This window comes from Amblyomma americanum, chromosome 1 (genome assembly GCF_052857255.1).
Source record: "Amblyomma americanum isolate KBUSLIRL-KWMA chromosome 1, ASM5285725v1, whole genome shotgun sequence".
NCBI classification, from domain to species: domain Eukaryota; kingdom Metazoa; phylum Arthropoda; class Arachnida; order Ixodida; family Ixodidae; genus Amblyomma; species Amblyomma americanum.
In genome coordinates, this window is record NC_135497.1 from 319,126,629 (window position 1) to 319,414,986 (window position 288,358).

The following is a 288,358-nucleotide window of genomic DNA, read 5'->3' on the forward strand; positions in this document are numbered from 1 at the left end:
GATGGGGGTCTGTAGCAGACGCTTAGTATGACGATAACGACAGATTACCCATAGTATTTCAAGCTCCGATTAGATGTTAATAACAGAACAAGGCAACAGCTGGTTAGTGGCAATAAGAACACCTCCTCCTCGTGAGCCCTTGCGGTATTTGCGAAAAACGTTAAAATTCGGTAAATCAGCAAAAACTTCCGGATTGTTCACGTCGTCTTATAGCCACTTTTTTAAAAACAGAACAGCGCGCACTTTGACAGGGACACGAGGAAGACACGACACAGACGAGCGCTGACTTGCAACTGATGTTTATTGCTTGGAACGAGGAATATATACAGTTCCAACAAAACGAAAAAAACACAACCATTCATAGATTCAAGTCATTCAAACATGCTGCAAAAAACAGGGATGATAACTGAGATCATAATTTCCCCCCGCTAAAAAGGCCAGTTCTTTGGGACCAATCGATAAAGAGGGGCTGCTGACGCAGGCGTCTTTTGACCAGGCGAGGTGCGCTGCTTCAATTATTTAACGTGTTAGTTGGTTACTGTGCTGAGTTAAAACTTGTGTGCGAGTGAAGTAAGGGTACCAACTCGCCCAAGCATCCGTTCTGATAGCCACGTTTCTGTTAGTACGAGTATATTGCTGCCAGATGATGAAACAAGATTACAAATGTGATCACGCTTTGGGAGGAAACTACGTATGTTGGGAAAGATAATAGAAAAAGAAGATTAGGCAGTTTACCACGAAGGCTTTTACGAGGAAGATTAGTAGCGCGACGATAAGTCGTATGCTACGAGATTTCATGTACTGATTATGATGACTCGTCGAAGGCATAGCGTTTAGAACCGATGCACAAGGTTTTGTAGCGCTAAGAAAATTTAGCGGTAGTAGCCTTGGCAAATTTTACAAGGTGCTTTCGCGCATCCCGGACAGGGCGTGAAAAGTCCTCCCCTATGCTTTAATCGGTGCCTTTTAACTTACGGCCGTTTGAAAGAATCAGCTCCTTGGTTTTAAAAAATATATAAATTTGACTATTATGGGTCGAATGCGGTCAGGAGAATGGCGCCCGAGACGGTGAGCCCTCTAAATTTCTTTGGGGTGAATGGATAAGTGTAAGTGATCACGGCAGAGGCGGAGGAATGTTTCTTCAGATTCGGGGTATGTCTCGGATGCATTCTCATCTTTAATGTTGTAAAAAATGAAACTGTTACATCGCGAGTGATTTTCGGCGTCATCCAAACGGGCTTTTATACCTCGGATTTCTTTGGCTGTTTGGGTAGTGTTAGCGCAGAGTGTATCCATGTCGGTGCGTAGGGTTACAATATCTTGATAATGATTTTCCAGGGCGGATAACCTGTTACTAAGATCAGAAATAGCTTGTACCGTAGTTTTAAGTTGATTTCTAAGACCTTGGACCTCGACGATTAATTGTGACCGGCCATCAGACAGTTTCATCAGTTCCTCTAGTACCTTTTTGGGGCCTGGGTTTGATTCAAATTTGCCAGCCAAGAGCAACAGGACACGCATGACACCAGCACATTCAAGGGCAATGGAAAGTCAGCACTGTGGGCTCGGTAGCTGCAGGAGACAGTAGTTGCTCAATTTTTTTTTTGTGAAAAGAGAGTATTGCTTACTGACCTGCGTAGCGAAAACGAGCGGGTTTGATGACTGCATTGTGGGGGCGCCGAGCGCGGGTGATGCGCCTTTATAGTCGCTGTCTCTGTCGCTGTCGATGACCATGGGGGCGGTCGGGAGTAGTCGAGGGATAGCAGAGGTGGCGCTGCCGGACAGGCTGAAGCCGCAGCGTGCTGTGCAGAAAGGCCAGTGGGAGGTTTGAAACGAAGGGATTCTATGGCAGAGGTGGCATGCGAACCTGGAGTCATGTGCAGTCGGAAACCTCTCTTTAAATAGCGTTCACAGGATTCGTTAATTAATTATTGCGTAGGTGTAATCAAAGGACGTGTCTATTTAATATTCCGCTTTAAAAACACGTGGTTAGGAAACACTTGTTGAAACAAAAAGGTAAAGTCAAGAAAAAGGCGTGTCATGGAAAATTCTTACATCTGAACGTTTCTCAGATGCCTGCTTACAGTTTTTATGATTTATTCCAGTATTCGGGGATGCCGACTGAGATTATACGACATTTTAAAGTGGCATTCCTTTTGCAGCAAATATTGTGGACGGGTGTCACTAACCGCGGAACATTATATATGTATTACCCAATATACTTCGGATTCATTGTATTTATTATTGTATACTTTCTATGCGGCACTTCAACATACTGTCGGTTAGCGGGTCTCAGCATCACAACTTGGAAAACCCAACAATGCCGTATTCTTTTACACTCGGCTCTGCATGTGTGCCACGTGGTGCGCCATCGTGACCTGTACACCGATTACTTTTCCTACCACGTGAGAACACAAGCGCAGGCGAAAAAAGACAGGTTACTGAAGTCTCTCTTTAGGCGTAATGCTGATGCTGCTCGGGATAAGTACTTGAGGTCCATCAAAGTTGTTAACAGGCACGTCAAAATCGGTACGAATTCCTTGTCTTTAATACTTTCCTCTACGGCTTATTTTCCTCGCAGAAGGCTTTCGACAAGCTTTTTCATATTTAACTTTGGTGGCTCTACTTTTTTAACTTTAGTAGGCCCAGTGTGAGCCAGATTCTCAATTTTAATATATTTGGCAATATACCATTTTGCTCGGGAAACATTTCGGGGCAGTTAGGGACATGTTCTAAAGCAAATTCTGACCCTTAGTTTTAGTTCAAACATCGATACCCAACAATTCTGGACAAAAGCATTTTTGAGCATTAAACCGTTTATGAACGCGATTTCGTCATATAAAGGAAGATTTCTACATAACAATCTACATATCCGCAGATCACCCTACGGCAGTTTTGAATTTTTTTCTATAGTGTTTTTTACTATCGTCAAAAGCGTTCCCCATTGGTTTGCTATCGCATTCTTAACAATGCGATGCGATCGATGGAAATGCTTTAAAGGAAAGATTTCGCTACATATCGTACGAATGGGCCATTACCTTTCAATATTTCTATAACAGTGTCTTGCAATTCTCCAATTTGCGAAATTTTCTTCTGAGAATGTTGGACATGGCTGCATTTGCCTGCCGCTTTAAGGGAAAACAAGAAACTTGAAGGCAAAATTCCTTCATGAACCGGCCATTCCCTTTTATAGCGGGCTGTGCATGAAAAAATTTTGAGTAGTAGTTCAATTTTCAAGATGTTCGGCGAAGAATGTATAATATTGCTCTGACATGCTTTGTAACTATGATTTAATTAATTCATTTATAAAGCATGCAATTAGACAATAATGCAAGGAGTGAGGCAATAAACGAATTTTATTGCGAACGAACAATTAAGGCATTGACAACATTTTTCCACTGAAAGAATGAAGCAACTTTTTATTGTCTATATACTTCACGCTGAAAAACTGAAGAAAAGACAGCTTTTCAAGATACTACAAATTTGAGCGACGTGCTTAAATACCGCCTAATGTTTCACAGATGCAAACAGATGAGGAATATGTGCCTATGTTGCTTTTTCTTCCAGTGGTTGCTGTAACGTTTTGTCCCCTAGAGATTAAACCAGCGCCGGGTGAACGTCCATGTACACTTTAAAGAAACATGAAGGACCGATTGAAGTTGGACTGCATCGATTGGCTACGGCATTCTAGATAAATAGAGGCCACTTTTAACGAAAACTGATCTTTTATAAGCTATAGGACCGGCTGTTTTCGCAAGTCAGCTGCGACCGTCGGCATCGAATTTTTCAGCGCGGATCCCACCGGCTGCACTGCATCGCCATTCACTTCAAAGCGGCGGTAACTAGCCCTCGATGCGAACGTCACGAAATCGAATCAAGCGCTGAGAAAAGTTGACATTTTTTTATGTGCGATAAATAGGTTTCCGGCTGCAGGGCAAATCTGAAAATACCTCGCGAGAGCCACAGAATAAAATTTTGCTGATGACAATGTCTTTGTGGAGTTGTTCTGCGTCGCTTTAAAATGTGCAGAAAGAATATTAGTTAAGGGAAAATAGCGCAAAAGACGGCGACAAGTGAAGAAAACAACAAGACCAGCGCTAACTCACAAATGAAGGTTTATTCACAGGAAACCAGGAATATAAACAGCGCAATCAAACAAGATAACAAAGCAAACAAACGTGTAGCTAAGTGGGATCGAGGAACCGAACTTCAATATCATGCAGGCAAACCGACGGGCTGCTAACGCACAATATAGTTTTTTTCTTCATATAGAACGCCTTCATAATCTCCCTAGTTAACTGCGTTGGGTGATTGTACAAAACATCGCAGTGATGAAAAGAAGGGATGCAAGGTTTACAGTCTCTGACATGATCAACTAGATTCGTAGGTTTGTTAGCCTCCAATGTATTAGCATGCTCAGTTAGGCGCGTGTTAATACAACGATCCGTCTGGCTAATATATGCTTGTCCGCAAGAAAAAGGAATTTTATAAACAACTCCTTCTGAGCATGGAACATACTTAGTTTTATGTTTAATTCCACAGGTACTTTGGGATTCATTTTGTTTTTCAGCCTGTCGTTTCCACCTAGCACATAACCTTTTAAGTCTTTTAGGAGCTGAAAACACAACCCATATTTTATACCTGTTCGCCATTTTTTTCAGGTTATGCGAAAGGCGGTGCACATACGGGAGAACTGCAACCTTCTTACTTTCCTTCTCTCTGTCTAACCCAGGCACACCAGCCGAAGTGTTTTGGCTATCTTGCTGCAGCCCAACAAGATGGCATCATTCGGGTACCCTGCTTCTCTAAATCGTTTAGCCTGTTCGTTGAAGCTCTGATTAATCAAATGTTCACAAGATTTGGACAAAGCAGAAAACAACGATGAGACAACAATTCCTGTTTTTACTGTTTTTGAATGATGTGACTTGAAATTCAACAACGGCTTGCCGCCCCTGGCAAGTACTCCCAGCAAATATGTCCCGTATGAATTTCCAGGCTCAAATCTAAAAACTGCAGCTTGTTATTTTCCCCTTAAGTATGTATCACCAACTCGCCCGTCTTGCCATTGTGTTGAAGAATATTTGTCCCTAAGTGAAGGGTATAATCATATTCTGCGCTCTTTCTTTTCGGTATTCTATAACGCTTGAAAGCTGCGGATAATAACACGACCCACAGCGCCTTTTCTTGTCGTCATCTTCGGTGTTTCATCCTCGCGACAGGAATCACTTGCGCAAGCAGACAAGTAAGCAGGCTTGCTTTTGTAAGAAGCCCTCATGTGTAGGAATTGCCGCAACTCGTGCGCAGTAGCTCTCTTAACGGGAAAAGAAAGGGCCATTGCGATGCAGAATACTGACGCACTGAGGTAACCTGGATGCCCTATGCTCATCTGAACTTGTTTTAGTAACTGTAAAACGCATGGTTGCATCATATGCATTCATTATGGGCCATTCGTTTCTCTGGTCCAGCTGCACTTGTCGGCACAATAAATATCCAGCGCAAACCGCGAACATCTTCACCTGGTTCTCGTAACCACTTAATGTTTCTCCTGAAATAATCAACAAAAATAGAACTGTGATGCGGTGGAAACGACATCGCGGCTCGCTCGCACCGTTGTAGCGGACTTCAAAGAGAACTAATACTATAGCAGACGCTCCAAGTGATTAGAAAAGAATAAATGACATGACTGGAAAGATCCGTGAGTACGCTTTCTTTTTCTTTCTTTTTGTTGAACATGGAACGCAATTGTTGTCGCGCAATGAGATGGTTTCACAATCGCAGACGTGCCTGGAATTTTTGATGCAGGTAGCGGGCTTCCGCAGGTTGTTGCGACATACATATACCTCTGTTGCCGATAGATCCGCAGACTCGTGTTAAGCTTTTTAGAGCACAGGACTTTGTTTGCTGCGGAGGTGAGCAGGAACACCTGCATATCTATTTATTTACGTTCGCTCCTCTCTTTTTGAATATTGGTTGATGCACTTGACCTAAGGGAAGGCAGCCAAGAACTCGTTGATTTCAAGAAGTGAGACAGTCTGCTCTACAGGCAAGAGGGAACACACTGACATCGTAGAACCTCGAAATCGAAACTCGTTATATGCAGGGTGGAGGGCAAGGCCAAAATGTTTTTACACTACCGAGCCCATAAAACAACTAATAAAGGAAAGACTTGGAAAAGATTGATGGGTTGGTCATTTATGTTCTTCTAATTTTGAACCCACCAGTGCCTCCTCGGCGAAACTTGCATCGTAATTCGTTCAGAATGTTATCTATATAGAACATCAGATTCGTTGGATTGGGAAGCCAACCAGGTTGTTGCTAAAGTTGCGCATTTGTGTTTCCTGCGCACGTCGTGCAGTTCTCCAAATCTGCTGGACATACTCTTTGTTGTGCCTCATAATACAATTTTTATTGCTGGCTAACAAGTACAGTTGAAAACAACAAAGTATGCACTAGAAATGTGATAATCACGGTTTTCTCCACCTCTTCCACTGAGTTATAAAGAAAACTAATACTTTGGAAACACCTATATTTTTACGAATTGCGCATCTTAGCCACCAAAAGGGACTTTGCGCAATTTATTTTTGAATAAGTGCGAACAAACACCACACCTTTATTATTTAAGGCTCTGTACGGTGAAGAGAAAGTTGCGTAGAGGAAATATGAAACTTTTTAAAGGAGAAATGCTTTCTGACATTGTGTTGATTGCGCGTGCTGTCGTCGATGATACAGCCACTGACCTTTTTTCACAGAAGGCGATGAAGCCCGTCGTGAGGTGAACGTATTGGTGCTGTCAGGAAGCAGTGTTTTGTAACGGTTGTGTGGGAATTACGCTAAGCGAGGACAGCCTTCTGACCATGGCAATATGAATTAAGTTCAACTTATTTCTTCCAGACATACTCCCCAATCTGAAATGATCGCCTGGGCGCAGAAATGTCCAATTGCAGCTTAAATAGGCCCAGACGCACGATTTATAGCAGTATTCGTGACGTCCTGTTTATGTAGCCCAGAAATAATAGAAGCCATTATAAAGAAATACCATCTGTAAGAAACTGTAAGCCATCTTCCAAAGCGGGCTTGGCAGCAGAGTATCGAAAACGTTGTTCTTCAATACCGTCTGCTATGTTGTCTAGGTCCCAGCTTCAATAATACAAGTGAAATCCTCCGTCTTCTGCTCTTCGCGTGGACTGCCTGTCATTCCGGCCGGTTGTGACAACAAAGAACTACAGTTAGGGGGCGGCTAGATGAAACTCAGCGGAGTCATTCATCGTATACCAACAAAATACGTTCCCAGCAATAACAGCGGCATGGTGTTGCTGCCTTGCCCCTTTTGATTTGCTAAATTTCTATCGAATGCTTCTTTGTTCCCAAAGAATCTGCGAGCATGCGGTGACATTGAATTTAATCGAGGTCGAACACACGAAAAAATACAGTTTCTTTTTGGCCAAACTAATATGGCTGCCTCTATTAGCAAGTTACTTAAAAAGCAAATTGCGCTTGAGGCTAAAATTTACTTTTTAACTGAGCGCATTGCCAACTTCGAATATTAGCTATCATGTCTTACGATATCAAGCAACGAAGAGAGTAATCCAAACTGTAACATCAGCTTAAAAAAGATAATAAATGCATATTTGAAATGACTGATGCTTTAGGAAAACGAGGCAGGAGAAATAACTTGATTGCTTACGGTTTGCAGGAGAAGGACAAACAAGCTTCGATCAGTCTTGAGATTGTCGTAAGAAACTCTTCCCAGAAAAATTGCAAGTCGAAATTAACAATATAGCAAGGTGTCACAGATTGCGAAAAATGATAAAGGATGAAGCAGCCTGGAAATTTTAAGTTTTAGAGCTACAAGAAAACTTTAACACTGCGGGCATGCTGAAAGCTTAAAGGAAGCGAATTTTTTGTTGTTTACCTTTTCTGGGCCAATTCGTGTAAAAAAAAAGCGCTGTGACAAAGCTGCTCATAGGAGAAGGCTAACGACGCTAAAGTCAAACTCGTGTTCGATAAACCAGTTGTTGATGGCGCTGTGTTCGGATGGGACGGAGAGAAATACGAGCCTTGCAGTATTGCTATAAAGAATTAATGACCGGGTGATGGTGCGAAGAAAATATAACTGCTAGCATTTGTTACTTATACAGAAAATAAGCCGCTACTAAATGTGAAAAAAAGCGCAAACGCTGGGGCAAAATCTATTGGCTCCTTTAATTCACCCAGCAAATTGAGCGAGCACTGTTGAACAAACAATGCTTGATATTTCCATCGCATTAGACCTGCTGCAGGTAGCTAAAGATTTTATTAGTGTTCGCAATGGTTCAGGGTTATTTCTTTATTTTTATTTTTCTAAATGGTACTGTCAAGTAAAGATTCGAATCCAATGTAGCGACGGGAATTACTGATCACCAAGCTGTCAAACTAATTCTTATGAGTGAAAAGTTTGACCGCGAAGTTGTTGTTAAAAACGATTACTGTATATAAGCTGCGTTCTTCCAATATCAAGTGGAGTTGTTAGTAGCGCTGTGTCCTGTCCACTTTGTTTCTTGTGTCCTCGTCCTTTTGCGAAAGAAATTCGGATAAGATATCGTTAGTTTCGTTGCTCAGTTCTCGCGCGGACATGATTAATTCATTATTAATACGCAAGACCTTAATTATGACAACTTCCGAATTTTAATCGAAAGTTCAAAGCTTGGCGTAAGCGTACCCTTTGACTCACTTTTCCTTGAGTTTGACAGAGCCTTCGATTAAGTGCCGCTTAAAAAATTGCTACTAAAACTTTCACGCCTAAGCCTTAATCCTCTTGTAATGGAATGCGTGGCCTCGCAACTTTTGAGTAACATAGAACAGTTCGTTTCAGCTAACAAATACTTCGCCCCTCACTCTCAGCTAAAGGTATTCGTCCGGCTACAGTGGTCAGACTCTTGCGTTTCCTTATTTACATTAATATTTTCTCTCTAACCTTACCTCTAACAGCCGCTGCAATCGCTCAGTTGTTATGGCGCTCGGCTGCTGACCCGAAAGACGCGGGCTGAATCCTGGCCGCGGCAGTCGAATTTCGATGGAAGCGAAATTCTAGACGCCCGTGTACTGTACGATGTCAGAACACGTCAGAGAACCGCAGGTGGTCCAAATTTCCGGAACCCTCCACCACGGCGTTCCTCATAGCCCAAGTCTTAGCGAAAAAAGGCTGTGGTAAAAAGGCATTTGAAACACATTTATTAATTTCGTATTTATTTCGCATTTTTTTGTCCCTATGCTTAAACTGCAGTGTGAATGCTTTCTAAGTATGCTACGAGTACTATTCTGAACATTCTTACAAATGCATCAGAAGTGCATTTTCTGTCCGCTTGGTACATTTATTATGCATCGAAAATATACTAAAATATACAGTGAGTTAAAATTTGGCCTGAATTTCGTCCAATCTGGGATATGGGCTTGTGTTCTGGGACGCTTGAGGGGGCGTGTGCGTAGTGTAGTGTTAATGATGCAGTGGTCGCTACCGAGGGTCTCCTCGGTGTTGAGCCAGTCTGCGTGTTGTATGTTGCGAGTGAAGGTTAAGTCCGGACACGTATCCCGTGTCACGGAATTTCCTAGCTGGGTTGGGTGGACAGGGTCCGTGTGGAGGGAGAGGCCCAACGTGGACGCAAGCTCGGCCAGCTTACGCCCGCGTGACTCCTCCTTGCGATACCCCCATTGCTGACTGGGAGCGTTAAAGTCGCCCACAATAAGCAGGGGATCGCGGCCCGCTAATCTTAGCGCGCGGCTAAAGAGGTCCGCAAAAGTCACTCGCTTTAGTTTGGGAGAGCAGTACACGTTGAGTATATGCAACGGTGGGTCCCTGCGGCGGACTGGTAGGAGGGTCACCATTACATAAGAATACTCTAGTGGGAGGTCGAGATCCACTAGATTTGCTGTGTAGTCTTTGTGGACAAGAAGACAAGACGCGGGATCCTGTTGGAACGTCGTGTAATTTGAAACTGTGGCCCCCAGGCCTGGCTCTTGGAGGGCAACCACGGCTGGTAAGGACTCGAAATTTTCAAGGTAGAGGCGGAAATTGGCCCGCTCAGTGCGGTCCTTAAAGCCTCTACAGTTCCACTGTGTTATTGAAGTTGACATGGCCGAATTGGAGATGGCGGAATTCCTTTGATTAAGGTGTCTCGCCATGATTTAAAATTCTTGGGGGGAGGAGGAGGGATTGGCTGCCTCAGAGCCAGCTACTTGCGCCATCAAGGGGGTGGTGACGGAAGGAGCGGGGCAGTTGTCCTCATTGTCCGAATCAATAATCAGACGGGTGAATTTTGAAGGGCGGGATACGACCCTAATGGGTCCCGTCCGACGGAGGAGGCGGGGGTTGTCCGAGATGTGTTTTGAGACCACCGCGTGGACGGCAGATTTGACCTTTGTCAAGATCTGGTCCATGGCGGTCTCGATCATATATCCCAATTTAGAGGTTAAGCGCTCCTCCATCGCAGAGATGGCTGTCACGAGGGCAGGCGAGATCTCCGCGTCGCTCTCCATTGCGTCCGAGTTCTGCGGGCTCGGTGCGGTGGACGCCAATTTTGATTCTAAATTTTGAATTTTGTTGAGCAAAAGCTCATTCTGTGCCCGGAGCACGTCTATCTGTTTTTTGTATTCCGCGTCGAGTGCGGAGACGGTTACGGGGGAGGGTGAGGGATGGGAGGAAGAGGAGGCGATCTCAGCCCAGCTGCTCACCTGTTTGTGGTGTTGAGGCGCTGATGCCCGGGCGTCGGCAGCGCCAATTGTCTTGAGGGCCGGGAAGTGGCCAGTGTCTCTGCCGCTGGGCGGTGGAGGCGCCGTCTTCTTCCCGGGCGCTGGTTTCACCGACGGTGAAGAAGGTGACGATGTCTTGTGGTCGGTGCCGTGAGCACTACGCGGCGTTCCGCCACCGGCACCTGGTTTTGAATGACTTGGCTGCTTGCCAGGTCGCTGGTTTTTTGGCACCTCTGGGCGCTTAGCCTTGGGGCCATGCACCTTGAGCTGCCGGAATTTTCCCGTGCAGTCGCGGGAGTTGGTAGCGTGGGCTTGCCCACAGACTGCACAGGACAGACTGCATTCATGCTGCGCCTTGACTCCGTCGACGGTCGGCGCCGTTTGGCCACACAGGCCGCACTTTTCATCCGGGCAGGGGCAGGTGTCTGCTCGGTGGCCCACAGTGCCGCACCGCACGCAGGCCGGAATGGTTCTCTTGTACGGACGCACAAGGGTCACCTCAGAGTTCTAATGCACATATCGCGGCACCACTTTTCCCACGAAGGTGAGCGACGCGACGTCGGATTTGCCAAGCTTGCGGATATCGGCAAGCTCTCCAGCACGCCACTGGATCTTGTTTTGGAGGGACTCACTGGTCTCGTGCTTGGCCACGGTGATGACGCCGCGGCACACGTCTCCAGTGAGTTTCAACTGGCCGTACATGGAGAGCTGGCCCTTCGGTGATGTTAGTTGAAAATCCCGCAGAAGCTTGTCCGCGACGTGCGGCTCTCTGGTGCCTGCGACGATCAGGTTTTGCTCCCATGTGGGGAGCAGGCTGAGGGTTGCTGCGGCCTTGGCGCCCAGGTAGTCCGCGAACGCTGCTCCCAGCTCGCCATGTTGGTAGACATCCCTGAGAGCGACGGTCACCCGGGGCTTCAGGATGATGACGATGTCTTCTGGATGAAGACGCGGCAGTGGCTTTGGTTTCCAAGAGGGTCCGGTCTTAGACTGGGCCCCTCCGTGAAGCGCTGCAGCGCGCGCAGCAGCGCTGTGCCGTGTTGAGCGGCCTGCCGACGAGGCGTCCGCTTTCTTGGAGGCGGCGTCCCGCTTGCGGGAGCGGCGTTCCACTAGTTTGAAGAGCCTGGGGTTCTCGATGGGCGCAGAATCCGGACTCTCAGGCGTTGGAGCTGAAGGAACCTCGGACCAGGCCATGGCGACCGGGTCATAGCCGCGTTGTACTTTTTGGGCAGCCATCTTGACACGGGTGGGCGACTCACTCTCGGCCGAGCGTCGGCGTAGGCGTTAGGCCTAGCGCCGTCGCCACGAAACGCAAGTGAGGATCGGCCCTAAAATGCGTAAATGTTGCCCCACCTGTGTGTGAGTGGTGTCCACAGGTAGCTGTCGACTTCGCGAACACAGACGCGGCTGTGTTGACGGGGTTCCGGCCGAGGAACCGTGGCTCCAGCCAAAAGTTGGTGGAGACGATGCGCTGTATGTCCACTCGCTTCGCGCGCTCACAGCGCCACCTCCTACTGCTCCGGAGTGCCCGGTTTCCAACCCGACCGCGGCGGCCGCGTTTCCATGGAGGCGAAACGCTAAGGCGCCCATGTGCTGTTCGATGGCAGTACACGTTAAATATCCCCAGGTGGTCGAAATTATTCCGCAGCCCTCCACTACTGCACCACTTTCTACCTTTCTTCTGTTAGTCCCTCCTTTATCCCTTCCCTTACGGCACTGTTCAGGTGTCCGCAGATATGTGAGACAGATACTGCGCCATTTCCTTTCCCACAAATCCCAACTTAATTTTCTCAGCGTTACCGCCGCTATTCGCATACAACAGCTTTACGTTGATTAGCGTCTCCTTTCGGGAAGGGAGCCTCTGATTGTTAAAATTATGACGAAACACTGATTTCTGTTCACACTGTCGCAGTGCATCTTAGTGGACCTTCAGGCACCAATAGTAGGGAAAACAGGTAGTTTTTTAATGATTTACAAAACTGTCTATATTGTTTTAGTACCCGATTCTATTTGGAGTCTTTGCAACGTTCTAACTCTTCAATGTAACGGTCCTCGTGTGCAGCATGCCAAGTTATCTTTAGCTTGTTCCCTCATATCCTTTAACATCTTTTCTCTTACCGACTGCGAACACCCTTTCCAAATTTTATTATCACAGATTTCTCAGCAGTTTTATCCTAATACCCCTTCCTACGTATTTATTTTTACCGAGGTTTTTTTGTGTCCGAATGATATATTAAAATCCGCGTTTGAATTTCTCAAAACGATGAAAGTGTAATACAAAAATATTGCGACACATCAATAATCTTTGTCTGGAACGGAAAATTTTTCAAACAAATGGCACCGCGTTCGCTGTCATATGTTAGTGGTCCGAATCCATGGACGCAAAAGCGGTTTCTGGGTGTGAAAATACTTCTTCGTTCGGTTTTATAAGGCCGACATTGGCAAGAGCAGATTAGTTTTGGAAACTAAATGACTCGTGTGGGATTTGAACCCGAGACCTCTCGCAGCCAAAGCGAGAATCATACCCCCAGAATAACGGGCCACACGACTGCCATATGCGCTGATTCTACATATAAATGCGCACTTGCGCAAGATATTTCTGAATCCGGTATTACGGCTTTTTCTGTTTTATTATGAAGCCGCAATTCCTTTTCTACCCCCGAAGCTCTTCGATGTTGCTGTTCATTATTCTGGAGGCTGTGCTTCAGCTCCAGCGCACAACACCGTTAATCGCCTTTACCCTAGGCCTGTGAGCGACATCCACCACTAACTTTTAAAATTAGTCTTTTTGAGGAATAAAGGACGGTGGTTGTGTGATAAAAAAAGTTAATCTTCTTAATTAGTAAACTGCTTAACTTAGTTGAAATAGTTAGCTATTTAGCTGCTACAATCAGGGGCCTCGCTGATAATAGAGATTTGCTCCTGCACAGGCAGGATAGAGGACTTCACCAGGCACGTGCGCCATGGAGCGATATGCACAAGTAATCCACGCTGAGCGCGCTACAAACACGCGCGCTTTTCTAATAATGCAAGAGAGGGTCTGGATTTGTTTCAGCCGGAGAACCTGAGGCAATCGCGTCTTCGAAACTCTAAAAACTGATATATGTCTGACTTATTCCACGCACAAATCTCTAATGGCAGTTAGGCAGGTAGCTCTAACGGTTTAAAAGTTAAGTGTGCCTCCAGTTTACTGCTTCGTTATTACAGGTAAGCAAGGTTCATTGAATAACGATGGAAACTAAAACGGTTTACGATGGTTTAGCTTTCGGCCGTCATGTGCTTCGGTTTCAATTAAGAGAACCAAATTACAGTAGCATTTAAGTGAGGCCATCGCTTCAGTCGAGAAGGAGGGGGCGTTGCGAGCGATCGAAGTGAGCGGACGTGTGCTGCTGGGCTCCGCGAATTTTCGACTCTTCGGTGCAGAAAAACCATCGTTGCACCAAACCTCTTGGATAAATCGAAAAGATCAAGACACCAGGACCACGAGGACACCGATTTCGACGCGGTAGGCTCATTTTTTGGATTTTTATCTTGCTTGGAAGACGGAACAACGTGGTTGGAGAGTTAAGCCTAACGCTAGGCCGAGCTCCTCCACGCCCGAGCGGGCGCGCCACCGAGACGAACGCCATTCGGAACGGCGGACATGGCAGCTCGGGCACAGAATAACCTCACCGCAAGCAACATAACAACTGGTCCGATCCAAGGACAGGATAAAACTCAAGAAATGGAGGTAGTACCGATGACCACGTGTTACGACGCGAGGACCGGGACAGGCCCCAGCGAAAACGGAGAGGAGGAACGCATGCATCAGGAGAACGGGACTGACCTGACGCAAGACGAAGAAACCAATTGGGAGATATATTACTCCAGGGAAAGCAAGAAAGGGAGAGGGCGAGCCAACGACGCCAAATCGAAAGCCACAACACACCCCATCGGAAAGAACAAGATGGCGCCAGCTCACACGGCAGGAGGTGGGATGACGCAATCGGACAGCAATAAAAGCACGAAGACAGAGGGACGGCGAGGACATCAACGGCAAAACCGGCCCCCGCTCCCAAGGAACGACGCGAAGATCATCATCAGACCAAGAGGAGGACTCAAAATACAGGACGTGAAACCATATCAAGCCACACAGGCGATTGTACAGGCTTGTGGAGGGAAGATCAAAGAAGAAGACTTTCTGGTCAGACTCCGGTCGGGCTCCAATATCATAATCGCAAGTTCTTCGAATGACGACTCTGCGAATGAGATTAGGAAAATAAGAGAGCTCCCGATCTAAGGAACAAGCTACCAAGTCCAGGCTTACGTGGCAATGCCTAGCGACGTCACACGGGTCGTTATACACGGCCTACCATCAGGAATATCACCAAAGGAACTGGAATCCAGGCTGAGAATAAGATCGCAGGGCACGGAAATCCTGGCAGCAAGGATGCTAGGGAAATCAGAAACGGCGCTGATAATCCTCGACGGCCCAGACCCGAAATGGATAATCTTCAGCGCCGGTGAATACAAGACACCCCTACAGACCAACGAGGCAGTGCTGCTTTGTTTGCGGAATGCAGGGACACCGCTCCGATTTATGTCCAACACCGGGTGTGAGAACCTGCAGACGCTGCGGGGCGACTAACCCGGAGGAAAACCACGAGTGCCAACCCAAGTGCATGATATGCGGGGAAGACCACCTGACAGGAAACAGAGACTGCAAAATAAGGCTGAAGACCACTGCGGAACTGAGGGGCTGCCAAGGAAAGCCGGGCCAACAACGGAGAAGACACAGCCGCGGCCGGGGACGACGACCACGGTGGTTCGGGCCGGAGAACGAGAGCAACAGCCGCTCCCGCAGCCGGGTCAGCCAGGCCGAATACCGCTCAAGAAGCCAGAGCCGGGGACGTAGCCACAGCAGGGGACCCAGGGACGAGTCCTTCCCACCGCTCGGCACCCAGGGCACCAAGCAAGCAGCATCAAAGCAACAGCAGCAAAAGAGCGGAGTGAAGGCGAGCTGGGGAGCGGGCCCTCCCAAGTCACTTTATCCGCATTCTGGGCAAAACAATAATAACAAACAGGACGAGGAAAACAGAACACTTAGGAAAGAGATAGAGCTATGCAGAGAGGAAAAGAGACCACTCAAGGAGAAAATTAGAGAACTCATAAATGAGATGCAAACAATAAGAACAGGAAGCCCGCCAAGGATAACACCGGCATCACAAAACCAAACACAGACGTCAGCAAAAGAGAATAGCTTAGAGGAGCAGATGAAGAACTTTATGCAAAGCATACAGGCACAAATGCAGACAATGCAGAATGCGCTAATGCAGCAACAACAAGAAAACCAATACTTTCGTAGCTTCATTAAAAGTCAAACCACGCAAAGAATCACTAACGAAGCCAGGGATAGGCTTTACAACGACAGAAGGTTCGGAAATGAAAACCAAAGCAACACCAATCAATCAGCATGGCAGGACACAACAAACTAAACATATGACAGTGGAACTGTAGGGAATACAGGCGTAAGCAAGGACTCCTACAGCAGTTCATATATAAACAAGGGGCATCACCCGATCTAATACTACTACAAAAGACTAACACTACACCGACATTAAGGGGCTATCAATGCCAGGAGAAAGGACGGATAGCAACCCTAATTAGCAAAGACGTAGTCACCATAAAGCACAATGAAATCACGGACACGGGAATCTAACACATAATCACGGAGGTCATTCCCAAAAAGAAACACAAAGCCAAAAGCACGTTCATCATTAACCTATATAGCCCGCCCAGACAGAAGAACGGCAACTTCCAAAGACTTTTTGCGGAAGCGGGCAATCTAGCAACATCGAATACCCTAATCATAGCTGGGGACTTTAACGGGAGAGACCCAAGCTGGGGCTATCAAAAAGGCGAGAAAAAGGGACAGCAGATATGCATAGCAGCAGAGAATACAAACTGCATCCTATTGACCGATGAAAATCAACCCACACGATTAGGAAATAGCGTAAGCCCGGACACGTGTCCCGACCTAACCTTTGTCAGAGGAGGGAGACAGGCTGAGTGGGAGAACCCGCTGGAGAACCTAGGGAGCGATCACCACATAATAAAAATCACACTAGAGGCGGAAAGGATCAAAAGGACAATAGGATCAGCCCACATTACAGACTGGGATGCATTCCGAGACAGCAGCAGACAAATAAAGGACAAAATCACCTCGATCGAGGACTGGAGCGAGCAAATCAGACAAATACAGGAGCGACATACGCAATAAATAGACAGGACGTTGACCACACCTGAAGTGGACAATAAACTTCTCAGGCTATGGGAGGCGCGACGTGGGCTCACGAAGAGATGGAAAAGACAGAAACTAAACAGGAAGCTGAAGAAGAAAATAGCGGAGATCACGCAGAAAGCAGAAGAGTACGCAACGCAATTGGCTAGGCAGGGCTGGGAACAGTTCAGCAGCTCACTGAATGATACAATTAGCACAGCGAGAACGTGGCGGATTCTTAAAGCGCTAATGGATCCCAACAAAACAAAACCAGAAAGCGGCAAAGCCATACAAAGACTCGTACACCAATTCAAGGGCAGCAACGATGACTTGATCGAAGCGATCAAGACGAAATGCTACGGCAACAACAGGCCCCAAGAATACAAAGGAGAATATCAAGGAGCGGATAATCCACACTTAGACAGGCCGATAACAAATGAAGTCTACGCAGCAGTTAGAGCGATAACCAAGAATACGGCAGCGGGAGCAGACAAGATCAAGAATTCGCTCATCCGTAATCTAAGCGATGAAGCAATAGCCCAGCTCACGGAATACCTAAATGAACTATGGGCCACAGGCACCGTCCCCAAAGACTGGAAGCACGCGGAGGTGGTCATGATACCAAAATGAGGGAAAAAGCTTCAGATAGAGAACCTAAGACCCATCTCGTTAACATCATGTCTGGGCAAACTCTACGAAAGAGTCATCACGAAAAGAATGCAGCAACACCTTGAAGACGAGGAACAATACCCCCAAAGTATGTTCGGCTTCAGAGCAAACTTGTCAACCCAAGACATCCTCCTACAAATCGAAGAGGAAATAATAGACACAATTCCCAAAACAGGAGAAAATATCGTAATGGCCCTGGACATCAAGGGTGCTTTTGACAACGTCAGTCATGAAGCAATCATGGAAGGAATCAGCAATACCAGGTGTGGGAGAAGAATCCACAACTATGTAAGGGCCTTCCTGTCAAACCGCACGGCCACGGTGGGACTGGGAGATCTAAGAAGCGAAACATTTAACACACCAAACAAAGGAACTCCACAAGGATCGGTGATCTCACCGATCCTGTTCAACATGGCAATGATTGGCCTCGCACTCAAGCTGAGCAAGATCGAAGGTATCCAGCATGCCATGTATGCGGATGGCATCACTGTCTGGGTCAACCAAGGATCACTTGGCCGAAAAGAAGAACAATAGCAGAAAGCAGCGACATGCGTGGAGGAATACGTCAGGGCTAGGGGACTCGCGTGCTCAACCGAGAAATCGGAAATTCTGCGGGCCGGAAAGAAGCCAACGCCGGAAGACTTGACAGTGCGTTTGGAAGGACAGACCATTCCAGAAAGAAACATGATAAGAATACTGGGTATGTGGATCCAAGGATGCAATAGATGCAGCCACACACTCAGTCTCCTAAAACAATCAACACAACAAGTCAGCAGAATGATCACGCGAGTCTCACAGAAAAGGCACGGGATGAAGGAGGGAGATACAGTAAAGCTGATTAAAAGCCTCGTAATCAGCCGGATCACCTATTCCCTGCCGTATAACCACATGACAAAGAATGAGAAGGAACAAGCGGACACGCTTATAAGGAAAGCCTTCAAAACAGCGCTAAAGCTACCAAGAAATACATCAAATGAAAAACTCTTGATGCTGGGCATCCACAATAGCTTCGAAGAGCTACGAGAGGCGCAAGCTGGATCGCAACTAACCAGAGTCCAGCAGTCGACCACTGGCCATGCGCTCCTCCGCAGGTTAGGGTATAGCAGTAACGAAACAGAAGGCAGAGTAGCAAACATACCAGACGAAGTCAGACAAACCATCATAGTCTGCCCCTTACCGAGAAACATGGACCCAAGCCTGCACGGGGCTACACGAGCCGCTAGGGCAGAGTACGTAGAAAAACACTTAGCTACCAACGAAAACAAGGTATACATGGATGCAGGCCTGTATCCGTGGAACAGGGACACAAAAGAACATAGAGTTACATCAGTGGTCGTCAACCAGAGCCTAGAGGCGGTCACGTGTGTAACAACCAAAACGTGTTCGGTAACCGAGGGGGAAGAAGTTGCCCTAGCTCTGGCAGTAGCTGAAGGGAAGCGACTAAATAAATCTCTCACGATTCTGACGGACTCGAAAGCCGCGTGTAGAATCTACACGGCGGGAAGAATATACAAGGGAGCACTGCAAATCATCCTCCAGGCAGGGCCTACCAATACATCATTGGCCGCTGGTTCATACTTTCTCTAATGCGGTCATCTCTCGCCGCTCGGTCTGTTCGGTGTGGTGGTGGTAGTGATTTTATAAAAATAATCGTAAAGAAGGAAGGAAAAGATTTTTGCTAGCCCCGGCATCTGCCATCGATACTGAAGCACCTGTTAATTCCTCTACAATGAACTAATCACGCGCACAACCTGGACACATTTCTTATTGTGTAAATAGTTTGTACATATTACTTCTCACCCTGTCCTCTATTCCTGTCCCCTCACCTCTTTCATTTCATTTCTCCATTCTGCCTGCTGTCCTTTATTTCCGCTGCCCCAGCTCAGGTGCTTCAGTATCGATGGCAGATGCCGGGGCTAGCAAAAATCTTTTCCTTCCTTTTTACTATTATTTTTAATAAAACCACTACCACCACCTGAGCTGGGGCAGTGGAAATAAAGGACAGCAGGCAGAATGAAGAAATGAAATGAAAGAGGTGAGGGGACAGGAAGAGAGGATAGGGGGAGAAGCAATATGTACAAACTATTTACACAATAAGAAATGTGTTCAGGTTGTGCGCGTGATTAGTTCATTTTAGAGGAATTAAATCGCACACGCGCACAGCACTGTGTTGGCTACAACTGGAATGGGGCGTCCAGTTATTAGCCGTTCAAGGTAGAACTCGCGGAGCGTACGGTCACTGCGTGTAACTACCTGACGGAGAACAGACGGGACGTCAAGCCCGTGTGTTCGCGGAATGCAGACAGGCTCACCAAAGTTCGCTCACGAGTGCGCGCACTGCCCTGCGGCCACGATAGTGTCTTGTAGGAGTCTGGTAGTATGCCCTGCGCCCTATAGGCCGCGAGCATATCGCGACGAGCATCGGGGAACGCGGCACAGTGAAGGAGCAGGTGTTCTAGTGTTTCCACTGCACCGCATCCGTCACACACATCACTCGTCGCGATTCCGTGACGCACCCGTCGTTCCCCGGGCCACACGTAGCCAATGCGCGCGCGGAGGATCATTGCACGTTGTGACCGTGTAAGTGCGCGACAGCCGGTGACACTGTCGATGCGCTCACCTCCCGCGATGCGTGGGTCGGGGTGCTGCTTTCGGAGATGGTCGTGAATGGCCGCACGCACGTCCTCCAGCGCAAGGGGCAGATCGCTGGCAGGTAGTTGGTGTGCAGCAGTCGCGAGGTCGTCAGCTTCTTCGTTGCCGGCGATGCCGCAGTGACCGGGCACCCACTGTGCACGCACGGCACAACCTCTCTGCGCGAGGCGCTCGATGCACGAGCGAATTTCCCGCACTAGTGGGGTACCGCGGCCGTTAGATTGCAGGCGGCTGAGGGCGGCGCGGGAGTCGCACAGCAGAGCACTCCTGGGCGGCGGAGGGCCGAGGGTGAGCAGCAGGTCCAGCCCGAGCCGGATCCCCATCAACTCCGCCGTGGTGGAGGAGCCCAGGGAGGTTGCGTGTTGCTGGCTGTGCAGTCGCAGGGCGGGGATGGTGGCCGCCGCAGCAAGGGAGCAGCTGTCGCGGGCCACTGAGCCGTCGGTGTACACGAGGAGATGGTCCTGGAGCTCCTCGTGTATGACGGCTCTGGCCAGCTGCTGCACAGCGCAGAGGGGTGTGCTCCGCTTTCCCGCGATGCCGATGATCTCTCGCTGTACCTCCGAGGCAGCAGGTCAGGGCGCGCAGGAGCCGTAGGGGGGTGGGCCTTGGGTCAATTGCTCATACTCGAGCAGCGCCGTGCCCATTCGTGAGCGCGGGTGCGAGCGCATACGCTGCAGCAGCGAGCCGCCGTCCGGTGCGCGGTGAAGCCGGTCGATGTGATTCAGTGCCCTGCGCTGCTTGGAGCTCAAGGGGCCACGCTCCTGCCTCGGCCAACGTTGCGGCGCACTGCGAGTTTTTGGGCAGGCCTAGGCACACGCGCAGGGACTTGCGGTGCTGAAGCTCGAGCTTCTTCCAGCACGGCTTGCGCACCGTGACGAGCGGCAGCGAATAGAGCACATGCCCCCAAAGCTGCGGCATTGTATAGACGCAGCGCGGCTTGCTGGGAGATGCCCTGTCATCGAGCGGTGAGCTTGTGCACGGCGGCGGTGATCCTCTTCATCTGCAGACAGGCCTTGGTCGCCACGGGGCGGAAGGAAAGGCGCCAGTCGATGTCCAGGCCAAGGTACCGCACCGATTTACGCCAAGGAATCGGAGTCCCGTCCAGTGACAGTGGCGCAAGGTGCGCGCGCGAGCGCGAAACGCAGGCCATGGCCACCGATTTGTCCGCGCTCAGCGACAGACCAAGGCCGCGCAAGCTGGCATCGATTGCGGTCAGGGCTCCCTGAAGGCACCCCCGCACGCGGAACGCCTCGCCCGCTGGTCCCCGGCACCACAGAGCTATGTCGTCTGCATATATGGACATGTAGACATGGTGTCGCCCGCTCGTGGGGAGGGAGGCCGGCACCACCGACATGGCCACATTAAACAGAAATGGTGATAGGACAGAGCCCTGCGGCACGCCCATGTCGACCGGGCGAGGCTTGGAGAGCTTACCCCCTACTCGTACGCGCATGGTGCGCCCGCTCAGGAAGCCATGAACGTATCGCAAAAGGCGCCCGCTCACACCGGCCCCCTCAAGCAAACACGAGTTTTTATAATGAAGAGGCACAAGTGCGAACATATATAACGCAGAGAACAAAAAGTATACTACCGGCGCATTAATTGCAGCCTGAGTGCTTCAGTATGAGGTGCTATTTATCGTTCGTTATGGTTGCTTCACGTTAGCACTTGGAAGACCTGCCACGAAGATCATCTTAATCCTTCAGTTAAAACCATAGAAAGTTATATAGCACCGACTTCTTACCTGTAAGACAAAAGTCTTCTCACTGACAATGCTCCTAACCAACCACCATTGTCGCTGTTAATGGCTTGCCAATCCGTAGTTTCTGCACGCAAAGCTGCCTCCTTTTAGGGCGTCCAGCAGTGGTTAAGCAATGGAATGACAGCCCCTGGCTTTGCCATCTTGTTGACATGCGAAAAGGCACCCAGAAGTTCTGCCGAGCTTTCTTTCTGCCACGACGTACCGTGTACCACATCCGAAAGTGCCTGCTGCGTAGCACCAGCAGCAGGCAGTGTGCACCTGTAGCACGAGTTCTCCTCATACGGAATCGACGCATGGCTTCTATGTCATGAAAATCGTCAATATTTATAGGAAAACATGACAGCGATGTATAAATACGCCGACGAAACACTGCCAAAGGAGCAAAAATATGCGAACTGCCAAATCGGAAAACAGCGCCTTGTAATCAGAACATGACAAAGTGACGGGGCACTATTCTCCGGGAAAGCAAGCGGAAGCACTGATTTTAGGTATCAGAAGATAGAAAACAGTTTTGGCAACGCCTGATTAGATTAGAAAAAAATTAATGCAGATTACGGCTCCGGAAAACTTATCGTTATGTCATTCCGCTGAAATGACTGGCTATGTGCAATTTATCGCAAAGAAACCCAGCTTTTCACGCTAGCGGAAGACGGCGTCATTCCGCCGAAACGCATGAGTGGCTCAAGATGCTTGAACGCTGCACTTCAATTCTACGTCGGTTTTCTTCTTTCTGGAAGCGCTTTTTCTGCTGGCGGTCGTCTTCAGCATTCTTCGGGAATTACTTATTAATCTAGAAACAATGTCTGGTCTATGGACAAGGAGAGAGAGGAAAAGTGAAAGCGCCGATAGCAGCACGGGGCCAGTTCAGTTCACGAGAATGAGATAAGGAGGAGAGGAAAGTCGTATTAGAGAAGAGAAAAAAGTGCGTGCGTCTAACGTGTGAGAGAGAGAGAGAGAGAGATAGAGGGAGGAGTGGGGGGGTTCAATGACGGGAAAGGCAGAGAGGTTGGCCGGCAAAATAAATATCTGGCGCAGAGCGACGGGTATGACGGACTGACAGAGCCGCCGACTGGACTGTCTACAACTGCTTGGACGCAGCAGCGCGCCGCCACGCCAACAAGCTATACCGCCGGCAGTGGGCTTCACTATGCCAATAATAATAATTGTTTTTTTGAGGAAAGGAAATGGCGCAGTATCTGTCTCATATATCGTTGGACACCTGAACCGCGCCGTAAGGGAATGGATCAAGGAGGGAGTGAAAGAAGAAATGAAGAATGAGGTGCCGTAGTGGAGGTCCCCGGAATAATTTCGACCACCTGGGGATCTTTAACGTGCACTGACATCGCACAGCACACGGGCGCCTTAGCGTTTTTCCTCCTAGGATGGAGGATGATGTCAGCTCGCGGAGGCTGTTTGACACCCTGCGGCGCATCACCCAACCACAGGCAAACCGTCAACCGCTGGCCGCCCTCGCAATCTCCAGCGGGCTCAGCTTTGTTTGTAGAATTGACAGAGCGGTTAGCCGATTGATTCGCGCCGCACAGCCCCGCAAACGCCGCTAACATAGCTGCTCCTGATAGCCCCAGAAGCGACGCCAGTCCCTCGACCGTCGCCTCGGAAGGTCCATGTGATGCGCCGTTCATCGCGGCGGAACTGAACAATGCGCTGCAGCGCTGCCGCCGCCGCTTGGCGCCCGGACCGGACGGGGTGACATACCAGATGCTGTGAAACCTGGATGCGCAGCAACGACAGATCCTCCTGCAGCAGATCAACCTGGTGTGGGAACGCGGGGAGCTACCCGAGGATTGGCGAACCGCGGTCGTTTGTCCCAACCGAAAGACAGGGCGCCCACCTACGGAGCTGAGCGGGTACCGGCCAGTGGCATTAACATCTGCGGCCGGTAAGCTCATGGAGCATATGGCCATCCACGACCATCTCCGAAAGCAGCACCCCGATCCACGCATCGCGGGAGGTGAGCGCATCGACAGTGTCACCGGCAGTCGCGCATTTACACGGTCACAACGTGCAATGATCCTCCGCGCGCCCATTGGCTGCGTGTGGCCCGGGGAACGAGGTGTGCGTCACGGAATCGCGACATGTGTGTGACGGATGCGGTGCAGTGGAAACACTAGAACACCTGTTCCTTCACTGTACCGCGTTCGCCGATGCTCGTCGCGATATGCTCGCGGCCTATAGGGCGCAGGGCATACTACCAGACTCCATCAAGACGCTATTGTGGCCGCAGGGCAGTGCGCGCACTCGTGAGCGAGCTATGGTGAGCCTCTGTGCATACCTAGAACACACGGGCTTGACGTCCCGTCTGTTCTCTGTCAGGTAGTTACACGCAGTGACCGAACGCTCCGCGAGTTCTACCTTGAACGATTAATAACTGGACGCCCCACTCCAGTTGTAACCAACACAGTGCTGTGAGCGTGGGTGATATAATTCCTCTAAAATGAACTAAGCACGCGCACAACCTGGACACATTTCTTATTGTGTAAATAGTTTTGTACATATTGCTTCTCCCCCTATCCTCTCTTCCTGTCCCCTCACCTCTTTCATTTCATTTCTCCATTCTGCCTGATATCCTTTATTTCCGCTGCCCCAGCTCTGGTGCTTCAGTATCGATGGCAGATGCCGGGGCTAGCAAAAATCTTTTGCTTCCTTTTTACTATTACTTTTAATAAAACCACTACCACCACCGCCTGCTACTCTGCAGTGGGGAATGGGAATAGGAGAAAAAAGTGTGTCACGATGGGTGGTGATTATGGTGGGAGGTGGCAGATGAAAAAATACATAAAAAAAACCAAGGCACGCTTTCTAACTTCGCAGACGCCAGGCAAGCTGCTTGTCGCTTAAAAAGCGTGAGAGCGCTCGCGCTGGCACGCTTTTTAAGCGACAAGCAGATTGCCTCGCGTGTGCAATGTTAGAAATAATAATAATAATAATTGGTTTTTGGTGGAAAGGAAATGGCGCAGTATCTGTCTCATATATCGTTGGACACCTGAACCGCGCCGTAAGGGAAGGGATAAAGGAGGGAGCGAAAGAAGAGAGGAACAAATAGATCCGTAGTGGAGGGCTCCGGAATAATTTCGACCACCTGGGGATTTTTAACGTGCACTGACATCGCACAGCACACGGGCGCCTTAGCGTTTTTCCTCCATAAAAACGCAGCCGCCGCGGTCGGGTTCGAACCCGGGAACTCCGGATCAGTAGTCGAGCGCCCTAACCACTGAGCCACCGCGGCGGGGCGTAATGTTAGAAAGCGTGCCTTGGTTTTTTTTTCCCCAGGTGGTCGAAATTATTCCGAAGCCCTTCACTACGGCACCTCTTCCTTTCATCTTTCACTCCCTACTTTATCCCTTCCCTCACGGCCCGGTTCAGGAGTCCAAGGATATATGAGACAGATACTGTGCCATTTTCTTTCCCCTGAAACTAATATAATTATTATTATTATTGCTCGCTTTGCCTCTACAGTTTTAAAACTATCTGGCCAAGCGCCGAGGATAGATAGGATAGGATGGGATAACTTTATTGAGCTGTAGCGCAAGTGCTTTTATGCGGTTCAGATGAGGGACCTTGTGTCCGTAGACTTCAAAGCAGATGAGAGCATGAGTCTTTCACGTTTATATGCTGGACACGCCACTAAAACATGTGCTATAGTCTCTAGCCCGCCACATGTGGTACAGTCCGGGGAGTCCACTTGTAGTATTAAGTGCAAGCATTTGCGCGTGAAGGCGACGTTTAGGCATAATCTATGGATTATGCATGCAATAGGGCGTGGTATACCGCCACGAACAGAAAACGTCATCTCTGGATATAGCCGTTTAAGGCGGATGTGTCGAATGTCTGGCAGGGCCCAGTACCTAGCCGACACACTCCTCATCGATTTCGAAACGAGACAACTGGTGTCCGGTCTGAAGAATGACAAAGCAGTACGCAGGCCACTGCTGAAGGCGCTCCTTGCTTTAGCGTCGGCGGTCTCATTTCCCTCGAATCCGCAGTGTCCAGGGATCCACTGGAACACTATAGGGTGGCCTTTTTCCTGAGTAAATGGCTGGAGACTAATGATATGAAGAGGATGAGCTTGGTAGGCGGTGTGCCGCACGAAGCATCCCAAAATTTGTAGCGCAGGTTTACAGTCGATGAAAAAGCACCACTCCTGAGGCGGTTCTCCGCAGAGGTGGGGAGAGAGAGAGAGAGGGAGGGTTTATTGATAGGAAAGGCAGAGAGGTTGGCCGGAAAAATAAATATCTGGCCTGCTACTCTGCTCTGGGGGACGGGAAGAGGAGATAAAAGAAGGTCACGATGGGGGACGATGATGATGGGAGGAGGCAGATGAAAAACTACTTTAAAAAAAGGCACACTTCCTTACATCGCAAACGCGAGACAAGGTCCGTGTCGCTCAAAAAGCGTGAGAGCGCTCGCGTTGCCTTTACAGTTCTAAATCTATCTGGCCAAGCGCCGAGGATCAAATCCTCAGAGAGGAGCGATGTGTCCATAGGCTTCAGAGCAGATGCGAGTATGAGTCTTTCACGTGCATACGCTGGACACGCCACTAAAACATGTTCTATAGTCTCTAGCACGCCACATGTGGTACATTCTGGGGAGTCCGCTTGTCCTATTAAGTGCAAGTATTTGCGCGTGAAGGCCACGTTTAAACGTAGTCTACGGATAACGCATGAAATAGGGCGAGGTATTCCGCGAGGAACTGAAAAGGTCATCGTCGGATCTAGCCGTTTAAGGCGGATGTGGCGGGTGTCTGGCAGGGCCCAGTACCTAGCCGTCGCCCTCCTCATCAATTCCGAAAGGAGACAAGTTGTGTTCACTATAGAGAACGGTACAGCTGTACGCAGGCCACTGCTGAAGGCGCTCCTTGCTTCAGCGTCGGCGGTCTCATTTCCATCGAGTCCGCAGTGTCCGGGGATCCACTGAAACACTATACGGTGGCCGTTTCCCTGAGCAAATGATACGAGACTAATGATATCAAGAGCCAGAGCTTGGTAGGCTGTGTGGCGTAGGAAGCATCCTAAAATGTGTAGCGCAGGTTTACAGTGGGTGAAAATGCACCACTCCTGAGGCGGTTCTCCGCAGATGTGGCGAATCGATTCCCGAAGGCCCACAATCTCTGCAGCGGTTGAAGTAGACATGTGTCCCAAAATGAATCTGCGGGTCGTCTGTTGTGCAGGGATTGCGAAAGCTGCTGTTGATGCATTTGGAGACGCAGATCCATCCGTGTAGACGTGCACACATTTGTGGTATTCTGACCAGATGTAGGCAAGTGCGAGTTGCTTCAGTCCGCTAAACGGCATCGCAGACTTCTTGCAGACGTGGGGAGTCATTTGCAGAAGACCCGTAAGCTCTGCAGCAGTTGAAGTAGACTTGTGTCCTAAAATGAATCTGCGTAACTTGTCGCATCTTACTATATGAGGCCTATAGCGAGCGCGAGGCCACGGTTTGCAGGCACGCGGCTGGCTATTGAGCGCGTCTACACTCGTGGAAGCCGGTGGTGGAGAAAAACGTTTATTTATTATTATTTTTTAATGAAGAGTGGGAACTGGCCTTAAGAACCAGCCCCTTACTAAAGACTAATGTGGATTAGCTCAGCTAATCCCGGATATACAAAGCGAAAGATGGCGTACACTGCGTTCATTGGCGTTGGCGTCGACAATGTTCTAGACAGCGATCGCTTTGAGGAAAGAAAGGACGCATAACTGGCTTCCTGGATATGCGGACGCCTCATCAGTGCTTTGATGTAAGTGGCGGTGGTGAGAGAGAGATGTGGCCTGAATGCATTAGCGCTGACAACGTTGTGGCTTAAAAGCGGCACTACAGCAATAGCTAGGCCGCAGCGTTCGTTTGTTCATCAATCTCTGGCGATCAACCATTAACTCAATGCCACGTCCCCGAGTGGCAGGGAGGGCTCGCTGCCTATCCGTTGTGCGGAACGCAATCAAAGCAGTTTTTTGCAGTTGGACGCCATGGACACGTACATGAAAGCGAGACTGAGGTCTCCAATGACCCACGGAGCCGGTTGTGCGCATTTCCTTTCGTAAAAATGAACGGCCTTTGCAAAGTTGTCAACGGCAATGAAATCTATGAACGCCGTCGGCTCCCTTGTTTTGTTTGGTTTTTGAGGAAAGGAAATGGCACAGTAGCCGTCTCACATAACTCAGTGGACACCAGAACCGCGCCATAATGGAAGGAATAAAAGATGGACAGAAAGAAGAAAGACAAAAGTGAAAATTGAAAGTTGTATTTCGAGGAAAGGCGCGGCTCTGCGCAGCGGTGGAACACCGGTGGCTCAGTGCTACTAGTGGCGCATGCGTAGCAGTGACTACGGAGCGAACAAGAGAGAAATATCCGCGGTGAGGCGCGCGTTGTGACATGATGTGCCTCCTCGGAGCACCGCCACGAAGAAATCGGAAGTTCGCGGCCAGTAAAGCTTTTGCTTTAATAATAGGAGTTGTCCCTAGTCCGGGACCCCTGTTGCTTCCGCGGCAGCTCGGGCCCAGCGACAAGGGCTCTTTGGCTCGCTAACGTAGAGCAGCCGTGCACGGCAGCCTGCCAACTCTCTCCGGTAGGTAAGGGGAAAGGGGGGTAATCAGGGTTAGAGGGGCATGCCCACATCGTGTGGCACATGTCCGAGAACGCGCAATCGCAATGCCGGCACTCCCCGTCAAAAGCCGGATTCAAATATTGCAACGCTGCCGGACACAGTACCATGTTGGTATAAAAGCAAAGGAGCGAAGGGTGCTCGCTTTTGGTTAGCCGTTTCGTAGGGGTATGAACGGTGCTATGGTGTGTTTGATATTATTTAGTAATTTTTCTGTAATTGATAGCCTAATTAGGCTCCGTACATTCCTCGCTCGAGGGCTTCCGCAGCACGGCAAAAAGTTAAGCGCCGGTGGTACACTCCCTTCGTTCCCAGAACCTAGGCGCCGCATCTACAGCCTCCACAGCGCAGATGCTCCAGTGGGTCAGGGACCATTTTCAGCGAGATAACGACACTATTTAACATTAAGGTGAAGGAGGCCTAGTGCGCAGTTGCCAACAGCATAAAACTAAGTTGAGCGTCTAGGCCATTGCCACCTTGCACCCCAAAGTGAACACTGGTGCGCGTGTTAGTGTGTTATTTAAATGAGCATTGCAAATTACGCCACGCTTTAGCCACTATAAACACAGCACAGAACGTTTCCCGGGCAAACATGGAATGATTATGACGGTGCCAACCTTCTGTTTTCTCTATGTGGGTGTCTATTTGCGCGCTCCACTATTTCTCATTTGCTTTGTAGAAATCGAGGTGTCCAGAAAAGTACGTCGAGCGCACGGCTGTTCATCGCATGTTCGCAAAAATTTGAGGTGTTTTATCCCAGTTGCCATGACCATATCTAGTCGCCTTATCCCTGTTTATTTGACAACGTTTTTGGGAACAAAACTCTTCCACAACTCGAACCACTTCTGTGTTCGCTAGGTTAAAAAAAAGCCGCACTATTACTTTCTCCTTGGGTACTTAAGCGTCATGCGCCGTATACTTTCGCTATAAATCGGTTTGATTTTAAGACGAGCTTACAGATTTATGGAATGATCAAAAAGGAAAAAAAACATGTAATTGTAAAATTCGACTCCTCTCAGCGTGAAGGCAGTCAGCTATTGAGCCCGAGTATCCGGATTCGAACCCGGTCACAGTGGCCGTGTTTCGATTGAGGCAAAAAGCAAAAGGCGCCTGAGTCTTGCGGAATGTCTGTGGACGTTAGCGATGTCCAGGTGGTCGCAATTTTCCCGGAGCATTACAATTTCTGAGCTCTTTCTCCCATTCTTCATTCACGGACTCATTTATCCCTTCACTTACGGCGCGGTTATGGTGTCTACCGCCATAATAATAATAATTACTTTTTGGGAAAGGAAATGGCGCTGTATCTTTCTCATATATCGTTGGACACCTGAACCACGCCGTAAGGGAAGGGTTAGAGGAGGCAGTGAAAGAAGAAAGGAATAGGTGCCGTAGTGGAGGGCTCCGGAATAATTTTTTGTCTACCGCCATGCGGTACTGTTACTGCACCACCTCTATATCTCAAAACCCGAATTTTATCGCACAGCACAAGGGCGCCTGTTAAAACGCTGAGAATAATCAATCAATCAATCAATCAATCAATCTTTATTTTTTCGGTGCCCAGGAACAACCCAAAGGTCTTGGTGTTGGTACACCATTCACACGCACAAAATGTACATTTATTTCACTACAAAGGAAGACACTCAGGGGAGGTAATGCAGCAGTCAAGGCGATAGAAAAAAAAGACACATCAACTAGGCGCGACAGCAAGCATGAAACAAAAAAGCGAGAACAAGGAAACAGCGAGAACAGCGGTAAATGAAAACAGCTAGAACAGGCAACAGACATATAAATAACTAATAAAACAATAAACAAAGAGAATGAACACAAGAACGACAGATAACAGCCAAGTACAGCATATATCAAAATACAAACAAGAATAAAGCCAATACTAATATGAACGAATAAGAGATCTCTGAAATACAAGCTAGAAATACAATCATACACAATAAGAAATGTAATTAGTGAACGCGTTACAGACAATCAGGCGTGAGTACACACTATTAAAGAAATAATATTAATGAAAACAAGTACACGTGATGTACAATTAAGGAGAGAAAAAAACAATATAATACCGGTGCAAACGCACAAGTGTAGTAAAGACAAAATGCATGAAAGGGGAAGTTATGTATGAGAAAAAGAGTGCTCAAAGTGGAACGTCACGGACATTCAATATAAAGGAAGGGAGAGAATTTTCGAATATATCAAGGTGAGGACAAAGAGAATTAAACAACTTTTGCATTCTGTCCAGAGGGGAGAGGGAGTGCAGGAGCGCAGAAACTTGAAATGGTCTGAATTCCCTTATGCTCTTTCGCGGTACACGCAAAAGGATACGCGCTAGGAGCTGAGGGCATAGAATGTGACCATGAAGAAGTTTATACAAGAAAATTATATCTGCCCTCACGCGACGGCAGCTAAGAGAAGGAAGCTGCAGTGAGTTACTCCGTCTGGGATGAGAGCTAGAAGTTTTGCAAGAAAACCGATGTTGAAATATGCGTAAAAACTTTATCTGAACTCTGTCGATTTTTTCACAGTTCGACTGGCAAGTGCCGCTCCAAACAACAGACGCATATTCCAAAAGCGGCAAGCATATGGAGAGGTAGAGCTTTAAGAAAGGGAGTTGGGATCGAAACTCTCTCGAAAGCCTGCAGATGAAGCCGAGTGTACGCATAGCCCGTAGAGCAATGCGTTTTGTATGAGAGGAGAAGCTGAGGCTACGGTCGAAAAGTACGCCGAGGTCATTAATTTCATCAACCCTGGGCAGCGGCCTACCATTCACAGAATAAGAGTAGAGAAGACAGTGCGTTTTACGCGTAAATGAGACAATAATAATAATAATAATAATAATAATAATATAATAATAATTTGTTTTGAGGGATGGATATGGCGCAGGATATGAGACATACTGCGCCATTTCCTTTCCACAACAACCAATTATTATTATTATTATTATTATTATTATTATTATTATTATTATTATTATTATTATTATTATTATTATTATTATTATTATTATTCTCAGCGTTTTACCAGGCGCCCGTGTGCTGTGCGAGGTCAGTGCGCGTTAAAGATACCCAGGTGGTCGAAATTATTCCGGAGCCCTCCACTACGGCACCTTTTTCTTCCTTTCTTCTCTCGCTCCCTCCTTTATCCCTTCCCTTACGGCGCGGTTCATGTTTCCGGCGATATATGAGACAGATACTGTGACATTTCCTTTCCCCAAAGACCAATTATTATTATTAATTTTAACCGCCGCGGTGGCTCAGTGGCTAGAGCGCTCGGCCACTGTTCTGGGGTGCCCCATTTCCAACCCGATCGTGGCGGCCACGTTTCGATGGAGGCGAAACACAGGCGCCCGTGTGCTGTGCGATGTCAGTGCACGTTAAAGTTCCCCAGGTGGTCGAAATTTTTCCGGAGCCCTCCACTTATGCACCACTTTCTTCGTTTCTTCTGTTAGTCCCTCCTTTATCCCTTCCCCTAGGGCACGGTTCAGGTTACCGCAGATATGTGAGACAGATACTGCGCCATTTCCTTTCTCACAAAACCCAACTTAATTTTCTCAGCGTTATCGCCGCTCTTCGCATACAACAGCTTTACTTTGATTAGCGTCTCCTTTCGGGAAGGAAGCCTCTGATTGTTCATAATTACGACGAAACACTCATTTCTGTTCAAACTGTCGCAGTGCATCTTAGTAGACCTTCAGGCACCGGTAGTAGGGAAAACATGTATTTTTTTAGTGATTTATAAAACTCGGTATATTTTTTTATTACACGATTCTACTTTGAGTCACTGCAACATTTTTAACGCTTCAAAATAATGGTCCTCGTATGCAGCATGCGAAGTTTTCTTTAGCTCCTTCCCTCATATCCTTTAAAATCCTTTCTCTTGAACTGCGAACACCTTTTACACATATTATTATCAGACATTTATCAGCAGTTTTATCGTAATACCCCTTCCTATGTATTTATTTTTACCGAGGGTTTTTTTGGTGTTGTCTGAATGATATATTAAAATCTGCTTTTTAATTTGTCAAAACGATGAAACTGTAATACGCAGAAATATTGGGACACATTATTATTTGCCTGGAACGGAAGATTTTTTGAAACAAACGGGACCGCATTCGCTGCCATATGTTAGTGGTGGTGGTGGTGTAGTGGTTTTATTAAAAATAATAGTAAAAAGGAAGGAAAAGATTTTTTTGTAGCCCCGGCATCTGCCATTGATACTGATCACCTGACCTGGGGCAGCGGAAATAAAGGATAGCAGGCAGAATGGAGAAATGAAATCAAAGAGGTGAGGGGACAGGAAGAGAGAATAGGGGGAGGAGTAATATGTACAAACTAATTACACAATAAGAAATGTGTCCAGGTTGTGCGCGTGATTAGTTCATTTTAGAGGAATTAAATCACACACGCGCACAGCACTGTGTTGGTTACAACTGGAGTGGGTAGTCCAGTTATTAATCGTTCATGGTAGAACTCGCGGAGCGTTCGGACACTGCGTGTAACTAGCTGACGGAGAACAGACGGGACGTCAAGCCCGTGTGTTCGAGGAATGTACAGAGGCTCACCAAAGTTCGCTCACGAGTGCGTGCACTGCCCTGCGGCCACAATTGCGTCTTGATGGAGTTTGGTAGTATGCCCTGCGCCCTATAGGCCGCGAGCATATCGCGACGAGCATCGGCGAACACGGCACAGTGAAGGAGCAGATGTTCTAGTGTTTCCACTGCACCGCATCCGTCACACACATGTTGCGATTCCGTGTCGCACCCGTCGTTCCCCGGGCCACACGCAGTCAATGCTCGAGCGGAGGATCATTGCACGTTGTGACCGTGTAAGTGCGCGACAGCCGGCGACACTGTCGATGCGCTCACCTCCCGCGATGCGTGGGTCGGGGTGCTGCTTTCGGAGATGGTCGTGGATAGCCGCACGCACGTCCTTGAGCGCAAGGGGCAGATCGCCGGCACGTAGTTGGTGTGCAGCGGTCGCGAGGTCGTCAGCTTCTTCTTCCTGCTTCCAAAAATATAATTATTATTAGTATATCGCATACAGTTGCCATATATCATAGGAAAATAACTGAAGGCTAATTAGTTAAATTGTTTAACCTGCTGGTAAATTTTGTTTTGTTTGGACTGCAGGGGACTGCTTGAGCGCTCCGATACAAAACCTGCACACATCAGTACGTTGCGTCGTGGTCTCGATAACACCAGGTCGGATTGCGCCCTTGGAGTTGCGCCGAAGGAGGCAGCAGACACAGGTTCCTGTCATTATTTTCACATGCCGGTAATCCTATTCCTAGACGTGTAAGGGATGAAGTCCTATTTACCGATCGTGCCTAACGTGCAAAGCTACCCCTTGCCGGCGAGTTAACTCATCCTGCCACGCAGCTTTATTCTTTTCTAACCCGCTGGCTCGTGCTTTCTCAAACGCGCTCATCTCTCGCCGCTCAGGCTGTTCAGTGTTATATTTTATTTCACGAAATGTGAAAGACGAGTGTTTATAATGAACAGGCACAAATGCGAACATATAGAAATCAGAGCAGAAAAATTATAATACCGGCGCTTTAATTGCAACTTGCGTGCTTGAGCATGAGGTGCTATTTTTCGTGCGTTATGGTTGCTTCGCGGCAGCATTTAGAGAGACCGGCCCCGATTATCATCATAGTTGTTCAGTTAAAACCAAAGAAAGCTATACTAGCATCCAGTCCTTACCTGTAACTAAGAAGTCGTCTCGCTGACAATGCCGCTAACCAACCACCGTCGACGCTGATACTGGCTTGCCAATCCGTAGTTTCTGCACCCTAAGCTGCCTCCTTTTAAGACTTCTACCAGTGGTTAAGCAATTGAATGATAGCCCCTGGCTTTGCCATCTCGCCGATATATACGAAAGGCACGCAGCAGTGCTGCGGAGCTTTCCTTTTGCCACGACGTTCCGTGTACGACATCCGAAAGTGCCTGCTACGCAGCGCCAGCAGCATGCAGCATGCATCTGTAGGACGAATTTTTTACATGCGGAATCGACGCGTAGCTTCAATGTCAATACAATTGCCAATATTGATAGGATAACATAACAGCGCCGTCCGATTGCGCCGACAAAGCACTGCCGAAGGAGCAAACATATGCTTCCACGCACTGCCGGTCCCTCTATACACTATAGTTCTTGCGCCGACGAAGCACTGCCGAAGGAGCAAACATATGCTTCCACGCACCGCCGGTCCCTCTATACACTATAGTTCTTGCGCCGACGAAGCACTGGCGAAGGAGCAAACATATGCTTCCATGCACTGCCGGTCCCTCTATACACTATAGTTCTTGCGCCGACGAAGCACTGCCGAAGGATCAAACATATGCTTTCACGCACTGCCGGTCCTTCTATACACTATAGTTCTTGCGCCGACGAACCACTGCCGAAGGAGCAAACACATGCTTCCACGCACTGCCGGTCCCTCTATACACTATAGTTCTTGCGCCGACGAAGCACTGCCGAAGGAGCAAACATATGCTTCCACGCACTGCCGGTCCCTCTATACGCTATAGTTCTTGCACCGACGAAGCACTGCCGAAGGAGCAAACATATGCTTCCACGCACTGCCGGTCCCTCTATACACTATAGTTCTTGCGCCGACGAAGCACTGCCGAAGGAGCAAACATATGCTTCCACGTACTACCGGTCCCTCTATACACTATAGTTCTTGCGCCGACGAAGCACTGCCGAAGGATCAAACATATGCTTTCACGCACTGCCGGTCCCTCTATACACTATAGTTCTTGCGCCGACGAAGCACTGCCGAAGGAGCAAACACATGCTTCCACGCACTGCCGGTCCCTCTATACACTATAGTTCTTGCGCCAACGAAGCACTGCCGAAGGAGCAAACACATGCTTCCACGCACTGCCGGTCCCTCTATACACTATAGTTCTTGCGCCGACGAAGCACTGCCGAAGGAGCAAACATATGCTTCCACGCACTGCCGGTCCCTCTATACACTATAGTTCTTGCGCCGACGAAGCACTGCCGAAGGAGCAAACATATGCTTCCACGCACTGCCGGTCCCTCTATACACAATAGTTCTTGCGCCGACGAAGCACTGCCGAAGGAGCAAACATATGCTTCCACGTACTACCGGTCCCTCTATACACTATAGTTCTTGCGCCGACGAAGCACTGCCGAAGGATCAAACATATGCTTTCACGCACTGCCGGTCCCTCTATACACTATAGTTCTTGCGCCGACGAAGCACTGCCGAAGGAGCAAACACATGCTTCCACGCACTGCCGGTCCCTCTATACACTATAGTTCTTGCGCCAACGAAGCACTGCCGAAGGAGCAAACATATGCTTCCACGCACTGCCGGTCCCTCTATACACTATAGTTCTTGCGCCGACGAAGCACTGCCGAAGGAGCAAACATATGCTTCCACGCACTGCCGGTCCCTCTATACACTATAGTTCTTGCGCCGACGAAGCACTGCCGAAGGAGCAAACATATGCTTCCACGCACTGCCGGTCCCTCTATACACAATAGTTCTTGCGCCGACGAAGCACTGCCGAAGGAGCAAACATATGCTTCCACGTACTGCCGGTCCCTCTATACACTATAGTTCTTGCGCCGACGAAGCACTGCCGAAGGATCAAACATATGCTTTCACGCACTGCCGGTCCCTCTATACACTATAGTTCTTGCGCCGACGAACCACTGCCGAAGGAGCAAACACATGCTTCCACGCACTGCCGGTCCCTCTATACACTATAGTTCTTGCGCCGACGAAGCACTGCCGAAGGAGCAAACATATGCTTTCACGCACTGCCGGTCCCTCTATACACTATAGTTCGCATTGCTGCCGAATCCTAGCGTTGATTTCTTGAAAACCACCAATAAAACAAGCCTGATGTTAGGAGATGAGCGAATTTTAGCCATCCTTGTAATCAGAATTTGACAAAGTGATGGGGCGCCAATCTCCAGGGAAGCAAGAGGAGAGAGAGAGAGAGTATAAAGATTTAATTGTAAAAAAGAAGTCAGAAGCGGGTTGTGGGTGGGTTCCTCAGTTCAAGACTCCAGAGGCTTCCGCCGACGCTTTGGCGATGGCGACTAGCGCTTCCTGGTCTGCCAGGGTGCCGCTGGCCAGCGTTACCTCCCACTGCTCCAGCGCCACGTTGTGCGGCTTTAAATGGTACTGTTCATCTGAGCATGTCCATGTAATGTGCCTGAATGTGGGAATTTCGCCACACCAAGGACCGGTATCTGCGTATAATGTTGGGTGAATGCGGTGTAGGTGGTGCAGATTGGGGAAAGTTAGTGTTTGGATGCGTCTAAGGTGGTAGGAGTCCTCCGGGGAAATTTTCTTATTTGACGGGGGGTAGAGACACCTATTTAGGTGGAGGGTCTTTAGGCGCGTTGTGGGCGAGAGAGGCCATGGCTATTTTTAATAGTAGTGGTGATGAGACAGCACCTTGTGGAGTTCCCCTGTCAGGTGCTTGGAAGGGAGACGATCTAGTAGATCCGATACCTATGGTGGCTGTGCGGGCAGTGAGAAAGGTGGAGATATATTGGAAGGTGCGAGATCCACAGTGTATATGATTTATACCTTCTAGGATTGCGGAATGGGAAATGTTGTCGAAGGCGCCGATAATGTGAAGTGTTTGAAAAAGGTGCTCTCCATCGGGAGGTATCCCGGTGAGGATTTCGTGTTTGATAAGAAGAAAGGCGTCTTGCGTTGAAATACCTGGTCGAAAGCCGAGCATAAAAGGGGGAAAGAGATTATGATCTTCAAAATAGTTTTGCAGCCGTGTCTGGATGACTCGCTCGTATAGATTGCCCGAGCAGGAGGTGAGCGATATGGGTCTGAGAGCAGAGAGGGAGGGTGGGTTGTTGGGCTTCGGGATGTGTATCACTTCTGCGTGTTTCCATTGAGGGGGTATTTTGCCTTTGGTCCACAGTACATCATTGATGTATTAGGTAAGTGATTGAAGGGAATCATTTGAGAGGATGCGTAGCATTGCGTTAGTGATATTGTCGGCACCCGGGGCACTAGAGCGGCTACAAGCGCGTGCAGCTGCGAAGACCTCTTCATAAGTGATTGGTGCGTCGAGTTCTGGGTTGGTGTGGCCGGTGTAAGTGGTAGATGAGGTAAGTGGCTGTCGAACGCCGAAATATTTGTAGCGGAGGGTGTCCAGAAGCTCTTGGACAGTGCCGGTAAATTGATGGGCTACTACTTGCAAGGTTCTCTTGGTAGACGCCTTTCTTATTTCAGGATGTAGAAGGCTGCGCAGTATGGCCCATGTTTTGGAAGTGCTCAGGGTGCCACAAAGGGAGTCTCAAAATTGGTGCTAGTTTTGGGTGGAAAGTTGCGTTGCGTAGTCCTGAGCTTGTAAGGTAAGCTGCGCTATGCGCTTTTTGAGGGTGCGGTTATGCCGTTGTCAGCGCCATCTTGTCAACAGGCCATGACGGGCCTCTCACAGGTGCAGGAGATGGGGGTCGACTGCGGGGTTGTCAACGGTCTGTTGGAGGGCCTGCTTGTGCAATTGATGGGTGTCAAAGAGGGCCTGGGTCCATGCTGCGTTATCAGTAATAGAGCTAGAATGTGGAGAGCCGCGGCTCTGTAGGCTTCCCAATTGGTGATCTAGATGATACCGAGGTGCATCCGGTGCTGTGAGGACAGTATGCTGATTGAGAGAATGTAATGGTCGCTTGCTAGGGTTTCCCCAAGGTTAGTTCAGGTAAGGTGCATTCACACTGCTTTGAGGGTCAGCAGACGTCGCGGAGCCAAAAGAAGAGTTATAATTGTTACCAGGCCCTTCTATAAAATTATTAACATACCTAACTTTTGCCCTACCTAAATTTACATTCTCTCCAGCGGTTGGAAACCATCATTAGTCTAAATTATTGCTAGCCCTAGAAATAAAAAAAATTACGCTATTCGCTTCATTTATTCGGATTACTCACATTGTAATAGTGTGTCTACTTTAAAATTCAGAGCCTCCTTGCTTCACTTTGGTATGCTACGAAAAAAGTTTTTGATTGTGCTTCATCTAAAAGCTTTATCATATCTTTAGGAGGATCAGTCCTATCATCAGTACACCTCTCTCCAATCTAAATGACTACCACAAGGCCGTCTAGCCTCTTCCTTAAAGAGTTACTGTCCATCCGGTTAATTTTTACCAAATCAACGCACTGGAACGCAGACGTGTACACCTTATCAACTCCATACAATTCGAGAAAGTGGTCGAGGCCATCATCTTGTAACTGTCATGCCCATCCCTTATGCAATGCACACAGCCCATGCCCTGGAGGGAAATATTAAAAAAAATGAAGAATGAGCTGCGACTCTTTTTCGAAAATATTGTTTTCTAGTGCATCGAATGCTTTATTCCGAAAATTGCAAAAAAATCTCCAAGGTGAGCCATTCTAAGCCAATCACACCAGAGGTTGCGCTCAACTCTCCCTGATTTCTTCTGCAAAATTGATAGCTCTTTGTCGCATTGGTGAAAGTAATTTCCCTGAATATTTTCGGGCAAAAAATGTGTGGTCATGTGTCATCCTTTCTTATTCTTCAGATGAGTGCAAAACTAGGTTTCAGTAAAATATTTACAATAAATTACCTCTTTTATATCTACGCTGAAAATTTTTCCAGGCAATTGTACAAGCATTGCACTGTGGTATCAGCGATTAATAAAGTGACAGATGGAAGTTTTTGATATCTTTATTTACTCTAGCTCAAAAGTACCATTTTTACCATTTTTCAAAAAACGGGCACGATATTCGTGAGTCGTAGAAAACGTTCAGTCAGCCTTCTGGGACATGTACTACTTGCCAAAAATGTGCGAAGTCTAATAGAACAAAAAATGTTACTGTGAAAAATCCTAATTTTCTATAAAGAGTGATCTGCCACGTATTCAGCCATAAATTTCGTAGAGAGTAGGTGCAAGGAAAAACGCTAAATGCGGCTTATTGCATAGTTAATATAATTTCGTTTACGCTCGCTTATTTTTATCAGGGAGTTGTTTTGCTTTAGGCGAGAAAAAAAGTTTTCATTTGAACGCCGAAGCCGGCGGTGATTGCTGTGTTGTAATGCCACTGCACTGCACAGCACGGTAGCGTCTCCGCTCAAAATTTTAATCTACGATATGATCACACGTACAGGCGTTCACGTTCCCATACCTGAATGTTTGCGAACGAAGCTTGCAGAGTTCGGGGTTACCGAACAGTCTGCAACGGTGCATTGCCCCTTTCACCAAGAAGCTCGATGCAGCAGGACACTGAATATGAAATCTGTCATGGACATGGTGTTTGCCGCAGATAACTTTATTGTTTCAAAAGCGTTCAATCACCGTCACTTGCCTCCTCTCTTACAAGAGATTGAATGCAATCATTTTGAGATCGTATATCATACGGACATGGGCTGGTTGAGCCGCGGAAAAGGGTTCATGGGATTTTTTTTTTTTACTTCCGGGATTAAGCGGACAGTTTCTTGGAGGAGAAAAATAAGTCAACTGCTGAACTTTCAATTGGGAAATGAATTCGCTTCTTAGAATTTCTCGCGTCATATGTGATCACGTGAATGTCTGGAATGCAAAACTTCAGAGCGAACAAAAATATAACGAGAATGAGCAAGGTCGTTTGTGAATTTCAGGGCGAATATTCTGTTGAGGAACGCGTAAGCTGGGAAACTCTGCAACAAACAAGTGACTACGGAAAGTTGCGCAAGAATCTTGCGTTACTATCGTAGATGACGAAAGAAGAAGGCGCCGACCAAAAGAAAAGATGGGTTGACTCATCGTAGATGAGCTACACATTCTCGAAAAAGAAGTTGAAATGTGGTTTCAGGATAACAGCAGCATCTCCGAACAGTTAAAAATTTTCTTCCATCGTTTGTTGTTTTAGTCGACGATGACGAGTTGTGAATAAAGCTTATAGAATTTCAAGCAAGAACCACATTGCAGCAGAATTTTGAAGATGTAGGTGCGAATGACTTTTAAACTGCATTTTATTGCATTTATTTTTCTTGCTCTGCGGCATCAAGCGATAAGAATAATGCGTGCATGGATGACAGATGGCCACCTCAGAACTACCATGACAATCGTCTCCGCAGAAGACGAAACACCGGATATTGCATCCCTTGTAACTGCTAAGTTTGTCAAACCTGAAGCCAGCATCATGCTTAGAAATGAAGGTCAATTCCAGAGATTCAACCATAAATCCTTTTCTCGATGAGGCCAATTGTCTACATTATTTCTTTTGTTTAACACACACAAACACAGACACGCGCGCACACGCGAGCACGCACGCACACACGCGTACGCACGCGCACACGCACGCTCACCATTGCGGATGCACCCCCTCCCGCACTTTTCGCTACTAGTATCCGGCTCCTGGCCCACGGGAGACGAAATTTCCTCAGTGCGGCCCGCATAATAATTTGAATACGAGACCTCTAGTATATAGGATAATAGGGATGGGTGTCCGCCCATGTAAACTATGCACAGTCAGCAACGCATGAAGCACCATCGTGCGAGCCCCCGGTCTTTGGTGCATGACGCGCAGCAGTGAAGCGTGAACGGCTCAAGAGATGACCAAAACATGCCAGTAGCAAGCGCACTCTTGCACGCTTGGCCTCCATCAATAGGGATGAGCAAAAAACCCATCAACGTGTCGTCGCACAACGCTCAAAGCAACCGCGCCTTTACGTCACTGTGCTTCATCCGTTCCAGGTCACTGCAACGTCACGCATCTCCCATCCGCAAATTACAAACCAAATATTGAAAGATGGCTTGCAAAGGAAGCGAGTCATAAATTGTAGATGAGGTTAGAAAAGCCAACGACACTGAAGCGCAGCAGTACCTGTGCTGTTTTCGGAAGGTGATAATTCTGAAAAGAGGAGTGCTCATTGTGCAGCTTATCCTGGAATGCGTGGTTTTACAGTAATGCACCGAGATAATTTCGAGTTAGCTACTCTTGACCATGATATCACCCTAATCATCATCTACCTATGTTCACTGCATGAAAGAGGTCTCTCCTACTGACATCTAATGAACCCTGCCCTGCGCCAGCTCAAGCCACAAATGTAAAGGAACCAGGTTCAAAATGTATGTACAACCAAACACAAATGCAGCGCTCAGTGTGGCTGTCACCTCCTTTCTGCTTGCGAAAATCGCCGCTGCGTTTCGAAACCATCGGATCGAAACGAGCATTTCTGGAAAAAACTAAAATATTAAACGTTGCTATTTCATCGACCTCTTTGGGCGTCCGGCATCACATGACCCCCTCCCATACTATGCATACCAAAGAACGAAAACTTCATGCTTGATTTACTTTGCAGTGCCCCTTTAAGAGAAGTACTAAGGGCCTTAAATATATCTGAATCAAAGCATCCCGTTACAGTGCACGTGGCGTTAATGCTGCTTGTTGCATGCAGTGACACGCGAAGATATCACGTACAGCAGCTGCTCTTTTTCAAAGATGAGTTAATCAGATCAGAAATGTCGAACGCGCTACAATGTGTGGCTTGACGTTGTGACGCCAGGGCGGATAAATGAAATGATGAACAATAAAAAAAACAACAAAGGGAATATTTATTCAATGACATATGTACATTCGTGAAGTGCACTGACTGCTAGTATGACGCGACGGTAGTTTCCGAAGCCGCTCTGAGCAAAAAATGATCCACAATCGCGAGCCAGCGCTTTGACTTCTCTACTACTTGAAACTGACTCCGCTGTTTGCCATTCTTCTGATTCTCCTTAACTCGGGCTAAACTGGTGGTGTTGTTATTCTCCCGACAAACTTTTGAAACTGATCGAAGAGTTTGTCATGACATGATAACTTGAAAAAATTAGCAACTTACTGTCGCTCAAGCTACGATGCAAAATGTGTGATGTTCATTGTTAAACGACTTGCATATCAAGCTAAAAAGCGATGGAGATATTAACTTCATTATCGCCAAATATAAAGAAGGCAAAAGATTGACATAAACGGAGTAAGTTTCTAGAGCGCAAGAAGGCCTTCGGTTGTGCAGGCGAGTTCGGATGAAAAACACCGGTGCAAGAGAAGATACTTGGCGTTTGGAAATGCTTCGTCCTAATGATTTAGCATGGCAGAATAAACGCAATAGAATTGCGGAAACCATTAGTAACTACACGAACGGCAACAATAAATGAACAGCTATGGGACGCTCGTTCGCGTGTGAGGCGAGCACGGTGAGGGCGATAATGAACTGGACGGTCTCAGTGGCATTATACGTAGTATTTCATAAATGCGCTAATATTCTTTTGAAGCAGCAGATCCTTTTCGCTTCCCTGATCGCATTGTGGCATACACTATGCGCGAGCGCCGCCGAGACCCGCTCATGGATTCTGCACTGGTGGAGATCTGGAGCGTCTTCGTATATGCTGGTTTTTACAACTCTTTACGGCTGAGTTTTGAAAATGCTGCTACTACGTTTGGTCGCACTTCTAAGGTTTACGCATTCTTTGACAGGCGCCGCACAACACGAATGTTGCGGCACGCGCGACATGTCCACCGCCCTTGTATCGTTATATGCCCCAGACATGAACAGTTTCGGGACTGCCTAATAGCGAAGTAGTTTTGCTGTGAGCACTTCCGGCGTTCACCGCACCGAAATTGCGAGAAGCTGCCACAAAGACGTGATGACTCTGCTTTGACTCGAGAGCCGAGAGTTGGGCCCACCGGGAAACCCGTGAGAATAGCTTATGATATTAGGGCCTAAGCAGACAAATGATAAAATGTGAATAAACAAATCATGAACCTTCTCATTGAAGATTGAGAATTCAGATTTTGGAGCCATTTTTTTACCGAATACCTGCCGTTGACGCGGGGCAAACATTAGAAAAAATGAGCGTGACAGCACATATGAAGATGGTGCTGAGCGGGGCGAAAGCAAATGAACTTTCTTCCTGTCACTGAATTTGGCCACGCCGGGTGCGCCAAACATTCAACCATTGCCACAACGAAATGCCTGCGGCACGTGATGCACAACTTTAAATAAACCTGAGTAAAGGCCTTCTTCTTCCAACACGCTTGCGCCAGGCTGCATCTGAATTGCGCTATTTAGGTACCTTCTATTCATATAAGGGTTACAATGGTGCGAGTGCAATACTGCTATTTATGATCACGACACTCCTAAACGCATGGCATTCTTGCTGTACAAGTAGTAATTCTCACAACCTCTGGCGTTGTATTTCGTTACTAGTTAGCTATGGTTATTCAATGACTTTCGATTCCTCCTCACGTCTGCGGAAAATGCCATTGCTCGTAATCACGAAGAAGCTGTGCTTCTTCTCTTCCATCAAGACTTCGTCGACCTGTTTGCTTTCAATGACCTGGGGAGGCTTTCTCCTGGCACTGAACAAGAATCGGTCGATGTGGCCCAGTGGAGCTTCGCACGAAATGGACAGCAGGTAACCCAGGAAGTAGCTCCATAGAAGAACGCTGAAGAATTGTGTCACCTGGGCAAAGAAATGTTTTCGCGAACTTCTTAGAAACGCTTGCGCACCACGGCAGGTTCAAAATAATTTTAAAGGTTTGCTGCATTCGCTCCTAGCTCCTGCCTTTTATACTTGTAGTCGAGGGATCAACGGCATACCGACTGGTCCGGAATCATGGCTTGATGAAATGCACTGGTCACTGACTAAGGTCAAGCATAAATAATAACGTTTCGTGAGCGCTACGGTTCCCTTGTTCCCAATCCTATGATGGTGAACAAGGGAGCCGTAGCAATCCCGAAACGTCATTATTTGTGTTTTACCTTGGTAAGTGACCAATGAATCTCATCAAGCCTTTTATGCTTGCAAAAGTATGTGAGATTTGTGAACAGATCAGTGTTCTAGCGAAAAAGTCCCAGTGAGAGCAGGAATGAACCAAAAAAGAAAGAAACTCTTTTACGTCACATGAGAATTCAGCTTGATAGGTCCACGTAAACTGAAAACATGGAATGAAAGAACATAAGTGATCTAACCCGGCGAGTCTCAGCAACTTGCCGTTCAGTAATTTAAGGCTGCCTGCTGCTAGTGCTTTCTTCGTTTATTATGTTACTACGCGTTGTGATATTAATTTCTTCTCAGAATTGTTAAGCATGTATATATATATATATATATATATATATATATATATATATATATATATATATATATATATATATATATATATATATATATATATATATATATATATATATATATATATATATATATATATATATATATATATATATATTATAGGTTCGGTGTGTGCATCCCTGCTGTGTTCCGCTGAGTCTTTTGCGGTTGTATTTATATCCATCAAGAATGCCCTGTAAATCTTACTGGTGCCAAATTAAGAACCACTATTTTTGAAGAGAACATGCAGAAGAGTGCACTAAGAACAAATGTTTTGGTTTCGGCAGCATACAGAGACAGACGGAAGAAAGGACAGGCAGGTTGGTTAACCAGACAACGCCGGGTTGGCCCTCCAGTACGCGGGTAGCCTTAGTCTAACAATCATGAAATGGTACCCCTTGTGATGTTTTCCAGATTAATATTACCGTGCCTGTTTTCATAACCTTTTTAATGCTGAACATAATACCCCAGTGATTACTCGTCACGGTGAATTGATACATTGTGTTTTACATGAATTTGCCACCAGCGCTTAAGCTGCGACTTTTGAGACTTACCAGACTGAAGTGTGAGAAGTAGGTGCGCTCTCTTGCGTAGTGGTTCATGAGATCGTATAGGGGCATGTGCACAAGGTAAACGGTGAAGGCAAGCTTGCTCAATGGCTCAAATCCTTTCCAGCTGAGGAAGGAGTCCATGATCCCTGCGCAGATGCATATCGTAAACATATACGTACGAGCAATATGAGAGTGAATATTTAGTTCGCGCTGGATAGCCTCATTTCTTTTCATTTTTTTTATCAAACTTTAAAAAATTGCCTAATGAAACAATGAGACATCAGTAACACGTTAACAATATGCAAAAAATCGGCGAAAGTCTACGGAAGTACAAAAAATATTAGTTTCGATTGATTGAAGTGAAAAACATTGTTATCTAAAAAGAACGTATCAGTGCATCAATGGCACAATTAAGAAATCAGTTAGTCAAACAGTCAATAAATGAATAGCTAGATCACTGGAATGACTGGTTCGGGAGCTCGCAGGTTCCAGAGAACTGATAATTCTTAGAGAAAGAGCTGCGTCTAGAAAAAGAACATATGGCGCTTTCTTAATACTGGAAATTGCAGTACAAAAGTAATGCAATGACTGCATTAAAATCTTGATTTAAATATTATCGCATTCATTTCACTTTGCTTCACTGATAATATAAAAAACGCCCAGCAGCAGAAATTAATCAGTGAGCAGCAGGCAATTAAGGGTGCTGTAGAGAGATTATGAGATGCGGGAATATAGAAACCCACATTTTATCACCGTGAGCTATTTAAAGCGGTTACTTTGCCTCCTTGACGTTTTATGCATTACACAAAATAATGAAACTAAAAAAACCGCATCCTATTTCGTTACACTGACGCATCCTTATCCATACTTTAAATTTCACAACCTTAAGAGCCCACAGCATTTTAAAGGCAACCGCTGTCATGTGCCAAATGACATTAGTTCATTTAATGGCTTAACCTTATTTGGTTTTAGAGAAGTGAGACTCTCTTTATATTAGAGACCTTCAGGTTCTGCGATAAAAGCAAAGTGAATTACACCGTGAAGCCCTATCTATAAACCTCACTCGCATGCACAAAGACAAGAAGGCGCGCAGCCACAAACTTATCACGGATCTCGAACACAATATACGGGTAAAGTGCGTAAAAATACAAATATTTATCTCAATATTTTATCATAGGAGACCGTTTCTCTGCTATTTACTCTTTTAGAAATGTTATCAAGCAGTGCCCTCACGTGCGTTTGGGCTACGCTAGAAAAGATGAGTACCTTCCTGCGTACAACAAAACTGGTGGCCCTGATTTCTGCATTAATAGATAATTATTTTATTCCGACAACTCCTCAATAGCCTTACGTTGCACGAGGGTTCTGGCCTGAGCTGCCGGACCAGGATACAACTGTTCTTTTTCTCTCATTGCAATTAGTATCCCGAATATGCTGGCATGATAGTCTGTGCCGACATCGTTGGCTAATAGTTAACTGAACTTGCACTGTAAGTGCTCAACCATGTCAGTCTAGGTATTGGGTTCCGAAAAGTTTTCAGCAATGCACGATGCAAGGCGCTCGTGCTTACTGTTAAATCTAACAGGACTGCAAAGAGAAGGGTACTACATCTTCATTGCCATTTCTGGGATTGAACGATTGCACATCTCAATAAATGTGCTTCGTTTCTGGAGAGGCGCAACCATTGTTTTGAAGCTGAGTCATCAATTTATAAGAAACGGGCTATGTCAGTGACGAAGCCACGGTTCTTGCTGCCGCGCAAAGAGATCGGTTCCTGTTAACGCTGCAGCGCACTCGCATACATTGCTATCACTTCCTCATTAAGAGGAAAAACTTCGTACTAGCGACTGAGTCAGTGCGCAAGAGAATCATGGGGAACCTCAGACTAGTCCCGTACGCACATGCGCTAGCGAGAGGTATTTAGACACTAGCCCGACACCTTACGTCACCACTTTGAAAACAACGGAACAAGGCCATGCTTTCCTCCTAACTGAGTCCTACCTCCGCGCTTCGTAGAGCATGCCAAGGTGATCCAAGATAGACAGATAGCCCAAAGTATTCTGTCAAAGAACGCCATGCACAGTTTTCCAGCTTCGCCCGTTGGGTCTCTCGCCTGGTACCAGGGAACTTTGATGAACACGCAAGTGAGCCCGCAGCCTATGCTCAGAATCCAGCAGATTATAGTCGCCGCCTGTACGTAAACAAAAAGAAAACAAGAAAGAACAAAGCAGACAACAATTGAGCAGAGAAAGTATCAGTTGGCTTCAGCCTGCGTCAGGTGAAAATAATCACAAAGACTTGTTCATCACATCCACAAATATATTAAATAGAAGACTAGTAATTTAGTACCAAGTTTAGTCATAAGCTATAATTGCTTCGCACCCACACAAAAAGGTTGGTCTGGTTTTAATCAGTAATAAATAATTAAGCAGCTCGGAATAGTGAAGAGAAACGCAACGAATTATTCTCTTAACTTTATGAAAAGAATATTTAAATGTCCCAGAAAGAGCCCCTTCTATAAAGCCTGTGTGGGGCAGCTGCCTAGAGCAGCTTTTCAATTCCCGTGAACCAGCTCTCCTTACTTGCCGAATAAACGACGGGCTGAGCGCTTTCGCTCATATCACTTTTTTGCTTGAGTAGAAACAAATGCGTGTTCAGAGGGAATATTTGCCGTATGTGTGGCTCTCCATGCTCGCTTAACAACAGAAAAGCAAAGTTTGCACTTATGTTTATGTTTTCGATTATGACATTTTCATAATCTATGATACAGCTGATACCCATACATTCACGTGCATGAAGTAGACTGGTTTGTGCGGGGTAGATCAGAAAACCAGCGTTGCTTTCTTTTTTTTTAGAAGGCTTGGCGTGCACTGAACGCTTTATTCTGGCTGCTTACTTTGTTACTGAGATATGACACCAGGCAAGGACAAAAAGGCGTCCGAAAAAAATCGTAAATGTAGCGTTCAATAGTTTTATTTACCGCCTGTTGGTATACTAGCGGTACGTGCCCAAAGTCAATGTAAAGGTACTCAAATCATATTCAGTGGCTAGCACATCGTTAGCAGCAACTGTTTCATAGCATGAATCGAGTACTGCCATCTGGCTCCGGTGGCGTATTTCACGTCTCCTCACTGCGTTTGTGACATTTTCCGCTGAATCTGTCCAGGTTAGCTGCAACTAACTTATGAAGTTACTTATGAACAAGAAATGTTACATGTATGACCCAAACACAAACACCGTAATTAACATTGATACACGCAGCGCACGTGCCAGTTCAGCCTCTGCACCTAGCTCGGATCGCACGTCCTAGGCATGCGCAAGGGGTAGTGGTCAGTCATCCACAGCATCAGTATCGGTTCTTTTTACTAACATCAGAAGCGTTGTTAACAAGTATAACTCTCTATCATCAGCTATCGACACTTGTTCCGCTAAACTCATCGGGTTAACAGAAACTTGGCTCACTGCGCATGTTCGCGACACTGATATCTTTTTCGATGCTCATCGCTTTTCGTTCTTCTGCTGTGATTGGGGCACGCAGGGAGGCGGCGGAGTGCTTCTCGCTATTTCAAACGATGTTCCGTCATCATGTATACATGTCCAGACTAATCTAGAAATAGTATGGGCTGCGCTCACTCTTAATCACCTGAGGGTAGTAATAGTAGCATGCTACCGTCCACAACTTTACGATGCTAGTAATATAGTCGCAACACGCTTTCCTTCATACCCACTATTCTCATTCGGCGATTTCAATTTTTCGAACATAACATGGAATACCGACTCCCCTTTAATGTCCCCGTTCTCTTCTCAAGGTCGCGAATTTTTAGATGTGTGCTCAGTATTCTCGCTAGTGCAATTGTGCACACAAGCAACTAGAATAACTAACAGCGCGTCGAATACACTAGATTTAATCTTGACAAATCGATCTGACATAGCCTCACCTATTACATACCTGCTGGGCATCAGCGACCTCTTGCTAATGCAATTTGACATTAACCTAGCCCCTCCAATTTCTAATCGAAAGAAAAAAATTATACGCGACTACAACAAAGCAAATTTTCATGCGATAAATAATGAGCTGTCTCTTTTTATCGATGTTTTCCTTGATAGCTTTGATAACCGTAGTGTTGAAACTAACTGGAGCATGTTCACAACTAAAGTCTCCCAACTCACTGAACAATACATCCCTCAGCGCACTGTTATCACCCACTCAAACGCTCCCTGGTACAATAATCACATTAAGCGCTTATCTAACAAAAAGAAACGCCTCTATCGCATCGCAAAGCTCTCCCAAACTAGTGAGCGTTGGGCTTCGTATACGCCAGCTTCCAACACGTATGTTCAGGCGCTCAAAGACGCTAAAAAGCACTTCCACTCGCATGTTCTGCCCTCTATGTTAACGACCAATGTGAAAAAATTCTGGCGGGTCATTAATCCTTCCACCGATGATAACATCACTTTATCCGACCCGTTAGGCAACCCCATTCGTTCCGATATTTGTGCCACGATTCTGAACCACGCATTCACTGACAACTTTACAGCCATGTCTGATGTACATATGCCACCAACTCACCACTTCAACTATGTATCCATGCCACCTATAGCTGTTGCTATTCCTGGTGTCGATAAGCTCATTGATGCACTCAATGTTCATTCCGCTCCAGGTTACGATTGCATTAACCCAAAGTTCTTAAAAAGCACTTCAGCTTATTCTTCCATTATACTAACCAAACTTTTCCAGCAATCACTTGACCAATCAACGCTGCCTACCGTGTGGAAAATCGGAAATGTGGTTCCAGTCTACAAATCCGGCAGCAAAGCTTCCCCTAATAATTACCGTCCCATATCCCTTACCAGTACTTGTTGCAAAATGCTTGAACATATAATATTCACCAACCTCGTTAACTTCCTCGAATCTAACTCCTTTTTTACGTCTGCACAACATGGCTTTCGAAAATCTTACTCTTGCGAAACACAGTAAATATCGTTTACACATGCATTGCATCATATTCTACACCTATCATCATTAGCTCACTGTATATTTCTAGACTTTTCAAAGGCTTTCGACAAGGTATGTCACAAACTTTTACTTCACAAACTTAAACAACTGAATATTGACTGTAACTTATTGAAATGGATTGAATGTTTTCTACTTAATCGCTCACAATTTGTTTTTGCTAACGGTTTCAACTCCAGTTTTACCGAGGTGTCTTCCGGGATTCCACAAGGTGCAGTTCTTGGACCCCTACTGTTTCTAATTTACATTAATGATCTTCCCTCTCTTGTTAACTCTCATATTCACCTATTCGCTGATGATTGCGTCATTTTTAGAGAAATAACCAACGCTTACGACGTTACATTACTTCAGTCAGACCTCAACACAATAGGGCACTGGTGCAAAAATTGGTTGATGCCGCTAAATATTAACAAATTGAAAGTCATGCGTGTATCAAGAAAAACTTCCGCCCCGCCTCACTACTACATTGATAACATCTCATTGGAATCAGTCTCGTCATATAAATGCCTAGGCGTTCACATTTCTTCAAATCTTAATTGGTCTCTTCATACCGAGAACATAATTAAAAATGCTAATCGCATGCTAGGCTACTTACGTCGTAACTTTTTTAATGTCCCTTCGAATTTGAAACTATTGCTTTATAAAACACTAATACGATCTAAACTTGAGTATGCAACACCTGTATGGGACCCTGCCCGTTGCAACTTAATTAATGATCTTGAGATGGTTCAAAATAACTCTGTACGTTTCATCCTTGCTAACTACAACCGCACAGCTGCTATGAAATCTAATCTCTACCTCCCTACACTAACATCGCGTAGAAAAGTGTTTCGTCTCGCCCTGTTCCACAAGCTGTTTCATCATCCTGCTTTACGTGATCACCTCATCCCCCAGCCAATTTATGTATCCCGTCGTATTGATCATAATCTCAAAGTTGGAATTGTGTCATGCAACACGAAATGCTTCTCGCAGTCATTCCTGCCGCGCACCTCACGTGACTGGAACCACCTTCCCGCAGATGTTTCTGGCATTGTAAATTATGAGCAGTTCTGCGTAGCAATAGCTAACATTGTATATTCAGATGCTTTTTAAATATTCTTGTAACCATCTGTATTTTCTCACTGTTTTTGCATATTTACCACTCCCCCTCTGTAATGCCACTGGCCCTAAGGGGTAATGTAAATAAATAAAATAAATAAATAAACTATAAATGGGGAAGTCCGCGATTAGAAACTTTACTGCGCTCTATAACAGCCTCGCTTTCATACGCAAAGTAAGAAATGTATTTAAGTAAACAAAACAAAAACTTGCCGAATATTCTTTCTTTTATTTGGCGTGTGGCATAAAGATAAAGCGCCATGAGTTAACTTGCAGTTAAGAATTTATTTATTCTCCTTGTGCTATGACGACTGTCCGGAAGCCGGCAGCGCCTTGTGTGAAAGGCGAAGAAAAGAAAAAGTTTGCGCATCGTTACCTTCGGGAATGGCCGGCTGTTGAAACTATCCTTTAGCAGCCAGGTGATGCAGCCGGAAAAAAAGCACACAGCGTGGTAAAACGGTTGCACGTAGTAATTGTTGAGTATGTCTCTTGTTGTGCTGTAAGGAAAAAAAAAGTTATGAGTTTGGTTAAAAAATATGCAAAACGCATGCGTTGCGACTTCGGTTTGTTCCTTCATATCAATCTTGTGACCACATAGTAACGTGTCGAGTTAGACAACCGGCTTTCAGCTGATGTGTCGCATTAAATTCGCCAGACACTGTCCGTCCGTCGTCGGCAACGACTGTATATTCCACAATGACCAACGAGCTAGCCCAGCATCGCGTCACCATTTGACGGCACCGCACACTACTCTTGTCTGCCATTCACAAAGTCATTTTTTTCTTCATTCTTTCTCCTTCTTGTCCCTATGTTGAAGGCACTGATTCCGCGCTATATTTTCTTCCTAAAATCAAGTACGCCGGACATTGAATGACGCTCTCATACTTCAGCAGAACCCGGCTGACGGCAACGCACGCAGAAAGAAAGAAGCTTGGCCGCAGATATCCAGATTAATATGCTCGTTGTTCATTTTTACTTCTCGCGCGTTAGACCAGGTGCGAGCCGTACTCAAAGAATATAACTGGCGAATATAACGTCACGCATAACATCCAGTCTTACGCCTCTGATATTGCACTCTAACTGCAGTTTATTTGCATCTAATACGGCTGATGAGCTCTAAATGAGCATCCCTGACCAAGAACACAAGTTCGGGGAAGTTACAGTGCACTACGACAGCAGCCACATCCACTCTTCTTTCAAGTGAACGTGGTCTCCTTCAAGCAAAGAACAGGACTTCAAAAGCCATGTTTTCTGCGACTAATATTTTTTTCTTGAGGTACAGCTTTGGTCAAGATTTGAAATACACTCTATGAGATCGAGGAAGTATCTGGCTCAGGACACACACGTAAGTATACCCGCAGTAACTTCTAAATACCTTCGCGTTCGTCTTCTCGCGTTTGGTCACATGGTGTAATGCGCAGGGCTGCGAACAAACAGGGTCTTGCGACACGGAAGTATGTCGCCCTCGATCTGCTCACCTGAAATTTTCCGGCATTCCGACCATGAATGGAGGCAGGTCAGTCTTGTGAACTTGCAACATGGACACTACGCAGCTGAGCACTGATAGCACGAAGAACGCTGCGCCGCACCAGAACTTAGACCTGCGTTTGAAAGGTTTCCTGTAAGGCTGCCACTGAAGTCTTCCACAGATGCGCTACACGTTCCACTGCGTGGGTAACAACTGTTTTCAGAAAAGTTGAAAAGGAGCTCTCACCACCTGAATATTAAGAGGACCGCCAACGATACCAGAAATAGCTGGAAGTCTGCTGAAACGTACCAGATATGAACCAACGCTATCTGCATGGAGAAAAAAAAGGGAAAAAATGTGAAGGCGTGAACTGACCCAGGGGAAAAGACTCGAGAGCACAAACGAATCACTTTGCGCAAGGGCATCTATGCCCAAAGAGCGCCATGGGACAAGGTATTTTCGACTTCTCAAGGTGGGCTCAAAGACCCATTTCCCAGGAATTTCACCCTAAATAAGCCGAGTACCAGACCAGGGGCAAGCTTGTACCCACTGTATCACCAGTGGGTACCCGGCGGCACTGGGGATCGAACTACCCACCTCCCGCATGCAAGGTGAATGCTCAGACCACTAGGACACTGCTGCTAAAAGATAGCTTGTTTCTTTTTTCATCGGTGCTGTCATCTGTGCAACGCACTCGCTCATTGAACTTGTGCACTTCAGTCACTGAAGTGCCTTTCATTGTCTGTTAATATGGCAGTCTGGGCGAGTTGGTGTCGCTCTCGCGTTAAAGAGCCCCAAGAAATTCATGAGCACGTAGGCAAACACTGCGGGTAAAAATTTCATAACTAATGCTATTTCCTTGAAAACTTCCTTCGTAGATCCCCACTTGGCGTCTTTACATTTCTACGGCACTTTCATATCAGCAAGTTTATGTTTATGTGGGTGCCTGTTTGCTGTTGACGCTCAAGCCATGCGGTGACTATTACTTCACTTTGTGGGTGAATATGAACTGATGTTTTTAAACATTCTCCCGATTTGTGATCAGCAGTCCTCCAGTCTTTCTCTTTCCGCAGTCTTCACCGCATTTTTGTTTCCTGCACTTAACATTACCATTAACAACTTTCTTCCCCAGAAAAGTCGTGTTTTAAAGCCACGTTAAAGTTGGCAGATTATTTTTTTAGCGTTATTTAAACTTGCCAACACGGGGCCATGAGTTGCATCGCAAAGTCTAGCAGTGTCGCGAAAATGTTTTGAGCGAGCGGTGTTAATAGGACGCTTTCTGGTGCCGTGCTACGCATCGTACCGCTAGCAATCATGCGATCACCGTGCCTGGACATGGCTCGCTTTACCTTCGTCGTTTTGCGAAATGCACATGAATCTGCCGCGGCATTTGTACTTTCTCTGTATGGCCGTTACGTTTTTTTTCGTTCTCTCTTTCCGTCTTTCTTTCTCTCTCTCTCTCTCTAAATGTGTCACGCGAAACAGACAACGCCTTTACAACAAAACACAGCACAAGCTGAAGTAAATGCAATACGAAAGTTAACTATCCAAAAATCGGCGAAAGTTATGACAAGGATTAGCTTTTTTCAGGATATTTGAACTATTCTTCCGTCTTGCACATTGAAGGGCACTCTGACCTGTACTCAGGGGCACTTAAATTCTTTCATGCAGCCGAACAATCAGTCTACTCGAAAGAGTTCACCCCTCGATTCTGCACTAGAAGCCTTCTGCTCAGCTTAGGAAGGCAAGTTTGAATAAACGAATTTTTATGCAAGTAGTTTTCATCGGGTCACCGGTATCTTATTCAAGACGACAACGTGGCGTCACGAATTCGCGCCCTTACGGCACCCGACGCCTGAGGCTGAACAGCTGGGGGATTCTTTTTGCGCCGGTCTTATGCCTTTGTGGTCTTGTCTGTTATTCATGCATCATTTTACGTGTAGACGATGCGGACTAGAGAAAATTGTTTTATCACATTATGAGTGTTGCCAATCGTTGCAGAAAATTCATCATGCTGAAGCAAAGAGTGCCCTAGTTGCAAACGCGTTATTACTGGCATGTAGGAACTTGAAGCTTTCTCTATTTTCGCTTGAAAATGAAAAAAAAATTACACTCTTTTTTTTCAATGTCAATATTTAGCATTCATGAAAGACAGTCTATCTTTCTTGGCTGACATAATTTCAACGTTGTTACTTCGTTTACAGAAAGTATAGAATGGCTGCTAAGGTTGGCATGGAAACTCAACTACAGTGATGTTAATTTAAACAAATTGGTACGTTCTCATTAGCGTCATACAGAGTTTAAATACAAAAATGCACCCTCACCTTACTGTGTATATAAATAAGGAAGTGAACTCGTGTGAATCTCACAGCGCAGAAAGCATTGCCTCTGTTTTTCGTGACAAGCAGTCGAATTATTGCTGAACACGGTTGCTCGTGCCTAAACTGAATTACAGTTCAGCCCGGTTATAACGTCCAAAGCTGTAACGATGGTTTATGGCTTATGGGTGTTTAACGTCCCAAACCTACTCAGGCTACGGAGGACGCCTTAGTGAAGGGCTCAGGAAATTTGGACCGCCTGGGGTTCTTTAACGTGCACGGACATCGCACAGTACACGGGCGCCAAGGATTTTTCCTCCATCGAAATTCAACCGCCGCGACCGGGATCGAACCAGCGTCTTTCGGGTCAGCAAACGAGCGCCATAACCACTGAGCCACCGCACGTCCAAAGCTCTAATGAACGTTAGCATACTACGAATGAAGGCATTGTTACCGTCAAAACATGTATTATGGCTATGGCACTGCGTCTCAAACAAAATAAATGTGCAACTGTCGCCGCACCACTTGGTTGTAAGTTAACGCGAACGTAGAGGACGCATGCTCGTTCGCTCGCCTCTGAAGTTGAAAAACACGCGCTTCCTGCCAGCGCGCAGACCGAAGGGCGTCTCTCAGCTCCCGTGATGTCCCCCATGAAAAAGTAGAGCCCCAAAAAACAATAAAAAGACGGAATTAAAATTGCAGCTAACCGCCGGCCAAGCACGCCCACATAGGCTATAAGGTTAATCGGCGCGGGTGCTTGGGCCACCTTGGTAAAGCATTTAAAGTGGAAGCAGAGGCGCGGGGAAAGGCGAGGCAGTAGCAGCGTTGAACTACTTACTCCACACGGCTGGTAATCAGCCAATGGCAGCAATATGCGAAGTTTTATTAGGTGTCACGAGGTATATCTGCTGGCTCATGCGACCGCACGGCTCGTGTCACCTGCCCAGTCAGATCTCTGCATTCTGCGCTGCTGCCACTTCCAGGCAGAGCGCATACGGCAAGCCAATTTTCCATCACCCTTGTGTAGAGCGGTCGAGAAGTGCGCACCCATCAATAAAAACTAAAACCAGAAATTAGCTGATTGTTTTAGGGTAAAACGCTAGTTCCGATCAGGTTTGTAGGCCTATACGGCCCAACCTCCGCGGGAAGGGTGTTTCAAAAAGTAATAACCGCCACGAGGTGTCGCTTTATTTATAGTTCAGTGCGCTGCTCGAGATGTTTACCTAAAGGTGGAGCATGTTGTACGTTCTGCACGCACATGCCCTGCGGTCACTTCGCCGCCCCATCCTTAAAACATTGCCGATGAATGAAGACAAGGATTCCCACCTGCGACAAGTTGCCGTGCCTGCCTCAATCGCTACCTATATTATCGCATCCCTAAAGCGGCTCATCCTCAGCAAAGGTCTCAACCAAGGGCACATGACCGCGCTGTGAAGAGCTGAGAAAGGAGTTTCATTGCGCCTGCTTTAAAGAAACAGACATGTACAATGAACCTTTCAAAGCAATAAACACCACTCTTGTCTCACTTTATGTTTTGGAACAAAGAATGCTATCCGCATTATAAGTGGGCTCGACTGTACTGTGATTTTATTTTTATGCTGAGTAATGCTAACTGAGACCACTGATATTTTATTCATGGTTTCAAGTTTCCGAGAATTCTCACGCATGATAGCGTTTTGGAAGGACGGGACATAATTCCTCTGCATAATTGCTCGCCCTCAAGTAGTCACCGTAATTTTTCTTTCTTTCCTCGACATGGCCTCTTCATTCGAACCTCTGCCGCGCTCTGTTGCTTTCGAAAGCAGGGCTCACTAATGTCAAAATATGTGCGCCTGCTTTTACACCGCCAGTGGTTATACGTAACACTGGTGCAGTATAATATTATGAATACCTCCGTCCGCAGCGGTGGCCAAGTGGTTGAGCATCCGCCTCGTATGCGGGAGGTGCGGGGTTCAATCCCCAGTGCTGCCGGGTACCCACCGGTGATACAATGGGTACAAGTTTTTGCAGGGTCTGGTGCTCGGCTTATTTAGGGTGAAATGCTTGGGAAATGGTCTTTGACCCCACGTCAGCGTTGCCGTAGGTCAGGTTAGAGGCAACGCTTCCTTGAACCAACAAAGTTTTTTGAAGGAATAGCACTGGTTTGCATGAGCCCGCGGTTTCGAGCTGGCTGGCCGTGCAGCTGCAATGCGATGGCGCCTCAATGCAAAAGCTTGTGTAAAATAAGATTTTTGTGTGCGTTGTTTGGGACCATTTCCTCGAGCATGTCAGAACCGTACTCTCATCATTACCGCTTAGAAATTCGTTATTAACACTGCCCTCTTGCTTTTGTAAAGGAAGTTCCGTACTTCGCCTGAATAAAGGTGCGCAGTTTTTTTTCTAAGCCATAGCTGGCGATCCCACCTGGAAATTATTAAGTGCACAGAGCTGCTCGAACACGGGAAATGAGGGCAACTATTTGAGCCCCACTGTCCTATGGTAGTAGTCAACGATGCAACAGCCCAAGCGCCGGTCAGTCACAAGCCCGTTCTCGTGTCTGAGAAGCTCACTAAACCCGGTACCCGGTTTGCAGAGGCCAGCTCTAGTTTCCAGGCCAGTGCTCGCGAGTTCAATGAAGATGGAGTAGCAAGTACGGGGTGAAAGCTAGTATTTAAGATAGTTGCAGTTTCATCTAACACATCAGATTCTCTTCTCTTTGTTTTGCGAGCTTTAGAAAGAGCAGTAAAGTTTTTAAGACAATGTCTAAGGCCTGCCTGCTCACTCCAAATAATTGAAAAGTGCACTGAGATAAGCCTGCGCGGGGACAAGCAGGCACACAGAAGTCGCTGTCTTCCGCCATGGATGCAGCAAGAGATTACCGCCACGAAAATTATTGGCGTCTTACCGAATGCAACTCGTGCTTGAAATTGAACACTTGGAGCAAGAAGTGGTACCAATGCTTTTCAATCATGGTCTGGATTTCACGGTAGTACCTCGTCGTGCTTGGGCCTTGCACGGCAAGCGGAAGAAGCTGCATGCACGCGAGAAGAAATGCGACTGGCACGACCACCCTGAAAGAAAAGAGAAAAATTCTAATTGAACGGCACGAAAGGATTTTGTCTCAGCCATGGCTCCCGGCAGTTGTTTTCTTGTTGATAATAGGAGGAACTGTTATTTCGTGCAGCTTGTTTCGTTACTAATAATGACAATGTCTAGCCGGCTGAAGAGCCCGAATTACTGTCGGTATTCTCCGTGCGGCGTTATGTCGAGCAACACTTTTCTTAAAATCGACCGTTTTTCTTCCGAAAGTTCCAGAATATCAGCCGATAGATACGTTAAACCACTGTTTTTGTAGTTTGTATTTCAGTTTACCCTAGAAAGCGTTTAGGCGGGAATGTCGGTAAATGTTTTCTGCTGAATCCATATAGCAACCTTGATAAATGTATTTTCTTATTCATTATGCCCATGCAATCTGTAGGACTGTTGCATATTTTGTAAGATATCAGCGCATATTATATGTGATCAAACTATAATAACAAAACTCAACTAATTCTTTCTATAGCAAGTAGAGTCAATGCAATGATGATGTATACAGTGTATGTGTGAGCGGTTATTGTGCTCTTGTGTTCTCTGACAAGTGTTGATATCAAGTACTATACTTGTTCTCTCGTGAGCACTACAAGCTGTAGCTTTTGTTACGGGCGCAGGGACCTCGTCAGGCAAACATGCCTTTTCTTTCTGCCACCAGCATGAGGTTGTTGTCATTTCCTGCGAATAAAAACTAATTCACAAAAAAAAGGAAAGCACGTCGTTCCCTTTTTCAGAACAATGATGTCAGAGTATTGTTGCGGATATCTTATGTTGACATCGAGCTGGACAGCACGACTCATTTGGAAATGTGAGGTTGTAAGAAGGTTTAACTCCTAAACAACGAAATTAACAGTCAAAAATACTTAAACTTTACGTAGGGGCACGAATAAAAAGCTCTTTACTCGGACGGCGACTCACTCTTCCTTTTTGAAAGATTTGTGTTCAACTCCTCCGGTCGAGAGCCCAGTTCGGAGCAGGATGAGGGCGCATTTTTAGCGGTGGCGATTTCTTGGGATAACAAGGGCGTTATCCTGATCTTTTGTCACTGAATTTTCTGCCTGCGATTTTTCTCGGTTATTTTTTTTTTTCACCGAAAGTAACCATGCACACGTAGAACGGCTCCATTCAATTAGCCCTGTCACAAACAGAACGGCGAAATGTTTCCCTGAAGTCGGTCCACACCATTCCCAGCTTCTGGAAAAGCATACAGTGCTATTAGTTTTTCTTCTGAGGCCCGGCCAGCCAAAACTAAAGTAAGGTGTGTTCACGTCTTGATTCTAATTATTTGCATGGAGTACATAAACTAAAATACGTTCCTTTGTAGATGTCATTAGTATACAGGAGGAAGTGATGCCACATAATGATAATCATAAAGCATTGTTACGCTTTCATAACCAAAAAAGTTACATTTCATTAGAAAAACAACTGCTGACTATAGTCTGCAGAAAGGTTTCGCCCATGCGTGAAAGTTTACAGCGTACAAGCATGTAACCTGTCGCACTTTAAGATTACAATGCAAGGGTCCTACATGGCGGTTTTTCCTTTGGTAGACGCACCTGAAATCTTAGCCCGAATGCTCATTATCTTTTCCGTTTTACTGTCGACTAACACTGAGTTTCCCTGTGACCGTGGATGATTTCGTCACTAAAAAGTAACAATTTTGCCCACATGCAGTCTCCATCTGCTGCATGAGGCCGTCGGAGGCAAGTTGTGCATGTCCTAATATATTATGTGGCCAACTGCACAGCTGAGCCCCTTACAGCTCTAGCTGTTAAGGTGAAGGTTTCCGGCGTAGCTGCCCATCAAGAATTCGCGATCACGTGGCCACCACGCGCACACAGCCTTCGTCTCGCGCTAACTTCGTCGTCATCAGGTTGGTCGCCGGCTCAAAACATTCCAAGGATGATTACGATTCTCCTTAATGAGATATTCGAGCGCAGCTCTGCCGATGTCTCTTAGTCTGTGGGCTCACATCTGGCGATGATATTAGTTCTTTAGTAGTGTTAGTTGAAGACGACGACGATGTGCAGTTTAACACGAAGTGTGATAGGGCTACGGCGATAACCCCACTTGTAGCATTCAACAGCTCAACTCAACTCAACTCATCTCAGCCTAACCAATAAACCAAAAAACAACGCCGATAGCCAGTGGCCACCGAAGGTGATCTGTTTGTGGCGTCGCAGGTTCAAATCCTATTCGCGGCAATGTTTATTTTTATTCATTTATTGATTTATGGTTTGACTGGGTTACACCGACGGCGGCAACGCGCTCAGCCCACGAACGAGTGCACTTCAGAGCTGCGCTCTTAAAGAGGCGGCTCCAAACACCTTTAAACGCTTCTCATGAAAACGTCCTTCAATGACTGCATGGCGCGGCTACCTGCGAGCCTGCACATTCTGAGCAGCTGCAGTTATGATACAGCTTTCAGCGGGTACACAGAACAGCAGTCACTTTGCGAGAGAAACGAGGGTGCAGCCGAAGCGGTGCGTCGTGCTCTGAAGGCTGCCCGTAAGCGGGAGGACACAGACACCTCCCCCCCCCCCCCAAAAAAAAAGTTTAATGCTGTTACAGCAGTGCTAATGAAGGCGGTGTGCTGCAATTGCAAATGCATAATGTGTACCAGCTAGCGCTGATTGTGCGCATTAGCACGGGCGAAATGGCCATTCATTTTTCTCCTTTTATGCATAGCAACGAACTTGTATGCCGTTTCATCGCACTACATTGCGTACAAGGCCGTGGCATTTTCTTTACACTATGTGTCAGTGAAATCGGGCTATTCGCGTGTGGAAAACACTCACCGGATGTATCGGCGCACAGCCGCGATGGCTACAATCAGCACTGGGGGCTTTTTAAGTTTGAAGACTGCGTTGGACAGGAGAAACCCGCTGAAATTATAAAAGAGGACATGCTTTCAGTCACACGAAACACTATGTTTCGAAGGGTCTTGAAGCTATCCGGCGGTTGTTGTACTAATGTTTTCTTGCGTTTTGATTCCAGCTCAAGGTTGAGGACGACTGTACGCCAACGAGACTTTTGCCTTTCTTTGCTAGCATGGTAATCCGAACCTAGCTTCTAAAAAGCATTAATTTGGTGCCGCCTCCTAGTACTTGCCTTTTTTTATGACGTGAATAAGACAGGGCGATTACGGGCATAGTAAAAGGAATATGCCTTTCAAGGTCCTGACTGAATAATTTAATTAACTTGCCTTGGTCAGGTTGGAACTAATCATGCACACCGCTGTGTCTGTTTCTTGGAGTTTTGATTTCACGCTTCATAAAAATAAAAACTCATTCTAAGTTTCTATACTATTTAGTGCGGTGTGGCATAAATCTCTTCTATGCGTGGTGCGCGGTAGCAGAAAAATGAAGCTATTTGAGTTTGAACTCATGCACGTTCTTGAAACTATTACGAAGACACTTTACAGCGCGGCACAGAAAAAGAACGCATCAAAAACAGGGAATCCTAAACAGCACACGTGCCGCACTCGAAAGGTTGAGACCCTAAGGTCTAGAGCTATTCTAAGAAGCTTCTTGCAATTGCAGGGCATGAAAAGGCCTGTGATCACATCTCTGTTTAATCGATTGTTTGCAAAAGCTAAATTCTGTGCTCTTTTGACATGTGTTTTCTTCTTATGTGTTTGGATATTATTGCTTACAAGTTCTGTTATTCTTTATTTATTTTATTTATTTATTTATTTAATTTTTTATTTATTTATTTATTTATTTATTTATTTATTCATTCATTTATTTATTTATTTATTTAGTTATATACAATACTGCCAGTCTCAGTAAGAGACCGTAGCAGATGGGCAACCAGTACAATATAACCTGTGACAATATAATGTTCAAAACACAAAAGAGAAATTATAAGCAGATCAACAAAAAGAGAACTCTTACAATACGTGTTACATAACTACTAGTAGGCAGGTTACTAAAGAATACCTTTAAGAATCAGAACTGTAACAAAAAAGAAAACAAGTACAGCAGCAGTCATTCATGCCAGCAAGCATATTTAACAATAGGAACTTGAAGAAAGCGAAAAAAGGTAACGGGTGGCAATAGACAATGCAATCATCCTTAAAAGTAACATAGTATCAAGAGGTGTAATTGTTGGGCAGTCATCTGGTAAGATGTAGGACTATTGGCACATTACTGATTCTTGTTACATTCTACTAATCTTGAAGTGAAGGAAGATAGTGAGTCTGACATGGTAATCGATGGATCCAGTCGATTCCATTCGCTGATGGCTAAAGGAAAGAACTTATACATTATTCTTGACCTTTTTCTTGGTACGACTTTATATTCCGAGGCGTTATGTTCCGGCTTCTTTATTAAATTTTCATTTTTAATAATAAACGTTTCTACTTGTAGCTGTCTCATTTCTTCGCGTCTGCCTTTTGGGCGTATAAGTATGTGTACAGTAAGCCGTAAAGATGGGAGCGTAGCGCATAGTGAAACTAATTTTTTACCCCAAAAGGTTATCATCAGAAACTTAAAAATGTTACCATTACTATCATGATTATTACGTTCTTTTACTTTGAAAATTGAGAATTGAAACCACTGCTGAAGCGCGAGCTCACCTTCTCTCGTACCAAGTGACGGCGTATGCGATGCGAGCATGAGCGCATCATGACGACCCTTTGTGACAAATTGGTTACTTAAGGAAAACGTTGATCACTTCATCTTCATCATCATCGTCATCATAAGCCGGAGTACGCCACCGTACTTCCGCAAACTTCTTAATCTCATCCGCCTACCTAACTCTCTGCCGCCCTCTGCTACGCTTGCCTTCCCTTGGCATCCACTCCGTTACCCTTAAAGGTCAGCGGTTATCTTGCCTTCGCATCACATGCCCTGCCTAAAACCATTTTTTCATCTTGATTTAGACTAGGTTGTCTTTAGTCCGCGTGTGTACCACTGCACTCTTTGTTGCAGGTGAGAGCCACAATCGCTTACGGTGCTTCAACCATCGGTGAACACTGTGACTCCCTCGAGGGACCAGTCCCTCAAAAAGTCAGTTATAGATCGTTTACAGCGCGCAGTTTTTCGTTTGATACAAGATGGCGCCACGGGCACACTCGGAACACGTCGCCATTACGGGCCTCGTAAGTCGCCGGCTTGTACGCAGCGACGCAGCAGTGAAAACATCGCGAGTGGCTGCCGAATGTGTTCTTTCTATGAAGATGTGGAAATGCAGAGGAAATACGTGCTGTTTTGTGGATTGCAAGAATTGAAGCAGAGAGGTAAAGGTGTGGAATGAGATCGTTTGCGAGCGGAAACGAACTGCACAAGGACGTACTGCTCCTGTTCGCGCCTATTCGTCATCCACCCTTTCCGAACGGGCGAACGACACAAACGCATCCGCCAGCGCTAGGCAGCCAATCTAGAAAGGTTTTGATTTTGGAAAGCCTGCCCGGGTAAGTGCACAACCTACCTGCATGAACAAGCTGTTCCACCGCCGAAACCATGACAGCGTGGTTTCAGTTGCTATCAGTTGCGTTTGCGTGTGTAGCGAGACCCCGTTGCTGATAATTTAACGTATGCTACCATTAGTAACAGGAGCCCCGGAGGCCGAAATAAGAACAGAAAAGAAGAACGACTTAAGCTCCTACATACCACTACTGCAGATTATGCAGTGCACAGCTTTGCGTGCGGACAACGCTTACCGTCAGTCTCTATTACAAGCCGAATCGGTGCTACTGTGGAACTTCCCTACGAGTGCGGTTTTCGTAGACCATTTTCGTGATAAAGCATTTTCTTTACAGCTGCTGCACTGGTAGTTAATCCTTCCTCAAGGTCCATGTGAGACAGTCGCTAAAAGTGACTTCGCTGGCCAGCGCTCACAGTGAAGCTGATTACTTACCACGGCGACACCTCGAGCACTTTCATGTCCGCATATCGATCATGGAGTGTACCACGCTTTTGTGTGTGAGGCTGGACTAATTGTAAACTTCACGTAGCAGGAACGCGTTAATTGCCATGTGCGCGTTATTATAATTACATCGAGGAATCAATATAAACCATTGCACGACAGCTTTCGAGAGCTGCTTGATGCATAGTACTGCTGCCATGTTAGTTAACATTTGCGTATATTTTTAATTTGTCGCCTTAATGTCTTTAACAAACAAGTAGAAAATAGTTTAGGTTTCAGAAGCACTGTTTTCAGGTTGTAAACAAATGCGTATGACGGCCATGTGAACGTTTTCGAGTGGTATCTAGCTGCATGTATGTACTATACAATACGGCAACTACCTGCGCTGCCGCAGGAGCATTAAATCTTCCTCTTATAATAATAACAGTAAAAAACATTCAGCAAAGCCTTCAGCGGAAGCAGAGACAAGCATTCAAGCGATTCATTCGTTGGTTCGAAGAGGCGGGGAGCTGAGCGGCTCTCGGCGACATGAAGCCGGATCATGTTTCCATGCCTCAAGTGATCAAATTAGGGTTTTCACATGTCCTTTTAAGTTTTGGCAAAGACATAGTGTCGTCTGCCCACTCCTTCACAACCGTATAAGCCGAAACATTGGCTCACCGAACCACCAGACGCCGCCGCTACGAGGCAGGCGTCGAGCAGTCAAGAGGTGTGTAATGGCGGCGTGATCACGTGATCAAAGATGGCAGTCCCCATGGTACGGCGCTGTAAATCGCCTATATTACGGGGACCGTTCAATCCGCTTTTACGCTGCGCGAGATAACATATCCGAGTTATCACAGGGGCTTCAAGAAAGGCTTGCAAAATTCATGAGCGGGCTGCACTAAAACTTGCATGAGCGTTAGCAGAGAAAAAAAAAGAGTGTCAGCGAGATGACTTTTGTGGAGTTTGTTTAAACTAATTCTCGGTTAAGAAGTTTTTGGCAAGGTTAGCTTTGACAGCTAACCTTTTGGCAGCTCGGATGGAACTAAGAGAGAAATGGCCTACCTCAAAAACAGAAAAGTGTCCACAGAAAGGAAGCCAGCTGGAAGGATCGCTCCAGGCCAGTAGTCAAAAAAGAATAACATGTTTGTTCTTCCAGCTGAAAAAGTAGGTGTAAAGATTGAATAGTTTGTTCACTATTATGTGAGAGAAATTTGTACTATCGACAGAAAAAGTAAATGGACCTCGAAAGCGAATTAAAAAAAATTGCTTAAATCATGCGATTGTAGTAACGCTTCACTCTGTTATTAGGTGTGGTAGACAATACTTCTCGAGTTCGTGACTTTTTTACCGCATTGTTAAGCTTTCCTGCAATAAAACATTAAACGCGCTTCCGTGGTGCATATACTTCTCCTGCCGATAGTACTTATTCATATAAAAAGATCTATCTATAGCGCCTGCATTTTCATAATGCAGCGCACACCCAGCAGCCCCAGAAGCATTATCACTAAAATGAGCAGCGCATACAGGTTTTTTAGGCCATAAGAATTGTAATTAAACTGCCGCGGTGTCTCAGTGACTAAGGCCATACTGACCTCGGCAGATGTATTTCAATAAAAGCGAAATGCTAAAACAGCCTAACGCTAAGATTTCGGAGTAAGGTAAAAAGCCACTTGGTCGAAATTAATTGAATGTCCCCCTCTAGAGCTCCCCTCATAGCTCAATATGTTTATTTGGCACATTGCCGTAAATCCGTCTATCGACTATTTCCTTTCAACACCGGTCACACATGAGCCGGTCTGCTCAAATTAGGCTTCGAAAATTTAGAAATTTACAATATTTCTAAGCTTCGCAAGCTTCCCAGGGCGATGGGGGCTGCGAGAGGTGTCCTCAGCGTTTTTGAGTAGAAGCCGGGAATACTCACCTAGAATGTCTGTCATTCCTCCGTAGACGTGGCCCAGTATAATCCACGCAATGCTTAGGAAGCGCATGCCATTCATGAAAGTAAAACTATTCTCATCTGAGCTCTTTTCGTCAAGGCTGACTATGTACTGCGTGTTCCTTAACACGGAAAACGAAGTCAGCAGACGGATGACCTGTCCTGAGGAAAAAACAAGAAAATGAGAAGCTTGAATGGAACGGTATTTCTTGGTTGGCCGATATGTTTCTTTCGTGGAGGACATTACTTTAAAGGAGGCTTCCTCTTCGCAACAAACGCTGGATTTGAGGATGTTAGCCGCTTAGCAGCAATTCTACAAGCTAACTATTTCTTGGAAATCAGGCTTCAAGCAGTTGATCGGGCACATAATTTCTTATATACTTGAATATGCGGGAGCCACCTGATGTCTCAAGCCCCCCCCCCCCCCCCCCTCCCCTAAAAAAAAAGAAGTTGCAAATCGTGCTGCACCTGAGAAGAATATTTACCTAGTTTTGAGGGAAGTTTAAAAGATTATAAATGCCTCCCGCCGTATCTTTCCGCCAGGCAGTATTTCGCTGAAAATAACGTTAATATCTAGAATGCTAAAAAACAGCGCGTAACAACGCCAGTATTGCAGAAGTACAATCAGCGTGGGTATACAGCGCTCGTCTTTAAATTAACGTAAACGGCAACATGTGTCCTGGCCTCCACGGAAAACAGAAGGTAGGCTTTGATTCACCAAATCCCCGTTGAGAGCTCTGCAAACGTCACAAGGTAACTTTATTAATGCATACACTGCTTTTTGCTAGAAAACAAAATAAGGATCTGCTGAAGATACTGTTAGGCATGTCTGCTTAAATTCCTCCTTCCACATAAGCATTCTTGGTCGTAGTTTTAAACATAAGCTGCTGCAGAAGTTTCATCTGAAGCCCAGTCACCAGCCCGTAAGCGCGCGCGCGCACCGGTCATGTCGGCACTGCCTCATAAAAAGAGAATGACGACGAAGTGCGCCGTTCGCGGTCGCCTACGACAAGCTTACCCCTTTCTCTTGACACAGCCGCTTTTGCTCGACTATATCCTGCTCTCAGAAATTGCTGCAAAGAAAGCCAAACATGCCTCGCCTCTGGTCGAAGCTAGCACACTTGTTACTGCGAAGCATTAATCACGCCTTAAATCTTCTTTCAGGCCGGTAGCAGGAAAATTTACTGCTCGCGATTTTGCAGTATAATATTCCTCGCCAAATTTTGCGAGAATTTCGTAAGGTATACCTAGAATCAGGAACTGAGGCGATTGACTTACTGCACTTCAAATGACAACCATTATAGCCTGACATCAAGTGTTTTGGTAGCACCCGAACTGCCTTCCAAAACACTGCGACAGTTTAATCAGCCAAATCATAGTCGAAAACAGACCTGTCAACTGTTTTTGGCGATGCTCGGCAACATTTTCTTGTTGATATTTGTTGACAATGCCTTAATGTTCAGCTTATAATTGTGTCTTATTAATAAAAAAGACAGGAAAAAAATACTAGCCTGTATTGCAAATCTCTTGTGAGAAAATTCCCTCAAGCCTGTTTATGAGCATGAGTTCAGTATTGTTTTTGTTTTTCATATCGCGCATTAACGATTCAGGGCCCTGAAGAAACAATTCTTTTGAAAAAAAAAACAATTTTTATTGGAACCCCATGGCTGCACTTCTTTTTCTACGTACTGCATCTTAAAGCATCGCTAAAATACGTAAGGCTAATTAATATCGTCCTCAGGAAGTCGGAGCTTAAAGGGGACCTTCCTATGTAGTGTTGTATTTTTAACAATATACAATTCGATTATTCAAGTGCGAAAGGTCAAATCCTGAAGTGACGATGAGAGGTTGGGGTTGAGGAGGTAGGTGTTATTGCTTGCTACAAGTGGGGTTAGCCTTGGGGATTCTGGGATTCTGCCGGCAATTGCTCCACCGTAGCGACATTTAAATCTTAAATGAGGTCAACAGATTAGGCACATGCCTGTGGTCAGTGAAGTTCCGTATGACTATCGCTCATCGCATTAGTAAGCCTACTGCACTGACCACTGACTTCAATAAATATTTTATTTTGATACCGCAGCCTAATCTTTCTATCACCACTGTCAGCATTTCTTGTTGACCATTTTTGCTACTGCTCTAGATATTCTGGCTAAGGAATTTTTGGGGGGTTTTCTGGATATTATCACCACCACCGCTGACAACATAATCAGCCCAAATACTTCCACTGTAGAACGAAGACCTCTCGCACTGACCTCCAATTAACGCTGTCCTTCGCCAGCTATCAGCACCTTATCCCCACCCACCTCACTTCTTGCTGACCCCTGCTACGTTTGACTGCCTTTGGAATCCATTCTGTTACCCTAAGCGACCATTAGTTGTCTGCTCTACTGCATTACATGATCTGCGCATGTCCACTTCCTCTTCTTTATCGTAGCTAGGGTATCATTAACTCGTGTTTGTTCTCTAACCAAATGTGCTACCTTCTCTCTCTCTCTCTCCATAACATCTTTCATAGCTCGCTGCGCTGAGCTAAATATAATGTCAAGCCTTTTCGTTAACCTCTATGTTTCTGTCGAGTAGGTGAGTTCTGGCAATATACAACTACAATATATTTCTCTTTCGATGGATACTGTTTGGGGCTAGTTGTTGCATGATATTCTTATGGCCAACAATGAGAGCAAACACTGGAAAACTCATGAAGGAGATACATGCACACAGACAGGCGTTACTCCTCAGCAGCTATTTGACTCGAGACCACTTCCGAATGCACTTAACTATTCCTTTCTCGTGGTCAATTTCTGCGGTCACTACTCGAAATATTTTGAATATTTCCCGAGAGATTTATTCGTAATCACATGGCGTCCTTTTTTCTTTCAAGAATGAAACATCAGCACCTGAAATTGCAACCAAATCCCACCTTAGCATCTCTCTTTGCCCTTATATGGCGGGCAAATCCGGAGATCGCTGAGCGTGTCGCCTAATGCTGCTATTTGATGACAATCTATGTCTGCAGTGTGCGATATACGCTGTCATTTGCGTACAATCGCGGTTCAAATCTTACGGGACGCGTGTTCTCAGAAAAGTTCATTGCACCGTCACCTGATCACCCAGTCGCGCTCACTGTTACCAAGGGATGGACCATGCATTGTCCCCCCATACCTTGACATTGTTCAGTCGACAGCATTACTTGAATGCGCCGAAAAAAAGGATTTTTCTGCACATTCGTGGCCCGAAAACTTTTGATCGCTTCAGTATACTGCTATTACATGAAACAGGCATCCGTCGTTAAACGACTTTGAAGTGTACACATCAAAGGGGTGCTAACGCGACAGCAGAGCCAGCTTACCATGAGTTGTGTCATTCGAACTTTTTCTAGCTCACACCCTTATACTTCAGCCTCGCTCTTAGGCGCAGGCTGAGCTGTAGATTTAGGTTGTTCTCATGGCCTAATATACCTGAAGGCAATAGCGGAACACAGGGATCTATCCATTGAAAATAAGAAACCTTGTTTTATTCTTACCTTCTTTTGCAGATCGGTTCTTGAACCACAAATAGACGTGAAGCAATGTACTGAAGAACATCATTGCGGCAATGCACGAAAGAAAGCATCTGTAAAAAACCCAGAACTGATGCATAATTATGACTAATAACAGGTTCGCTTATTTCATCTCACGCAAAGTACAAACTCAGGTCTGCCAAAGCCAGCAAACAGTTTGGGGGCCGCAAGGGTGGTGGACCTATTTTGGCATACAGAGGCATGAACACATAACCTTGTACAAATTGTTCGGTGGCGTGCTCATCAGAGGTTCACCGCCTACTTCTGCGAAAAATAAATGTTTTCGCACTCAACCTGCGACTCGAAGTTGCACTCCTCCTGTAGTTTGGCTAAATATTGCCTGTGGTTAGGAGGTTATTAACAATAACAAAAGATCAATTTAGTCCAGAATTACGGCTTGGAACGAGGACGTGTACAGGCATTTGCGCTTCAGAATATAGCATTACAACGAATCACAAGTATATTGGCCATTGATGATTACCGAAGATTAAAGGAAGTCAGAAGTATTTGTGCATTATACAGCTGTTTCTGGCGGGGAAGTAGTTCGAAATGCTAACATTTTACAGGACATGCTGTAGGTCTCGCGTTCTACGCGGTAGTGGTCACATTATTACATAACTTTATTTAACTGTTCGAAATACTAGCTCACCACGTAAATACCTTAAAAGAAATAAAGTAGCGGGTATTGAACCGCATTAGACGTTGAGCTGAAGCAAAATCGAAGCTCTGTCGTGCACTAAGAGGTCAGACTCTTAAAATCTGTGACATAAGGCAGTTTCACCTCTTTGCGCTGATCGTAGCCCTTTTTTAGTTATCATAAAATATCAAAGTCAAACATCACTGTTATATAAAGTATACACCAGGATAACGGCCACACTCGTGTATGGGCTGCTTCCCCCGACTTGGAAGCCGATCATTTTTTTTTAAAGAAACGAGAACTCTCCGGGGAGCTTCCAGATGACAGGAGCTGCCTGTCGCTATTACTACCGTGTTATTAACAACATTATTGCTATTATTACCATTTTCCAGCATGCTCCACTGGGCAGCTGTATGCCATTAAAAGCATAATTTCGACGCCTATGCTCAGTGTGTACGCCAACGGCTGACCACGAACACACACTGCCGGCAGGACGGCTAAGAAGAGCATCCTTTCAGCCTGTCGGCTCACAGATTTTGATTCCGTGGCGTGCGATGCCCCCGCGGACGTTGCTGCTAGAGGTTTCGAAGTTAAAGGAATTTCGCATGCAATGAAAGAAACCCAAGACGGCGTTCATTTACGAGAGTGGCGAGAAGTCGTGCCCGAACAGCGGCGACGGCGATGGCGGAGAACCTTAAAAGCTTCTGCAACAAGGCGCCGGGTGTACCGTCATACTGCGAGGTACAGCAAAGTAGTTTTTCTGGAATATAGCTAAAAAAATTAACTGCAAAACGTCGTTTTCGTGAGAGGGCCGTACCCCGCCAAAATCCCGAGAAAAAGTGCGGCTCTTAGTCGAGTGTGTACGGTATTTCATGTGGTCGCCCTGTGGTCATCTGGTCGCCCTGGAAGACACAGATGAGATCGTTTCTTTCGACATCTGCTCGCTTTTTACAAGCGTGCCTGTTGATCTCGCAGTTGAGACATGTAAGCAACGTCTCGAGGGTGACACCTCGTGGCAGGATCGGACACCGTTCGAAGCAGCGGAACTTTGCCAACTCTTGCAATTCTGTCTCACCAACACATATTTTACGTACAGCGGCAGCTTCTACCAGCAGACCTTTGGCACAGCAATGGGGGCAGCCATCTCGGTCACAGCGGCTAACATCGCTATGGAAGCCACCTTCCAACCGCGACCAGAAGTATTTTTTAGGTATGTGGACGACTGCTTCTGCGTCATAGACCGGAAGCACACCCGCACTTTCCTCGATCACCTTAATGCCATTGAGCCCTCAATCAACTTCACTGTTGAGGAAGAGACCGACGGCTGCCTTCCGTTCCTCGACACCGTGGTAACCCGTACTCCAACAGGTCTTAGTTTTCGCGTCTACCGGAAACCGACGCATTCCCGAAGGTACCTAAATTTCAATTCAGCACACCCTGTAAGTCATAAGCGGTCAGTGGTGGCATCTCTAATCAACCGTGCCAGGGAAGTATGCAGTGAAGACGCCGCCCTGAACCACGAAATGAAGACCGTGGAAAAAAAAAAAGATTTGAAAAGAAATGGCTACCCGCTTTCCTTCATTCGGAACACGCAAAGAGTGGCTGTATCAAGTAAGCCTGCTGCCCGGGAAGACGAAAGAGCTAACGCACCGAAACGAGCCGCTATCCCGTATGTACCGGGGATCAGCGAGGCGCTGGCGCGGATGTTCCGCAAGCACGGCGTCCATGTTGCACATGTCCCAACAAGCAAGATAAGAAATGAGCTTGTAAACGTGAAAGACCAGCTCCCTCGTGCCAGTTTTCCCGGCGTGGTTTACAAGATTGCCTGCGCCGACTGTTCATCAGTTTACATAGGGGAAACGAAAGACTTCAAGAGACGCCTGAAAGAACATCAGTACGAGGTACGAAAAGGAAAAGTGACAACGAACGCAATCGCGGAGCATGCGCAAGAGACTGTTCACGAAATTAACTGGGATGAAGCAGATATAGTGACAACGGAAAAGAATGTATCAGCCCGCCGAAATCTCGAGTCATTAATCATCCAGGCTACGCCCAACACAATAAATAAGAATGACGGCACGTTGCACCCTATCTACGCGAAATGCCTCAAAACGATAGTAACCGCTACAAAAAGCCCGGGACGTCCAGCTGGTTGCTCATTGTGAACAAGGGAGCCGTAGCGCTCCCGAAACGTCATTTTTTGTTGACCTTGGTCAGTGACCAGTGAACCTCATCAGAGTCAGTATAGAAAGAACAATTATACCGCAGCGCATGCTACTACTGTTATACCCTTGTGAGTTCCGGGAATGCCGACACGTGTTTGGTTGTCAGATTTGGGTGCTTGTTTTAATGGCAGTTATATACCCTGAGACTCTATAGTTTAATTTCAACACCAAAGAAAACATGCCGTACGTAGGATCACGTGATACTGAAAGGATGTTGTGAGATTATGTAAAGAGTATATAATATGCAATTGTTAAAGCAACATCAGCTCAAAACACTCTCCTTCTTTTGGGAGCTGTATTTCCGTAACTTTTCGTGAGGCCGCCTATGGACACACATATCACTGAATTGTCATGGACCAGAGCAGAATTCTACAGCCTTGAATAAGTTAATACAGTTTGCAGGTTATAAGCAATATATATTCCGTTTCATACATAGCAGGTAGCGCTGTGGAAGCTGGAGGAGTATTGCGCCCGAGAAACCATATGACTCCGCCCCGTATCATTTGTTCTTCTCGAAACTGCGGTGAGCGTTTGAACGAAAAAAAAAAGAGCGGCATAAACCGAAGTTATGGCGTTGAATATCAGGGTCTAAGCTATGAGGCGCTCAGTGTTTGGCCCCTCTGGCTGCAATTTTCAGTGAGTGTGAACTAGTTTTTGGGCGCGGATTGAGAAAAAGCGATTAACCCTACCAACCGCCTATCATATTCCCAGATGTAATTCCTGCTTGTCGAAGTCTCGATGAGTCGCAGCTCGAAATTGTGGTAAGAGATACAACGAAGTCTAGAAGGTGCCAGCCGCGACAATTTTAAGTTTGTCGCGTTGAAATATATGCTCGTGTTCACTTTAGTTGTATGGCGAACTACTTTCTGGGCGCGGACTTAGCCTGCGCGAACAGGTGTGCTAGCTTTGGCAGCGTCGTCTTCTATGCATAAAACTGTGTATAGACAGTACTGTGATTTTATTTATGCGTAAGTAGGGCACAAAAACTGCAGAAAATTACTTACGGCAAACCACTTGTGATTAAAAGCACGATGACGGAAATGGACGCTTACTATCGATTTGTTTTGTATGAATCTCGGCGCTGTGGCTCATGAATTGCAGGGTTATACTGTGCACAAGTTTCCGGGTTCAACCTCGGCTGCGGCAACAACACTACAATGCAGCCTAATTGCATAAAGGCTGGTGTAGTAACGTTCCAGCGTCCCTTTCAGAAACCCAGACAGTAAAAATCAATCAGGAGGTGCCTATTAGGCGGTTTTCACGTCTCCACAGTCTAGGTAAACTTATCTAACAATTGCAGTCTTTTCCTAAATACTATCTAAGGAAAACTTACATGATTCCTGCTTGGGTGGGGCTTATAGAGGGATATTCACTGGTGACGCAGTCACTCACTGTCACTTTCAGGGTGTCCGGCAGCACTGCAAAATAAACATTCTATTTAGCCTTCGCACGAAGAAAAAAAAATCAAAGAATGTGGGTGCATTTATAAGTGAACTGGCGCACAAAACAGGCGCTGACGAGTACCGCCGCCGGGGCGAAAAGCGGCAGCTAGAATCTGCCATCGCAGCGGTCACCTGCGCATCGGCGACCTGGGTAGCCCCTGTGTATTTTTCCTCCATTTGTAAATTCGTGAATACCGTTGTGAATATTGCACCATGTATACGTTCCTATTTTCTCAGCTGTCATTTCTGCTACTGTGAAATCGCAGCACATCTTCCACAACTGCCTGTGAATCTACCCCGTGGTGTGGTACCGAAGGGAACAGATAATGCGTTTGCAATTTACAACTACTGCCGCCTTTGTTTTCGTATCAAGGAGCACTCTATTTGCAGGCTTAGCTACCAGGGCCCTTGTTAATTTATTTAGGTGTGCAGTACTGCAGATCTTAAACGAGTCAAGCGATGGGGAGGAGAGGGTGCACAATGTACAAAAACAGCAAAACGACTACACTAAACATGCAGCAAAATAACACACAGTACAATGCAGCGTCACTTGGGCACGCCGCTATGATAGCAGAAGATGGTTCCGAGTCCGCCGCGTTACAGGTATGGTGCAAGATCATTTGCTAGTTCGTGGTTAAGAAGCAAGGAAATAAATTCAATGCGTATTTTCTGTCTTTTCATCTAGCGCTTCAATTCCAGTAGCTTTTATTACTTCATTAAGGAATCAGATGACGAGTGACGAGTACTTACTGTCTTACTGCCTCCCTCTGAACTCGTTTAGGGTAGTTAATATTATTTTTAATATAGGTGCCCCATGCAGCGCGAATATACTCGTGTTTCGGCCTGATTAGTGATGGCTACCAATCGAATGCTGCTCAGTGTTTTGTTTTTTTTAACGTAGGCGAACAGCTTTTTATTTTCATGCAACAATGACACATATAATTTCATGATATATCGCAATGTTTATGTATGTTTAGATATGAATTATCACCAGTTATAAAGAGGCAGTGTAGAATGCGCGCATGGTCGCCATGATCAAAGCTGGAGTGGCTCGAGTACCGTAGACTTACTGATGTTTCCTTGCATTATAGGAACTAGCAGAATAATTTTATTTTAATTTCAAAAAGAAGGTTTCAAGTGTGAATATGCTGCTTGGCCATCGACGCCAGGCAAATCTGAACATTTGAGGTCGCGAAGCATGTTTACACGTCATATTTCAACACATTTCTCTATAAGTTGAGTAACATTTTGTGTTAAAAGATGTTCTTGCCCATCTCTCTAGCTGATAGCAGCTTTTTTTTTAATTTTTTATATTCCGTGACTTGATTTCACGCGCACGTATATTAAGGCAGCATCCTAAAGCAGGCAGCATGCATTTCGCATAGAGGACGCTACTTACATCCACTCTATTTCGCGCCAGGGACTCCGCTCTGTGGCTGTCTGGTCAGTTCGCCGCAAGCAGGTCACTAATTTTGTTACCAGCGTTAGGCAGGCTACATTATTACACTTTTATATGGGCTAATTTCATTCATTCTTATCCCCAGTATTTCTCTAGTAGCATCGACGGAAGACTGCGAAAATAATCATAGCGATACTTTGTTCTGTGCTTGCTTCTGTGCTTCCGGTTCGGTCATGCCGCGCAAGAATCTATTCGATCTATTCGAATATTTAAAATACTAACCGACAGCTGCGCGCTTCTCCATGAAGGCGCACTATCCCAAATGCTAATCCGGGGCACAGTTGGCCCGACTTGAACTTGCCTGTTCTGGCGAGGGCTTCAATATCTTCCTCGCTGCACCGGTCCACAATGCAGATCCCGATTCGCGCCCCTGGTGCCAGAGGGTCTGTCCAGTAGCTTATGAAGTTGGACGCCTGCGGGTTAAACGACCGGATTTCTTCACTGTTCAAAAGTGTGCAAGAATTTGCAACTGATTAGAGAAGAGCCAATAAAGGAAGGGGAAACATTGAATAAATTTCTTTAATATTAACTTGGAAAGGTGTTCCTGCGGCTTATTGGTGAAGCTCTTAAAGGTTTGGAAAATTACTAAAACAAGAATCAACGAGGACATTTAAGTATGCGGAAGCGCCGTAAAAAAATATTAAATATATTACCAATTTTTAACTTTTATGTTTTGCTGTTGTGGCTTGCTTTAACTGGCGAGTGCTCCACAGAACAGTTGCTAATGTAGCTCACTGTAATGAAAGAAAGAAAAGCTGAAAGAATAATGGTAAGCTAAAAGATGAGATCGCTCCGAATCCGCAAATAATATTTGTTTATGCTTTCGCATCTTCCTACAACGGTAAAGTAAAATGTGCAAAGTGATGAAAAACATGAAATAGCATTATAGTAAAACTCGTATATTTCTACGTGTTCCTTGGTGCAGTTCGACAAACAAAAGCAATAACATCGAAAGCTCGTATATGCTGGGAAGAATTTGCCTCATTGGACCATTTGAGCGCTTTTCCATTCCCCATTGGCGGTGTGGTTCCTGTGGTTCATAAAATATATGTCAAAACTTTACACAAATATAAGTGTCTCTTGTAGCCAAAGAGGAGGCGTTTTAAATACTGTGAGCCAAGTTAAAAAATTGTCTTCACAAAACTGTGCTTTATGACTGGTCCACATCGGTGGCTGTTACTGTTGGCAAATCACGTAAGCACTTTCCCGTCTGGAATGCTTGCGAACCTATTCACCGTCTGTGCAGTACCTACCAAGCCATTCAAAGAATTACCAAAAGCTTGCTAAACAAATATTAATTAATAAATATTCAAAGATGCTTGTGGATGGACAGAGAGAAGGAGGAATAAAATTGGCACTCTATCTGGAGTACGGTCTCGTCCTTTTAGCAAGTATGGCATGCGAGAAGCAGTCACCACAAAAAGCAGTGCCTATCCATCCAGAAAAGATACATGAGCACGATATTGCGCCTTGCACTTTCTGTCGGCAAGCAACATGCAAAACTCTGAAAACGCTGTTTTCTTGCAATGCTTACATGTAGACTGTGTTGTGTCTTTTTCGGTATTTCTTCCTTTTAGCATGTGTATGGTAGCAAACTGGCGCGGAGCTCCATCACCCTCAGTGTCTTTCATGTACTCCCTTTTCCCCTTGGGCTGTTTTTGTCCCACTAAGCTTCTTACTTGAAACGGGCTTTGGTTCTAATTTATGTTCCCAATTTGTCATTCTACACTATTTTGTGCGATGCTATTTCCATGATGCACTGCGTGTGCTGCGCTGAACAGGTGCACCTCCTATGCACGATTGGCATTCATTGATGTTATGCTTCTGGCTTTGCGGTTGGGCTAGCTCCCGGCGAACTTAAAAGTGTGTGAAAGTGTTGTTCTCGTATTGGTTTCTAAAGGCACACTGTGGACGTGTTAAAGCTGCAGTGTATCGACAGGTTATCGCGTCCTAATCACAAAACGGCTAGTAGCACTCAACGTGGAGCATTTAGAAGCTAAAAAAGCCGGAAAATTTAAGTTTCATTTCCGCCAGAAGCCATTGTCAAAAGTAAAATGCGATTACGTAAACTGCAGTTTTAATTTCAGATCTCTGAGGCTAAAGCACACTTACTACACATGAATCCTCTAATGTACTCGACGGCATGCCAAACGTCACGAGTTTAATAGCGCTGCGATAAAAATGTCCTGAATTTAACTGATTGCATGTTTCTTACAAAAAAAAATAGACGCTATAATGGAGGAACAAAAAGCACAAGTATTGAATTTTAGTGCCAATAAAAGTTTTTGGAGGAGGAGGAGGAGGAGAAGGAGCAAGTTTGAAATAAACAATAAAAAAAACGAAATATCCTCAAGGGTGGGCTCCTACATGTCCAGGAGTCCATTGGTCTGGGCCTCACCGAGAGCTCAGACCACTAGCCATATTGGGCCAGCTGGTTGAGCAGCTCGCAGAGTGGCCTCCCTTGAGGAGGGGGATGAGTTGGGTATGGGGAAGGGGGGGGGGCTGCCATGGGTTGGGTGCATTACCACAGAGAGTGCATGAGGGTGACCTTGGCCGCCTCATGTCTTGGCATTACTTGGCTAAAGTTCAGAAAAGCCTCCCGGCGCACTTTGGCCTGCTCCAAGAAGTTGTCTTCACTTTATAAGCCATATGCCCGATTGACAAAACTTTTTGACGCGAGTAATACGTGAGTAATACGCGAATAACACGTTGGCTAACGAATTACTCTGCCGCTGATCACAAAATGTTGTTACCTTGGCATAATTTTGTTAAGTTTTCTCCAGAAATTTGACAGTCCCAGAATTATTTTGAGCAAGGTTGAAATTGGCCCCTACTTAACGGGGAAGTTTTACTAGAGGATCTTTGAGCTCCATGTATTTAGCTTCCATTACTTGCGAGGACAGGTTCGGTGACTGCTCAAGTTAGCCGCCATCCGAAATGACGGTTGTTCTCATGAGCGGCGCGGGTGCGCAGATGTCTTCAAAAAAACTGATGAGCAGTCTCACCCTTTTGTGCACCATGGTAGCGGCTGGCACGAAGTACTCTACTGCTGAGTCGTTGCCCATGAGCTGCAGCTGAAGCACACAGTACTGGCCCCTTGTCTGGATGTAATCGTACTCGTCCCGCACCACGGTGGCCACGCACTCGTCGTACGCACCGAGGTCCACCGACGTGCCGTGAAGGAAGCCCGTCGGGTACTTGCCGCTGGAGTCCACAACTTCACGCGTCGAAAAATGGTGGAAATGTCAGCGTGATGATGGTCAGGAGGTAATACCGCGAGGAACTACGGAACCATTAAACCACGTTCCATCTCAGGGTTGTATGATGTACAAGATTTTCCCTCAGCTCATATATTGTGACTACTCCAGCATGCTGAGAAGCTCTCTTAGTTTTGCATGTCGTTGAATCAGTGTATTCGTTCACGATACGCATAGAGATAGGCTGTGCAGGAATCTTCGACTTCGCTTCAATTCAGGGGGATGTGAGCTCCGTCTTCCCCTCGAAGATAGCCTCGCCCCTTAGCGTGTGTGCGTGCGTAAAATACGACATGAGGGTAGGGTTGCACTCCAAAGAAGGGTGCTTACGATATGGTAAGGGTGTGCTTGACATTATTGGAGGTGTATTTTTATTTTCTTCTTTTATCTGCAATGCAGTTATCAACAACATGTTTTGCACGTTTGTTTTAGACCTGCCTGATTTGCGAGCTAGGCCGGTTTTCGAACTGAAAGACCTTAAGTGATAGTCCATGCTTTGGTACTCAAGAAAGCAGCACCTCCGCGCTCTGGGTTCCTTGAATAATCTTACGTCGTTAGTAGCCATCGCAGCGTAATATTTCTAATGCGCATGTATGAGCATTGTAAAAAAAATGCGCGCAAAACGAAGGGAGTAATTTTCTCGATGAATGCGACACTTATTGTGAACACCATAAAACCGCCACAAATTTTAAATACCGGAACTGATCGTCAAACTCAAGCCCAGCTTTGATGAAACGCTAGGACATGTAAGTAGAAAAATGGGATGGAAGCTGTCATATTGCTTGCATAGTCAGAATGTGGCTCTCATTTACAATACTGCTGAGAGCGTCTATTCTTGGCAATTGTGGCTGTTTGGGCGAGCCGGTATTCCATGCCATACGTATAGCACAAATGACACACGGTATGGAGGACCGGAAGGAGGACTGGCGCTAAATTGTGACTGATTTACTCTGGAAAAACACCATGTCGGACTTGATACACGTGGAGCACCGAGCGCATGCGTCATAGAGGGGAAAAAAAGGAAAAAAGGCAAAACCAGGGTACCTGATAGGGATCACCGATTGTTAATACCTGGGAAGGCCAGCTCATTTTGTGAGAGGGGGATAGACCGGTTGTGACACCATTTTTCTTCAGTGTAGCAACCTGTGTGGCCTCGAAAGTTTCGCGGTGTAGTTTATCTTTCCCGTGTCCACGATCCAGCAATTATCAAAAAGGTTTGCAGTGCGCTGCCAAACTAATTCCACTAAATATTTCCATAATGTCACTGTATTGACGAAGACCATCGAATAGGCACCTGCCCGACAGACCTACGCAAGGTTTTCTGCAAGAAAGCGAGTTTTTGGTACACTGCAGCTTTTTGGGCCGCTTGTCGGTGGGCATCGCTTTCTCTTGCACTGAACACAGTTTTTAATGGGCTGAAAAAAAAAACTCTACTGTTTGCTTTCTTCCTCACTTTTTGAGATTATGCATTTGGCCATAAAAGTATGGCATAACTTTTTTCTCTGTGCGACGAGACTTCCTCTTTTTTTTACATTTCTTTTCAGGCATCCTTTCTGCAATGGACACATGGTTTGACGAATCGCTTATCTCATAGTTTAGATTGCATTTAAAGAAAACAGTTCAACAACAACCGAAGATATCTCAGTCGCTACAGAAAACGAAAGAAACGACACCAATCATTCCGTACATTGATGGCCTGCCCCACAGTCTTAAAAAAGTGAGTGAGAAAGCAAATATTCATGTGGTTTATTCAGCCGGTGAATAGCTAAGTGCCATGTTCAAGAAAACAATGTCCGTCATCAAGCGTCCCTACTAAACTGCTGTGTTCTAAAAACCGAAAAGCCAGGTTCGTGAATTGCAGCGAGAACATCATCTATAAAATCTCATTCTCTTGTCGAAAACAATCCGTGAGCCAATCTGGCAGGTGCCTAAACGAGAGTCTGCCTGAACAGAGAAATAGCATGCAATATTCAGCAGAATATAATTTAGCTATGCACTGCAAGGAGTGAGGCTGCGAACCGTTTTTTTTTATACATCCTCCGTCTTGGCCAAATCCAAAGACCCACTAACCCGTGAAATTTTGGCAGCCTAACCGATTGCCGCAATGAAGAAAAATTTTTGCCAGCAGCATGCTAATGTGCCTCTAACAAAAAAGGCTGGCCTCCCTAGGTGTTACCAGTCAGTAATCCGTCTTGTACACTGCTTCTGCTGCTTTTTCTTTCTTTCCTGCCTTGGCGTATGCGCTGTGTGAGCGACATGTATCAAGTTCGGAATGGCGTTTTTTCAAAAATAAATCAGTCGGAAATTAAAGAGAATGGTGCGTGCTTCTGTTTGTTCGTCCCTTGTGTCATTTCAAGGCATTTTCTAGTCCTTGCAATAATAATTGGTTACGTATATCTATTTATAGTACTGAGCAATAATTGTTCACTAGTTTCGTGATACTGCGTATAAGGGCGACATTCAACGCATATTCTGTCTTGACGAGTGTCGCATTAAAAAATATTTAAAGCCAGCGAAGTTGCATGAATATGAAATTCACTCCCTTAGAAGCCACAACACAACCCAAGAAGACTCCAATGAAGCATGCTAAGCGCTCAGGAAGCGGCAAGAGTACGCTTCTCTCGACGTAAGCAAAACACTGCGATTCAGTCATAGTTCGCTCGCCTGCGCTAAAACAGAGGTTTCACAACGAAGTGGCGCTTGCGAGACGACGCTCGCAATGCGCCCCTTCGTTAGTGACGAAAGCGTGCAAATATGGGCGCTTGACACTTATAAAAAGGGCATAAAATGCATTCATGACCGGCCACAATTTTCTGAACAAATGACAATCGCAACCGCTCGGTGTGTCGTCCATCAGCTGCATATATTAAGAACGCAATAGATGCAACAAGGACATTGAACTCACTTCTCAGCGCCCACGGCTCGAGATCGCGTATACCACGCACAAGCCTCAGCAGGCCCAGGCTGCACGTGGGCGACATGTCGGCTCTCAGCAGCTTGCGGGCCAGCGGGCTGGACGGATCCAGCAAGGCGTCGACCATTGCTCGCAGAGAGTCCGTCATGCTCGACGTGGCCCCCGTTTTGCGATGAAGCTCGCCCGCAGACGCACTCAGGGCGTTGCAGGACAGAGCGGCGTACAGTAGGAGCGCACCGCCGACCACCGGTCGCAACTTCCAGAAGCTCATGTTGGAAGGGGGGTTTCTCAAAGATATGGTTACCGCTGGTCGCTCCAGCAAATATAGACGTTTATACGGGACGCTAACTAGGAATACTTAATTAAGAGGGTTAATAATTAACGTGTTCTTATATTAAGGCCGACAAAACGGCGGTCAGAAGGCAGATTCGTCGCCAGTAATGGCCCAACGTCCGTTCTAGCCCGGAGCAAACGAGTCGAGTGAATCGGAAAACCAGGTTCAGCCCTTGTTCTGGACGGGACATGCCACGTGACTGGAGACGCAAAAGCACCGCGTCGTTGAGGTAATATGCAGTTACAGTTTAATGATTTGCTTCTTTTGGTTCACATGCTGTTTTCACTATATTTATTTTGTTTTTCACCCCAGGCACTACCTGACATGCTTTATAGGTTACGAGGGAGAACGCTTTGCCGCATAGCGCAAGTCCTGCATCGCCTTAGCCGCGCTCAGTGACGTAAGAGGCCCGAAAATAGCCGCCCTGCAACTCTCTACGCAAACTCCTGTCGTGGCAACATCTGAACCTAAGTTTCCTGCTTGTTTTTTTTTGTTCTTTTCTCAGCGCAACATTGCCCTCATAAGGACACACGTTAGAAAGCATAGTCTGCTTTTCTCGTTTTCTTTGTTAGGTTTTCGCTTTCGGCGGTTTCGTCTGCGCATCCTGTTTGCGTGTACCCCGGAGCGAGCTTGTTGTCAGCTTCTCAGGGGTATGGCGTCATTCCCGACGACCATCTTGCAATCTGTTTTCCTTCCACAGTACCCACGTTCCCTGCTTAGCCTTCTGGTCCTGCGGGGGGGGGGGGGGGGGGGGGGGGCAGCTATTTAAGCTGCCTCGCGTATAAGCGATACCTGGAGAGAATTCGTGACCTTGATGCCGATCGCCAACCTCCGACCCCGCTTTGGCGTCGGGTGTTTTTCTCCTTGGTCGCGCAGAGCGATAAAGACGCCGGTTTCTTCCGGGGGCGTATTGTGTTACGCAGGCAGCCTACTCTTGAATGGGCGCTAAACAAGTTGAGCACGTTGAAATCAACCTTCATAAAGTTCGTGGACAAGCCTCGAGTGGAGCGCGCAGGGAACATTCATAGGTAAGCAACTCTGGCAAATTACCTCTTGCTTGGCATATTTGGCTACATTTATTACCGCAGCGCCATGAACAACCATAACGATTGTCAGCCTTCTCAAATCATTTCGATAAATGAGCTGCAGTGTGGGGAATTTTAAGTTGGTCAGCCATCATTACTGCAGTTCTTAAATGTTAATGTCACATCGAATGCTACGGACGGCATCTAATCAGCCTCGAATTCGTGTAGAGTGTTAAGAATCCCGCTTTCCTGCAAACAAAGGGACCCCTTGTAACAGCTGCCTGTTTCTACAAGGAACACTTGTGTGAAAGCGAAAACAGATCCACACACACAAGCCCGTTCCTTCAGAACCACCAGCTGCTGCCTAACTTCGCTTCTTATTGCCTGCTGTGTGTCTGCTCCACGGGTTAAGTAGGGCGCCGAATGTACAGGCTGCACGTAAATGACAACGCTGCGAAAATAGTGCCGTTGTGCACAGCAGTCCTGTATTTACAGGGAATGCGCATCTGTTCAAAAAGCAGTTTTGATCAGTGTCTTTGAAGGAACTGAAAGCCAGCCAATTAGTGTTGCCCTATTGCTGCCGAATACTGAACGCCATCTTACCTGTCCGGCAATCTTCACAACTGCTCAAAAGAATTTTTCCTTCAAGGCAGACGCAAGCGCGAAACACGACTATGCAAGTTCGGTCTCTCCTACTGGCAACGTAACAGAGAAAACAGCGCCAATTTTTCCTTCATTTGTGACGCTGTGTCACGGGGACGAACGAATGAAACAAAGGCCTGAGGGGGGTGTTCAACTGGCATCTATAGTTCCTCCGCCCCGCAGTCCTCACGACCAGAAGGCGGCCCAAAACCGGCTCCCCAAGGCGGTGGGGTAGCGTTAGGATGGTGTGTGCCGTACGCAACCACAAAATTCCAGTCTTTTGGTTTTTGTCCAGCTTGTCTTTGCTGCTGCGGCATGTGAGAATTAGCTATGACTGGCCTGCAGGTAAACATTGTTAAAAGCAGCGATGGGCCAAAGCCGGAAAAAGGATAACATAGTTCGCATGGTTTCGCAGTTGCATGTCACGCGCCTGTAGTGAAAATTCCTTATAAGGTCAAATGAATTGTTCTTAGCCAGAACACTGTATAAGTCTAAATCAGCACAATTCTCCAGCATGAAAATAAATTTAAACGTGTGTTAACATACACTGGACGTTGCGGTACATCAGCAGATGTTTATTTTTTAAATATAGAGATGCCCACTTTTTTTTTAAATATTACTTCGTGTTTGTTGAATACACGAAGTATAAGTCATACAAAAATTACTTAAATATCGTGGTTAATTATGAACGCTATTTAGTATTTTTGTAAGCAATAGGTAATGAAATGCTGTCTCACTGTCAGGGTATTGCGGGCGGCTTGATGGTTGGTTGGCGCTGAAACTATAATTAATCGGGCCAACCTGCCCACCACTGCACTCTCCGTAATTTCGGAGCGGGAGCAGAGACAAACTTCTCCACCCCGTGTGCTAAAATTGAGATATGACTGCTGACCAACGATAGGGGCCACGCCTGATTAGCCGTTGGCCGGAGACATGGTGGTCTGACGCGCTCTACGCGTCAGACCACCGCCAAAGCTCTCTTGCCGACCACTTCCCAGGCTAGCCTCACGACCACACGCACCGAAATTTCCAGACCAATTGCCCTGCGCGCGGCGTTCCCGCCACCGCGTTCTCGTGGGAAAGAAATAAACCAACACAAACAAAAAGATTCTTCAGGCGCCGCGCAAAGAGGAGATGCAGGTTTTAAAAGGAAAAAAAAACATGAATAAATGTTGTAAGAACTCGGCATAAAGCCCTAATCCCGAAGGGTGCCGGGACATTCAACCCGCTTCTGCCTGTTTCACCAACTCGAAAGTGCTCTCTACCTTCATGGCGACAATATTAGGAGAGGGCGGAGTGGCTTTGAGTGATCTCTCTAGCGTCGCCATGAGTCAGCCGTTCCCACCCCTTGGGGGGGGGGGGGGGGGGGGGGGCGCAAATTCGGCGCCACCGCGCCGCGACATGTTTGTGTAAAACAACGGCGCCGTGGCTACCACTGCCGCAAAAGTAAAAGAAGCACCAGGCAGGCACGCATTTTGTGATATTCATACACAATGGCCCTAACTGCTACTGAATGCAACATTGATATATTGCGTTATTGGTTCGACCGATGTGCAGGCTGCTCTGCGGACCAAATCATATTAATATCCGACAACTGCTTGGTCAAAAACAGGGACCAAGCGACAGTTCGTGAGGACAGCCCGTGGAATTCAACCCGCCCCGTCGCAGCAACGGCAACTGGCTAGATAGAAAGAAGGTGGGACGAAAAACTGCTTTCGCCTTCTGCAGTCGCCTCTGCCAGAGTCGCAAAGTATCATTATTTATTTCTACGTTCCCAAACACTAATGTCAGCACCGCATTTACTGTCGCTTGCTGCTGCCACACAGACGCCTCCACCGATATGTGGTCGAAGACCAAAAAGCCGACATTTTCGAGGAAAACTGTTTTCATCGCGTCTATAAGGTCCCACGCCACAGTTGATCATTCAGAAGGTCGCGAGCACAAAAACGAACAGCGTCGTAATTGTCGTCGCACCGGCATCCCTAATACAGGTACTCACAACGCAAAAAACAGGCAGCACCAAGACCACGAGTCCAGTCCGAGAGAATGCCCCAGGTAGTGAGTGGTTCGCGTCTGTCCAAAATTCAAAAGAGAAGAGAACACGGAATATCACCTCCTACTGCTTTCCCTCTGTCTATGGCAGCCTTGAATTGTTCTGGGTCCCAGAATCAGCCAGGACGGAAGTAATTCACCATCGTCTTCTGACGAGTAAACTCCAAAAGCCTAGCCTGCGAAAGTGGTCATCAAGTGTTAGCAGAAAAAAAAAACAACGAAAAAACTTAAGACAGATGCTCCTAATCACAGTACACTTCTTTGGGTGATTCACAGCATTCAGTTTTTTATGACTGCATGTTCCTATCATCATAACCAATAGTCGACTGCGTGCGCAAAGTACTTATTTACTGGCGAAAAAAAAAATCCACAGATATTCTTTCCCTTTTTTGAGATGCAGATCCTAGCCTTTAGTTCGTTGTTAATGAGGTTTTATTTTCCCAAAGCTACTCAGGCTATGAGAGACGCCATAGTGGAGGGCTCCAGATAATTTCGACCAACCGGGGTTCTTTAACGTGCACTGACATCGTACAGTGCACGGGCCTCTAGCATTTCGCATCGCCTCCATTGCAATTCGATCGCCGCCGCCCGTACAGAACCCACATCTTGCCGGTCAGCAACCGAGTACCATAATCACTTAGACACCGCGGCGGCTCATGTTCAGTTCAGCACACACTGCAGCCAAGATAATGTTTCGGCGCGAAAAATTGTCAAGTACGCGCTTTCTTCTAGGTGAATACACCAAAAAGAAGGGCGGCGCACAGAGGTATTGTAGAGGCATACGGGTATTGCATGCCCGTGAAAACGCATTTTCGCGTGCAGAACTTCAATTAAATTCAATCAATTTGAATTTAAATTCGTTGCCATGGGTTGCAATATACAAAGTTCAGCGGATTCATAGCGGAAATCTTCATTCTTCTTCCTCCCCTTTCTTGTTATTCATCTGTGATATATCAGTCAGCGGTCTTTATAAAACAGAAGCTTGAAAGTATATTGTGGGCTTTAGCCTACAGAACCCCCCATTTGATATAAAGCACGCAGTAGTGAAGGCTTCTGGTGCCTTTTAAAATATGCCATTATCGAAAAATAACCGAAATCCTTCCACAACGGCGTACTTTGGCAACTTGATTAAAGTATTTAAAACCATTTGGCCGGAGTCACAGGATTCATCACTTTAGCGCATTCATTAAGGTACGTAAGGCATAAGTTAAAATGTAAAAACGGAACCAGATAAGAACAAACCTTAGTAAATAATAATGGAACGTATCCAATTACCTCGCATTATAGAATAACGATCCACTGTTTTAGATCCGTGCCCGACTTTTCTAGATATTCAGAAATTAGCGTCATCTGTTGGCCGCCAGTAGCGAACAACGCGTAATTCAGTAGGGATATTTTTAACTTCTAATTTTATAGGAAACTTGAGAGTCTCAAGTGAGATTGCGCAATCGTGGTGATTACCAGGGCCGAATCTTCATCCTCGCTGCAAAATTTGACCTCTAAAATGCTTCCTCCGCTCACATGAACTATTTGCGACGGCCGTAGAAAATGAATTTGATCTACCGAAAAGTCGAAATTCCCGCGGCAATTCTGAGTGTTCAGCGCCACGCAGCCCGCGCTGGAAGCCGTGCGAACTAGAAGCGCTTGTCGAGTTTTCCTGTGGCTTGTGCAGTAAAAAAGTAACAGAAAGGCCTCCCGTACGCCAGAAAAATGCATTACACTTTCGCAATATGCTCATATTTACGTACAATTGAAATGCTCTGCCGTAATCTCCTGCGAGAAGTGCGCGGCGCTGCTTCGTATTACATTCATCGTTTAACACGTGAACGCGCCAATGCGTTAGTAAAGCATAAGGCTCCTGAGTCCAGTGGTTTACGCTCTTTTTTTTTTCCCTGTTCATGTACACCTTTGATGACAGCTTCGAATTGCTGTTGCCTTTGTGCCGGCTGCGATGCGACGACGATGAGAGAAATGGCCTCCTCCACGCGTAAATGTGTGGAGGAGGCCACGGATGCTGCAATTACCGCTGACGTCGGCGCTGACGATCGAGCCAGCTAAGGAGCAGAAAACTGGCGGGACCTTTTTAGTGCATTCCCGAGCTAGGCTCTCCAAAATGTGCAAGACCTCCGCGCTGTATGGAATAAAAAAACAAGATTAAGTAGAACTCTGACGTTCGGGTTTTTTGGGTGATGGGTTTTCGATGTCTTCAGGCAGCCTCGCGGTCACTTCTACACTTCAGAAGAAAAGCGCAACCAAGAATTACTTCGTTTTATTTGTGGTAGAGTTTCGAAACACATTACGGCCCTTTGTGCGCAAATTTGTTACTGACGTCATACCGGCATCGGTTAATGGACACATTCTTATCAATGCGTCAGCATTAGGAGGGTCTAGAATGGTCTATGCGGGGGGGATTTTATGGCGAGCGCCGTCACACATGGCCACGTGGTTGGGTGTAACTAACCTAAGTATTTTAACTCTAACGCAACGAACTTTAGTGGGCGGAACCTTTGATATAACCAACCTAAGTATTCACCTCGAATATAACGAACAATCTCGGATGTAACGTAACTAAGTATACAACCAATAGAAAAAGAGCAATAAGTATGCGCGTGTGACCTAAATTTAATCGATATACTTTGCTTTAGAAACGCAGATAAAGGCATAGGAACAGAACATGCTAAGGCATTCAACCGATCCACCGACGATCGCCTATGTTTTTTTTGTTTTAAATTTAAGGGTTTAATTACAGAGGTTTCACCTCAGGCTATTAACAGTTTATTAGAAATTCGCTTTTTGAGTTAGAAGAGAGAGCTCTTGGCCATAGCGTTGTCAGCGGTGGTGTGCATCAGAATACAGCTCAAACATGTTAACGAGCAGGCTGGTTAAATAACAGTCAACAGATAACTTACCATTACCATTAGGCATTACTATTACCATTAGGCTCCTGACTTACTGAGAGGTTTGTAACCAACCGCAAGTAGTATATAGAAATCAGGCTTTAGATTTTCGAAATTCCATTCTAGTCACCGTCTGCGGGGAAGGAATTTTGGGGCCTCACATGGATGTAACATAAGGGAGCGTAATTTTGAACGTCGTATCCCAGCAAACACCTGACACATAGGTGACGTAGTGTCTACGTCATGCTTACGTACAGTCAGTGCCTTCTTGCTGGTTCTCCTGGTGCGTTCATTTCCTTTTTATTTACTTTTTTTTCTGCGGCCATTCTATCTGCGGTCACCCTATATCCCAGCAAACTTCTTAATCTCATGCGTCCACCTAACTTTATACCACCCTCTGCTAAGCTTCCCTTCCCTTAGAATTCACTCCGTTACCCTTAAGGACCAGTGGTTACCTTGCCTTCGCATTACTTGCCCTGCCCAATCTGATTTCTTCCTCTTGATTTTTGAGTAGGATGCCATTAACACGCGTTTGTTCCTTCCCCCACTTCGCCCGCTCCAGGTCTCTTAACGTTACACCTATCAGTTTTCGTCGCATAGCTCGCTGTGTTGTCTTTAACTTAAGCTGAACTCTTTTCGTCATCATCCACGTTTCTGCCCCATAGGTGTGAGTACCAGTAAGATACAAGTGTTATGATATAAATTTCTCTTGAGGAATATTGGCAGAATTGCCCTGTTGCTTACCCGAATGCATAAGTGAGGCTCTTAATGCCAATAGTCAAACGACAGAGGTATTTCAAAGCATTCAAGTGAAATTTAGGACAAATTGAAGCAGACTTGTGGCGATTGATTACAGCGTTACAATGACAAACCTACTTTCTCAGTAATCAGAGCTGTTATTGGCAAAAAAAATCAGAAAATAAATTACACATACCACTGCGGCACGCCATTTCCACCTGTTAACTGGTGTGATGGCAAGCGAAATTTTTTGTAGACTTCTCAGGATAGATCACACCACTCGCCCCTTCGTTGCCTTGATTGCAGAGTCCCCGACGCTCCAGGCGTCACTCCTGAAGTCCTGAGTTTGAATCAAAGTGGCGGAAAAAAAGTTCCAAGTTTTCATGCAGGTTTTTCAGCAATATATGCACGTTTTGTAGCCGAACAAATGGCAATGCAACAAAAAGCCCAACTATCGCATTTTACTCGCAATGAAAATTCAATAGAGTTGTCTTGGGTGGATCTTTGAGAAGGCCAGAATGCACTCCAAGAGCAAAAGGGATAAAACTAGCTATGAAGAACTTTAAATAACAAAATTTTTCACGCCGAACACACCACAATGTACGAGAACACGCATAAAGTAAATCAGGGTGAAACGGCAGCTAATGGTCAGCTGATGTTTACGGAAGGCAAAAAATGACGCAGTTCGCGACGAAACGTTTTCAGCGCTCTTACATTTGTATTGCTCTTCGATCTGCATGTGTCTTCCTGATTGCAGGCGCATAGTGCAGTTGTGGCGAGCATGTATATATACAGCTCCAACAAAGTGTGTGGGGCACGGAACGCTCTCGATAACCTGCACACTGAACCTATTGTACGCGGACCCACTGGTGCAATGCGTTTGCTTTGAATCAAGCAGAGCCTTGAACTTTTATTCTACACCAAAATCGTTGTCCTCTTTTAACTTTGGACAACTGCATGCAATTAGCGTAAGAGAAGTACTAGAAGCAATCATTTATGCTCGTAAGAGACAGCTTTCGTTTTTGAAGAACTGAGAGCAAGTTCGTCTTTAGAGGCCCTAGCCTGAGAACAATGCGATTGTAGTAGGCAGCCATCCTGAATACTCTGAATTGTACTAAATATCTTTATATCGTCAGCATACGGGTTGAAATTTGAAATTTTTACCTAAACAAAAATTTAATTCATGAAAACAGAGCAGAGAAAAGAGAAGAGAGAAACGTCGAGCTGTCCTTACAGCTTTTTGTGCGGAAGTCCTAAACTTTGTGGAATTTTCAAAATAATGGTGAAGTCAGCCTAACGCCGAGCCTTCAGGAACCTCACTAGTTGCGGTGCGAGCAGATAAAGTCGGCTCACTGACTTTCACAAAGCAAGTGTGGTCCAGTGGTCGTATTCCATAAGCTTTCCACTTTAAAATGGCCATTTCGTGTCCGTCTGGTCTTCTGTCATTGGCCACTCAGATATACACGCGGCTTTCAAGCGTCTGTGGAAAGCGAGCCGGCCATTGGGTGGCTGGCGACAGGACCTCACCATTGGCTGCATATCGCTGCCAATGGCAGCCAGCAAACAGGTCTGGTCGCCTGCTATTTTTGATGTTTTGATAGTGCTACTAGTGGCTGCATATCGCAGCGAATGCCAGCCAAGAGTGAGGTGCGGTCGCCAACTACCCAATGGCCGGGTCACTTTCCACAGACGCTTGAAAGCCGCGTGTATATCTGAATGACAAACAACAGAGGGCCAGACAGACGCGGAATAGCCATTTTAAAATGGACAGCTGATATAAACGGCCCCAGATGAGAAGTGCATTGAAGGGCTACAAATGAAACGCGGACATCAGAAAGCAGAGGAGTTTCAAAACGCTATTAACAACGTCAAAAGCATTGCGCGAATCGCAACACACGGTGTCAACCTGTCCTGCTTGAAGGACTGGCATAAGCTTGCATAATAAAACTCACAAGGCGGATTGTGGTAAAGGGTTCGACAGGAAATCATGCTCTCTGGGTATATACTAGCAATTTTCACATTTAAGGACAGCATATTGTACAGGGTTAACTAAAAATTCTTTGACGTTGCAAAGACAAAAATCGCAGCGTGGTCAGTAAGTCGCGATTTTTTGTCCGATTTGAAAACCGGGATAACATGCGCTGTTTTCCAAGAAGGGGCGTGGGGAAAAATGCACTTCTGCACGCAGTTACAGAATATAAAGCTTAATACTGGAATGAAAGTACAAATGCGGGCTTTGATTATGGGAGCAGGGCTGCCTTCAGGGCCAGCAGAGAAAGATCCACTTAAGTCATTTAAAAAGGCTGGTTATAATCATCTCGTGAAAATTCGTGGTATTGAGAGCAGCTGTGCAAAGCTGTGGGGTGTGCCAGAGGGAGCATATACATCCAGAGGGAAAGTAACGCTCAAAGCTATCGGCAACGTCCCTAATATCCGTGTTTTTGAGTGCCCTCAAAGGCTTTTTTTGTGATGCGTACGAACCATCAATAGGGCAGTTCTGATGCTCTTTCCTATAGGGCTGAATCAACTATGCAAGATGCTGCTTTTAAAGGCATCTTGAAATATAAAGAAAGCGGCAAAATTCCTCTAGCCATTCATCAAACCCGGCAGTATCCGTTTTCATCTGGGCTCATTCCTTATGTTATAGTGCAGTTCTAGGTTCCGTAGACAATTAGGACTCTTGCAACGAGTAGCAGTGTGCTGCGGAATTTACGAGGAGATACCATTAGAATTTCTTAGTGAACTGGCTATCTTACTCTTCAGCATCACTGATGTCATCAGATGCGAACGGTCGGAGGCTGAGAAGGAACGAAAACGGCCAACGTAGCCTTCACGAGCAAAAGCGAAATGAAAGATTTTCGCGAAAGTTTCGGACTACCAGCTCGTGCGGCAGAGACTTGAGCAGATATGAGTGGGAGATAAAAATTTTCGTATTGCACAAGTCAGGGATTTAACTCGTAAATCGACTTCCTCTGAAGTGCTTCGAAGTGGTAACTTAACACCTTACAATGTCCAGTGCATTAACAATGCAATTTATGCTTAAACTATTGTTCTTTAGGGAGTTAAAATCTATTAAATATTGAAACATGTTGCACTCGCTTATTGTGAAACTATTGGTTTGGTAATACGTCAAGTTCTTCCAATTGATGCCAGCAGTGCTAAGTTGCAAAAAAAAAAAAGAAGTACTGTGCAATTACCATATGACCTATTCGTTGTATCTGGGTTCACCATACTGTAGACGTTAGGGGAAGCTAGAAAAATGGTTAATACTGCGCGAATTAGACACGACAGGAGAACAGGAACAAACACGACAACACAGGCGCAGACTTACAACTGTTTATTCGAAACCGAAAGGCAATCGCTATATAAGGGATGAACCTTAGCACATAACCATCACTTTCATTCACACATGTCTTGATTAAAATCTAGACCACATTAATTAAATTGTTACTTTGCAGAAGGGTCGATAATCCACGACCGAGTACTCAGTCAGCATGTCGCCACACTCCATGTCAAGAAAATGAAAAAAAAGGAAAAAAAGTAAGCAACCTAACAATCAACCTGAGTAAAGAGGGTGAAAAATATGCGAAATGAAAATGCAGGTGATCCAACAGAGAACAAGAGTAAAAACTATGAAAACGAGACAAATATCATGGTGTGACATATGGAAAAACCAGCATGAGAGCATGTAAACAACAAAGAACACGTGTAAAGGTGAAGAATAAAAGCAGGTAAAAGAGTAAAATGAGGTATAGAAAAACAAGCATGACATGGACGGCAACAAAGAACAATTGTAAAGCTAAGCATAAAACCTGATAAAATTACATTTTCGGCCTTGGGTACATACATCCACGAACAAAATGAGGGCAAATGAAACAATTATATGTGGCCTTCTAAAAACGCGATTTCACTCACTGAAAGCAATATAGACGGAGTGCTGACACATTTTTCACCATTTTTTACGATGTGATAGGCTTCAACCACCTTCCTTTCTGTCTTACCTCTCGATTTGAACAAAAAGTTAGTGTTGCGCAAAAGTGGCTTGCAAGGTACTTTATTTTTGCCCTTGCCCTTCCCTTTGCAGTTCTTACAATGATGTGCCGGATGACCTCCCATATTGTTCTTCACGGCCAAGTTATGTTCGCGTGCCCGTTCATTGAAACACCTACCAGTCTGCCCAATGTAAACTCTGCCGCATGTGAGGGGAATTTTGTACACAAGGCCCCAATCGCACTTTGTGAACTTCTTTTCATGATTGATATTGCATTACGGCCTGGCTCTCTTCTCTGTCGACACCAAAAGGCAGACGCTGCTCAGCTTGATTGATGCCGAAAATACCATCCTGACACCATATCGTTTCGCCACTTTTTTGATGTTGCGGGATACCTGGTGTATGTAAGGCATCACCTGCAGGGGCTTTTCCTTGTCCTTTTCATTCTTTTTACGGCCTTTGAGCTTCTGTAATAAGCTTTCACACGCTGCGGTGATGAGGTGTGGTGGATAACCAGCTGCGCAAAACGTTGAACTTGCTGGCTAAAGCTTTTTTTCTAATTTGTGGCTGCATAATTTTTCTAGGGCAGACTGGCAGGCTAAGCTAGCAGGAATTTTAAGTGATATCAGCGGCGCAAAAAAGATGGGGACACAAGAAGACTACGGCAGGTCGAGTATTGTTTTTTTTTTTTTTTGCGCTGATATCACTTAAAATGAAATCACCCTTACAACTAACCCAAATTTCCGTTTTTTTGCGCTGAATTGGTTGTAGCCCTGGCGTGTTTACTTTCTGCAGTTGCCTTTTGTTGCGCTCCTGTCACATAAAGTGAAAACCCTTGCACAATTAGCCCAACTTCTTGTTCTTTAGTGCAAAAGTTGAAAGCTTCCATTAACTGCTCATCTAGTCGAGTTAAACTAAAATTTAACCAAAGTGATTCTTCAAAATCTTCCAGACCACAACGACGAGACTACAGCGCAGGTCTGTGAATGCCAACAATCACTCCTGTCCTTCTTTTTGTTTCAACCTTGTTTAAAAATGCACGCTACGAAAAACAGAAAAGTTATTGGAAAGAACTCACTGTAATTGCAAGGTGCTCAGGAAAAAAACGTTTCCGAAAAGAACAACCCCGGATAAAATGTCCCAGGCGAAAATTCCCGAGGAAAAAACATCCGCGCAAGAAATAACCCAAGAAAACCGTCTCCATTTTCGAAATAGAAAAAAAAAATGTCCTCGAGCAAATCTTCCGTAACCCCCCGTGATTTGAGCATCGCCTCGCATGCTGGAGAGGGGGTTCGATCCCCAGTTCCGCTCAGTACTCACCGGTCTTGTAATGGGCAAACGCAATCCTGGTGCTCAGCTTTTCTTACATTACGTGCAGTACCGGTTGCAGTGCGCTCTAAACTAGATACTTGTGCCCACCGGTGCCGTGCTAAACGTAAAGGCTGCGGGAGTGCTTTAATTGTGGACCGTTCCTCAAGAGACTAATGCCAGAAGCTGTCCGAGAAATACTAGACTGCTTTGGTACATGACACATTTCCGGTGCCTACAGGCGGGTAAACAGAGAGGGTAAACCGTATGGAGCGGTTGTGGAGCCACAATAATTTATATCGGTGACTCAAGTGGAGCAATTGCCGACAGGCCACTTTAAGTCTAAACACGTAAATCTTCACCACCACCGCCATCTTTACAGAACACCGTGGGCCGCCTATAAAAAAAAAAGATATTGGCGGATATGCGTCTCTGGATCGTTTGGCGCTACAACAAAGTCGGTGCTTTGTGGAGGAGCTTTTCTTGGCATGGCGCGCACTAAATGACCGCATATAGTGTGATCTGGTACTGAAAAATACTTCATAGCTCCATCTATTCTCAAAGTCAAGCAACAGTTCAATATAGTGGGCAACATTATGTCAAGTAGGTTCCCAAAGAAATCGTTCTTTTGGTAATTTTTCACTTGGAGTCGTTTTTTTTTCTTTTCTAGTGGGCGCTTTCTCAGGGGACTTTTTTTCCGGGGACGTTTTTCCTGAGTGATATATTCAGGTACATTTTTTAAGCCCAATTATGAGAACAGGGAAACAAGAAGATATAATATTTTTCTAGAAATTAGTTCAATTAGCCCAAAGACCACGGGTGCATGACTTTTATCAGCGAAACACCTGTCGCCGTCTTCAAAAGCAAAATCACTTTTTTATACTTCGTTGTTGGATCTGATTAGAGCTCAGCGCATGAAGTTGCGGAACTGCAGACTGATTAAGCCAGAGTTGACTATATTTAAGGGGTATGAAATGAATCAGTCGCAAGTGCAGTCCCCTTGCCTTTTCTTTATTCATCGTTTTAGTATTGGTCGTCTTTACTTGCGCTATGATATTTCGTATCGACCTTCACAAACAAGGCAAGCAGCGTATTTTGCTGCCAACAAGTGTTTAGCAAACTTTTTCTAGCACTACAATTTGTGGAAAATTTACTCTGCTGGAAAGAAACTTCCCGGACAGTAAACTCACTAAGTCGGCTTAAACATGCTATAAAAACAAAGCAGTATTCTTCGAATACGCAAACTGCATACATCACGGCGTGGATGAGAAGTTAGCCAGCCAGACCTCAAATATATCCGCTGAGAAGAATAGAAGCGCTGTGTGCAAGACATAAATTAATGTAAATTCAGAGCGCGCACAACAGGCGGTATAAAATTTATTGAGTAGCGACCGAAACAATCGCTACGCACGCGGAAATAATTTCCTTCTTGTTTTTTTCTTGCACGCCGTCCTCAAGAGCGGCACAAGAGGCAGCAGGTGTTCCGACAAGGAAGTGCTCCAACGCGCAATTGTGTTCGCAGAAAGAAACAAGCAAAGCAAGAAAGCAAAAGAAGCAAAGCACCAAGCCGGACGCACGCGACGGAGTGCAACCGGTTCGGCTACCGGCCAGCTGCGTTCTTTTTTTTGGTTGCATTTATATCCTCTCCAGACGAGAGATATTCCTGGTGCATCGTCAGCAGACGTCTGCGTCGGTGGTATAGTGGTTAGCATAGCTGCCTTCCAAGCAGTTGACCCGGGTTCGATTCCCGGCCGACGCACGTTTTTTTTTTCTTCGGTTTTTGACTGTGTGGTGAAAACTGGGCGTCACTAATAGCTTTTTATCAAGAGGCAAACGCGTTTCTACTCTACTAAGGTTGTATTTCGCAGAACAGAGAGGAGACCGGCCCTTTTATTGGTCCTGCAAAAGTGGTGTATTAAAACAAAAATAAAATACTTCACGGCTCTCTATCGTAAGCAATCATGCACCTAAAGTGGATGGCGCAAAACTTGAGGCTGACCCATTTTATTTCAACCTTCTAAGCTTGAAAAGGAAAACTGAATAATGGATTACCGTTCAAGTCAGTTTTTTAAACATATAACTCGAAAGGCTGAGCTTAAAATCTGGGTTTGGCGACAAAGTAATATGGTTGGCACTGCATTATGTGCATAGTTAAACATTTCTCTCCCTTAACAATATGAACTTAAGAAGCCTGTATATTTAGAAAAAAAAAATTGCTGAAAATGAATATATGCTAGGGTGCTTCTTTTGTTTTATGTTCAGCGGCTGCGCGAGCTATGATATATTGCGGGCTGCTTGATACAGCAGCGCTTCTGAAAGCAACAGTAGCAGTAGCAACAATAGCACAGCACCTTATGTTAAACAGCGAGTAGCCAAGCCGCACGTTGCTCGTAAGTGAATTTTCCAAGCCTTTAACGGCCGCCGTCCATGTTTTAAGTATGTGCGGTTGGCCATCAGCCCTGCGTCCTGGGAAGCAGCCAGTGGTGCCAGTGAATGTTTAGAAATTTTCTAACAATCAGTATTCTGGGAGCAGCGAATTACTATCGTCTCCTGAAGCTTGCCTACATACACGCCCACAGGAAAAAGTAAACACGTTGCTATGAGGCGAGCAGTTGAAATTGTGGAAAGAAATCAGTGAGAAAAAGAAAACCGTGTCACAAGTTTCGGTGAACAACGCTATGGTATGTGATCAGATGGCTATTGCCCAGCATTTTAATGAGTACTTTCAAAGCGTATTTTCCGCTCCGAGCGCGTGTACCGTGAATAGCCGGGTGTATCATCTTTCTGAAGTGAATTTCATATCTTATTCAGGTGTCTTTTCTATGTTATTAAACTTAGAAACGAAAACGTCATGTGGTCCTGATAATATTCCAAATGTATTCCTTCGTCGTTACGCTGAAACCCCGGCGAAATTCCTCGTGATCATATTTCGTGCTTCTTTGCTGACAAGCAAAGTACCTGATGACTGGAGGACAGCCCGAATTGTCCCCGTTTACAAAAAAAAAGGAAATCGTCTTTTGTTGCAAAACTATCGTCCCATATCATTGACTTCACCGTGCTGTAAGCTACTAGAACATATAGTTGCACACTGTGTGAATGAATTTCTAGAAAAAAATTTGGTCATAAACGAATTCCAACACGGGTTCAGAAGGGGTTTCTCGACAGTAACACAACTGATTACGGCAGTTAACTCATTCGCATCCTGTATAGATACTAAGGGCCAAATTGATGCATTTTTTTTTAGATTTCAGCAAAGCGTTCGACAAAGTTCCTCATGATAAATTAATTCTAAAAATGAAACATATTGGCATTCTTAAGATTTTCATAACTTGGATAACCGCATACTTAAAGGACCGCAGGCAGTTTGTTGAAGTTGGTGGACAATGTTCGGGCTCTCTTCCAGTTTCATCCGGTGTACCACAGGGAAGTGTCTTGGGCCCTCTGCTTTTTCTTTTATATATTAATGACATTGTTCAAGTAATTAGCCCATCAGTGCATATTAGATTGTTCGCAGACGATTGTATATTATTCAAAGAAATTACTAATAGGGATGACCAGAATGTTTTGAACAATGCTGTGAACAATGTTTTGAAATGGTGCGACCAATTGGGCATGGTTCTCAATGCTGAGAAAAGTGTGTATCTTCCGATAACAAGAAAAAACATACCACATAGTTACACAAACAAATTAATTTCGTCCCCTCTTGAACAAGTATCTAACTACAAATACTTAGGCATAATTATAACTAGCAAATTAACGTGGAACTTGCATATCAATAACATTTGCTCTTCCGCATTTCGCAAATTGTGCTGCTTAAGACATAAACTGAAGAACGCGCCTCCTAACATCAAACTACTTTGTTATTCTTCTATAATCAGACCAAAACACGAATACGCATGCGTAGTGTGGGACCCGTATACTAAATCTAACATAGCCAATTTGGAACGAATACAGAGAAAGGCTGTTAGATTCATCTTTAATAAATATGCAAAGACTGACTCCCCCACCACTTTGATGGAAATTAACCAAACTGAACCACTTGAACTCCGAAGAAAAAAGTTCAGGTTAGAGCGCTTTTATTAGAGAACAAATTTGGTCTGGACCCATCATTATACTTAAAGCCGTTATCTGCTAGACAAACTCGACATTACCACCCAAGTTTCCTAACCCCTATATTCGCCAAAACAGACACCTACAAGTTTTCATTTTTCCCACGAACTGTAATAGGTTGGAATCAAATAAAGCAACCATTGCGCCATGAGGTCTAACCAATTAGTGCTATTTCTGTCTATTTTTCACTGTTTTTTATTTCTTATTTCGCTCACTTGTACGCCCACCCTGCTTGGACTTAGTGTCCGCAGTATTTCATAAATAAATAAATAAAAAATTGAGAAATTGATCAGTTACCATGCTTTTATATTGCTAGGGCGAATATACGGCGACAATCAGACCTTTATTAACGATACTGATAAGGTAAATAAAAAACTTACAGGACGGTTACTAATATGTCACACGAGATTAAGCATTAACGCGATAGCTTTAGGGCTCCCGTTCTCCAGAAAATCCGCCATCGTCGGTATTGCCGTCGGTGTTGTGAGCGAAAAGTCACGTGGTCAACCTGCCACCAAGGTCACTTGACCTTATGACATCAAAACCTGCCCGCCGTGGCAGGAGGTGACAGCTGCCAACCGGATGGCGAGAAAAGTGCCCGCCCGGGCAGGGGGCAGTTAAACAAATGATTGATTGCGAGGGATTGCGAGGGAAGAGCAACCTGAGTCTCACATTTCGTTTGAAACAGGTCAGCGCTAAAAAAGACAAACACGGCGAGAGAACGGCGACACAAGGGATGAGCGCTCACATGCCCCACTGGTGGCTGCGTTTGGAACAGCCACCCGCCGGGCCAGTGGTGCACCGTTTAACCGCCGCAGTATTGCGCCAGGAGAGGTTTGAGGAGACCCCGCGATCAATGAATATATAATAGAGAATTACCAATGCCGCATTAATGGGCATGCAGGAAGAACCTAGGCAACAGAGAAGGAATACTTGCACGGGAGCGATCCCTATTGCTGTCGCAGTGTACTCTTAAGGGTAAGTCACGGTTATTGTGATGGTGTAAAAAATGGCAGCGTCCGTGTCTGCGAAGTCACACGTAAAGATGGCCCCAGGCAGCTGAAGGGATCCGTTAATGCTGTCTGCGGGCCATACCCATGCCGCGGAGCTTAAGCTTGTTTCATCTCAAGATATACTGAGGGGATGAATTGTGAGCAATATATATATATATATATATATATATATATATATATATATATATATAGTAACTTTTTGTGCCCTCATCATCATCACCATTATCAGCCCGAATACGCCCACTGGAGGGCAAAGACCTCTTAAATGTCTCCCCAATTAAACCTGCCCTTTGTCCATGCGGCCACCGTATCCCCGCAGACTGCTTAATCTCATCCGCCCACCTAACCTTCTGCAGCCCCCTGATACGCTTGCCTTCTCTTGGAATCCACACCGTTACCATTAAGGACCAGCGGTAATCTTGCCCTCGCATTGCATGCCCTGCCCAAGCCCATTTGTTCCTCTTGATTTTGACTAGGATGTAATTAACCAGCGTCTGTTCTTGCACCCACTGTGCTCTGATATATATCTTTCCATTGCACTTTATATATATATATATATATATATATATATATATATATATATATATATATATATATATATATATATATATATATATATATATATATATATATATATATATATATATATATATATATAAACACACACACACGCACGCACGCACGCACACACACACACACACACACACACACACACACACACACACACACACACACACACACACACACACACACACACACACACACACACACACACACACACACACACACACACACACACACACACACACGTACGCACACACGTACGCACACACGCACGCACGCACACGCACGCACGCGCACGCACGCACGCACGCACACGCACGCACACACGCGCACACACACACACACACACTCACGCACGCACGCACGCACACACGCACACAAACACACACACACACGCGCAGGCGCACGCACGCACGCACACACACACGCATGAAACCGAGGGAACGGCCGATCACTAATTTTTTAAACGTGGTTTTACCAGTGACGGCGGACATACCAGTGATGGCGGGCATCAAAAAACAGGCGAATCATAATAATGCATGTTAGGTAACAGCACAAGAAAAGACGAAGTACAAGGCACCCATTCAACTCGCCCAAATTTCTGCTCGAATCATATTAATTAGTAAAGTGGTCTACTAGATTCCGATAATTAACTTTCTTACTATTACCGACAGGCACCTGATTGCAAATAGAGATTTGCAGCCGGCTGTTAGTACTAGCCATATCAGTTCTTATAATTTTGAAGACGTGATTCCCCTCGCTGTTGTGGCTCAACTAATTTTTGCTACATCGTGCCAAAATGGATGCACTTTCGAGAAGAATTCCGGCAAGGCAACGCTTCCGGTGCACGTAACCGGTCAAAATAGCCAATTTTTATCGAGCCACAGCGCCGAGGATGATCACGTTTTCGAAATTTTAAGAACTTTTATGGCTAATACTAAATGCCAGCTACACATCTCTAATTGTAATCAGGTCCCTAGCGGTTATAATTAGAAAGGTAACTGTTAGAATTTAGTTAATCACTTTAATAGTAACATGATTTTGACGTCCGCCGACACTGGTATTACTATGCTGCGAAAAGCTTCTCTTAACGCCGAACACCCTATTTTTAAAAATTATGGACCACCTTCTCGGAAACGCCCGGTATATATGTCCACTTTTTGTATTACTAGAAAATGGGGTACCCCAGCGCGCACTCACTTGCACCTGTGTGCTGCGCGATTACACTTTAGCAACCTACAATATGGGGCTATCTCGTATCTCACTCATAATAAGAGAATATGTATCCCAACGTGAACTCAAGGACACGCGCATAGGGAAACGCGTGCACAGGTGCTGACAGGTGCTGACCATTCGTTTCACTATCTGCATCCTTGCGCTTGCGTACAATCTCTCTTTGGGCGTGCGATGGCACCGGATTTATTTACAAAACCTATCTCCCCGTTCCCCCTGCACCTTGATCACAAAGATACATATCACATCACTAATCTAATGTGATCTTCTCCTCGCTCTACGCATTTCAAGGATTTCTTTGTAGCCTGCTGGGGCGTAAACGAATTTTTTTTTCAGATATTTCGCGCTCAATTTGGCCCCTTCTGCGCCGCAATAAAGCAGACTGCGATCTGCTCCTGCAAGATAGTGTTGCTAACACCCTCGATCGGATATGCAGTTCGAGTTATCCATCCAACTGGCAACGGCCACATGATTGTATCAAACAAACAGCGTAGATATCTTTGCTGATCGGTACTCAGGTATACGTCATGTGTCACGCTGGCCCTATAAGTATTCAGCATGCGCCAGCTGTGAAGGACACAAGCGAACTAGATCACTTACCCCTAATGAAAACCGAGGCACATGACCGAATTGCGAGCAATGCTGTTATCGTCCAGATCCTGTCGTATCTTTCGCAATGTCGTTCACCGAACGATATAAAGTTCACCACACTCTCTTGAACAGCATGCGTGGTATATGCCTCTTTACTGCGAAGTTGTCGGAAGCGCCGCGCTGAGACTACAAAGTGAGCGCCTATCCCAGCATCGCCGTCAATGCCACCTGTTTTATTTATTACTCCGCTTGAGCGTTCGCACAGCTGTTATGGTGTCAAAGACGAGGGCTTAAGGTCGCAGAATCAGTTTTCAAAGAGTGCGCTTTTAGGAACCCGGCTGCCTATATTGGTGGAAATGAAAGAGCAGCTGCATGAACTGCGCTTTGCCGAGGGAATGACGTAAGAGAGGTTGGCCTGAAAATAAGTGCGCGTATATTACCAGGTCACCATATACGCGCTCTCAGTAGTAACAAAATTGTTCGCTGAGAAATGAGCTAAGAAATGTTAGGGGAGCTTTAAACTGGCGCAACGTTGGCTTTTTCAGTGGCTGGGGACGATAAATATGTTGAACGGTTTTTAAAAATTCGATTTTTTTTTTTAATTTAGAAAACACTACCGCAGCTCGGCGCTTGCTTGGAACTACGTACTGCCGCGATCGCAGTATTGCGGGACGTGGGAAAGGGTGGCAATTCTGCGTTCAGCACCATCTAACGCTCTTTCGCCCCTTGGAAGCATCTCTGTATCGTCACTCCTAGCCTAAGCGTGCCGTGCCTACATCGCAACTGGAGCAAAGTTCCGTTTCGATCTTCGGCTGTCCGGCATTTGCCTGAACCGCTGATGGGTAAAGCAGATCACGTGTCGCCTTACGCGGCGCTGCGACGTTTGTTAAAAGAGAGGGAGCATGCAGTTATAGTTTCTGTTTATTGTCGTGCAGGTGTGACCATCAATTTTTAATGCGCAAGCGCTGAATGAGCTGGCCACAAAGCTCCGAATGCCGGGAGGACCAATTTATCCTGGTCTGGAAGAACGTTGGTATACCAAGCTGTCACAAAATTCAGCGCATGTTCCAAAAAAAAAAAAACGGCGCTGCGCCTAAGCAATCGCGCCCGCGCGCGATAAAGTAAAACAAAAAAAAACAGCGGGGGCACCAAACGACCAACCCCTTGTCACTTGGTAGCTGGTCTCCGGCTGAGTTTGCCACGCCGAGTCGACGGCATCTCCTCTGTGACCGAGGCCGCTACCCCCCGACGCTCTAAGGGTGTCTGGGAAGGCACGCAAAAGTGCGCGGAGCGGTGACACAAGCCCTTTGTGAAAAATGCGGCCACGCTAAACATGGACAACAAGAAAATGTGCGGTTTACTTTGAGCGTGAAAGAAAAAGCAAAAGCATAACAATGCTTGGCAACAATTAATTCTCTCAGGTGTGTTCCGCGCGTCCAGTACTCTGCGAAGCTAATAATACCCCGCGAACATGGCGTCAACGGCGCTAGCTGGTTGCAGTTGATCTGTGAGAGGGAGGAGGCTTCTTAAGTCGCCATTTTGACGAAATGTCGCTCATACTGCAGTAAAAAAAAAGATCAAGCACGTGGCATGTAGCTTGAAAATATACAGAAGTAGTTAAACCCCAAAATGTAAAGAACATGAAATGTTTCGCAAGTATATGCTATTTAAAACGCCCACTTGAACAGTGCGGTAGCAACAAATGTTTTACGCTTAGCCGTGAAAACCAAAATTCGATAATGGGGCCGCGCTTTCAAGTCTGTTAGTTATTAGACGTTTTTAGCATACCGGAGACGTACTAGTAGAGAGGTATGCCGGTTTACCGAACCCCTCCTGCGCACGCGCAGTGGACTTGCTGGGGTCAAGCGAGGATACTGTGCGTGCACAGCCGACGCCAGGTAAACAACTATAGGTCTCCGGGCAGTATGTCTTTTCGGTATGCAAAAACGTTTATAATGTTTATCTCTCAAACAGAAAACATTGGTACTAGATCGCTTAGCCTCCAGTCTCCGCGGTATGCACTAGTATGCAGTTGGTTGTTTTCGCTAACAAATCCTCTATCATAACCCTTTCAAACGCCATTTTTTGATGCCATCGAAAAGAAATATTTTTTTCGCCTTAATTGCATATTCAGTTGTTAAGGAAGACAGTACCTTAATTTCCTGAGAAAATACTACAGATTAACTTTCTGATGGGATGTGTCAAATTATGCATGAAGAGTCATAATAAGGTGTCATGAAAAATGTCATTAAGTGTCACCCCCTAAACACCCGAAAGGCTGTGTAAATAATTTCTGCTTCCAAAGATGCGCATTACGTTTGAAATTCAGAGAAAAAATGATGTACTACTGGTCGCAAACTATGTCTGCACAAAAATTGCGGCCGACGTATTAAACAGCTTGTATCACGAATTATTATTTACTGCGTTCGCCACATGGTGTAAAAAAGTATGTTATTTATGGCATGAAAGACGCAAAATTCACCTCAAATAAAGAGATCAGTTGGAGCATACTCTCACAGAAAGCTGAGAGTTTACTTTGTAAAAGAGTATGTGAATAGCCTATCAAGGTGATAGTTAATTTTATAATAGCAATTCATGCATTGTAGATATATTGTCTTCCTAGTGCTACGGCAGCACTACAGTGAGATAATACGAGGAACTTTGAAAAGCGTCTGCTTATATAGATAGCAATGGTATAGAGTATTTAAAGTGTAACGGTCCATCTTCAGATATAGGCAGTAAAAAAAAAAAAAAAAAAACTTGCGTCGGCCGGGAATCGAACCCCGGTCAACTGCTTGGAAGGCAGCTATGCTAACCACTATACCACCGACGCGGACGTTGTACGCTCTCACAAGGACAGGTTTCCAGTCTGCAGAGGCTATAAAAAGAGTGCGGTGGAAGCGTGGCCAGACCGGTCGCATTCCGCCATGCGCATCCGGCATGGGCGTTTGCTGTTGTTCATTCCTACTTCCTATTTTCTTGCGAACGCCGCCCTGCAACGGAGCGTTTCCTTGTCTGAACAGCTGCGCAACGCTTCATGTCCCTGCTATGCTGGGAGCCATATCCTGGCCTTGAAAGTAAAGTGAAAAGAGCAAAGAAAAGGAAATATGTCGAGCATGAATGACTTAGATTTCCGACGTTCTTCAGTGCGTACGTGTAGCCTTGTGCGCGCGCTCTGAATTAAGGTTTGGTGTATATTATTACTTTCTTTCCTGACTCCATATTTCTTTCTTTTGTTAAATATGGCGTTGGGCTGGGTATGTAACGATATGATGGCTGCCTATTTAGCTTTTGTGCGAACATTGATTTGTATTTCTTTGTGACTGGTCATTTACGAGGAGGTAGCGCGTTGATTGCGGGAGCAATTCTGAACTTTAATTTATTACCAGCGACATTTTTACTGTAGAGTATATGGCCCCAGGCTGTGCCTCATACTTTCTGCTAAATATGCTTTTGCAAGCGCTGCATGCTCATTTTTACTTTTTGTACTAACGAGAGTGGAATACCTAATAGAAGCAGGCTGAGCATGTCCTAACGCAGTCTTCCGTAACTTTCCTTTCAAAGAAATCAGTTACTAACGGGCTGAACTGTGAGGCGCTGTTGCGCAGAGGGACAACCGTCAATTTTCTACCGTGAGACCTGTAATGTGTGTGTCATTCTTCTACAGTTTTTTCTTTTAATTACTTTCCTTAGAGAGTTCTATATGTATATGCCTGTTCAGCAACAAACGCGTGCAAATGACAGGAACCCGTTGTGTGCGCAATTTTTTTAACGCTTTTTCTCCGCCCTAGTTTTTCGTAGTTTATGGCAGGTTAAACATTCTCCTCGCTGCTCTACAACTTTCTCACTGCCGGTTATTCCCTCAAATCAAGACTGGGAACGTTTATTATTCAGTGTAATTTTAACTAAATTAACTGAATCGAAAAATATAGTGTCACTTGTTCACTAAAATGGCCAACATCGAGCTGCGCCACTCTTCAAGGGTGCATTGTCTTGTTTTTATTATTCGGCAAAATTTAGTCGGCGCACCCATTACACTCCAGCTTTGATTTCCTGTCCTTCATCTAAAAAATTTCTCGGCAGAAGCTTGTTGCTAAAATTTAATGCTATTCTTATTTGTTAGCACAACTCTCAAATTAGCACTGACATTTTGGGTTCGAGTAGGGTTCTGACACCAGGAATTTATTTCTTGTTTTTTTAGCTCCTCCAATTTGTTGGCAATTTTCCGTTGGCCGTGTTCCTTTGGCGCGTTGCGGTCTTTCAGGAGCTTTTAGCAACCCAAATTTTCAAGGTAACTATAAAACAAAAGTGCAATAAATTATTGCCAACCAGCAAGCTAACAATTCTGGCAGCACTGCGGGCTCTAAGTGCGTTAATTTCTTCTACCGCTTAGAAAGAGAAAATGTGCACACTAGCTCAAAAGGTAACAACTGTACTGTCGGAAAAGCACGAGAGTGTCATGTAGTTATGTTGCTCGGCAGCCGAACTCAAGGTCATGGGATCGAATTACGGCCGCGATGGCCGCTCTTCGATGAAACCGAAATACGCAGACGCCCCCATGTGCTCTGCAATGTCAGTGCACGCCAAAGAGATTAATCCCAAGGTCCCCGCAACAGCATCTCTCATAACTCATGTGCAGCATTACATCCTTTAAACTTTAGGTGCCCTATTGCTCTGTTGCGTTGCTTCTGTTGATCCGTCAGAAACTCATCTCCCTTTGTGAAATAACAAAATCATAATTTCTGCTACTAATGAGACGCAAAGAGTTTAAAGAGAAACTTTAACAGCTCTGATTCTAGGCTGTGATTCTAAGATATTCCTGAGATATCTTCGTTTAAATAGTTTTCAAGTCATCTTTAACTGACTTGCGTCTGTTTGCTGCCGAACTTGCATAGCGAGATTTTTTTGAGCGCTGCGTACGAACGTCGCAAATATTTTCTGTACCATGTGTTTTTATCTGGTGGCTGCCAAAATACTGCGGCATTTTTGTTTATCCAGGCGTTCGACACAACGTCGGTCTTCGTTACAGTTGTTGCAAAGAGCGCTGCTGTTTCGGAAGGAAAAACAAAAAGTACGTAGCATCAATGCAGCCATTGGTACGCGTGGCGTGGCATCTCGCTAGAAAGTACGGCCCTTTAACTTCCTGTTAAGAATCCTTGCTGGCGTTTGGTAAGACCAGGAAGGACGGCTGTGGCCTTCGCTAAGCGGACGATGGATGGATAATTTTTCCAGGATAAAGTTCTGCAACTTGGCAGCAGGCCCATCGTGTCAAGATGAAATTACAAGCTAAATGTTTTTTAGGGAAAACTGCGCCCTTTGGCAGAACGCGGTAGGCCAAAATGTACATGCAAAGCAATTAATTGCAAAGCTACATTTCACCGACTCTTGATGCCCGTCCGCCCACTTTTTTCGCTTTAATTGTGCGCCACGGGTAACGAGACGCTGAGAGTGGAGCGCGCGCTAAACGGCGCAGCTAGTTGGAAACGACACACCTGCCATGTCGGCTAAATTTTCGCGGAATAATCTGCGATGGCCATTACCATGGGACAGTTATAACGTTCGTATGGCGAGGCTAGAGCTGCAAAATGCCTCTGAACTACATAAAAGTCTTTAGGGGCTGTTGCGATGTTTCCAGCGGTTAGGAACCAGGAATATGAACTGGCAAGAGATCTCGGTAACGCGCTGCACATGACTGTGTGCAGCGAACCACGGCACGAGTGTCGTCTCCGGATCTGTAATATGCCAACCTCGCCAGTGTTCATTAAACAGTACCTTCGCCTCTCCCTCATTGCCTCTTAGAGGCGTATAAGACGCTCAATTTCCACTTTTTAAGCTAGCGCTAGCACAAAGAAAATGACGTCAAGAGGAGTGAATTAAAGGGTCTTGCTTGCCACATGATCAGCGAAGCACCTCCCAACTCTTCCATCACTGCGGAAGATGAGAAAATTGTTTGCTCGAGGTCACCTGCGTGCGGTGCGGTGATGCAAGAATTCCGCACGCCCGCTTCGCATTGCTTAACGATGTTGTCAGTGACGGGGCCGCTGCCAACGTCTTGAAGCAACGCGGTGCTTTTTTTGAGGTGTAAATAGAAAAAAGGCACTACAGTTTCATTACACGGCTCTGTCAGTGCTTGTGACATGCGGAAATATTAATTTGTGGACAGTAACAAATGCGTATTTACCAAGTAATGTGGGAGGGCAGAGCTGTTGTCTGGGTATCGACATATTGTCTTGGTGTAGACGCGAATACATCGGCCATAAAGCCTGTGCTGTTTCGCAATTGCAAAAACGCGGAAGCGTCGTGTGCAGTCTCTCTCGAAAGTAAAGGACATAAATGGTTCTCCAGTAGCGTCCGTAGAAGTCCCAAGTGTCGGAGGGGTTAGGGCAAGAGTTCCTTTCACCTACAAGTTATTTAGAACGTCGGCTCCGCACAACGATACACACGGCATGGTCCAGAATGCAACCGCTTGGGCATTTTACTTTTGACAAAGCCCTCACTTCTGACATATCATTTTGAAGACAAGAAAAATTTAATGTATGGAAACAAATGTAGAAAAACTCGAGTACGTTTCACTATGCATTATTATTAAAGGATTTGTTTTTCTTTTCGATTTAATGTGCTGTATTAACTTTCCATACGAAGTAATTACATCACTTTGCCAGGTTATGTTTGTTTGACTCTCGATAAAACGTTTTAATGCGTTCAAGCTAACATATTTTATTTGCTGTGGATTCGCATAGACACATGGCAGACGGTCAACTTGTGTCCCATAGTTGGTCGTTCTGAGCACTCACACGAATCATGCCATCAAAACTAGAAGTTTTCTTGAAAGCACGCTAGATTTTGCGCAGTAGATGCACTCTTTGAATGCAGGACAGATTGGAATGGCGCATGTTGTATGCACAAGGGCTCACAGTACGAACTCACCATGGGTAGCCTCCTCAATATTTTTACGCAACTGGTGACTAGCCAGGGAGGGGAACGCTGAACAAATGCACTCCTTTAAAAATAGCTTACAAGAGGAGTTCCCAGCAATGATCGGCAAGGTAATCCAGATCTATCGTCCAGGATGGTACTGGGAAGCCGCGGCAGTCCCTAACGCTTGAGCAAAAAAGTTACAGGCATCCAGAACCTGGTATTATGCGCGGAATCTTCGAGCACATTCGACAAGGTACATGTTATGTGGAGGTTTCTGCATAATTTCTTTGATCAAACAGCAGTCGATTGGTATGGCCTGCCTGCCGAAGCCGCAGTCCACACCAGAACCAGTCATTTCAATAACGCTATCAAAGATATTGTGCTCTAAACCAGTGTCGTTCATTTCGTGTTAATATTTTGTATTGTATTCTATTTCCCCTCAAATACCCCTATCAGGGGAATATATGAGGTGTCTAATAAATGAATAGAATTTTTCCAGCATAATATAACACACACACACACACACACACACACACACACACACACACACACACACACACACACACACACACACACACACACACACACACACACACACACACGCGCGCGCGCGCACGCACACACATGCACACGCACACGCACACACACACACACGCGCGCGCGCGCACGCACACACGCACGCACGCACGCACGCACACACATTGTAGCGGGACGGCGGACTCCTCCAGACATATCCACAGGAGGACGCAAGAGACCAGAAAAAAAAACGACCGGGCCGCGGTGATTCTTTATCGCCCTCTCTCTCGTGCTCGCTCCCCGCGCTTCCTCCGCACCTCCTCTTCGTCGATGCAGGGCACTCGGACGGCAATAGGCTGTCTGCAGGACGCTCTACCCCGTTACATCCTTCCACCGGGGGGGGGGGGGGGGGGTACAGTCCAAGAAAGTCCAATGAAAGTCCGAAGTCAGTCTATGTGGAATCCGGGTAGGCCAGCCGGTGGGCACAGCAGCCTCTTGTGATGTTGTGATGCCGTTCCACGGCAATGACCGCAGAGTCAGTGCAAAGGGGCGTCGACGCTTTCCAGTACCGTAGTGGCGCTTCGCACCGCACGCACCGGACGCGATATTCGGAGGTCGTGGGTTTGGATCCCACCGGCGGCATGGTTGTTTTTTCTGCTGCTTTATAGGTAATTTTCTTTAAACCAATTGATTGGAATTACAAATTAAATAAAGATTAGAAACATTCTCCTTGCACCTTGGTTTCAGTGACTGTTGGCTTCCTTATATATTTGTCAAACGAGCCCCTGACTTCATTTGCCTTGTCTGCTATATATATATATATATATATTATATATATATATATATTATCACAGACACTTGTCCTTCATTAAACTGAACACTGTTTCAGTTTCAGTCGGACTTCAACGTTGGAGTAGCTGATATATATAGGACATAGGTCACTTTCGTCAGCACTGATTGTACCAACCGCTAGGAAAGGGGCGTCTGTATTAGCAACAAAAAGATCAAGAAGTGTCTGACTTGTCGGCTTTACCCTAGTTGGCGTCGTTATGACGTTGTGGGGCTCAAAAGCAAGATGTGTGCCTTCTAATTCAGCTGAATGCCGATTGTCCCCAAGCTTGTCGGTATTAAAACCACCTTCAAGGAGCAACAGATACTGGTGAACAGATGCATATTGCAGTAGCAGGACGATAAGTAACAAGAATCATTTCACAGCCGCACATCACACTGAGCTTCCTAATCTGTCCTAGCACGTGTGAATTTCTTCAGCACGTCTGTTGATACGCATCGTGTAACGTGTAGAGCAACGCCCACAGCGCGCATGTCTGTTCGATTCAGGTTATAATGATCCTCGTCAACTAGGGACAGTACAGGGATGCTATTCTGATACCAGGCTTTTTAGAATTTAATTGTATCAAACAGAAAGTTTGCTCTATCTTTGAATCATATTTACATTAAAAGTGCATGTTTAACTAGTTGCCGTAAGGTACAGGACTTGCATTCTGTTCGATTAACACCGATATTGCTCGCACAGCACAGACGTGAAGCTAACTGTGGCTTCAGCACGTAATAGCAAAAAAAGAAGTACACGAGCCTTTGGTCTCGTCGCTGTTATTGGAAAGTTATAAACGACTTCACGCACATGAAGGCGATGATGGTTTTAATGTAAGAGGAGGAGGAGGAGGAAAGGCAGAGAGGTTAACAAGAAAAATAGCCGGTTTGCTACCCTGCACAGAGGGAAAGGGATGAGGGGAGAAAAAGATGAAGGAGAAAAGACAGTTGCAGGAAATTAAAGTCACTATGCGAAGTCACAGCGTTCAGTCAAGTCACAGCCTGTTGTGCAGGACAGAAGTGCCCAAAAAGCGGAGCAGTGCCTTGGAGGCCTTCACCGCCGACGACCGCCGTGGCCAGTGGCCGAGAATCTTCGTTTCCGTCAGTGAGCGCAGGTCTAGATGCTCCAGTGCACGGCAGAGAGACTGTTTTTCGGCGCTGTAGGCAGGGCATTCACAAAGAATGTGGGCTATTGTCTCATCACACCCGCAGACGGCACATGCAGGGCTTTCATCCATACCTATTTAGAAGGAGTAGTGCTTGATGAAAGCTGCACCAAGTTACAGGCGACACAACAAAGTTGCGTCACGTCCGGGTAGGCCGGATGGAAGCAGAAGCTTAAGATCTGGGTCCAATGTTTTTAAACGCGAATGCGAGAATTGGCCTGAATTCCACGCGGCAAGCGTGATGTCCCGCGACAGTTGTCTAAGCCTACCCGCTGCGAGGGCTCTCGGGATGGGGATGGACACACAATCGCCCTCATGGTGAGCAGTTCGCGCGACCTCGTCAGCGCGGTGGTTGCCTGTGACGCCGCTGTGTCCTGGCAGCAATTGGTAAACAATATCGTGCCCTTTGTTGATGGCTGTGGGGTGGAGCTCTCAGATTTCCGCGACAAGTTGTCATGGGACCCATGACGATGAGCATAATGTAACGCTTGGAGGGCTGCCTTTGAATCAGTGAAAACAGACCATTGCTGGGGTGTTTCTTCACTGATATGCTCAATAGCGACCCGAATAGCAGTAAGTTCTGCACCAGTCGAAAATGTCCGGTGTGATGTTTTAACTTTCTTAACTATGGTCTTTTCGGGGATAACTACGGAGCCCGAAGAACTGGAAGGGGTCACTGAGCCGTCGGTGTATACGTGCAGTCGGTGTCCGTGTTTCTCATGCAAATATTCAAGAGTGGTATGTTTTAGTGCTGTTGACAATAAATCAGCCTTCTTTTTGATGCCCGGTATGAAAAGAAGCACACGAGGTTGGTGCAGACTCCATAATGGAGAAGACGGTCTAGGTTTTAATGTATGATTTATATGCGCTTACGAGGTGCATCCTAAAGAAGAAATGAAAGATTGTAGCACCTGTGAAGAAACGCCTTTTTATCAACCGCCTTAACTTCTACGTGAGACAATGTTGTTTATTGCTTGGAACACCGAATTCGTTAGTCGTCACGATTTATGTCGTGAAATTTATAACGCAGACTCCATCATGGATAAAATTGAGGTGGTAATTTCGGCTATGAGCAGTACCTTGTATCACCAAATGCATAGTAAAATAAATTCAATAGCTACAACACACCAAAATAAATGCGAAGATAGTGGTCAGAAATGTGGGTTATACAACCAGAAACTGTAAGGAAGCAGTAATTCAGGCAAAAGTGTGAGATGTTATATAGCTAAAAATAAGGAAACAAAAACTTCTTGGGGGTAAAAAAAAATCAGGGCGATTAAGGTGTTCTGGCCTAAGAGGGAACGCTTTCCGCGACATTATGGTGGTTAGAGGTGGCCGAATTGCTATATTAGAATTGACGTAAGCATGTAAAAATGATTTTTCTCAAGTCTGTTCGAATGGTCATTCGGCGGAAGAGGCGATCAGACGCTACTAACAGCAGTGGCTTTACTACGAGCTCTAACAGCGCGCAAATACAACTTCGAATGAAGCGAATAGATTAAACAAAATTGTTCACATCGGAGTATATGGAAGAAGCTGCGTATGAGGTTTGCTTAATTTCTAACGGGCCAAAGCTGTGGGAGCAGCTTTACGGGTCACCACAGTGAAGCGCTAGAGATTAATTTCAGGTACCTTTGATGCTTTAACATGCATTCAGGATAAAGGACCAGCTGACGCTCTGAACTGACTGAAGTTAATTTTTGGCACTCCTCTGTTTGATACCTTGCGAATTCATGATAGGCGAGTGAACCACTTAGCGCTCACGGCGATCGACAACAATTTAGAAGACGGTGAATAAATCGTAGCAAAGTATTTGAAGACATCGTAGTTGCAAGTAATAACATCTCCTAAATAGCATCTTTAGGCTGAAGGCAGCTTTTGCAGATTGTTTCATATCCACCTGTGTCTCAAAGGTCAATTAATTAAGGCCATGAAATGCAGCAATTTTAGGGGTTGTGGTAATGTGATCTAGGTTGAGTAATGTCGCAGTAGTGGGTCGTTTAGATATAAAAACAGCCGTAAAATTTTATTTTCGGTGCAACTTCAAACAATTTTCGTAAAACATGGTTAGCATTCAAAGCCGCAACTAAGCCCTTGCTATTACTAACAGGGGAAATAGCGTGATAGTATTAGAGTACATCCTACAAACTGATCATTTAATCTAGACAGGCGAGTCAGTAACATGTCAAGGAGCTGTAAAAGTAAAATAGAACCACATGTTCTCTCATGCAATGACATCGGCTCATGAAGATGGACTGGAAACTTTACTGTTAAAGTATGGTCCGTAAGGTGGCTACTTAAGTACTGTAGGCATTCTTGCAGACTATTTTTTTAGCACAATCAGAGGCCTACATATATAGAACGCTGTGGCGAAATCAACGATGAATAATAGAATCTGTTAATTGTATCAGTGCAAGATTTCTAAAAAGATTAGGACTAAATAAAAACGATGTTTTGAGTAGGAAATAACAATATACATCGAGGAAAAATCAACCACCATCATCTCTATGCGTCTATTGAAAAGGGTAGCGCAGTAATGGGACGGAAGGTGTACGTTCAAATTGCATTATCTTTTTCAAAAAACCTCGAATGCTTTTACTTACTTCAACATGACAGGAAGACTAACTCCTTGAAAGAGTTCTTTCATAACGGTGACAGTGAACATGACATAGCGGTAGTGCAAGAAACTTTATCCTAAATGGATGGATCTGATCTCTGCATGGTCTTTATTTGCGCAGATAAAAACTGCGCGAAGATCAATTGAGATGATGTGAAGCAGCGACGCAACTAATGGGAGAATAGCGTACTTACATAATGGACTGTACCTCGCTCTTAACGAACCTTCGTAGTAATTTTGTCCTGTACTCTCACTGCCGTTGTGCACAAAAATCTACTGCGCACATGCGCCAGAGAGGAGGAGCCACTTCATGCTGGACGTATACTGGCTTGCCGCGCAAAGGTAGTGTGTCGTGGCGTTGGTGTGGCGCCGGCCAAGCACTCTGGATATGGTAAGGGGACTGATGAAGGGGTGTGATTTGATGGGAACAATCTGATGGCCCACACCCTCGAACATCCACTTTGGCACAGAGAAGGACATATGGCAATGAGTTGAGATATCATTCTAGGTCCGTGATATCCAAATTTGATGCGACTGCACAACACCAATATAATGAGCCAATGTAGGACATAACGTGGGCAAGGCTCCAGGGCGCAATACAATATCTCGAGAGGCTTATGAAATGGTAAAGCTTTAAAGTAAAATCCACGCAGCGCACAACACTCGTAATCTACGCGAAAAATGAGTCTCTCGTTGAGTGCTGTCCACCTCAAAATGCCACTGGTCCTGCAACAATAGCGCCCAGGAAGGCGTTGCCCGGCGCTCCGCGCCGTGCAAACCTACAATGGACACTCAGGGAAGTGTCACGACTATGGTTGCGATACTTTCCTGAGTGTCGCATAATTATAAAAAATGCTGGGTACGCTGGAGTGAAAAATATGCTAAAAGAAAACGCCTCCTCTATACGTGCACTGCAACTCAGTAAAGTAGCGTATAGTTGTGCGAGCTAGAATTGACGTCAGTTGCAGAAGCTCGGCTTTAAAAAAGCTGTTTTCACAAACAGAACGATTGGGACTGGGCAGTGATGCAGTTATCACGACTTAGTAGAACATGTGCCCGGTGATAGTAAAAAGCGGTTATACTTGCGAAGAGCTTTATGAATTTGAGGCCTGATAAAAGAAAGAAAAACTCCATCCTTCACGGTCTTTTACCGCTGGGAAAGAAATGACATGGGGTGTAACTGTGTGTTTATTTCTTGCGTTGTATCTTTTCTATGACGCTTTATGCCATTTCCATCTGCCACTCTTTCTTTTTCGCCTTCTTTGTGTCTCTCTTTCTCTCCTCACTTAGTTAAGATAATTTTTCCTGCAGCTGCCTCCGTTCTCACTGGATAATCAATTTGTACATTAGTCAAATAAAGTGTGGTCTGAGTGGCCCAAAAAAAAAGTGCTTAAAGAATACAGCGGCACAGGATGGCACATGTTTCTTTGTGTGTTGAGCAAGCTCTAAAAAGGAATGCAGAACTACTTCAGCTGGATAAGCTAGCATTCACTGACGTATCTGTAAGTTCAGTAAGAACAACCTGCTGCGGTGTAGTTGGAAGTGTGGAAGAATGCAAAACTACTTCAGCTAGATAACCTAGCATTCACTGACGTATCTGTAAGTTCAGTAAGAAGAACAACCTGTTGCGGTGTAGTTGGAAGTGTGGAAGGACTAGAAGAAAAAAAAATCAGTTTACTGCAGTTGCAAAACGTACTGGTACTTTATTACTCAGTTCAAAATGTGAACGGGAAATGATTTGAAAGTGGAAGAATACACTGTCCATTATATCTCGGAGTCTGCATTGCTGGATAAAAGTACTGAGAAAAGTAGTTTTAAGCACTGTACTTTTAACGAAAGCATGACCTCTTCATATAATTAACACTTTCATAATCGCGGATAAATGCAAGGAACTGGGATATGGCACGTACGAAGCAATAAAATGGTGTGCATAATATCTGCTGTCACACCCCATACACAAGTGAAGAAATTGTGCTAGGAATATCATAACCAATTTTTGGCAAACGCAGGGGAATTAGGAGGAATAATGGCCGAATATGATCGCATGTCAGCGGTTCCTCACACACAATTCGGGTTTATGCGTGTTTTTAAAACTTACTATGCTGTTACGTAGCAGCGAAGCACGAATGTGCGTCGTTTTTGGATGTCGTGATTATCAGAGACGAAAGGCGAACGCACATTAGACTTGTCCAAACGCCGTTCTTACGAAGGCGCAGTTAAAGACGTAGGATTCTGCCGCACGGATCGTAAGCGTCGGCAAGAGGTCTCGCATAGCGCACCGGCTCCAGAGCGCGCGCTGCACTGGGGGCATTTTTGTAGCTTCCAGCTTCCTAAGGTGTTTAGAAGCGAGAGAAAACTTAAAAAAAAATAAACTCAGTGGTGGTTCAGACGTTTTTCAACGTAACGAATGCTTGATGATTGACTCTGCAGTCTAGGAATTTACGTGTAATTCATGTATACGGTAAAAAGAAATTGTAGAATGAAGAGACATAAATAAGGCTGTTTTTATCATGGAAGAAAGAAGTTAGTCTAAAAGAAATAAGAAACAAGGCTAGGCGTGCGCTGGACCAGTGCAGTCAGTGGTAAGAAGCGAGCCAGTGCACTGAGCGCTGATAAGGAGTCCATAGTTTCCCAAGCTTGGGAAAACCAACGAGTATTGGAACAGTTCGCAAAAAATAACACATTTTCGGACAAAGAGGTCATAGGTTTGATGCACTATGCACCCCAGATTTGACACTTATCTGCGCCTAAAAATACACTAGCAAGACAGACGGGCTCTCGACGAGCGAAAAGTTCTTTGATGCACTCCACAGCCTGGGAACCAAGAAAGTGATTTTCGCGAGAGTGTCCCATGATGCAAAGAGCGTCGCCATTCAGTTTAGTTAATGGCAAGTCCACACTATGCTAAGCTCACGTTCACACGTAAGTCCACATTTGGACGGCGCACAAGCTGTTCACATTCATTCACAGCACAGGCAGCAGTCACTGGATGACAATGAAGTCGCCGACAGAGGTTTCGGCTGCCGAAATAAAAACTTTGCGTGTCTAACAAATGACAGGTGCAAGCTTTTACAGGCTGTTGTCTAAACACGTGAGAAGTGCAAATTGGAAAAGATGTCAGATCCTCAGAAACGAGAGGACGCCATTCGTTGTCAGTGACGGGGTCTGCATTTCGAAATCCGTCACGCAAGAGTACTCTGCACTATCAGCACAAATCGCTGACGGAATAATGTCCTCCCTTGAGGCATCATATTCCGATCGAGAGGCGAGTCGAGGATCTTCCTACCATCACGCTGTCCAGTGGCAGTGGATCACCGGTAGCTCCTCGGATTCCAACACGCTGGCACCTGACTCTGCACAGTCGGAACAGATGATGACAAGCGCACAGCAGCTCAGCGGGTTCCGTGTCAGCTAGTGAACTCCGTTGATCACCTTCTTTTCGTCGCTTTCCAAAACAATCCGCGGGATTTCGAAGACAGCCTCTCGCGTCCCGTTGCCGATCTTCGGATATGTTGCAGGCTCGCCGTTCTCCGTGCGGGGTCGGGTTGAGGAACCGAACAGAAGCTTGTCGAGATTGCCAGTGGGGCCATCGCAGATGAGGTACGAGAAATAGGCAAGAATGTAGCTCCACACCATCACCGCGAAGAACAGCGTCACCTGCATTCATGTGGGAAATGATGAAAGGTAAGCCCCACACGCGCATTGGCAATGCTTTCGGCAAAAGATTCCCAACAGTAAAGTCGCGAAGAGCATGAGTATAGTTTAAGGCGCTGCGGATGAAAGAAGCGCTATACTAAGAGTCAACAGAGATTTGATTTCGGCCACAAATCATAAACAATCTGATGCGCTATATTTTCGCGCTCTTATAAGGCGCTTCTTGAATGTTACTACGGTGACAGTAACGTGGAAGAAAAAGAAAACATCTTTACAGCAGCAGACACACTTAGACTATGCTAGGAGTGCAGCAGAATGCATAGAATGTTCAGTCTTGACTATTTATTAATTAGGAGCAAGAAGCGGGACTGGCTTTCTTCTGCAGATGTGTTCATGCCCAACTAGTTGTCCTCTACCATAAAGCCAATCTGTTTTTTTTATTTTTGTATTATTTTTGTTTTTTCTTTATTATTATTACTTTTTTTAAAATGTGGCGGAGAGTTTGAAGAATGCTTCACTCCCGCCACCGGTTGGCCCGGTATTGCACTGCCTCCGGGATCGGCCTTGTTTTAGTGCGTCTTTACTATCCTGTCTTTCTATCCCATCTTTCAACTCTCCTTCTATCTGCACGTGGTAGCGATTGTGGCTCGGCTTGAGCCAGTGAGCAGGCCTGTGCACTTTCCTTTCTTCCTGGCAGTAATAGAAAGACAGACAGCACCAACAAAAAGGCTCCGGCACCAGATGTTTTTTGTATTGTTTTGTAAAATGCTTTGTATTTCGAACCCTGTAATACGCGCAGCACGGCCATATTTACTCGATTCTAACGCACATGTTTTTTCTACGCGATCTTTTCCGCAAAAATATGCGCGTTACAATCCAGAAAATACTACGTGATACGTCTACTAACCGAAATGATCGCAGGATGCTGATATTTATGTCAAGCTTTGGGGCATCCAAACTTTTCTTACATATGTGAATGGTGTCTGTACCTTGGCTGTGGCTGTTAATGGATACAATAACTACTAATTAATATTAACATTAATAAAGGCATGAAGCTAAGATATATCAGCAAGCTATTTAACTGAAAAAAATAGAGGTGGGTGCCAGTAAACTTCGGCATCTGCAGTGTTGTGTGCTGATGTGTCGCCTAGACATATTTCGTAACACTCACATCAACCTGGCTTTTCCTTCCCCATCTTTATCCGCCGGTTTGATTTGTGCCAGCCAGACTTTTGGTGCTTGATCATACAAAAACCATGATACTTTCTACGAACTTTGATAATGCACTGTGGTGCATATTATGATTCTTTTGGCCCGTTTACTTGATGAGCCGAAAAAAACTATTGTTACGGGCTGCTTTTCATACCAAAAACTGGCAGGTGCTGCTAATGTTTCTGTATTTCATTAGCTACATCGCTACGCTGTCTTTTATTGGCTGGGATTCAATCATTGTTTTCTTCTTTCGGACGGAATAGGTTACGCTGCCACTGGGGGCCTCTTTGGTCCTTGGATAAAAGTCTTTTTTCAGGTGACGTACAGATCACTCTTTAAACTTATCTGACTTCTGATAACAGAGATCTACAGGTAAAGGCAGAAAAACATGAACAAAGGACATTACCTGATTGAAATGTGAGTAATAATAGCGCTCCCTGGACGTGTGCAGCAGGACCTCAATGAATGGAAAATGAATGAGGTACACCGCGAAGGAGATGCGGCTGAGAGGCGCAAATGGGGCCCACGACAGGAACTTGGACACGAAGCCTACGACAAATGGACCGACGGTTAGAAAGAATCTCGTCGTGCTTTACAAGAACTGCACAGAGTTTTTGCAACGAGCCACAGAACGAGAATACACTTGAAATCCTTGCAGCTGTAAGAAGGCCGAATGCATACGTAACGGATGCCAAGAATTTTTTTTATACCCTTGGTGTACATGAAGTGGGAGCGCATTTAAATCGCATTTTGCTTCAGCGCCATCAGAGGGAGAGAGAATCCCGTGCGGCTAGCTCGTAACCGCCAAATCCATGAGGTTAATGAAGGCTGAACCGAGGAACGTAACAATGTTATCATAGTGGTTGTCAGTAAGCCAGTAACAGTCGTTATCATGCAAATATCTGTACTAACATTTGTACTACCATTCATACCATTTATAAAATGGTCACAAGCTGTTTTTACGAGAAAGTATAGTGAAAGACAGCAACTGTTAACAGCTATTACGGGAAGATAAAGATCTTGAGTTCCCCATATAAGTTTTCCTTTTGTTCACAAGTCATGACGAATCCTCAAAGCTCTTATGCAGTCTTCGATTCCTGCCTTTGAGAAATAACTATTGTAAATTTAAAAGTGTGGCAAGGATGTGTTCACTGCAGTTTCATCAATTTATCGGGGTTGATATAAAAGCGACATGAGAAAATCTTTGTAAGGCTTCGGTGACGCAGACAACATTCATAACAGAAAGCTGCAGGATTTACAAGAGGTGAGTCTGAACTACTATTAGGTTTTCATTCCTACCTGTTGGTCTTCTTGCAGAGAAAAGCATGACAACGAGTATGGATAAAAAAACGTACAGGCATACTGTCGTTCATTCTTACGACAATGACGGCGTCAAGCAAGTCTTTGCCTTCACTCAAAGTTGACCCTTTATGCCACATAAGGGGCCTAGTCTCAGTAGCAGTAAGGAGTTGACTACATCATAGGGTTCCGCTTACGAACTGCGCTGTGTTTCAAAAAACACTGCCTTAGGTTTGATTAAGCTACATATGGCCTTTCTTGTCCCGACTGCTTGATACCGGCAGTATCGAAGTGTCCTAAAGAGGTTGCTTGGAACGGGATTCATAACACGAATGATGACTTAACTTTTTTCTTTTTCGGAAAATCTCAACATTTTTCGTCCAATTTCGATACACGTGTCACTTGACTAGTTCCGACGTGGAAGTTTCAAATTTAAAGTTTATTCATCCTTTCAATACAGGAAAAGTGAGGAAGAACATAATAAAAAACGTGTCAAAATGCAAGTACCTTGGCGTTTATTTCACGCAGAAACTTAAATGGAACGCACACATCCAGGAGTCAATATCTAAAACAATTAAGACGCTACTTTTATTCGTAGAAATTTCCAATCAGCGTCCAAAGATGTTAAATCAACACTATTTTTTGCGCGTCAGATCTATCCTAGATCACGTATGCATTATTTGGGACCCATATTGGGACTATTTGGTATATCAATAGAAAAAAATGAAAAATTAGGCTGACCGCTTCGCCTTTAATAAATATTTCAAAGTATCACTGAGATAAAGGCTGCGCTGGGCTGGGAAACGTTAAACGCCAGAAGGAAATATTTAAGGGTCAAATTCTTCCGTAGTATCTTCTGTAATCAAACAGGCATTGATAAGCGCAGCTACCTGTCGGAGACAACCTACACCTCGACTCGGCATGACCACTCCAAAAAGGTGAGTGAACTTGACTGCAAAACGAACACGTTTGCAGAATCATTTTTTTCCAAGAACAGGGAAAGAGTAGAACCTGCTTCCAGAAGAATGTGTTTCAGTCTGTGATAACGATGACTTTTTTCGGCTGTATTTAAAACTGTAACATGTTTTAATTTTTTCTGCTTGATGTTTTATATGACCTTGATGCTGAATCTCTTTTTGTGCGTTCTTGCGAATTATTGTAAAAATTACGTCTTTCTATAACTATCTCCTCTGCGATAATGCCCTGGGATGACGCAGGTATTCTGCACATAAATAAATAAATAAATAAATAAATAAATAAATAAATAAATAAATAAATAAATAAATAAAAAAATATTTAAATAAATAAATAAATAAATAAATAAATAAAAAATAAATAAATAAATCAGCAAGAGCTGAAAGCGTAGCCTGACGAGGGCTCTTGCTTCATCCAGATGTGACAGCGAACATGATTCTTAAGTACACAAAAGTTATGATAAAAAACACACATGTAATAAACAGATATTTGCGCTTTCACCTTGCATAAAAATTAACATCACAAAAAAGCAGTTAGCGCTATGAACAAACTATTAGAATTATAGAAAAACAAAGGATACAAATATCGATACAGTCGGATATTTCCATAATCATTTTCTAATAACCACTTGCTCAGTTAACTGTTGGATATAGGCGAGCTGAAATCAGTGCTACCTCCTAACTCGCTCAGCAGAATAGGGACCTGAAAATTGACATGTTGCATGCCATAATTAGTACCGATTTTCGGTGTTTTTAACGTTTCCTTGCGCAGGCATAAAGACTGGGTGACTTGGGCATAGTTTTCTGATATAGTTTGTTATGTTTTACGTATTTCGTTAGCCTAAAATAGTATAGCAGATTAGCTTTCAATATTTCATGTTTATGTTTCATTGATATGATAATTCCAGAGGAGGGAACAAATGAAGGGCGTACCTCCGCGTCCCGATATGCAGGCGAGCGCTATCCATCCTATGAACATCGACCACAAGATGCGGTCAAAGAAGGCGGTGGCCACTCTTCCGAAGGTAGTGGTCGGAACATCGCCAGTGTACCAGGTGCACTTTATAAAGATGCAGCAAACGCCAGCAGCCATGGATACAACCCAGCAGATGACTTCAACTCCCTGCGCAAATGGAAAACGGTGGTCATGGTGTTGCTTTCAAATGCGATTTCAAAGCACGAGCCTGATCATCTGTAGTGCATCGCCCCATTCTGCCTAAAAGGCAGGTCACAGGAGCATCTGTAAAATAATCCTCCCATAGGAAGAGATTAGCTTGACGCATGTACTAGACAACTGCATGGAGCTTGTGCAGTGCTTTGAAACACAATGCTGCATCCGCAATTCCAGATAATGTCTGATTTTTAAATATTTTGCTAAATGCTTCGGCGAAAATTCGAAGGAGAAGTTATGATCTGCCCGTGTTCATTGTGCCTGGTTTGTAGAGTCCGAAGCATCATTGTGTTCCGAAGCATCACTTCCTCTTTTAAACCAGTGAGCTGCCAATGGAAGGCTGACGAACATCGACCCCCTATCTTGAATGGCCATGTCTTAAGCGTTATCTCAAGCTAACTTACGGCTATTTTCTATCTAGGACACTGATTCTGCGAACATTCTCTCTAGGATTACGAGTAAATGTTCTTCTCCATCATGGTAAAAAACAAGAACAGAGAAAATGACTGAGCCATGTTCTACCTTACTATTTGCCTTCTGGTTCTCGGATGCTCAAATATTTGATGCGTGGAACCACCTTCCAATATTTGCCAATAAATTAGTCAAAATCGCCCTGGGAGCTTTCTTCTCCCGTTTCCATCCTCTTGCCTCAAATTAAATTCAAGGGCGCATACCGGGCCTGATTCAAACACGAGAATTTCTGTGCGTTTTTTCTCGGGTCCGCATACCGCCATCATTTCCTAAATAGTTTATGAATAGGCTCATAGGATGTAGCTTTTATGTAATTGGTGTCAACAAACAAATAAGGCATAGAAAAAGAAAGGAAGAAAATAAAGATTGCCACTAGTGCCACGACGAGTTCTCTCTCACTTTAAGCACGTGGGCTACAGGCTTCGCGAAACAGGTAAACACTACAAGAGAAAGGTGTAAACATCAAGTGGTGTAGGGCTTGCGCATATACTGTGCCCGTTAGATACATTTTTCATACTAGTCGTTGAAGCCGGCGAGAGTTAAAAAAAAAATACATCTTCGATGATGTCACAACCGTGTTTAATCATCGTAGGCTTGCATTAACAGCATGCGAAGTATGCTACTTTATTTCAGGGCTTTTATTTTCCCGCATGAGTATAATCAGAAAGAGGTGCGTTGCGTGCGCCCTCTGAGCCATCAGCTGTAAACTCACTTTGGACACCTTCCGCTGTCTGAAGTTGTCGGCAACGAGATAGACAATGCATCCGGTGAAGTAGCACACCGCATGGTAGAAAGGAAGCATGTAGTACTTGTTGACAGTGTCTCCCACAGTGCTATAAGAAAAAGAAAGCCAAAATGAAAGCCATAGTGTTTATTCTCTCAGTAAAAAAAAAAAAAAACAACTGGTACATTTCAGTGATCATTAAAAAAGCACTAAGCCGCGTATAACACATGGTCGTAGAAGTCCATTCACCGGTGCTGGAATAGGCACGTGACATAACTCAATGTGCTTCATGCCCCTTCCCCGTATTCGGCGTTGATAGGGGTATACGAATAGTACTTTTCTCCAAACCGAATCGATACGAAGAGAGTAGCTGTTCTACTGAATCCAATACGAATAGTTTTGCTAAAACTGAATGGAATTTGAATCGATTAGTGAGAGAACCCAGCCGAATCGAATACGAATCGAATATTTTTGTGAATATACGATACTTGCACGAATTTTAGTAAGGGATTGTGAGAAACTGCGAAGCGCTTTTTCGCAGTTATAGCTCTATCTGTTGAAAGATGCAACATTGATTTCCATTTGGGGGGTCGCTACACAAAGTCGCCTACTAACTTTATTATTGTCACGCTATGCGCATAGGAAAAATACCTTGCTAGTGATAACGGAACATAATAAACTAGTGCCACATCGCAATGCATGAGACGGGCGAGGGATATATGTACGAGGTATGACCTTCGAGGTCAGGCATGAAGGCATCGTTTCCTGAACTTGCCTGGGCTCTCTCGCATCGCCCAAGCTCTGAGGAGAGATATGCGGATTATGAACACCGCCACGCGAACGGGAAGCGCTGGCGCTGAACCCTCGATTCCGCACATACCGATCGCGACAGCACGATACGACGCGGCGTGTATGGTCCCTGTTTTTGGAGTAGTCGTGGAAGAAAAATAGATCTCAAAATAATACTTTGCCCAAATTCGAAACTCGCGCCAATTATCCGAAAAGTATTCGAAAACATTTGGACGCATTCAATTCGTTTCGAATAATTTTGAACATACACCATTTGATTAGTTAGAATAATTGAATAGGAGGATATTTGATTCGGCATTCGAAATTTTCGAATATTCGCACACCCCTGCGCACCGAATAATAAAAGGCTAATGAGTGGATAACCTTAGCGAAAATAAAAATGACCAGCCAGGTGTATGTAGCAATTCTGTTTGTGTGTTCATTTTTACGACGAAATATACGCAAGAGTAATTATACCTGCACGCTCCAGTTTGTAACTCCATTAGGTGTGATAAGCAGTCGGTGGCGGTGACAAAGCTCCCGGTGGGCTGCTCGACGGGGGAAAGGACGCGTTTTGATACCTTCCGTTGTTATTATAGTTGTCTGACCATTGCTTGGCATATGCTCCAATTATTGGGAACGTACCAGGGGTTTACGGGCAAGTAAGTAAAAGCTATGAGCGAACTGCAACGGGAAGTACGAAGCACGCTCTGGACGGCAGTTGATTACACATGCAGGGAAAGCAGGGGCCATTAAGGGTCGTCGCGCATGCGCAGCGTGCAAAAGTGACGGCTGCATGTGTTTACAAACAGCCTTTTATGACTAGCGCCGACCTTGGAGCTGTCGTCCCGTGGATTTGCTCACTGAGGCAATTACTGATGAGTTCGACGAACGCCTTTTTCTCAGTAGGCTCGCAAGGCAGAGCATGACCATCGCACCGCAGTAATAATAATAATAATAATAATAATTAATAATTAGTTTTTGGGGAAAGGAAATGGCGCAGTATCTGTCTCATATGTCGTTGGACACCTGAACCGCCCCGTAAGGGAAGGGATAAAGGAGGGAGTGAAAGAGGAAAGGAAGAAGAGGTGCCGTAGTGGAGGGCTCCGGAATAATTTCGACCTCCTGGGGATCTTTAACGTGCACTGACATCGCACAGCACACGGTCGCCTTAGCGTTTTTCCTCCATAAAAACGCAGCCGCCGCGGTCGGGTTCGAACCCGGGAACTCCGGATCAGTAGTCGAGCGCCCTAACCACTGAGCCACCGCGGCGGGGCTCGCACAGCAGTAAAGAACAGCGTTTCGCGGCGGTGCACCCTTCCCACGGTGCTCGCCTCAAGAGGCCGCGCCTGTTGGCATTTAAAGGGACTATGCAACGAATAAAAAGTCACTTGTAAATGTTTTCAATGCTTAGAAATGATGCTAAGAAGCATTCACACCAAGTATGAGTCTTCAGAACTGAGCCGGGAATTTATTATAAACCTTGAAAAACTGTGTTATTCAAAATTCGCGGGCCGATTGGTGTACTCGTAGTGACCGATTTTGGAACTAAAATCGTGGGACAAAGGCGTCACTGTACCATGACGTCAAGAGGCCACCACACGCTCTCATTCGATGGAGCCACGGCAGCCACGACGTCACGGGCACACTTCCGGTAGCCGTGAAAATCGTCTGCTCGTGCCGCCGCGCGAGCCAGGGCATTGCCTTCGCGCATATGGTTTCAATTTTGCTCTGCCGCCTCCTTCTGTCGGGAGTTCCGGAGCCACTCGCAGGGCTCTTCGTGGGCACTCATAGGGCTCGATGCCCATCGCGGCCGTAAAAGCGAGCAGTCGCACCTCGATGTCCAGGTTTATTATTGCTAATTACCACAGATGACAAGCAAAGAAACCCGACGCGCGACGCAATCCAGGAAGGAGAAGAGACCGGAAACATGCCGCCACGCCGCCGACGCTGCTGCTGGGGGGCTAAGAGCGACAACCGGAAGTTGCAAAATAAACGTCAGCGGATGACGTATTCATGGGCGGTGCCCAGTCCCAGAGCTGTTTTCTTTATTTTTTTCCTGGTGCTCCTCGTGTACGAGTTGAGGGGGGAGAGGAAGAGCGTAATTTTTAATCGTCTATATATCTTCGCTTTTATTGATGCTAGCTCAAAAACTCTTGCACTGGGGTGACGAGTAATCGAATGCCTATTTGTCGTCTGTTTTACGTAATCTCAATTAATTTATTGCATAGTCCTTTAAGCGCTCATACTCGCGGTGACGGTGTCCGTCCGGCTCATCCTGGCGCAGTGCCAACTGCTACCCTCCCCCTCACCGGCGTGCATCCTCTTCGCACCCCCAGCAGCAGGCGGCGCATGCGCATGTGCGCACAGCTACAGTGACGTCAGTAGTGCCGCTCACCCCCAGTGGCAGCTGTGGCGCTCGGCGCACGCACAGTTGTGTATAGGGTTAGGATGGTTACAACTACGGGGACACTTACAAAGGGGTTACAAAAATAAAAAGTCAGAGAAGTCACAACAATTTTGTCGTTCTATTTGCACACACAAGCAGCCGAAACTGTAACAGTTGAAGTAGCAGAGTAACACAGTGACAGGCAGTCGAGGTGACACAGCAATGAGGAAGGCTTTCGCCATGCACACTTTAGACCCACAAAGTGTGCCCGTAGTTTTTGATTTAGGAAAATGATGCAAACATCCGTGACATGCTGTCTCTGGCGGAGCCTTCTGGTCGTTTTGACTGTGTGTGTATGGAACTGTCACAGGAGCGGCAACCGGATAGAACATATAATGAGCTCTTCTGATAAAGAGCACGGCTATTGCCACTGAAATGGAAGGGAGAGCCTAGCTCCTTTAAACATTTTTTGCTTAGTGCCGTTGCGAGCGTACTGTTAACCCCTTGGCGAATATTAGCTTTCTTTTTTTTAAATGCCCGTGAAAGGAAATGCCGGGTTCCTTATCTACGTGGTGCCGGGTATTTCTTCTTTCGTTAAATAAAGCCAACACAAAGTCAGCGATAAACACGGCGCTAGGAGGAACGTATCCCCAGCACTCATGTGGCTTGTACTATGATACGCATCACGTAGTTGAAGAGGAAAGGGAGTTTGCTTTAACAAACTTCACTTTCTTTCCTTCTTTCTTTCCGCACACAAACAACCTGCAACAAGGTAAGCTCACAGCATAATACACATTGACTCACAGAAAACGAAACAAAAATCCAGCATGCAAGGAATCATGTACGACGGAACGGGATTAAAAAAAACATTGTGTACGCCTCCATGTAAAAAAAAATGACTTAAGTTTCATGTTTGAGACAGAGCACCCAGTTTGCCCCTGCCGCACATATGGCATCGGATGCGACGTATGCAATTTTTTTTTTCTGACAGACTAGTCCAATCAACCTTTTTGTCTACCGCCATTGGAACAGACAGGTAGGACAAATTTGAAGTTGGACCTTCTGAAAGTTCTAGTGGCCTCAACAGTTGTTTTCTGGCCTAATAATCAAAGCTCAGCGTTGTTAAGGTCTTAAAACGTTCTGTAACTGAACAACAACAAAGTAGGCACTCACGAAAGCTGGTGCGCAAGAAACACCATGAAGGGGGCAATCTGGTATGAGCTGACTTGCCAGCCAGCTACGCAGCACCCAACCAGGGAGATGAGGGCGAAGGCACCAATGGCGAGACGCCTGCGGCTGCAAACGTTCACGTAAATAGTAAACATAGTAAGTATCGCTCATACCAGAAAGTGGCCGACGTAGTTAATCCGATTTGACTGAACTCCAGCTTTAACGAGACAGCGTTTTCACCAGTGCAATTCTCACACGGTGATCTAATTTTCAGACTGATCGCTTGCATTCGTGGCGCAGTCATGCGGTGGAGGCACCTAGGGGTACGTGTAGGCAGACCTCTCCTGTTCCATCAAAGTCATTCTCCTCCTCCTCCTCCTAGGGGTACGTGCGCAGTAAATGTAAAGCGAAGTTTTGTGTTTAGGTTCATTATCATCATCATCATAAGCCTGACTACACCTACTACACCTACTCCCATGTCTCTCCAATTAACCCTGTCCTTTGCCAGCTGCGCCCACCCTAGGCCTGCAAACCTCCTAATCTCATCCGCCCACCTAACCTTCTGCCGCCACCTGCTACGCTTGCCTTCTCTTGGAATCCACTCCGTTACCCTTAAGAACCAGCGGCTTTATTGCCTTCTCATTACATGCCACGCCCAAGCACATTTCTTCCTCTCGATTTCGACTAAGATGTCATTAACCCGCTCTACACAATAGATGAAGGGCTACTTAAGAGGCTACGATGTTTAAGCATTTTTTATTCAAACATTTTTTGTGTCCTCGAGCGCCACAAAGCCCAATACAACATAACGCTCCATAAATTAACTACAGTTTGAAGTTCTGTTCACTGCAATATACGAGTAGTTGTTGCCGTGTGTATTTATGTTATGATCTTTGCACATCTTGCTTTGCCTTATACAATGTCAGTTAATGCTGCACTTCACTTTTCATCTCTGCTAGTTGGGATTTTGGCAGTTTGTATACTTATATTTACTGATAACAATCAACTTCATCGACACAGTGTTCTGTATATCTTAATGATGATTCAGTATACATAGTCAGTCAGAAAGCTCTACGAGGAATTGATCACTTCAGGAAGTTTCAGAAGTTTACCGAAATGCAGGTCCTTTCCCGAAATTTTGTATGTATGTGGGCCTTTCAATGCAGATAACAGTAAAACTTTGCAGAAGAGGTTCGAAGGTAGAGCATAAATATAGCGATCAGTACACGGTCTTATGATTATTATGATTACATGCGAATACGACACCATTTTCTCTGCAGCGTGGTGGATTGCGCGTGGTTTCAACTTTTATTTTTTGGCTTTTTTGTCTTGCACTGGCTGTGCTTGCTCATTACCTTGCCTTTTCATATTCCTTTCTCTTTTTTTTTACCTTCGTCTCTCATCTAAGTCTCCTATCCTATCTACCCGTTGTGGTAGTTTAGCGGCTTTCGAGTTCGGCTGCAGATGTCTAGGTCGCGGGATCGAATCTTGACTGTAGCGGCCGCATTTGATTGGAGGCGAAATAAAAAAAAAAGTCCGCGCGCTGTTCGATGCCAACGCATGCTAATGAACCCCAGGTGGTCCAATTTTAATCCGGAGCACTCTACTGCGGCGTTCCTCATAGCCGATGCTCCACTCCGGGTCGCTGTATTCAACGTACCCCATGTCCCAGATTCTGTTCTGTCTTCTCTATCTCCTTTCCACCAGAGCAGGCGACAGCTTTGCTCCTTCAGGCGAAAGCTGTCAGCCTACTTCCTCTTCTACTGATTTCCTTCTTCCTCAGTGTTTGTCGTGCGCACTAACACAATGCATTTAGTTGCTCCTTGATTTCAGTTGAAGGGTTCCTTCTGTTTACACCGACGCCGAAGGTACTCTCTGCCGAGCTGCAACTCTACCGGCTGGAGAGCTAGAGAACGGCTGATAACAATCATCCTCTCCGGCCGCTTTACGCCCAGGAGGCCAGATGCTTTGGAATGAAGATTTGTCAGTCCCAGGCGCGCTGAATAACGTTCTGTAATGACAGTTCGCACGTTCCCTTGATTGTAGGCAGTGACCAGATTTTTCACATCGTCCGCTTTTGATCTCTTCATGATGCGAACGCACTCTGGCCCGTTGCGAGTCCTAGAGGGCGCATTTTGAGTGTGCAGCAATGTTTCCTCTGATCATTAGGCTTCTACAAGCGCAATCTACCTTACTCTTTCGAAAAAATCTTCACGGCAGACAGAAAGAAAGCTAGTATGTTTTTCCTGAAGCCTGCCTAGTGTACCACTTACAAACTGCTCTTGTGAGTTACTGACTGCATGCTGTGAGTACCGGCTGCATTACTGGCCCTACTGTTCTTTGAATTATATGTATGATGCGGTTCTAGTTCCCTCTTCGTTCATCGACATACGTTCACACTCGTCAACAAAACACAAAATCCCTAAATGCTGTTTGGAAGCACTAAAAAATGTGCAATATAATCACATTAATGAAACATACATATTAGCGTTTCAGAAGCATAATGACGAAGCATCTTCAGCAGAAAAATGAACAGAAATAAATGAAAAATAATAAATTCAGCGTCCATTGTGAGATCTTTTTTATGTCTGAGAAGAACATTGCAACGAGAAAATGAGCTATTCCTGTCATCACCTTTAATTTAAATTCATGCGGTAATCTTTCACTAAATAAATAAGAAAATAATTTACAGCGTTGAATTTGTGAAAGTAACGAACGTGTTCTCAGTCATAGGCTCAGTCGGAATCAGTGTCGCTGCGACGTCACGAATTCTCACAAAGAATAAATGACAACTGAGAGTCACTTTAGCGGCTGTGGTTCAAGCTATTGGCTAGGGTAATAGTAGCCTGATTCCATGTTTAAACGTGGCGTTCACACTGATAACTGAGCTTGTCTTTCAGAGCTGTCCCGTCTCTCTAAAGTCGTATTTTACTCCTCAGCCGGTCAACGAATTCTGCTTCTTCTGGAGGCTGACAAGAAGCTTAGCAAAGCATGCACACCTCAGCAATGCGTTCTTACTTTTTCAGGACCAAAAACAGCGGCACAGCGACCAGGTAGAATTGGAAGTCCACCGAGAGATACCACACGTGGGGCATCACAGACTGCAACAAATATGAAAGGAATTGTCTAGACAAAATACTCGAAATAAATGGTGTGCGTTGGAAGAATTCTAGCTACGTTAATAACATCTGAGATAGCCATAATAGCAAAGCGAAGGTTGTGAAACTACACACCGAGTCTAAAATTATGAAGCAATGTCAATTAGAAACAAGCTGTTATTTGGAAAAACGCCTAGCAGGTACTCGTGCTTGCGCAAGCATCAGTCCTTCTCTACTAGGAGGAAGTTGATATTTCTCCCTCTGGTATATTGCCATAGTATATCAGTAATTTGCCTTTGGCACTCGGCTGCTGATCCCAACGTCAAGGGTTCGCAACCGGCCGCAGCCGGCGTATTTCGATAGAGGCGAAATACAAAAACGCCGGTAGGCTGTGCGATGTCAGCACTAAGCCCCCTCAGAACGTAATACACCACAACTGAGAAGAAATTAGGCTCTGAATGTTTCTTGGAGGAGCAGCACAAGAAAGCCGTTTTTGCATTAGGGATTTTCGGCTAGGCGGATACAAAGAAAGTCATTGCCATCGTCACTCCCTTGCTTAACTATAATATAAGTTCACAAACTGTTCAAACACGTCACTTAACTCACATGCTTTTACTGAAAAAGAGAGGTGTGGTTATATTTTGTGACAAATTAATTTGATAGAATTGCCTTAGCCAGCCCCAGTTCCGAGATATTCACCTCCAAACTTCCAACTGAATCTGTAATTGTTCATGCAAAGCAGTCATCGCAGTATGACGCTGGTGTCTTATGTGGTGTTTTGGCGGCGTGGAGCGACACGTGTAGCGAATAACTGGGACCATTTTTCTTTCGGCTTGCGAGAACAAAGATTTTTTTGTTGTATTATCCAAGAAGCTTGCTTTGGCATCTGGCAAAGATATTTTGCGAATTGAAATTTCTTGCTAACAATTTAACGCTAATGGATACGAGGTTGAATAAAAGAATTAGCGACTGATATTCGGAAGCTTTCTTCATGACTCGTCCGGAGAACGGCCCTTGAGGACGAGGTTTCTAGCCTTTTGCATTGTAGTATTAGCAAAAACAAATGCCAGTAATCGCATGAAATAAACGTGACTGACTGTGACTGCGAGTGCTCATCTGCAGTGATTTCCGGCGTCTAGAGTCCAAACACGTTCTTTCAATTCAGGAAACATCTCACTCTGTCCAGAACACGCATTATTGTTGCTCAGAAATTGAGCAGTGTTAGAGGCCCTATTTTCACACTGCGATAATTGTAATTGATTACCGCGGGAATTGAAAATATTGTGTACAGTGCACTTAGACGTCTCAAGCTTCTTGAAGACGCTAAAGATCACTGAGTTGCAAGAACTAATCGTATGACAAGTCGTCTCTGCACAGTACCTCTGTTTAAAAAGCAGTGGAGGAATGCGTGCTCTTTTCGGAGCTGCCAGGATAAACTACATTCGCCATAATTTACTCTCTTAATTTTGCAGCCTAACGTTAAGCAAAAAACCGGTTGAATGTCTTGTTTGCCTCTTAAATGAAAAAAAAGAACAAAGTTGAACTCAATGTTTACCTGGAGGCCCACGTAGTAGCAGTTCCTGATTTGGAGGAGCCATTGCCACCAGTGGTCGTGCACTTCCTGGTCCATTTTCTCGAAGAAGGTTTTGGCGCCAGGTCCCGACGTCATGAGGGGAAGTAGGTATATGCACATCACGATGAAGAAGAGAGGAATGGTAGTCCTGGCGAAAGGCAAGAAAGCGGTACGTATATTTAAGACAAACGTGAAGGCGCATGGTGTAAACGTTATATAGTGTTTATTCCTTTCATATACTGTATTAACGAAATGCCGAAAGCTCGAGAGCGCCTCCGCATTGCAGGACTTCGCGGGTGTAATTTGTGAAGAAAACAAAGAATGGAAGTTGGGCACATACACATAAAACGAAAGAGAGCTCTAATAAAAGAGCCCCTATTTTAAGCAAAAGCCCAACACTGGCTGTCAAGCATTTGTAAAATGTGTTAGCATAGCGCGTTCCTGGTAACTGGTCACTTTTTTTAGCTATTCGTGCGAAGCACTATGGGAAGAGACAACGTACATGCGCAGATCACACCGTGGCAGCTGAGCGCTAAACGCGGTATGCCTGAATAAACATAAGAATATGTTGCGACGCAAGAAGAGAGTTGTTAAACTTAAGCAGCATCAGTTTATGGTTAATAATAGGAGAGTGAACCTAAACTGTTTCTCTGTAACTTTGTATAATTCACTAGTGTTGGACGTATTATATTGGGTTATTTTCGGCCTGGTAGTGCTAAGATAGTGGTAAGAACAGCCAGGTTGATGAAAGAAACCTTTTTTCGTTTATATGTCCTCTGAGAGGACTCTTGCGTTCCGATGTAGTTGCATAGGAAATAAAATGCTACTCGCCACGGCGCAAACGATCACCGACAACGACACTGTAAATTTAACTCAGCGCGCATATAAAACTCCTGACTTGTTTTCCAGTGCTTGAAGACAAAAATACGTTAGGTGATTCCTTGGCAGGAACGAAAAGAAGAGATGTCAAAATAAAATTCTTTAAGTAAGGAATACGTGGTTATCAGATACCTCAACAGATATCTGGTATGATGCCTACATACCTGATAAGCCTCCGAATGATAGCGAAAATCAGCACCCTGAAGCTGCTCCGCTGCTTGTCCAGGACAAGACACACTAGGAATCCGCTGCGAATGTCAAGATTTAAGGTAAGTGCAAAGAAAACCGGTGAAAGGCAGAAGCAGTAAGAAACGGCGCATCTTGCTGGTTAACAACTCGCCGTTTACAGCGAATCTCGCGGTAAAGAGCTGAGCAGCAGCACTGCACTTATAATACTACAGACGTCTGCAGCCGCCTCCAAAGAGCAACTGTTTTCGCTCCTTCCGACGTGTAGCTTTCGCGCAACTAATTCGCTATAGGAGAGCAAGATAATGCTTACCCCATTCGCGATCCTATAAACTATGCCATGATCTTTCTAGACGCAGCGCCCTACGTCGACTGTAATGGTTGAATTGCAAGACGGGGGGTCCGGCTCGGGCTCAGTAATTTGGTAAAATACCGCAAAAAGCAATTTGTACTATTAAGCAATTTGCGAAATTCCCTGTTCGGCGTGTGGTACTGTCTGTGCCAAATTATTTTTTTATTATTTTATACGCTATCTAAAATAAATTGGCTTAAATACATACATTCTGCGCCGAGCATCGGCGATACTGTTTTCCCAGGCGCTGTGATGCCCTAATCATCCACCAAGCACCCCAAGAGGCACACATATTGACTGCAAAAACAAATTTGGTGAAGTCAAACGTTTTTAGCCCCATTATAGCGATTCACAAAAAGGCTTATCCGACCACAATCTGCAAACGATTTTGGTCAACGTGACGTCTTATTTTAACCCTTTTTCTCGAGTAATCTAAAGTGATTCTACTACCGGTATACTCACGCATGCAATATTGACGGCGCACGTGCAAGTTCAGCACATTTAATCACTCCACTACAGAGAAATACAGTCGCAAACGGGAGCTACAGTAACCCCAGCTCAAGCAGGTTTTGCCAGAGGGGTGCTTTATCGGTCACTCAGTCACCTGGAAGCACGACCGCGATCTTATTGCCAAACATTACCGTTATTTCATGGTGCGAACTTGTGCAAACCATTTCACTTGGTGTTCGGCACAAATTCACCTTGACACAAAGCTGGACACGACCGATGAAACAAACGCGGGAGGAGGGCTCACAGTCCCCTCCGTGCTGTATGAGTCGCGCTGTGTACCAAGATACGAGCTTCCTTCATTGATAGGCGTTTCAGAAAGCTAAAATTGGCTCTAAATCGATCAGTGGAAAAGGAACAGGATCATTGGAAACAAGGGGCCTTTAAATATATATTCAACTAGTGGGTACCGAAGGGACTCTTCTTAAAATTCAGCCGCAGGAGGGCGTTGTTGAATGCACAGGCGAAAGCTATTGGTTCTCTGGACACGGGATACAAACTCTGCAGTAAACGAAGGCAACATCGCCTAAGCAACAAAGATACGGCAGCTTTCATAGCTTTTTGAAAATAGTGCGCTCCGTGTGCTCCAAAAGTCGCAGACTTGTCGGCGGCCCGTTGGCATGACGTTGATCCATTACAAAGAAAGGAGGGTCTGACGCCTACCAGAGTCCCGGTTTAATTTAAAAAAAAAACGAACGAACTATAGGGCTCACAGAGATGCTTGTAGTCAAGGGTCGGATGGAATCCTGTCTGGTCGGGATGGTACATGATACTAGTGAGTCGCACCGACCAAAAATTAAGATGGAATGACGTTTCGGCTCCCACACGGGAGCCTTGTTCACAATGAGGCAAAACGTTGCGGTGGTGCCTTTTCTATGCGGCGTATATGCGATCCCAGGCATGTCGCGTAGATAGGTGGAAAATTCCCGTCATTTCGATTGATAGTATGCGCTGTTGTTAAGGATGATCAGCGACTCAAGATAGAGCCGTGATTTCCTGTCTTTTTCTTTGGCGACCACACGTGCCTCTGCCCAGTTGATATTGTGGCTGGCAGATATTGAATGCTCGGAAAGCGCATTTTGTTCTGCGCGCCGGTTCTTCACGTCATTCTTATGTTCACGTAATCTACGTGCAAAATCTCCTGTTTCGCCTACGTATACTGATGGGCAGTCGGCACATGGAACCTGATAAACAACGCCAGGGAATCTTTCTTTCTTAAGCCCGTCCTTGACATTGACAAGTTGGCTTCTCTGTTTTTGAGATGACGCATGAGCAGTGTGCACACCCTATGAACGTAAGATACGCGCAAGTGCATCACTGATGCCTGGGACGTATGGGAGAGCCGTTCGCTTTTCTGTGCTTTCGGCTGGCTGCATCCTAGGGCGGTCAATTTTTCGCTGCATGGAGTCGATGATGTGCACCGGGTAACCACAGGTCGTCAAATCACGTCGTATGTGTTTCGATTCAGCCGCTTGGTCTTCCCGCCTGGAACTTTCATGCGTCGGAGGAGCGATGAAACAGCCGAACGTTTTTGGCAATCTGGGTGAATTGACCTGTAATTGAGGTAACGGCCGGTATGTGTAGGTTTCCGGTAAAGGCTGAAATGCAATCTAGAGTAATCTCTTGTGACAAGCAGATCCAAAAATGGGAGACGGCCATCGATTTCTTCTTCCACGGTGAACTGTATGGCTGGCTCTATGCTGCTCAGTTGTACAATAAAATCTTTCAATGCTTCCCTCTTAATCACGCAAAAGCAGTCTTCCACGTACCTTAGCCATACAGTCCACCGTGGAAGAAGAAATCGATGGCCGTTTCCCATTTTTGGACCTGCTTGTCCCAAGAGATTCCTCTAGATAACATTTCAGCGTTTACAGGAAACCTACACATACCGGCCGTTACCTCAGTTACAGGTCAATTCACCCAGATTGCCAAAAACGTTCGGTTGTTTCATTGCTCCTCCGATTCATGAAAGTATGTTCCAGGCGGGAAGACCAAACGGCTGAATCGAAACACATACTACGTGATTTGACGACCTGTGGTTACCCGGTGCACATCATCGACTCCATGCAGCAAAAACTTGACCGCCCTAGGATGCAGCCAGCCGAAAGCACAGAAAAGCGAACGGCTCTCCCATACGTCCCAGGCATCAGTGATGCACTTGCGCGTATCTTACGTTCATATGGTGTGCACACTGCTCATGTGCCATCTCAAAAACTGAGAAGCCAACTTCTCAATGTCAAGGACGGGCTTAAGAAAGAAAGATTCTCTGGCGTTGTTTATCAGGTTCCATGTGCCGACTGCCCATCAGTATACATAGGCGAAACAGGAGATATTGCACGCAGATTACGTGAACATAAGAATGACGTGAAGAACCGGCGCGCAGAACAAAATGCGCTTGCCGGGCATTCAGTATCTGCCAGCCACAATATCAACTGGGCAGAGGCACGCGTGGTCGCCAAAGAGAGAGACAGGAAATCACGGCTCTACCTTTAGTCGCTGATCATCCAAACAACAGCGCATACTATCAATCGAAATGACGGGATTTTGCCACCTATCTACGCGAGATGCCTGGGATCGCATATACGCCGCAGAAAAAAGGCACCACCGCAACGTTTTGCCTCATTGTGAACAAGGCTCCCGTGTGGGAGCCGAAACGTCATTCCATCTTAATTTTTGGTCGGTGCGACTCACTAGCATCGTGCTAACAGAGAGCTCCAAGCGTCGCTTACACACAGCAATGTGCAAGTGCCGTCCTCTTTTTTATTTTTTTATCAGCACATCAAGGAAGACCTAGGTACTATGAGGTCTGTATAAGTGGCCTTGATGTAGTCGAGGCTTCGACGGCATACCGTCTGGTCAGGAATCATGGCTTGATGAGGTTCACTGGTCACTGACCAAGGTCAACAAAAAATGACGTTTCGGGAGCGCTACGGCTCCCTTGTTCACAATGAGCAACCAGCTGGACGTCCCGGGCTTTTTGTAGCGGTTACTATCGTTTTGAGGCATTTCGCGTAGATAGGGTGCAACGTGCCGTCATTCTTATTTATTGTGTTGGGCGTAGTCTGGATGATTAACGACTCGAGATTTCGGCGGGCTGATACATTCTTTTCCGTTGTCACTATATCTGCTTCATCCCAGTTAATTTCGTGACCAGTCTCTTGCGCATGCTCCGCGATTGCGTTCGTTGTCACTTTTCCTTTTCGTACATCGTACTGATGTTCTTTCAGGCGTCTCTTGAAGTCTTTCGTTTCCCCTATGTAAACTGATGAACAGTCGGCGCAGGCAATCTTGTAAACCACGCCGGGAAAACTGGCACGAGGGAGCTGGTCTTTCACGTTTACAAGCTCATTTCTTATCTTGCTTGTTGGGACATGTGCACCATGGACGCCGTGCTTGCGGAACATCCGCGCCAGCGCCTCGCTGATCCCCGGTACATACGGGATAGCGGCTCGTTTCGGTGCGTTAGCTCTTTCGTCTTCCCGGGCAGCAGGCTTACTTGATACAGCCACTCTTTGCGTGTTCCGAATGAAGGAAAGCGGGTAGCCGTTTCTTTTCAAATCTTTTTCCACGGTCTTCATTTCGTGGTTTAGGGCGGCGTCTTCACTGCATACTTCCCTGGCACGGTTGATTAAAGATGCCACCACTGACCGCTTATGACTGACAGGGTGTGCTGAATTGAAATTTAGGTACCTTCCGGAATGCGTCGGTTTCCGGTAGACGCGAAAACTAAGACCTGTTGGAGTACGGGTTCCTCGACACCGTGGTAACCCGTACTCCAACAGGTCTTAGTTTTCGCGTCTACCGGAAACCGACGCATTCCGGAAGGTACCTAAATTTCAATTCAGCACACCCTGTCATAAGCGGTCAGTGGTGGCATCTCTAATCAACCGTGCCAGGGAAGTATGCAGTGAAGACGCCGCCCTAAACCACGAAATGAAGACCGTGGAAAAAGATTTGAAAAGAAACGGCTACCCGCTTTCCTTCATTCGGAACACGCAAAGAGTGGCTGTATCAAGTAAGCCTGCTGCCCGGGAAGACGAAAGAGCTAACGCACCGAAACGAGCCGCTATCCCGTATATACCGGGGATCAGCGAGGCGCTGGCACGGATGTTCCGCAAGCACGGCGTCCATGTTGCACATGTCCCAACAAGCAAGATAAGAAATGAGCTTGTAAACGTGAAAGACCAGCTCCCTCGTGCCAGTTTTCCCGGCGTGGTTTACAAGATTGCCTGCGCCGACTGTGCATCAGTTTACATAAGGGAAACGAAAGACTTCAAGAGACGCCTGAAAGAACATCAGTACGATGTACGAAAAGGAAAAGTGACAACGAACGCAATCGCGGAGCATGCGCAAGAGACTGGTCACGAAATTAACTGGGATGAAGCAGATATAGTGACAACGGAAAAGAATGTATCAGCCCGCCGAAATCTCGAGTCATTAATCATCCAGACTACGCCCAACACAATAAATAAGAATGACGGCACGTTGCACCCTATCTACGCGAAATGCCTCAAAACGATAGTAACCGCTACAAAAAGCCCGGGACGTCCAGCTGGTTGCTCATTGTGAACAAGGGAGCCGTAGCGCTCCCGAAACGTCATTTTTTGTTGACCTTGGTCAGTGACCAGTGAACCTCATAAGTGGCCTTGTTGAAGCATGTCGCGCATTATATCGTCCCTAACCCTATGCTTAACGGTTGACGCACTATACCGGTGATGGCGCATTGCTGCGGCAGTTCCATCGCTTTGCCTGCTTTTTAGCCGCTTTCGTAGCTAAATGATCAGGAATACTGAAGACGACGCTGAAAATGGTAGCACTGGTGAAAAAATGACAGGTGATTTGAAGTCGCTATTTGCCGAGGTGCTGCCCTCGAATACACCGCCGCAGAGGGTCTCAAGTCGTTCTCACTCTTCCGTTGTTTTTAACAGCCGCATCCCGTTTGTTGATGATTCCTCCTTTTATCTATCTACATGAGGTTCTGTTCTGAGGACGCCTCGCCATGCGTGACCCAGTGCATTACTAATACGTGGAATCAGATAAACTGTGGTTGGCTCCGGCCGGAAACTTTTCGCACAAGTAGAGAAAAATTATTAAGCAGGACATCATTTTCTCCCGCCTTTAGTAATTGTCCATTCAGCGCCCCATTCAGTACTAATAATGGTAAACCTGCAATAATGTGAGAAAAAAGAACAGGTGTTCGCAGGCTACCGCCTCGGCAGCAAAGATGCCTTTAGAACACGCAACTAAGAAATGCTTTTTATGCCGTCCCCTTAATTGGTGGAGATCCTGGCACTTTAGTTACTTCAGCGCAAGCGAACTGCAGCGACCCGGATCTCAATGTCTTTCCCTCCCGTGATCACTTAATAGAACCAATGTTTTTAGCTTTTTCCTAGTGCCCTTGCCTTCAGCTATCGATGGCGTACTATATTTAGTGGCTACTGTATTGGGGTGACCATGTAGAGATTTGTTTTCTACGGCATCAGGCAGTGGAGAACCCGCCAGATGGCTTGAGCTAACGTCCACAGCCATGCATACAGTTTGCGCCTGGTGGGGCAGTACGTGAGTTGTCTTCTCGCGACTGCGGCATTACCCAAGGTCACGCAAGGTACGAGCTTATTCAAGGTTACGAAGCCTTGATCTAGATGTCGCGATTTTACACTTCAAATTCTCTACGTCGGGATACCATGAGGTGAATACGCAAACCAGTGTCGAGAGAGACCTCTCCAAGAGCCACGCGCTTATCTCGTAGTGATGAGCACTAACTTAATTCACGCTAAAGGCACTTGAGCTTTCCTCCTCCTTTCCCTTATCCGCTGTCGTAGCATCTCTTGCATCGTACGTAGCTCGCTGACTTTGGGTCCTTGTCATAGAGCGCCATCGTCACGTGACGGGCACCACCCGAGAGAGGGAATCATCGCCGTGGCAAAAGCAACAATTCCGAAAGATGGCACTGATAATGGCATAGTTTATTACTTCTTTCTCGGAAGCCACTCTTCAAGGTCGCATTTTTATTCCTCTCTTTCGTCACTTATACCGGATTGGCAAGCCCTACTGTTCCTGTCGGACTGGATCTTGATCTAAAGGTGCCTGCTTTTCCCGCTGTTTTACATTTCAAGACAAGAAAAAAAAGGACGAAAACGAAAAAAATACAGGCCGAGACGTAATTGGCACCGCGCAACATCAAACCGCGAAAGAATCGAGCACGGCCCTCTTCGATTCTCTCGTGGCTTCTCGTGGAGGGAATCGGCGAAGGAAATTAGGCGGCGAAGCTATAGCGGGATTAACGCGGAGAAGTGATGCGGGATTCAGCCACAGTTCAGTGCTTTCGTCATAATGAGCTTTATTATAATAGACGTTCATTTTAACGAGATGGAAAAAAACCGGAACGCATGTATTTAATTTTCGGTACGCCTCGAGCGCGTTTTCAACCGAGCCTAAAACCTTTAGTCTCGCGCAGTGTCTCTTTTTCTGTGAGCTCGCACAGTAGGCGTAAATATAAGTAAACATCACACGGCTTAATGAGAAGGAGCCGCGGAAGTTGGCAATGTGGTTAAGTCATGAACAATTCATTAAGGCAAAAATAAAGGAGCATGCCCGATGAAATTATAGTTGGAGATATCATTCGTTTATTGCGGTTGGCAATGTCCGGTTAGACATTTGCCAGTACTCGTGCAGCCTTTACATTTCCGCATAATTAAAAACTTTGCAAAACAGCTGCTTACGAAGCTTCACTGCTTTTTCCGCGTGGAAACGTTAGAGAAAATAGCGACCAAAGAACGGAGTGCTAACAGACCACCTGGTCGATCAAAAACTAAAGGACCGGAGAATGAAAGCGAGGACGCAGATGGAGAGGAAACACTGAACACGCAACGTGTGAAGGACAAAGGGCGGCGTAATTACAGATGCTTGTCGCTGACGAGCCCACGTGTCTTGTGTGGCTGCACGCGAAATCGTTGAACCCCTGTATTTCTATGAATTTCTTTCCGCTTGCATAATCAAGCCACGGCCGATGATTACTGCGCGAATAGACGTGACCCGGAGCTTTCATTTCAATTTTATGAGTATGGACCCTGATCCAAGTAAACTAAAGGAAAAAAAACTGCTAATGTCTCTGCGCTATTCGCACAAAAGAATCTTCTGCTGTCGTTTTTTTTTATTTTTTAACGACGTCTTAAGACAGTTGAGCTTGTAAGCAATTTCTATTATTTTTTTTTCAGGCATAGCTCATCATGGACACTGCAAACTATCAATCGGAGTTCTCGTTCAAGTTTAATCTCTTCATTGTTGTTACTTTGTGCGACGAAAAAAAGTTTTGTACCCCCTAAGATGTCATGGGCACCTACATACGCAGGTATAGAAGTATCTCGCGTAAACTTAGGCTAAAGTGCATCAAGTTTAGGTCATTCATTTTTCCATCGCGACCCTACATGCAGTTGCAAAAACTTAAATTGCATCTCTACAGAACGTTAGCTGCTCGATCACGACATGATGTATCCATAATTCAAACCTTGTTCTTTATCCCTTCCGCGTAAGCACATACATGTGCGTGCGCGCGCGCGCGCGCTTGTATGTGAGAGAGTGTTGAGAGATAGTGTGTTGAGAGATAGTGTGTTAGACAGAGTGTGTGAGAGATAATGTGTTAGACAGAGTGTGTGAGAGAGAGTGTGCGTGTGCGTCGGAGAGAGACTGTGTGTACGTGTGTGTGCACGTGCGTGTGCGTATGTGGAAAGGGGGGGCTGTCTTGTTTTTCTGTACATGTTAATTGCTTGCAATCGCAAAATGAAGCAATTTTTCACTAACCTGATGAAGAAGAAAGTGTCGACGAGGACGAAGCCAGACGTCACCAAAATGCTCGGCCAATGTTCGCTCAATATCAGTAGGTTGAGCGTGCCAGCTGCAATTCATGTCAACAAGAGAAACAACTAAAATATGAACCTAAAGGTTATAAAAGCCTGTTTTTTAGTAAAGTGTTTACTTCCCCTTGAACACAAAAGAATGAGGCATCGACGTAAACAAGCATGAGACGGACTAATACGGCCTAAGGCGCTCGAACGCCCTTTCCTAAAAGTCACTCTTAGAGTACTCCTGTCTGAATCTTTGGTGGAAATAATATTGAGGATTGAAGAGCAAGGCAATGCCTTATATTTATAAGCGTAACCGTAAGTTGCGTAAGATATGCCTCTCACAAAAGCCCTTAGTGTACCCGCTAAAGAAAATTAGTTTTCCAAAGGTTTCGCCGTTTACTTAATCTGCAGCATTTGCACCATCTTTTCTTGATATCAAATCCTTGCTTTGTAACTGCACTTCAACAACGATCAGGTATCTGCATTTTGCGAAATACTTAATTTATATATTTTATAGGTCTAACAAGAAAACAAACTGCACAAAACTGAAAGCCAGGGTGGCGTGTACGTATCAGTAGTTCACAGGCAGATGGGGGAAAATCAGGCCAAGGACGAGAGCGGAAGAGGACGTTTTTTTTATTATGTCTCATTTTCTGTATCATTTTCTTTAAGTTAAGAAGGAATTCGGACATAATAAACGGTTCCGCAATGCATTTTACGCCTAAGTGAAAGTGACACGAACCTCGCTTGTTTGTGTCATACTTTCGTCTTTCGTCCCGTCTTTCGCGCGCTGTGAGCAAAAATGAGTTATTCGCCCTAATTCGTTTGCTTCGCTCTGCCAAGTGAACTGGAGGCGGATTCGCTCCAGGGAATGAGCATTTATTCTTTACTCATCACTATTCATTGTTTTATATTTTACTTTAACTCAAAACAAAAAAAATCGCTAGCCATCATCGAGAGGAATTGGCAACGCTCAGATAGATAGCTTATCTCTCTCGGCAAACGGGTTAACTCTGTCATTCCGGAAATAAAGTGTAAGAATCAACTTCAGAGATCCGGCTTCCTCGCATGCAAAAGAAAAAAATACCTTTCTCGATCAAGTCCTTAGGTTACCCGTCTGTATTTTAAGACGCTGTAAGCACATATTTCAAGGAAATGACTTGCACTTGTTGATGAATATATTAACCCACTCCTTATGTAATACTCCCAGGAGGAGGTCTTTTATCTGAATAAAGTGAAGGTAAGTGAAGCTAGAAGACAGTGCACTTTTCTGAGCATAGTTAACGCTGTGTAGTGCGCCTCTGCAGGTACTCTTGTGATCCTCCTTGAAGTTGTCATGTCGGATACCGAAGAATCATATTTTAGCTTCAAGGCCCCGTAAATTCGTTGAATAAAATGACATTGCCCAAGAGTTTCGCTAATGATAAGATTCCGGGCATCCGCGGACGCATTTCGATAAGGACGAAATGCAAATAAACGTCAGTGTGACAGAACCCCAGGTGGAGTAAATGAACCCGGAGCTCTCTAATGTGGCGTCCCTTACAGCCCACGTGTCGTTTCGGGACGCTAAACCCCACAATTTACAATTTTAGAATTTCTGCAAAAACAATAGCGCCAGGAAACATCGCACTAATTGTGACTCACACCACGTGTCTGACAGCGTGCCGTAACTGTGGCCAAGAACGATGGAGACCAAGCTGAAGAACCGCAGACCGTGGATGAACTTGAGGTCGAATTCACCAGCACGTTGGTCTCGGTTCACGGCGAAGATAGCACGGGTGTTAGTCACAGCTGAGAATGACAGCAAACATTTCTGCCATGTGCCTGCGAATATTGTTACGCCGAAAAAGGGAAGAACAAACAAATGTAATTGATCGCTTGCTTTTTTCATCCGTCCAGAAAAACGGATATTTTTTACTTGCACTGTGTCTCTGCGTGGGTAACGTGGGCAACCTTTCAGTCTTAACTTTCTTTTTTGCTCAACCACAAAGGTGAGGAAATCGCCTATATCCTAGAAGAGTTTTCTCACCTCAGATACACATTATAAACGTATCGTTATATTGCATACTACATTTACGCTCTACACCACTACAAAACACTTTCATCGGCCAATTCACACTTTTACATCTGCAATATGGTTCTTTAATGTGGCGCCGCAGTGACATAATAATGAAGTTATCGGTTTTTAATACGCAGAGGTGTGAAGTAAACTGTAGACGAATTGAGCGCATGTAAACATCTAGTTGTTCGCCTCCATACAGCTGTATTCGAACTGTTCAAAAGAAAAAAAATGAATTATGCTTTACTACCAAATAAAAGACTAAAATTTTTAAAGCAATTAAAATAAATGCCCTATAAAAGTTGGTAAGATTGGCATTTTTTAAAGCTGATCATAGCAGTTTTTCTACCAAGTCACCGGTGGCATCGAAACTAACTCCTGCACCACACATGAGCACATGAGAATGACGCAGCGGAATACACTTGCTAGCCTATTTATTCAAATGCTGGTTATGTTATGGTTAAGCCATTATAGAGTTAATTTCATTATACGCACCTGATTTTTCTTGCCTAAGTAAGCGCTTGATGCAGCCCGAAAATTACCCCCGCTAGCGCTTGAAAATAGCACCAGAAGCTTTCTTTCTTTTTCTTAGTTTTATGCAACACACTGGCTATCGGCCAAGTTTAACCGAGGGTACGCAAAGCAGGCTGAAAGCCTATGCGGCTTCCAATGATTTCTCCAAGCGGCCAACTTTCTGAAGGCAGAAGTTTCTCTCAACAAGGTCTTGAACACAGGTGATTAATAGGGCTGCGTAAGACGTGTCCTCAGCAATACAACAAACCTGCGCGTACCGCAGTTAATTTCCGCAATTGCTGACGCATCTGAAAAGCACGCTGCTCCCAGGTCGGGGACGCAACTATAAAAAGTTTTCATGCTTCTGCTTCTGGTAGGCAGTGAAACAGGCAAATCAGACGCTCCATTTTCAATAGCCAAATCGGGAACGTAAAAATGCTGCTGTTAAGCTCGGCTTCCAGAATACTTAACACTACTTCTATTGTTTAATGCCACTCTTTTGGTTGTTCACCGAAGGCCTTCGGCGTTTTGTTTTTTATCTAAAGGATTCCTTCATTGTAGCAAGAAAGCAAAACATTTATACACAGCGCTGAAGGTCTTACAGTTGCCAACTTTTGCCATTATTGTGTGAAGTACTGACGAATGTAACCGATAGCTAATTCTTTTTGTGAGTGTTTCGAAGCTTTTAACAGACGGTTTAAGTCACTTGCTCACGCGTGCTCATAATGTTGCATGCACGAGCAATATAACCATGTTACTCACTCTTCCCGCTTGCTTGCGGCTTCACTCTTGCCGATATGTAGATGTCAACAACGGTAGCAACTCCGATGATGACACCCAGGAAGGCCAGAAAGGCTCTTAAAAACAAAAATAAAGGATATTTTGACATTCTTGGAAGCTCTAGGACGCGTGAAGTTAGAGTGGGCATTCCGGTTTGGTGGGATAGTTTATCATGCCTAAGCTATTCATATTGGCAGTGCAAAGCTTCAAAAGTAGACTGATGGAGAGATAAGGGTGCTTGCAGGCAGCCGAAATTTAATAAAAATTAATCTGAAAGTACGTACATTCAGAACATATGAATAAACGGCATTCAAAAGAGCACACCGAAAATGCTAAGCAATTGACAGCATAGAGCAACCTGGGCTACAGATTCATGCAGTCTGAAAAGAAAAGATGTACTCGTATTTAACCGATGGTTTTAACAACTTCTTAGTTTAGGTTCTACTGATGCTTATTACAAATCGCTTTGACACTTTAGAGAATGCCTCTACTCGTTTAAGTAAACGTCTGACTCGTTGTATACTTGCAGCGCCCTTTCATTCGCATAATGGTAGAATGCTGCCTAAACGGTTTAAGGATGCATGGAATAAAAATCAAAAATAAGAAAATAAAACATCCTTTTCAAACATGCATGAAAATTTTGTCATTATTGATTCGACATTAAGCTCGATCATGCTGCAGCTGCGCAACTATGATTAGATGAAACCCTCTTTCATCACGCTGCTACTACTACAAGCCAGTAAAACATTAGAGATTTAACACAATTTACTTTCCATCGACAAAACAGCCTATCATTGCTTCAGATGTAAAATTTAATCTTCGCACGTGTGGCTTTAGAGTCTCAAATAAATGACAAAATCTCCGTGCCAAAGGACATTGCAAACAAAGATATTTTTTTTATCTTTGTGATAATGGAGGTATACGCCTGTAATACATTAAGTCGTCAACGTAGCACTAGATCTTTTACGCGCTGTTTACTGGCACGTAACAAGAAAAGTATGCTGCCTCTGAGATCATAGGTACGGTACACGTTTTTGTCTGTTCCACAATAAGCGCGTGTAAAAGCAAGCGAAATGAGACGTATTTGGTTGGAAAGCCATCGTTTTTAGGTACTTACATTATTACAATCTGGCCAGTGGTCATGAGTTCATCATCGATTGTTACACAGCTGTCCACTTCTATTCGCAACTTTGCGGGTCGCACTGCAGATGATGCAAAGAACAAGAACGTTTAAAATAAGTCGCTAACAAGTTAATTCATTTTTCATGCACGGGGAACGTTGCACTTTGAATGACAATGTGAAAATATTATATAATTATCATGTCAAGACAATTTAGAGCGAATAATGTGCAATTCCAGTGAGTTTTAAGTACTGTGGAGCTATTAATGTTTACTGTCGCCGAATTCGGGTGCACATAGGATTGCTTTCAGGCCTTATCGCAAGTGTCAAACCAGCAGAGATGAGTAAAGGGCGTTATACGTGCTCAAAGAACTATGTGCTGAAGTAAATCCAAGCAGCAAACTGCCCGATCAGCGAAAAATAAAAGACGTAACCTCAGTTTCGAGGTTCAAATAAGAGGACTGTGCATATGAGCTAGGAATGGGCATGCAGTCATGTCCAAAAAGCGCCAAGAGGCAAAGACGAGAATGGGACGGATGACACCGCGCTGATGCCGTCGACGCTGCTGATGTTCCCTATGTAGGACGAGCTCCGGCAACTACCGCTTTGAGTGCACGCTGGTTTACTTTTTGGCTCATAAAGAAAGAGGCTAGTTGTTCCATTATTCAGAAGATTAAAAATCGACAGGACGGTTACCACTGGTTAACGCTAGATTCAGCGATAGCTTTCGGGGGTTTTTGCAATTCAGGACGTGTTGTGGTAGAGAGAATATGAGAGCGTCCTTACATTTGTATAGTTCCTGGGCACTCTTTTTAGTTTTCGACACATAGTTGTTTTTTTCCCAGGTCTGCTCTCCAGTCCGCCGTTATACAAGCGCAGCGCTGCCGATGATCCTCGCCTCGGTTGGCGCGTTTTACAGCAGCTGCCGCAGATGGACCCTGCTACATTCCTCCGTTCTCGCCGCACCCTCCTTCCTCCTTCGACGGTAGCCACGTTCTGGATGGTTACCGTGGTGCGCCTTCTTACACTTTCGCCATAACCTCCTCCTTTCGCCGGGCCCTCGTTCCAAGGCAACCCCGCTTTTTTTTTTGTCGGGAAACTACCCTCTGGTTGGTTTTCATGACAACCACGTACCAATTGCACCTTCTCACGCTCTCGCCACACCCTCCTCCTTCCGCGACGGTTACCGTTTTAACCATCATCTGGTTATGCTTTCCTACGCTCTTGTCATAAAACCTGTCTCCATGGTAAATCTCCTCGTCCTTCCAGGGTAACTGTACCCTCCGGGTGGTTTCCGTGGCAACCGCCGACCGGCTGCGCATTCTTACACTCTCGGCATTCCCTTCTCCTTCCGAGGTAACCATCCTCACGTTCGGGGATTCCACCGCTCTCCCGATACCCTCCTCCTTCTACAGTACCCACCCTCCGGATGGCTCCTGCGGCAACCACCCACTGGTTACGCATTTCTCCGCTCACGTGATACCATCCTCCTTGCGCAGTAACCACCCTCAGAGTGGTTCCCATGGCAGCGCACCCGCCGGTTACGCCGTCGACCAACAACGACCGACCACAACAGGCAGCGACAGACAACGACATCCTACTACGACGCGAAACCCAGGAACGGGCGCTTACCAGCTGTCGCTGTAAAAACCAAGGTGATACCTTGGGGCACCTTGGTTCTGGTTTGTTGAAGGTTTTCAGATATGTTCTGCATGTACGGACATTGCCAGTCGCCTTAGCTTTCGCCTCATTGGTACTGTGTGCTGGCCAGTAGCGGTATCCAGCGCGGCGATAGCTAAAACGCCTTCTGTGATCGATTCGTGCCTCAATTTTCAACAAAATGGAAACCAAGCGCCGACCAATAACAGAGATCTCTTACGAAGACGAAAGAACGACTTCGTGAACCTGAGGCCGCATTCACGAAGCTTTTCTTCCGCTGGTGTGGCTGGTGATTACTCGGCGGCTTTCGTGTTCACTATATTAACGAGGATATCACCTTGAATGATATAAATAATGACTGCAGTTGTGGAATGATCTCAAGAAGAGATGCATAGTAAATGCGATACCTCATGCATAACCTTTCCTCAACATTGAAGTTAGAAAAGCATAGGATATAGCGCACTATGCCCATGAGGCTAAGAAGTCAAAGGCCTCGTTCATATGTTGGTCTTTTACGAGTCAGCATCCGTTGCGCTAACTAAGCAGAAGCACTGAAGAGACTGCAATAAATTCTGAACTGACATTGCGTGCAACCGCCTTTCTGAAACTAGTCCATAGTCCCTTCGTTGACGCACTGTACAACCGGCAAAATTTCTAACAATATCCCGCGAGCGTCGACCGGGCGGTGGGGTGGTGCCTCAACGCGGCTTCGAGCTGCGAAGCCAGCGTTAGCAGCCGCGCGCTCAAGACCTCAGAATTTTTAGAAGCGTTGTCTGTTACTTTCTCCACCCATTCGTGCGCAACGCGAACCGTGGCAGGTGCCCTTCACCTCCGTCTACTGATCGCAAAAGTGCGTGTGTCTGGTTCGCAGCTTCTTTTTTGGCATGAGGTGAGTTTTTATTTTTGTAAGGGTTTTGGCGAAGTGCTTTCGCTCGTTGCCTGGCAGATGTCGGTGCCAAGAATGGCAAGGGTGATTAGTGCGTGTGCGAAGAGCGTAGCGGACAACGGTTCCGCTACGTGAGCTCGCTGAGCACGCTCGTACTCTTGCTCGCTGTGCTACTCGCAGTTGCGATAGGGCGCTGACGCCCCGGCTGGTCGACGCACACGCGACGCTGTAAGAACGAGCTGGTTGTGCGTCACTTGCGCAAACTAATGGGGCCCGAATAAAATGAAGAAAGACCTTACTCAGTTCTTAAGTCCTTATTAAGAATGACATCGCGTCGTGACATCAAACGGTGAAGGAAAGATTTACTCCGCTACATGCGAGCGCCACACCGGCGATACGATTGGCGGCAGCTACAGAAACTGCAACAGAATAACCGCGGCAATTCGAGGAGGCCCGGTTTCTCCACTGTGCTCAGTTTCTTCATTGTACTGTATAATGCAGCCGTTGAAACAGTGAGAGGCTTAATGTGAACAAGTAAAAGTTGGTAATAGAAATTCTGGAGGCAACAACACCCTAAACCACGGCTCCCACAGGAGGTTAAACTTGTTAAATATGCATTTCATAACTTTACGCGGACGCGCGCGGTTTTCCACGATAGAGGTAGAGATCAAGGCGGTCCTTATATAAAACACACCTTCGTTATATTGGATGTTCTTTCCTCGGCCAGTAATTATCAATGCACCCGGTCATTGCATTCGTGGACTACTTAACAACCCGAAAGCTTCGTCTCGATCTCCTGCTGGCGCGCAAAATGCTAACGACGTTAACGCGATTCCTCCCGCTACCTTCAGGACGGCGTCCATGAAAGGCCTTGTTCACTCTTGATTGCGTAGCTATTTTAGATTTAGTATTCTGTCAGCGCTGAATACCTGGAGGCACGTGTTGGTGGGGCAGACGACAAGAAACCTTTTACCAGGATTATTGGCTGTTTTCCACAGGGCGGCACTGATACTCTCCTTAAATTCTCCTAAAGTGCGGAGTTTGAGCTGGTAATTCGTGAGATGACTCCTCACTAATTGACGATCCGCGCGTCTTTACTCAGTATTAGACGAAAGCTATCCATCTGATTGCATATATGCATGTGCCTTTCATTCCAGGGCGCAAGAAAGACGCATAAATATGACAACTGAGGACTGATTACAGACAAAAACAAGTCGTTCGTAATCCAATTTATCTCGACCAGCTTTTCTGCTCTTGCATTGGCATATTCAGTTAATCGCGATTATCATTGTGCGAAACACAGTCAAAAGAAGAGCGCGAAAAAAGAACGTTCTTGGTTGGCTAGCCTCATATTCAGGAGTGTCACTAGTAGCAGGCAAAGCAGAACCACTCGCTAAACTCTTTCACCCGAAAAACAGTTAGGAAAACAGTTAGGCATATTGCAGCCACTCCCGAAAAGAGACGCTGCCATAACCCCAACCTGCTTTTACCTCTACTAAGCATGTGAAAACTGTATGCGTTACTCCTCCTAGCGGTACATGGATGCCATAAAGGGAGCACTTTTTATTACTCTACAGCTCCGGGTCGCTTACTGCAGCATCCCGATCATTCTTTTCGTAAGAACATGAACGCACATGGTTCCAGAAGGTACCCTGCTGACGAAGCATAATTTCTCGCTCAACCCCAGTAGGGGAGATTGTTCGCCATGCTGAGGAAGAAATGCGTGCAGGGGATATCGAATGTTCTTCTACAGTGCACAGGAGCAGTTTACGCGTGCAAGGGATGCACGAAGCGCCATTTTTTTCGAGCAACGTTGCGCTCTGTTTCACTTACGGTTACTGGATAGGCTCTCAATGCCTCGGAATGTCCCTCTGTTGGTTAGTGCTCGATATTACATGGATTCTCGATATATTGCCAAACTTTCTTTCCATTAGCTCCCAACTTCCTGCTCTCTTGGCATCACCCCTTCTTGCCTGCTGAGTTCGCGTTTTTGCTGACCCGAAAGACGCGGGTTCGATCCCGACCTCGGCGGTTGAATTTCGATGGTGCGAAATTCTAGAGGCCCGTGTACTGAGATATGTCAGTGCATGTTAAAGAACCCCAGGTGGTCGAAATTTCCGGAGTCCTTCACTATGGCGTCCCTCATAGCCTGAGTCTCTTTGGGGCGTTAAACCCCCATTAACCATGAGCTCGTGCTTCAAAAAAAGCTTTTTTCTCTTTTTTTACCATTATCATAGACGGCATTCTCGCAACCCTTATTACGAGATATCAAGGTTCTCAACGCAAGAGATAAGAGGTTTCTAGGCTGAGTGATTTTCGCGCCGAATGGCACCCGAGGAACAAGCTTACCTGCGTCGATAAGAGCTTTCAGGTCACGTTTGTTGCAGTCGTTGGTGATGCAGATACCTATGCGTGTCATGGGGACCTCGTCAATAAAAAAGTATTCCGTGTACTGCTTAATCTGGAAAAAAGAAAACAAGGTTGACTCTTTATAAATGCAGCAGGCAGAGGGAGAACGTACAAGGAAACTGTACTGCACAGCCACAGATAAGACTGTTTGGATACCTTCATTCATGACGCTCGGTTTCTGTCATGTGCTCGTCATTTAGTGCGGTTAGAAAACGCAACTTTTCTAGTAAGAAATGTCCAAAACGTAACGCATCTATTTTCCCAAGTCAGCAGTGAATAAAACTACAATCCTTTACTTCTTTACAATTTTTTTGTACATGGTTATGCGCTGAATTAGCTCATGCGGATTTATTATGAAGGCGACGATATCATAGAAAATGGCCTTTTTTTTTAACAGGACTAAGCATTAATAAGCATTAACAAGTTATTAAGCATTAAGAAGTAAAGCTTCCAGTATGTGGCGGGTCATTGCTATGTTCTGACATGTCACAGGGACCTCATTGGGGTCTCTACTGGGTTCAAGTTGCCTTTCGTCCTTACAGTTTGGTGTTTCAGTGCTTGAAACGGCCCACGGTGCTTACCAGAGGGTGTATCACATCAAGCGACGAAATTCGCTCCTTAAGGGCCCGGCTTTCATTCATGTGGAAGAGCAGGCTGCAGTACTGGCCACGAGACACTTCCTGGCCATAGTTGTCGCGCACCACGGTCCCCAAGCACTCGTCAAAGGCTCCCAGGTCAGCCTTAGTGGCTTGAAGCAGTCCTGTTGGGTACTTGCCGGATGCGTCGAAAACTGTAGAGGATACATGAGGTATAACGAAGTTACGAGGTAGGCAATGTGCATGAACCACAGCAACCTGCTTGCGCCAGCAATCCCTGCTCAGGTATTCCACTCACGGGCGAAAAAAAATGGGTTGTGGTAGACGGGCGCCTGGCAGTCCGTTCACTGACGTGCGCGCCACCTGCTGTTATACGAAACCGCATTTTCGTCCCCAGTGAGCGAGACACCACTGAGTATTCGAACTCCCCGTTCTTGCAATTCGTGTGTTGGTAAGGCGCACGAGGGTCACTATTAATTTCCGGTTTGTCGGTAAGAACACCCCGGCGGTGCCGCTCAGTACGGTCTAACTCGAATTGAAGGCGATTCCTCCAGACTTAGGCTACTGGGATTAAATGGTCTGACAAGGTTTACTCTTTCGAGAACCCTGCAACGAATACATCAGCATAGCTAGGCAAAGGATTCCTCTATCCTGCACCGCCATGTCCGCTACGGACTAACTGACCATCACGCCAGAAAAATATTTTCAGTCTGTTTAAGCCACAACGAATGTGGTACCCTTCAAATCGAGCAAGACTGTACCTAGCGACCGAAGCGCTAGCTCAGAGTCTGTGGTACCGTTCGGGCAAAATACTGACTTGGCAAATCTCAATATGCTCTTGTAAAAAAAAAAATAGTCAGCCAGAGTAGCTTCCAAAGTGCCCATTTAAATATTTTATTTTTGCATCTTTTCGACAAAAACAAGATCACAGCGGGAGGCTGCGTGTCTACTAGATGTAGTATATTGTCTTTTTGCGCTTTGGAAGTAATAAGATTGTTCCAGCCCTGTAGATAACATGAGTAAAAACGACAGCTGTTTTAGTTCGCCGTTTAGTAACATTCTATTCAGTACACCATTCTATTAACTGATTCAGTCTTTGATTCATTGATCAACAAATAAATTAGATTTATTCTTATGGAACAAACACTGAGAGAAATTTCGTATTACGCCCTAAACAAGCGTCACAAGCTATAAAAGTCCTTTTCGTAAACAACTCATGTCACAACTTGGGTAGGAGTTCCGTATATATTATTGGCACGATTTTGACATCTTGTTTCACGGCTTTGCGTTCTACTTCTTTCTTTCAATTTCTTTCCACACAGAGGTACACTAGCGTTCTAATCTGGTACACACGTGACAAGCGCTTACGAAACATATTAAGCATTAGGCACCACTGAACGGTGCACGAGCGAAAGCCGGATCTCCTCCATACCGGGGCTCCTTCGTTCAAAGTTTAACTTGATTTCAACTTTAACCTAATTCTAATTTTTCAACGCTCTGTGCACCTGTACAACTCGAGTTCTGAAAACTGTCTCTTCCAGAGCTTAGCTCCAGAGTAGGGGCAACTGACGACACCTCTTCATGCTTTACGGGGGTAGTTGACAAGCAATACTACAGTAATGAAAGACCAGCTCATTAATTTTCTTATTCCTTCCCTTTGGCAAACCAGGTGACAAAAAAGAGGTTTAACTCGAGGTGCTTTTGCTTCCTGCATTGCACGTATACCCTGATATGAATTGCAGGAAAGACTTTCGCTACGCCACCTTGAAGTTCTTCCGCGTGTTTTTGCTTGAGAACCGTTCGCTGCTTAGTATGCTGCCAGAGTGGCGTAACATGTAATTTCATTGCTGTTCCGCATTTCATTAGACAGCAGTATCGCCTCCACCCACCCTACTCCTAGTCTTTACGTAATGAGAGCTTGCAGCGATGCCCTTTGAAGAGTGCGGTGCAGGAACGGGAAGTGTGTGCCGAAAGAAAGCGTTTGGAGGCAAACCCTGGGTACACCTTCAAACTCCCGATGAATCGCGGCTGGGACTCAGCAAAACAGCAAACTTCTCGGGCCTCACTCCTTCCTCGTTCCACTTCTCGGATAGCTAAACGCTTTGTGATGCTCGCGAACACTAACTGCGGCGTGTCTGGGAGAACGCCCGTGGGTGGTATGCGTCACTTGGTATAAGCTCTGTCTGGAGAGCGTGTCGCCGAGGCCGAATCTCCGGTAAGCGGATAGCAGTCGTAAATTCCCAGGCATCCGCGACGCTTTTTGCACCTGCACAGGGCCGATTTAGAGCTGCGCTGTTGGAATCTGGAAGTTTCCGTTTTTCGTAAAGATAGAGTAAGGGTCACTGATTTGACAGGCCACTAAACAATTTATCTCAAAAGGAACAAAAAAATGACGCTTTAGAGAGATGTAGAGAAGAAGCAAACTACATTTAACGCCAACTGAAAGCGGGGATTAAAACCGACGCGTCCATGCAATCTCGCGCTCTGGAACGTGAAGCGCTAAGTTTTAATCGTAGTACGCCTGAGCAGGTTGCTCTAGATTTTGCGAAATTTGGTACGAAGTGAAGGATATTCAAGAAAAGGACAAAGAAGATTCGCTTGGCCTTCAGACGCTATATTCCTTTCGTTCGTGCTTACTAGCCGCTTACGCGGAGAGGATCAGTGGAGAACTGGTGGTATGACAGCTCTGCCAGAACAGAAAAACACAAAAAAGAAGACTAAGAAGGAACGGAGAGGAAGGAAGGGACGCGGGTGCACGTGACCAGGGACTCATACCCAGCTCAGGATGCTACTCGTTCTAGGTTTTACGGCCTACGCCAAAGACTGACACAGCCGTGATTTCTCCGGTGACCAGGCTGTGAAGCAACATTGACGGGAAAAGCCAACGATGCTCCCACGCCTACCACGAAGGCCGATGACGTAGTCGATTTGGGCACAGCGATCGGTAATTATGCGCTGACAATCTGGGAAGTGTACTCGCGCGCCTTTTACTGTTGCTTTACTGAGAAAGCAGAGGCGGGGGGGGGGGGGGGGGGGCTTCTCCGTGTGCTTACGGCGCTGTCTCTCGTTTGGGCGAAACGTCGAGAACGAGAACATCAGCGGTCACCTGCTGGCGTATGAAAATGCGATGCCGGTACGTGCGGGCCACCTGGCCTAGGAACTGGACGCTGTCGCGAATGTGCGATCTGTGGTAGGAGTGGGAATAGACCACATGGGTACTTTCGTTTGGGTGCATACGCGGTTTGCGGAGGCTGGGGCGCCGGACAGGCAACGCTGGCTCTGGTTCGCCTGCAGGACGGAAAGGAAGCCTGAGGTTTACCGCACTTTTATACCTCTGCAAGCGCGAACTGCAAACTTGTACGATTCCGCATTTCTAATCGTCTTTCTGGTACACCTCAAATAAGCTGCTCGCAATCTGAGAGGCAACTTACAAATTACAACTTACAACTTACAACTTACAACTTACTTACAACTTACAACTTACAACTTACAACTTACAACTTACAAAATCTTAGACTGCTTCCTTTTTCCACTCATCGACCATACAACATGTCTCCCCAATATCTGGCAGCTGATATTCTTATTTTAGAAACATGTCTAGAAACGCAACCTCAGAATAACGTTGAAAATTTTGTATTGCTTTGCAAGCAGGAAAGCAAACTATATCGTATTTGATTCGCAAGGCATCACAGTGTTAACAGAGGCGGCAAGCAAGGGCGTTGACATGCGGTTCAACATTTTTGATTCTAGGCGCTAAACGAAATCAATTCCTCAACTTACTACGCCCGGGGCGAAGTAGATAAATATACTTCGGCCGACTCCCCCCGTCCCCTCGCTATTAGAGCATTCAATTTCAAACGTGCTTCGATTACATGAACAAAATATGCGCCTTTTTAATGGCTGCAGCTAACTCCGCAGCCCACACGACCTCTGTGTCCAGGCACTTCTGGATAACATTTTTAAAGGCAACCTGATGGCGTGGCAGCTTTCTTTTTCTGTATGCTGCAACTATGACGCCTACACTGCTTGACCTAGAAAAGCTTCACATATATTTATCGCTGTAAAAACAAAAAAGTCCGCAAACTAAAGGTGTCTCCAGATTTATAAATGTTTTATTCTACAGAAATAGAACCCACCGGATGCACTGAACTCACGGCGCTTTCGGGCTACCAGCACCACTGATATCTCTGGCTGCCGGGGCTAGCTTTCTTTTGCAATGACGTCCAACGGCGCACTTCGGTTAAACGAGATGGGCCTTTATTCGTCCTGAAAGCCTTATCGCTCACGATGATGCCATCTATCATCTTCTGGCAGTGACGCGCTATTGACGCACGTTTCCTGCTTCTGACGTCGACTTTGTTGCCCCTTAATTCTGGAGACTGAGAGGTCAAGCATAGTGCAGCGAAGAACGATTGAAAGCAAAAAAGCTTCCTGAAACAATTTTTCTATGTGCAAACGTTAGCGCTAAATAAGAGACAATCACAAGAAAGGTGGACAAGACACCTGTGATTGTCTCTTATTTTGCGCTAACGTTTGTACATAGAGCTATGCACCAACTAGCCCAGCAACAAGTGTCACTTGGGAAACAGTTTTCTTTACGTGCGCGCAGTAAACTGAGGCCACCGGTCTTGGAGAACAGACAGCGAAAGCCTAAAGTAAGAAAGCGTAAAATCATTGTCATGTTTTTTTCAGTCCTTTCGAGCTCACTGGTAAAGTGTGTTAGTGCTTTGGCATTGATTACATTAGGAATTAACGATTGGTTACTGTGTTGCAGGCAGAAAGAAGACGGAAAAGAATGGGTGCCTCAAAATTTAGGCACTGGCGGTGTTTTAGAAGTGGTTAATAGGTGATTTTATAAAAAAGCTGCTTCACTGTCTGCGAAACAAGAGGAGGCCTCATTTTAGCAGGAACGAGCGACTATCGTTCATTTTGGCGACGAGCCAGTTTGTATTATATAAAGCGCAGAAGCCTCGTTAGCGTCTCTGACTAATGCGCCAGCTTGATGAATGATTCAGTGGGAGCTTAGACGGAGCAAATGTTTCCGCGCACAAATAACTAGGGTTACGGGTTATCTAACGGCAAGGATTATCAAGTTCTGTTTGCCATGACTGCATACTGAAGCCGTATTTTTAAATCGTTCGTTTTACTTTCCTTTCTTTGGCCTCGTTATCATCGGCAACTGTAACCTGTGACATCATGGCTGACCAATAGCAAAGAGGCATAAGAAAAAAAAAGAAAACAAAATTTCACAAAATGCGGGACCCGAAAAACAGCTTCTAAATTCAGGGTCAAGTACCTGTTGAATTTTGCTCTTTAATGCCTCAGTGATGTCCGCTTCTGACACTGGCGCGGCGTGGTATCCTCAGCGACATTTCCTAATGAGCCGTCCCTGAATTATGATTAAACGTGGCCCATCTCTTAACTAGATTTCTCCTTGGTTAACTCTGTAATACCGAGTCATTGAAAACAATGAAAAAAGTTGGATACAATAAATCAAAATGAAATTACAAAACTTCGCCATCGCATTGCAATGCTACCACAGATATACTAGGCTATTTGGCCGTAAAAATTTACCTTACGCATGAATTGATCTTTCAGCATGCCTCTTGCTTCTCTGGGTGCTGACATTCTAATCTTGCTTTGATAAATATATTCGACAAGACCGCTTTTTCAACTATTTTTAGCATTTCATGTAGTTCTACAAGAAATAATGAAAATCATTCCCCTTTGGTGCACTCTGCAACGTAGGTTATACGAGGAGTATTACAATGTTGAGGGCAAATGCGCCATCACTCTATTCGGCACGTCCAAGGAAAGGCTTTGTCGTCTAAGTGTTGTCTGTGTGAGTGCCGTAGCAGCGATATTTCTTTACAGGGACGCACTGATACAAGTCCTGAGGGCATATTTTTGAACACCACCACTATTTTCATCATCGTATCGCCATTCGGTGCGAGACTGAAGTGCAGTCGCGGTGGCTGACCGGCAGCCTAACTTGTCTTACGCCGCTGAGCCGCGCTTCGTTAATGACTATGTGGAACGTAGCGTCTCCACTGAGACGACTTTAGGGCCTGCACCACGCATTCGTGTAAATGAAAAGGTACGTGACTGGCAATGAATGAACGAGTGGCGGCACTTTTCTGCAGAAAAGAAAAATTTGCACTCTAAATTGTCTACAAAATTGCTTACAGCGATTTTCGAAGTTTGCAGTGCCAGGAAGAAGGAAATATCTGACAGACTCAACGTGAGCGCGAACGATTCAACAATAAAGCAAAGCTTGCAGCGGAAAGAAAGGAAATAAAAATGCTGAAAATAGCTATAGCAGTCTTCAAGGTGAAAAGCAAGGCATTTAAGTATGGGCAAAAACTTCACGTAAGTTTAGCACACGATGTCTTTGAGGAATCGTGTGCGAAATATATGACCTCCTTGAGCGTACGTAAATGTTTCGTCCACTCCCTATTCTCGATATGAAAGGTAAATAAGAAAGCTCAACTTTCTTAAATAAAACAACCTGAAATTTTCTCAACTGGCCGACGGGGAAAAAAAAAATATGGCAAAGTTTTGCTGCGCGAAGGGAGCAAATGCGCGCATCCTTGTGTAGGGCCAGAATGCCAATGCTAGTATATGCACAGAATCGACCACACACGCTTAAAGTGCCTAACACGACGAGGAATTCAAATCTCGAAGCCACCCGCAGTCGCTTGAAACCAAGTAACGTAAAACGCTCTGAGGTGCGGAATTCGGACAGAGTTTCATAATAAGAACGTAGTTATTGTGAACTGGCCTGAATGTCTTGAATACAAAAATGCCTTATGTAGTCGAGGGTTTGACGGCATACCGTCTGGTCAGGAATCATGGTGAAGCAGATTGCTGGTCACCGGCCAAAGTCAAAAGATGAAAAGACGTTTCGGGAGCACTACGGCTCCCTTGTTCACTATGAAGCAATCGGCGCACGAATCCATGAAACGACGTTTCGGGAGCACTACGGCTCTCTTGTTCACTATGAAGCAATCGGCGCACGGATCCAGTCAAAAGATGAAACGACATTTCGGGAGCACTACGGCTCCCTTGTTCACTATGAAGCAATCGGCGCGCGAATCCATGAAAAGACGTTTCGGGAGCACTACGGCTCTCTTGTTCACTATGAAGCAATCGGCGCACGGATCCAGGGATCCAGGGATCCGTGTGCCGATTGCTTCATAGTGAACAAGAGAGCCGTAGTGCTCCCGAAACGTCTTTTCATCTTTTGACTTTGGCCAGTGACCAGCAATCTGCATCAAAAATGCCTTATCTTAAGATGCACTCTTGCAAACAACAACAATGGTTAGAACTGATTCGTTTTTCATAAATTTTAGGCTCTGAAATACCAGTGATGCCGGAGAGAAATATGCAGCCGTACGTAAACGTAGAAATTTTGAACTTCACAGGAAAAAGAAGAAACTTCTTGTTAGTAATGAATTACCTTTTTTTTGTGAAGCCTGCAGTGATATGTGCACCCTGGTTATGAACTTAAATACAAAGCAGAAGGAATTTTTTTCACTTTAGAACTGCTGTATCTTTGCACACCAAGTAACTGCGCAAAATTCAAGCACACTATCAGAATGACTTTCATTATTGCCATCTGATATTCACGATTGTAAGCGCGAAGCAATGCTAACAGATGCGCCATGGTCATCGCATCAATGACAGGCACAACATAAGTAAGGCCAGTGCAGTAAACTAGCCACCGTTCTCGCTGAAATGCGCTCAAGAAAAAAACAAAAAACACTGACGCTGACAGCGCCTAAAAGAGGCGCTTCTCGAACGAACACAAAAGCCCCTTAAGAACAGCCGGCCACAATCTAATCCTGTTCATTGCGTCGGGGAACAATGCTCATAAATTAAAAATGCGCCCACTGTAGGCTGCAGCACAGCTACCGAGTATCTTGATTGCTCGGCAAAATCTCTACACCCTTACGCGCCGGTCTACTGCCACTCGCAATAACATAACTTATCTTTAATACATCACCTTAACTTCCTTAATGCGTTACCCAAACGATACGCACTATTTTCACTGCTCATTTCTACATTCAAGGCAACAGATGATCCAATACGTCCCTTATTTTGCAACAGCATCATACCGTTTTTAGTTCGTACTGCAACGGCGCGAAAGACGAAAACAAAGAACGAGGCAAGACAAACATCGTTGTCCTGTTTCGTCTTGCCTCGTACTTTGTCTTCGTCTTTCGCGCCGTTTCATTGTGAATTCTAACCAACTCGCCCAGCTTTTCGTTATCGGGAATTATTTTCAGGTTTGCAACCGCTTCAGCGATGCGGACAACTGCACGCTTACTCACGTCTCAGGGCCCAAGGCTCGAGGTTCTGGAAGCCGCGCATCATCCGGAACAGGCCGACGCTGCACTCAGTCGACACCTCGGCGTTTAGAAGGTTTCTCCTCAGCGATGCGGGCATGTTGGCGAACAGGCGGGCCACTAGGTTGCGCAGCGCTTGCTCATATTTGGCTTCATCATCGGCCTCTGTGGTGGCTATTGCCGAAGTCGTCGTCGACGTCGTTGTTTCATCGCCGATGACGCTTGTGACGTTCTCTACCGGCGAGGCTTGAGCCAAGAACGGCAAGAGCAAAAAGGCTACCGCTGTGATGAGGTATGCGTGTGAATGGGCGATGCCCCCATTTCCTCTCCTGAGTAGCGACGGCATCACGCGTAAGGCTAGCCGACTCAAAGGAAAGCGAAATGCGTGCAACTCAAGTTCCTCGGTGAACAGCAATTCCACCGATCTACTGTCGGGCTCGATGCCTTGCAGTGGATGCTGAGAAGAATCGAAATGAGGTCAACCAATATGATGCCCTGCTTTTATGGCCGAGCGGGAAGCTCTGTTTCTTGCGGAAAAAAATATGCTGGTCTGCAGCTCTAGGGCAAGACCCTTCGAGGCAGCGGTAAGCTGCACCCACGAAGTAACTGAGCTCCCTACAACTCGGCGCCGCGTGATTAGATATCCGAGCCCAGAGTGCGCGCGCGATGGGCGGATGAAGCGAGCAGCTTCGGGTTTCTCGAAGCGCCGACTGTCGTCAACAAAATGTGCGCGACGTGTACCAGACTAGAGGCGTCCGAAAGTTTCATCGGATGCACACTCAAACAGGAGAAAAACCAACTTGAAACCTAGAACCAAGAACTTCGAGAATCGATAGTAGTTCACACGCAGGATTAGGGGACCGCAAACCGAAGAATATCCGACGCAACAGGCTGTGATGCCGCCTCAGAGATGTGCGTTGCCAACAGCTCGAGACTGCCGGAACAAGACTTATGCGCTAATGAGCAGCGCGCGGGCGCTCGTTATTGCAAGGCGGTGCGGTGTTCGACTGACCGCGCACCGCTGTCTATCAGCAAACGATACCCGGAGCGGAGGGCGAGGAACTGGGAGAGGGTGGAAGCGGCTACCACTTTGCGCAGGCTGTGTGGGCGTCTCCGGAGGGGGTGAGCTAGACGTTTTGCTGGGGCCAGCATTCGGCATTAGCTACGAGATCACGTCAGCGTTCACATACGGTGAACGGCCAGTTTCCTTAAAAGATGCGGTCCCCTCGCCTCAAGGCCGAGGAGCAGTCACTTGATCGCTTTTGTTTCTCCGTTCGTTTTCCCCCTTTCATTTCTAGCTCCGCACTCGCCCTTTGGTGGGGCAACGTTAGAATGCAACAGACAGACATCAGCGTCGGACACCGAAAAAAAAATTGTATGCGCAGCAAGCATCACCGCTACTTTGCTGTTGTTCTTTTTTTTGCGCTCTTTACAAAAGTTCCCCGTTTGCGTACTCGACGCAGGCGATGCGCCTAGCTCTCCAAGCCTGCACTGCCGAAGGTATCTGCGGATGCTTGTGGGCAGAATTCATAAGCAGCTGATGCCAGCACCTGCGGCCAGTCGGTGAGGTCGCGCGAACTCTGAGGTTGTGTCGCTTACAAAAGAGGAGTCGGTTATCACCCTGTCTTGTCCCTTTGCCCTTTCGTGTGGCCACCCACGGGATGAGCCTTGGTCGTGTGTTTGGGACTATGGCCTGACCGAAAACAGTCTACGACAGAGGAAGCGGGAAAGAATGGGGGGAGGGGGAGGAGGGATGAAAGAGCAACAAACGCCGGCAGAGTTTAGCTTGATCCGCTGTTACAAATGAAAAGAACAAGGGCAATGACGAAAGTCGAATCGGCCTTCAAGAAACTTGGGGAAATTTTAGCTTTCCTAGAAAGGTTGCGTGTAAGAGAAGAGTACACCCAAGTCTTGCAAAACGATGATAGAGAGACGGTGACGTGCACTTGCTCGATGAACGAGAAAACACGAGCTTGGAGTCGTCATTGGAGCTGCGCGGCCACTTGGCTACTCTCTACACTGAGTGGGAGAGCGCTTACAGTCCCAGATAAAATAAATGAGCAAGAAGAAGCCAGCAGAAAACCTGTGATTGAGAGCCCAACGAATTTAAATGTTCCGATGCAATGGAAGGCTCCAAGAAGGGAGACATTTGTAGCTCGGTATGATTAACGTTATTCAGCCCGACTGCTTAAAGCGCTCTCGTCACGCCATTTCTCGAGCAAAGCCACGCACCATGCGCTTTATATTTAGCACGTATTAGTTCCATGCAAGCAAAAAGTTATATTAAAACTTTATTAGAGAGTAGAGACGTTGAGAGACGTCCAGTAACGTTTCTACCGTTGTGAGTAGTATCACGGAAAAGCATCTCTAATGTTTCGCAACAACAGGAACAATGGCATTACTAGTATAGCCAAAGTTAAAGGCAAGTAATCCAGCTCGCGGGAAGAACTGACGGAAAGAGCACTGTTTTCACTCGCGCGTTTCTGCTAGATTTTGTCATAGACGTCCGCCAACCCTCCCACAGCACCACGCCAACTTATCAGTATTGTTATAAACAAGAAATTCTTACCATTAATGCGGCAAATCGCTGCTAACAATCGCTAAAACTAGAAATGGCAGCAAACAACTTACATATCAAAAATTGCAAAAACAATTGCAGTTTAATTCGCACAGTGTGGGCAACAAGAGGATATGTTGAGGCAATTTGAGACAACTTGAAACATGGCGAAAAAAAAATGTATCTGTCATGTATAAAGATTTTTTGAAGCCTACACTAATTACTGAAAAAGCATTTCCGGAAGGAAGCTTGCGATAAACAGTAAAGAACGTACTAAAACCAAACAGCAAGCTTTTACACTTACAACAGTGGCGTTTACTTACTTTTTTTCCAAATACCGCTTAACATATGCGCAGTGAGAATACAGACGAGAGAAAAAACACATAAACAGTCGTGACATTTGGTTTAATTGGAGCGCCGAGGCAGAATCTGCACAGAAAGCTAAATCGCATTCGTCCGAGTCTGGCGGATGTATTAATGCGAGAGGCGAAGCTGACTTTTTTTTCATGCTTTTATCAGCGGGCTACAAGCTACTGCGCAGCACGCTTTTAATACATGCTTTAAAACAATGAAAGATTTGGCAAAAGAAAACAAAAACAAAATAAGGGGCCGGAAATAACACTGGCAACAATATTTTTTCGTTCGTGATCGCCATTATATAAGCGCAGCTCGGTAGGAAGAGTAACTTAGAAGGGACAACAGCGGTTGCCATTGATTAGCTTCACCTATAATTTGGCTGCAAAATTCGGCGAGTAACGCGATCACTCTACAGGCCACAAAGGATGCAGGAAGGTTACGGCAACATGGTGAAACAATTTAGGCGTTAGGTATTGAAATAAATCCAACGCGCTTTTCTTAGGCCGCTGTTCAACGCGAAGCGGTAAAGGTGTGAAGAATGCTCCCGGCACTGGCGGTCGATTTTTTCAGAAAAATTTATTATACTTGCGTCGCGATTGCAGTGGTTGTTTTAGAGTCACCGGAGCGAGCTCCCTTTGCGATCATTGTTTTTTTTTCTGCGGAGTGACTGACGCTTCGATGTGCACGGAGCTTACAAATCATTAAGACGGCGGACAATATCATTTACATACAACGCCGTTCCACATTAACAAGGCGAGTACCACAATGCTGCTGTCGAATCAGTGACAACTTGCCTGAGGGACAACAATAACTGATGGGCACGTTGGTCTGACATGATTTCCAGTGAAACAGCGCAACGGCACAAGGCCAGAGGACAAGAAAGGACGATACACAGCACTGAACTCACAAAAATTAGGGATGGAACTTCAAACTATTTACCTGCTTTGAATACGAAAGGATTGTTTTTTTGTCTTCTTTTTTATATATTTAGTTATTTATTTTCAGTTTTCCTCGTCCTTTTTATGACACACCTACTCATAGCAAACAGTCGTAAGGCAACGCACACACTAGATTCACTTTTATCCGCCAAGAAGCAACGCGGTTCTGTTGTCTATGGTTTGTGTGCTCACCTCGCAATCTGAAACGCCTATCTGGATTAAATTTCCCGCGCCCTCGGCAGAAATTGAATTTTTTCATCCGGGATTTTTGGGACCACTGGTGCCGGAGAACACCTACGCCGGGTCTCGTTGCCGGTGAGTCATATAGTGCTTTCGCATTAATAAGGAAGACTGGCTCCCAGTTCTGCATGGCTGCGCTCATTCCCCCAGTTAGGGGCCGAGACGCGGAAAGGTTCTTTAAAAAGTACGGATGCATTCTCTTCATCATACTCTTGTCACTCATGTTTATTTGCTGCGAGCTGTAATAAGTCTGGCGGAGCACGTCGTGGACAGTCAAAGGGCGTAAGGGCGTGTATCTTTTTTATTCGCCGACAATAACCTGGCGTGATAGCCTTCAGGGGGTTTGGGAATACCTTGTCGCGAGTGATTTTATTTGAATGCTTGGCTAGGATCGATACCCTTTTGGTCTCATTATGTCGCGGCACGCAGCGGTGCTCAGCACTGGAACTGTATCCGCAAGGTTGTTCTGTTGTGATGGCTCCGCAGCCATTAGAACAGAACAGCGCTCGCGCGTTTCTCAATCACGAGCGCCGATTAAGAACAGCAGGCCACCCAGAAGATTTCGTAAATTTTACCCACGAATTTTTGCGAATATTCCTTCCATAGAATCAGCCTGAGCTGAATAAAAAGAGAACCGGTTCATAAAGTTATGCCTCTTATTTCCCAAACATATAAATAAAGCACAATTTTTATTAGATTTTAACACCAATATAGTATACATGCGTTGATATTAAGAGCGCCCCTTTCTAAACGGTGTGGTGCGGGCGCTACCAAGCTCGGTATTTCTTTTTTTATAATTCTCTAGTATGCTCTCAATTTTAACGGTATTTCCTTTAAATTCCCCATTTTACGTGACATACAACCTCTACAGATTTTATGTTTCGCCAGTTTTTAATCCTGGACTTGTATCCTTACGTCACCATCTATCTTTTGAGCCACCAATTTACTAATCGCTTTTCACTAACGTTTATCGAAGATTCATTTACATAACCTTTGTTACCTTTAAACCCTATGGCCTCGCGGCAAGAGACTGTGGCTGTTTCAAAATCTTGATGGATACTGCCCCATTCCAGTAACATAAGTTCTATTGTTTCCACGGATTTACCGCACACTGCAGATGTCTCATCTTCTTGGGTAATTTTTTTTATGCAGCTTCACGTTGTAAGACACTCTGATCTGGCTTCAAAAAGTATGGCGCTCTTTCTTGAGTTATCTTAGATCAGTTCTTTCCTGATTTTTCTTTGTAATTTTCTTTACAAGTAGAAAGTTTTTTTTCTCGATTGTATTAATGATGAGTTTATATTCTGCTTTTATGACATGTCGTTTAAAGCTCTTTATGCTTACATCCTGTTTTTTTTATTACTTACTGGTTAGCTTTTTAGTCCTTTTTCATCTCTATGAGTCAGTGACCTTTCTATACAAGTATTTAAATATCTTATCTGCAAATCTTTTATCGTCCAATTTCTTCAGTGCGTTCTTCATATAATATTTTCCTCTGAGAGCTTCCCATGCTTCGAAGGAAGACAAGCCATGCCCTCCTGTATTGTCTCATTTGTTGTTTTGCCGTGGGCTCATGGCGCTAATCGGCCAATAGCTCACTGATTTATTGCTAATCCTGACTCAACTTCTGGCCTTAGGCACAGAACTGCATTCCCATTATTTTACACGCCGCAGTGCCTTAGTGATCTATGAGTTCGAAAGTGTGAGCTAACATTGTATGATTAGGAGAGCCTTGCTTTTTTCTCTCTAACCCACTCTGCTCTCCTCCTGTCTGAAAAGTTACACCTATCATTTTCATTTCCATAACTCGGTCTGTTATCCTCAATTTAGTAAATTGAACCCTATTCGTTAGCCTCCACATAACTGCCTCATAGACGAGTACCGGTAAGATACAGCTTTATATACACTTTACTCTTGAGGTGTTCTGGTAAACTGCCATTCGTGATCTGGGAGAACTTACCTAACGTGGTCCACGCGGTACTTAATCATCGAGTTATTTCACTTCCGTGTCTGTCCGGATCAGTGATCGCTACCTGCTCTAAGTGATGTATTCTCTTACCACTTCTAGCGCCCGGATACCTATCGCAAATTGCTGCTCTCTTCCGAGACTCTTGAACATTGCTTTAGATTTCGGCATTTTATTTTGTAGACCTACCATCCTGCTTTGCTTTTCTAAATCACTGATCATGCTTTCAATGCTTTGCATTAATCAGCGAATCACAGATTACGGAGGCATTCACCATGAACTCTTACCTCCTTCTGTCCCCAAACCAGGTCTCTGAATACCTGCTGTTAACACGCAGTGAATAGAACTGGAAAGATCGTGTCTGCCTGTCTCACGCTCTTCCTTATTGAGATTTTACTACTTTTTTTATGAAAGGCAAAGGTGTCTGTGCAGCCACTTTAGATATCGTACAGCATTTCTGCATATGGCTCTTCTACTCCGTAATGCCTGTATGCTGTAGCTTCGTCTGAGTGGAATGCTTTCTCGTAATGAAGGCTATATACCTGGCGTTTCACCTAAGTTGTCTGCGATTTCTTTAGGTTAGAAGAGCGCGTTTTCAGCATAGTACGGTAGTGGTGTAGCGTATCAGAATACAACTAAGTCGTGTTAACTAGTGGGCTGGTTAATTAATATTCAGTAGTTAACTTTTTACTGTTACGGTTAGTCTCTTGATTTACTGAAAGGCGTGTAGCCTATACCAGTTCTTAGAATTTTAAAAACGCTGTTACCCTCTGCGCTGCGGTCGAATAAATTTTGGGTAGTTGGACGAGTTACAAGCACTGGAGGGGCATCTTTGCTTGCAAGCTTTTTGAAAGCACATGCGTTTTTGAGCGATGTAGCCAAAATATGTTGCACCACAGCGCCGACGATAACTGCGATTCCGAAATTCTAAAACCTGATAGGAATATTGCTTACGGTGGACCACATGTCTCTCAATAAATAAAGAGAATAACAGTGATAAATGTAATGTTAGCTATTCAACATTAGTTAACCAACGTACTAGTAAGCACGTTTTGGCTGTATTCTGATGCGCTACGCCTCTGACAACGCTATGCTGAAAAAAACGGTCGTCAAACTAAAAAATCCTGAGTTTAAAAATTTAAGAATATGTTTGCTGTAAAAAATCTAGTTAAATTGGCGCATTTCTCTATCACCTGGTTGATACACTTTGGCAGCAGCAACAGCAGCGGCGACCGGACGTGCCCTGAACAGTTGCAAACTTCTGCAATTTACGGATGTCAGCGAACCACCTCAGTCTCCCGCCAACGTCCGAAGTGGCCGCTATCGTCAGATGTTGACCGGCAACCGGCATTGAAGGCTGCGCAGGACTGCACTGGGAATTGCCGCCCCCAGTGATAACGACACAACTCGTCCCCGCCGAACTTTCGACTGGTGGTTCGCAGGGAAGCAACGCACTTGGCAGCAGCAGCAGCAGCAGCAGCAGCAGCAGCGGCGACCGGACGTGCCCTGAACAGTTGAACTTCTGCATTTTACAGGTTGGTGCCTGTTTTACCGCTTTTCGCCTAAGCACACGAGCATTGCATCTGTATTGCCGCATTGCTGCTGCCCGTGCCACTTGTGTGTGCTGTTGTGTAGCTATAGCTTGTTTTATCGAGCGCCAAATGAGAATGTCTATCTATGGAGACGAGATCTTCTTGGCGTGTAATGAAGCGCTTCATTCAAGCAACAATTCGCAATGCACGGAGTGTGATAATGAATATCACCTTGGCAAATGCTCTGTGGTTAATGAAGCTACATTTAAGTCGAAGAAGGACAACTTTACAAAAAATTGGAAATATCAAACATTTCTCCGCTGCGTGGAGGAAGCTCGAGGAAAGGTAGCCAGGAGTTTGACGTACAATCAGCTCTAATGAGCATCAACAAGATTTTAGAGTGCTTGGGCCCTCTAACGAAAAACGTGGGCGGCATTGAGACAGCTATCGCTATGATGTCAGGTAAGTATGATGAGATCTTAAACACTATGAAACGTCAGGACGAGGACATCAAAGAGCTTCATAGGCGGGTGCAAAAAATTGAAGGAAAACCTGATCTCACCGAAGAACTCTGCAAGCTGCGCGCAGCAGTAAATGACCTTGAGCGGCGAGGGAGGAGCCTAAATCTTGAAATACATGGTCTTCCCAAAACGGACCACGAGGACTTTCTCACCAAAGTAAATGGGGTTGCGCAAAATATAAAGGTTCCTGACATAATCCTGAGCTCGACTGAGGCCCTGCACAGGCTTCCCTGCAAAGCAGGCAAGGCACCAGGAATTCTTCTGTGCTTCCAGCAGCAGTCTGTACGTGACGACTGGCTTTCTAAGAGTAAGGCACTTAGGCAGTATGAGTCTTCTTCATACATCACGGAAAATCTAACTCATGGAAACAGGGAGCTGCTCTTTGCCGCTAAGAGTCGGGCCAAAGAAAAGGAGTACAAATATGTATGGCATACAAGCGGAAAGGTTCTCCTTCGTCAAACGGATGGTGATTAGGTTTGCGTGGTACAGGATGCAGAGCATCTTGAGAAGATGACCAAATGCTTGTTACTTATAGTTAATTTACCAGCATGTCTCAGTTCTTGAGCGCACCTTGTAATCCTTCGGACGTGAAAGTGAGTAGGAATGATTCCATACTTGCGCTTTTCCATATGAACGCGCAATCCGCACGATGCAAGTATCAATTACTGATGTGTCTGATAGAGAAATTTGAATTCAATTTTGATGCTATTATGGTCACTGAGACTTGGTTTACAAATATTACTGATGTTATAATAATACCGGGTTATTCCTCATTTTAACTCAACCGCTCTGATAAGAGAGGTGATGGTGTTTTCATTACTCTTCGAAGTGTTCTTTCTCGTAATATTATAGATTAGCTGTCGAGGATGACCTGTGACTTTGAAATGGTTACGATCAAACACGAAAAGAATGTTAAATTTGTGGTCTATCGGCCTCCCCATAGATGTGTTGCTACCTTTTTCGAATTCCTAGACCTTGTGTTTGATAATATCTCTTGTAATAGCTATAGGATGTTTATGGGAGGAGACTTTAATATAAATATTTTCATGTCTGCAACTATAAAAACTGATTTTGTTAACTTGTTGAAAGCCAACAGTATGCGCAATGTGATAAAGTGCCCTAGAAAGTTGAAGGAGACGAAGTGTCCCTGCTAAGGTGGCTGAACATCGCTCCAGTGAAAAATCTCGCCATCCGCGTAAATACGTTCCTTATATCGAGAGAATTGGCCTCACACCATCTGAGGAAGCTCCCGAAGCTCATGAGCCATCTGGCTGGGTGGCAGTAAGCAAGTGTCCTTCAGTCATCTCGGCAGCTGGACTGGGCTCCGAGGCTAGGCCTATGGCCACCGGTGACGCGCTGGCATAGGTGGCTTCGCCGGCGTCGGTAACGATGGCTTCAGCAACATCTCTTTAGACAACTGAGCCTGGGTCCCAGCTCCTGGTTCCTGCTTCCGGTCCATTAGCTGCAGCGCACATCCCGCCTTTTCCAAATACACCTCAACCCGTGAGCGATCTGCCCTCTGGGCGGAACTCGGCAATGGCTGCCCAGCTTCCACTGCGGGATGGGGCTTCAACCGTGCAGCGTGAGGAGGAGAGCTCTCCAATTTACCTGTCTTCAGCACCTCCATCCGTGCCACCGGCTTCCCGCAGTTCTCAAAAGCGCCCATCAGGGGACACTGCACAGGATTCGTCTTCTGCTAACTGCAGCTCACAAGGCAAGCGTTCCTGCCCAGCGTATGTCAACCAGGTGGATGTGCCGACACCGGGATTGGTATCGTATAAAGTGGCCATTAAAGCTCTGGCAGCCAAAAACCTGACAGACATTCCGAACAGGATTCCTCAGGCGAACCTGGACGAGTGTCTTGGGCCAAAGTGTTTCGTGGCTTCACGTCTAGAACGAGATCTACTACCATCGCTGTGTGGCTCCCGACTTTGGCTGCGGTCCAGCGTTTGCAAACGCTCAAGTGCATATCGATTATGAGCGAGATTTTGGTTCCGGTCCAGGTGCACCTAGTAGACGGTTCGGACCTGCAACGCTGTGTTGGCCATGGACGTTGAAAAAACGTACGATAATATCAGTCATGCTGCCATCCTGGAATCGCTTGACATGCTTCGTTTCCCCGTTAGAGTGCGCAATTTTGTTAAATCTTTCATTGAAGGCCGACACTTTGCCATACGCCTGAGTGGTGAGGCCGTCAGATCATTTGTGCCTCTTCGCGGCGTTCCGAAGGGATCGGTGTTATCGCCAACATTATTTAATATTGTTTTTTATCCCCCTTGCTTGGCGCTTACATGATGCCTCTGAGATTAAGTTCTTATTGTATGCTGATGACATAACGGTGTGGAGCACTCACAACGACCTGATTACTCAAGCAGCAGGCCTTCAATCAGCCACAGATATTACGTCGACTTTTGCTTCTTCAATTGGTCTGCGGCTTTCAGTGAGCAAAACCACGTTCGCGTCAGTCGCCAACCGCTGAGGGCGCCGTAAACTCGCTGCAACACCTATTCGTCTGCATTTATCCGGAACTCCAATTCAAGAAAGTTCTGCCATAAAAATCTTGGGCTTGACAATACACTAGTTAGGAACAGGTACTGCTTGGCTTTCTCGGCCTAAAAAGCAAGCAATTCAAGCGTTGGGTCTGATTAGACGCATTGCTCCTAAAACAGGCGGAGCCTGCTCTCATGTTGCACGACAATTGGTGCAAGCGGTTGCGCAACCGCGCCTCGTTTACCAAGCCCAATTCCAGCATTTGACGAGGGCTCAAAGGAATTGTCTAGAAGCTGTTAATTGAGAGGAAATAAGGGTCATCACTTCCCTTCCCCGCATTACCCCGATCTTGGCGCTCCCAGAATATGCGCAGCTGAATACACTAGATGAGCTGGTGTAGCAACGACGCGATGCTCGCCCCCTAAATTCAAACCTTACACACACAACGTGTGCACTCATGGCATATGCTTGATCGCACTCCTTTCTACAGCCGCCCCCGCCAGTTTTTCTTCCCTGGCGCTTTGTCCACCTAAGCGACAACAAACCAACTGATCTAGGTCGGCCATCATCTACCCGCGCGGCATCGTCGTTTCGCGACCGAATTACAGAGCAAGACGCCAATCGGCCGCATGGCTCCATCGTTGTGTACGTTGACGCAAGCATCCAGGCCTGCGAAACAACAACGGCAGTTTACTGTCCTTGCAAGCCTGTCCTGAACAAAACGCCAAGGTTTCTCCTCTCTGAACCTCCTTCTGTGCGGAGATGCTTGCGGTTTAAGAGGCACTTTGCTCTGTGGCCGCCGTTCCCATGCTACCTACGGACCGCATTGTCATTCGCACCAACGCTCTTCACGTCACACACCTACTACGATGCGTCAGTCGCTCCCAAGAAATCTGCCAAGACATCCATCGTCTAGCGGCACGTATCCCGCAGCAAATCCGTATTGTTTGGGTCCCGCGTTACCTCCTTAGCGCACAAAGCCGCGCAGATTCTGCGACCCATCTTTCGACCCCAACCTCGTCTTTGCCCCAGTCCTCACTCTGGACGACACCACCCTCGTTTTAACAAAAAAGGAATACCTCCGGTGCCGCACACTTGCTCTAATCCCTCCGTGTGCGGTAACCCTCCCCCGTGGTCTTACCCGTGCAGAGGAGGTTTCGCTTCGGAGGATACGGGTCGGGGTTGCCCTAACTTCAGCTGTGACACGCAAGTGGCCGCTTTTCAAAGATTTATATCCCCGTCCCGGGTGTACAGTCTGCAAGATCAGAGACTGTGAGGCGGATTTCACCACCTGTTATGGGTTTGTCCGGCGCTGAAGCCGACGAGAATTCGGCACCTGACAACGGTGCGTCTCTCACCGGACAATCCGGATTCCTATATTGCCTGGACACAGGGTCCGTAACATGGGTCACTACTCTATTTAATTATATCAGCCCACCATTTTTCATTTATTTAAGAATCTTTCTCATCTCTTATTTCATAACCTTTATGCCCTGAGGCAATAAACATTGCTTGAAAAAAAAAAACTGTCGTACAGATGTCACACGGTCTTCATCATATATACTTGATCTTTTAATCACAACTGCAGAGTGCAACAATCTCTCGACAGGAGTGGCCAACAGCGCGACCAGCGATCACTTACCCATTTATATGGTCGCTCAAAAAACATCACTGAATCGAAAACAACAAATGTTATCCTTTCGAAAGATAAACAAAGCTACGATGGAGCATTATCGCAGTAAAGTAGTAGTCATGTCCTGGGAAGATGTCTACGAAAAGAATACTGCTGATTGCGCGTACAATACATTTTTTTATAAATTCTAAGGGTTGTATGATGAATGCTTTCAATTAAAATATCAAAACCTAACATGACACAAAAGCCGTGGATTACTAAAGAATGCTTGCGTATGATGCGAAAGAAGGAGAAACGTTTCGCAAAGTTTATACTGACTAAGGAAACAGCTGAGCTGCAAAGGTATAAAAGGTTAGAAACCCGTTGGTTAAAATATTCGTACGTCAAACGAACGGTATCTTAACCTTTTTTCTGCTACAAATATATCAAGTCCAGACAAAATATGGAAACAAATAAAGGTACTGTTGAACAACCCAAAATTAAGTTACATACAGCCAGATAGAAAAGAATGGCGAATTTTTTTCTGAATCAGAACTTGCCGAATAGTTTATTAGATAATTTACTTCGCGATCACAAACGGGCGGATCTCCGTTAGGAGCAAACTCCCTGCCGGTACCAAATACACAAAGCTTTTACCTTGACTCTCCTAGAGAAACAGAGGTCTTTTTAGCGTACCAATCTCTTCGCAATACAAATTGTACTGATGTTGATGGCTTGCAGCTCAGACCAGTGAAATATGTCCTAGACAAGCTAGTGCCCGTATTAACGTTCATTTGCAACCTCTGCCTACCTTCTGAAGACTTTCCCAAGCGAGTCCAGGTTCCAAAAGTAACTGTCATATACAAAATTGGCGATAAAAACAATTTTTCAAACTATAGGCCACTATCGGAACTCCCGGTCTTTTCTAAAGGCATAGAAAAGATAATTCATTCAAGAATCGCCTCATTTTGCGTAAAGTATTCCATTATGTCCGACACACAGTATGTTTTTCGCCGTGGAAGATCAACAAAGCATGCATTGCTTCAGCAAAAAGAAATAATACTACAAGGTTTCGAGGCTAAATTACTAACACTTGGGATCTACATCGATTTTTCCAAGGCGTTCGATAGTATAAACCATGCGACATTAACAAAACTAGAGTGATACGGTATTCGTGGAACCGCCCTCAACCTAGTGAAAAGTTATCTTAAATACCGCCTCCAATCCGTAGCAATAAATAATACACAATAAACATTTCTTCCAATCAAGGCAGGTGGTCCGCAATGTAGCATACTTAGATCACTACTCTTTAGCCTATACATCAACGACATTGCCTTGATAAACCCAGACACACAATTTGTAATATACGCCGATGACACTACCGTCTTTGTCACTGCATCCACTACTCACCAGCTGTCCGAAGATGGTAACCTCATATTAAAAAAGTTTCATGAATGTAGCATAAATAACTCATTAATCATAAATGCAGAGAAGACAAAAGCAGTTCTTTTTAGGACTAAAGCTAAGGCTGTAAAGTTTGTACCAGAATGTTTCTAGGTAACACAAACATACCCTACGTAAAAGACATCAAATCTTTGGGAGTAACCTTAATTCAATGTCTCTCCTGGGACACTCATATCGATCAACTAAAAGTCACGTTCTCAAAAGCATGCGGAATTCTAAACAAGCTTAGACACGTCTTGCCTCAGAATATAAAAAGTACTAATATATAACTCAATTTTTTCTAGTCCTGTAACCTACGCTCATTTTGCATGGGGAACCACAACAGATGCAAATATTAATGAGGAACAAATGCTGCAAAAGAAAGCCCTTCGGATTATAACTAATCTTCCATATGACTCGCATGCTGCACATCTATTCACTGAATTAAAAATTGTGCCAGCGAAACGGATGTGTGAATGCATGCTCGTGCTTCATTATATAAAAGAAAGACACACACCACAATACTACAAGACATTGCAAGCCTGGGACCTAATGCAAAAACAAGACTACTTCGCCACATACTGCCCTGGTACATTACGCCCAGCCGTACGAATTATGGACAGCAAAGGATCGAACATCAGCTACCGCATATTCTGAACACAATGCTCTCCTTAAACAACCATCCCCATTCCCTTACAGCAAAAAAAAAAACAGAAACTGCAAAGCCTCGCATAAATTTCATTTTTATTGTCAAATTTCTTTCATGCATTGCTTGTGTTTTTTCTTATCTGTTGTATTTTTTTGTGACCACAGTTTTTCTTACAGTTTGTGTTTCTGCATGTCACTTCACATCAATTTTTTTCCGCTGTTAAAAAACGGGTGATTAAAGGTGATTATCTACATGCTTTGTATGGTTATATGATAAAATTTCTTGGAGTTTCTGTTCAGTGTAACAAAATGCGGCACTGCTGCCGCCGCCATTGTCTCTAACGGGGATGCGGTTCTCGTCAAGCCAATAATTTTTGTTGGCTTTTTGCCGCGCTCCTAGCACTATGATGTGGTACTGAATAATAGATTGAATTGAATTGAAAATTGGTTGTATTAATATGGTCTATTGTCGATTAACATTTACGATAGCTGACTAGTCCTTCGAATGATTAAGTTTAAGGCTGTTCTGGTTCTATCAGTGATTACCTCTGTAAATACCTTGGACGTAACGGACGGTAAGCTGACTGGTCTGTAATTTTTCGAATGAAGTGCCCCTTCTTATTGATCAGCCTAATGTCACCAGTCTTCTAAGACTGCGGTACCGTTGAAGTCATAATGCATATCGCATACGGGGTAGCTCGCTTTTCTAGCACAATTACTGCGTTATTACTCCTTTATTACCTATAATTGAACAATTCACGAAATATTTAGAACAAGTAGTATCAACACAACCTTTGCCTTTCTTTTTTGCTGTTTTTACGCTATGCATTGTAACCGCCATTATTCCGTCTTGTTGGTTTGGTTTGATATATGGTTGCCGCTGAACTTGTTTCCGTCCGTCCGTCCGTCCGTCCGTCCGTCCGTCCGTCCGTCCGTCCGTCCGTCCGTCCGTCCGTCCGTCCGTCCATCCATTCATCCATCCATCCATCCATCCATCCATCCATCCATCCATCCATCCATCCATCCATCCATCCATCCATCCATCCATCCATCCATCCATCCATCCATCCATCCATCCATCGATCCATCCATCCATCCATCCATCCATCCATCCATCCATCCATCCATCCATCCATCCATCCATCCCTCCATCCATCCATCCATCCATCCATCCATCCATCCATCCATCCATGTGGAACTTTTTTGTAATCAACTATTAAATTCAGTAATGAAACCGGAAGTTACCGAAGCCGAACCAATGAGGAATGCTAAACAATGTCATAATATTAAACGGAAGAGGGGAGGCATTTGGTTTCCTTCAGAGCGGGGAGGGCCCATGGGTATCTGCCAGTGCCCTTTGAGACCGACAATACAAGGTACTTTCATTAAACAATGTGGCTCTTGTAAGGTCTTTTTCATAGCTAGGGTAATGCAAGCAAACCGCCACAGATAAAATGGAAGCATATTTTAAACAAGTCAACGATTTAAAAGTGCTTATTGGCCCAAACACACAAGTCTCAACTTATGGAAGTGGTGTTTATGTAGTAAATATGGCGTGCTCCTCCTCAGAGCATCTCGCAGTATAATTCAATTTACGCACCTTTAGATTACTTACTGAGAAAGAGCAACTCCGAAGCTTACCTGCTGTCTGAAGACCATGAATAATGGTATATGTTATAGGTAATGCAGCGCCCTCAACTGCTATGCTAGGGAAGGGCTGAAAAGTGCGCAAAAATGAGTTTTGCTAACGGCGCATTTCATAGCATTATAAATAATCATAGTGGCAATAGAATTATTTGCTCCCAATTGTGAACAGTGTTCTACGTACCAAACATAAAATATGACTCGTTAACTTATTAATGCGTGTCCAACATTGTCCGAAAAAATTTTTAAATTTGAAAAACTGTAAGACACTGTTGTGGAAATACTGAACGTAATGGTCCATTCTTCTGATATGTAGCAAAATCTTTCTTTTAAAGTCCTTTGCATTGATCGCATCGAAGAGTTAGGACTACCATTGAAAGCCAATGTGGAAGGCTTTTGACGACAGCAAAAACGCTAATAGAAAAAAATACATGATTGCCGTCGGATGATCTGCTGATATATTGTCTGTTAAAGTGAAATCTTACATTACATGAAGAAATTGCGTTCATAGACGGTTTCCCGCTCAAGATGCTTTTTTTCCAGAATTGTTGATTATGAACAAAATCTAACAGATTTAATTGTCAGCTGTTTCATGAATCAGCTGTTCAGAGCAGAGAGATGTTTGACAGTTGCCTCACCCTCATCAACGGTTCATGTACATCTTTCAATATTTCTCCTTCTGTGCGCAGCCATATTGGCACCGGGCTGTGACAACGGCCTTCTCAGTGACGGATTTCGCAAAATCTGCTTACCGCGTATGTGTGGCTTAGTCTAGAACTCTCATGCGCTCAATTTGTTTCTAAACAACGAAAAGGTCTATAGGAAACTATGGCCTCAAACCTAATATTTATGTTCACTGTTACTTTATTTCTATTTTAGTTTGTGATGTGTGTTTGAAATGACATTTTTAACATCGAATGCTTTCATACAAGAGCAAGCTTTTCTTCTTTCTTTCTTTACCAGCGTACTTGGCGGCATACTTGTCTTAAGAAACTCGTGGCTAGGGAGCACGCAGAAATTAGTGCACGCTATTTTAATGCGGTCTTTGTAGCTTTCTGAACTGCGCGCTTATAGCGCCACACAAAACTCGAAGGCAGGCTCTTACTCTGTAAGAGGTCTATTAAGAGCTTGTTGAAGGAAAACCCTGAAAACCGAGCTGTCAGCTTGTGTGCTGACGTCTTTTCACAAGTTTCGTCATTTGCCCTTGTACAAGACCGTTATATTATCCTTTTTGAAGGTGACGATGTCTAGCTTTTTGTTTTCTCTCAAAAACACGCTAGAGGGATTGAAAGATTCTTTGAGTGTCTGCAAGAGCTGTAAGAGCTCTTCGTGGGCTAAAAAACAAAGAAAAGCGCTTCTTCATAGCCGTGAAGCGATCGCGCACAAATTGTTCAAATGCGCAACATGAAGTCTGTGAAACGTTACAATGCAATGCTATCTGAAAGGCCAAACATAAATTTTTATCGCGATTTATTCAATAACACATGAGCAGTAACCTTCAAATTTTTAGAAAACTACCTTCCTGTCATGCACATCTGATAATATTGCGTTGTTCGATAAAAGCGGATGTTTAATTACTTAAGACAGCTGTCTAACCATGTCCAATGACCATGTCAGATCTGTATTCATTACGGCAATCTATTTTAACCTACCTGAACAAGATCTAAATAACCTATTCATGAGTGTAATTATTACTACAATAGAAGGCATTGCATCAGTATTTAACAGCCTTAGAATATAAACTTCCTGAGTGGTAAATGCTTTAAAAGCTAAAATTTTAAACACACTGTACATCCCTCTAGTATCATTCAAAAGCCATATTTTCAAACAACCATTAACGGCTGCGAAATTCCGTATAATTATAAAATTGGTAAAGTACTCCCTGTCTATAAATCTGACGATAAAAACATTAGGAACTACTGCCCCATATTGTTAACTAATGCCCCATGCAAGTTACTTGAATACATCTTTGCATCTAACATTACCTGCTATCTGGAGGGCAACTATTTTTTGCCCACGCCAACAAGGGTTCAGAAAAAAGTTCTCCTGTGACATACAACTGAGTGATTTTACTACTGATCCAGTCTACAGCATGAACTAATACTACCAGACTGAGTGCACTTTCATTGATTTTTCTAGAGCAATATATCGCACCGCCCATTGCCATCTTATTGCTAAATTGTCATCACTTATTTTACACTCCCTGCCAATCTGCCGAACTTTATATCATTTCGGAAGTATTTCACGATTTTTAATCACTTTTCATCATCCCCTTGTAATGCCACATCTGGCGTTCCCCAGGGCAGTGTTCTCGGTACTTTATTATTTTCAATATATATTAACAGCCTGCTATATAAAATTGCATCGTCAATCCGACTATTCACCGCTGACTGCAAATTTGACGCAAAATTCCTTCAACCACCACCACGTCATCCTTCAGCAGGACCTTCATTGCGTAACTAACTGGTGCGCATCCTTTCAGATGGCTCTTAGTGGTGATAAGTGAAATATCATGACAGCCGAAATCATTTCAGTTCACCATTAAATTATTCGCTTAAGAGCATTGCGCTTACCCGTCCATATTATAAATATTTAGGCCGTCATCTGACTTGCAATTTTTCTTGGGCGGCACGCATAGAAAGCAACCGCTTAAAGCATCGCGTTCGGCTCGCTACCTGAAACGCTATCTTCGTAGCGCCCACGTTTCTACCCACCAGCTCTCATGCCCAAGTTTTCCCCGCCCTCAATTACAATGCGCTTCTGTTAACTGGTCACTGCACGGGGCATTTCCAGTCTGATTCACGGAAGCAGTTCGCAGTTATGGAGCATGTTTTATTTCTCAAGATTTCAACCACCATTAACGCGTAACTAACTTCAAGTTATCGTTATCGCTCAAAAATTTAGTAACATAAGGATATCGCGCCTCTATTATTTCTCCATAAATTAATCTACACGCATCAAGCGTCAACGCTGCCATTTACATGATGAATTCGCACCTTATGTTGCGTACATAGCAATCTTAAGCTTTCAACATCTATTCGGCTGAACAGACGCGTTTAACTCTTGTGCGTTGTGACGCGCTATGAAGTGTTGGAACAGTCATCCGGAGCGCATTTCTAACATACGTCACCCACTAAGATTTATAAAAACGAATTGCGCACCTTCTTGCGGTCATAATATCTCTTGCATAAGACGTTCTCCATATGAAAGTTGAGTTCTTGCAGTGCCGCGAAATATAGTATAATGTCATATAATTCTTCGTGTGTCAAATCAAACTTTTTTTGCATGGTTTAGTAGCTGTTTACAGTTTAAATTATAGTTTATTGTTTGTGTTTGTGTTTTTTGACCTTCTATAAGTTCGTGGCTTCAAACTACAGTAACCGTTCTCCTTAAGTGAATGTTCTATGCTTGAAACCTGTGAGGGATTTGCATAATAAAAAGTATATATACTGTTTTTTATTCGCCTTCTCACTGATATCCTGCTTCCGTATGTAGCGGCTCTTCAGATTGCTAATTTCCTTTTAGCTTGAACCTGTCTTCTTCTCTTACATATGTTCTTAGTTAGATGAGAAACGTTTTTCAGCATGACTATGGTACTCATACTGATTTGCCACTTCGTATATCATTCCAGAGTACAAATACCTCCTATGTATCCTTAACTAATGCTATAATGTACTGGTATTCAATCAATTAAATCATGTGTTCGTGTGTGCTGTTGTTTGCTAGTGTACTGCTTAGACTACTCTGCCGGCCCTCAGTCCTTTGACCTTTTTCAAGCTTTATATCACTGGAAAATCCAAGTGCTCTGTCAAGGGTGCTACCATCCTAGTTAAGAACCCCCTGCGTTATGGCGTCCCTCACACCAGCAGCGTCTTCCTTATATCGTGCGGATACATCCTGGTACGTGCTTTAGTTCTTAATATTCAGAAATGGAGAGAGAACTCTAGGAATTATAGCGAAAATTTATCGAGGCACTTTGAAGGCTTCCCATAGCGCAGCCGAAACGTTTTTAGAATTTGAGAGTGGTAGGTTACTCATGAATTCCCGTCTTAGTAGTTGTTCCAGTCGTCGTTCCCTGCGTTAGAATGTTTTAAATTGTGTCTCTTGCTGTGGTCATAAAGATTTGTTCTCCCATGAGGTATAACTTTCAACTCCTGCGTATGTCTGGCCGACGGCACCGCGGTGTGGCCTGGTTTGAGCATCTGTCACGTAAATGCGGAGGTGAGGGGTCGATCCCCTGTGCCTCTGGGCACTCACTGATTTCGAGTTGGTTCAAGTTTTCCTCTGGCGGGTGCTCGCTTTCTTTGATGTGAAAGGTTGGGAATATGGGTCTTCGAGTCTACCTCGCGTAGACGAAAACACTTCGTGCCATGCCGCTCTTTGGCCAGAGCCGACAATGCGCCATTAAACCATCGTCTGCACCGTCCTGTTCTGCACACGCTCTTCTCTGCTGTGAAAAGGGGATTGAAAGCAATCTATATTTTTGGAGACACTAAGAAAAAAATAGTGTTTTATTTATATTTGCAGAAAGAAAAGAATTAACCTTTTTTGAACATCGAGCACAATGCATTCTGGTTGGGCAGATGTAATTCGCGATATCGATGATCACGTGCGCTCGTGTGCGACATGCATCATTATAATAGATGCAAGAGGAAAAGAAGCGAAAGCTTTAATCTGTCTTCATGCAGAAAGTCACCGAACGTCTCTAGTTGGAAAGGACGCCTCGTCTCTGTAGTGCACAACAGCTGTTCTGCGTGTGCCACCCCATTTTAAACCTAGGCAATACAGGTTGCACCATATTTCATCCTAGGTGTATGATACGGTGTGTTTATTATGGTGAGGAATTGATTTCTGGCAGCACTTCCCACTACTTCTCTGTTTTATGACAGTTGTTAAATTGGTTTACGTAGGGCTGCTTGCCGCACATTGCAGCCGGCGATTAATGCGCCTGGCAATTCCGTGCAGCCTATAAAAAGTTTGGTCAGCCTCACCACTGCATTATGCTGCATTGAGAAGCACTGACGAGGAAGAAGAGGAAAGTACGAAAACTTTTTCGGCACAGTTTGAAAGGTGGGCCTACAATGTTAGCTGTACTGCAAGCATGCAGTGAAGTTCTTCGTGTCTGTACGGTGTAGAAAAGAATGGTATGTAAAGTTATTAATTCAGGCCCAGTCTGATTCGGCCGCTTTCGCCCACAATCATGTACAGGTTTTATTCACGCGTAAACATTGTAAACCATCGTGAAAAGCCGGATAATCAATGCCGCTGAATCGCTGAATTATTACTACTCACATTACAAGCAACTGCTCAAAATCAAACTTTTTATGCTCCTTCCAGAAACTAAAAGTAATCGCAATGGTCACAATACTCCAAGAGGTTAACTCTAGATCCTTTATATTTCTCCCGTGCTAGTTTAAATAAACAACTTTTGTACAAAAATCTTCATTATGCTTGAAAAATGGCAGATTTGAACTCTCTTGGTATCATTTATTTATGCACTTTAAGTGTCATACAGGGTGGTCGTAATGTTTCAATGAGAATTTGTCCTCCAGCGTGGCTGTCATTCCCTTCAGCTGTAGATTTTGTTCAAACTGCATCCTTCGTATCTTGTTCCTCGGTTGTAATTTTACGAAGAAGGAATAAATACTGTCTAAAAAATTATCTTTATATCTCCACTCGATGCTCATGATCGCTCGGAGAATTTCGCAGAAACGGTAGGTATGAAAAAATCATCCCGAAAAAACCGCGATAAAAAAATTTCAATTCTGGTCATTCTGCAGATAAGAAGAGTGATTTTGACATATCTTTATGCAAATCATGCCTGCCCGTGATACTTCCATGACCATATTTTGCCGTTACGCAAACGGAATTGACACTGACGCTCTAGGTTATTGCACTGCATATGCGCACTCCAAAAATGCTCACAGTTTACGAGTGTTTTTCTTGAAAACCTTTTGCTGGGCAGGTCGGCGTACCCGTGCGCTACTATCAAACGACACTGAACACTGTGCTTTTTCCACTTTGCGCCGTTTCCATGCATCGCAATTCGTCAGTATCATGCGCAGACTGGCACAGCCTTAAGTTAAGTGAACAGGTATACTCAAAAGCTGGATAAAAGGCAAGCGCCTTGGGACACAAGCGCTGGCCTCCAATGGGTCATGTTTTCTCAATGTGTTAGTCTTGCGCCAGCGTTGTTTTGTAACGTGTGGTTTTGCCAGTGCATATGAAGTTAGTTTATGCAGGCTGATATTATTCAAGCAGTCGCCCTATGGTTTTTTTCGTTTGTTCGTTTTTTCGCCTTTGTTCGATAACTACTTGGGGAAATAGAGTGGGTGGCTGTACGGGGCTCCAGCTCGGAGAATGCTCGCTCAAAAATCATTTGTAACATAAACGTAGATACCACATAGTTGAGAGCAGTGACTCCCCTTCCCATTTGCATTGCAGTTATCGAGTGGATGAAAGTGCGAATTATTACATGAAATATACTGTTCTCACTGTGCTCACATGCTGCGCTCGCAAAATTCCATCACATAACGTATAAAACTTTTGCAAAGCGCGATGTACAGATGCAGCCAACGCAAGTGCTTCTCATATGTACGTCCCGTTTTTGCGCTAATTTTGTACGTAATGAGCCAACTAATCTAATTTCACTTTTTCTTCATAAAATGTATTGGCGAAAGGAAGCGGCAATCATTATATGATGGCCACATGAAGCGGATGTGCTCGATGTGAAGAACGACAGATTGGGAGAGTTTGTACTTGTTAATATTAATTGTTTTTTAAAACTCCGCCACCCCATACAAAACAAGAAACACAGGACAGGACTAGGGTTTTTCTTCCTAGATGTGCGTTCGGTCGGGTTTTTTTCTTTCTAAAGAGTAATGAACACTCGATATATTTACGTGAATATCAGCTAGTGTCCGATCAGTGGTGACTATTTAAAAAAATATTCCCAGTTTTCTCGCCCTTCCATAAAGCAGCCAAGAAATTAAAGGGAGTCAACAGCTATACAGCCCTCCTCTCTCCCTCAGCGAGAAGAACTTCCTCCACGTCCACGTAGTTCGCGTGACCACTTCTGACGCAATGTCGAAAGCGCCCACTCCTTGGCTCATGCTTTCCTCATAACATACCCGATCGGTTGTCAGGTAAACGCGGATGTAATACACTACGAGATGCGCCGCCTACAACGCCGAGGCCTATGTAACCCCAGAAGGAAATATGTGAAACGGCGACCACTGTACGAGGGTGCGTTTTCTCAAAGATGTTAAGTACGTGCCTTATTCCCGTGTGCGAGAGCACGTTAACTTTGTAAAGTTTGTGCGAGCCATCCTCTAGACCCGAACGAAACGTAAACCTGATGTAAAGAATGCCGTCTAAAATACATCGTCTAAAATACATGCACTTTCAAAAAGCATGCAGGCAAAGCAACCCCTCCAGTGGTCGTAACTAGTCGAAATAGCCAAATTTTGTCGTGCCACAGCGGCGATATAATTGGCGTTTTAGAAATTCTAAAAACTGATATGGCTATTAATAACGACCGGCTGGAAATCGCTGATTTCAACTAGGTGCATTTTGGTAAAAGTTAAAAAGTTACTCACTTAGTAACTCATTTAGTTCCTCACTTAGCTAGCTAAGATGATTCGCCTGTTTTTTGACGTCCGCCAACACTCATATTACTATGCCGCAAATTGCTTCACGTTACCTCAAACACCTTATTTTAAAAACAATAGTGATCACCTTCTCTGAGATACCTGGTATACAAATAGCGCACAGTGAAAGAAGCTTATGAGCGGGCATCAGTGCGTCAAGGTTGAAGGTCCTTGCAGGTGAGTTTGCTGCCTAACGTTCTCCGTTCTTTGCTCTGGAACCTTGCAGCTGCAATATGTGCCGGGCATAGATGGTGGCACCACGGTCACATGCGGCCAGGAGCACAAAGAAGTTAGCCGGGCGGCACACCTATGCCTAATTTTATCGCACGGGGGGTCCCTTATTGCGCTGAAAATGTTGCTTCAGGGGTCCTACCCTGCGGGGAGCATGTCCATATAACATCAGCAGCATTAGGACCATATTTCGGCGAAGACCATTCGGTGGAGATCGAGAGAGCGGAGTGCAGAGACGCGGGTTCATTCCGTCAGGCTGCACAAAAGAAGGCGCCGCGGTGGCTCAGTGGTTATGGTGCGGGGCTGCTGTCCCGAGAGGAGCGGGTTCGATCCCGGCCTCTTGGGTCGCACTTATACGGAAACGAAATGCTAGAGGCGCGTGTACTCATGATGTCTGCGCACGCTGAACAACCCCAGGTGGTCGAAAGTATCTGGATCCTTCTAGTAAGACGTCTCTCATAGCCCGAGTTGTTTTGGGACATTAAACCCATAAAACTAATTCATACCAGGCTGCACCAATGGGCAGCTTGTGCAAATTTGCACAAGAGTTTTTCGTTATTAAGTGGCGATGAAATGTACGCTTTTCTTTCTATGACTGAGAATAATGTGACATAAGCGTGGTGTATTTTCGTCGTCCAAAGCCTCTTCCTTCCGTTCGAAGGCGGAAATAGTGCGCGCATAATGCGCGCGATGCATTAGTATAGAGGCGACAAAATCATTTAACGAATATTTTAAGTATTTCTCGTAATAACGAGTTATTTCCCCTCATAGCCACTCATGGGCTCTATCAGTGTTCCTTCATAGGCCACCCATAGTTACAGACTGTAGCGAGCTGTTTTGCTGTTACAGAAAAAAAAAGAGCTTTAATTTGGGGCCCTGTGTAACATATGTGCTGCATTAGGCAATCAAAAATAGCAACATCGTTCCCTGCTCAAAGAAAAGAGGAGATGTGATTTATTTCAGGGCTAGTACAATAATTGTTTTGCACTTTTTACCTGCTATGTCAGTCGGTGGGTTTTTTCCCAACACATGACCTCATGGACACGTCACGCTGCAAAGCTTTGCCGACATGGGAAAATTTTTCTTTCCATCTTTTGGCTACAAGCAGCCAATTTTACCGGCTGCACCCATATAGCAAAGTGAACAGCGTGGCTCGAGTTGTTTTTCACGTCGATGCTCTCATCTTGCCGAGTTCAAAGCTCTCCCTTAGACTAGAAAAGTTCCCCTTTTTACCTATATATACCTGGTTTTGTATTTGGAATGGATGAGGAAAAAACTTCCGGTGATTATCTTACTCTAATCTATATAAAGCGGCCATTAATGACTGTGGCTGATGCCTTCCTTTTATTGCTGCTGAATTCGCGAAAAGCATTTGTGTGGTTTCAGCTGGAGCAAGGTGACTCGCAATGGGTTGTTCGTGAAAAACCCCAGGCCCGTGTGGATTGCCAAACACTCACGAAAAGGGCAAAGGTTCAGAAGAAGCGTCAGCTGCACAAGACGGGCACTAGTCTTCTTCGCAATGGGTACTTAGGAGCAGGGAAATTCCCTTCAGCACGCAGTTGGACACGTCCGTAATACGTCAAGACAACTCCTGAGAAAGCATTGGCATCACGTCATATATGAGCTGTGTACAGGCACAGGAACATTCAGGTCAAGTATAAGAAATATAGAAAATAAAACATCGACGAATTAAGGGAAACACCTTTTGGGTCGCGTGCGCGGCCAGAAAAGCGCTGGTGCAGGAGTGAAAACATTCGTGAGAACCGCAGAATTTTCCGCCGTGCAATACAAATATTTACGATTTATTGCGGTTTATGTGTTAGCCGAGTCACTTTACTTGTACTTTTTCGTTACTAGGAGCTAAGATGGTTCCTAAATGCGAAGCCCTTAATTTCTAAACCCTGTTGTAGCTATAGGGTATATACTTTTTCGAATTTAGGTCCACCCAGTTGTGCAGCGCTCTGCTGCATGCAAGTAAATATAACTTCTAGAAAATTTTTATACAGTGAAATAATGAGCTTCCGGTTGCTCAAAAGAACGATATGTGCTTATTTTTTAAGCACAGAGAAAGTTCTCAACGGAAATTGTTTTTGTACTTCGTACAAGCTTTATAGCATAGATCACGGGAACATTTACACTACAAAGCGAAGAAGATTACAAAAGAAGACAATGGAAAAATAACACAAGAACGTGTATATGGATTGTTGATCTAAGCTCGGTACATTTTGATTGCATTTTCTCTTTTCGTCCTTTGGCTTCTCCGTATCTACAGCGGCGTGTTCATGGTCTTGAGGTCTAGAATAACAAAAAAGACAGCCACCTAGCACTGGTCGCCTCGAACTTTCGGGTCGCTATATTTGTATACACTCCCCGCCTAAAGAGGTGCGGGTGGTTGGCCTAAGCGGCCCGAGGGACACGTGGTATACTTTCAAACGTAACGCAAAAGCAAGAAAGCTCAAATAAGAGTTCAGTGGCCTGTGCTTGTCATCTTGCCTGCCATGATCGTAGTCGATACTTAGATGGATTCGGATAGCGTTTCCACGGAGTGTCAACGCTGCTTTAAACGAAGAAAAGAAAAGACACGGTCGGGTTTAGAAAACATTTCCCCCTTGCTTGCGAACAAAGCGTAAGGATGACTTTGAGTGCAATGGGAAAGACTATTTACCTCTTGTTGTATTTATAAACTGCAAAGACTGGGCTAGCCTGTATCGAGAACACCTCTGCCACCAATGATAAAATATGCTCAAGCAAATTAAAAAAAATTTCTTAAACTGAAAGTTAAGTGGTCGGGCCTATTTTTCTCCTGTATATACTGCGCCCGTGCAAACTCTGCACCTGCCAAATATTCTTTAATAACATCGCTTCATACATACTTCGCAAGTTAACATAAAAGTCTCTCGGAACCGTAAAAACTTATGAATTGTTCGTCTTCTCTCATGGCCACCTAAGGACAGCGAAAGCTTTACTTCACTCCATCTCCGCGCCAACTTCCTCCCTCCCTGCTTTAGACTCCCGGGCACGTCTTGCCCACCACCCAGCCATCAGGCGGTCAGGTCGCAACCACGTGACCCAACTCCTGGCCACCAAGCCCATCCGGCTCATTACCCGAATGGCATATTCTCGAAACACACACCCGGTGTGCACGTTTCCATAAGGCTTGGGACAAGCTGGACAGCAGTCTCCTTGGCCAATGGTAAATTCTTGAGTTTTAGGTTACGACATACTACACCACTCACGCCGGAAAAAGTACCCTGTGCAACCATTACCTTTAAAAATAATTGCACAGGAATGTTCGCTTTTCGATGCAACGGGCATACCATCCCGAACCGGCGTGCAAGCATGCTAAAGGAACTAACTATACAGCTCTGGTAGTGCCACCGAGGTATTTCCCGGCAGCACACACTACCGTCAAGAAAGGCCATCGCAACGAAAGTTCAGTCCTGCAACGAAATCAATACAGGGACACTTGGCTGTACTAAGACACAAACACAACAACGTTTGCACGACTGGGCACAATCCTCCGCGCCTTCAGCCGAATTTGCATGCAGTCTTTCAGCAAGCCCTGGTAAAATGTCACCAGGCACGAAGTTCTCGCTTTGAGGTCACCTGCAGGAACAATTGTGAGAGCTTATCGCTCGCCATGGCGTAGGTCATTCCGATTTTTGTGCATGTCTTGACTTATCCAGATAAAGCATTACATGCAAGCTTCTCAGAAGAGATGTGCAAGCAACAACTTTGGTTGGCAAGCTTGAGTGCTTCCAAACATTGCGGGAGGAAAGCGCTTTTCGGTTTCGAACAATATATTGTTGTTTTTTTGACGAAACGAGCGTTTTTCCCATTACCATGGGCAGATAGTGTTTTTTTTTCCACTCTTACGTTAAGCTCGGCAATGCTGACTGGAACAGACTTCTGCCGATATTCAAGCTCCCTTATTTTCGTCACTTGTGCTCGGAAGTTAAGAATGATATTATTAGCAGGTTTTTTTCTTTTCCTTGCACAAAGTTCCTAAACCAGGCGATATTTTTTCAAAGATATGCAGCTTTACTGAAATCAATAAAATCAGCCAGTATTTATGACACCTACTCTGCATAAGTTAAAATAGTGCAAGTGTAAGATGAATCGTTTTCAATGCGCCTTGATCATCCCATTAAAGATACATTACATTCGCTATGCGGCTTTTTTTTTGACATTTTAATCTTTGAAAAGTTACTATACTGAGGCGAACAGAAAATGACGCCACAAATTGAAGACCGCTGAAAGCAGGTGTACGCTATATATTTGCAGATAACATCAGAGTAGAAAGGTAGAAACGGATAACATGCTCGCGGGTAAATTCCGAAAGATGAAGTTGCAGCTTTTTTCAAAAGCATTGAGGGTTTTCTACGCCTTTTCTTCACCCAGTCGTTTAAGCATTCGCAGAGGGCGTGGTTGCCGGAGAGTGGGCCAAATTGTTCTTAAATTTAGTTTTCACGTCCGAGAAACCTCAGAATAACGCGCTGTAGTCCTTAGACGTCAACTAACATTTCGGCAGAAAACACACTATCTAGAAGTTCTAACACCATACAGAAATTGTTTTCCCGTATGGCACAGGAGAACGCCGACATGCAGGTGGTGAGGATATATGAAAGGGGTCACTCAGACCGGTTCGTCGCTACGAAAGTTTGGTCGTTATTTAGGCAACCTTGACCGAAGAAAAACAAGCAGTTTCTTCTCAAAAGGTCAGTCAGCGGGTCAGGCCTGCACTATCTTGCTGTACTTTGAGAGTGTATCACACAGGGCTATGGAAGCTGGGAAGAGTTTTGGTGTCGCGGTCGTTTTATCCGCTCATTACAAATAAGACTGCGCGAAAAAATGTAAACAAACTCCTGCAAGAGAGAAGCGAAGGTTGGCGAATTAATCATGCGCAGAAGTTTGTTTGCTTTCATAATCCATGTACAAAATCTCTGTGCGCTGTGGTAATTGTCACATGAACCATACTGTACTGTGCTTTAATGGACGGTTATGCGAGCATTGAATCGTTTGTAAGGATGGGTACCACCCAGGAAAACTTGGATGCATTCCCACGGTCGCTCCTGCGCTCCTTTGTTTGCTAAACCAAATGAGACAGTGCCTAATAAAATAAAAAAAAAACATAAAAACGCAGTGCGGTATCGTATGGTATGGTATGGTATGATATGGTATGGCCGTGGTTCAACACAGAAAGGGTACCATCCTAAGCCCCGACAAAGACACTTTTGTTAGGAATAAAGCTTTGATTGGTGAATGGTTTACAGGCGCTGTAACGGGTGCCTTGGACGACCTGTTTTTCCTGTAGGTTCTCTCGCTTCATTTCTCTGTATTCTGGCGAATGATTTCCTCTTTCTCTTTTTTTTAAAGTTTGCCTTTATAACATATTATGTTATTTGTGTCACTCTCCCCAGCTCTTTCAATGCACTTTCTTGATTTGTATACACACGCATGTCGGCTGCCTAAATAAAGTAGCTGCTAGTTCGCGCTTCGTGTGGTCACCGGTCTTCAGTTAATGTCTTCGTTTTCTTTACGTCTCAGCAGCACGGGTTTTGCTAGCATAAATAAGTGCAAACCAGACGTCGTTCTTGTCTGGTTAGACATACTTTCATCTTTCCCTTTAATGTACGTTGCTATCTGTGAGTGCTCGCGGGACCACGTCAGCCTGAAATAAAGTGTAGCCACTCGGGTGTAACTAATGCAGTCAATCTCGCAATAATATGTGCGACCGTAATGCGCACGTTTGCCTGTACATCTCATTCAAGTACAACTGCAGTGACGTGTCAAACCCTGCCTATCAATTATTTCCTTTTTTATTATGATCTTGTTTTTTATTCTCTTTACGTGCTAGGGCTGCACCTCGACCATACGACGTGCAGTAGTGGTAGACTTGCGGATCGATTTCTACATGTGCAGTTCCTTAACTTGCGCTGGGAATTCTGTAGGCGAGCGCATTTTCATTTGTCCCCTGCTGAAATGCGGCCGCCGCGGTCTGAACCGGGCCCGTGACCTCGGACTGAGAAGCAGAATGCCCGCGCTGTGGCAGGCGAATCACATATGAACATGTTTAAGGATCAGGCTTGCTGCCAGAAATAAGCAGTGCACATTAAACTCACGATTATCATATCGTCCCTGAAAGAAAAAAGAACCGCATTAATGCGCAGACGAACCAAGAACTCTTGGATCTGCGCCCGATTCTGCGTGTACTTGTAGCTGACGGCCGTAGCAATGATTCGCAGGAAACACGCATGCAATATTCTTGTTTCTATACAACAACATAACCATCAACAACAGCAAACTTCCAGTGGATCGTGGGATTCCCGTTCACAGAGAGCAGAAATGATACTGTACACAAGCAGCCGGGTTATTCCTCCGCGTTTCGCGCCCAAGTTCCTCTTACGCGTCCCTCGCAAGGAAGCGTTTTAGAGTAAACGTGACCAGCGAATGAAGTATGAGGTGCAGGCTGGTGCACTACTTAAATGTTGCACCACACGTCGTAAGACTGTCGACTTATTACGGATATAGGGTATCCGACGTGATAGGACTAAATTAATTAAAAACAAGAACTTGTAGTCGTAGCCGGAAAAACCACAACTTCATTTTCGATGGTCCGGCTGGTGCTGAAAGCTATATATTTCAGTTCATATTAGTCTGAATAGTTAATACAAATACATACAATATTTTTTGCGCATATTAAGGTAAGCTAAAAGTTCCAGTTAAAGGCGGCGGTGATGCGTTTTTGCATGATGTGTCGGATGAGTGCATGAAATGTTGATAAATTTTGTCACGGCGTCATGAGATAACAGCAAGCGACGGAATAGTAGAGTAGAAACATCACGCAGATAAAGAACACAAAGAAAAAATAGCATGGCAACAAAACAGTGCACTATCAAAAACAGCACAATCAAGACAACAAAATGAGAAAACAGCACCGCGACAAAACAGCACACGCACAAAACAGCACACGCAAAAACAGCACGAAAAAAACAGCCCTGGCAAAAATATTACAACGATGAAGCAGCGCAGCGGAGTACGGTGCAGGGTTGGGGGACATTAAAAAGAAACAGGATATTTAAACCACCTGCTGTGCTTAAGAAATTCAAAGAACTGCAAAAAAGCAAATAAGCTTCAAGAAAAAAGTATGTATATAGTTTTTTACGCACTTCTGCCCGTTCTGCTTTGTTCGCAATTTTTTTTTCTTACATTCGACACATCCTTGGTGGGGTTGTATTTGAAGAAGTGCGCACAATGTAAAATTGGCCCTTTGTCTCGAACTGCCCTAAAGTAACTGCTCCGTACTCTTGAACAAGCTCAGCCCAATTCCCTCATTACAGAGGCCCGGTGCAGTCACGGCAAAAAACTGCTGTAACCGGGCCGATCCTGCTGCGGGTAGGGCAGGGGCCGGCTACAGCAGTTGCGGGTACAGCCCGAGGCTTTCGAGAAAGGTGAGCTCTTGAAGTGCTCAACGTCCACTGAAAACACATGCAAACACGCTGATGTCATTGAAACACTCAAGAGCATTTTAGCCGCGTATGATTGACGTCTCTGGCAGGTAATAGAATGAAGTCAGCAATACGTTAGGTAAGTATTGGAGCCCTGGCGGCTCTCTTCTGACAGGTTGTCCTCAAACTTGTCCTCAATAGAAGGAGGTCTGTGAAAGACAAGCGTTAAGGAATTTTGTCATCGCCAATTTTCAACATGGATAACGTATGGGTTGAAGAAAAGCGCTGCCTTTGGCGTTTCAGCTGTTTCGGCAAAATACAATTTCGTGAATGCTCTTTTCCGGGAAGAAATTCGGTGTGAACATATTTCTGCAAAATTTGTTCCCGAAAACTTTGCCGTAATTTGCTATGAAGTACGCGCAGTTTGAGACTTGTGTAGTTGCGTTTTAATACCACTAGTCATGTCACGCGAATCGCTGCAGTAAAAATAATGTGATTTATTTACCCTTGCAGTTATGATTATCACAGCTCTGTGAAATTCAAGCCGGACATTTCAGACTGACGCACTGAAAAAGGGGGTGCAACCGGTAGGCTCATCGAAAGCCACAAAATGTTGCTTGCCTAGCAATCTGCTGGCAGGGGGGGGGTCTGTATTTAGCGCAGCGCGTTCAGAGGCCTGAGCTGTCATGGGCATTCCTTGTTCTTTAAGAGGCAAATTACCGGTGTTTACTTCCCAGAGCGCCTAAACGTAAAACAAACGAAGCCATTAGTAAGCCTGCTGTACGCACTTAGCAATCTCATTTGAGCGTGTCTTGGTTGCAAAATCCCGGGATATTATTTTTTTGCCCTTCGGGACCGAAGTTAGTCTTCAATTTTTGCGCTGCACCTATTTAACACACGGTTGTTGCCCCTCCCGCATCACTCCACCGCAGTGTTCTAGGCTTTTTTGTCGCCGCGCTTTCTTTTTTTCAGTGGTCGTCTGCCGTCGTGCTTGTTTGACGTGTACTGTTTTTTAGAGCGCTGTTTTGTCACCGTGCCGTTTTTTGAGTGCTGTTTTGACGGGTTCTGTGTCCCCTTTGGGAACATGAATTATTTCTCAACCTTTCTTCACGCTTTAAAGAAAGCTTGCGCAGCATTCTGTATTAGTGACCAATGCACTAATGTGTGCCGCTGTATAAGGCATTTTCAAAATAATGCATAATCTCCAACAAAAATAATTATCTTGACGACGATTTCACCCTCTGAAGTGACCTGAGCATGACGCATTGTTAGTGAAACGTTTGGAAAATGACTCTGAACTTGACTGAATGCTCAGTCATTTCTTTCAGGCGTAAACATCGCAAGTCTGGCTTTTCTTGTTTCATGAATAATGCAGCAGCATTTCGGGTTTAGTCCTACAAGCACCTTGGCGCGCCTCTCAACGATAATTTATCGTGGTTGACACACGTCGCGACCACCCTTTCTGCCAAAGCGCCACAAACACTGGCATATACGTTGCAACGTACGTAACTCGCCTACACATATCCGTAAGGTAGCATCCCTGGCGCTTCGTTCCACTATACCCTTTATGCGTCTGGCCCTACAGCAAACGTCGCGACTCAATCATTATGATAGAATACACTGAGAATGATGCTGCCAGCTTTTCTGTTTCACGCAACTATGATCCCCAGGATAGTGCTTCAGAAATCATAATAAACTTTTTTGCGTAAGCCGCATGAAATCCACGGCGCCTTTATTTTGTGTGTGCGTCGTAAATGCTACAACTAGTTCCGCTGCATTCTCTTGTAACCCCACAGCGCATGCCTAGACAATTTCATTATCAGTATAATTCAAGTGCTTTTTCAGTAAGATGCGCGCTTTCAATTTATCTGGATTCCCATATTCCATTTCCTAATGCCATTCTCACTATAGCATAATGTATATGATGCAATCGTTTCAGTCAAAGATTGTGAAGTGTTGCTTAACAGCCTAATGCTCATTATGCGTAACGATGTAGCGTTGCAGTTTGTGTAGTTTTGTGTTGGTGCTTTCGTTGTTTTTATTCTAGTGCCATTTGCACTACTTCCTATCTCTAACCTTTTCCCTGAGTGTCTCTTACAGGTGCCTTGGTGTGTTCCGAGAGGAGCCTGATACTGAGGGGAGCCCAATACTGTGGCAGACAGCAAATTCTCGCTGGAACACATTGCGTCTGCGCCAAGTTGGGCTCGTCATATCACCACTGTCTTCACAACACGCCCTATCGTGGTGTGAATTTCGGACTTTCAGAATTTCGGCTCAGAACTCGATAAAAAAAACGCTTTAAGGCTAAAGAGTGCCAAAAAATTGCGCTAATAATAGTTTGGTTCTAGGCACTACATCTTCGTAACGTAATATACTGAAGCTTCTTCAGCTGTCTAAAAGTTCACCGAATAAGTCTGACGCAGTAAATTACTAAGCTTCACATAAAGAACACTGCTGCGTGCTCCCCGCGGACACGAAAAATAGTGTTGCAGTTCCAGTCTAGCGGCATGAACCAGTTTTCTGTATTGTTTTAAGCCGCGGATGGCATTACGTGAGGCACTCCAGAAAAAAACAATACGCAGTGCATGTTCACGTTCACCGAATCAGAAAGGCACTTTTAGAATACGTAAGCCAAACATTCTAAGGCGCTCTTTTGTTGTAATTCGATATGGCACAAAGATATGACATTTCTTTTAAATGAAAACAAAAAAGTAACTTTCCTGTTGCTCTAGCGGATTTTTTTTTCGTTTTCTTGCGCGCAAACTACGAAGCTACCGTGGGTTTGGGCAGTGACCTCACCCTCGTTTATGTAACAAGGACGATTCTGTGGTTTGAGAATATGCTATATGCTCTAATATTGTGCTAATTATTCCAAACCTATTTCAAAGCATGACAATGCCTTCGATTCGTTTCGAACAATTCTGAATTTGCACTATCTGATTCGCTTAGAGAACTGAAGAGGAGAAAATTTAATTAGCTATTCGAAAATGTCGAAGATTCGCACGCGACTAAAAATTTATAAAAAATCTGCAACTGATGTTCATTCTCTTCAGCATAACTGTTGTTTGGTGGCATTGTATATTAAGGGCTTTTTTATTTACGAAGAAGTTTGCAAATTTCTAGCTTTATTTATCTCAACTCGACTCGGGTTTTACTGAATAGTTTCTCAGTGGAGCAGATGAGGAACTGCTTTCTTCTTTTCGGTGGAACTGATCGGGCACCATCGCCAAGCTTAAGCAATTAAGACGAGATCAGTTTTTGAGATAGCAGATCAAACGATGAAACCGCGCGGCCAAAGCGATTCTTACAAGCTACAGGCCATAGTTATGCTAGACACGGTGCAGGTCCTGGACGGCTGGTGCCCCATGGCTTACATCTCAAGGCAACGGTTCACTCAACTGGAACGCGGGGCAATCAGTGCCGCCGCTACCCGTTGCGAGCGAGGACAGCACCCTTGTATCCAACTGCCAGAGCACTAAATGTTTTAAGCCCGTCGTCCATTTCGTTTCGGCTCTTCCAGAACAAAATAGAATTACTATGGCCCTCTCCAAGAGATGTTTTTACGAGCGGTGCCACAGTGGATTAAACTGTGACGGTGGATTTCACCTTGCTCAGGGGCTGAGTGTTTCATGCTACTAAGAGGTTACATTGCTGTTTGTTTGTCTCGGGCTCCAAAATATCATAGCCCAAGGAGTGATGTTTTTGCTTTTGCCTCAAAATGAAGTTGTGCTTACGTTCACCGGGGTTGCCACTTAAGACAAAAAAGCAGGAGAAAGCTGAAGACACGTATATTTCTTTGACTTGTGTAGCGGTGAATGTTAAATAAAAAAGGAACAATGGTGAAATTGCACCGAAGAAAAATTTTAAGACGTCATGGCATTTGTATGCCTTTGTATAGCGAATCATCTTTTGCAAAACCGCGCGAACAACGTCGAACAAGAAGGGCACGGGACGAGTTCTGACTCTCAACTAAGGTTTTATTAGCAAAACCTTTTGCCTATATAGAAAAAACACACACAAAGTACATCACACGTTGCACTAAAATCGATAGAACATAGGGCAGAGAAGCATGCGACGCTCAAAGGCCACAAAGAAAAGCTATCTCTTTGTCATTGAGAGTGGCTGACGGTTTGCTAACGCACTTTGGCTGTTTAATGATACGGAAGACTTCCATTACTTCTCGCGTGGTCTGATCACAGTGCTTGTAAAGCACATTTGTGCTACGCCGCAGCTGTGCGTTTGCTCTTTTTCCTTACCTCACACTTTTTACAGTGGCTTAACAAAGTATCAAGGTTCCTTGTTATTGCCTAGATTGTTTTCGCGCTCCTGTCGCCTTTTATTTGAGCAACGTCCCGTCTGCCTGTTGTAACGGGCTGTGCAGTAGAGTAGAATTTGGTACGCAACCCCTTTTGTACAAGCGACGAATTTGTCTCTGTGCGCGGTGCCGCAACCTTTTCTTTTTTCCCACAGTTCCCTCTCCCTTTGGAATGCCGGACATAACTGCCTTAGGTTGATTGGAGCTGATATAGCTACATATACTTCATATCGACTTGCCACATTTTTAAGCTCATGGGTGATGCGACGTAGGCAAAGAAGAACAGCATTTTTTTTCTTTTTTTTTCGGTTGTCACGAGTTTGCTGAGTGCCATGCTGTTTCACCCACTTGAGCAAACGAGAGCAGGCCTTTGTTACTGTTAAAATTGGGTACCCGGCAAGCCTAATCCTAGAGAGTTGAGACTGTAAACTATCGCTGAGAGCATGGTGGCAGAATTTTGTCATAGAATTCCGAAGGCAGGAACTGACGCTGCCGTTTTTAACAATTTTAATGACTTGAGTGGGAACTAAGAAGCAGTTTTGTTGATCTAGGGTTGTATTTCCAGCAAACATGACTGGTACCGAACCGCAAGCTAAATCCAGGAGCTGCAACTCATCGTCGGATGGTGCCTCAAAGGTGAATTTCAGCCCTGAACCACATTTTATGAACACCTTCAAAATGTCAGCAATGCGCACTGCCAAGCGATCGCGGTCTGTAAACACCAGGTAGTCATCCACAAACCACACGGTCTTATGGTGCAGTACCGACAGATCTCTCTCGAGGTACCTGTGCACGTACATGAGAAAAATTTCACTAAAGACTGGGGCGACGCTTGACCCGATACACACTCCTGCCTTCTGTGAATAAAGTTTGCCCTGCCAACTCACGACAGTCGAACACAGATAAAGCCGAAGTAGTTCTAGGAAGCTTTCAACTGTCAGACCACACTTCGGGACGAAGGCTAGTTCATCATTATCTTCTGTAATACACATTTTTATACGTTCCAACAGTCTGTCATGCGGTAGTCTGTAATAAAAGTCTTTGACGCCAATACTGGAGGTGACACGCCTTCCTGGGTTGCGATCCTACCGGAAAGAAACAGGCGCAGCGGAATTTAGAATCATTAATGGGTCATTGAAGTACAGGGATCAAAAGGTGTCGTTGCAAAGAGTGACACATGCTGTTGCCACGTGCTCTTCTCTGAGACGATAGCCCGGAACGGGACGTTGACCTTATGCGTTTTCGCACTGAAAAATATCTCCAGGTGAAGTTTCTTCCACTTGTCAACCTGCGTGCATAGCCGTTCAAGGCCAAGGTTGTAGAGAAACGCAACGGCTTGACTCTTGGTCTCAACTTCTTTCAAGGGTGAAACCTCGAAGTTCCTCAAAATCATTTCTAACTCTTTTTCGTGGAATTTCTCTTCAGAAAAGACAGCGAAGCCGCCGCCTTTAACCGATAGACTCACCCTCAAGCCATGAGAGCACATCCACTTTGCAATGGCATGTACCGGACTAGGCTTCTTTTATCTTGCACAGTGCATGTGTCTCGCTGTAGTATGCCATCACCACAGACAATCACTCTCTACCGCTATGTTCCTCCCCTGCCCCTTTGTGAAATAACAGGTGAAGGAACTTTTCTGTATCCGACTTCTCCACCCTTTCTGGCATTACACCTTTCTCTCTTACACGGAAACTTGCTGTGCTGTACTTGATCAGCCATTGAAAGGGGCTGCTTGATTGTATGGTAGGGGCATAACTGTTGTCCGACAACGAAAAAACTTCTGGACACTCCCTGACTAGTGTTGCTTGTGTGGACATCAAGGGCGGTGAGGCTGCCTGTGAGTGCTCAAGTCAACAATTTTGCTCCACCTCGCAGAATGTGTGCACTTGCATCGCACGTACAGTGTAGCTACCTCTGTGTGGTTGTGGTCAGTGCTACACATTCACTTGAACAAGTCAAAAAAAGTTATGCCTTTCCACGAAGAGAAAAGCAAGCAAAATTTGCTGACAGCATTTTTCATTTTTATATATGTGTCACGTGCACCCCAAAAGTTCACGCGTGCATGCAGGCTTACGAAGCAAAATATGAGTACATCACTGAATGTTGTAAGGGTACGCTCTAGTCAAATTATGTCGGGGGGAGGGGGCGAGTTTTTGCTTTGATTAATGCTTTTATTTATGCCAGAAAAGAATCTTTCTTTTTCTGCTTTGCATATTTGAGTTGGCAATAAGGGATGCGCTACTACGATATTCCGAGTTTTGCAGTTTCCTTTCTTGCGCGGATGCGTGCAAACTTGACCAACAAGAGAGTCTGGTGCAGCGCGTTGCCTAAAATTTACACCGGATTGCCTTGCTAAGCATGCATTTCAGCACGAAACATCGTGGAGGCCTTTCAAGCGCGCACAGATACTACGCCAGTGCACCCCGCTCTCCGCTAAGGCCGATACGTAATGATTAAAAGCTTTAGCACCCTTGCTGACCTTATGGTAGCTGACGCGGCGCTTAGGAAACAGTGGGTTTCCGCAGCCAGTTGCCAATGCTAAGAAGGCGAATGTTGCCCTCGGGCAGGGACTGCTGGCCTGCGCGGATTTAGGCGCCGCTTCGGGCGCCTTTCCAGGCTGCAGTTGCGGCACCTTTCCAAAAATATAGCTGTGGCTGCTTCCTTTCTTGTCCCGGACGAGATGACTTTTCGCCAAGAAAAGTGCATTATAACGACTCAGTTCTTGCATTCAACTTCGGCTGGTAAGCGAATGTGCGAAGCTGTCGTCGATCCTTATGAGGAGCAAGGCCATAAAGGCATCATGTCAGCCAAAGCTTTCACTTTCCGCTCCCATTCGGCACGTATGCCATCACAAATATCCTAGCTCCGTTCCTGATGTTCGCCAGTTTTTCCGCGCAACAGTACGCACGCGTGTGACGCTGCTCGTGCCTCGCGGGTACGCCGTCACTTCACCTCGACTGAAAAGTCGTCTAGGCTGCGCCCTCGCTCGCATCGCCGCATCGAACTCGATGAATCCTTTGACAACCGGCATGCGAGTCTTTCGCACTGAGTAACCCCACTCGGTCTGTCCATAGCTGCTGCCGGACGTCCGACATGATGCGCAAGCGGCCGCAACATATTTCACTCGCACTGCCGCTCTACGCATATGCACCGAAGATTGCAACACAGAGGCTCAGCGCAAGCTCCCGTAGCGGCCTTCTGTTTTGTACTTGGCGCCAATAGTAGCAGAAGACGGCATTTATTTTTAGATCAGTTTTTACTTTTTTTCATTTCACGTAATCAGATTCTATGGGTACATAACCTGGCGCCGACTTGATGGTCCGTCATGCCTACGTGACAATTTCCACAAAATGGCGCATTGTCGAGGATAGGCCCCCTGGACGACACCAGCGTACTAGGTCACGCGGAAACAAAAACTGAAAGGGAAATTATCGAAGCCTTCAAGATCAGGACTATTTTCCAAAGAAGACTGCATCAGCACACCATCAATAGCCCTCGAAGATAGCGAGATAGAATGGTTGAGGCCACAGGCCAGATTATAGATAGCAAGTTGAAAGAAGTTTTTATAGATACAATCTGCTCATTTCTTCCTTCACTCTTTCATGTCATCTTATTTTGTATAAAAGCCCCACACCATTTGAAATAAATCAGTTGAAAGTACGCGCTTCGTCTGTGTGTGTTCACCTCGTCCTGTACCACTTAGCGTAGATTCCTCAGTCTGCTCTTTTATTTGCATGTAAGACTACAGTGGTTGGCTTTGCCGACCAAATTGCGGCACCGCTTCCCTACACCGAAAATCAGCGAAAATAGAAGGTACGACTGTACTGAACTACTCACAGTGGGAATGAAAAAATTCCACACCAATGCCGCCAGCAGGCTTTTATTTGACAGTGGAATTTCGTAGAAGCATTTTTTGCGTCGTAGCCAGTTTTTTGAAACCTCACTGAGCTGAAATCGGACTTCGTTCTGGGAAACAAGGCTTAGAACTGGGGAGTTCAACAGCCTTACTAGGTATAATTTCTACATGTTTCACTCCACACTCGGATCGATTGACAGACTCGAGGCTGATAATAACAATGTTGACTGTGGTACCACGGTTCCCCTTGGACAGGCGACCACCCTCACGGTCCGGCCAGTGTCCCGTTGTTAGCGTACTATAAAGGGTTTTTCACCTAACATTTTGCACAATTTTTAAAAATATGCTATTTGAGTTAGAAGAGCGCTTTTTTCGGCATAGCAGTGTCAGCGGTATAGAACACTACGGCGGCGGAGAAGGCGTACGGCTCCCCGCATACAGAAACTAAGTCTTACCGTGAACCTTCACCGTAAGAACTAGCGCTTTAGAACAAGAATTGATAATGGGATGCACAGACAAAAATTTAGTCTGGAGCACGGTTCGGGCCGCCACCCTCCCCCTCAGACAGTGCACCTTGGCCTCCCTCACCTCATCATGTAGTCCCTCCCTCGCCCTCACCTCACCATGTCTTTCCTCCCTCACCCTCGTCCTCACGAATTTTCTTGTGCCCATCCTCCTTCATCCTCATCTCGCCGAGGGAAATCCTCATGAGGTGAGGGTGAGGATGCCCTCATGAGGGCTCGCTCCTCGTGAGGATGCCCTGGCCATCTCTGGTACCAACTAGCCCAACTGAACGTTCTACTTTGTAGTGAACTCTGCGTTTTCTTTCGATGATGAAGCGGATTGGTGACTAGTGTGAAACTGAATTGATGGCGAGTGCGTACTCGTGAAGCACTGATGACATCTTGCGTATCTGTCCATACGGTGACCATTTTACAGCTTCTAAACTGAAGTCTTACTGCGTAAACATCGCTTTTATTCATTGACTCTGGATCTGCTGCGGGGAATCCTCTTCACAGACGTCCAGAAGTCGTCTGTTTCATATTTCTCTTGAAAATGGCTTGCTTCACGAGTCCTTCGGTGGTTTCTTTCAAAAGCGGCACAGAACGTAGGAGGTCAGGTGCTCAAGACGTGGCTACGATTCAAATAGGTGGAAGGCGTACCCAACTTGTATTCCGAAGACGCGAACTGTAGGCCTGTGGTTAGTGAAGTAGCTAACCTACCTGCGTATCACTCGCCTGTACATCCCTTTATAAGACGCAGCCTTATTCCCGCGCGGCTCTGTCCGATGACCGGAGCTATTCGAAATACTTTCCAGAAAGCATACGGCGGTGCCCTGCCAGACAGTCCCTTGACACCGTCTGCTTTCTTCGCGTTCACGTGCAACCACGCTGCCGCAGCATTTGGATCAGTTTAATCCCACCCGATCCGCAAGATAAGATGCCTTATTTGCGCAGTTTTCAAGATCCCATTTCGATAATCGTTTCGCCGTCTCTAGGCTGAGCCGAAGGTCGCCGCAGCGGCGGCGGCGCCTAGCATGTGTTCTAGACGAAGCCGCTCCTGTTCGTCTGTTTCGCGCACCTTGTCGTTGGGCGCCGCTTGCAAGCAGCGGAGTACGCCGTTGATAGCGGTCTCTTACGTCATCACGCCAGTGGCTCTCCGCCGTCCCCGCAGCTTTTGATTGTTATCACCAGACACCGCTCTCACTTGTGCCTGTAACGTGTACGTGTACGCTTAACTCTGCGTAAATCTCTGTCTCTTCTTATTCCCGCTCTCTTAGGGTCAACAGAAGCGTATCTTCTCCATGCACATCTCTTTCTCATCTTATCCCCGCTCTCTTAGCGTGAGCTGAAGTGTGTCTTCTCTGTGCGCATCTCTTTCTCATCTTATCCCCGCTCTTTTAGCCTAAACAGAAGCGTATCTTTTCTTTATAACGAAGCCAAAAGTGCCCATTGTTTACGCGAAAACGATAAAAAATAAAAAATTGGGCGGTAATCAGAAGAATCTCTTATTATAAGAAACTGAAGAAGTGCTTTTCACAGTACTGATAATTAACAGATATGCATGCAGACTTGTACAGGCGTTTCCCGCTTCAGTGTTCGTGCTGAGTCATTTCTTGAGGTAAGTGACCTCTCCTCGAAGCACCGGTATCACCTGCTTTTCCACTATTTCTTGAGACTATTTCCGATGCGGCTGTGCTCAGGCAGTAACGTCACGTATCCGAATTTCCTGCAGACTGGAGCTCCCCCTGGCTGGTTTTGCGGATATCTTACGAGAGGGGCCTGTAAAGGTGCTCTTCGGCGGTGTCTCTGCCTACTCTTTCATATTCGTTTTTCGATATGTGTACACTGAGGTTACAGATCGCAGGTGTTTATTGATGCCTCAAACGGATGACCAACCGAGAGCACGGGAGCTATACTTACGTCAATGAACGTTTCCATCTGATTCACGAATCACCTGGCAGTCTCATCTGATGCACGCGTAAGTGAGTTCCCTTGGCCGCTTGTGAATCAGTGTGGATGCGCGAGGTGCTGCCTTTCAGTTGAGAATAATTCAGTGGCATTTAGATGATTCCGCGTCGTTCATCTCACTGCAAGATCTTCGCTGCTGTAAGCATATGCGCGCCAAGTGGTTCGTGACTGTTGGCAACATTGTGCACTGCAGTTCCGGTTGCGGGGTTTGTGAGAATCGGCTTCCTGAATCCTTATGGTATGCACATGATCAAAGCTTTTGACGTGCACTGAAAAGAGGGCATGCCAAGGACTATTGATGCACATGTTTGTCGTTGGAACTATTGTCGCGCATTGTGCTTGAGATAAAAGGACTTTTTTCCCTGCTGCAAGCGCTGCGCAAAAGCAGTGCTAAAAAAAACGGCGAAAAAAACACGCTCCATAGCTCTTCCTAGGCGCAGCAAGAGCAAAATTTTTGTTTGCATGATTCCCAGAGCATTCACAAAATCAGATATATCCTGCCTGGGAGCGGAATATGCTTCGGCAACCATACAATTTTCACACAGCCATTTGAGCGAATAGGTTTAGTTAGCACACAACTTTCTTTTATCCTTTGTGTTTTCTACCGCCATGAATGCGCCTAACTCCGTCTGATGACTAAATTAATGCACCAGAAGAGCAACTAACCGGGACGTTTGTGAGCTGAAATAGACTGCCATAAAAAAACAACAACAAAAGTACCACACCACTTTTTTGACAGCCTCTAAGTTATGACGGTCGCCAAATTCCTGTTGAAGTGCCCTCTCTTGGAGACTATATGCTCCTACTACACAGGATGTAAAGCACCTTTACAAAATCTCTTTCCAATGCGGCAACAAATCAAAATATCGGGTTTCGAGCAGACAGGCACACAACCGTCAGAGTCCGGAAACTGCCTTTTTGGCATTTGTTTTAGTGCCAACAACACTTTCGTAACCGCATTCATGCCCGCTGCGTTAAACACGTTTATAATGCAACCCTTTCTTATTACAGGGAATATAATTCCGCAACACGGACATTTACAGCACCTCTTTCATTTTTACGGTAGATACTTTCGCGCTTTAAGCTTAAAAGCTGCTCACCATAGCAAGATTCCGAACTCAACTTGTGCACTGCGCCGTACATCACCATCCTTGCGAAAGGCGCCAGAAAGTGACCGGGGTTGCAGGAAAAGAACATAAGCTACCCTCACCCCTACTTGCCGCCACTTAATTGTGCATGCGCTCTAGGAACACGTGCAGAAGTATGAAACGCCCGCTAACTAATATGTGGTGTCCGTTATGGGTCGGCTATAGAGAACAGATCTTGTGTGCTGCGTTACGAGCTAATAAACACTAACACACACACGCGCACACACACAAGCGCGAATGACGGAGAGCGCGCGTGACCACTGATGACGCCCGCGCTGCACGACCGGCATCGAAAGCAGACAGTGGCGTGGGTGGGTCTATGCCTTGACGAACAGGCTTACGTCTTATCATTTAAGCGGGTTGGACGTTATTATCCAAAGCGACTGAACTTAACGGCAGCAGCGCGGTAGAATCAGTCCCTCAGATTGTAGTGCGCTATCACTTATAGTGGTCATTCCCCGCATTTAGCTGTTGCGTATTTGTCTGAAGCCGGTTTTGTGGCAGGCTGCTCACCTTCCCGCCGTATCAGGCGGCAGCTCAATTAATCGTGGATCGCAACCCAACCTAGGCCCCACCGAAGGCAGCACACATGCCATAGAAGGGCGTTGGCAGATCGGTTGACCACTGCACCATCGCGCCAGGAGTGGTGGGGAGACTCCCAGGGATCTATGAATAGAGAGAATGAGCAATTCCGCATATATGGACATTAATCCATTATGGCTACCCGAACAATTGCCGCCCGTCAGCACTGGATCTGAACACCGGAACCGAAGGGAAAACCGAACTGTTAGCGCACCTAATTCGCACTTGACCTAACTACGCAAATCGACCATAATTTTTTGTTTCTCAATTGCTGCAATGCTGAACAGGGCTAAACCCAGGCAGCACAGGTAATTGGCCCAATATTGAAAAGGGTTGGCTTCACACTGATCCTTTGTAAGACCAGCCTTTGCCAATACATTTCCAATATTGGGCCTGTGCTGCTTGGGAAAGGAAAGGGAGTAGCAAGTAAGAGAAAAATTGCTCACGTCAATTGCGGCCCGTGCTTACCTTACACAGAGCGTGCTCGCGAAGCGGTTTGACTAGACAATAAATTTTACTATCCCTTTGGCTTTGCGGTCAAGGACGTTCCACTGATGGCGCGCATATACTAAGCTGTAGGCTCCGGGATACCGCTCTTCAAAATTACTTAGAATTTCCTTTGAACAGCTTGATCTGACGTAACCAGCTCACGCGACAGAGCACTCGTTTGTCCACGTTTCGTTGGACGTGAACAGGGTTAAAAGTACTTTGCGTGCAATTCCTGATACCGTAACGAAAAAAAACCGTAACTGCTTGTAACCGACCATAGCGCACGGGAATGTTATTTTTTTATTAAAGTATTGATTAAAGTGAGAATAAAACTTCATGAACGCTTTAGATAGGAGATAATTTCATAAAAAGTAGAAAAAGATCCCACCACTGTCATCGGGTTCTACTTTTTTCTTATGTTTGGTTCTACTTTTTTCTTGTATCTATAACGACTACGCGATTATATTCTTCCTGTAAGCGAAACTTCAGTGGAATAATAAACAGTTTTCTCTGAAACTTTCTTTAGGTTCACTGTCGTCGTATTTCGTTAGTAGATTCCAACAAGCCCCTCTTTTTCCTTTCCTTGCCTGCTAAATTTCTGCTATCTTGCGTGGTGCGTATGCAAATTACAGGGGGTTAATTACCGGCAGAACTATGTCTCCTTGCGGCCTAGAACAGGGGTAATCGTTTTGCCATTGTCTTTCCAACATTTTGCGAACACAACAGAGTGGCAGCTCTGCGAAGGAATTCAACCCATGCGTCCCAAGTGAGGGCACCAAGCTTGAGAGACTAAGCTTTGTAATATCTGCCGCGGCTATCTACTTTTCTTACACACAAAAAAGCAGAATTAAATCGGCAGCAAATACGCACTTGAAAAACAAGCATCTAAAGCATTTTTGCATAAGACGGCACAGCTTACGGGACCAACTTCTTTTAGATAGGCGAGTCCTTATATTCCTAAATCATTATTAGAAAATCTGCTGTTACTGCTGTAAAGACAGCACCGGCTCTTGTGAATAACATTCGCTCTTAGTTCACGGCTCGAATAAAAAGTATTGTGGAAAACTGTCACAAGCCGTGAGAGAATTCTTGTTTTCTCTGAGGCTAAAATTTTAGCAGCGCAATGGCACTGTGCTCATCTCCCAAAAGAACAAAAAGCAAAAAAGGGCTACTCGAACTAAAAATACCCACATCTGCTTCAGGACTGAAACGTGTGCCAAATTTGCGTCGCGCGCAAATTCGGCTCCTCAAAGTAGACTTCGCGTCATTTCTGCATGAAATTACTTCCCTAACGACAGCAGAAAACACCCTAAACTAATTATGGTTATGTAAAAATTACGCAACTATTTCAGGATAACTTCTGGATACCGTTCAGGTAATGCCGTCCACTGACGAAGCAAGTCAGAGCCATGCTAGTAATTGCTTGATATACATCCTTGCACGTGGTGGCATACACACGTTTAAGCTTTTAATCCTGAATTCGTTGTACCGCCTGGATTTGGCGAAAATATTTCTTCATATTAATACCATCTACTTACTTTATACTCAAAACAAGGAAGTTAGCGGCCACTGTGGTCCCTTCTAAGGTTGTACTAACCGCCGCCAGACGCGATAATTCTAGACGATGAGGATGTCCTCAGACATAATGGCACATACCCACGGCGGGGGATTGGCCAGGGTGCTTTTCGGAACATTGGCGATTGGGGCACGGAATTTTGAATTCGTTCCTCATTTCGTCATACGCAAATGAATAGAAAGACGCCCAAGGCACTGTGCACTCTTTACATTCTACATTAGTGAAGAAGACTGCAACGCTGAGCCCCACCGACGACTTCCTTGAAGCGGTCGCCGCCGATTTCACTGCCGCGTGCCTAACATCGCGTCGTGCCTTCAAGACGAGAATGGCGAAGGAAAAAAAGAAAAGTTATGAATGAGGAAAAACGCAGTCACTGCTCTCAAAGGTACAAGTGTCGTATTCAATGTTACGTGTGCGTGGTTAGTTTGCGAAAGAAATGAGGCACTTTTCTTTCTTTTTTTTTCTCTCTTCCCGTTCCCCGCACTTGGTGGGTTTCTGGGCAGAACGTCATGCATAGAGAGGGCCTCTAGTCTCTTTATTTGCGATTGCATCTTTTTTGTTGTTTTTTCGGCACCGCTTGGGGTGCCTTTTCCCGATAAAATCAGCACCGAAGAGAGCTTGCACTGATTTCCATATGTTAGCGATCAGAAACTGCATCCGCTTTCTCACACCTCCTAAAGGCGTGTAAGCTTACTTGTGTGCGTCGTCTTTCCTTGTGCTGCCTTACGTTGACCTGTCGGTGTGAACTGGGGGTCAATATCTCTTTTGTCGGCCTCATGTCACTTCATCGTTGCTCTACGGAACATCACTCGCCTCATCTCATTATTTGAAAAATGAGACGAGGCAGTGAGGATACGATGGTTCTGCGCCGAGTCTTCAAGTTCCGCACTTTTGTCGAAGAGATCAGTTTGCCTTATATCACCGTGGGTAGCTTGCACTAGCTTGCGCAAAAGTTAAGCTGATGTGCTCGTGAGCTCGAGAGCCCAGGTCTATTTTCTGGGGTTGCCAGTAGCATGTAAGCTGCGAAAACATAGCATCCCAGACATTCTGCGCTTTCGATGAGCTCAGAGTCATTCGCAGTAAAGAAACGAAAGTGCGCTCGCTACGGCCCATGAAAATATGGCGTTGACCACAGCGGCGCCAAGGCCATCCACAGCAACGAGGGGCGTTTAATAAGTTCTCAGCCCAGGCAGGATGGAAGTGTCTAGAGGCATTGTAATGCTCCGGGCAAGTTATACCGCTCTTTTCGGTAAAAAGTTCTAGTCAGCTCGCGTCCATCATTATGTGTTGCGTCACATCGCGTTTTATGATGGTAGGTGGCCGTATAGATGAGGAAAGGGACAGCATCAGGTAATCTACCGTGATCGAACGTTTGACGGAAGAGAGAACAAAGGCAACCAGTTTTTATGAGTGCATTGCGGATGTGCTTGGGGGTAGTGCACCGTCATTTTCGGCCATCAGAAACTCACCAGATGCCTTGAGAAACTGCAGGAAGTTTTCCAGGACCACCCATGCACCATACACGCTTCACAAGGAAGGGAAAAAATGAGTATAAGAGGAAACTACAGCAGAAAGTTCGTTGTTGTAAATAGATTGATAAAGAGGAGGAGGGAAAGGCAGGGATGTTAACCAGAAAGGGGTTCCGGTTGGCTACCCTGCGCTGGGGAAGAGGGATTAGGGGACTAAAAGGAGGAAGAGAGAAGGGAAAAAGGCATAACAAACACACGCACAACGCTGTCACAATTTGTCACTCAATCCAGTCGCTCTCAAGTAGACAAAGAGTGCCTTGTATGCCTTGAGGGCAGTCGACTGCTGTGGCCACTGACCGAGGATCTTTTGCTCTGTAAATGGGCGAGGATCGAGGCGGTCCAGGGCACAACACAGTGTATGTCTTGCACTCGCAAATGCAGGGCACTCACAGAGAAGATGAGCGATGGTCTCCTCACAACCACAGCTCTCACAGGCAGGGCTGTCGGCCATCCCCATCCAGAAAGCATAGTAATTGGTAAATGCAACACCGATCCATAAACGGCATAACAGTGTCGCGTCGCGACGTTCTAAGTTACTTAGAAGACGAAGGCGCAGTTCAGGGTCCAGTGCCTTGAGGCGGAGGTTGCAAACTCTCCCGTGTTCCACGCTGAAAGTGTGAGCTCCAGCGCCAAAGGGCGAAGCCCACACGCAGCGTCAGGTCTCGATATTAGGATCCTCACTAGAAGTCCGTCGTTGTGAGCAGAACGCGCAGCCGCATCGGCCTGGTGATTACCGTTAATACCACAGTGTCCTGGCAGCCATTGAAAAATGATGTCATGACCTTTGAAAACGGCGCCGTGGTACAGTAGACGGATCTAAGCAACAAGTTGCTCCTGCGACCCGCGGCGTAGCGCAGCTTGCAGGGCTTGGAGGGCTGCTTTAGAGTTGGTGAAAACCGTCCAGTCATGTGGAGGTTCTTTACTGATGAACTCTACCGCAGCCCGTAAGGCTGCGAGTTCCGCACCAGTTGAAGATGTTGGATGGGTCGTCTTCACTTTCATGAAGATGGATCTGGCCGGTATCACCACCGACCCCGCAGAACTGGTCGAGTGAACTGATCCATCTGTGTAAATATGTATGCGCTGACTGTGGTAAGAATGCAGGTGATTCAATGTCAGTTGTTTGAGAGCGGGAAGTGATACACCAGCTTTCTTTGTAATGCCAGGAATATAGAGGTGAACCCGAGGTTCATGAAGACTCCATAAGGGTGAGCTCGGTCTTGACGCAGGGGTGAACTGCGATGGAAGATATGCGCGATGGGCTTCAATGACTTTGGCGAATGCAGTACGCGGCCAAATTATTGGGAGTGTTGCGAGGTGATGACAGGGAACCCGTGTGAGGTGCCGAATATGTGTTCTCATGGTGTCAACAGCAATGTATGTAGTAACAGGATGTTCCCGGGCAACAAGAACAGTCGCTGCTGTTGATACACATTTAGGCAGTCCAAGACAGATACGGAGAGTTTGTGCTTGAACACTTTGAAGAGTCTTGATATTTGTTTTTCTAATGGAACTGAATATCGGAAGACTGTACCGCATGTAGCCCAGAAATAGAGAACGGTACAGTTGTAGCATCGAGCGCACTGATGCGCCCCAGGACTTTCCCTCGGGGAAGGAGAGGACGTGGACAATTGAAATTATTCTCTTTCTCATGTCGTAGGTATGTGGACTCCACGAGAGGTTCCTGTCGATGACAACACCAAGGAATCTGTGGCTTCTCTCATAGGGAATGGCTTCGCCATTGATGCGAATGGTGTAACGTGACATTATTTTGCGTGTGAACGCCACAAGTGAACACTTTTCGGTCGAAATGTTCAAGCCCTGCAAGCGAAGATAAGATGTCAATATCGATGCCGCTTTGTGAAGTCTTGCACGAACTTGAGGACGGGGCACCCCTGATGCCCAAATACAGATGTCGTCTGCATATACCGAGATCTGAGCAGATTGTGGCAATACGTCGACCAGGCCGATAAGAGCAAGGTTGAAGAGAACTCGGCTCAGCACTCCACCCTGAGGGACTCCGCGCGAATTTCGGTGTAAGGACGTTGGTCCGTCCGCAGTCAGGACGAAAAACGACCTCTCTGATAAGTAGCTGCGTATCCAGCTGAACGTGCGGCCTCCGATCTCAGCAGCTTCCATTGCGTCCAAAATGGCCTGATGCGTTACGTTGTCGTACGCGCCCTTGATAGCCAAAAACAATGTCACGGTCAATCTTTTCAAACTTTTGCTGTGGTGCACCGACGTTACAAGGTCACTGACGCAGTAGGCGTAGAAGGCTTTGGCAGTGGTGGCCAAGTTTCATCTGAGGCAGCAGGTCCAGCCTCACCAAGCGCCGGGCTCCCATGATTTGGTACGGTTTTTGGTGGAGGCGGACAAGCTGCAGTTGGGTTTGGGGCATTATTGTTAAATGTGACTGCTTTCTTTGACGACCTTCGGCGGCGGGAACGACGTCGTCGCACCTTTGCGGCGGCTTGTTTGTGCGTAGAATGGTCTCGCACCATTTGCTTCAGTACCGCCCGCTCGGTCTTTAGACGGGGGCAGTCTTTCGAGGAAGAGTCATGAGGGCCGTGGCAGTTGGCGCACTTCAAGGTAGTCGCGCGGCAAACATCACCGCTGTGTGACTCGGAGCATCGCGGGCACACGATGGAGTTGATGCAGACGCCGCTCACGTGGCCGATCCTCCTGCACTTCCTGCATTGAAGTGGCTTAGGCACAAAAGGTCGAACTGGATGACGAAAGTGCCCAACCTTCACGTACGATGGTATGCAGTCACCCTTGAAGGTCAGCTTGATGCATGGATATCTGCCTAACCGCTGAACTTGAATGATGGAAATGCCGTCGGTTGCCGGCTTGATCAACATGGGTAAATCTGCATCACAGATGGCGATATCGACGTTGTAGATTACGCCAGCCGTAGTGCCGCTGTCCTGGAAAATAAGGGGGCGTACACTGATGTTGCCGAGTTTTGTGATTACGGTTAAATTCTCTAGTGAACTTCGCTCCACCACATCAATGGCAATGACGTTTTTGAACTGGTTGATTCTGACATCTTTTATGCCTCCCGGTACAAGGCTCTCCAGATAGAGATGGCTTGCCTGTTCAGGAGGTTCAAGTTGTCCGTTGAGTTCAACGGCACAAACAAGGCTGTATGCGCCGAGGAACTTCGCGCCGTGATGATCGTTGGCGTTCTTGATGAGGACACCGTTGACGTGCTCGATTCGGCTTGTCTACGCAGTCTGCGCTTGGCCTTCTTGCCAACAACCGGCATGAAACCGTCGTCGGCCGAGAAGTATTCACTTGGCACCGAGTACACAACAGTGCCCTGTCTGCTCGAGTCACTCTGGCGGTGCAGGCGCTTCCTCTGGGCGGCTGCTGCCGACCCACCGGATTCCAATAGAGGCACAGCAGCCTCCACTTCCATCGCCGTGGCCAACAGGGAGCGGCGCCTCCCTGATTATAGCACAAATTACCAAAAAACTCAGTTGCCGGTGCTGGTCACCGCGGGGCACCAGAACGCACGCCGCTGCGCTGAGAGAAATGACCGTTAGCTTTGACAAATTTAGAGATAGTAGAAAGAAAAGGTTTTAATTCGCAATAAATTATAGGCTTTTCTACTAATCGCTCTCATTTGGGAGTAGCTCACGTAGCGCACCGCAGCGGTGGCATAGTGGTTTGAGCATTCGCATTGTATGCGGGAGAAATGGGGTTTCGATTCCCAGTACCATCGGCTACCCACTGGGGACACAGTGGGTACAAGCTTTGGCCTGGCGTGGTGTTAGGCTTCTCGGGAGTGACACGCTTGGAGAATAAGTATATGACTCCCTACAATGTGTCGACCAAAACACTCTATGGCATGGTACTCTTTGGTCAAAGCTGCTCTTGCGCCGTTACAATTCATCAACATCACAAATTCACAAAAGAAATGCTATGGTAAGCAGTAAGCTAGGTCCTTGAAATAAAAGTAGGTGCCAAGCTTTTTTCGAAAACTTTGTAAAGGTCCACATGTATCCAATCGGCAAGAGAATGCTGTTTAAGAATGCTGCCCAATTTACGAGGAAATGATAGTTGTTGTGCCTGCAATAATAATATTTCCCGAAAACCACGGTGTGTTCATCTGAAATCTGAGTTTTTACCAAGAAAGGTGGCAAGGTTCAGGAAGACGTTGTATTCCAGTTGTTTGCAGCTTGTGCTAGTAAATGCGGTGGCCGGTTAACTGGTGCATTCTTGGCCTCTTGCACATTAGACCAGCAGCAGTTGTGAGGTTTTATTGGGGGGATAAATACTTTTCTCCCCACTTAACCGCGGCAGACACAGTTCAAACCGCCAGACCCCACCCCGTGATCTCGTACGCTACCGAGCGCACGGCGACCACGGCGGGACTTGCTCTGAGGGAAGAAAGGAACGACACACTGGCTGACAAAAAGAGGCATTTATTGTTACAGCAACAATAACGTAAGCTAGCAACAAGATACGCTAAGGAATCGAGATCGTCCGACTCACCAGCAAGTTTACGAGCGAATGTTCGCCCGCGCTAGGGCAAGGGATACTCCGAAGCCGGACGGGACGAGATGAGGGAGCATGTCTCCCCGCCACTTCCTCGCCCCGCTGGCGTAGAGGGGAGCCGCGTGCGACACGTCCGCTCGTGCCGACGACCCTAGCCGAAAAGGATGCTGTACCCGCGCGCGCGTGGCAGTCTGTCGCTCTGCGACGCCAGCGCTCTCTCTTGTTAGTTAAGATAACCAGGGAGAGTCACGGGGCGCCCCCCGCATCAGGCAATGCTGTTGCTGCAGGATGAATCGCGGGAAAGTCAACAAAGGAGACAGCGTGGCAGTCTCCACACACTATACCGCGTCTTATAACGATTTCAGCTTCTTTTGCCAGCTGTTCCGAGCGGTGTAACTTTCTAATAAAACAGAACGTACCGCCTTTGCCGAAATTAACCGTGCCACTTTATTTTCTCCTAAGTCGTATAATACAGCCCCTACCCCCCCCCCCCCCCCCCCAAATACCAAAAGGTCTCGAAAGGTCATGACAAGGGTTCTCCTTGCCTTGCACATGATTATAGTTTAAGGATTGCCTTAAGTGCTCTGCTGCACAACTGAGGAAAAAATATCGTGGCGTGTTTATTTGGCAAAGGCGGTATATATCGTGCACGCAGTTTCACCTCACCACGTGCAGGACGCATTTTTCTCAGTGACAAAATATTTAGATTTTAAAGACCTATTTATGAATCTAAGTGTGCGGGATGACTCTAGGTTCCCGGATTTTTTTTCTGCAGAAAGCCATTAAGAGTACCTGAACATGACTCGTCACAAGTTAGCACCGATGGGCGCGAGTCCAAGAAAATAATTAATCAAGTGAGAACTCTGCATATAAAAAGCCGCCGCTGTGGCTAAGTGGCTATGGCGTTTGGCTGATCTCCGGAAACATGCGGGTTTGATCCCGGCCTTGGCGATCGCATTTCGATGGACGTGAAATGGAGGAGGTCAGCGTGCTGTACTATGTCAGTGCACGTTAAAGAACCCCGGGAGGTCTAAACTATCCTGGGCCGCCCACTACTGCGCCTCTTTATAGCCTGAGCCGCTTTGGAACGTTAAGCCCCATAAAATCATAAAACCAAACTGTGCATATAGATTTTGGCGAGCCGGTGATTGGGTGCACCCTCGAAATTCATAAGTTCTAGTCAGCCTCAGTTCACTGAATCGGAGTAGCGAGCCGAAATAAAGCCACAGAAAAAAGTAATTCAACTGATGGGGATGATGATATTAGTGGATGTATGGCATTGGAAACTGAGCGTAGACCCAATTTATAAGTTTAACTTTGTGGGCAGAAAAAAAAACCCTGGCCATACGTTCTCATTGCACCAGTCTTCTGTTGTCGTCGTCATAATATTAACAATAATAGCAATAATAATTATCAGTCAGTCTGCGTTCATTGCAAGACGTAAGCTTAACTCTGCCGTCGAGCGATTTTAGCTTGGATAGGGCTGTCGGAGCTGGAGCAGGAAACGACCAATTGCTAATCGCATCTTCCGTCTTGATTATCTCCCACCTGTTGTTTGTGTTTCCTTTCCCTTTGTATCCGCTATGTAACCCAAATAACCATTTAACACTGTCAGAAATGAGCCTCATATGGGAAGCCTGGTTGCAGTCTATGCAGGGCCTTGGGATCCCTTCGGGACGAAGTCAGTACAAAAGGCAAAGCTACCTTTTTCTATAGATTGTATCCCGCCGGAGTTCTTTAAAGAGCACCCGCAAACTTTAGCAGCCGCAACAGCTCTCTGCACCTTGTGCCTGTGTGGCACTCAAATTTTAAGCACGTTAGGAGTAGTTGGGTCCGCAAGGTCTGCAACGACACAAGCCATTTTCGGTTCCTGGGTAGATGCAGGGCGCAAGAAAGGCAGAAAGAAAGAGGCAAAGAGGGCGATCGAGGCGATTAGTAAGTAACACAGAAACGTAATTGTTTGTGCACAAACGCGCTACATACACTAACTTTTATGTTCTTTTATTTTCAGGACACACACTGTAAGAATTATGCTGTGATAACTGATTATAAGAAGGGGATGGTTGAAGCGGCCGAGCAGATGAACGCTACAAACGGCAAGATGAACATTAAACTGTAGGAAGTCCACGAATGACTAGGACAGCCATGCATAAAAGGCTTTCGCAGCGCATGCATTATTCAAGTTGTTATCACGTCACTCATCATTACAGCCGCTACTGCGGCCTCGGGCTAGTTCTAACGGTTGTGAGAGTAAAGATAAGCAAAAATAAAATAATTGTAACTCTCAGTGTGTTTTCCGTAAGTTGGTTGAAGAAAAAGAACTAATATGACTAAGCTAGAAACCAGACGTTTAGGTGCGCTGTGCAAGCAAACGCTCCTGGAATGAGGGTTACAAAAACGTAAGAGACATACAGTGTTTTATTTTCTTTTTATGCGTGTTGCCCTTCCTTCTTTTTTTACCATGACTTCGACCCTGCTACCCCGACCTCATCCTTGCGGCCAGTACTACGATGTTCCCCTGCCCCGCGATATCCTCTAAACATTCATGTAACTATAGCATTAGCACAAGCTACGGGCCACAGCGATGCGCCTAAGTGCATTGTTGATTTCACCAACCACCTTACCTGCTGTCCTCGTAATGGGTGACCTTTTGCGTTACATCGGCCATTGCAAGGGCGACCACCAAGTTCCCCTTCTCCCGATATCTATATAACCCTTCCCCTTCCCTTAAAAAAAATCACTGAGGACTGATTGTGGTCGATTTATTTCGATTAATTAAAGTATTGTAATGAAAAAGGCCTGACTTCACGGCAAAAGAGCTGTCCTAATCCAAACAGGAGCCAAAAATGAAATGCAGGTATTGCCATTCCACGCTGTTAGCCAGAAAGTAGCTGCGTTGAAGCCAGCGCTCTCTTTATGCCTATCGATGAGGCTAGCCAGATCAGATCGCTATTCGCGTCCAGCCAGAGATCGCGGAGTTCTTTTCATCACCAACGTCGCGATTTACTGCTATATCGTTTAAGGTTCCCGTTCTCCAGAAAATCCGGCGTCGTTGTCACCGTCGGCGTCGTCGTCGGCGCTGTGAGCGAAAATCCTCGGGAGAAGCAACCTATGTGGGCCACCTTGGGGACGTGACCTTGTGGCGTCATCGCAACCTACCCGCCGGACTGCGAGCAAACTGACCACCGGGGCAGGTGGCAGTTAAATTTATGATTCGCGACGAGAGCCCGCTTGGCAAGGGCAACTTTGGTCCCGCAAGCCTCACAGGTCGGAGCACCTGCCATCGCAGGGCAATGGTGCATCGCTTAACCACTGCACCACTGCGTCAGGAAGGGTAGGAGGACTACCAAAGATCTATGAATGTAAAGTCGAGAATGACGAATTCCGCATGTATGGGAGTAAAGTCATGGATAGTTTTTTCTTGCACCAGGTTTGCGCTGTCTTAGACGGTTTGCTGGCTTCAAGGCTCGTTGCACCCGAAGTGCCCCGTCGTGACGGTGTAATGACTACTTGCAACAACGGGAAGTAACGGGAAAATGAACTGAAGTTCATGTACAGGAGATTTACAAAGTGTACAGCATAATAAACACATTGACAAATAAGACGAAACTGGCTAAAAGGGAAATCTTTCCTCGGCAAAGCTGAGGATGTAGAGCATCTAAACTTAGCCGAGAACGACGGATTTGGCTCCCAGGCAAGGGTTTAAACCCTCAGTCGTCGATCTCACATTCAGGAAGCATCCAATAGCAGCATGCCTCAACACAACTGGTTCCTTGCTGCGTGCTACTTCGTTCAACTTTGACAGTATTCTTAACTATACCCCAAAAAGCAAGAGCAAAAAAAAAAGATCAAATTAGTTACAAAATGCGGTGCACACAGCGATCTCCACAAAAGCGATTGGATCCCCAAATCGCGCATCGAGCCTTATAGCTGTCTTGGCAGTGTACACGAAACACTCTCTAAAAGTAAAAAAAAAAAGTAGATGGATCTCGGAGTTCCTTTCTGCACGGGTCAATCCGGCGCCTTCCTAGAAAGCATTCACTTGTGACCCTTCTTGCGGTTCTCACTCTTAAGGCTGAGCTCCATGTACGCGAAAACTCACGGGAACGCGAACGCGACGGCCGCAAGCGACGAGCGACCACGGCGCGCGAAGCATTTTCGCCGCGTCGCTTGTCTCGTTGCTCGTATCTGCACCAAGAGAAAATTTCGCTAACCGCCCGGAAATCTTCCCGCGATTATCCAATCAGACCTGCGCACAGCCGTTTCCGGTTTGTCACATAGCTCCTCATTCGAGATCCGAGATAGCCTCAACAAGCGCGTCGTCTTGGACATCACTTCCGCCGGAGAGAAAATATTTTCTGTATAGCTGTGAGGCAGACCCTCATCATTTAAATAATGAGAACAATCTACTTGTCGGTTACGGAGGGCAAACAACATTTGGAGCGGGCTATACGAGCGGGCGTACTGCAGGGAGAGATGCGTGTCGAGACATCAGCACCGGCGCTCGGTCCGCCGTGCCGCTGCGTTCCAGCAGAAACACTCGCTGCGCGTATTCTCACTTCCAAATTATAATTTGCTCACTTAGAAGCAGATTGCGGTGATAGTTTACGGGAGTGTTTTTACTACCCGGAGGGCACAGGCACCGAAAGAAAGCACACCTCCCCGCGAATCCGTGACTTCGTCTCCGCAAGCATCGCCGCTGCCGCTACACCACCGCCGTAGAGACAATGTTTCTTTTGCCCTGACTATGAGACACACCAATAAAATTTTAAGAGAGAGAACAGATCACGGGCGCATTTACTAAGCTCGAATGCGCAAGCGCGGAGACCGCGCTGTGCACGTCGCTGCGACACGCTAACGGCCGCCTTCGCTTGCTTGGAGGTTACCCACTAAGCGAAGGCGCTATGCCTTTGCGTTTGTCTGCGTACGCTCTACTAAAAACCTCTAATGTGATAACGCCTTGTCACGCGAAACTCGAGCTAAACTCGCAAAGCTTCGGGCTTTCTCCTCATGATGGCGTAACCCATCGACGGGGGTCTGAAGAAACGCAAAACTGGTACCTGTAGACGTCGTAAAACAGGTTCTGAATACCTTTAGTGCGCTTCTGATAAGAAGGACCGGGAGAATATTCTTAGCACATGCACAAGGCGCCTCGGAACAAATTGGTTTCCAAGTCCTTTTTTCTCCGTCTTTATTTCCGAGAATAAAGCGAAAATCGTTATCTCGGAGGCGCATAACTTCAGCTCAACGTCAAGTTCATTGTGTCACAACTGCAACACGTATACAGTACCACTCGCGAACTCTATCAGAATAAATATATTGCAGAAGAGCGAGGCACACAGTGACTGTGCTTGAAAAGACCAGTTCGTCCGGAAATTGCACACATGTGCAGGGGTTGGCAGCTGCAGAAAGAGGGAGATGTTTCATGCTTTGCCCCCAAGGGCGGGCCCAGAATTTTGCTGACGCAACAGACGAGCTTTTGTGGCTTTCGTTCTCCATGGGAATGCAAGGCATGGAAATAATAAGTGAATGCGTGAACACGAGCCGTATCATACCTAGCTCTTCGCCCACGAGAACCATATTCATATTTATTTCCCCTTGGTATGAAACGTAAATAACTGAATTATGTGTGTATAGAAAACCCACTTCATAAGTAAAGCGCGATTAACGATCATACAGGAAAAGCGATCGAAGTCTGCACACTAAATAAATTTCTCCTACCATATTGTATCAACTACCGTGTACTGGACTGGAAAAACGAAGTGGGAGCTTAAAACCTGTTTGGTGAAAAAAAAACATGACTGGTTTTACGTTTTATTGAAATTAGACAACCGGCCTGCAATGCAGCGAGGAATGCGATAAGCAGCGTCTTATATATATAGCGCCAGTTCATGCAGTTCCTGTCACAATCGTTGCCTCGCGGGGTGGCGTCAGAAGGGAAATCGCGTGACATTTTTCGAGCTGCCTGCCACGCTCATGAGGATGTGGCAGCAAGCGCACCACAGCAGTTTCATGCACTTGGAGAGCGAGCCGCCCTTGCGCTTCAGCCCAGAAGAAAATCTCGTTTTACTCAGTCTAATACCTCTCCACTGTCTTCTGGGCAATACGTCTTTGCCAGGGTTCATACATGCACGCGCTTCTTCTTACGTCTGAATTGCTTCGGAGCTTCGTATGAAAAAAAAAATCGCTGAACCGTGTCCTCAGTGCATTAAATTCATTTACAAAGTGGAGTCTAGCAATCTACTGTGGACAACAATTTTCCCTTTTTTTGTTCTGGAATGAAATTTCACAGATGTCGCAGCGAAGGTAGCTTGTGAAGCTTTTTGTGTAAGCTGGCCTGCGCGCTAACCATTACATGGTATAATATTTTAAATATTTTATCTCTGTTCTTGGCACACTACTTTTTTTTAATTTTCAGAGCAGACCATGTTTCGAAACGCTAAGATGATGAAACAACCTTGGTGTTTCAAGAATGCTTTCTCTGTTTCAAGAGAATTAAAGTGCTGTGACGTTATAAACCTTCCAAACAACCTGTTCGGACCGTGGATGCTATTTCGAATGGAGCTGCCTTGTGCAGCGTCCTTACGAGCTTGAGCGTGCCAAACAGCATCAAAAGCAAGCGCTGGATACAGGGGCCGTGGAAAGGCTTTGCACTGGAAGCGAAAACTGACAGCTATATTGGTCAGTGCAATAACGTGCATACATGAGCCGGAAAATGCACAGGAGACAAATAATAGCTTCCCTCTGAAGATGAAGGTCATGAATATTGTCACCCGCCGCGGTGGCTCAGTGGCTAGCGCTCGGCTAAAGATCCGGAGTACCCGGGTTCGAACTCCACCGCGACAGTCACCTTTCAGTGCACGTTAAAGATGCCCAGGTGGTCGAAATTATTCCGGAGCCCTCCACTACGGCACCTCTTTCTCTCTTTCTTTCACTCCCACCTTCCTATCTTCCCTTACGGCGCGGTTCGGGTGTTCACCGAGATATGTGAGATAATTACTGCGCCATTTCCTTTCCTCAAAAACGAATTTTTTACTATTATTATTTTCGCTGAGCTGGTCTGAAACTTCTGCGTTTTTCCGAGACCATTATGCAGTTTTTCTCTCTTCCTAGCTCAACTCTTCGCACCCTCCTCCCTGGTCTTGTAATCTGGTATTGTTTGTTTCTAATTTCTGAGAACTGTCGAACTCTGGGCTGTTGGAAATTTACGTGGTATCTGGTGTATACTGGTGTATTTTGTAAAATAATATGCTCTACCATTTCCTTTTCTTGAGCCCAGTATTAGAACCAGAAAATCTACACTTTTTTATCTCTCACTGAAGACGTTACCTCAACATGGTAAAAAAACAGTCGTATTTTATCCTCTCAAGGTGGCAATGCCAGCTTTGCCAGTAGTCGCTGTCACATATCAGGTACGGCACGGAAAGCTCTATTTACTGCACAGTCTAGTTTGGCTTACTGTTTGCACTTTCTTTGGTGATTTAAAATAGTGCTCGCCATAACAGCATTTTTAAAAATAAATCACCGTTAGCATGAGAACGACGATCCCATATATACGATGCAGCTATCGGCTCAAAATGCTCTAAATTCCTCTGGAGTTCTTCTTTAGAGGCATATACTTATGTATACTCCGTGACTAAGAGAAACGATGCACCAGCAGAAGGACGAGAGCAGAAAAAACTTGTGAAAACAACTTGCCTTGGTGCCATGGGCTCCTTGATAAATAAATAACTGTGCAGGACGTCCTCTGCACAAAGCAACAGGAGAGCATCTGGCCTGATGTGGGCACACAGAAACCGCAGGAGGAACTGTCCTTAAAGATGAGCCGACGGGAAGATTTGGGTCTCTTCTGAGTACTTGGCAGCTATATGTGAAAGCTGCTTGAAGTATAGTAGTCTCTGGAGTGATGTTTCTTATAGTGATACCAAGTATAAATTGCTCGAATTTAATAGGCGAGAGTCCAGGGAGGAAAAGGCGAAGGCAGTAGTTTTGGCGTGTTTCTTTGTAGCTCCCTCCCTAATTTTTTACTTTCCCCCCTCGGGTGGGCCAAAAATTATTTGTCAGTAAAGACTAATTTGTTTATCTTTGTCATTGTGTTGCTACTGTTATGCGCAAGCGGTACAAATAGAGGCTTGCTATTTTTTTCAATTTTTTATTGTCAACCGCAACCGAAGGCTGTCTTCTGGAAGGAAGCCCGTTATACAGAAGTGGTGTCGGCCTAGACATTTTTCTTTGTTACTATTAAACGCCTAAATATAAAAGCTGTCTCCTGGGACGTGATGACACCTAGCGTTAGGCACCCGTTTCACTTACTGTTTCCAAAGAAGACTGTCCCTTTGTGGGCCAAGACAGACGCGAAGGCAATTTTTCCGCGCTGCTTGCATGGACTTCTTACTCGTAAGGGATGCCTGTTGGATAACCGGCAGAGAATAATACAGTGCACTTTTGACGTAAGCAGTTTGAAGGAACACAGTTGAGCAGCCGTTGCTGCCCATACCGTTGCGCTACTCCATCTGTGAGGCTGTAGCAGCTTTCTCACAAAGTTTCTTCACGTAAGGTGACCAAGAGTGACTTACACCAGTCACAAAGCCGAGGAATCTCCCAGTTCACAGGTATAAGAACGCGTGCCCACCAAGAATGAGCAGATATCGCGCCATAAATGCTCTTGCAAAAACCGTAGCAGCATGCAAAAGGCGACGACCACGAGTCGCCTGGTTCGTCGATGTGATGAATAATGCCCTCTGAAGACGCCCCTGTCCAATGGAGCTAGACCGTATCGAGCTCCAGATGGTGATGCCGTCCGCAAGCAGCGTAATGTTAACTGCTCGTGGTCTGTTCCATTTCATGTGAATAAAGGTGACGTTAAGCAGTAGACATCTAAGCACATACGTATGTGGTATGCCCTTCTGCGCAACTTGAAACATTGGGCCAATTACCGCGCTCATGAAAATATGCCCCATTTTTAAATAAATTACCAATCACTCCTTATATAGAGCCTGCATCTGAGAAGAGATGAGAAGAGAAGAATGCTTCTGAAAGCGGCTTCCTGAAAAACATATTCAGAGTCCAATGCTGCTTTGATGCCCTGGAACACTATGACCGGCGTATGTCCTTATTGACGGTCTTCTCCAAATGGTCAGACGAGGGCGATGATATTAACTATGGCTGACCTATCTCGTTGAAACCCGTTCATTTCTTGCAGAGCCGCATTTAGGCTTTCAAGGTAACTGCCAATCTTTTGTCGGCGCTTTTCTTCAATAGTTGACCTGCCTAGTAGCTATAGTAAGGCTATGGGTCAGAAAGATGCTTCGCTTGTTGGCTGCTTGCCATGTTTCAGAACGGGCACGATCTTTTCCAACGTTCATCCATGGGGACTCCCCTACTCATTCAGGAAGAAATGAAGAATTCAAAGATCTGAGGACAAGAGTTTAGGAGTATCCAAGCGATGGCGCCACAGCACAATCAGTCATTTCCTGGTGACATGTGCACGTTTGCATCAGCATTACCTCTCGACTGCTCTTCCAGAGCGAAAGGTATATCAGCGCAGTCACAGACGCCTGTGGAAGGTCCGACTGATGATTTACGGGAAGTGTCGTGGGCCCTAAACTCTAGACAGAAGTTTGCGGTATTTCTCAGAGGCCTCTTTCGGTGCCTCTATTCATAAAAAAAAGCGCTACAAAAGGGTAAAGCTGCTGGGCTGCGCGCGAATGTATCCAATAATCATCCAGATTTTGCTGTACTAATGGTTGCTGTACTCTTGGTTGCTGTACTCTTGGTAGCAAAAGTGGTGTTATAACACGCACCTTTTCTTGGTTTTCTGCTCTTGCGGCGCCTTTCAGCGTTATCACCAAGCAGGAGTGCTACAGGCTAAAACGAATTAACTGGAATGTATCGTATGTAAAAACGGCCAACCCTTCTCTTGTCTCGACAGTAGGCACAACCTACAAGTAGCGCGACAACCACTTGAGCACGCAACAGGTCTAGCGTAGCACGAAATTCTCGCCACGAAGCAAGAAGCAGCACCGGGTGGGTCAGTGTACCCGTCGTAAAGCGCGAAGGTGTTGAATGTCCTCTGTGCGCAAATCTTTCGGCTTGCCTCCGAATAGCAAAATCCTTTAAAATGTGTCGACATTTGGTGTCTAACTGCTATCGTTAGCTCCAATGCGTGTACTTGATTTCAAGCAATGGCATATTGTAAGTACCACTTCAGCTTTGCGAGCTGCAGCTGCAATTCAACTGCTTATAATGACCTTGCATGCATCCCAATCCAAGATTTTAAAAACACTTCCTTTGGCGACAACTGTGCGCTGACAGCTGATAGGAGGATTGGGTTCCACGTGTTTCTAAATAAATGCAGCAGCAAAAACTTCGAGCAGCGAGACCCAACACAAATATCGCGTTGATGCGGCTGGCGCTTGTATACGGCTTAGTAGGTAGGCTACTATACCATCATTCAGCTGTTCAATAGAGCACTTTGAGAGGATCTCTGTGAGTTTGACTCCTCGCGCATGTGTGTATGAGCTGCCCAAAATCTCATCATGCATGGGCATCGAAGTCCCCACATATAATATGCGGTGAAGAAGTCGCCATGATCAAACTTTCTAGCGTTGAGAAGTGGATTCGTCTGCTTGGCCAAAGATTACTCCAATGAAAGTAACTCCTTGCCTATCACTTACTGTGATACCGCACACGTATTCTTTTTCCTCGTGCAATTGAACATCAATCAAAGAAGCTGGACTGTCTTTGTGGAAACACGTCAATGCCCGGCTGCTGCCACTTAGCCGCCGCGAATGATGAAAGTGACATCCATTCTGTCGAAACTATTACTCGACACACCATTCTGAGAAGACCATGAAGAGAAAATGGTACGCTATCTCGAGATGCCGGAAGTCGGGTAGTCCCTTGCGTAAAGCGCGGGCGTTCCTCTGAAATATTGTGCGTGTGGGGAGCATTCTGCTGATGGATAGTTCAGGTGGGGCGGTTGTAGCAGAAGCTGTGATTATTGGTGTGATTAATCACGCCCCCGTGGAGGGAGAGTAGGAGGCTGATATCAACGGCTCGAGTGCCAAGAGAAGCTTCTTGACGAAGGGTTTGCCCGATGAAGGTCCTTGATGTCTGCAAACAGCACGGCAATCAGTGCCAATACTTTTTCGCATATTGTACGCTTGGCGTCTGTGGCTTAGTCGGCAGTGCGCCGTTTGAATCCCTACTGTCACCGCGTTTTTTTATTAGTTGTTTTCCGTTGGTCTAGCTTTTCCGTCGCGTACAGAAAATATTTGCGCACCAGCCATGGGGAACCTGCGCTCCCAAGGTGGCACTGCAATTGTTCCATTCGGTACCCAAAAGTGCTTTTGTCAGCCGCTTGGGCCGCTGCAAACGCGAGAACACATTCTGCGTGATTAGATACCCGTGTTTGGTTGACAACATTCATTGCCTAGCTTCTCTCAGCGTAGCCTAGATAGCTGACGCACGGTACGTGCGCCTTCGACCGAGCGCGGAGGCTCACGCCAATAAGCGCCTGAAGATGGCGCGAAAAAGTACTAAGGGTACTACCCAAAACTGCTTGCTCTTCTCGCTAGGCAGTGTGTAATGGCGCTGCAATCGGCACCGCAAACTTCAGCGCAAGTTCCCCATACACGACATTTTGTATTAAAAGAAGGTAGCCTCGACATAATGTAAGGCTTCTTTGGGTAACCGCCGAGAATGCATTTCTACAGCAATGGCGCCCAGCGTTTCGCTCATGTATCTGCAATCATTTTTTTCCTTTTGCTTCCTCTGCTTGAGAGCAAAAAAGAAAAAAACCAATTAGCAGCCTGCCGCAGGGCATGCAGTCCCTTTGGTTCCAACTTTACCTCTATTTCAACTTTACTTCATCTATATATAAACTAGTTATTCGGAACCTGATTGCCAAAATTCACAGTCCTTCTTAAGATTGTTCCTTTCTTTGTGGGGGGGGGGGGGGGGGGGGGAATACCACCACGTTACCATGAAGTCCGGGCGCACACGAAATGCGTACGTAGCACCACGCAGAAATTATACGTTTTTAGCGTACCGGAGACCTACTGGCTGAGACGCATACCCGTTCACCGGACCCCTCCTGCGCATGCGCGGTGGCATTGTTGGGGTGAGGGGGCGCCACTGCGCGTGCGCAGGAGGGTCCGGTAAACGGTTATGCGTCTCCGCCAGTAGGCCTCCAGTACGCTAAAAACGTCTATACCGGACAATCTAGGAGGACTTGAACGTGCAGCGCACGCTAGCACCGCGAACGGCTTTGAGGCTGCGGCGCCATGGGAAGGCGACGACGCGCCTCGCCACGTCTCCGTTTCTAAAGCAACGCAACGCATGCGCAGAGAGCAGTGGGGTGAGATCAAGTGAGAAAATTCTCTCCCGAGAACCCAGCTCCAGGACACGCAGCCGCTGGCTCAAATTCATCGCAGCGTCACCAGTGTCGACTAGCGGTCCCAGAATGGTGCGTTCATTTGGTGCGCCAAATGGTGTTCGTCTGGAAGCGTCTGTTCTACCAACCTTGAGCTCGGTTCGCTCGGTCTGAGAAGCAGCCCACAAAATGAGCAGACAAGCTGGCGAGCTTCACAGTGTATGTCGCCACTCTGATAAGGTGTCAGCAGCCTGCAATTATTTTCGCATTTTGCCAACAGCTCTCTCCTGCCGGCTGCCTTAGCATTCCTTCGCGCACGAAGACGAAGGATTGGAGTAACATAGCGGGGAGACATTATCAAACCATCGAGCTTTCTAGCAGGAGTGGACAAATGTATCGCCGGAAGCAGTGTACTTCTTTTTTTGCAGCCGCTCGCACGTCCTAGCACTTCTGTCCACTGCAGTACAGTATGAATCTAACTTAAAGGAAACACTGCAACGCGTGGCCACTTCGCTTCGCGAAGCGCTGCCGCTGAGATCCGGTGAGATTGTGTCACACCAGGCGTATGCGCGGAAACAGCAGGCGACCATGCTTACCGCGTCTGCGCCTTTGCCGCCCATTCTCGCCAGCTGTAGGCGAATTTGGTTCTTGAAACGCGACGGCTACGCGTTGCTGTGTTTCCTTTAGTTATGACGCATACTGCACATGCTGCCACCACCTGAACTACAAGCAAGCAAGGAAATGCGAAAGTATTTAATCGCCTCTTCTTTCATCTCTTACAGTTATCCTTCTGGACCGGAATAAACGAAGAAGAGTGTCTATAGCACGTGCCGAGTCAGGAAAGGCCGCCAGTGTGCTCCAGCGGCTCCGCCGCGGTGGCGCAGTGGTAATGGTGCTCGACTGATAACCCGAAAGACACGTGTTCGATCCCAGCTGCGGCGGTCACATTTCAATGGAGGCGAAATTCTAGAGGCCCGTGTGCTGTGCGATGTCAGTGCACGTTAAAGAACCCCAGGTGGTGGAAATTTCCGGAGACCTTTACTACGGCGTCCCTCATTGCCTGAGTAACTTTGGGACGTTAAACCACCATAAACCGAACCAGTGCTCTAATGTCTTTTCACAACACTGGAAAGTAACGACACTATCTCATTTTCTTTCCCAGAGCCTACTTCTTGTCACTCTATTTCCCTAAAGAACACAGAAAGTTCCGAAAACACAAGCTAACCGCATCTAATCACGAGACTAATTAATAAAAGTGTCCGTACGGAGATTTTAGACTATGTGGTACAATCCTCTGGCCAGTGAGCATGGCCAATGATATGGTAGGCAGCGTATGGGCTTCCGCTAGTATACGCGGTCATTGTTAATATTTCCACGCGACAAAGACAGAAAGAGGAACAAACTCACGAACGAATACAACTCACCACAATACTTCTATTTTCTCCCGCTTCACTCGCTTCTTTGCGCGGTGATTTTCCACGAATGATTGAGCTAGCTTCACCTAATCCAGAAACGTTTCAGGGCATGTGCAACGAGCACTGAACCAATTCATAACACGCTGAAACCAGCTCTGCCTTCCGCTGCACAGAACAGCCAGTTTCAGTGGAAGGCCGAGCCTCCGGCTCTCTTCAGAAAATGGCCTCTTCCCATGTTCAGTTCCCGCGGCGCTGCCTTTCCGGAAATTCGGATGCGCCGATGATGGTAAAGATGGAGGAAGGCCGGAGGAGCTTGCGTGAGTGGTATGGACGATAAATAAATGAGGTTGAAGCGTGGTTGTGTCTTCATAGCTAGCTCTCGTCATTATGTGTAATCGTCATTAGTTTTTCTCAGCGCCGTTCATAGCCACGCGCTTCTCAGAAATGCAGAAGAGACACAAACTATGAAAAGACGCACTCAAACACACAAATAAGCACATCTGCACTCGCGTGCAGTCCAAGAAATGCCGGAGGGCCCGAGCGTCGACGTTTCGGCCGTCCTTTCAGATCGGGCAGCTGGCTGCGGGGCTGAACGAGCACGCGGCCCAAAACTAGGCCTCCCGACCTTCGAACAAAACGGCCGCCCGCCACTCAGGTGGTTCAACGGAGGGAAGGCATTCACGGAAACAAACATATAGACATGAAAATGATGGTCGCTAACAGGGAATGACGCTGACGAAAAGAAACATGTAAAGAAAAGGGCGCTCGCCTACCCAAACCGAATGTGATTGTAATCTAGGGAGGTTACTTGAAATAAGAGCCGCCGCGGTGGCTCAGTGGTTATGGCGCTCGGCTGCTGACCCGAAAGACGCGGGTTCGATCCCGGCCGCGGCGGTCGAATTTCGATGGAGGCGAAATTCTAGAGGCCCGTGTATACTGTGCGATGTCAGTGCACGTTAAAGAACCCCAGGTGGTCGAAATTTCCGGAGCCCTTCACTACGGCGTCCCTCATAGCCAGAGTCGCTTTGGGACGTTAAACCCACATATACCAAACATAAACCATCAGATAAGGTGACATGGTGAATTGTGAAAAAAGAAAAGAAACATGACTTCGGGAAACCGAGCGGACGTCTTGTGGATGGCGGTTCCAGTAAAATAGCATTAAAAATCACGAAACCAAGCAGTACACACAGAAATATGATGGTGGGCTAGAACAGGTTCCTAAAAAAAAGCTGAGATAGCGAATTCTTAAAAAGAACAGGATGTGTAACTGACACGATGTCTTGTGAGCGCCGTCCCAGTCAGCTGATGTGCGCGAGATGAATGAATAAAAGTAAAAGTTACTGCTACAAGTGACAATATTACCTTCGTGAACGCAATCGATACGAGATGAGATATATTATGAACGAGTGATGAATTGATGATTTAGTTTAGTATGGTAGGAGAATTTTTGAAATAAGCAGTGGCGAGATACTTTTCAGTTGTTTTCAATAAGTGGGAGTGATCAGAATTATTTTCATAGCTGTGACACTGGTTGTGCGGTTATAGTTAGACAAAAGGAAGTGCGCCGAGTTATTCCGAAGTAGTTCGAGAGGAGATGTAAGTGTCGAACATCCAAGGTTCCAGACTGATGAAACATTATCTAATTCAGGCCGAACTTATCTCTTGTATGTACATTGGTACTCTGACTGTAGTAGGCGCACTAAAACGTTCCGACTTAGCTCAGAGTGCAGTTTGTATTGTCAATGATGTAGTTGATGTGAAACTTCTAAGAAAGGTAAGCTGTTATGTGAACTCAGAAATACTTAAATAAAAAGCCGGAAACTAGTTCCAGGATAGCGTTATTGAGCACATAGTTAGCAGCCCTGAGAGTTTAGGACGCGTCACACCGATAACCTTTTATTTAATGATTGCATTTCCGCCTCTGTTTATCCGCAGGCTTTTGTGTGTCCGTCCGTACACACCACAAAAAAACTCGAGCAAATTAAACCCATGCAGAAAAGTATGGCCTTGAGTGGAATTCGAGCCCACGTCTTTTAGGTGCCAGTATCGGTAATGAAAGCGCTTTGTGTTGAGGGCACTTGCGCCGATGTGAGCCGACGGCGCTGCTCCTCCTGTCATCTGACTGCTGCTGCAGAGGTCGTATGAAGAAATAAGAGCAAAGTGCACAGACCTGTTCACTGGTTCCAACTGGACCACTATCATTGCCGTGTGCAGACTATTGGGATTTCATACAAATAGATGCCAAAGAAAAGATTGAAAAAATAGTCGCGCGTCATGGCAACCACGGCCGCCGAAGCGATTTTTGCTGCAATATATGCCTCAATATTCTCCTGTCATCTACATGCACGTTTTAGAGGCTTATACAAGGCACTCGCTTGCAATCAGTGCTGCACTAACAACGACAACGCCGCTAAGAACGGGCGCTAATTTCGTACGCAGCGAAGCACAAGAAGGGAGGCAAATATTTTTTTATAAAACACACCTGACGAGAGAGAAATTTTATCTGCCTATGTACGCACAATCTACTCAGGTTACAACGAAGCAGAAGTTCCTTGAAAACATTGCAGCTTTCCATCATTTTGAAACCTGCCGAGTGTCTTTCTTTGTGATGTACGTATTCTCTATTGCGTTCGAGCACGCGTTCGTAGCCTACCTCGCGGATTCTGTTTTCTACGCTGGCACGTGCTTGTAGTAACAGGGTTCGTTCTCGCGTGTTATAGGTTTTGCGTGTGGTTGGCTCGTCGTTCGAAGAAAACCTCTATAAATAGGCTACGCCAACGCTACCTTCCTCGTTCCTTGCATCCGCCTGGCCTACATCACCTAGAACACTTGACGCCATCGGAAAATAAATAAAGTTTGAAAAACTTCTTGCGCCGATACGGCGAGAATACGAGTGCATTCTATGTGGACAGACCTACGCACTACGTCACCGCGGCTGGGTGCTTACAAGTTGCTTAACGAAAAAAGTGACTTCCTAGCGTTGTTGTTTGTGTATCGGTGAGATCAAGACCCATGTATTCTTGCAGGGTGTACTTTGGGCGTAGCGCAGATTAGACTGCAGAGATTTTGAGTGATTTTACCATGTTTCACACCAATTGAAAAAATAATTTGTCATTTTGTGGGTTCAAGACGTCAGTATTGTTAGTGATTTCACGATAAATAACAAAGTCGTCAGCGAATACGTGAAGAGGAGAGATGATAGAGTTGGACAGGTCGTTAATATAAATAAGGAAAAGAGGATATAACATCGAAACGTGTGGTACACCAGATCCCAGAGGCAAAAGTGGGGAGTTGACATTTTTTACACAGACACACTGACTACAGTTATTAAGAATCTACTGTATCCACGTTAATGACTTCTGGTGAATGCTCAGGGTTTGAAGCGCTATGTGTAAGAGATGGTGATTATTTTTGTCAAAAGGTTTTCTGAAATCAAACCTAGATCAGTCAGCCTGACAGTGATGGTTGAGAATCAGATACAAACAATATGTAAATGATAGTTATTGCGTCTCGCATTGGCGTCAAGAAAGAGCTGGATGCAAGAAAATTACCTAGTTGGTAAAAAACGGCGCGTTCGAATAATTTGCATTGTACGGTTGTCGGCTAGATGAGTCGGTAGTTCAACGCAGATTGCCTGGGAACGACCTTCGCCACTTTCGAGCAGTCAGGCATTACGGCAACGTCAAGGCTCTGCTGAAATAGTTCGCATAACATAGGAGAGGAATCTATTTTTTGTTTCTTTGAGAAGCCTAACATTAATTCCTTATAAATAAAGCAACTTCACGTACCTAATTATTCAGATATCTCTACCACGTTGCGTTACCTCCTTTTTAGTTCCATTTGAAGTTGGGCCTCATGAGCCGATCTGCTCGTATCATTTGCGCCTGTTTTAACCCACCAATCTGCAGATATATCGGCGATACCTGAATCCCCACCTCGTGATACCCACAGGCTTTATCGGCGAAATTCTGCGCACGCGGAGCATGAGCAGGGCAAAGGTGATGAATCGTGAGCACCTCCATCTTTTCAGGGTCAACGCGCTCAAGTTGCGCTTGTAGGTTTCGTAACAGTAACCGGCATCGAAGAAACGAATGAGTTTAAATTAAATGCGATTCCAAAACGACATATTGTGCGAAGCACGCTTACCACCGCTGCTATGCTATCGCCCTCTCGCATTTTCTCTGGGATTTTTTCGATCCTTGAAAACGACAAAGAAACGGCACTAAAAAGGGGCAGGGTTTCAACATAGTTAAACCGAGTACACGCGCGAAAGCATGTGCTTAGCACGGTTGGCTCATGGGTTTTCTTTGCTGGGTCGAGGACCCGTCTGGCGATGATATTGGAATCAGGTTAAGCTCTGATCGAAGTTACGCTGAGCTAATCTGTTCGCGCCGCAGGCGGAAGCTGAGCAATGCGATGATGTGCAAAGCAGAGTGCGCGAGTGTTGCAGTTTAACACGAGGCGTGATGGGCTTCGGCAATAGCCTAGTGCTCTAATGCAGTGGCCAGCGAAGCTGATCGGTTCGCGCCGCCGCGGGTCCGAAACCCAGTTGCCGCAATATTTATTCTATTTCTGCAGCCTCAAGGTCAGGAACGCTACAAAATTGTTGGTTTGGTTTCACCCGTGAAGTAGTGCTTTCGCACGGAAAGAGCTCCAAGAGCTAGGATACACCACACAGTCTACCACCCATCTCTGATGCCTGACCCCCTTTGTGAGGTTTTCGACGAGGTTTCCCTCGGCGTGTTGCGTAAATTGTGAACCCTTAACTTTGAAAGTACGGCTTTCGAAACATTCCGATAGGGGCACATGACGCAAGCAAGGAAGCACGGGAAGAGACATCCGTATAATTGCAGTCATTTCGAGCACCGTGTGGGTGAGACGCACCCCCCATAGACTGCTTTTATCGCACCTGCGTTTCGCTTGATTTATTAATCCTAAAACAAAGAAAAATACCGACACACCTAATTATGAGTCTTGTTTCTTAGCTAACAATGTTTCAAAGTCGAGTTCTATGCGTCCCGGTGTCGTAGTTTTATCACAAAAAGGGGCATTTTAAAACGCAAGCACAAAGCTGTACACACCCTACGTTCCAATTCGCAGCTATAAGTCAAATATAATTAGAAAAATGGACATAATAATGAGACAAATCCCGGTGACTGTGCATCCACTGCCGCACCGAATTCACAAACTTCACACCTGGAAAGCGGTCGATGCTGAACTAGTTACGGAAAACATGCAACGATGCAGGTTTTCCGCTATTTTTGAAAAGGTCGCACAGAGGACGAGTTGCCTCGGCGACAACGTTATTTGGACACAGAGAATCAGGTAACAGGTTTGATTTCTGGCTGCGGCGGCTGAATATCGCTAGAGGAGAAGTAGTAAACCACTCGTGTATTCAAATTATGGCCCCCGTTAAGTAAGCGTAGCTGGTTGAAATTATTTCAAAGCTCTTCAATATCTGGTGCCTCACAGCCGCTAATTCAGAATATCCTATGTCTAGCGAGTCCATCTCGTAGCCCATCGGAAAAGCAGCGCGAAAGAGGAAGACACGGCTGAGAAGGGAGAGGAAAGCCTTCGGCCCTCGCACATGGAAGTACATTAATAAGAGTTACTTTAAGCTCACCATCAGGATAGCCGTATGTGAGGCCCTTTGCTCGGGCTCACAGCGTTAATTAGCCGTTCCTCAATTGCAGTTCTGGCGTTTGCCGAGCGCAGCAGAGCGAACCAAAGATTTCAAACCACAGCCAACGTGCATGCGGATGTTGCACTCTCTTTCTGCTCAGCTGAAACCGCTACGCTGAAACCGCTGAAACCGCTACGCTGTAGAGCCCCCCCTCCCCCTTTTTTTTCATTCTTGATACCGTCTGCGATGCGTCAAGACATATGAAGAGAGGTTACCGAGCTTACACAAGCGTTAGCGTCCAACTAGTGACATGCACGTCCGCCAGTATATTCGCGCACTGTGCACATAGGCCAGAACACTAGAGACCTGGAGGCGCACATTCATTACTAACTCAGATAAGCTAGAGTGAAAGATAATCATCATCATTATCATCCTGACTACGCCCGCTGCAGGGCAAAGGTCTCTCCCATGTCTCACCAATTAACCTTGCCCGTTTCCAGCTGCGGCCTGAGTATACCCTAAACTTCTTGATCTCACTTAGGGAACAATAGCACAAAAGACGTATACAAGTGAAGAAAACAACAGGGCCAGCGCTAGCTCACAACTTAAGGTTTATTCACAGGAATATAGAACGCCTCCATAATTTCCCTAGTTAACTGCGTTGGGTTATTGTACAAAACCTCACTGTGATCAAAAGAAGGGATGCAAGATTTGCAGTATCTGACATGATCAACTAGAATCGTAGGTTTATTAGCCTACAATGTATTAGCATGCTCAGTTAGGCGCGTGTTAATAAATACAACGACCCGTCTGACCAATGTACACTTGCCATTGTGTTGAACTTCTTAATCTCATCCGCCCCCCTAACTTTCTGCCGCCACACCCTGCTACGCTTGCCTTCTCTTGGAACTCACTCCGTGACCCTTAAGGATCTTAACCAGTGAAAGATATAAAACCAAAATGGAGGCAGAGGTACACGACACATCAAAAATCAAAAGCAGTCCTGCAGGAAGGCACTTTTGACACAGACATTCTTCAGCTGGAGCGTCCTCTGAATCACGTGTAATCGCGGAAATGATGGGTTCGGCATTTTGGATCAACATGCGTGTTTTCTTCAATCTATGCAGTCCAGTTAACAGTATTGTATCAGAAGGCTCACTCTGTGGACAATTGAACTAAAACCGACTTCAGTCTCCTTTGCAGGATGTCTGAAAATAAAATTCCTCTTCGAAGTAAGAAAACAGTGTTACCTGGTTTCCTGTACGTCGCACAAGTGGCCGACGACTAAAGGGTATTCTCCATTCTGTCGTCACAGCGACAATGCTTAGCTGGGCGTATTGGAGAGGGTGCGCCTTGGAAAATTCAACTCAACAAAGGGACGAGTACAAAGGGAGAAGACACAGAAGAGCGTTCGTCCGTTTGTTCGAGCATAAGAATTCCTCGAAGTCAACTGCGTTAGAAAATTTACCAAACATTGCTCAAAATGTAAGGGCCAACCCCATTTCTAAGAGACTGTTGTGCTCAGTAGAGCGCCCACTGAGCGCACCAGGGAAATTATCGAAGCCTTCCAAAGCTTCAAAGGTAGTGATAGCTCTATAAGCGACGCATCAGTATCTTCCAAGAGTGAAATTGCCTTCCTGAAAAAGTTAAGTGATCAGCCTTGCTTGCACGTGTTTGGCTCTATTCATTGTGACTTGTTTTTCTAACCTTGCGCCGCATTAATTTGTTTGCCCTTTTTGTTTTTTTTCTTCCTATATATTCTGTAGCCTTCCTAATAAAGATTCATTTGTGAGAACAGCGCTCGTCTTTGTTTCCTTCCTTTGTACTCGTTCCTTTGTTGCACTGAATTTTCCAAGATGCGTTACACCGACCACAGACAGATACAAAAAAAACTTTTTTTGATGAAGTCAAGCTTTGCCAGGAACGAAGCTATTCAGTGTTCGTCGAACAGTCGACAAGCGCCGGTGTGCGGCTACAGACCGAATTTTATAAAGCTCCTTGATTTGCAGTGAAGATGCGTTAAGAGTTTCTCGCCGTCCTTCGGTCAATGTTTCAATACGCTGGCTAAAGAGCCTTTTGCGAGGCCTCCCCTGGAAGCGTCCTTTTCTTGAGGTAGGCACAACGCTATCTTCACTTTTCTTGTTCTTTTCATTCGATCAACTTATCCTTCAGCGCACAAAAGCTTGCTCTCCGCTTGCGCAAGTAGGGCGTCTCCGACGGTTGGGGTGACGCCGAGTTCACAATGGCAGAGCGAACAATCGCTGCTGCCGCTGCACTCCCGTAAACCGGCCTTGTTCCCTCTGAACTGTAAACCGTGTAAACAACGGGTCGTTGCCAGAACAACTATACATTCCTTCTAAGCCATCGATAGAATGTGCCTAAAGTGTAAAACGAATGCACATACGCGCACGTACCTCGAAAGAAATAGGAGGTTATAGATGTGCACATGTTTTTTTTTCGATTTGGACAAATCTATTTCCATTACTCGGCGTATATTCTCAGTGCCAGACACATGCAAGTGGCTCCTCGTCGCTCTGAGTGCCTCCTCATCCAAGGCGCGGCTAAGGACGGTTCGGAAATTAGGTCGCTCCTTTCAACGCTTCCCAGAGTTAAGGTATCAAGTAGGGCTCTTCATTTGAGGTAAGGGGACCATATGAGCTAATGAGCGTTCTTAAATTTGGCCCTACGTCTCTCGCTGCAACCAAACACTGTCCGGTGAAATATATTGTAATATATTTTGGACCTGCAAAACAAAACTTTTGACAGAGGTCTTTCTGGTTGGGAAAGGAATTCAGTTTCAGTTAGAAAAGAACGCCAACCAAAAATGAAATACCACGACGTTTCATAACATACTCAGTTCTTTCATCAGGTGTGACAGCAGGCGAGTTGCACCTTGCCATTTTTAAGCCCTCGTTACGCTCCCTCGGTGCCCTTAATCCTTCTTACATCCCCAGTCTGCGGTCAGTGACCCCGAGACTGACTAAACGGGGGCTTAAAAGAAAAAAAAAGGCAAGCTTCAACTCGCCCGCAACCACACCTGATGAAGGAACCGGACAGGTTCTGAAACGTCGTGTTATTTCATTTTCGGTTGGCGTTCTTTCCCTGACTTAAATATTTTGTACCCGCGTGAAGAATGCGTACGTCCCGTCATCTTCCCTTCACAAGAAAAAATACGTAATTAGTAAATTTGGGACAGCTGATAGCTAGGACTGTTAAGTCCAGAGGCGGATGCACCTTCCTTGGCAGGAGTCATGTTTTTTGGTATGACTAATCGCACAGATAACGGACTCCGTTCAGAGTCTAGGTCATATCCGACACGCTTCAAAAGCAGCGGCGTCCTGATTCCTCGCCTAACGTTTGTTTTAAAGCCATCCGAAATTAAAACATTGCCGTCTATGGAAATGACTAAAATGTAGAGCCCTACTGGGTGACAAGAACACGAATTTCAGACAATCTACAGTTGCAATCGTTCTTTTCCACCAATTTCAAAGTGAATAGGAACTAGGCTTTTCTTTAGTCAATGCTGTGCCTGTCGAAACAAAGAATATTGTCAGAAATTGACATTTTCACAGTATGACCCAATGCGTCCAACCCACACGTAACACACACATATGCATAACGCCGTAGCCGTGTGGCTTAAACCGACAGCGCACAGATGAAGTTCTCAGAACGAACGTTGGCTCCCGTCAAGTATTTTCTTTTACAGGAAAGGTTTTGTTTGGTTCATGGGGTTTAAGGTCCCAAAGCGACCGACGCTATTTGGGACACCGTAGTGGACAGCTCCGGAGAATTTTGACCACCTGAGTTCCTTAACGCAAAACTGACATAGCACTGTACACGGGCCTCTAGCATTTAGCCTCCATCAAAATGCGACCGTCGTGACTGGGATCTTTGGCCGGAAGAATACAGCGGGAAGTTTCTTGTCATGCCTCAAGCTGTGGCAAGAAAAACTAAACTAAACCGTTGTCCTGAATTCCTGTTAACGAGTCGCGTAAAAGCAATACATGGGGCCTCTGTTCCAGTAGTTCTGTCTCTCTACTATTTCTCTTGCATAGATAGCTTTCCTGGATTCTAATACTCCTTATTTATTGCGTTAAACACTTGAACGGGTGGCAGTGTGTGCTGACAGCGGTGCCTTTTACGCACAGTTAGCGTTTCTCTTGCGTGGTAGACTTTTATTAATCACACCAAGTAAGACATCGGCCAGCAATATGATAAAGAAAGCAGATTTACGCATTAATTTGAAACAAAAGTGAAAACTCTCAGCCTTATGTCGAAGAGAAATGGCCTCCGGGAAATTAAAGGCCGACTTGTTTCTTTTATTATGAACTCGTTTTGAGCAACGGTATCGACGAGGGTCACACAGGCTACCCGATAGTCGCGGTATAACAGTGTTGCTCCGTGCTTTTCCAGACTGCTCAAGATTTATCAAGTCACTGGATCGCTCGCCCTCTACATGCATTATGCCTTGACGCGTCAGCCACACGTTGGCAGCTGATGTCGCAAACAAACTGATCATCATTGTGAGACGCTGCTCAATAAGGCCTTAGGCCCGTTTCACCGCTTCTTGCCGCAGCTTGCATCACTCCTCCAAGACAGCCACGGAGAACGGAAACCTAAAAAAAATATGAAGGAAAAAAAGACGAATGACCGTTATTGATTACCGGCAGTACAAGGTACCATGAATATGGGTATTTGTCTTCGCATTAAAGCAAGAACGACCTTTAATGTCCCATCTGAAGAATAACGTGGCAGACAGATCTAAACGCCATTGATGAACGAAGCGATAAAAGCAAAGCTATTTTTAGATTTGTTTTTATCGCGCCTGCTTCAGGGAGCGTATGAACAAATATTCTTTGCGGAGACAGCTGCTAACAAACTCTGGCTGAGGAAAACTGGTTCTTGTGCGAATGATTTCGACCTTCACCGGCTGGTAAAATGTTCCCTCGCCGTACACACTTTTGTTTAGTCGAGTTTCCCTTCCATTTGTAACATAAGTCGCTAAAAAAACACACATACACTTTTATGCGATAGGCACCCGGCACGTACGCACTCTGCAAAAGAGCTGACGAGTAAGAACTGCAGTTTTTCGAAGACTTCTTGTGCACAAACAATTTTCAGATGCTGTGTATACAGGAAGCTGGCATGAGAGTCGACTTTCGCTTCTCAAACTACGTGACGTACAAGTCATCGTGTCGATCTGGCTTGAGCAGGGCGATGCTGTGCCTGAGGAAAGATCTACCCTCGTACCTGGTTTAGTCAAGCGGTTCTGACGTTCTAGAGGTGGTGGCCTGCAACGCGTTGTTTGGTTAGATCAGTGTTTTGGTCTGCGTATTGAAAACATCTTGTCGTATCTCGATTTATTCTCTAGTGAATATCTGGTAACCACCTGGATTCAATTGACTTATGTGCGGAGATTCCAGCACTCATAATATTGCTCGGGGCAGTGACCGCAGTGACAACCATGGCAAGTTCTCCGAGTGCGCAGCCGAGAAATATAACTTATGTGTGCTTAATCTCACCTTTCTATGTCGATTTCGTTATTCGAGCCGTATCGATCTGACTCTTGTAGATACACCCCACATCAGACACAACATCCCACACACGATCTTGTGTCTGATGTGGGATGGGCAACAGACACTGAGAAACAGCGCAGTCGTCACTTTTCCGTACTGCGTACACATGGATATTTATGGATACTTTTCCATACTGCTTACGCTTCGACGGATCCTGACGCAAAGCCATACTTACCGATTAGAAAGCTTTTCACCATATCGTATCTCAGATGTTAAGGCGAAAGCCCTGAATGGCTCATGCTCGCGTCCGTCCGACCGTCCGTGACACTCCAACTCGATAAGAAAAAAAATGCTTGTGCACGATGGGATTCGAACCACCAACCTTCGGTTCCGCAGCTGAGCGCGCTAACGACTACGCTAGTTCTTGTCTTTTTTTTTCTTTATTGCATGGAAGAACTTCTGTAGAAAGGAGGAAACTTCAATCAGACTAGTTCGCGTCTCAAGTTACCGGGCTGCTTAATATGAGCCCCCCATAGCCCTAACTCACCACTGCATCCCCATCAAAACATCAAAATTCAGGGAGGCACACACAAGCATCTAGGCACGGCAGCCAGCTTGGAGGTTCGTCGCGAGCAGCATATACACTCCTCACCAACGCACACTGTTCCCGAAACACAGATTTGGACGATGTTGGTGGCTCGGCATGTCTGTCCATCATACGGCTTTTCCAAAGACTGAATAGTCCCATCAACACAAACACGTCATAAGGCACAACAGAGTTTTTGTCAACAGGCAGAAATCTAATAGTGTATGGTGTAATTTCAATGTCCTTCTTAAGAGTTCGTTGTAGTATGTCCCAAAAGAACATGGCATCACGGCACAGGATGAAGCAATGATCAATTCTCTCAGGCACGTTACACAGACGACAATTCACATTCCAGGGTACAAACATCCCCTTGTCATTAAGAAATGCCTTGACAGGCAGCGTCGCTGTGTGTAGTTTGAAAAAGAACGTTTTAGCGGCTGCCTGAATGCACATCCGCCTAACACGCTTTAGAACACTGATGTCCAAAGACCCCAGATAAGGCTGCCGATACAATGGTGTAGGGAACAAAGACTCAGTGAGAGCCTGGGTCATCTGCTTTCTCGAGAGGCTATACAGGTAATCTAAAGAGAAGCGCACAGTGAGAAAATTGAAAGTGTCAGCAACCTCCTTAAGAAATCCCCATAAAGTCCCCTCACGAGCCTGCACAGTCGGTGCGAATAAGTAAGGCAAATGAAAACTAAGCCGCCTAATGAGCACAGCTACCAGAAACGGGTCGTTTGCCGATTTGAAAAAGAAAAAACGGGAAACGAGTTGATGCACTAACAGGTGAACAAGGCCCACTCCACCACCCTCTAAGGGAAGGAACAAGTTGTCACGCCTCATCGGCTCCCATTGAGAGCGCCAAACGAATGCTGCAAATATTCTATGTATTGCTTGCACCTTCCTCCTCGCACAATGCAGGACTTGAAGGACATACGCGAGCTTTGCAAACAAAAAAATGTTACAGACCTGTGCCCTCGCAAACACTGAGAGTTCCCTACCCATCCAAGCCTGTGTTTGCGGCCGTAGAGTTACAGTTTGTGAATCCCAGTAGGCTGTACTGTTGCGAACTTGGTGCAGCGGAACGCCTAGGTACTCAAGAGGGCTACAGTTCCAGCATATACCACCGAAGTGGCTTGGCCTAGTTCCCCAATGACCCAACCAAAAGCCTTTGGATTTCTCTAAATTAAGAGCCGCGCCTGATACATCGCAGAACTGTTTAGTCAAGTTTAGAGCCTCGAGTACACTCTTTTTGTCAGAACAAAAGAGGGCGACATCATCAGCGTAAGCTAAAACTTTAACTTCACATTGAGCCAGAGAGAAACCGCGGATAGCTGCGCTGTTAATTATACTGAGACAGAGGGGTTCCAGATATAGGGCAAACAACAATGGAGACAGTGGACATCCTTGACGAACAGATGCTTCTAGTGGTACGGGTTTCGTTAGCTCCTGATTAACAATAACCCTTGTATAGGAGTTCTTATAGCACAGCCTTATGCCTTTGAGCAAGACGTCACCAATATTTGCATACTCCAAGACCGCGAACAAGAAATCGTGCCGAACTTTATCAAACGCCTTAGCCAAGTCAATTTGAATCAGAGCTACTTGGCCTATCTCATCTGATACTGTCTCTAATACTGAACGTGCAATATGGATATGTGTTTGAATACTGCGGCCTCTAATACCACAGACCTGATGCGGACCTATCAAGTCCATAATGACGAGCTGCAGACAACTGCTAAGAACCTTGGCAAAAATTTTGTAATCAACATTGCAAAGGGAAATGGGACGATATCCCTCAACAGTTTTCAACCGATTAGTATCTTTGCTTTTGGGAATTAATATTGTGGGCCCAGAATAAAAAGTGGGAGGCAGGACACCCACATCAAACTTCCATCAAAACAGGCACTAGGCAAGGCGAAAATGTTTTATAGAATTCGCTAGTAATACCATCTGGCCCAGGAGATTTCTGGCTCTGCAGGGCAGAAATGGCTGATTGAATTTCATCCAAAGTGATAGGTCCCTTCACTATAGCACACTTCTCATCATCAAGTCGAGGGAAGTTTCCGAGCAAGGAACTGTAATCGAAACCCTGACTTGGATCTTCGCAACTGCCAAACAGCTTCCGATAATAGTCGAAGAAAGCAGCACGAATACCAGGCGCATCACTGTATGTGCAATCACCATACTGAATTTCCAATATTTCCTTCGCAAGAGCATTCTCTCTTTCATCACTCAGGGCCCGACGAGAAGGTTGCTCATCAAGAAACCTTCGGGACCTAGATCGTATCAAGGCCCCCTTATATCTGTCTGTCGCAAATTGTTGAAGCTGTGCTTTTACGTTATTAATCTCTTCGAGATGGGCACCCGGGCTTACCCTCTCTAGCTCATGTAGCTCCGTTAGGGTGCGCCCAAGCTCACGAAGGTGGTGTCTCTTCAGGAAAGCGATTCTTGCTGAGGCCTCAATTGCCAAGTTTTTGATCTCCTGTTTAAACAAGTCCCACTTTTGAAAAATGGAAAGATCACGTCGTGACCATACGTCCTTCAAACAAGTAGGTACAGCACCCTGAAAGATTTCGTCTGAGAGCAGACAGTTATTCATCTTCCACAACTCCCATCGAGGGTGAAGTACATGCCGAGTGTACTTTCCTATCTGAAGAGACACCATACAGTGGTCACTGAAGAAAATGGGCCGCACCCAGTAGCCAAACACACTTGCTAATGCGTCAACAGAAACGTAAATTCTGTCAAGGCGTGCATTAGAGGAAAACTGAAAATGAGTGAAATGTATACTGTCGCCTTTTTCCTGCCCCACATCCACAAGACTATATTCAGAAACCAAATCGGTAAGTAATGCAGCACTATGGTCGTATCTCTTACATACCACTGAACGGTCCTCATCCCTACAAACGCAATTAAAATCTCCCAACAATATAATTTTGCGGTCCGTGCACAAATGTTCAACTAATGACAGAAAAAAAAGCCTTCAATCGCGCTGCTTTGTGGGGGCATAAACACAAATAATCCGCCACTGTACACCTGAAATTGTGAGATCACAGCATATAAGTCGCCCCTCGTCATCTATGCAATAAGACATGGCTGTCATCTCTAGCGTGTTCGCCAGGAATAGCATACAACCTCCGGATAAGCCTCTCGCGTGGCTAACAATAATGCTGTATTCCGACAAAAAAGGCTCAAGAGCAGCTGCTGTCTCTTCATCAGAGGACAACTTTGTTTCCTGGATAGCGGCTACACACACACTCCATTTCTTTAAGAGATGCCGTACCTGCTGTTGCCTCCTACGATTACGCATACCCCTAACGTTAAGGGTAGCGACTTGATATGCTGCGACGCTCGCCATTTTGGTGCCAGTCTTAACAAACGCCATCCCCTGGAATGTGGTGGCCCGCCGCCAAATTGGCGGCCTCTCGGGCAGACATCGCCCTCCTCTTTAACACCACCCTTCCCGTGGCCTCTACACATTGTGCCTTCTGGTTAGCGCCATCGATACACACCTCGTCAGCATCTGCAGGACGTTTTAAAGGTGCGGTGCTGTCCATGTCTTCCTCTGAGACAGCCAAGGCCTCGGCCCACGAACCCGAGGGGAGCACATAACTCGCTGCCACACTGACAGCCGACAGAGAACCTGACACGCCAGAGATCGACGCCACACACGTCTCACCGTTACCCTCCAACGACGAAGCAGAATCAGCATCAGAGGAGGATCGGCGAGCATTCACTGGCTGTATCGCCTCGACTGACTCCACAGGAGGCATATCCGGACGTTGACCTGTGGCAACGAGGTGTTCCTGTGCAGCAAGCACAGCAGTCTCTGTAACACTCACGGGGGGGGGGGGGGGCCCGGGTCCGGCGGTTTTCGTCCTGGAGGCGTGGATGCTGGATGGCCAGTCGCTTCATATTCCGTGTTGTTTTGAGGTGTTGAAGTCTTCTGTTCCCCATCTATTCGATGCTCATGACTTAGTTCTCCAGTCGCGTCCACAACCTCAGACACATCCATAATGTGTTCTGATGCCACGTCATCTTCCCGTGACCACTGACCTTGACGCAGCCTGTCAGCGTAACTCAAGACAAAGTTCTCCGCAGTATGGCCAAAGCGTCGGCACTGAGTGCATCGAGGCGTGCGACACTGGCGCCGGACATGTCCAACCCGGCTACATCGGAGGCACAGTGGAGGTCTCCCTGGGATAAGGACTAATGCCTGCACTCCATAAACATTAAGTGTGTGTGGAATGGTGCTAGCTGACACTCCATCCTTGAGTGTGAGGGAGAGTTCACGGTTCGCCGTTTCCATATGCTCCATCCCTGGGCACCGCCACTTTTCACGCTCCACAGACTGGACCGTGCCATAAGGCTCTAATGCTTCCACAATCCTCCGGTGTTCCATATAGCGGGGAAGCCAAAGGAGCTTAACCTTGACGTTCTTAGTATCCGGGTCAAACACCATGCACCGCAGTCCTTTGACAGGAAACTCCGCTTTGTTAACAAGCTTCTGTTTGGAAGAACTACTCTCGCAAGCAACCATCCACACGTGGCTCATTTGGTATTGAGCAATGCACAAAATTTCCCGGAGATCCAATATCTGTGCGAGTGCGTCACGGAAGTCAGGTGCTCGGTACGGGCGACCCTTAAGGTCAGCATGCAGGAAAACGGTATTAAGGACAACATTACCGGTTGGCAATCGGGGAAGGACAACTTTGTACGAGTCCGTAGTGTCCTGAGACGTCGGTAGACCTCGGCCAACGGCCGATGCGCTGTTTCCAGCATGGAGCATGTTGAAGCACAGCCGCTCAGAACGGCTTCTTCCTCTTCTACGCTAGTTCTTGTCAACGGATATCTGGTTCTCCTTGTCTAGGACGCTTGAGAGTGTTTGCAGAAAGGCGTCGATTTAGACGGATGCCTCCCAAACGTCCCCCAGTGTCTCCAGCATTTCAGATTCACAAACAATTGTGTACTTAATTAACCTCTTAGCCACATATCACTGACACAAGCAGCAACACCGCGCTAAAGGCTTTCGCCTCACCGCACATTAGGTCAGCAAAGTGCCCCCCTGAATTTTTTGGACTGGGCATTGGTACTTACGGCTCTATGTCGCTGCTACAAGATAGCCTGACCGTTTCTACCAAGGAAGTCCCCATGCTTGAAGAATTCACGAGTATTGGTGGCGAGTATGATCGACTGAGGGCACTTCAAATAAGAGTGGAGAGGGCTAATCGACGATCCAGGTATTTAAAATCATGTGGCGGACTCAAAAGATGCATTCAGTAATGCGTAAAGGTCTGCAAAATTTAGGCAGAAGACGATGGCATGACTTCTGCGGTACAGTGACTCCTCAGACTCTAGTACCTAGGATTTGGATGATAGTTCACTCCCTAAGTAGATCCGTCACTTAGAAAACCGATTATGAAGCTCTTTCAATTGGGCTACAGAAGCAGTACTTGCTGATGTTTTCTGTCAGCTTATTTCTCATCCTGACGCTTGGGTAGACTGCGAGGAATTTAAGAAATCATCTACATATGCACAGCAAAACGTTAGGCCTTACTCCAATGCTCTAAACGCCTATTTGAATTGTGAGTCCGCCATCGGCGAACTTAAATGTGCTCTTGTGTCATGCTGTCCAAAGACTGCTGGGCCTGACGCATGCTTCGAAACCTTGGGCCTAAGTGCACCGCAGTACTTTTGGAGATATTTAACCACGTACGGGCCAAGAATTCTATTCCTCATAAATGGTAGATCGTTGTTCTCATTCCTGTCTTAAAGCCCATTTAATACCCTCGGCGTCTCGACTCCCTTTATCCACTCAGCCTGACGAATTTCTTATGCAAATTGAGACAGAAGATGACTGACGCCAGGCTCCAGTGCTAGTTTGAGGATACAAGAGAGTTCTCAGAGTTTATGACTGGCTTCTGTTGGTGTCGATAGAGTATCGAAGCAATTATGAACATTGTAACATGTGTTGAGCATGAGCGTGGGCGGGGCAGTACCATCATTGCAGTATCATCATTGAGACAGAAGATGACTGACGCCAGGCTCCAGTGCAGTTTGAGGAGACAAGAGAGTTCTCAGAGTTTATCACTGGCTTCTCTTTGTGTCGATAGAGTATGGAAGCAATTATGAACATTGTAACATGTGTTGAGCATGAGCGTGGGCGGGGCAGTATCATCATTGCAGTATTTCTACATATCAAGCAAGCATTTAACACTTTCGGTCATAATCATGGCCTTCTATACTCCTTTGTATACATAGCGTGTAGCGCTGGCAGGGCTGGGGAGCGTAGTAGGGTGCTTCTTGCGACAAGAAAGTATCGCGCAAGGCTGCTCAAAGCAATGAAATTGAAAATACCGTGAATACAAATATAGCAATTTGGATTTCTTCAGAATTTTCTAAACAGTAAAGTTTATGTTTGTTTACTGCTCCAACATTGAAAGCCCCTTGCTTTCAGAATCCGCCTCAATCCGCATCAGGTTTTGCGCCATCCGGCTAGCCAACGCGAAGAAAATAGCGTTTCGCATTTCAGCCGAAAGCACATCGCCTCGTCGCTTGCTATGGAAGATATTTTCTGCGAAGTCTTAGGGGCGATGCAAGAAACTTATCATCAACGTCTACGCAGCGACAAGGGCACGCTTCCCATAGAAGACAGCCCGGGAAATTCTTTATATTGTGAGTGCTGATACGGGAGTGTCCGCTCGCACTGTGGCAAACTACAAGACGGAATATATCTCCGACCAACTGACCTCACCGAGGCAACGGCCTCGCAAAGTGACTCTATCAAGCTTGGTTGATAGGCCCCTTAGCAGGTCCCATTTCAAATATTGGTCATGCACTGGAAGCTTTTAAGGCCGGACCACAAAGCAGCGCTTCTTCGGCGTCACTTCAGCGCCTCAGCTACCGGATTCGTGGGAGGTGAAATTCCGACGCTTGGGACGCGGCGACATACGGAGACGTAGATATCTGGTGATTCCAGAGTTCAGGGTTGGCGGGGGAAATACCTAGCAGGTGGGGACATGACCAGTAACAAGCCGTGCATCCACAGGTTGTTTTGGATTAAATCGCGCTGCTGTGTACCCTCTCTTGCGGACGCTGCGTGACGACGCTGGTAGACAAGACGTTGACGCGACACCGAAGACGCGACACCTTGTATTCGGCATCACACGCTCTTTATGAAGCGTTTTACTAAATGAAGTTTCCAAATTAGCCGAACACACGCTACCTTGTATTCGGCATCGACACGCCCTTTATGGAGCGTTTTACTGAAATAAGTTTTCAAACTGGTTCATTATTGGAGGAGATAGAAGTAATTAACGGTCCGGCAGTTCTCACAAGTGTTGTGTTTGACTGCAGTTGCAGTGACCACGCCTGTTATCCTCACCTGTTTGTATGCCCAAATTCTGCCTAAGTGCATGTTTTTTTCATTACCTACCAAATTTTTTAAGCATGTATTAGAGAATTTTAGTCAGCGTATATAGCGCAGCCCATCTGCATTATTTTTGTCGTTTATTGGTAGAGTAATGCACCGCAGAGACCTTTCATCCGCCAGAAAGGCATGCAGCAATTTTCTTTCCCCACGGTAACACATGGAATAGGAGGACGCGAAAACATTATTTCGTCCACACTTATTTTTTCACCTTTTATCGTTTACAACCTTTCTCTCGCACTGCTCCTCACTGAGAAAATTAGCAAACTATGTACGGCCAATTTCCGTTTCTTTTTATTGCAAGAACGAGCGACACGTGCACACAGGTTTAAGGCGGAGGTGCGGAGGTGCTGCATGCGCCAACACACAAGCAGCAGGGTTATTTAAAAAGTGACAAATCATCTTGCTGTCAATAACAAAAAACAAATCGTCTTGCTGCAAGCGTAAAGCAAACACCATGCTGCCAGCATACTGAAAGTCACACTTTCAGTTCAGATACGGCGTTGTTAAATTGGCTATTACGCAGGCGACCCTCTAAAAAATAATGAATTTTTAATTCAAAATTCTTTGAAAAAATTACCCAGACTAAGATTCGAACCCTAGCCCTTCGAAGGTTTTGTAACCCTCAGAACGCGTCGCGTACCATTCAGCCCCGACGAGACGCGTATTAATGCAGTTTTTTGTTTTGTTTGCTGCTGACTAATTTTGTAGCTTTTACCGCGTTTCACGCTAGTATGAAATGGAACATAGGTGTACTAGCTGGACCTTGGCGTGCATGGACTGTCGCATGGAACCATGCTGAGCACTTTTCCTTTTAATTGCACGATGGAAGATTTGCCGCGAAAGCTCCATCCTGGATTACAATATTTATTCATTCGTAGGAAACACACAACACGAGCGCTTACGGTCCCAGTTAGAGCACACGGTGCGCATCATGTGGAAGGGAAACCCCACCTGTACAGTAGATGGCGCTCGCAGCCGTGCCTTTCTTCTTCGATAGCAGTGCTTGCAGGTACGGCAAAACCTGTTGCGAGATGAAGTCGGTGCATCTGTCAACGATGGTGAGATGTTCTCTGAAGGCCTGCTTGCTTCTGATGAGGCCACACGTTTCTTGCAGCTGAAGGAGCAAAGCCTCCCGGTAAAGACGGCCTTGCTCCTCCCACTCGAACCTCATGATTTTGCAGAACCTGATGTCATGCCCTTGCGATGGTAAGTAGTCTATAAACAGGCGACGGAGTTCGGGTGGTAAAATCTTGTGGCGGATGTAGAATCCAAGATCTCTGGTGTTGCAGGTGGCCGTAGTCAGGAGAGGAACAAGGAAGCATGGCCGTAAGGAGGAACATGGGAAATGGCCCTTTCTACGAGAAATTAAATATGCCAAATAAGAAGCTTGGGCGAGTTGGTAGGTACTCATTCTAAGACAGCGCAAACAAGACAAGGACGCAGGAAACGTACAGCACGAGCGATGACGGTGAACTTAGGTCCCAGTTCGAGCACACGGCGTACAATATGTGGGAGGAGTTTCCCTTCCACATAATGTGTACGCCGTGGGCCTGTACAATAAAGTTGTCCGTCGAAGCGATAATTGGACAGCGCGGCACGATTACATTTGCTGCTCTGCTCAACAGATAGTGCTCTTCCAGACACACATGCGGTATCCTGGTTACATTCATGTGATTACTGATGGCCCCAGTCTCTTCAAAATTCGTCTCCGTCCGCATCTGTGCTTTTCAATTCAATTCAATTTATTCAACATCTTGAGGATGTTGGGTGCGTCGACAAAAAGCCAGAGAGAAGGCTTGACAGGGGCCGACGCACCCTACAATGACTTGACAGCAGCATCAGGATGGTATACAGAGTGTCATATATGTTAATAACAGGATCATTACATGAATATGAAAATAAAATAAAACGACAAGTAAGCATACAGGAAAGAAAATACAAATAATAAGTACAACTCCCAGTTGGTAATAAGTACTACTCTCACGGTACCTAAGTGCACACAAATTTAGATGCCTTATTTAATGAGGACGGAAGAGTGTGTGAAAGCATTAGGCGACCATAATTCGTACGAGTTTTCGGCACGAACCATGTGAAACCAGTACGGGTGGCATACATCAGTTCTTTACATTTTAAGTTCGACAGGTGCACCATCAATAGAATATTTTTTTCTAATACTTGTTTTATACCGCCTCAGTAGTACAGATTCAAAGACTTGGGGAAGGGGGGTGATGCGAAGCGATGCAAAGATCGGTTCCGTATGTTCAAAACGTGAAGCGTTAACTATATTTCCAACAATTTTCTTTTGAAGTAAATGCAACCGTTTGATATTCATAAATGATGTTGTTCTCCAGGCTAAAATACAATAGTTAGCGACAGAGGAAAACAGTGCGTTGTACAGCTTCAGCTTAATATGCTTTGGAAAGAGGTATCGCAGGCGGGACACCATACCAGCAGCCTTGGACAACTTGTCCCTGACTTTTTCAACGTGTTCATCCCATGATAAATTTTCATTAAAAAGCACTCCTAGGCTTTTGACCGTAGGAACTATTTGAATGACTGAGGAACCCATTTTTAGATGAACTTGTGAGACAGCAGGATCCTTATTACGAGGTCTAAAAAGTACAGCTTTGCTTTTTCCAGTGTTTATGATCAGTGAATTGGACTCAGACCACTCGTGAAGTTTCTGCAAACAATCTGTAGCTTGCTGTTCAAGATCTCGCACATGTGCTGATCGGAAAAATAGAGTGGTGTCATCTGCATATATGACAAAAGTTGGAAGTTTACTTGTACAGACTATGTCGTTTACATAAAGAAGGAGAAGCAGCGGTCCCAATATACTGCCTTGCGGCACACCAAAAGACAGATGTATAAAATTTGATGACTCGTTATCTAGTGTTACTTGTTGGACACGGCAACTAAGGTATGAGGTAATTATTTGATGAAATTTTCCGCGAAAACCATAGTGTTCGAGTTTCGCCAACATTGTGCTGTGATTGATGCGATCGAACGCTTTCGAAAAATCAATAAAAATGCCGAGAGTGAAAATTTTTTGTTCAAAGGACTCTAGAATTAGTTCTTTTTGGGTTAGAAGCGCAGTTCCTGTAGAAAAGTTTTTCCTGAAGCCATGCTGGCTAGGCGTTAATATGTTACAGTTCTCACAGAAACTGGACATTTGCTTGTATAATATTTTTCAAAACACTTCGAGAAAATGGGGAGGATAGAAATTGGCCGATAATTGGACAGGTCATTTTTGTCTCCACTCTTATGAACAACGGTTACTTTGGCAATCTGCAATCGTCGGGGAAACAACGCATGTTCGAGGCAGCAATTAAAAATGTGCTCTAAAACAGGGCTAATTACATCGGCTACATATTTTATTGGTTGGAGTTTAAGATCGTCTATGTCTCATGACCTGCTGTTACGGATAGTGAGTAGGCAAGTTTTGATTTCATTGGCGTCCGTTGGCATCAAGAATGCAGTGGAGGAAACCCGCCAGTCGAGGCATTTGATATCCTGGGGTCCGTGATTGCCATCTACCAGTGACGCGAAGAAATCGTTAAATTTTTCTGCCAAAGGTTTCCCACTGACTGGTGTGTTATCAACCAAGACCTCAAGCATTCCGCTTGCATGTCCACCTGGGTTTAAAACTTGATATATTGTTTTCCATACAAGGTGACTCCTTTGAATTACGTCAGCATTAAATAGTTTTTCTATATACTCTTGCTTTGTTTGGCGTAGAAAAGAAGTGACTTGGTTTCGATACGCCTTAAAACGTGCTAGGTCATCGAGGGATCGGCTTTAATTAAAGCAGTTGTAAAGATTCATTTTTGTTTTACCATTTCAAGGCATTCTTTTGTTATCCAGGGCTTGCGGGCCTTGCGGGGTTTTTTATAAGTCACAAGCGGGAAATTTTGGTCATAGACAGACTTAAATGTAGTAATGAAGGCACCATATGCGTCCTCTGGATCATTATTGCTGAGCACGAGATGCCAGACCACGCCTGCAAGTGCTGCGCGAAAGGAATTTAATGTGGCCTGGTTTATACGCCGATATTGTACCGCGGGAAACTTACGTTGTTTTGGGGGTGTAAAAGAGTCTACAAACATGAATATGGGTAGGTGGTCACTTATCCGGGCATTAATGAGTCCTGAATGAAGACAGTCAACTGACATTAGTAAATCCGTTGCTGTGCAATACGCAGTCGACCTCATGTTTATTTGTAGATTGAGATAGAAAGTCTATGTTAATATCACCGCCTAAAACTAGATTAAGGTTGTTTGCGGTGATTCATTGCAGATATTCATCAAGAAAGCCGATGAAATTAGAAATGCTGCCTTTAGGAGGCCGGTATATAACGGAGAAGACACTACTACCGCTTTGCAGCGACAGTATTTCGTAGTCCTCGTGGGTTATAGTATAGTCTGTAAGAATGGTGCATTTGAAAGTTTTTTTCCGTTGCTATCAGGACACCACCGCCTCGTTTACCAGTACGGTTTTGCACATGCGTGTTGTAGCCGGGCAGGTGCAAAGCTTCGTCACTACTTTCATACCAAGTTTCTGTAATTATTATTACATTGAAACGGGAGCTCGGTGTGCAAAAAAAAATGCTTCCAATTCATCGCCCTTGTTTCGCAAAGATTGCGTATTCAGATGAAAGAAGGACACAGCATTCTTTTTCTGTGCAGATATAGCACAAAGGTCAGGAGGCATAATGAATGTGTACATCTTGGGGGTCGTTGTACGGTTAGGTATCAGAAAAAGCGTGGCGTCTATGCTATTTTATCCAGGTCTCGCTCACGGGCGATACGCACAATCGTCGACGACTCTGTTTTCCTAGCAAGAATGTGGCCGTTCTGTGTCCAAACAAATTTCCATTTCTGCTCCTTCCGCGCTACTGCCATACCCAGCAATTTCTTGAGCAGGGGACACAAGTGCTCATTAACATACACAGTATCCGAACCATTGTAACCGAGGTCTTCAGCTACGAGAGTTGTCTTTTTAGCTTTTGCCAGCACAGTGTCGCGCTTTCCTTGCGTTTTGAACTGGACAACCACATTCGAGCTAGCCTTATTCTTTGTTTGAACACGGTGGCAAATATCATCACTCTCCAGTATTGGCTCTTCAATCATTTCGCCAATTTTTTGCAACATGTATGGTAGGCTTTCATTTTCTTGTGCTGGAAGTCCCTTTATCTCAAGGTTTTTATTTCGGGAATACTGTTTCAGACAAATGAGTCGTTGCTCTAGGTCAGAACATCGCCTCTTCAGTTCCTCACATTCAGCTGACATTGCAGCATTTTCAGATTTCAATGTCTTATTTTCCTCTTTCAATGATGAAACGCTAGCGAGCATATCATCAAACCCTTTGCTGCAGTGTTCAACACTTTTAGTTAATTCTCTTGAGTCGTTGCGCAAGTCGCGTTCTAGCGAATTCCGCATAGCTGTCATCTCTTTCCTAAATTCTTTCCTCAACTCGTCTCGAAGTTTTTCAATTTCAGTAGGCATGGCAAAAAAGGCACTAGATAACTGGCACACAGTGCGGCGTCAAAGTGGCAGCAGTGACGGCAAAAAACAAAACAAGAATGCTTAACAAGAACGCGATAAAACTAAGCTGCAAATAGACAGGGTGCGACGTAAGCAAGGGTGCGATGCGTTCACAGTGCCGTCACTGCTGCCAAGGAAAGGGGCCGAGCGGGGAGGGTCTTTTTACACAGCCAATAAGCCGGTAAAGGCGCTGGTGAAGGAGACCAGGGTGCAGGCGCAGATTGGGGGCGTAGTCGGTATCTGGTGCAGTCTGCTTTGTCAGCTCTAGGCAACTAGGCTTCGAGGCAGCTGCACGGGCGCCGGTAGAGGTGGTAGGCAAAGATACAGATGTGCTGCAAGTAGACAGGGTGCGACGTAAGCAAAGGTGCGATGCGTTCACAGTGCCGTCACTGCTGCCAAGCAATGACGGCAATCACAGATGCAGCAGAGGCGAGCATGTAAATTGACACAGACAACCGCGTTAATGACGTTTACGTTATTTATTTGGCTCTCCGATTCAACTCACCGGTGCGAGATCCGGGTATATGGGTAATCGTTAGCGACTCCGAATCCGCACTCAGTGTCCCTCGACTGTTGTAGTTCAATACATTTTGGAACGCCAGGCTTGCACACGAAGTAGCAGTTGGTAGACGAAGAATTTTTCGAGCAAACCTAAAAGTAGCAGAATATATAGTGTTCCAGAGGATATCCGCACATTGCCTCATTCCTGCAAGCAGTGGGGCAGAGGCGGTGCATGGCTACGCAAGCACACACCGATACCCCCACTTCTGGCCTTCCGTTCTCAAGAAGTGGCTTGCGCTTTTTTTTTGTGAAGTCCGTGCGCACGGAAATGAGCGAAAACATGCGGTTTGACCTAAAATATAAAAGTTGTGAAGAACTATAACAGGCGTTTCAGGGAAGCAGGTCACTTATTTTTAAAAATCGCGTTTTTGAGTTTACGGGGAAGCAGTAATAGTAGCGGCTTTATTTTAAAATAATAATCAGAAGGAAGGAAAATATTTTGCTAGCCCCGGCATCTGCCATCGCTACGGAATCACCTGAGGTGGGCCAGCGGAAATAAGTGGACAGCAGGCAGACTGAAGAAATGAAATGAAGGAGGTGAGGAGACGGGTAGAAATGATGGGGGGGGGGGGGGGGGGGGGAGACGTACTATATACTAGTATTCTATTTACACTGTAACAGTTAGTAATAGCCATATGATTTCTTTAGAATTTCGAGAACGCGATTACTTTTGGCGCTGTGGTGCCATAAAATTTGCCTTTTTCGAATAGTTACGTGCGCTGGAGGGGTTGCTTTGCCTACATGCTTTCGAAAGCGCATGCAAGTATTTTCTCACAGTTCAGCCAAATTTTGTCGAGCCACAGAGGAGAGGGTAATCACGTTTTCAAAATTCTAAACACTAATATGAGTATTACTAACGACCGGCTACAAATCTCTCATTGCGACTAGTTGCCTGTCTGTGATAGTTGGTTTATGGTTTATGGTGGTTTAACGTCCCAAAGCGACTCAGGTTATGAGGGACGCTGTAGTGAAGGTCTCCGGATAGTTTAAACCACCTGGGGTTCTTTAACGTGCACTGACATCGCACACTACACGGGCCTCTAGAATTTCTCCTCCATAGAAATTCGACCACCGCATCCGGGATCGAGCCCCCATCCTTCGGGTCAGCAGCAGTCGAGCGCCATAACCACTTAGCCACCGCGGCGGCTATCTGTGATAGTTAAAATGTAAGTTGTCAAAAATTTGTTAACCAGCTTACTACTTGAGACAATTCACGGGCTTTCCGCTGTCCGCTAACACTGGTAATACTATGGCGCAAAAGCTATATTTTTACCCCAAACAGACTATTTTCGAAAATTTTTGAGTCTTCCCTGAAACACCTGGTTTGCATGTAGGTTGCCCACCACGGTGGGCAGCTCAGCGCACTGCCCACCGTGTCAAGCGACCGCTGCATTAATCGAGAGCGGCTGCTTGCGATGAGCAACTTGGATCGCAACCCAACCCAAGCCCCACCGATGGCAGCACCTGCCATAGAAGGGCATTGGCGCATCGCTTGACCGCTGGACCACCACACCAGGAGTGGTAGGAAGAGGGCCAGAGATCTATGAATGTAGAGTATTTCCTATTCCGCATATATGGACATTAATTCATTATGGCTACCCGAACAATTGCCATCCGTCAGCACTGGATCTGAACACCGGAACCGAAGTGAAAACCAAACTGTTAGCCCACGTAATTGGCATTTGGCCAAACTACGCAAATCGACCATAATTTTTTTCTTTACTACATCGCACCCTTCACGATTTTGTTGAGACATTCATTTTATTCTCGGAAACAAGGCCCTGATTTTCCGACATTTCATCATTACTCTTCAGAACCACAACTTTACAGTTCTGGCTGAATTGGCGACTGTTGATCGAAGATCAATGCTTCATCTTGTCACTTTAAAAATGCCATTATGAGAAAATCTTATTGTCTTTTTTATTCAATATCTAATACGATATCATTCCTTTTCAAAATTTGGATATTCTCATATCGCTTAAAGTTAAATCAGAACGCGTCGTGCAAAATTTGCATTTAGGAAGCCACGCTGACCAACGTCGTCCCCCATCCTCTCATCCTGCATTCAAGCTTCTCCGGATCCAGGCATTGTGCTAGAGCAGTTCTCGACGCCGCCGAACGCTGTTCGCAAATTATGCGCCGCAATTTCTATAAAAGAGCGCATAGCCCGCTCCACGGCAGGAAAACATCAACTAGTATTTTTTTCAAGCCCCGCGGGCAAGAGAAACTGTCAGTTGCAAAAGTCTGAGCTATCGTTTTGTATACATATTATCAGGGAGAAAAGTCTCCAGGACGTGCGAAAAGTGATTTCGGAGCATAGGTGTCAGGTTTTTCTTGAGTCATCTGATTTTCGCTACGGGTAGTACATTTCGTCGCGAGGCTGGTTGCGTGAACTACAGTATAGCCGAAACATGTAAAATACAAGGCCGATCGTAATGCAGTACTTTTTGTGTGTGTGTGTTTCCTTGCAACAACGTCTTGAGAAACAAGAGGAAATAAAATAAAGCACGTTTCCTACTGAACCAAACCGGACATTCTTCACCGCATTGCCTGAGCATGCAGTTATTTAATCCTGTACACCGTTCGAGTAGGCCACACAGTTTTTCTACTATGGAGTGCACTTCAAAATAAACGAGAAAGTTTATGCATCGCAAAATGCTTTCAGCACATGCCGCCTGACATGCATAAAGTTGTTTTCAATGGCGCCTTAATAGCATCAAAATATAAATGTTATCCGGAGTCTTCGCTCGTACCTTTGCGGCTATTTTTCAAAGCTGCATAATACGTGCTCCAATTTTAAACTCTTTTTCAGTGTCAGCTAATGGAGCTTTGTGAGACAAGCCCTCCTTAGAAACCGGGAAGGGAGTCGTTAGAAAAATAGAAACGATAGATAACGTTTGCTGAACTGTCCTGCGCACCCTCACCGAAGTTTTTCATATAAAAACGAACTGTGTTTCCGAGCCCCGCCAGACACTTTATCGTTTTACACGAGGGTTGCGAAGACTTGACCGTCGAGCACATGTATCGAGCCGAGTACCTTATTTTGGAGACGGAACAAAGGAACGGATGGGCGCATTCAATTAAGAGACAGAGTAAGAAAAACTGTAACATGTGTCCAAGGTCTAAGTCGCTGGTTCAGGTGGTTGTAGAGCGAGTGGGGCGTGCAGAAGGGTATCATGGAGCACAGCGCGCCCCTCAAAAGCACGTCCAGCTGATGTATTATTAATGCTATGGCGTTGACCGTGAGTGAAAGGTAAACGAAAACATGCATAAAGAAGCAACCTAGGTGGGCCACCTTGGTCACGTGACCTTGCGGCGTCCTCACAACCTGCCCACCTAATCGTGAGCAAACTACCCACTGTAGCAAGTGACATTTAAATTAATAATTGGTCGTGAGAGGTTGTTCGGGAAGAGCAACTTGGATCGCACAAGTCCCACCGGTGGCAGCACCTGCCATCGCAAGGCAATGGCAAATTGCTTCACCCCTGCACTGCGCCAAGAGTGGTACGACGGCAGACTTCCAGCGATTTATGCCTGCAAAAGGAGAATGACCAATTCTGTATATATAAGCAATAACCCATTAGCGCTATTGCGTCATACCCTTCAAGGACAGCTGCACCACTTATCGAGAATTCCGCTCTATTCAAGGCTCCAAATCTATATAGGCTGCAAGTGAGGCATACCTACTTTTTTGCGCTAGCATTTAAATCAGGGATGTAATCGACGATTAAGTTTTGGGCTTCTCCTCACAACAATAGAGGAGTGCGGATAAGTTCGATGTGACGTCATGGAAGGTAAGATTTCAAGTTTGCGCTGTCGCCAATTACACCCTGCCGTGACTAGTTGGATGCTGCAAAACAACGCTTAGCGGCCTTTGCCTTCGGTGGCTTTGGCTTTCTTTCCGTGAAAGCAAGTGCTAATGCGTTGAAAATGTACTGGTACCTTCGATTACGTCATGATGGCCCCGCCACTTAGAGCTGTGCGCCGCGGAGAAGCTTGATGGCCGTCTCTACTTCCCATTTCAAATGCTAGGCCGAAAGGACGTTGCATGCTTTCCCGCAAGTTTCGCACATTCATGCCTTTAAGCCACGTCGATTTCTAAAACCTATGCCGTTGTCCTCCAAGGCAGAGGTTAAGTGTCCCGTCTAATTTTTATCATTTTTTTCTACATTTATTTATTTAATGAATGTGCACTGGAGTCTGGAAAATCTATTTTCCTGATTTCGGGGTACGTTGTGCAACACTAGAGACATCTGGAATCTAGCTGGTGGTTTCAGAACAGTTTCACTGGAAAACTGTTGCTGCGAGAGCATGGTACATGCGAACACGGCGCGCAGTAGCTTACGTGACGGAGATCAGGACAGTAGTTTTGGCCTTTCGGACTTCGTGGAGGAAGAATAGGAAGTACTCGTTCGCAATTATTAATAACCTTGCCTGGAAAAGCCGTTCTGTTTGGCACTCATGCACCTTACCACTGTCTTAGTGCTTGCGGTCAAACCTCTATGCGGTCTGAAAGTTTTGAATTCATAAATATCCAGCGCAAGCATATCCTCCTTATACGGCTTCCCGCATCGACCTACCTCTGTTCCTCTTTGGAAACAGCAATGGTGTTCTTCCTAAAATGTCTAACACAAATGTTGTCTAGGTGTGAGGATTGTGCTTTAAAACATGCAAAGATTGCAGTTGAGGGTGTTGTGCAATGTTTACCCTCATTAAGCTCATGTAGCAGGCGATATTTTTAATTACATTTCGAAACGCTTTTCATGGCTCGTTGGACCGTTTTTAGAAATATAATTAAGCAAATCACTACAAATACTAAAACTGCCTGATAACTGGATGACAATCAACATCATGCCTATATTTAAAGAGGGTGATCGTGCACACGTATGCAATTACGAGCAAGTATCGGCCGCAGCGGTGGCTCAGTGGTCATGGCGCTCGGTTGCTGGCCCGAAAGACGCGGGTTCGATCCCGGCCGCGGCGGTCGAATTTCGATGGAGGCGGAATTCTAGAGGCCCGTATACTGTGCGATGTCAGTGCACGTTAAAGAACCCCAGGTGGTCGAAATTTTCGAACACCTACACTGCGGCGTCCCTCATAGCCTGTGTCGCTTTGGGACGTTAAACCCCCATAAAGCATAAAAGATTTATTGACTATCTTCTTAGATTTCTCTAAAGCCTTCGCTGATGTTCTCAATAACTGTTGCTCCTTAAAATTAGCAGATTAATTATCAAACCTAATATCTTTAGATGTACCGAATGCTTCCTAACTAACCGCTCTCAGTTTGTCTTAGCTAATGATTGCTCCTCATCTCCTTGTAATGCGGTATCCGGCGTACCTCAAGTTTCTGTTTAGGTGCTTTATTGTTTCTTACGTATATCGGTGATTTTCCTCATAACATTAACTCTCCTATTAAATTCTTCTACTAATTAACGATTGCGTTCTGTATCGAGAAATAACAAGCCCAAACGATTGCTGTCTCTTTCAATTTCACATTAACAGTACCTCCAATTGGAACGATAAATGATTAATGACTCAAAGTACAAACAAAAGTAAGGGCATGAAAATACCACGTCATTCTAATCACCTTGATTCTTCCGTCTAGTATTAAGAATGACAAACTGGAGAAAGTCTCTTCGTACAAATATCTCGGTGTTTATATCAATAACTTCGTGGAACATGCATGTCGACTTCATTACTGCCAACGAAAATCGTAACCCCCGCTTTTTGCGCCGTAACTTCTCTCAAGCACCTTTACATCTCAAACTAATACTGCATGACACCCTTGAAAGACAAACTGGAATACGCATTGGCAATACGGCATCCAGCTCAACATACCTTAATTGACCACATTGAATCTCTGCAGACCTGATCCTCTTGTTTCATTACCTCCATCATTTTACAGCTAGCGGCTCCTTAATGCAGTCAAATCTTAGACTGTCTACCTTTTGTAGGAGCACCATTCTATTTGTTAAAAAATTTGTACTTTGAACTTATGTATGTACTTTCTTTTTGCTTTGTAACCATCCCCTCTCGAAAGTCCTTTGGCTCCCGAGCGTATTGAATTAACTTAATGAATAAATATGCGAGAATAAGCCTGGTAATCACAAAACTCTGTTCATTACGGAGCCGCGTTAGGTTTCGTCTAGGGGAAACACTGCTAACTTAAAGCCTACCATTGCCGTATTAAGGTGCTTAATTATCCTTTTCTTCTTAACACAATTAACGACTGGAATCAGCTCCAAAATCATGTGATGGTTGCGCCTCATTTTGAAAGTACTATTGAAAGCATTATTTCATTGTCTTTTCTTTTGTTTTGCCTTGGAGGTTTCGATTAATTCACTGGTGAACCTATACTACTGCATGCACTGTTTAGAATGTATTTATAATTTTATTGTTCTTCGAGCTATTATACTCTACGCATTTTTTTCAGCATTGCTACATTTAGTGTTTCGTCCCTGCTGCATTAGGTGATGTATTCGTGCTATTTCCGTACATTCCTTACCATTGAACGAATATTATTGCCTACTAATGAACTATTTTTCTCGGTGATGTAAGAGGTTCTCATGTAGGGTGAATAATCAGCGTTGATCTTGTTTTATTGCGTGAGCACTAGGTGGCAAATATCGCTAAGAAAGTGAAGGATGAGTAAACAGAGTGAAGCCCCAGGTGAAGCCCTAGGAGTGAAGCCCTGCCCACCCGACTAGGATCAAACTGCCTACCGTGGCACGTGGCAATAAAATTAATGACTTGCCGCGAGTCGTTGCGAGGGAAGGGCCACCTGGGTCGCACAAGCCACACTGATGGAAGCGGCTGCCATCGCGGGGCAATGGGCTGTCGCTTAACCACCGCACCATTTCGCGAGGAGCGGAATGAGGAGTACTAGGTATCTGCGAATGTAAACTTGAGAATGACGGGTATCACGGCGCTGAAAGATGACGCGAACGAAGACGCCAAGAACGAACAATAAAATAAATTAAAAAGAAATCGGTGTGTGGTCAGTGAGAGTAGTTCGTAACGGTGACCGCTCGCTCATTTCCTTCGTGTCGCCCAAGCGAGCGCCAGTGAATTTTTAAGAGCGTCAGCATTAGATTTGCTTGTAATTAACGCACAAATGGTCGCTACTAGCTGGAGAAGCCCTTAAATTGGTATATTGAAAAAATAAACAGCGCACATAAGACAGAGGACCAGAAGAAAGAAATACACAGGGCAAGCGCTGCCTCACAAACCAGGCTTTATCCATAACACCTAAAGAATATAAAGGATGGAGGACAGGCATGACATGTGAATTAAACGCAAAACATAACACAAAACAAACGTGCGCGCGCCGCTCGAACATGGCCAAGAAATAAGAGCTCCTTAGATAAAAAAAAAGATCAGTAGACTTGTAAACGCATCTGCGTTGCTCCGTTCGGATAAAATATGCTTCTGGCAGTTCCCGCGTGGTCTCGTCCTTGTGGGAGTATAACACCTGAGGGTGAAGTAACAGAGCCCCAGGGATTTTTTCTTCTTCTTTTTTCATCACTTCGCACCACCGACAGTGTGTGACATGATGATACGGGCCATTGCTGTTTGCAAGCTTATTTTGGTACTCTTGCAAACGCTTGTTCAGACAGCTACCAGTCTGCCTAGTGTATCGGCCTCCACTGGATAGGTGAGGGCTTTAAACAACGCCTGCCCAGTGTATTTCTGCCTACTGGTCCTTTGCCTTTTGTGCGCTGTTTTTGCATTTTTTCCAATATGAACTTATACCAACTCGCCCAACTGAAGGTTCTACAAAGCGCCTATAGCTGTGCTTGGAGGCGGAAATGCTGTCGCCAGTAAAAGAAAGCGACGGAAGGTTAATCATTGATCAGTTGAAGGAAACGGAAAGTGTGTGTTGATCTCTAAAATATGGTTTGCAGTGTTATCTGGTGTGTTGCGTTAGCTTTAGCGGGAGGGTTGGGGCAGCATGTAGTCTGCTTGCGAACGACAACGATGGAACTGCCGCCATACCATCGCGGTAGCCAGAGGTGACACTTTTTCGTGACCTTTATGCAATATTTCGAGTGTCCTCGCATACAATCGAGGCATCTGCTTAACCAAGTAACTGCCCTAAGCGGGCGATCACAGTGAGGAGCTCTGCGCTAGCAGACGACGTATGGCTACGACGAAGAACCTCCCAGCCTGAAGAGGTGTGTTAGTTAACTGAGCGATACATCAAAATGCACAAATGCGCTGCTTAAACCAACGGTACGCCGTCTCAGCATGACTCTAGCTTCCGCATTTTAAATTTTTTTCCGTTTGCAGAGGATAACTTCTGCCCAATAGCCAGCTAGCTGCGGCGTGCATGTCATCGATACTGACCATTCTCGCCTCAATACGAATGACGATAATTCAATTCAGCGTACGTTTATGACTTTCTTTTTTGCTTAAACTACCAAGAAGTCATCCGCTACACATAACTTCAGCGAGGGCAGCAGGGTGAATGAACAGGGCACCGATTTGTTCCCCTCGCCTACAGCCACATTGAGAATAAAAAGCAGCTGTTCCACGTGCACGACCCGTTTCGCCACCTGCTGGAGGTCGCTAGAGAAAGCTGCTTGGACAGCTGCGCGTCTCCGAAAGTTATCGCAAGATGACGCGGCGCGCGAGTGAGGCACGCTCCCGTTGTCACGCTCCCGTTCGATAGCTTTTCTTTTTTTTGCTGCTGGCTAATGCTGATGCAATTCTTCGTTCCTTGGAAGCCCTTCACTCCGGTGTTTGGTAGTTTTTTATCCTCCATGGAGTCTTCGGGCAGCGCAGCGAGTGGTGGGAGTGAAAAGGGTAGGTGTAGGGTTAACAGGCTCAAAGACAGCAGAGATAATTACAAAACATACCAGAGTTGAGGACGCTGCAGCCGAAGAAGATAAAGTGACAATTCTTCTTCTTCTGTTGTTGCCAGGAAGGATGAAAAGGAAAGTGCACAGGCCTGCCCACTGGCTCAAGCTGAGCCACAATCGCAACCACGTGCAGAAAGTAGGAGAGTTTAAAGATAGGATAGAAAGATAGAATAGAAAAGACGCGCGCTATAATGTCCCAGGCCGATCCCGGAGGCAGTGCAATACCGGGCCGACCGGTGGAGGAAGTGAAGCAACCTTCAAGCACTCCGTCACATTTCCAAATATAAGTGTAATATGTTGGGTTCAAATGGGACCCCTATCAGATATTCTCGGGGCATGTAACTCACAGAACTGTGATTCAGCCGTCTTTTACGTGACAGTGTGGATACCAAGAGAGAAAAAAAATGCAGTCGAAGGCGGCAAATAGCAAGATGGTGCAATGTCTTTAGGGCATAATCCGAGGCAGTTTGACGATTCTTGTTGTTCCATTGAAAGCGGAATACAACATTGATGTAAGAAGTGAAAAGAAAATATAACGTATAGCTATGACGAGTTAAAGTACGTTATACACGGAAGCCATGCGACTCATTGCATCAGTCCTACCACTGAAGCGAGTGACTGGCTGCCGTTGCTTCTAGGAAAGAAGGAAACGACGGGAAACACTTGGGTGATGACGATGCGCACCCGTTAAGTGGCAGCATGCTCCGCGGCCGAACGCCCATGCTCTTTCATTTTTTTTCGGTACGTCGTCTAATGGCGCGGTCAAATTGCCCCGAAGTGTGCGGCGGCCACCGCGCAGGCAATGAAAGTCGCTCTGAGCACGACAAAATATAGATGACCGACCTTTGGCAAGCTGTGAGGGACAGAAATGACAAAATGAAAAAAAAAGCTAGTATTTCTATACTTTGAGAGTGTAACAACCTCGACCGCTTTGCGCGGCGGACTTCGCGAGCCGTCGTGAGGGCTTTTCTCTCTTTCCCTCCACCCCCCAGGGGCCAGCAACAAGCGCTGCTATTTTTCGCTTGGCGTCGCGTGTGCGGCCTTCACGCATGCCGAAGCCGTGACGGCGTAAATATAACTGCGCGACCCCTTGCGTGGAGTTGCGTAGCGGGAATCCGTCAGGGCGTACGGAGTTCGGTGATCTGTACGGTTGTTATCTGCGCGTTTTTCAGCACGCAGCACGTTCTGGACGGACGTCGATGTTACACGACGAAAGCTAGTTTTCTCAACTGTTTGGCTGATTCACTTCCGTCCTTCCTCTGTTTTAACTCGACAGCGCTAAGGCATCCGTTCCGCGGAGAACCGGCCGGAGCCGTGCGAGAAAATGCCGATTGGTCGAAAAGGTAGTGATGACACAGGTGCAGCGGCAGATATCAAAAGTAATGAAAACGTCGCCTAAATTGCGAATATAAGGTTGCGACATGACTCCAACGTCATTATGACATGCAAAGATTGTAAAGTAAGTTGATTACACTGAAAAGAAAATTAGCGTCAGATGTGAATCAAACGCATGCCCCTTGGATCCTAAGTCACACACGCCACCCCTTGACCACCGAGGTAGTTTTTTTTTTAAAACGTGCTCCTACACTGACACAATTTTTGGATACATGGGCTATTTATGCCTTCAGCAAGAGGCATCAAAATCATCCCAAAACCAAACGATTCAATGCCACAAATCGGTAAAAGGGGAACACGGCTAAGCATTCTTCCTAAAGGCCTTGGCACTTTGGTTTGAAGTCCGTTAAAGTATTGGAACTGTGGAGTATTTTAAGGCACTGCTATGGCAATATTTAAGGTAAGTTTCATTGTTATGATTTGTAGCGAAATCTTTCTACAGTTCTTACAGCTGTAGAATCATTTGGATGAAATGGAAAAACAACAGGTTCCCAATGCCGGTCCATCATGCGAGTTTTGTTTTCCTGTGTAGTTCAATCCGACTTGAACATTAATTTTAATTATGAGGCAACTGTAGATTATTTTCAGTCATTGCTATGGAAATATTTAACGTAATGTTCTATTCTAACTCATTTGTAGCGAAATCTTTCTTTGTCCACCGCTCGAATCGAGTAGCTAAGGCTGCCATGGAAAACCAATGGGGAACGTTTTTGACGTTATTAAAGAAAATGAATCGCAAAAAAGTACAATCCTGCCAAGAGAGATCTGCGGATATATTGACTGGTATAGTGAAATCTTGCTATATAAGAAAAAATGCGCCTGTCCAGGATTTTGGCGTATGCGACACGCGGCAAAGCTCTGAGGGAGATACACTATGCGAAGTTAAATTAATTCGCTTTATCAATGTCTGCTGTAATACATTCGAAAATATTTTTACATCTTTACAATCAGTGAAGCAGTGTTCAGTTATTTCCGGAACATCCCACAGACAGCAATTAACTGACAACACAAAAATTCCTTTTTACTAAAGCACGTCTGAAAGGCCAAACTCTCGGTTTGCGGCTTGTAAAATGAAGTCTTGGTGCACGATGAAGCTGCCAGTTTACGCACCCGTAAAAATACACCATGTCCAACCAATGCAGAAAACATACAATGTGAACTGGTGGAGGGAAAAGTACTGAAATAAAGCCCAAGCGTATTCGCGGAAGTATTGCAAAACGAACTGCTAGAAAGCGTACAACAAAATACACCTCGTTCATAAATCATCATAAACAATGACAGTCACAAAAGTCAGAGGAAACAATCAGATAGAGCAAAGCATTGATTAAATTTGTCTGGAGAAACGCGCAAACTATATCAGGTGTGCGGCGTTTCGGAAGAACATTAACCGGGAAACAATCTACCGCACACCAAGATGGATTAAGCCCATCCCACCAGCTCTTACAAATCGGAAAAGATAATCACGTTCGACTTGGTTAAAGGGAAGCCCTGTGTGTCTTGTCCGACAGTGTCCGTGTCTGCGAAGTGATAGGCAAAGAGGTCCCCAGGCCACTGAAGGAAGACATCAAAGCTATTGCGTCATAGCTTTAAGGCGGAGCTTAAGTGCCGCAACGTTATAAGTCTCTTCAGTCTACTTAGGTGCAGGTGATAATGATGATAATTAATTTTTATGACACAAGGGCTTCTGTGGCTGGAGAGTGCCATGGCACAAGGTATTTGCGCCTACACAAAGGGGGGGGGGGGTCAAAAACATAATTCACAAGCGTTTCACCCCAGATAAGCCGAGCACCAGGCCAGGGGAAGACTTCTACCTATCGTATCAGCAGTGGCTACCCGCGGCACTGGAGATCGAGCCCCGCGCCTCCCGCATGCGAGGCGAAATGCTCACACACGTAGGCATCCGCTGCCATCTACTCTAGTGCAGGAATGGCGGACTGCCCGGCGTGTTCAGAAATGCAACATACGTTAATGGGCGCCAAGTGTACGAGAGTCGGAATACCCGCCGAATTCACTGAGGTTGATAAAAATGTGGCACGTTTTATGCTCGATCAGCGCGTCTAATTGGACATAAATTTTTGTTGCCCTATATACGGCCTCATTTTTTTGCACAGGAAGAATAAAAGGCCGTTTCCGCTAAATCCACACTATTTCTAGCCAGAGGTGCGTGTTAGAAAACGTTTCCAATAGTGTTATCGTAATAAGGGAAGTGAAGTAAAGCGCTAAATGCCATTTGTAATATTCCTCTGAAACGGTTCTCGAAACACATTTTGCTGAAATCAATGCGTTCTCATGCAGGGAGCAATTATATTAGGGCCGTATTTCTCGGTAACACTTGGAGGAAGCGGCTGGGGTAAGGGAATATGGGGTGGGAGGGGGCTATATGTACAGTGCATTATGCAGACTTTATTCGCAGAAAAAGGTGACGTATTTAGTACATCATTGCCCAACTTCTCGCTCAGGTAGACGGGGCGCGGCTACCTGCTTCACTCAACCTGAAGCCGCCAATGAGTGACCGCCCTTTAGAGAATGGCTGCATTTGTGCGAGTTGGTTTTCCATTCTTAACGTAAAAGCGCAAAAAACACAAGGACACAGACTAAGGCAGACAACAAGTTGGAAGTAAGCGATCGTGTTGTCTGCCTTAGTCTGTGTCCTTGTGTTTTTTGCGCTTTTACGTTCAGAACCTTTAGAGAATGTCGGCAAATATTTTTGTCTTTCCTCTCTCGCGGTATCAGCTCCAGGCAAAGCAAATAATCTTTGGCGCCTATTCTTACCTTCACTGCCTTTTCTTGTTTGCGTCGTTTCCTGAAAATTAATCCGTGACATGTAGCCCAACTGTGACTCAACGTCAAGGTGCTGGTGATGGAAGGTTTACCCCTCCCCGCGCTCTTCAGTAATTCTTACCTGCGATAGCGGACTGGCGCTCTGCTCGCCCACAACGGCAAGTCATTGCGCTCAGCGTACGTATTTTTCTTTCATTCGTGTAGTTGCCATTCTTTCATCGGTGTTAACACATAGGTTGTCTTCTGCGAAGTCACACACAGGTTCGAAATGTTTTTGAGGAGCGCCGTGGACTAGTACAGCATTTTTTTGTGCGTGTCTGTCTCGCTTACAGCACTTGCGTAGCACCCATGATCAAGAGGCAAGGCCAAAAGGTTAACGACCAGGCTCTTAAGATTAATGCGTTTTCTAGGAGCACTCAAGCGGTAAGCCCATACGCGACACCCCCTAAGCGTTACGAAAGAAATTCACGCTCTACCGCTTAACATTAACGTGTTTTCTTGGAGCTTTCGAGAGGTAAACCCATGCAGGGCCCTTCAAAGCATTACGGATGAAATTAATGGTTCAATTATGGCTACATTTACAGACAATTTGGAAAGTTTAGGAAGCCGTTTTTAGGCAGATGCCCTGAACAAGCGGTATATATATTTTTTTTACGTTTTCGACTTCCACCACGGTTCTAAACAAAGACAGATATGAAGGCAGTACCCATAAAGCTTGCTCCTGACGATTTGTGTGATCTATTGATCGTGGGACATGTTTATGATCACAAACTTTGTGTCGCGCCTGTGTGATCCTTGAGTGGAATATCCTGTGTGCCGTGAATGGCGAACCGCGTTCTTTGATCTAACGGCAAGCATATGCAAGGTTTTTGGTATTAATGTGCGCTCACGAGACGGAATGGCTGGTCCATTCTTTACCAACGCATGGTGAAAACAAAGGACGAAAGTGACCTATTCAATATAGGCGCTGACCCGCAACTAATATATTTTTTTTGACACGAAAAACGCAGTATTAGACTAAAAGATATGACAGACCAGACCACAGTGAAAACCAGTTGACAACGCTACAAGCAGATATGCAAAGTAATCTGCTTCGTGTTATCAGTCTATATCAAATAACGCCGTTGTTGAGCCCCATATGTTTCATGTTCCTTTCTGTTCTGAGCTTTATTGGCAAAAAATGGCAATTTCTCTTCTGACGCAGACATTCGTATGCACAATCACAGCAGTCAGACCATAAGAGAGATAAAGGAAAAAAATTCAATCCTGGAAGCGGAAGAATTCCCGCATCAGCTACTTCGCCATCAGTCTCTCTATCTCTCTGAAACGAAAAAAAAAGGTTGTTGCTCTGAAACCAGTCTGAAGGTGAAAAAAGGGAACTAGCAATAGAGATGAAGAACTTAGACATCCGATTATAACAGTGCGTAGCGTTGTGTCTTTTTTTTTCTAAGCTTGTTTAGGTTAGTCGCTTCTTAGCGTATGTACTAGTACTTTGTCTCCTGAATAAAAATATCGGCTGCCAACCGCAGCGTGTACTGCTGTTTCCACGTCGTCCGTCATTGTACCCTGACCAGGTAAGCAAGCAGTTACCACCTTACCCAGCAATCAATGTAATTACAGTAATATATAGCGGATGCATCATGAAATTCTACTGCGTCATGAATCATTACCACTGCCATCGCACGGTATCCGTTATTGTCAACAGTAAAGAATTTTATTATAGAAAACAATGTGCGAAATACAAATGTGTCTCCAGAATATAAGCACTATTCAGACAGGGTTCTTTAAGGCAAATCTGAGAGATGCAGGCAAAGCTTACCAAAGCGAACTGTTTGTGTCGTTTAACGGGAAGATGGATCTAACTTGTAAAATTGTACAAAGTCTATTCAAGTGAGAAAGTGTGCCCCTCCAGCGACCAGTGTAATTGAATGCGGTAACATGTGTAGTAGAGGTGTAAGGTTTCCAATGGATATTTTGTTTCCATGCTTAAGCTCAGAGGTGCTGAAATATATATACAGAACATTCGTTAGCCCACGCTGGCTCAATATATCACCTACTTAATATGACGTGCATATTCTGCTAGAAATTCCGTCAGCTTTTCTTACAGATGCGAACGCTATGCATACAGTGACTGGAGAAATTTACCATTCATATTATTATTATTATTTGGCGTTCATCTATCACTGACTGATTAGGATAGCTTAGTCAAACTCCCGACGCAGTTCTATACAATTTTTTTACAATATCCGAATTAATCATAACACTAACATTACAAGTAGTGCTGTCAAGAAATTGGAATCTCCGGAGGCTACAAAAGTGGAGGAATTGATAATTCGGATTGAGATTGTTTTAATATTCCACCAGAGAGATATGGTGTTAAAAAATCTGAAAAATTATAGACCGGCGAGCTTTCCTTTGCTTACAATGCATCTGCTAAGGCAATCGGCCCCGCCGCGGTGTCCTGATGGTTAGCGCTCTCGGCTTTGAGCCCGAGGACGCGGGTTTCGATCGAGGTGGAACGCGACGCGCCGGTGTACTGCTCGATGTCAGTGCACGTTAAAAAAACCCTAGGTGGTCTAAATTAATATAGAGCCTTAAAGTACGGCGTCCCTTATAGCTCATGTCGCTTTAAGCCGTTAAACCCCACATACCTGTTCCTAGTGTAATCGCTGAAAAAATCAAAGCAACCTTCCGCTACTGACGAACAAGGGAAAAAGCTTGTATTTGAAGGGTAGTTCAGAATTAGACCACCTTGAAGCACAGATCGTAATATAGAAAATGGCAGGATACGACCACTTGCCTGACCCATGTTGCACTGTTTATCGGAACTTTTTGTGCTGCGATCGCTTTGATTGAGGTGCACACGGTGGAAGTGGGGCGCGCGAGTGAGCTCGTGCCGCGCCAGTTAACATTATCGGAGTGTTGCTTTTCGACCGGCGTATTTTGCCCAATCTAAGGCAGCCAGCTGTCTTGTAAACCAAGAAAGTCAAAGCAAAATTTTTATTTAAATTGGAAAGTGAATGCAAAAATATTAATCTAGCAGATAGATTGACAGACAGTAGAACAATAGGTTCTACCATTTGTATGATTCCTCATTTACTTTTTTTTTAACAATGAAATAAAATTCCTTGTTTTCCTTATGCCCAATCCGATCAGAGCAAACCATGGGCGAACGAATTGCCTCTCTTCTTGCGCCACAGCTGACTAAAGCCCCTCAAAGAAAAAGGAAGTAACGGCATCTCCTTCCACCTCTTCCTACGCCGGCGCTCCTTCTCTCGGCTCCTCCCTGGCGCCGACGGTGGCGGCACCTAGGCGGGAGAAGCTAGCATACGCTCCCAACAATTCCCAACGCTCGCTCTTTGACTCACAGTGGACCGCGCGCACGAATGATGTTTTTTTTTTTTGCATTTTCTGCCCTCGATTCGGTCGCAGGTAGATCATGGCATAGGAGATTCAAAAATTATAGTTACCCAAACAACTGCCCGACCCATGTTGCACTGTTTATCGAAACTTTTTGTGCTGCGATCGCTTTGATTGCGGTGCACACGGTGGAAGTGGGGCGCGTGAGAGAGCTCGCGCCGCACCAGTGAACACCATCGGAGGGTTGCTTTTCGACAGGCGTATTTTGTACAATCTTATTCAAAATTTAACTCCGCCAAGAGGATGTGGTACGACATAGACGTGCGGTCTAGGATTTATATGAACGAATTGCAGTGTAATGCTGCCTTAATATGTTACCTCAAAGGCGCGTTTGCTCGTGCAATAGGCTGTGTGTTGGCGCCTACTCATCTCAATGCTATTTTATTTTTTAATGCGGGAAAGCTTGGTGATTATATAGGAGTCACTATACCTCGAACATATCGTAGGTTAAGGTTAAAAGGATCCGACTGACGGTAGTTCCTCAATGTTGGTTTGCAAGTAGGTAAATACGATGCCCTAGTTGCGCACTGTGACACGGTTGTGACCGGAACAGCCATCTGAAAAAGGCTTTCAAACTCTGCTTCGCGCGCAGCTACAGCGCTACATGGCTCACTAAAAATTTTGTTTATTTAGGTGAGTGTCATCTTGGGTCAGCATCTGCAATAATGACTTATAAGAGGACGTTGTCTTCCCTCGTGTCATTGCCAGGCATAACGCGCAGCAGTCTGGATTGCGCAATTAATTAAAAAAGTCGACCGCTGAAATACCAAAAAATCGCCTTTACTCAATCCTGTTTAAAGCAAACACGTTGTTCGTTTAAAAAGTTGCTTGACGGGAAACTTGGAAACGCAAGGAGAAAATGTTTGCAACTATATTTAACGGAGGTCCTCGCTTGTATCCACTCACATATGAAGTATTCAACCGATAGCTGCGGTTACTGTGCCTAGGCACAGTCACGACCGATTTTGGTATGAGCACTGCTAGAACAAATAAGGTGAGCAATGCGCGTAACATGAATGCTAGACTGCACCACGATCATCATGAACAGCGGTGGCTTCACCAGCAAGAACCGCCCCTTTGGTATCGAGTTCGTGAGCGAAGGAGTTCGACTGCAACAAAACAAATACGTCCAGCGATGCGCGCAACATGAAACCTACAACTACACCGCTAGCAGCGTAAACTGCGAAGCTCAAACAACATGAACCGCAAGTTCCGAGTTGAGCCCGCGAACGAGTCAGACTACAACCCAATCAATACGCCACGTAATGCGCCTCATCAAAGCTACACCTGCAGAGCCCAGCACAGCCAGCAGCGTGAGCGGCGGGGCTAAGACAACGCGGAGCACGGCTTTCGTAGCGAACGAATCCATCTACAACCATGCCAACCGGCATTAACTGCGAAGAACGACTGTAGTCGCTCGAGCTTTGCCCCACATGCTCCGAAAAAAATAAACGCGACAACTGAAGAACGGCCACTCACATCGCAAAGACGCGGATTCCGCACATTATCGAAGCTTTCCCGGCCGATTCTATGCAGCCAGACATTTCGGAGAGCCGCGCTGCTGTTTCCGGACGGAATGAAGAAAAACCTTTTCCCGCTGCTTCCTCAGTTGTTGCACCCGTTATCGCAGCAGTAGCTTGGCGTCGCCGCATCGCGTAGACACCGTTAAAGCTAGAAAACGCTTCCCGGCAAAACTTAGTCGCGCAAAAAGAAAATGAGACGCGATTTCTACACCCGACAATGGCGCCGGCGTCTGCTGCGGATCCAAAAAGCGCGCGCTGACACATGACCTGGGCCAATGGGAGGCTCGATTATCCGGCGGCGCGCTAGGAGAGGAGAGCAGTGGAAAGTTCAACGCTTTTCGTTACTTTTGCTTCATTAAAAGTTACAGCTGATGGGGCGCTAGTGCCCTCTCTCGACACCTAACGTAAGTAAGATAGAACTAGAACGCGACGTGGCGAATATGTTCTGCGGGGCAGCCTGCCTTCAAGGTACCGAAAAAGGGCGCATAATCATTTTCAAAAAAAATTCTTAATGAAAAGAAAAAACTACAGTATCAATAAAATGGCGAAAGAGATGGCTCATTTTTCTCCCGCTATCCCCTGAAATTTATTAGGGCGGATTATTATTCACTCGTCTAATATCAACAGTACTGAAGAAACTGTACGACTGAAGTTTCGATTGCTCTGCGACCACGGCGACCTATTGATTTTGGGAATAGAAAAAGTGCAGTAACATGTTTTATTGCTCCTCTTCAGCAACTTTTATTTGTCTTTTGAACCTATTTTTATCTAACCAACATGATCATCATCACATCATGATTATCAGCCTTAGATTTACTATATAAATACCTAGAGATGCGCGTAGGTCTGCCGAGCTGCCGCAGAAAGCATCTAAATTATAAACGAAAGCCGCAACTCTTGCATGCAGGCCGAGGACTTGGTGCAGTGGTTAGAGTGAATTCAGGCTCAATCTGCTTGTTTATGGCTGCCGAACTTGCTTTATTTTAGGCAGATTAGTGCTGCATGGAATGTGACAGCTTGCTAGCAATGCGTCAGTCACCGAGGCCTACCTCAGTGAGTTACGAACTAAATATTCGCCTTTTGGTTGGGTGGCGCCATCTGTTATAAAAGCCACAAATGAAAGTGTTTGATCTTTAACAATTAGCGAACATATAACAAAACATTGTTTGCAGAGAACATCCGCTCTGGGACAAAAAAATTCAGCAAAGTAGAGAACAGTAGGTGTGCGAATTTGCTGTCAGCAACAGTGTGCTGCTAAACGGTGCAAAGGAATTCGCTTCACCGTAATTGATGGATGCTTTACAACCATATCATTGCGTTTGGCCAATAGAAGCGCGAGGGGCTGAGGTACTTAAAGAGTAACTCTAATCAGCCTGACTGCACCAACTCCAGGCCAAAAGCGTCTCCCGTATCTCTCCAATTAAGTCTGTCCCGTGCCAGCTGCGGCCACCCTACGTACACAAACTTCTTAATCTCATCTGCCCACCTAGCTTTCAACCGCTCCTGCTACGCTTCCCTTCTCTTGCAATCCTGTCTGTTATCCTCAAGGACCATCGGTTATATTGCCTTCGAATTATATGACGTGTCCAAGCCCGTTTATTTCGACTAGGTTGTCTTTAACCAGCGTTTGTTCCCTAACCCACTCTTCCCTCTTCCTGTCTCTTGACGTTACACCGATCATTTTCCTTTCCATAGCTCGCTGCGTTGTCCTAGCTTAAGTTGAACCCTTTTCGTTATCCTCCCAGTTTCTGCCCCATAGGTGAGTACTGGTAAGATACAGCTGCTATACTTTTCTCTTGAGGTATATTGGTAAACTGCCACTCATGAAGGGAAAGAACCTGCCAAATGCGCTCCACCGCTTTCTTATGCTTCTAGTTGTTTTGCTCTCGTGATTTGGATCTGCGGTCACTACCTGCCTTGAGTAGACAAATTCCCTTACCTCTTCAAGCACCTCGCTACCAATTGCAAGAACAATGGAAAGCGCCGGCGTCGCAGCGACACGAGCGATACGGATGGCGTGAATGCTGCGCGCAAGCTGTGGAGACGACTTGCTCTTCAACTTGACGTGCACCGACTGTTCGGCGCTGCGCTCCGATCTCCGCCAGCTGGGCGAGGCTTCGTGGCGAGACCGTTGTCCCTCCAGCAGGTCCTGTCCAGGCCTCGGAATTTCACCCTTGGCCTAGCCTCGGCGAACGTTCACTTGTAGCCCTGCTGGTGAGGCGGACGACCTCGATTCCTTAGAGTATTTTGTTGCTAGCTGGCATTATTGTTGTTGCAGAAATAAATGTCTTATTTGTGTCAGCCAGAGGGTCGATTCCTTCTTTCCCTCAAAGCAAGGCTCGCCGTGGTCGACGTGCGCTTCGTAGCGCGCATGATCACGGGTGTGGTCCGGGCGGTTTTGAAATGTGTCAGCCGCGGGTAGGCGGGGAAAACGTATATATCCCCCCCCCCCCCCCCTATTACAACAACACATCTGCTGTTCCCTTCCGAGACTGTTGAACATTGCTTTGGTTTTCTGCATATTTATTTTTAGGCCCACCATGCTGTTCTGTTTGTCTGACTCATTGAACATGCTTTGCAGTTCATCTCCTTAGTGACTCTGCAACGCAGTTTCATCAGCTAATGGCATATTATTAAGGCATTCTCCATCAACTGTTACTCCCAGCTGTTCCGAATCCAGGCCTCTGAATACCTTCTCTAAAGAGGCAGCGAATAGCATTGGCGAGATTGTGTCTCCCTGCCTTACCTATTCCCTTATTGGAATATTTTCTTCCTGGCTTTATGGAGGACTAAATGTATCTAAGCAGCGGTTATAGATATGTTCCGGTATTTTTGCATAAGGCTCTTCTACACCCTGATTCCGCAATGACCGTTGAGGTTTCACCTCGATCAAATGATTTTTAGGAATATATGAAGGCTATATATAGGGGTTGGCTACACGGATTCTTCACGTTTCTCGGTCGCCTAATTGACATTGTGCAAGTGGTCTATTGTCGAGTGTATTTTACGAAAGCCTGCCTGATAATTTGGTTGATTTAAGTCTAATGTTGTCCCGACTCTATTAGCGATTGCCGTAGTAAAGACCTAATAGCAACGGATAGTAAATTGATTGGCCTGTAATTTTTCAAGTCCTTCACGTCTCCGTTCTTATGGATTAAGATGATGTTAGCGTTCTTTCAAGCTTTTCGTACGCTCGAGGTCATAATTCATTGGGCAGCCAACGTAATATAGCACAGTTCTTATCTCCCCCTTTTTTTTTGTTCATGGTGCAATTTACCAAAACATTATGAACTAGTGCTCTCTGCTCTCCTACTCTAGTCTAATTGTTTTCTGCACCTCAGCATGATGCTTGTTACGCTTTCTAGCAACAAAATCCCTTTTTATATGCCATCGTATTTTTTTATTCTCTGTGCACGTTTTCGCCGAGTGGTCTTACCTTCAGCTGCGACCATTTGATGTAGTCTGCTTGGTTGAAAAAAAGGAACTCTTTTGGCGCAAAACCACTAATGAAGGACGAGGACAGAACACAAGATGAAAGAGCGCTACTCTCAGCTCTCAACTTTGGAAAGTAGCGCTATTTCGTCTTGTATTCTGTCCTCGCCCTTTCTTGGTTATTTTGCACTAAAAGTATTCTTTTTCGACGATGAACCAACTCGGCCAACAGAAAGTTTTATTGATATCCTGCTTGGTTGTTCCCGCAGGTTTCGTCACTAACCGCGGCCGCAGGGGAGAGCTAGCTCCGAAGCTCCTAGCGCGTACTGGGGAGGGGAATTATCTGCAGTATTTACACGTGGTTGGAAAAATTCAAATGAAAGGGTGGAGAACTATAGTCGCCCGGCAAATACAAAGAAAACAGGCTCTTTCAGTGCCACCAGGTGGGAGCGTCGCCGTGAAGTGCACAAGGTGCGGCTATTTTGGTAGAAAAAGGGGCAGCTACTGGCTCGCTGCTACAGCTGCCTCTAAATCTGTCGCAAAGTCTTCATGCCTTGGCTCTATCTTCTGTGGGAGCGAACCAGATGAGGTGCACATCCTGTGGGCTTCTGACGTCGGCTCCCTCTCCTTGGGAGCATTGCTGTTTTTTGTGAATGCCGCTTAAACTGCGCACTTCTGTATTTCACTGAATGAATAATGTTTCAGCTCCTAGCCTGGGAGCGATTCTCACGAAGAGAAACAACATTAAAACAGCAATAAAGCAGACAAGGCTCGTTTATTTCACCGAACTTTTCTGCTGTTTTTCAAAATCTAGCACTTGTACGCCTTCTACTTTAGACACGATAAATATGCCATCTACTTTGTTCATAGACAAAAAAAAGCTTCTGGAAAATCGAGATATCGTGCAAAAGCAGAATCTGTGTAAGGTGAGGCATATGCTTTCGCGCTATTTTAACGTAATGCTGAAAGGTAGGGACAGCATTTGACGGCCGCAGGTGGTGGAATGTAGTGCACTTTGCAATGCCGTTTCGAGAACTGTTAGAGTATAAGAAAAGTGCAATCAAAGAGTAAATAAAACAAAAATATGTGGGTCTAATGTATTTCGCGATTTCCTATAAAAATATTTAATAAGGCCGTTGAGCAAATTTCTCACACGCATCATGGTATACTCAAACGGACAGTGGCTTAATACTCTGATCATTTTCCCTGTGCTGTAACACATTAAATATATTATACGAAGCAAGCTCTCTTTCGAGAACTAGGTTTCCTCTCTTCTTGGCGTCAAACGGATTATTCGACTACTTTAATTTTGGCAATAATTCACTGCATATGAAACCTGCATTTCAGCCTGCCCAGAGTGATTCGCACGAGCCGGTAGCAAAAGCGTTATTGTGAGACACGTTTGTGCTACGTCTCATGCTATTTGTGAAGCCTACGCATGAAGCGCCCTGTGAAGTCGTACGATCGTACAACGCCGACACGCCTCGAGTCCGCCAAGCTTCGAGTCCGTCAAGCTCTATTCTTTTGTACTTATTTTTCTCCGATAGTTGTGGCTTCACAAGCAAACTCTATTTGCAGTCATTTGCCAAAACTTATGCCACAGGTACCAGTTTATAACGTCATACTGTGCCAGGTATCACACCTATTGTTTTTCGAAATGGAGTTAAGTATAGAAGCAGTGAAGCCCGCCCGAACAGTTTTTGGGGTGGTGTAGGCAGCTGAAAATCTGTCCGTCTGTTGGTACAGACGAAGATGATTGGGGCATGTTTAAAAACTCAATCTTTTTGACACGTCCGGGTCATAAATTCCTTCGAAATAGGATCATGTTGAACGCCACCTTTGTAGTATTTATTGGGCACAGCTGCAGTGTAGTTTCTGCATAGACAGCAGTTTTTTATACGAGGATATAGCTTGCTTGATATTCTTTGGTGACGACAGCCATGGTTTTGCACTGATAGAGCAAGTCTAAAGTTTAACAGCTCCCGATTGTTCGCCCGATGTCACGCGCAGTCTGTTCTTAAGTATCTTCTGAGCGGTCATAACTTATTCAGCCCCGTTATGTAATACATAAAAAACGTAGCTTGCATCACCTGATAAGTGAAATTCATCACATCAGTTTAACGCTGGCAAAGCTGTCTTTCAAATCTTCTCTGTGCACTTTAAACTCGAGTGCTGACAAGACAGCCTGTGCTTGAAAACACCCAAATCAGCCAACAATGATGAAAATGCTGATTCGATCGCTGTTCGCAAGGACTTCAGGCATATACAACCTTGCTGAAATATTAGATTTCTAGCGGTTGCTTAAGCTTAGGAGGGGTTTTATGGTGGAGGATGCGATGGCTTCGGAACTGAATTAACGACCGATAAATGCAGTTCCGACATTGCAGTACGCCGTCCTCTCGAAAAAGAAGCAACACACTGAGCTGATAGCGCCTATGCCGCGTGTCATGTGTCTGCGTTATCGGGCGCTTTCGCCCTGATGTCTGAAACGTTGTCTGTCCGTGGCGTCTCTTCTCACATGAGTGTTTTCTATATAGATATGCTGCTTGCGTGAAATAAAGGTTGTTGTTGTTATCGTGCCCGGCATCGGAGTCAGGCTCAGTTCCTTCCTGCCCGCTGCCCGGCTGCGCTCGGCGTCCGGCAAGGGCCGCAACACCACACACACAACGGAAGGGCTATCACTTCTACTGACAGCGAAATACTACGACGCATAACAATATGAAGGAGACCTGTGCTTTGTTGTTTCCTGTGCGTAGAAAAATTACGCATATCTTTTCATGCCCTACTGGTCGGTGCCAAAGTTATCAGCCTAAATGGTAGAAAACTTCGAGTCCATATACTATGTCTGTCGTACTACTAGAAGTAAATGCGCACGGCATCTGCTTCATTGCAATCAGGCAGAAGGACTGCCCGCAACTTTCCTCACACGGCCGCCTCTGTGCGGCGCCTTTGAAGCGTCCCACGAAATTTCACACTCAGCAGAAATGGCGGAGGAATGCTTGACCGTTCGTCTTCCTCCTGGTCAGAAATAAGAGGATTTTGTGGGCTCGGCTCCAGCGTGAGCTTCGTTGTGTTGGAATTGCTGCTCCTTCCGCCTCCTGTTTCCGCTTCCCATGAGCCTGGTGAAAGCCAGCTTCTCGAGCGCACTTGTCGGTCCTTCGCACGCTAGGTAAGCCAGGTACGAAAGCAGGAAGCTCCAGACAAGCACCGAGAAAAACAAGGAAACCTGCAAAAAAATGGAGTAAGATTATCAATGCAAAATAAGCGGCAGTAGAAGGCGCTAATGTTTTGTCAAAGAGCTCGCACCTCCTAAGCTTCAATGTTTGCGTAGGATTTTAATGTCCTCGCGGACATCTCCTACCGAAAGCATGCTGAAACATTGTAAAGATGTGCTAAAACCGGAGGTTTAAGAATAAACTCTCAGTAACATCTAAAAATGCAGTTCTTGAGTTATGAGACAATTTTTCGGAATAGTACTGACAGTGGTGACGGTCGTTAGTGAACAGGCAGCACGTGTTATTTATTAAGACATAAGCGGCGGTTTGAGGCGTTAATTATTAAAGGGGCTCTGAAACACCTTCCGAGGAGTGCACACGAATTAGCTCAATCACTGCATTGTATTGTCATGAAAAGCTGAGCCAAATAATACACTTCTGCACGCAGCAGAGGACCCACAATCACGCCCGAAAATTGGCGAGCCCTTGCCGGCGACTTTTTCATGCTTGCACCCTCCTCCGTCCCCCGCATCTGCGTAGACAAGGTGAGAGGTGGCCATTGGTTAGATTCTTTCAGACGTCAGGCAGCTACCATGGCCGCGGCCAATAAGCCGCTTATCTCCGGCGGGTCGGCTAGCTCCGCTCCCAGAGGGGGGTCGGCGAAGGAGCGCCTACAGGTCTTCCAGCGTGCAAAAAGTGACAAGAGAGGGAAAGGCGATCAGACGCTGAAATTCAATTTTTTTACTTCACATTACTCAGCTTCTTTAAAGCGCATTTCAAAAATCCTTGCTGTACACTATTCGTGAAGCGGCGGGCTTCAACATCCCTGGCATGCCGCAACTTTATTAGAGCCCCCTTCACAGCCCCTTTAAGGTAGCTGCGCCTGCCATCCCAGGGCAGTGGTGACACTCGATGGTACCCATAAAAGATGGCGTTCACGTGCAACCTGGCAGGTGGCGGTTAAATTAATAACTAGCCGCACGAGGTTGCTCGTAAAGAGCAACATGGATCTCAAAAATTCCACCGGTGGCAGCGCCTGCCATCCCAGGCCAGTGGCACACCACTTAACAGCTGCACCACTGCGCCAGGAATGATATGAGGCCTCCCAGCGATCTATGAATGTTAAGTAAAGAAAGTTCAGTTCCGCATATATATGGGCATTAACCCACTAGCTATCGTGTCATGCTATTAAGCCAAATCATCGCGCAGATCAGAAGCGGCGCGGCGGCGGCTACGTAGAGCCATGCAGAGGTAGGATTGCCAACTCCGTGGCATCGGGTTGCATCACGCGGCAGCACGCAGCGACTACGTTCACAAAGTGAGCGGGCGTGCTTACGCCTTCTCACACGTAAGCAGTCTTAAGTGCCTCTGCCGACTTTTCACTGGCCACTTAAAACGTAATGAAATAAGTAAAAGACTAGCAGTCTTCATTATAATTAGGAATTCTTAGCCGTTATCAGCTGCCGCATTACTGTTTAGACAGTAAAAAAATATTGTGCTCAGTGCTGCGCCACAAGAAATCCTGGCTTTCCCATGGCATGCTCAACAGAATCGAGAGTCAGAAGCGCACACGCTGCCACAACCACCAGCATACGGCACTCGGTGATGTGCGCGTCACGTGATCATCTTGAGATAGCACAAAATTACCCGTAGCGCCAGACCTGGGCTAACAGCCTTTTCGACCAACTCCTCTATGCTTTGCACAGCACTTAAACTGGGCTTCCAAACCACTTTCGGTTAGAAGTCGGGTACAAGCGGGCATATGAGCGTCCTTCTGGTGAGACGCTTGCTGTACAAAATACAAAGGTCCCAGGCGTGCCGTTTTTGTATACCGGCTACGTGTGGGAAAATACAGCCGTAAATGTTCGATTGGCTGGATTAATTGAGAACGCGGGCTGCATTCGCTTCTGTGTCTAGAGCGCAACCACATTGCTTTTGAGTGACGTGTGTTTTCGCTAGAAAATCACGGCTACTAATGCACCGCTGTTGTTTTTTGTTGCTGTGGCATGCCCGGCTGGGCACTGCTCTACTTTCAGTTTGTTACGGTTGTGGCCTTATCATTGGCGAAGGTAGTACGCAATTCCCGCTAGGCTAGATGAGCGGGCTAGGTCTATGTTTATGCTTGCAAAATAACTCAGATGACAAGGATGAAGGCACAAAGGAACCCACATGGTCCAGTCTCAGCCCTCTTAAAGAAAAAGTTAAACATTCAGCGCATGACCGCCGATTGCACAAGAAATCTGCTGTTCAAGACCACAGCCACGCCTTCTGCTCCATAAGAAGTGACGTTCGCACTGTCAACAAAAAAAAAACGAAAACCGGTTCCTCACTATTCTCTGCTTCTTGTTGAATGCAGTGATTGACGCAATTCAAATACCGCGCCGACGTTCCCAGAAGTTGTTCCGCCGTAAATATTTTGGGTACTCCCCATCGTTATCAGCTGCCGGGCTTGTTTGCAAACAGAAAAGTCTATAAGATGGTTTGGGCAAAGCAGTCTTCTTCAGTATTCTACGACTGCATGCTAGCGCACCTCCGCTGGTGAAGATGCATGTCAAAAACAAAACATCAAGAAGAAATTTCAAACTTTCATTTGGAGTGATGACTGTCATCTCTATCAATTAACGAAAAAAAGGGCGCTCCCGTCTGGAAGATGTTGCAGTAACGAGCGTTAGCTGTTTGGTTTACTAGACGAAGAAAGCGAAGCAGAAGGCGCCCGTTGTCCAGTTACGCCCCCTCAAGATACATCGAAACCGGAATTTGTTTTGTTTGGGGAATCAAGGTGGGCATAGAATTCGGCTTGCGGTGCGATATGGTAACGCTTCAATTAGTAATAGCATGTATACAATGTTTACCAATTATTTAATTGTGATTTTATTTGTATACCACAACCCATAGGGTTTTATTTGCCTACCAAATTCGGTACACAACTGTCCCCGAATGTCGTGCCTCTTCTTGTTGGAGTATATATAGCGGAACGAATCTATACACGTATAGCGGTACCGTGACGGGACAGTTTCCTCCCGTCATAGGACATTTTTTTGGAGGCAAGGGGGGAGAGAGATGGGAGGACACAACAAATTTTAATGGCCGCCATTTGGCGGCCACATAGTTGGACCTCTATCCACCATATTGGACCGGGACGTCAGCATTGGCACGCGGCAGGTGGTTGTTTCCACAATGCTTTTGTAGATGGCGCTGCAAGTCTCAATGCGAGATGTGCTGTTTTGTAATTGCTGCCACAGATGGCGCTGTAATTGCAGGGTGGTAGCAGACACCACGAAATCTCGAAACGTGATGAGTAAGAAAGCCCCGCCGCGGTGGCTCAGTGGTTAGGGCGCTCGACTACTGATCCGGAGTTCCCGGGTTCGAACCCGACCGCGGCGGCTGCGTTTTTATGGAGGAAAAACGCCAAGGCGCCCGTGTGCTGTGCGATGTCAGTGCACGTTAAAGATCCCCAGGTGGTCGAAATTATTCCGGAGCCCTCCACTACGGACCTATTCGTTCCTATCTTCAGGTGTCCAACGATATATGAGACAGATACTGCGCCATTTCCATTCCACCAAAAACCAATTATTATTATTATTATGAGTAAGAGCTAACGCTCTTAAAAGTTACAGTGCAGAAGGATACACTTGTTGAACGCCCTTCGAATATCATTCTTAGCATTCTCGTCCATTGTTTAACTGAAGAGCATCAAGCAGTCAATCGTAAAAGCAGCCATATTTCACCTGAGTGAAGTGTGAATAGAAAAGGCGCTCCCGAGACGCGTGCAGCATGAGCTCGATGAATGGCAGATGGATGAGGTAGACGCCGAACGAAAGCTTGCTCAACGGCACGAAAACGTCGCACGACAGGAACCTGGCGAAAACACCTGCGATGAAGAAGCATGGGCATACTATGTTTTAAAATATTGAAATGAAGGTCTCAAAGTATTGAAATGAAAGGTCACAAAGGTATCTTTCTCACACAGAAACACACACGCTCGCGCACGCGCATGAACACATACGTACATACACGCATGCGCACGCACGCACACAACTTCTACCCGCTCTCTTCCTATATGCGCTTGAATGGAAAAGCCTTACCGCCTCTTCCCGTGGAACACACCAGCGTGGCCCAGGCTAGGAAGAGCGACCACAGGAAGCGGTCAGAGAACGCAACGAGAAGGTTTCCCACAACCGAAGTGGGATTCGGGCTCTTGTACCAGGCGATCTTCATGAATATGCAGCAGAGCATGGAGACTGACGCCACGCACCAGCCTGCTAGCCGCATTGCCTAGTAGAAAGAAAAAAGTACAGATGAATGTGAGCACTAATATTTCAAAGGAGTGTAGTTTTCTGACCGCTGTCAAAAAGACGCTCTGCATTTGAATACAAAAACAAGTGCCGCAAGTGAGAACAAGTAAAGAAATTGATTCATTCTGAAAGGAATGACGTAGCGAACATTTGGCTCAAGTGCGCGACGAAAAATTAGGCTTTTAATTCGCATTCTATAAAGCTCGGCGGTGGTTACTAACATGGTATAAATGCAAAGTCTACGGCTTCACTGATAAATGGCAATTTCATGCAAATATCATTCAAACTAAGAAATCAGAAAGGTTCCCCGGATGAGCACACGACAGCTGCCATTACACACTGAAGCACATAAAGTGAACTGGTTATTTATAGTGCGCAAAATGATGATTGGTTTCTTCTTGAGTAGCCCACCTTAGTTAATTTGCGCTGCCTGAAGTCTTCCATGATGAGGAAAGTGATGCATCCGCTGAAGTAGCACATGGCGTGATAAAAGGGTCGTTGGTAATAATTATTCACGGTTTTTATTGCTACCCTGTAACAGAGGACAAAAACGTACAAACACACATATTAATAAAACAGAAAGCGAGTGAAAACTGCGAGCCGGCCGCTGCAAAGCATTAAGCTTCCTTTGCCTAACAATATTTTTACTAACTTTCGGTGAGCCTGAACTTCTTACAGCATCCAGGGCAGAGATTACGTAACTTCCCTCACATAAGAATGCCTTGTGATTTCTCGGCACTTGAGCGGTGCTCACTAAAGATAACAACAGGATTGTGCACGGTTCAAGATCACAGCATCTAAAGGTGGAGGCGCAACCGATTTACGAAGAAATTCTAGGGCAGCAAACAAAAAAATTTTTTCCAGTAAAAAAAAGGTCTTTTAGTAGCTCTTAATGAGGGGTCGCATATTTAGGAAGTATGAAACAAAAACTGCCTACAAAATGAGTAAAGGGACGCATTGAATTGTACGTTATCAGTTATTAATATCACATGTATATAATTAGGCCGTGGGCGAACGCGGAGGCAGCCTTCGCGCCCAACACTTTAAACAGTGGCAATGCATGAAGTGACCTCATGTGAATTCAAGGTTATCGGCGCTAATACCGCTTGGCTCTCTACACCGCTCATCGCTCTGTACCACAAACGAGGGGGAAAGTGCGGCGTTCACAGCGCATACTCATTCCTTGTGTCTAGAGTGCTGACAAAACACCATCACGCTTTCCGTCGCATGCAGCGGAAAGCGACCTTACGCACGACGTTAAGAACGCCTTTTTCTTTAGCGATATTGTCGTATTGAGCAGAATAGGCAAAAGATAAGACCACTTCGACGATTAGATCTGCCCTCGGAGCGCGCGCTGCATGGCCACTATGTTCGGGGGCAAAGACATGAGGGAGGCGGCTATGACGTCTACAAGCCGCCGCCGAAGGTTTCTCAAAGCGATCTTGAGAAACGGCGTCAGATAAGGCTCACGGATTGCAGGCGTACGGGTAATTAGAACTGTCCTGAGGTTCCCCGTATTCCTTTCTGGATGTTGAATACTGCTTTTTTTTTGTCGCATTTCTGATACCTTAATCTTTTCTTGCAAAGAAATTAACTTAAATTTTGTCTGTATCTTCAAGCTCAGTGCATTCTTTTTTGATTCTCCCGTCCTCTTGCGTCCCTCTTTTCGTCTCTGTAGAAAGTACGCTCCGTTATTTCTGAAATGGCATGCCAGTTTGCCCAAGAACCAGTTCTGACTAGTTTGCTTTATTCCTGAAAATACATGCCGGTGCAGCCTTTCTTTATGTACTAAACTCATTTGCTACAGTATCTGCTTAAAGGTGAAACAAGGACGGAAAGCATAGCCTTGTGACATTTTTCATGACTTCGCTTCCCGTCTCGGAATTTTTTTTTTCATACTCGGTAAGGAGCCGGCGTGTTGTGTGGCAGAGGATGAATCGTTTTTTTTTTCTTGGCAAAGAAACTTCGGATTTCCAAAGCGACAATTTGCGCGTGACTCTATACAGGGTGACTCTTCTTTCATTTTATTTTTTTTCTTATCCCTCGATAATCTACACTCTACAACCTTAATAATCTACATGCGGCACTAACCACAGCGGGAGCTTTCAGTTAATTGCACCCAGAGCTACTTCTGGTCACTTCGCTCCAGTGGTACCAAAACTGTCCTCTTAAGCAGCAAGTTAACAGCACAAAATTACAGAGGATGCTCGACATGGCGAGATTATAACATAAATATTTGCTAAAGGCGCCTTGTTGGTCTAGGCTCTGTCACGGAAAACGCCACTAAGAGAATTGAATCCCATCTTGCGGTAAAGCTTTAGCGATGACCAGGCCGGTGCACAAAAGATCTTCAGCCGAGATGAATCGTTTTATTTCTTGCCCAGTTTTCCTAATAAAGAGAGTGAAATTTTAGGGGCTGCTTCTATAGAACTTTTCTAGCCGTTCCAACCACTTACATATAATTGCCTTGTTTTACTGGCTTATGTAACAGGTATGTAACACAGAAAGGGGGGCTAGTTGATGGTTTTGTTTCTACACCCCTTTTTCGTTTGCGCGGTTCCATTATTCGTTCAAGTTGTACTTGCTGTGACAAAATTCTAGCTCAGATGGTTTTAGCCCGCCATAAAATAAAACGCGGGGAGCTGGTTGCTTCAAAATATCACGCTGAAGATTCTTTGCACGTTAATGACGTGTCGTGAGTGGGCTTTCAAGGTGTGGAAGCAAACACTATGTATTGCAATATTTACGAAAGTATTGAAAATGGGGTGGAATGTAACCTGTAGCAAACCGCATTCGCACCGTGCGGTATACCTTTGTGCTGCTGAAAAGAAAAGCAAATAATGTTTTATACCCACCACTTAGGATTCACAGTGCGCAAGCAGGAGCGGTGAGAAAGAAATGGACAAACACACCGCTAACTCACAACTGATAGGTTCACTAGTAAAATGGAGATAATGTACATAGGACTGCGCATGAAAAACGAAGTACTGGCCATCAAAAAAAGGACAAAAAAAGGAAAAAACAGCCTGACTTGAAGTCGTGTGCGATTAACTCAATGTCGTCTCCCCCACGTGCACTGAAAATGATGCCCGGCTCACGCGAGCGTCCTTACTCCTCTCGATGCCGCAGCCTTCCGCAAGCTCTCGCGAGAGCTGCTTGCATGAGCCGCACATGTTTGTCATCGATATGACATCACCGTTTTTCGCTCGGCACACGTGATTTGTTAACTGTCGTACTCACTCGGGTCTCTGTGATGGGAGGATCAGGAACGGCATGACATCAGAATCACTGGCCAGGGTCCATGCGACGACAATGTAGCTCAGCAAGGACAACAGGACGAACGCTCCCAAGGTCATCGTTTTCCGGCTGAACACACAAAATGCACGGTGAGTTTCAGTGCAAGGGGAGAGGAAACAAAATCGGACAAATTGCAAGGGGCAGAGAAAATATAATCAGACAAATGATAGAAAATAAGAATAAAGCAAGGTTCTTAACGCGTTTTTTTTTTTAGCAGTATCGAAAATAGCCTACAATTACTGAACACTTTCACTCGCCCTGCCACTGCCCAGCAAGCCGTGTTTTTCCAACTTCTGCGACTTTACTAGCCAATGTAACATTCGAGCAGACCTATGGGTAGCGTGTTAGTCTGGCAGCGTGGATCCCTTTAACCTGTCCTCCAGTCACTTATTTCCTGTTATCATTTTTAGCGACACCACCTCCCATTAGTTGCTTCAAGGTATACCACGCGAACACCTTTTGCCATAGGCGAAACTCCATCTAACAGCCTCGTAACCAGCAGCGCAAGCCGTGGAACTAAGACACTGAGCCCGACATTGATGCACGTGAGCATTATCTTGCCATTATTCATTGGAGTGTCTCTCTCCAGGGTTTCTACGGCCACAGTCGAAAATGCGCTGTGACAGTGCGCTCCCGATGTTTGTTTACAAACTTTAACGAGCACGGGACGACATTCTTAATTTGTGGCTTCGTTGGGCACGCTTGTGAAACCTACTCTCCCCTGAAAACGATGTTGAAGGAGATACAACAGAAGGCAATGCACAGGTGGAACTGCGCATGCGTTTTCAACGGTAATAGCAGCCCAACAGTCGTCCATCCCATCAAAGTTCACCCCGGCGGCACGACCTTCCTCTGCGCTCTTGTGTTTGCGGGAGCCATGTGTGCGCCTTACAATTATCGGCGCCGGCATTTTAAGAGTTGTCGCTGTCCCTACTCCACGCCGAATATAGTGACCGCTCTCATACATATACAGCTCATCTATTAGTTTAGTTTGCGCCGTGGTCATTCCTGCGAGAAAGGCCAGTAATAACAAACTAATTTCGCATCGGAAACATGCACCGGACCAGGTTTTGCCGCTCTTCGTGCGGTTGCGCAGTACATCGGTGTACAAACATATGTACATAAATGGGCTGTGTTCTACGATTAAAAAGCTGCATACAATCCCTCAATTCTGTTTTACGCTATGGCGACCACGAGTAACTCGCAGCGGAGAAAAGAAATGTACAACATCTAGCACTGAAAGAGGGTCATAACACCATCTTCCAGTGGCTACCAGCATGCAATAACATCGTTGGAAACTATACAGCTGATGCTACATCTAGATTGGCCCACCGCAGTACGAACATCGTCAGGATACTGCTGGCAAGAGCCCACGCTGCAAGACATCTGCGAGTGCTTGGCTGAAACGAGATTTCAGCATCATGGTCTACCGCTGGAAACGCGGCATGCCGTTTGCACCGCCTCCACAACTCAATCCACCTACCGGCCTCTCCCGCTGCTATGATACACCGTTGTGTCACCTGTGGCTGGGACCTACTCCCATGCACTTGGTCGCTACGGCAGACTCTCCTGCGTGTGGGAACTGCGGGTGCGACGAGACAATTGAGAGCCTACTCTGTGGTTGCCCTCGGCTTGAGCGTGAGCGTGTCTTCTTGGCTGCAACGCTGCGGCGCTAGGGTCCTCGTCCCCTTACAGAAGCCAAGATTCTGGGTCCTTGGACTAAACCTTAAGCTCAGAGAACAGCTGTGAAGGCGTTTTTGAAGTTCTTGGAAGAGTCAGGATTGAGTTCAAGGTTGTAAACTTTCAGTGTGTGCCCTGTGTATCCTGTTAGTAATGTCCTACGGACACGTGGAAAAGTGATCTCACTCTTCTACCTCTCCTTTCTATCTCTCCCTCCGTTATTCTTCCCACGTGTAGGGTAGCGTACTGGTCGTTGCCTAGTTAACCTCTCTGCCTTTCCGTTTATCTTTCTCTCTCTCTTACGATTAATCAAAGCGAGCAGTTTGTTTCCCGTAACGCGAATTCGTAGTTCTGAAGATGGCATGATAGATGATAACAGCCCCGACGCGAAGGGTACCCGAGGCCAGGCCGCGTGGTAGCGGCAGGTGGCTGCGGGACGCTTTGAGGGGGTTGTGATGAGGTGTGCAAGCGCAAAGACGCAAGAAAGAGCAGAGAAGTGGCGGGGCGAGTGCTAACATCCTACAGATTTATCTAAGCACACATTTCCAAACAGGAGCACTCGCGCATGCGCAAAGCCTTCTAATCGCAACCCCACTGAAAATGTAACTTAAGGGCAAGAGTCGCGACGACGCTGAAGATAATGAACAGGTAAACACAAAAATATTTCAATACATAAGAAAACTCTGCTTTTCTAGGTTTGCGTGTACAGAGGGCGTTCTAACACATCGGTTGCTCTGAGATCTTTTCCGCTTAAAGCGGCTCATGTTCGAGCCTTCCTTCATGCCGACCGATTACCGAAGTGTTTTGTCAGCAGAGGGTGGCATTCGCAGACCTTACAATGGGGGGAATGGGGAGGGGCAGATTCAAGCCGTAGCCACCGTAGCCGTTATCTAGGGAATTCTCATGCTCGCTTAATCGGTCGTTTAGATAGTGATCCATCTGACAGATGTAGATTTGACTGCAGCTCAAACGGACACTATAAAAAACGGCTTCGTTGCACGGAATAAATCTTTCTTAATGTTTCTTACTGCGCCCAGAATTCTTTTGACCTTCGCCTGTAACCATGCGACAATGCTTCGATAGTCTGCATGCGCCTTGAAAGCGACATCAGCTTCAAATTTTGCCCCAATTCTCTTGAGATTATGAGACACACGATGCACGTACGGCATGACAGTGATGCTTCTTTTCTTTTGCTCTTCTGTGTACCTTTGCAAGGGTCTTTTTAACTTTTGTATCAGCGTTCCCGCCACAGCGACAATCATTTCGACAGGGTAGCCAGAATTTCCTAGACGCTCTACTTGGGCGCTGAAGTTTTCTTTTGTCTTGTGGTGACACGATTTTAAGACTACTGCGCAAAGGCATGACATAGCTATCCCTCTCTTAGCTACAAACGAATATAAAAAAACGCGGTTGCGAGTGAGAAGGATTTGCTCATGCGTGAGTGCTCCAGTTTGGCACTGTGTGTTTCAATAAATCCGCTGAAAGTTAGCGCTCGTGCCATCCACTTCTCTGCTGTGTCCTTGTGTCTATGCGCATCCACACCTCATCATGACCTACCAACAGTCCCAAATTTCTACCCTTCTGAAGGGGTTTGTGTTGCGGCGCGGGCAGGTCGGAACTACTCCGCTGGTAGATTGTGGCCCACTGGCCGCAGTTTGGCGTCCCCTGTTCTAAGGGAAGCGCTCGAATGGGCGCCGCTGGAATATATTACAGCTGCTCGGGCTACGGGCTTGCTGATAGCCACGGCGGAGACGCAGACTTATCCAAGCCATGTCGATATCTAGGAGGCAAGTGCGAATAGGGGCGCAAAAAATCAGAGCATGCGCTTCTTTCGATATACCCATTTAGGAAATTTTTTGGTATTTACTATATTAATAGTTTATGCATCCCACGCTTTCGACAAAACGTGACACCACGGCGTGGTGGTCTTTTCTGAAAGAGATTGAAGCACACCAGTCGCACTACAGATCTCCTCGCGTCGTGTTCTAAACCCTCCGAGCTGTATACGTGCATAGCACTGGAACCGCGCGTAGCTCCTACCCTGTTGGCATGCTGGCTCAAAAGTTTGTCCGAAAATGGACCGCCAGCCTGAAGCAAAACCCCTTCACCCTAGTGCTGCGGAGAACTTTGACTTTGCAAAATGGCTGGTATTTCAGCATTGCTAAGAAATGTCCAACAATTCGGGACAAAAATTTTGATTGTTGATAAATTGTAAGATATTGTTACGAAAATATTGAAGGTAATGGTCCATTTTTCTAATGTGCAACAAAATTTTTCTTTTAACGTGTTTTAATTTATCTAGTAGAGGAGTTAAGACTGCCGTAGAAAACTAATGGCGAACGCTTTTAACGATAGCAAAAACGCTAAGAGCAAAAAAAAAATTTCGAGACTACTGTAGGGTGGTTGGCGGATGTATTGATTTTCATACTGAAATCTTACTTTATAACAAAAAATTGCGTTCATGAATTGTTTCCTCCTCAAAAATGCTTTTGTAAACAATTTTTGGGTATGAATAAATATTTTGCGAAAGCAGTTTTTTGCAGGTGGACACCACCTCCACGTACCGTGAAGCGCGACCGAGGTGTGCACTGACCCAGGGAGCCAGTTATGAGCGTCTTCAAATTTTTCATCGTCAGTGCCAGTTTACCCAAATGTACGCCGGCGGCCTGTGCTGCCGTGTCGCGTTTCTGCAGAATTATTGTCAACGCCAACGCAGACTGCTATAGGGCAGCGTTTCTGCCACAACGTTGTCCACGCCAACGCATGCAGCGCACATCTCTATCTCACTACCACCGCATAGCTCAAAGCGCGACTATTAGTTTGATAGGAGTACAATTTGATGAAGAAGAGAATGCGCAACGCACGA

The 288,358-nt window shown here is 45.7% G+C and overlaps 4 protein-coding genes, 2 long non-coding RNA genes and 2 other non-coding genes across 8 annotated transcripts in view; 3 read left to right on the top strand and 5 right to left on the bottom strand.

The window, feature by feature from the left end:
* Positions 1-42,247: 42,247 nt before the first annotated feature.
* LOC144098915 (nose resistant to fluoxetine protein 6-like) lies at positions 42,248-82,044 on the bottom strand. Its single transcript, XM_077631871.1, has 15 exons — positions 81,574-82,044; positions 78,420-78,631; positions 75,716-75,827; positions 73,847-73,931; positions 69,616-69,704; positions 66,081-66,257; positions 65,222-65,315; positions 61,102-61,188; positions 58,119-58,284; positions 53,163-53,245; positions 52,927-53,049; positions 51,825-51,945; positions 47,338-47,527; positions 45,340-45,482; positions 42,248-44,137 (listed from the first exon to the last, which is right to left on the bottom strand). The coding sequence occupies exons 1-15, from the start codon at positions 81,851-81,853 to the stop codon at positions 43,892-43,894; spliced, it is 2,208 nt and encodes a 735-aa protein (XP_077487997.1). The 5' UTR covers positions 81,854-82,044; the 3' UTR covers positions 42,248-43,891.
* A 759-nt stretch (positions 82,045-82,803) lies between these two features.
* Positions 82,804-132,170, top strand: LOC144115398 (uncharacterized). Its single transcript, XR_013311389.1, has 3 exons — positions 82,804-82,944; positions 103,016-103,109; positions 131,008-132,170. It is a non-coding gene; the product is annotated as an uncharacterized LOC144115398 (long non-coding RNA).
* On the top strand, positions 96,257-96,328 carry TRNAG-UCC (transfer RNA glycine (anticodon UCC)). The gene has a single exon. It is a non-coding gene; the product is annotated as a tRNA-Gly (tRNA).
* TRNAG-UCC (transfer RNA glycine (anticodon UCC)) lies at positions 104,842-104,913 on the bottom strand. The gene has a single exon. It is a non-coding gene; the product is annotated as a tRNA-Gly (tRNA).
* Positions 113,514-161,646, bottom strand: LOC144115397 (nose resistant to fluoxetine protein 6-like). Its single transcript, XM_077649771.1, has 15 exons — positions 160,776-161,646; positions 152,428-152,636; positions 151,787-151,898; positions 146,890-146,974; positions 145,755-145,849; positions 144,065-144,244; positions 142,377-142,470; positions 133,696-133,779; positions 132,635-132,800; positions 131,000-131,082; positions 127,985-128,107; positions 123,622-123,742; positions 122,201-122,390; positions 119,401-119,543; positions 113,514-117,785 (listed from the first exon to the last, which is right to left on the bottom strand). The coding sequence occupies exons 1-15, from the start codon at positions 161,134-161,136 to the stop codon at positions 117,540-117,542; spliced, it is 2,292 nt and encodes a 763-aa protein (XP_077505897.1). The 5' UTR covers positions 161,137-161,646; the 3' UTR covers positions 113,514-117,539.
* Positions 161,647-202,497: 40,851 nt separating this feature from the next.
* On the top strand, positions 202,498-246,851 carry LOC144098922 (uncharacterized). The gene is made up of 3 exons (XR_013307269.1): positions 202,498-202,718; positions 246,604-246,695; positions 246,779-246,851. It is a non-coding gene; the product is annotated as an uncharacterized LOC144098922 (long non-coding RNA).
* Positions 236,510-242,869, bottom strand: LOC144116460 (uncharacterized). The gene is made up of 2 exons (XM_077651189.1): positions 242,033-242,869; positions 236,510-236,568 (listed from the first exon to the last, which is right to left on the bottom strand). Exons 1-2 carry the CDS (start codon positions 242,844-242,846, stop codon positions 236,510-236,512), a joined length of 873 nt encoding a protein of 290 aa, XP_077507315.1. The 5' UTR covers positions 242,847-242,869.
* Positions 246,852-274,826: 27,975 nt separating the features above from the next.
* The window catches only part of LOC144115399 (nose resistant to fluoxetine protein 6-like), a 32,006-nt gene continuing 18,474 nt past the window's right edge, over positions 274,827-288,358 (bottom strand). The window contains exons 6-10 of the mRNA XM_077649772.1: positions 283,756-283,881; positions 280,927-281,047; positions 280,306-280,495; positions 279,949-280,091; positions 274,827-276,231 (exon numbers count right to left, since the gene is read on the bottom strand). Coding sequence (XP_077505898.1) covers positions 276,028-276,231; positions 279,949-280,091; positions 280,306-280,495; positions 280,927-281,047; positions 283,756-283,881 — 784 coding nt within the window. The 3' untranslated portion in view covers positions 274,827-276,027. The remainder of the gene's footprint in view (positions 276,232-279,948; positions 280,092-280,305; positions 280,496-280,926; positions 281,048-283,755; positions 283,882-288,358) is intronic.

Bases quoted from the DNA above. Each gene is read 5' to 3' on its own strand.
- LOC144098915 (XM_077631871.1), bottom strand. From the start codon at position 81,853: ATGAGCTTCTGGAAGTTGCGACCGGTGGTCGGCGGTGCGCTCCTACTG. The intron at 66,258-69,615 runs GTAAGAATAAAA...TTTTTTCCTCAG, and splicing joins GAACCGATCTGCAAAAGAAG to GACAGGTCATCCGTCTGCTG. The intron at 53,050-53,162 runs GTGAGAGCTCCT...TTTCAAACGCAG, and splicing joins GTCCTCTTAATATTCAGGTG to GTCTAAGTTCTGGTGCGGCG.
- LOC144115397 (XM_077649771.1), bottom strand. From the start codon at position 161,136: ATGCCGTCGCTACTCAGGAGAGGAAATGGGGGCATCGCCCATTCACAC. The intron at 146,975-151,786 runs GTAAGCTTGTTC...CATCATCTGCAG, and splicing joins GAAAGCTCTTATCGACGCAG to TGCGACCCGCAAAGTTGCGA. The intron at 117,786-119,400 runs GTAATGTCCTTT...ACATGAATGCAG, and splicing joins ATTACTCACATTTCAATCAG to GTGACGCTGTTCTTCGCGGT.
- LOC144116460 (XM_077651189.1), bottom strand. From the start codon at position 242,846: ATGCTCCATGCTGGAAACAGCGCATCGGCCGTTGGCCGAGGTCTACCG. The intron at 236,569-242,032 runs GTCATGAGCATC...TATTTTTTTTAG, and splicing joins GGACGCGACTGGAGAACTAA to GTTTCCGTTCTCCGTGGCTG.